Source organism: Stylophora pistillata, chromosome 7 (assembly GCF_964205215.1).
Source record: "Stylophora pistillata chromosome 7, jaStyPist1.2, whole genome shotgun sequence".
Lineage (NCBI taxonomy): Eukaryota > Metazoa > Cnidaria > Anthozoa > Scleractinia > Pocilloporidae > Stylophora > Stylophora pistillata.
Window position 1 is genome coordinate 32,367,692 of NC_142525.1, and position 280,774 is coordinate 32,648,465.

Consider the following 280,774-nt stretch of genomic DNA (forward strand, 5'->3'; position numbering starts at 1 on the left):
GAGCTAATTCGGGGTTCTTTATCGAATACATCTTTATCGGGTGTGAGCCAACTGCAGTCTTGCCACTACTACTGTTATGCTACATTTCTCTGATCATTTTACGTTAATTCTCGCGACACTTTAAAATAATATAAAATATGTCGATGAAGCACATTTGAAAATGGAAAAAGTTTTTTGATCGCGCGATTATCAAAAGAACCATACGAAAGCAAAAAAAAAAAAAATGCTGTCCGGAAAAAGAAAAATTTAATATCAGTTTCTTGTGCAGATACTGTAACCCATTAGAGGCGAGGGAACGATTTCATTCTTAGATATTACTTTGAATAAGTAGTCCTCGCAAGGGATCAAAATCTTGAACAGGGAGCGAACATTTGTTTCGTAGCTTCGATGACAGTTCAACATGTTCAACCAGAGTAAATTATAAAAGTGAATTTTTTAGAGAGTTCTTTTACCAGACATGAGCCGTAACTGAAGAATTCGTGACGGGTTTTGTGCTTCGGAAAACAAAGGAAGAAAGCGCTTCGATCGATTCGAAATCGAAGTTGACAAATGACATTAATATCACGATTCTTGTTCCTTACCTTTCGTTACAAATAATAAAAGTACTAGTAGTCTTGTTTCTCCCATTGGAATCATCTCTCTGTCAGTTGTGGTTAAAAAGATGTATGTGGACAATAACAGAGAATCGAAGAGAACCCTCAATAACTCCAAATGTTTCCTCTTTTCCGCATGCAACTTATGTAAATATGTAGTCTCCTCTCGCAGCCGTTTTTTGTCTCGGAATCCCTGTGTCTCCCTCCCCAACAACAATTTTTCGCTTCCTGATTGGCGGGTCTCGAACAACTGCTCGACGCTCATTGGTGGAAGGAAACAAAGGGAATGGAATGTTTGGTCAACACGAGCAGCCGTTTGTTGGGAAGGGAGACACAGGGATCCCGAGACAAAGAACGGCTGCGAGAGGAGACTAGTAAATATGTTGTTTTCCAGGAAACCTGTGCTATTTGGAGGCTATACGGTATGGCAAATCATAATTATGCTATGATCACACGATGAATTCTCTTTAAATGAATATGTTTGATATGAAGTTGTTATGTCTTGGAACTTCCGTTTAAAAATAATGGCCCAGCTGGAAGATATTGCTCTTATTTTGAAGTAATTGTGTGATAATTGTCAAGTTGCCTCGATTGTTATCATACGTACGTCATGTATTCCGACAAAGGAATGGAGAGGGCTGGGGTATACCTTAGAAGGTAGTTAAGATTGGGGAGTTACTGGTCTCAGTTACAACATTTTTAACATTCAAAGGTAAAATTCGTATTCACACGAGGCCACGTAATATCCTCTTTATAAATTAAGTGCTGAATGGTATTTAATGCTTATGTCACGACTTTTTCACGACACTCTCACAGCCTATTTTTCACTTCTCCCTCTTTCGATTTCTTCCCCTAAAATTTGCCAAACCTATGGAGGGACACCGATAGGTGTGTCATCTTATTGCATAGTGCTGCTCTTGATGAGCTAGTAATATAAATCACTTGCGTTAGCTGGATGTCTATGATCAACAAGAGTAGGATCTTGGGTGAGAACACATGGGATGTTTTGCTGATCTACCGCCATGTTCTTCTAATATCAATTCTGCGAACTCGATCATGAAATCGCAAAATTTGCCTCTATTAATGGTGTGTTACAAATCGAACTGGTATGCGCTTATAATTAATTTAGTAAAATCTAAATCTCGAAGATAAACGAACACACGAGCAAAACACATGTACTTGAAACGGAAAAGTTACAAAGGGAACCCCCAAAGGAAGCCCGCGATAGTGTATCATCACTGCTCAGTATCTGCGATGTTCGTGAGTGTTTGGCTGCCATGTAAAAGGTGGTCCATCTCCCTTGTTGCAGAGGTCTTCATCACAGCAAGAGTCGCATACAATATCTTGCATCTGTTCGTCTGGATCTGTGCATCTGTCGGAACAGTCTTCTCCTTTGGCGCATTCTCGCTTAAAAAGTGTAACTTTGTTATTATCTTGGATAGTTTTTGTAATCTGGCACCGATTTTGGTTTTCATTCTACCAGTCGTTGTACCTCGGCCTCTTCTGGGGTCTCATGGGATTGCGCCTCTATTTTGCTTACAAGTGGAGCGCTTACCCTAACAGACGCTGAATACTCCGCATGCGCAGTATCAGATGGATTAATGAGCCTAAGGCCTCCCATACGCACCGGCAATGCTACCAGACTACGCTCTTCCTCAGAACAGTTACGTTCTATGAGCGACGGTATAAGTACATCCGAGATTGCACGCTCTAAAGGCTGCAGTAGGTTCTCAATACCCGGCAGTGTTCTCATAAGGTACGTCCACCGGTGTCGAAGCCCAAATGTAAATGCTGCGTAACTAGCTTGTGGCTGAGATCTTGCAAACTCCGCCAACCTCGTCACTTCTTTCACCCAATCTTCCACCTTGCTACCCACATATTGCTCAAGATAAAACCGAGAGCCCAGGTGTTTGCGTACCTCGGTGTTTGCGTCCCTCGGTGGTGATGTTGAGACCAGTCCCTCCAAACATTTCCTTCGTGCGGCCTTCCTTTTCCGGCTTAACAACCAGCCAGGATTTCTTGGAGTTAGGATAGTATCCAAGGGTCGGATCAGCCTCTCTCAACTCATCCCACCATTGCTTAACCTCTTCCAGGGATCCTGCTCCAGTGACGTCATCCGCGAGCCAGCATTGTTTTGCAGTGCTTCGATTTTGAAGTAACGACATTAACGGTTGTAGACTAATTGACTAATTGACGTAGCTAAGGGGTCTCCCTGTGTGTAATAATAATAGTAATAATATGATAATAATAACGATAATTTTAAAGATGAAATTGATAACAATTACGATAAAATCAAAGACAACGACCACGACAGGTTTGCGAAAGCGACGAAAGTGACCGTATTGTAACAGCAGCATGTCAGTCTGTACAAAACTAAATTTTTTTGTCTATCAGCACATACAAACTATGTAAAGCAAAGCAAAGCTAATCTAAAAATCAACCACGATAACCACGATCAACCACGATCAACCACGGTCAACCACGATCAACCACGATAAAATCAAAGACAACGACCACGACAGGTTTGCGAAAGCGACGAAAGTGACCGTATTGTAACAGCAGCATGTCAGTTTATACAAGACTAAATTTTTTTGTCTATCAGCACATACAAACTATGTAAAGCAAAGCAAAGCTAATCTAAAAAGAAAAGAAAAAAATGAATGGAAGAAGGAGAGTAGTTGATTATCTGCGTCGATTTTCACTCCCTTCGTAACATCTCCATTATATGAGCTTAAACAGGCGTTATTCTGTTCATGAGAGATATCTTGTGATATAACTGCAAGCATATGAAATGAACAAATGTTTTTATATTTTGATTACGGACACCCGTTTTTTTTAAAAGCCCAGAAAATCAGAAAGGTGGAATGGCGAAAAAACTAGTCTAAATGGGCAAATTTCTCATCCAAGCGAGTGATTTCCAAAATGAAAAGGCACCGCGTGTCGGAACAAAGTGAGTGTGAATATTTTCCCAACACAACGTACAATTACCTCTATCGCCTCATGCTAATTACGCATAAAAATGCAAACAGTCTTCAGAGTCGCTGGAAAAGTATCTTACAGAACTAACCTTCAGCTTTGTCTGGAAAACTATCGCTGTTTTTGACTTATCTGAAGGCGAGGACGACTGAAGAACCACGATCACGCTTCGTAATGACGGTCAGCTAAAGTCAGCAAACAGTACACAACTTCAAACAAAATTACTTTCCTGTACTGCTTTTCGTTAATACGTGGTTTTAGTATTAAAAACCCATTCAAAGGATCAAATCTGACAAACAAGGAGAAGTATCAAGGAAACACATCAAAGCGCTTGGCAGCCTAAAGTTGACGACCCCTGACCTCTGTGACGTCACCAAAACGTATTTCGGCGGTGTCAACTGGAGTAAGATTGACTGTTTGACTCAGTTTGGTGACTCTTTGAAAATTTTTTTTCTCCTCCAGCGAAATATAAAGGTGGAATATCAATCTGATCTTTAGGAGTATTGTTTCTCACTGGTGGCTTAGAGAATCTAATTATAAGTGCTGAGCTGTACGAACTGCTTTATCAAAAATATCTGTCACTGCTTTAAAATTATTACAAGTTTGATTGGTAACTAGAACTGAGTGGAGTAAAATTCAGGGAGTTATCGGGCGAATAATTTCCGATTGGCCGCAGAGCGCGTGAGACTGATATGATGTGCCATGGGCCTATAATGGCATTAAACTTTTCTCGAAACATTTAATTTACTTCCAGCGGTTCACCCACCGTCCCCCCCCCCCTTAAAAAGAAAAAAAGAAGCGAAAGAACTTGAGTGACGGCTAGTAACCTCGTTTATTATCGAATTATACAGATAAAACAAAACAGGTGATTAAGATCGCTGGAAAAATCCTTACTTAATTGCTTTACTTAATAATTTATTTATTTACACGTTGTTAGTATAATGATTGCAGGATGATTCAAACACATAATTATTTTGTTTGCTGCTCCTCTGAAAGAAGCGGACCGAACTGATTCTCCTCCAGACGAAGAAAGCTTTAGCTTAGCGCAACTTTGTCAAAGTCTTCTATGTGTATTACAAGGTAGTCTTGCATCCTAGACGTAAAGACTCAATGAGTAAAGGTCCTTCAAATAAAGAAGATAGGGGCGCATAGGAAATTAATTTCAGCATAATTTTTGAGCCAAAAGAAATGCGTGACCTTCCATACATCTGCCACCGATCCAGTTACGTATACTTTAATTTCGTACCCAGGTCATACCGTGTAATTTAACAACAGTGTGGCCGTGGAACGGTCTGGGTACAAGATTACATATACTTGTCGTTATGGTGTCAACTCACCCGATCATATATCTCGCCATATACAACGAATTGAACCTGACTTAAGAAACGGAAAGCTAAAAGTACATAAAAAGACAGTTTTCACAATGTTTACAAAATGAACCACACGAAGAAGACCCCAATGGTACAAAAGCCATTCATCACCGCGATTCTTAATGCTCCTGACTCCGGTGTGGGCCCTTGTCCTTTGTTGCAGAGGTTCCCTTCACAACACAAATCACATATGATATCGCCGATTGTTCCGTCTGGCTTTGAACATTTATTGGTGCAGTCTTCTGCTTTGGCGCATTGTCTTTTAAACAAAGTTATCTTCTTGTCCTCTCGAATGATTTTATCAATACGACACGAATTCTCCTCGGCACTGCAGTTTTGCACTGTGTTATTGCCCAGTCCATTAGAAAGTAATACCTTGCAGAATTCATCAGCGTCTGGATTATCTTCACGAACGCAACTGTAGCACTGTAGGCAATAACCTAGAGAGAAACAGGATGTTAATGACAAAAAGGGATGGGCACGAATCGTTTAAGTGTGTTATTAAAATCTCTGCGGTTCAGACCCTTGTAGTGTCTGACCATGGGTTAAAAAAACAGGAAAGTGATTTTGCACGACTTTTCTCAGTCATTAATAACAGCGCAGAACTGACTCTGCCCACCCCAGTTCCAGAGAGGAGGAGAAAAACCTGAGCTAAATTCACATGTCAGGTGAAACCCAAATATAAAAGTTTGTCATAAGCACGGGGACAAGGCAACGTCCCATGCAGACCGCGTGAATGTTTATCAATGAAAGGAATATCGTGCTGATGTGTGAATGATGCAATTTTACCGGATGCGTCTCATCGCCCTACTAACACGAGTTGCGATCCTTTCACTTTTCCTTTGAATCGAGACATTTATAATCCGGAACCGAATGGATCCAGCGATGATTTTATTTCATAATGATCATTTAAAAGCTACATCAGGGTTCTTGTGTATTGCAAAAAGTAAGGCTCGATTATAAAACTCTTCAATTTCACTAGTCAATCTTCGTCATTCCGTAAACCACTTTCCTTTTCTGTTTATCGTCTAATACATCTTTAGCGGGTGTAAGTGAACCGCTACGACTACTGTTATGCTACTTTTCTCTGATCAGTTTATTTTAATGATCAAGACTTTAAAATGATTCAAAATATAGCGATGAAGCACATTTGAGCCAATAAGTCGCGTGATTATCACAAAAACCACACGCACGCAAAAAAATGATTTCTGGAAAAATTTAACATCAGTTTCGTTAATAGATATTGCAACCCATGAGAGGTAAGGGGACGATTTTATTCACGGACTGGATATAACTTTGAATAAATTAGGTTTTCACAAAAGTTTTGTTAGGTAGTCTTTGCTAGGGAAGCCCGATTATTTCCTCAAATTCTTAAACAGAGGGCCAACATGTCTCATAACTTGACAATTGAACGTGTTCTTGAAAGCAGAGAGTTATAGCCGGAGCGGGTAAATTCTAAACGGGGTTCTTTTACCTGACATGAGCCGCGACTGAAGAATCTGTGCATGAGCGAAGTTTTGTGCTTTGAAAACCAAAGGAAGAAAGCCGATAGCCTTCTCTAGCTTCGGTCGGCTCGAAATCGAAGTCGACCAATGACATTAATATCACGATTCCTTTTCCTTACCTGTTGTTACACATAGCAAAATTACTAGTAGTCTTGTAACGCCCGTTGGAATCATCTCTCCGTGGCACTTCTGGTTAAAAAGATGCATATAGACGATAACAAAGAACCCTTAACGTCTCCAACTGTCACCTTCTCTCCACTGTTTGACTGAATTGTCTGGAGTTGACTTCTCGGCGCGATTTATCTTTTTTCAGAGGGAAATTCCCTGTTTCCTGAGAAAGGAATTTTCCCTTTCACTTGCGATCTTTATCAGATGGCCTGACGAGGATAAGAATTCAGGGAATTTAGATACCTGATATCTGGCCGAGTCTGCTAATATTACTAATTATGCTCTAGTTTGATGTTGTCTGGCGTTTTCCAGGAAACTTGTGCTATTTCGAGGCTCCATGATATGGCAAATTTACGTTTTGATCACATGATTACAAACTGTGCAATTAATTTTCGTAATATGAAAGCTCTGGCTGTCTATATAACTTGTGAGAAAATTCTACGAAATGAAGTTGTCCAATTTTAGAACAATGATGACATTTCCGTTTCAAAATAATAGCCGATATGGAAGAATTTACTCCTATTTTGAATCAAGTATAAAGTTATCGTCACAATAATTTCTTCCAAATAATCCACGGTCGTTGATGGTTTTTTCTGTTTTGATTCCTGACTCCACTATAATTGTCAAGGTGCCAATTGCTCTCATACGTACGTCATGTATTATGGAAAAGCTCCTGAATGGGGAGTGCTGAGGGATAATTAAGCCGACAGGAGGTTTCCTTTATCATAGAAACCTGGTCTCATTGAGAAAATTTTTTCAATAATACGTTTAGATAAGTTTACAGCTTCAAAAAAATTAATCAATATCAAAACTGCCTCGATACTCTTGCGTTCATAATATTTCTCACTCCGAGTGAGAGCCGGGTATTTTTGAGTATCAACATTCGAAGATAAAATTCGTATTCACACGCAGCCGCGCAATATCCTCTTTATGAATAAGAGCCAACTGAAATGGTATCTAATGCTTATGTAATTGGTTATATCAACTAAGTTGAAATAGTAAATTGGCCACCTAAACGAATAAAAAAGCTGACGTTTCGAGCGTTAGCCCTTCGTCAGAGCTAATGCTTAAGTCACGACTTTTTCACGACACTCACACAATGTATTTTACAACGTGTTTATTCACTTCGCTCTCGCATATCTATATCTTAATATCTTCACTTTTTCCCACTCGCCTCGTGCTCGCACGACCGGTATAAACAAGTTTTCCCACAGATCGCTTGCGTCACGCTCAGTATTTCTCATTGTATTTTTTCGAATTCTTTTCCCTCAAATTTGCCAGACCTATGGTGAGCAAGGCCTATTGCGAAGTTCATTTATGACACGCATCCTGCATACTGTTGGGATCGGCGATGTCGATAGCATCGTGTTTTGTAAATAGAATAAGGAACGCATGGGATGTTTTGCTGGTCAACCACTATTTTCTCCTAGAATTAAATCTTCGAACTCGATCATCCAATTACAAAATTTACTTGTATTACAGTGCGTTATAATTACTAATTGAACTGACTTACGCTCGTAACGTAACTAACTTGATAAAATCTACATCTCGAAAATAAACGAACACACGAGCAAACTACATGTATTTATGGTTACAAAAAGTTACAAAAGGAACCATGAAAGGAAGCCCGCGATAGTGTATAAGCCCATCATCACGGCTATTCGAGATGTTCCTGATTTTTTGGCTGCCTCAGGTCCTTCCCCTTTGTTGCAGAGGTCCTCATTACAGCAAGAGTTGCATATAACATCTTGTATCTGTTCGTCTGGATCCGTGCAGCCGTCAGTACAGTCTTCTTCTTTGGAGCATTCTCGCTTAAAAAGTGTAACTTTCTTATTGTCTTGGATAGTTTTTGTGATCTGGCACCGATTTTGACTCTTACTACAGTTGACAATAGCATTCTTTCCCAATTCAGATGTTGATGGAAACTTGCAGAATTCCTCGGCGTCTGAATTGTCTTCACGATCGCAACTGTAGCACTGCAGACATGATCCCAAGAATTAAATGTAGCAAGAAACGTAATTGGAGATTCAACAATGATAAAACAACAAAGTTCCTAAACAAGGAAGTCGAGGGGCCGGAGCCAAGAGAGGAGGAAGAGGAGCTCAAGAGAAAAGGGAAATGGGACTTGAAAAAAAAATTATAAAATGATAATAATAATGATTATGATGATAGTGAACTAAAATCGATTTTAATAAAATCGAATATTTTATTAGAATCACCAAAAATATTTACAAAAGTTTAATAAAAACCCTAAAAATCGAAAAACATTAAAATGTCCATCAAAAGATCTAAGAAAAACGCACCCCGTCTGCGTTTACTTCTCGAGCTTCTCGATAATAATAAAGATGATAATAATAATAAAGATGATAATAATAATAATGTCAATAAAAATGATCATAATGATAACAGTGATAGTAAGAATGATAACAGTGATAGTAAGAATGATAACAGTAATAATAGTACTGATTATGAAATAATTATAATAATTATAATAATAATATTCGCCATAATTACTAAAAAGATTAAATTAAAATTACGATAAAAATTCATTAAAATGTGGAAAAAAAAAAACTTAGAGAAAAGTATCGAGTTCACGCTTTGTTTATGTTAAGACGGCAGTCGTCGATTAAGTCCCCTATCATGTCAAAAGGTGTCCTTGAACCCTTACTTATATTATCAATAATGATGATAATGATAATAATGATAAAATCAAAGACAAACATTTTAGGGCCCCACTATGATACCTCCCCCCTCACCTTCCCAACACCAAGAATACCGGACATGATCAGTTCCTATGTTGTACGGTGGAAGCTTTTCTTAGTTCATGCTGATACATTCAACAATTTTTCTTGGATACATCATCGAAAAAATAAACTTACATCTCGTAAAAATAAACTTACATCTCGTGATCAGATGATGCAACTTATCCAAAAATTGCACTGATCTGAAACTATTACGAAAGTTCCATGTTTAGAAAAAGTGGAAAATGAAACACATTAATTGCGATGGAATTCTTCCTTGTTTTGTATGACGCGGCTTCTCGTCTCGGTCAAAAAGACTCCAGATTTGATTTCGCATACAAATAGAAAGAAATTTGATGAGTAATTACGTAGAAAGCAAAGAATCCTGAAAATTGTTAAATAATCTCCTTGTGAAAATACGCTTGAAATCTAACACGACCCTTTTCATTTCTTAGGTAAATATCTCTGGGTAAATATAGAGGGTAATCCGATCTAATGCTGACGTAAGTCTATGCAAACTTGTCATCAACTTGTCACTGAAGACGAGTCGAGATCTTTTCCCTTCAGCTTGTTCTCGATTTTTCTGTGGTGGATAACATTTCCAATTGGATTATGCGGTTCCGCTGAAGATTATACTGGATCAAACTAAGTTGTAAATAAGCCTATCGAGGGCAAAGCACTTTAGATAAAGAAAAACAAAAATCCAAACCCCAAAATTTCATCCTCGCTTGAAAGTGACCTCCTCATCCTAAAACGAAAACGTTTTTTATATTTTTAATACAGTTGAACCCCGATAACTCGAATTCCCCGCTATCTCGAAGCAAAACTGATTTCCCTTGGATTTGTCTCGTATATTAACTGTAATTTTAACCCGATAACTCAAAACCCCGCTAACACCAAGCGACTTTTACTTCCCTTCCGGTACTTTTCTTCTTAATTTACCCTCCATAACTCGAAATCGATTTTCACTTTTGCGGACTAATGAGACATAACATTTTGCACCGGTAGATTGCATTTTATGTCATTTATATATTATGACAACTGGCCTTTGTCGATATCACACGTTTGTTTTGTCATTTTTATGCTCGTTTTTCAATAAAATATGAAAAAGCATAAAATTACTTTGATCAAGTGTTTCTAGTCTTTTTGTTCAAAACTCCCATAACTCGAAACCCTTATAACTCGAAGTAAATTCAATTCCCCTTGGCAATTCGAGTTACCGATCTACACAATGATACACAAATGGAAACATAGGTTATCTTTACCGAGGACGCTCCCTTGCTTATGAACAGTGCAACTTATTCATGTATCGATTTGACGAAACTTTTCTGTGAAGAGCAGCATATCTGTATATTGAAAAAATGTTTTTCATAAAGAATGATTTAATCGCGTGATGAACTCACCGTTGATCATGTGGTTAAGTCAAACATGTGTTAGACGACATGTCAATTACCGCAGGGAGTTCAACAAAGCTGGCCGGAAAACGAATAATTTGATGTCAGTATCATCCCTTTGAATCACTTACGTGAAGTTATTTCCAACGTATATTCTCAGATTTGGTTCACATTTTAATCAAAATGTGAACTTAACTTTTGATGTCGCAACTTGATTCAGTGTCCACTTTCGCAAAGCGAATTAACTGGCATGAATGAATTATTAAGAGCTGTCTGGCGTTATTATCTTGTGGGGCTAAAGCCAGGTTCCTTTTTCCCGTTCCTCCATAGGACTTAAGCCTTTAACAGCCTTAAACCAATTTCCACCGTAATGGGAAGTTAAAAAACAACAAACAGCTAAACACAAAGAAATAAAGGAACGTGGCATACCCGAAGATGAAACATTATCATACTGGTGTGACCCCAACTCAACAAGGTCCAGCTCTTTTCAAAAATCCATAGAAGGTACACATACAGACTACAGAGTACATAGCTCTTGCTGTGGCGTTTTTGCATTGGTAAACGAGAAAGGGAAGATTATTTTTATTATGGCTTCGTTTCATGGTTAAGCGCGAAGTTAATTTCCGTAAACAAACAGAAAATATTTTCGGCGAGGTGCTTTCAAATACCATTAAGATAACAGAATATTTCATTAAAATCAAGATTCATTATACTCACCTACTGTTATACACGACAAAATTGTCAGTAGTCCAACGAATGTCTTGAAAGCCATCTTACTGTAGGGCTTGTGAAGGGGACCAGAGGGACTTCGAATAACAAGAGGAACGCCGACTACAACTGACTCACTCGCGTTGTTACCGCCTATCTAGTTGAAAGGTCTGTGGGATTTGTTTTCAGTTCTAGAAGGGATTGTTTCCGCCACGTGATAAATTGATAACAGACGGGCTTGAAAGAACAATCAGAACTGAGTTGCCTGGAAAAATAGCCTCGACACAATTCCGGTTCCTTGATGCAGTCTTTACTTGTGTTGAGGTAATCTCACGAGATATAATCCTTGAAGTGTTCTGACAGTTAAAGTCAATGTTTCCACAGCTGGTAAATTAAGTGAAAAAATTTTCGAATACCGATGGCGTCAAGGAAACGACTCCGACAACCTATCAATGATGTTTATTTTCGCTAATTTCACTGTCAACGTCTTTGAGTCCTTTAATCGCCAGGGACCTCGTATTGTGGGGGGAAGGGCTTGGATTGAGCAAAGAAAATCGTCAGACCTCAGGCATACTGCTGCAAAAAAACTCCAAAAAAAAAAAAAAAAACTAATAACCTTTTTTGAAAAAGTAGTTAGCGTCAGTCAGTCAACTGGTTGGAAAATACGCGTTCTGAGGTAATGCGTACATATCAAACGTGCATGCGCATGCAGACAGAGATATTTGTTTCCTTTCCGTTTCCTTTTGAGGAAGTAATAGCAGAGGTGATCCTACTGACGTCACTCTCAGGCAGATAAATACGTTTTCTTTCTTTGTTTTTCCTTTTTAGGTAAATTCAAGAATTTACAAGGGGCGATCCTAATGACGTAATTCTCGGCTAGATGAGGAGTTCACATAGTTTCTCAGTGACTGCACCATCTTCAACCACGCTGATCTTGTCAAGCAGTTCGTCGGTTAAGTAGAGTCAATAAGCTTAGAAAATACTGGGACGACCACGACAGGTATGCGAAAGCGACGAAAGTGACCCTATTCTCTAAAACAGTAGCATGTCACTCCATTCTGATCAGGACTACGCTCAGTGAATGTTAATTTGAGAGTTTATCATGATTGCGTTCTTTTGATTACAATCGTTTTTGATCGAAGATTAAAAAAGTTTGTGGTGATCATGACGAGCACAAAGAAGAGTCTATTGTGACTATCTTCTGTTGATTACAGTCTTCAGTAAAGGGTAACCGGAGCAAAAATGTTAGTAGCATCATTTATGACGATCGAAAATCAATCTTCTTGACATGAGATGCATCATCGTTGAGTACATGAGAATTCAGGATCAGTGCTAATATCTGAGCAACTGGCAGTAACCATCCCCTGATTCAACATCATCAGTTGACTGTTTTTGTTTAGGGGAGGGGTAGGTCCGTTATGGCTCAGCTGATGGTGCCATTGATCCAGTAATTACATGTGATCATGATCCACTGAAGTTATTTAGGATAATTAACTAAGCCAAGTACGATAATTGAAAGACATTTAATACGATTTCCTTACATAATTATCAAAATGAAAACCAAGGCAACGGCACAAAAGATATTCCGGATGCCACTGAATCCAACTGCACAAAAACTTACTAAAATGATTGTACTTTGAAAACAATTTCCATTCGGTAGAGGAAAAAAAACTATACAACTCTCCGTCACTGCTGCATTAGATACTCAACTTTCCCGCGCGATAACTTCAAATGTGTGTCAATCAGTTTTAATTCTGTCGTTTCCAAAAGTTTCTATTCTTTGAGAAGCGTGTCATTCCATCTTAATTCTCTGACTGGTCATGCGATAAATAATGCTGTCACGACCCGGGTCCATGTACCACATCACCAGGCATACTACATATAAGGAAAGAACTAGGACTACAAGAAGCCACAGCGAGATGTTAAATATTATGGGATAGTCCTTGGAGTATTCAGGGGCCAAATTCACTTTACCCAAGTCAATGTTGGAACCAGCCTATTAAACGATAACAAAGATGAGTAAGAAACATATCAATAAATGGACTTTTTTTTAGTAGTAGGCACGGGTGAATAATTCAAATTTTAAACTTCATCAAGGTTTCCCGAAGGGGTTTGGAAAGAGCTTAATCTTTCAACTGCTGCCTAGAGTGTTCAAATTCTTGAGCTCGAAAGGCCACGGATTCTCTTCTAGTCCCTTGGTCATTGTCATTTCACCTCTTCTGTCGATTGTTGTAGACCAAGTTAAATACCTTTGATCACTAGGAATCGGTGCTGCTTTCATTGGGGAAAACAAAACCAAAGACCATGAAATATTGGATGGAAAGGGCGGGTTTGCGTTATTGTAAATGTCACCTTATTACAGGGTCATCTACCCACATCCAATAAACAAACGTTTCCACGCTTAGCTTTTCTTTTTTTTTATGCGAAGATTAGATTAGATTTTGGCGCGCACAGAAAGCGGCGTAAGTGCCAGTTGCTCGACATACCTGCGTGGCCCGTGCGACGAACAACTTCACGGGATTGGCAAAGTTTCAGTTACAGCATATTACACAAAAAGTCTAGAAAGATTTAAGCCTACATCTCGTCTAACGTTTACAGAGACATATTAACGCTTGCAACCATTATGTTTTATACGAACCTCGCAAACTTTTAAACACGTTCTCTTGTGATACCTGCGAAAGTATTGAGTATAATTTCCGGAAGATTTTCGCGGACAATCTGATCGATTTCTCTTACATTGTGTGCTGAGACTGAAACTTTTCACCTAGAGCAATTCTCCGTCGTACGGCCCAAACAATCATGGCGAGGAACACAGCTTCTTGTATATCTCCGTGTTAAAACACACGAAAGGACTCTAATGTACACTTCACTCTGATTGGGCAGAAAAACACAAAGATTTTCTGGCACCGATCAGATGCCAGAACGACTGCGACCGATTGGAACTAGTCTTGTAAGACAATGTCCCCAAGGACTCTTCTGCCCTAACTTGAAATCGACTCGCCCCCCCTGGGTCTCCGAGGATGAGACGTCATCTGCCAATTGCAAACTAGGATTTGATCCATCCCACGTAAAAGAAATCTAGTTGCTTTGACCTTAATGTATTCCTACCTGGTATTGCGAGTCACTGTCCACTGAACGCCGGAGCCTGGGCTTTCCATTACAATACACCTAGCAAAAACATTGGTGAAGAAGTTAGACGGATAATTTCACTATTGCCATTTTTCTTTTTGGTAAAAAAATTGGCTTAAGTTTAAAGAAAAAAATCTAAAAGAACACAGAAAAAGCTGGAAAGGGGCGCGCAGAGGAAAAATTGCAAAAGGCATACTGGTGTTCAAGGAGGAGCCTGTGCATACGCTGGATAAATACAATCCAAAGAAGGCAGTCGCTGATTTTACGAAGGTATTGATAAATTTTATCATTATAGGAAGTTTGTGAATTTATCGATCCATGTTTTCCATAATGATAAGAACTAGAGCCACCTGACAAATAAAGTTGTTCTTGGGACGAGGAAAGAGAAGAAAATCGATAACTTAAAAAAAAAAAAAAAAATCAATCAAACACAAACCTTGAGTGGAGACTGTGTCGAAAGAAGTTTATTGTGCAAAGACGCGCACAACGACTGCTTTGCTTGTTCCTCCTGTTTAGTAATAAAACCAAATGAAAATTTAGCATGATAAAAAGGAATTTTAACATGACTGTGTTCGAGTAGAACAGGAAGAGAAAGGGAGGGAAGGAGGGAAATAGGGGTGGGTAATCTGAGGGGCGTGGCAGTTTTCACTCTTGCCTTCTATGTTGCTGATTCCAAGTCATAGATCCTTAAAGATACACTCGCACAAAAAACAACAACAACAAATAAACCAAAGGAATAACCGCTAATACTCACTAGATCATGCCTAAGTGTAACAGAGGGCAGCTGGTCATGGAAAAGGTCCCTTGACTGTGACACCAGGTGAGGTTGGACTTCTTGATAGACGACGTGCACCTCTCGTGGGTATCTCGTTTGAAGATCACTGTGGGGAAGGGAGGGGAAGGGAGGGGAGGGGAGGGGAGGGGAGGGGGAATCAAAAAAAAAGAAAAAAAAAAAGGTTAGCAACATCATCTCCCGCGATTCATTAATTTTCTCGCACAGTAAACAGAAAACTTAAAATATAGAAAGAAAATACCAACAGCTCACCCAAGCCACTCCAACGACAAAACTTCCACCAGAACATTCCCATTGTACAAATCGGAGAATTTTTTGACAATCTGTCACGATAAATTAGTGCAATAGAAAGGTTCAACATTGAACGGTAAGGCAGTGCTCTCCCTTATTTTTTAAGCACGACAATTGGAAGAAATTTACAAACAGGTAGAGAAATCCTTTTAACCTCTTGAATTTACAAGAATTCCAAGCGATTTTAAGCGGTAAATAAGAGGTACTACAGGTGGTAAATTTTACTGATGATAATAATAATAATAATAATAATAATAATAATAATAATAATAATAATAATAATTCTTTTTTAAATATAATCCTTTATTTACCATAATCAAAAAATTATAACAAAAATTATGATAAAATGTTTGAAAATCGAAAAAAAATGTAAGAAAAACCAGAGGATACACACTACGATAACGATAATTCACTCGAATCATCAAAAATATGTTCAAACAAATTAAGATAAGATCCTTAATAACAATAATAATAACAATAACAATAATAATAACCACCTATTGGTGGTTTTCAGGGGAGTCCTGTTTTAATAATAGAACTAAAAAAAAAAAATTTAGAACACGACTAAAAGCGACTAAGAATAATACACAAAAGTTAGTAAAATAGAGCTAAAAAAAAATTGCCAAGTCCCACTTTCTTACTTAAATTACACTAATCATCGTTAGATAGCATTTTGAAACTGGTTAGCGCCTGAATAGCGGAACACTGGAAAAGGTGCCGGGTTCTGTAAAGAAAAGAATGAAGAATGGAACAACAACAACAAAAAAAACAAACAAGACCCTTTAATGATCTCTACCTGTGGAATAATTTCCTTCAAAAATTGGACAGCTCCTTCCGCTTGTAAAGATTTGTCACCATAGCGACGGCGAAGTCCCTGTAACAAGCGATGAGTAGAAACCATTGGTTGCATGAAGAAAAAAAAAACAGAACAAGTCAATGAATAGCACAATAGTGGAGCACGACAATTTGATATTTAATTCAATTTATTTCAACCTTTTACCCCCTAACATCACTATGCATATTCTTCACACTTTTCTCTGCACATTTCCTGTGGTATTATCAAGTAGAATTTGTCAAACAGTCGACAGCTTTTTTATTTGGCGATAATTCTTCATTTCCATGACGTCAATGTTTGATTCAAAGGAGATATTTCAAGGAGAAATTGCACGTGCATCGAAAAGGAAAGAGGAAAAAATGCACACAAAAAATATCAATCAAACAAACACAGACCAACAAACAAAAATTGCTCTGTGGCCCTCAAAGTTGCGTTTGACAGTGCTTACGCAAAACCTAACCTTAACAGAAGAGAGGCCCAAAGTGAACACATCTGGAACGCCATCTTGCACAAGGTTAGGATCAGAGCTTAACTGAAAAACAAAAACAAGGAATTTTAAAGATGTCCTGAAATTGTGAGATTCTTAAGGAATAAATATACCTCTTTCAAAATGGCGTACCTTACTGCTGTTTTCCTTTATATATATATTTAAATTGGCCATCCTCCTTTCGCCATTAAGAGCAGAAATAATACAATTTTCACCTCAAAAACGAACCCAAGAGGCTCATTAGCAAGCAAATAAGGGCAAAACAGTTTTGCCCGTCATTGTTGAAGGTTCTATTCTGAGGTGAAAGACTCTTAAATCTCTCACCTTTTCAAGTATTTGAAGGATGACATCGACCTCAGCGAAGAGAAGAAAGTCTTCCTAGAAAGAAAATTACGTGAAAATTTAAAATAAACCTTTGAAAGGGAAGTGAGTACTTGCAACTGGAGATTACAAATTTGATCTCTTTTCGGAGAAAATATCATAAAGTATATGTACGTATACAATGAATATATGAAGTTCATATATTTTGAACTGCGGTATTAAATACGTATGATGTACGATCCTTCGCAGTAGATAGCGCTATTTATACATACATACGTATTTAATACCGCAGTTCAAAATATATGAACTTCATATATTCATTGTATCTGATTTATCATCACGGGTTTATTACGAATCAACTTAAGGGCCTGCTCCCAGTTGGCTTGTTAGCTCAATTGGTAGAGCGCTGCACTAGTATCGCAGAGGTCAGTGGTTCGAATCCCGTACAGGCCTGATTTTTTTCAGGTCTGATTTTCGCTATTGCATAAATAGCGCTATCTACTGCGAAGGATCGTACATCATACGTATATGTACGTAATACGTTTAGATAATGTCGTGACATGTTTACAGAACTGAAAAGTGTCATCTCCTGCTTGAATCATTTTTTTTTACAATGTATAAAAGAGAAACGTTCTGTGACAAAGGCTTGATACCTTCTTTTCCATGTTGAAGACGGCATTTCCTTTCCTAGGCACTGACACAGTAAATTCTTTGGTACTTGGAGAAAACTTTACTCCTGACGACCAAAAAAGACAAGCAATTACATTTTTCTGGAATAAACTTCCCCCTAAATTTTGTTATCCTCCCTAGCTTCAGAGAGGAGACCGCTGAATAAGGTTCATTTTACTGCGAAAACGGGAGGGAAAATATGGGACTTGCTTGACACAGGCTTCACTGTACTCAAATCAAACAAAAGAGAAGGAATGTACCTTTACCAAAATCAGCCCTCTTCAGTCTCTTTATAATCTAAAAAGCAAAGCAGTCAGTTTTATTAAATAAAACCTGGCCAACTGTTCAAGAGATATGTTTTTAGGGAAATACCGGCAAATCGGCCCGCTAGCTTATTTGTTCTGAGTCTGATTTTATCGTTGTTCAATTGTTAACGGCAAACCATGGCAGAACATGGTATCTTTTTTGTAGCAATTTCACCAGCAAAATTCAAGGGGCTTTATCCTTAATTACAGCTCATCAATATTTCAACACCACACCTAACAAGCTTTGCTGACACCCAGTACATTTTGCCTCTATGAGATCAACTATTAATTCGTTACAAATTTCACCCGAATCCAACTGTACCTCGTCTTTGGTGACCAGTAAGTCTTTCAGACTTATGACAGTGTTTTCTTCTGCCAGCGCAAACTTGTCCTCGGCCTGATTCCAAAACGAGGTATAACTGTTTGTCCCAGGAGTATGACCGGCAGCTGCCAACTAAACATGGAAAAACAGCAAAATTTATTACTAAAATAAATATACATAACATACATAATATACATATTGCTACAATAAGTAAACGTAAGCGCGATAAAACCATATCTACACCAAGCTTTGTACCCGATCTTCCTCAAACTTTATAATTTGGTTTCATCAACGGAGTTGATAATGTAAACCAACATTCCAAATTCCAATTCGATATGGAAACAGTGATAGGGGAGAGCCACCCAGTGGAATGTCCATTGCTAAATTATTTATTATTTATTATTATTATTATTATTATTATTATTATTATATTAATTGACCACTATAAAGGATTTCTAATGCTGACACTTGGAGCGTTGTTCCTTCGTCATTTAGGGAGTTTAAGAAACGACGACGGCGACGCCGGGGACAACGTCGGTTAAAAATGAAGTTATGTTTTACCTACGACTCTTATGATACTCCGACGTCATTCAGTTTGTTTCTCACTGTCAAAACTATCTTGAAACTAATTATGGAACACAGCTTTAAGTTACGTTTAGAAATTTGAAAAATTAGCCGTTGTCGTTCACGTTCTCTAGACAACGCAAATTTGGGTCATTTCACGTTGTTGTTTTGCAGAAGACGCAAAGAAATTTACAAAGACTTATCACGCACGTGCACAGCCATTGTTCTACTCATTAAACCTTTTTTTAGTGATGTTCTCGTTGCGGTTGCTGTCATGGTTTTCTTAAACTCCCCAATTCGCTCTGAGGAAGGACTAACCTCCGAAAGTCAGCTTCAGAAACTATTTAAAGTGGTCGATTTACGTTATTAACTCATTTGGTAAAACCAAGTTATCTTGTTATTCTCCTTCATCGACGCAGCAACACAGTTGCTTCAGACATTGACCTCCTTCCTCAAACTAATTCCCCTTTTAAGTCCAAATGCTGAATGCTACAAGGGGCAAGGCAGGAATTACAAACTAAAGGCAAGCAGGGATTGGCGTTACTTTTATTACGCATGAGAAATGTATGTTAATCAGGTTCGATAAGCGCCAATTTGGACTACCTGGTGCAATAACAATAACACAAAACAGACAAACAACGAAAAGGCAAAAACAGATACAAGGAGAAAAAAGAAAGAAAAAGGACAGTCCAATACAAATCAACAGGAGGCTACATTTTTCAGCGTTCAGTCATGTTCTTTATCCCTCCCTTGATACCCCATACCCTGTAGCTCCTAGTTATGTTCCTCCCACTTAGCCCTCCCCTGACACCCCATACCCTGTGGCTCCTTGTTATGTTCTTCCCACGTAGCCCTCCCCTGACACCCCATACCCTGTAGCTCCTAGTTACGTTCCTCCCACTTAGCCCTCCCCTGATACCCCATACCCTGTAACTCCTGGTTATGTTCCTCCCACTTAGCCCTCCCCTGACACCCCATACCCTGTAGCACCCGGTCATGTTCCTTACCCCTCCCTTGACACCCAATTAACAAATGGTAAACACCACAGCGTACACTATTGAGTTATGGATGCACGCGGGAGGTTGCTAAGCACGAAAGAAGCGTAAGAGTCGCTCGAGGCAATAGCCGAGAGCGACTCTAGCTTCTTGAGTGCTTAGCAAACCTCCCAAGTGCATCCATAACTCATTATAACATAATCAAAGTAGAACGCGCGCTCTGATTGGTCAATTCAGCGTCCCCCATTTGCCCATGGGTGTACGCTGCTGACGTGAGCAGATACAAAGACTATTTTTCAGCGCGCGCTTGTTTTTTCTGGTCACGTAAAATTTTTTAAATTTAAAGGGAACTCTTTTCCTACAATGTATCAATGTTATGTTATAAAACAAATGGTAAACACCACAGCGTACACTACTGAGTTATGGATGCACTTGGGAGGTTTGCTAAGCACTCAACAAGCTAGAGTCACTCTCAGCTATCGCCTCGCGTATGCAGCATTGCGTCGTCAGCAGCGTGCACCCATGGGCAAATGGGGAACGCTAAATTGACCAATCAGAGCGCGCGCTTTACTTTGGTTATGTTATAATACCTTGTAGCACCTGGTCGTGTTCCTTACCCCTCCCCCGACACCCAATACCCTGTAGCACCTGGTCATGTTCCTTACTCCTCCCCTGACACCCAATACACTGTAGCACCTGGTCGTGTTCCTTACCCCTCCCCTGACACCCAATACCCTGTAGCACCTGGTCATGTTCCTTACTCCTCCCCTGACACCCAATACACTGTAGCACCTGGTCGTGTTCCTTACCCCTCCCCTGACACCTAATACCCTGTAGCACCTGGTCATGTTCCTTACCCCTCCCCTGACACCCAATACACTGTAGCACCTGGTCGTGTTCCTTACCCCTCCCCTGACACCCAATACCCTGTAGCACCTGGTTGTGTTCCTTACCCCTCCCCTGACACCCAATACCCTGTAGCACCAAATCATGTTACTACCCCCTCCCCTGACACACCATACCCCGTAGCACCTGGTCATGTTCCTTACCCCTCCCCTGACACACCATATCCCATAGCACCTAGTCACGTTTCCTACCACCCCCCTAACACCCCGTACTCTGTAGCACCTGGTCATGTTTCCTACCACCCCCCTAACACCCCGTACTCTGTAGCACCTGGTCCTGTTCCTCACCACTCACCCATCCCCATACCCTGTAGCACCTGTTAGAATAGGAACAGACATACAACTCAAGGCGTCACTTACTACTTCACTTCCCGACATTGAAACCGTTAGTGACTTGCCACCGAACACATTTGCCACGCGCGTCGGAAGGTTTTCGTGTGTGGCCCTTGACGTGGACAGAATTCCAGCCAAACTCACCACACCTTCGGACTAAGAAATGAAAATTTTGTTCACTCTTCTTATCTCTTTACTAGGTCCGACAAAAACAGGTTATCTCCTACTCTATAAAAGCAAATGTTTTTGGCCAACAAGATGACAGCGAAGTTTATTTCTCGCCGCTCTAAGTCTCTCTTCTAGGTTCTCAATAAGGCGCGTAGCTATAGTGGCTAGCTTCTTCGCATTCGCCCGACAACTGAGCCGCCTCCGCTCTTGGAACGAACTTAATTTGTCATGTGGGAAATTTCAGCTCAATATTAACACGGTGATCAAGAAGTGATCCTCCAAGTTTCGACACAAAAACCAAGCCAGAGTGTTCACATAGGAAAGTTTCCATCCTGGTCAGAATATTGCAAAAGCAGGGTTCGTGCACTTTTGACCTGTTAAAATTCCATAACTTTCCATAACTTTCCATGACTTTTTCCATGACCTTTTGAAAGATTCCATGACCTGTTTGCAAACTTTCTCACAATGCGTACTTCTGTTTATTTCTAATGAAATTAAATCTGATTTTTGGATTCGTCGGTTAACTTTTCAACTTTGGGTCTTATTGCCTTTCACTCATAGAGAGCATATTGATTTTCCATGACTTTCCATGACCCACACCTAAATTTCATGACTTTCCAGGCCTGGAAAATGAAATTTGAAATTCCATGACTTTCCAGGTTTTCCATGACCAGTATGAACCCTGAAAAGAACTAAGGAGCTTTGTATCCTCAATCCAAAACACAATGCAGCAAATACAGTGCTGGCCGCAAGAATGGAAACATTACACGCGCCTATTATGCGTGTACATTCAACATGTTACACGTAATTCACACGCAAATTACGTGCGCGTCACGCGCGACTTAAAGGAATGAAGGAAAGTGCGTGCAAAAAATTGCAATATGGACCCCACTTTCCAGAACCCAACAAAGAAAGCCAGCGCACTGATAAAGGTCCACGGATCAAGACCACAAGTAAAAACATAAAATCTAAAATCCACAGAATTATAAGGTTAGTCTACTGTATTCAAATACCTCTGCAACGGGATATGACGCAGCCCTCCCTGGTAGGTCAAAATTGTCATCTGAAATGCACGACATGAAACAACAGAATGATAAAACATTTTACTTAAAAAGCCAAAATAAGATTTACCAAACTAGACAGCGTCACGGTAGACATCAGTATTTAATTGGAATTAAAAAGAGAAAAGATTAAAATCAAAAGCCTGTGTGTAGGAAAAGTATACGCATGTTGTTTTGAAGTTTTAAGTTAAAGTTGACGTCTTCCTTTAGGACGAACTCACGCACATGTATTTATTACAGAGGCAGAGAAACTACATTCAAACAGCCTCGCAAATTACCTTTAGTAACGCCATCAACCGTAATCAACACATTAGCTTTGGGTCGTCGAAACACGTCACCTGCTAACAAACCACCCCAGCTCAATTCCTAGGGACGTTAATCAAACCATAAGCTATCAATAAACAGTTTAGGAAACAAGAAGAAGCTTGATTCCAAGTTTGGGGAAAATGTATTATATTCGAGTCATGAGCCAAAAGATCGCATTAATTTACCTTTACATGTACAGTGTACTTCATCGTCGAAGAAACAAGACAAGTGCAAAAATTCCCCCTACTCACTGGAATTTCAACCTTACTATCATCTTATAGGTGGGATATTTTTTCAAATTCATCTTCGTAAGAAAGGTATGAGGACAAATGAGATTCATCAAGGGATTTTAACGAGCACTGTAAGTACACTATACATCTAAACATATATATCAGTTATGAAAAGCCTATGGTGTAGGCACAACTCAGTCTCCATTATGGCAGAACGAATTGGCTCACCTTAGTGGCGGAGAATCCCATGGCAAGTGCTATAACATCAGAAATTTCATTTGAGGGAATCGTGCCAGCGTTTGGCAAAAATGTCACATAGTTTGGGGTGTAAGCGATGATTAACTTGGACGAGTCTGACTTCTGGAGAAAAAAAAAAGGTATAATTAACACATTAAGAGACATAGAAGCTGGTAGGAGGTTGCTAGTCCCTCCCCTCCAGTTGCTATACACTTCCTTGTAAACTTACGAAGGGAAGTTGTTTTAAATCAAGTTTACACAGTGCAAGTTTTCTTTTCTTCTCATGACCTATTTTCTGGAATATGCGTTGCAATTTTGAGAAGAAGTCACTTCTTAATCTCTCCTTGAAGTTATAGAGTAAACGCAACGCTTCAACGCTCATTTCGGACGTAAATTAATTATACAACAGTAAATATTTTGAACCGACGAGTAACAGTTGATCGTGAAGTCTCAAAAAGACTTTTCACCGCAATTACTGACGATTCGACAACGTAAGCGCGGACCATCATAAGGTATTTTAAATATCAGTCACTAGCTGTCACCTACAGTAGTCCTTATTCGGGACTTCTCTCATTCAGACGATCAATCTATCATAACCTGAACTTTACACTGCTTTGTTAAACACAGATCGGTGTCGTAGCAAGCCTACTAGAAGAAAATCGGTCGTGCGATAGCATTTATTTAAATCTCATTTCTCGTAAGACGAGGATCGTTGCAACAGCAACGTGAATCTTTCCTCACGTGGCAATTCTCTTCCCTCGTAATGTTAGAGTCACAAAGAATCAGTATCAAAACCGGAAATTCTGTTAAGTATCATCAACAATAGTGTTCCTAATAAGACGGATTAACCTTAACTGAATCTTCTAACACTTCTAACAAATCTTCTTTTGACACCGGTCTATAATTGATTATTACTCATACAATCTTTCCTAAAAAAAAAAAGGTCACTACAAAGATGGAAACTTTTCAGAGGTCTAATGTATCACGGATTTTAATATTCCCAGACCTAATCTTGCCCACATATGTGACATGCAACCCTTGAATTTTCTTATCAAAGTTCTGGTACACGGCAACATAGCTGAAACGTTTTCTGATTTGCGTTTGTGTGGCAGGGACTGTTTTGCATAAAACCATTTTGTTTCAAAAAGAAAACAGACTGTGAAATCTTAACTAACTTGAGAAAAATTATTAATGTCAAAATTAATAAACGGCTTAAGATCTTTCAATTTTGTTGAAACTTTGTATAAGAACTTTTCATACTGTTATAGTCAACTCTCAAGTCAGCCTAGCGTTTCGTTTACCAGTTCTACAATGAAAACGTCTACTGAAGTAGTGTTAAAAATAGCTCAGTGTGAAAACCAACAAACAAGCAACTAACAAAGTAAAGTTACTATAATTATGCATTGAACTTGATATGTGAATTATTCTTGATAAATGACACACTTGGTATCAGCTTAAAATCACACAGGAACATGATGCGTTTGGCACAATCAAGAGACTGTGACCCTCTTGACAACAATGTTTTGTGTTATTGGGAAAGACCCTTCTCTCTCCCCATGCTGGAGAAAAAAGGAGCCCAGTGAATTTAAGGGCAAAGCTGGAAAATGTGGAAGAGAAACCTGTATTGGACTAGCATCCCATCCAGTTTGAGTATTGGGGTCCAATTGTTTTGTGTGAAATTTTTAAAAGAATGTATCATCTTTCTCCAGTGATCATTACTGAACTCAAGGCACCATGTGGCAGAAAACATATCTTCAAGTTTCTAGAAAGATTGAAAGGAAATCCGCTGTTGTACTTGAAATCTTGAACCATCTGTAACTAGAAACTCCTGTTATATCCCTTCTCTTGTGCTCTTTAACGCAGTCATGATCTTTGGCGAGACTCTCATTAAATATTGTGTGCCTTTCACAGTTCCTTCCTCAAATTTCCAGTTCCTGTACATGCTGTTACAAGGATGTGAGCAGCTTCAGGTAAACCAAGAAAAAGCTGAGTGCAAGTTTGTCTAGAACCATCTCAGAATATAACAAACAGTCCTAGTAATATCCAGAAATGGTTTGAACCCAAGAGTTGTAGTTGATCATATGGTCTGATTATTGGGAAGTGACAGAAGTCTTGAAAATAACTTTTTTTGCTTATGGTGAGTGACCAGAACAAAATTGGTTATCACAGTCAATATATGAATTCTAGTCATTTCCTTCTTAGGCATCTGATAAGAGCTTTGGCGGTGGGCCACTTGATCTTATTTTTCATCAGGCCACATTTTTTCACATTCTAACAAAATTACTGTTCCCTAGAAATTTTTGGGAGTCTAATGAGATTACAGGGTAAATAAAAAACGAAGGATTTTAAGTTCCTTTGGATTGATGGACACTGCTTTCCTGGAGTCAAAAAATAATCTTAACACAATGAAACTTTAAGAGGAGAGCTATGGCGACAAGGCAATATGTTTAGGACAAACCTTACCCATCATATACATAGAATGATTTTCCAACTCCTAGTGTCAAGCATACACAATCATAATCTTCCCTAGTTACTAATCAAATGTATCAAACTTTATTCATAGTAATTTATTAACTGTTCCTGGACCAAAATGGAGTTAGAAAGTGTTGGCTTCTTGGAAGGGGGAAATAAAAAAACATCACAGAAATACATGATTGACATTTGACATGAGGCATGACTAATGAGAATGAAATGCATACATAGTTAGGTACATGTATCAAGTTTCACAGCTGAACTGTGTTACCTTCTCTGTCCTATTAAAAATGCCACAAACATAGTCTACACACGAACCAGCAATCAAAATGGATACAGACAGTAAACTCTGAATAATATCTCTGTGAACTCTTGATGAGTTTCACCATGAATAATATGTAATCTGTGCAACCGGTAATGATTTTAAGTTCTACTTAATGTTTCAAAGTGCAACATTTCAATAAGCACAGAAAATTAAATGAACTCTTGATACTGCTTGGTCTACAAACCAATAAGTATCTCTGTATCCAGAAATGTGGGAAGGCATGTTTTTGAAAACTGTTTACTTGAGCTATTTTTATTTGACAAATATATTGGTAGAGATGCGGGATGGAATACTACTCCATTACAGGGCTGACCCCCCCCCACTTCTCATCACCCACCAGCATTTTTTCAGGTTTCCCCCCCCTGACCTTTCAATCATTATGGTACTGTACTATTTATATTCCAGTGAGGTAACATGCACTGTGAGAGGTTTGTGACCTGCATTCAAAATAAAACACAATAACCCTTACCAACCTCACCAAAGTGTGAGTCTGGATACTCAAAGATGTCATCCAGGTATATAATTAAAATTGGACACATGATTGCATTACACAAGTTTCTTAATGATTTGGTTTTGTTGTGTGGCATCATTCACATAGAAGAAATTGCATTTATTCTTTAACACATAAAACTGTATAAAGTAAACAGGATTTATCCGGCACTTCAACTGGAATGGCCACAGCTTACATTCACATGACATGTGTATTGCAAAGGAATTAATGTCTGTAAAAGTGGATATTTCACAACTGATACAACATCAAAAACTGCCCACTTCAACAGAGAAACGTGGAAATGAATATACTGGAAGCATAGAACTAATAGAACATGATTAAGATTTTCGATGGCTTAGGATAAAGAAATATGTTGGCGAGATCGGCAAGTGAAACTTCAGTTTCTTAGATATCACAACGGTCGATGTTTCCGGGCCGTTCTAAAATACACACTTCCCACATTAATTCAGCGCCCAGTAGGAGCACTGTTCATAAGGGGGAAAAAGACAAACAAGAAATTTGTCTCACCGACGTAGCTAAAGCACGATCGTAGCGTTGCTTTGATGTTATCGCTCGTCTCAGATCTAGATCATGTACACATGTTCACAGTTTTAACAAAATTAAAAGTTCGCATGTCCGAACGTAATCATGATTACCATCCAGTAAGAGGAAAGTAAATGAATTAACGTACCTTTCCTGGTTCTCTAATGATTAAGCTATCCGCTCCATTCTTTAATAAACCTGTAACTGCGAACGTGAAAAGGAAATTTAGGTTGTGGAAAGGTTTTTCGCTTACGATGTTCATGTATATCGCGACGTCAGTGCGGATCACTTTAGAAAACATTTCTGTATAACCCCATACCAATCAAAAACAACGTCGTAGTCCCAAAGGAAATCTGTTGTTATATGATGTATGATCGAATCAATCGATGTGAAATGGAAATCAAACGCGACGACTATGAAGTTCGAGATATGGTAATGAACAATGTGTAAGCTCAGCATGAATTTTATGTTTTGTTTTATTCCACAAGGGAAATGATTACAACTTCGAAAGTATTGAATATGGAATAAAAATAACTTATGCTTAATTTCAGCTCAAAAACAGGATTACGAGTCGATATTTTACCTGCTGAAACGAAGAAGAAATGGAACAAGCATAGAACGATGGGCTTCGTCGCCATCTTGCGATCGGTCACGAGATGATTTATCGCGGGCTCAAATTCTAACTCTCCCTGTGGTCTTCTAATGGTAAGAAATTAACGTAATGGTTTGTTTTTATCCGTAATTTTTCCAGTAATCTATGAAAAATTTTAATATGTCTTGTACCATAACATAAAATAAAATACTTTTAGTTGACTACTGAATAACTATATAGTTAATAAATGGTTTCTATTTTGCTTAAAGAACATCATATGAAGGCTCACATGTAAATTCTCTCAACTTGCATGACGTCACGTAAAGGTAATGAGCATGCAATCGCACTCGAGACTGGCCCAAACACCAGGGTAACTTTTGTTGTTGAAGTGCGCCATGCTTCCCAATTTAAGGTTTCAATTTGGGCCATAGTCTTATGTTCCTGTTGATTATGGCTGATGATGCTGATCGAAATGTTTGGGATGTTCTTGGCGTGTCCAATGGCAGCGATCGTTTAGTCATCCAAGGAAGAGAGCAAACTTCGTAAGCAACATGCTTGGCGACTCCGTGATCAGTCGACTGAAACGCGTGTGAATATTCTGTTATTTCTTTTCTCTAAGGTGCTGTAATGGGACTCACGTGAGTGAAACGGAGAAAGAAAACTCTATTGATAATCAGGAAACATCCCCTGACGAGAAGGTAATTTTACTTTAGTCAAAAATGAACAGCATAACGCACAGACTATAGAACACGCCACACGAGAGCCGACTTGGATATCATGTGCTTTTAGTTACTGAATTCCAAAACGTATTTAGTTCGTGGCTGGCCGGTTAGGCTTGCAGCCTCGTAAGTATTCCTTTAGAGAGAAACTTGGCGTATGCATTCGACGCTTAGAAATCGTTTCTTTCCTCTTCGAGAAGTAACGGATTCGTTATAAACCGAAAGCGAAACAAACATTTAAGTCACAGCGCATAAATTCCGGGGTAAGGATGGGGTCGTCTAGCGAGGTCGATGCGATGCATCGGTTCTTAGTGTATGATATTATTAGCTCGTGGCAGTGTGATATAGAAGTCGTGTTTTAAATACATCATGGTAGAAACAGCAAAGAACGCTCGCAAACGAAAAACGCCCTGTGTGGACGAAAAAATTAACGATTCGCAATATTCAACCTCTTGACCTAATGCTGCTTCTGCGGTGTGGCGTAGCGTTCCTTGACGATGCTTGAGTAACTTAAATCGCCTCGGGGCTGTGTTTAAGAATTCAACAACCGTCCTTCATTCGCGCCGTGCGTTACATTTAAAACTAACATCAAGCCTTCGTGACTGATGCACAGGCCAGCTTAAGGCAGGTTTTGCCGGACGTCTTCCGACATGTATGAATAACCAGGTTGGAAACCATTAGCTCAAACATGAATATTCATCACTCGAGGCAAAGCGCATTTTCAATTCGTCATTGATTATCGCAGAATACCCCACCATGTTGTTCGTGATTATGACGTGGTTCTGAGGTCGTATCACGAGACTCGAAAGAACAAGACGTATTCCTGTTATGACCGCCATTTTGTTTCTCGCATAAGAGATATAGCGTTGACTCGCTGATCGAAACCGCAGGACTTTTCCCGATGAAGCGTTACCGTGCTTATGATCAACTGATCACGTCCGTTGAACCTAAACAGGTATTTGTGTAGTTTCTTTTAGTTTTCTGTGCTTTGAAACAATCGAAACGAATGTCGAAGAAATCTTTTCCTAGTATTACAGGGCCGCGCTGTCTTCGCAGACTGTTGGACTCGGGGAATCGAATTTGAACAACGAGATCCCTGTTTGCAGGGTTTAGACTGCGTTTTTAATGTGTATGTTCTAGAAGGGGAAGGAATATCAGTAGTCTAGTGTGATAGAACTTACTCTGAATGATGAGTGTCAAGGTGTGTTGGTGAGTATAGGCACTTTCCACCGGGTTACTTTTCTGTCTGTGAAACTTGTTCCTCCAGCGATGTTAAGCATAGAATGAGAGTGCACCGTTATTCACAGAAAATTACAGTTGCCTTCGAAGAGAACAAAACTGATTCAGTCCAGCAAGTTCGCTGTTGATAACTCTTAAGTGAGCTTGGTTTTGCCATTTTAAGGAGTGAGAAAACTGGTTTGTTTTAGAATTACTCGACGAAGTCCTTCTTTCTTTTCTCGCGGAATCGTTTTGTAAAGGGTTCCTAAGTGTGTTATGAACAAAGTGAAAGGCAGAGGTTGGAACAATTTTCGTAGGGTTCTGATACCTGTTCTTCGATCAGTCTTCCTACAAATCGTTTGGTTCAAATTATACGTTTAAAGGAGGACTTGAATTCTGAGGCGAAGAAGTAGATTTTCAAGTGGTAAATTTTAGACTAACAACTTGGTTGCTGTCCAACGACATTTCAAGGAAAAAGTTTTCATCAGTTTAGTCATGTAATTGTCGCACAGATAGCCCAAAGTCTTGAGTAATTGTGGCTCGTAAAACCAAAAGGACAAATTTTAAGCGATTTCAAGAATGTATACTTCTGTCTGCCAGTGCCTTTCCACGTTATATTTTCTGATAGCTTAGAGAGCACACTGTATTAACAAGGCAGACGAGGATGTGAGCTGTATCTCTATTCAAATGATATTTCTGATAGTAAGCTGTTAGCTCACAAATTGTGACGAGGTTGTGTTGGGGTTTCATCCTTGAACGTTACTGAGGTGGCGATATGAGAATACTTCTACTTCTCATTGTTTAGGTCGTAGGAAGTCTTAATGGTCCATTTTCGTACTGAACAAAGATTGCAGCACGCACATCTCGAGTAATTGATCCCGCGGTTTCGTGTTGCTACTTTGTAATTTTGGGCGAAGTTAAGGTTCGCGGTTGGTGAAGCCGTCGTGAACTGTGCTTTCTTTTCTTACGGCCTTCTTTTTAGAAACATGATCAGAGCCATTCTAAAGCTTAATTTCCAAGACAATGCTAAAGTTTCACATTCAGTTAATCGTAGTTGCGTTAACCGTTAACACTACCATGCTCCTTTAGTTTGGACTTCCGTCTCAGTATCGATCCCTGGGATGATGGAATTTTTGATAAAATAAGTCTGAATTGGCCAGGCTGCACATTCAAAATCTAAACAAGTTGACATCCGAAGTGGCCTCCCGTACTGGCCTGTTGTTTTCTTGGAGGTCTCCTCCTCCTACCAGTCTGTTGAATTCGTATAAATCTTACTTCAGAAGTGGCTAATAAATGAGGATAATGATGATGATTTGATTCTGACAAGAATTCTGATTAGTCGGTTGTGCACTAACTAGACTCGGTAAAGAACAAGACACGAGGGGAAACCTCAAATCCACAGAGTGATTACTATTGCTGTATGTAGTTTAATTTCTTAAACCAGATTGGCTTTTTCCTTGAGGCACAATCACAATTCTTGTGTATTTCTAGTATTCAGAGCTTTCTGAGTCTTACAGTGGTCGGATTTCAAACACCTCGACTCAGTGAGTGCCAGTGGACACTCACCGTAACCCGGAGAGTGTTAGGGGTGAACCATTTTTGATGTGCCCAGAATCCAGTTCAGGGAGGAGAACTGGGCCGCCCTTAATTGCCTCATGTTGTAGAGATTGAGTTACATACCTTGCCTCCAGCTTTAAAGGTCGATGTTGGCTCAATTGTGTGTTGTACCTTCACATGAGCTAGAACACCTATACTCCTCAGAAACACATAAACACCACAATAACCATCTACGCAGTAAACCCTCAGGGAAACCCTCCAGTCAACGTTGATTCCAATTCTATAATTTACCAAACAACGTTTTGTTATTACTCCTCAGCTAACCTACATCTTTGTAGTTAACTCTACTGATATTGGTTCTCTTACACTTATTTTTTAGTCAACGCTAGTTTTCTGTGATTTGCTTAACCTCGTCAAATTTCGATTCTTCTCGCCGGTTCTGTATTCTTAATTCACCCATAGAAATGGCCGCTTGTTACCCATGTCCCTTATTTTGAGGGGGACGTCTTTGTTTACAGTGCTTTCCAGTTTTGGGTTACAATATCAGGCAGAGAAACACAAATGTTCTTAACTCTGTACATACCGTGATGAAACAATTTTTTTTTTAGCTTTTCTTAGTGTTCATTAAGAAGAAAGGATTAGATTTACGGTCGGTAATTTATAGTCTGATCGTTAGTGTTTAGTTTATCTCTTGATCGAATAAAAATTTGGGCCCCACATGCCTTTATAAAAAAGAAGAAGCATAAGAAGAAGAAAAAGAACCCCAGCGTTTCCAACACCTGGTCACCTAGCACGCTGAAGGAGGTGATTTGAAGCAAGTTCCAAAGGTCCAGTTAGATGAAAGGTGTTTTTCAAAGTCCATTGCGTGACACTGTATGGAAGCTTTGCGAATTGTTACGCAGCACATCACTCTGTTTTCGACGTGGCACTCACTTGTAATTGTGTCTCTGCTGTCATTTTACTTCCCAACCGATTATCTTTATAAACCGTTTTCAGTAACATCGTAGACATCGCTCTCTGTCATCGGTCGTCTATGAAGTTTTGCCTCCATGTGAAATGAGTGTAAAAGGTTTTTAACTCTGGATTTTACTGTAAATGTCATATTTCACGTTTTATTTTCATTGTTAGTGGCTATGCAGAGATCATTTTATGCTTGGGCTTGTTTTGTTTGGATTAAAATAACTTTGCTCCATATTATTTTGGAAATCATTGATGTGTGTTAGTTAAACAGAAAATCCTTATTGAGCACCATGTTTGTAGCGATATTAAAATCTGGTTTACGACAAATGTGGGTACAACACCATCTGGTTTATTCTACAACCATTTTGAGTTGGTCTATCTCCAAAGAAAGATGGCTGAAACCTAAAACACTCAATGTGAATTCTGAAAATTTGTCTCTGGCTTCAGTGTGTTACAAAGGCCATTACATGACACCCTATGAGCGTTGCGTGAACTGTCACGCTGCACTCTCCGTCATGCTGCGAAAATGTAATGTTCATCACAACTTTGCTCTCAAAGTTAAGCCGTCGTACCTTATTTCTCGACATAGAAACTAAAGGATAAACGGTTATCTAAGTGGGTTCCCTCTTCTGGATGTTTAGGGTACCGCTGAACCAAGTGTGATCGATATCGCGGACGTATCTTGTTCCCACGATATCCCGGATGATTCCCTTCAAAATGGTGGTAGTACTGTAGAGGAGATAATTCAAAGGTACGTGTAATTAGATTTACCTGTTCATTCCTTCGCTGCCTGGGAATGGAAACCGTAAGAAATTAGTGCATATGACTTAAATCTTTGTTCCAGGGGACGAGATTTGATTTTCAGGGGAGGATTGATTGACAAATCCTGGCGTTGGCAAGCTTACTTGATCATCGTACAGTTTTGAAATCGAACACAGTCGATCGTTGAAGAACTTACCGCGCGAAATTTATCGCTGCAATCGAACTTAGTCGAACGGTTCCATTTGGATATCTAGTAAGTCCTAATCAAATGAGTGTTTTCTGTAATTTTGTTTCGAGGAAAAAAAATTGCACTGCTGAAATGAGACGAAATGAAATAATTGAGAGAATGCTCAATCGTACAGATCTACATGCTTTTATTATTCCAGCTGTTGTTTTTCTGTGTTCAATTTATTTTATAAGTTCGCCGTCACACGGTCTCACACGAAGTATTCTGTGCTCGATTACGATCGAGTATCGAATTACAGAGTGTAACAGAAAGTTCGTTTACCTCAACGCAGGTATCAGTAGAATTTATCGTTGCATTCAGAATTTTCTCGTAAATGTATAGGATTTAAGTTGTGTTCAAGATTTATGTAGCTTGTATTTTAGCGTTTACATCCATCGTTATAACTACACGAATACAGTTATCTGGAATACTAAAATCATAACCGATCAGTAGTTTATTGCCCGAGTTGTAGCATATTCTCAGTTTGAAAGCCGGCAAACTTATAGAAACGCCTGCTTGTCTATAATAAAATAAATTACGAGCATTTTTTCTGGCAAAAATGAAAAAAATAAAATAAGTAAAAATATAAAAATAAAAAAAACGCACAAAGTAAGAATGTGTAATACTAATATTTCACAGAGGTGTGATAATTTTGGTTCTACCAATACTGTATTTTCCTGATTTATCCTTTGTCACATTTTGTCGGAACATAAGTGATATCTTAAACAAATTCAAAATTTACCATCTCTCTAACCCTTAAACTCCTCGAAGTGATTAACTTGTAACTTCTCCCTATATTATCCATACTTGATCCAGCAAACAGGTAATGAGAATACTCAAACTTATCAGATAGAAGTTGTTACCTTGATTGGACACCAAATTCTCCTAATCAATTTACAAGGAAATGTATAGCAGCTACAGGGGAGAATTCATGATCAGATCGTGGCAGTTAATGGGTTAACGATTCACAAACAAGACACCATCGGAATTGCTGATTGTTTCGGAATGCAGGACGCCGCGCATAGGAGATTATAAGTTGATTCAATAACAAATTCTCCGAAGTAAAATCATAAGAACTGTATGGCAGATAGCAAGTAGATTTATGAATGAGACCTTGGCAATGACAAGTTTAACATAGACTCCTCAGTAGTAAACATGGGACCGCGAAATTCAAAGGCTGAGGAACTTTAAATTTTTCCTTTAGCCCACGTTCCTGAAGTATGACGTATTTTTCTGATGGTTTTCAGAATTGCTAGCCGACAGACCTTCGCGAAGATTTTAGCGGAGAACTTAAAACGGTCATCCGAAGTAAAAGCTGAGGCTTGTTATAACGGCAAACAGGTGGTACTGCAGCGCGAACTTCCGGCAAGTATAAGTAATTACATATATCTTATTAGACGTTTTGTTGTGTAGTATCAATGATTATTATCCAACTACACTTAGACGAATAAAAGTAACGCCATAGACGAGTACAAATATCACGCAGTATTTGTACTCGTTTATTGTAGAGTACCGGTTAAACAGGTTTTCTCGCGTCGCGGAAGCGAAGAATTGAATTGTAGTTACGAAGAGTTGGGTTGTAGTTACGAAAAAAAAAAGTGGCGGATAATTTGAATCATATTTCCGACGACGAAGAGTCAGTAGGGCTGGCAAATATAGATCCAAGTTTATTAGATGAATCGAACAAAGAAAAACAGCTTGACGACCAGAACATTTCTTCATTTAATGAAGAAAATAGAAACAGCAATACAACGCGCCATTTCCGTTCCGCTTCGCATACTTCTGTCACGCACTCCTCGTAAATAAATATCCGCGAAATTCGCCCGCACTGAAATAACAGTTTGGCGTGTTGAATAATAAATAACTTATTAGACGTTTTGTTGTGTAGTATCGCTGAGTTTTTTTACTCGTTAAAATACGGCACAACTCGTAAAAATACTCAGCGATACTACACAACAAAACGTCTAATAAGATATATGTATTTTTGCGAGTCGTGCCGTATTTTGGCGAGCCCGCAGGTCGCGTCAAAATACAAATAACGAGTACTCGTCTTTGGCGTTATTTGTACTATACGGAGTGTAGTTGGATAATAAAGTGTTGTTATGAAGCTTGTGTTTGGGTTGTACGGTATCCCTGCTATAGGCACCCGAGGGTAGTGACTATATGTTATGTATTCTTTTACGCAGATGGGAGATGCCAATGGCTTGACTGATTCGGCTGTGCAGGTTCTAAGGTACGATGAGTTTATAGACTGTCACACAATTTTTTAAATCTACCGTGACACAGCAGTTCGCGTCGCACGTATTTCTTGTGTGGGTTTAAAGAATTGTTGTAACGGCCGGCGAAGGCTCAGTCATGACTTAATTGTACAAACATTTTTTAATATCTAAATAAAAATTTCATAACCTCTGCAATTATTCATTATTTCACGTATGTTTCTTTAAAAGGAAATTTTTCTTGAAACTTACACGATTGACCTCTAACAGAACACTTCATTTTATCTCTTTTTCTCTTTTCTGTGTAAATATTTGTGTAGTTAGTGTAGCTGAGTTTCCTTGCTCTCAAAATTTACCTTAAATTCCATTTTTCTCTCTTTCTGTGTCCTTCGTAAGTCTTATACATACATGTGAAGTATAGAGGACCGTCAGTGTTAAATTTAATTTCAGAGTTGTTCAATTTTTTCTCAACAGAAAAAATCTGAACGTTGAATATCATGACGTGACTGTCGGTGAGATATTCTTGAATTTATGAGAGGTGATCTGCATTCATTAGAAGAAAAACTGAGCAGTCAAAATATTACCCCTTCTTGAATTTATGAGTGGTGATCTGCATTCCTTACAAACAAAACTGAGCAGTCAAAGTATTACCCCTGCACACCGTAACATCAATATCGATATTCTTTATCCTCTCTTTTTACATTTCCTTTCATACGACTAGGAGAATTCGTTTAACAATTAAAAACCTGTGAGATTGGTGATTATTTCCTTTTTACTTATGTTCTTAATGAATGATTCAGCAATATTGCTGAAATGAGAAATTACACACTGGTCCAACCAAAATCCAGGACCGTTTCAAAAACTGCCTTGTGTGAGTTGCCCAAATGTATTCAAAACGTAGCTAATCAATCTTCAATAATTTATTTTATAACTTTGTTTGTCTCCCGACAGCTGCCACAACCCTGAATCACGAAAGCTCTGAACCAGCACCGGAAGTGAGAAATGAGCGTTCTGTATTCGAACATATCAACAGCAACTTTCGATCTCCCGTTACCTTCGCACAAAACCGCATTGTCGAGACTGTACCAAATGGGACAGGGTCAGCGAGCGACGCTCGTGCGTCCGCGGCGGAAGAAAAACAGACGATGTCGAGTACGTGAATTCTGATTTTGGATGTGTAATGTATATCGCTTTCGTGCTTATGAGTTATTCTTTTGCGCTGTTGTTACAACAGTGATCTTCTCGAGGGTTTCTACATGTACACGTTGTATACGAGGGCACAGGTTAGAAAACTTAGTCTAGAATTTCTCAATGCGGCATGGTGTCTCGTTGGCCTTGATTGGTGTTTGAAGTGTATCATTTAAATGAGGTTGCCCAGTGCACATGTTGCATGAGTGAAGAATAGATACATATTTAAATAAATGAATTAATTGAAAGAAAAACAATTTAACCCATGAACCAGATATGAAGAGGATTATACTGTTTTGCTTATGAGACTTGAAGCTCTTTGTTAATAGTAGTGTTGCGAGTTAAATCCCTATTGTTTTGAGCTGTTTGTTTGTTTGTGGCCAATGGTTAGAAACCAGCTTTCTCTCACATGTCCTAAATAAGGTAACGTCAATATACGTTCACCTAGTTTACGTCTGATTCAATCGCAGACCACTTAAGTCGAAAGAGCACTGAACAAATCTAAGCATGCAAATTCAATATTTGTTCTTTATATTTATTATTATATATTTTTTTAATATTTTCTCGCTGACGCTAATCACTTTTTTTTTTTACTTTCTAGAGATCGCAACGAAAGAACGTAATGTCTTCGAACATACAAGGAATACCTCTTACACTGAACAGCCAATGCAAAGAACAACCTCACTGGAAGGAAACAGAGTGTTTCCCTTTTCTGAAAAACTCAGGCTATTAACTACTATAAACAAGGAAATTGGGAGTAACATGCCGCCAACGGTACAGCCTTTGAGAACGGGGTATGATGCTGTTACTTCTGGCCGGTCCCTACAGCAACTTGTGCAGCTAAACGCGTCAAACATGCGTTCAAATGCCAAATCGTCGCGCGTTGTAAACGGACAGGCTCACCCTGTTGATACTCAAGTGATAATTCCGACAGAACGACCTAAGGTGGACTCGAATTTGATATTTCCTTCAGTGACTCCGATAAAATGCGTCAGTCCAGCATCAGGGTCGACAAGCGTTAAAAATACTTATGCGACTAAGGTACCTGCGCCTGGATTTAACGGCAATACGAATCCCGTGGCTGTTCAACCTAGTACTGTTGAGAAACCTAAACTAATTTGCTTAGACTCCACAAGGATGACTGGTGAAAAAGTAAACGTCGACAGAACACAGACCAACATTGCAACAACTCATCTCATCGGTCCTTTTATCAGTACTGGGACTCCTCCTCCGAATACCTACATTGCAACTATCAGGCCTGTGCATTCACAGCCTTTGGCCAAAGGATTGCAACCTCCAACGTGCCCACAATTGCAAACTGTGACTTCTCCTGTAAAGGGACAAGTATCCAATTCAAAATTTCAGTTTGTGTTACCGATGCTTTCACCTGCAGGAATACCCTGTGGTGTGATACGTCCACCTGTTTCCTTGACTGCTTTGGAAAGACGTAATTTACCGATTCGTACACAACAAGACTTAATTTGCCCCGAGAGACTGTCATCTTCACCCGATATACCGGAGAGAACGTTTCGGCCAGTTTCCCCTGCTAAGGGTGTAATTAATGCCGGCATTTCTGTTCCTACGCGAGTTTCGTTTCGACCACCGGATACTTTTCGCTCTTTACCAACTCAAACTGGATATTCAATTTCCCCAAGAACAAATAGACTCGACAGAAGGGGCTCTGTGGAGGAGGAACTCGCGGACCAATCTTACGAATGTGCCTTGCGTGAGTCGGCACACAGCCCTGACATAGAAAGGTACTTAAGGTGCGAGTCACCCATTACAGTTCTGAGTTATTCGAACGATCAACAAAATGAAAACGTTTGTGAAATCGATACCGACGAATCGATTGTTTCGCCTCATGTGATGTGCAATGTGGATTCGGATGATGTTGAAAATCCTCCCACAAATTTGGGACAAACTGTGAATGAATGCGTGGAGGAATGCATAGCAGAAAGTGCCGAAGAAAATGTGGAAGAAAGTATGGAAGGAAGTGTGGAATGCATCAGGGAATGTGCGGGAGAACGTTCTTCCGATGAAAAGCAAGAAGTCGAAAACGTTGATGACATAGAAGACGTTGAAGACATCGGTATAGACAAAGAAAGTACCAAGAAAAAGCAAAACAGCGCAATGATTCGCCGCCTTGAGCCTAGGCTTCCATCACCTGTTCGTGAAACCAGCGTTGGGGACTTATACCGAGACCCAAGCCAATTAACTCGCGAGGAAAGAGCTTTGCAAAGAGCAATGATGCAGTTTAGTGAAATGGAAATGAAAGAGAAATCTAAAGAAATGAAAAAGAAAGACTCATTCAAAAGACGGTTACGAAAAAGACACAAGGTATTGTATCGGCGCTTGGAAATGTTGTTGAAACAGTTTTCTTTTCAATTGTGATACAAGTAGTTAAAATAGATTTTAGTAGTGTGTTTTTCGATACGAAGAATGGGTAAATAACGAAGTAGACATCCAAGCAGGTTGGCTTGATTCGATATATGTCCTGCAGGTGCAAGTGTAATAATTGATCTAAGAAAAAAATTTGCAAGCGCTCAGTTATTTACGATAGATAATTTGCTTTCCCTCTCTCGCTGTTCCCATCGTTTCTCACGAAAGTATTGGAGAACACTCTAAACGAGATACTTTTTCTACCACCTTATCTCTTTGGTTTCTCTTGCTGGAATGTTTCAATTTCTTGTTTAAATTGTTTACAACTTGCACATTTACTTCTCATCGTTACACTAAAAAACAGTCAAGTATTGTCACTAAAAAACATTTTTTTATAGTGTAGTGTGTCCCGGTTCAAATCCTTCCTCGAATTTAAAGCTTACGTCCAAGCGCTTCTTTAGCTGAGGCGTCATTATGGGTAGTCTGTTGGGTTGACTGACCCATGTAGAGCCAGCCGGGGTCTCCACCATCCCCAGACTGTATAACGAAAATTCACTGTTTTCCATCTTCCCGAATCTCAATCTCAAGACTTTACGATGAGCTATAGCTCGGCAATTATTTATGCTTGTTGTTTGCTTTAAGCGTGATAAACAAAACCTTTAGGAAGTCCCGTAGAAACCTCCTTCAAGTTGTTGTTTCATGAAACATGTAAGTTACCTAATTTATAGCATCATGTTTGATTTGGTTTTTATACTAGGAAAAATCAACGTTACCAAATGATGGGACGAAACAAACAGGTAAAATTTCATTAGGCTATAACTTATTCTTTTCCTTCTTATCTTTTATTTTTATTTGCCGGGTAGGCTTTTTATCCTAAGGAAACCACCCGCCTAGGGAAAATTTATATCTTAACATCGCCATACATTTGCTGACCTAAAGTAGCACAGTTAAAATGAGTTCTTGGAATTTTGTGAAATGTAGTGTGGTGCATTGTACTTTGGTTGTACGAAATGTTTGTAACTAACGCTAGCTAAAAGTTTATATATGTAATTTTTTTTCATGGTTATCAAATTCTGTCTTACGTGTATGTGTTCCACTGTATGTACGCTTTACTAGTTTTAAAGGTACTAACTCCTTTCTTTTAATTCTGTAGCAACGAAGGTGTGGATAAAGAAATTTAAGCGGAGAGTAAGTTGAAAAAATATCGTTGTCGTGGTGGACATTTTAACTAGGATTCTAGGGAGAAAAACTTCATCGCAGATGCAGTATTTGGCTTGGTGCAATTTAATCCCCCTCTTAGATTCGGAATCAGATGTGTGTCTAATATGCTTGTTTGTTTTCCACTTGCTTTGCAGCGGCTTTGGTTTTCGCAGAGGAGAAGCATGATGGTGAAGTCGACAGGTAATGCTTTATGTTAAGTTTTCGAGTTGAAGAAGCTAGTTCTAGTTTAGTGCGTTTCCAAAATTTGGAACCGTAGTTTTATTTGGGTCATCTTTATTCCGTGTTCATTCTCCCGATTTGGAACTCTCCTTATGCCTACTGTTTTGTTCTTCCTAATTTTTTTAAATTAAACCGTTATTATAACGTAACCAAAGTAAAGCGCGCGCTCTGATTGGTCAATTTAGCGTCCCCCATTTGCCCATGAGTGTACGCTGCTGACGTGAGCAAATGCAAAGACTATTTTTCCGCGCGCGCTTGTTTTTTCCTGGTCACGTAAGATTTGTTAAATAAAAGGGAACTCTAGCTACAGTGTGTTAATGTTATGTTATAAAACAAATGGTAAACACCACAGCGTACACTATTGAGTTATGGATGCACTTGGGAGGTTTGCTAAGCACTCAAGAAGCTAGAGTCGCTCTCGGCTATCGTCTCGAGCGACTCTTACGCTTCTTTCGTGCTTAGCAACCTCCCGCGTGCATCCATAACTCAAGAGTGTGCGCTGTGGTGTTTACCATTTGTTAATTTGTACTTTTTCTCTCGTTGAAAATGACTCTTAATATTGTAACGGACTCGCCCATTTGATGAGTCTAAAACCAATTGAAGTAATAGCTTGAGCAATTATTTAAAACAATTTTGTTTAGTTTCCTCTTCATTTCTCCCTTTCTTATTTTCGTACAGTCTTGATTTTCTCTTATTATTGATGTTGTGCAAAGCTATGATACTACAAAATACGCTTAGCCATGTCAAATGTTGGTGAAATGTTTGCCAGTTTTTTATAAGGATGGCATAGTTAGCAACTCTAATGTGATCAGATTGGGATTCAGATTGGTCTTAATAATTATTGTATCATATAAGTCGATTCCCCCGTGTGTTTCGTTTGTCATGGGTCATAAGTTTTTTTCTAATACTCATTCTGACTTTGCTACTTTCCTCTCAGGCCAAGAGGACAATTCAGCAGTGATAAGTAGTGATAAGCAGCCAGCAACTGTCACAAAGAAGCGGAGAACGAACTTATTGCAGGATAGTGTACGAATGGTTTTTTAAATTGTTTGATACTTCCATGGCATTTTGGAGCGTGGAAGGATTTTGCCCCACTGACCCTGTAATTTCTTGTTTCTGAATAGGATGAGCAACCCAAGTTGACACGAAAGCGTGTGGAAAGAGGTAAGGTGTAGCGAGATTAGTTTTTGTGAGGGTGGGGAAGGTGGGGGTCGAAGGTAGGGGGGAATAAAATTTGGTTTTAAGGTATCAATACAGATCCCTTTTTCTGCGACAACCTGACAACCTGATAACTAACTAATTTGTTTGTGAGGCTATTGACTGTATGGGTATCTGGAAGTAGAGAAGGGTCGAGCAAGACTTCCTTAAACTCATCAGTTATAGATTATTTTTATTATTTTTATAGTAAATTTTTCTTATTATTCTTTTGCGTTGAACTTTTGAAGACTAAATGCATTTCCTTAGTCAAGAGACTTAAAGTAAGACATAGACTACCTAAACAGCACATTATAATTTTATTATACATAGCCATATAATTAACTGCAGACAGTACTGTTTCGGCCTTCTGGGCCTCATCAGTGCAGTGCTCATGCTAGGATGGGGGAGAACCGAGACGGTCACCCCAAACGACCCAACCTTTGTGGTATCGTCTAAGCCATGCCAGAGTGCTCAAACTAGAGTAGACTAGCGAGCATGCATTAGGTTAGGGATATTTTTCCTTAAAAGGAGAATTGTAACTTGCAAGATTTTTAAAATTCTTTTTTATACACTTTCATGTTAGATTCAATAAAGGTTATTTCTCATTGTCTGTATGGGGGCTATTTAAATACCTTAAAATTAGTAAGAGACCAATTTAACGAATGGTAACAGTGACGGAGAGATATTAACTAAATTAGGGACTGGGGAATTCAAATGGTGTTTTATGGTCTTAAAAGTGGCGTGGTTGTAAAATGAGGAACATGTCGCGTTAGGTCGTCCAACACGAAAGTGGTAGTTACGCGGTAGTTCTGTTTCATTTTGAAGGTAGAGCGCGAAAAGAGTTTCGATAGTCGGCTAAAATTTCCATCAAAACTGAAAGTTGTTTAAACGGAATAAAAAAACTAACTGTAACAACTGACAACGAGGTGCAAAAGATGGTCGAGATAGGAGACTCTCTTGATCAAAAAAGCCGCAGTAGTTTACGTCTTACTCGCAAAAACCCAAACGTAAATGACTAAAGAGTAAAAAAGCGATATCCACGGAGAATGTCAAAACTGGAAAGGATCTAAACCGTAGAATTCAATACATGCTGCCCTCAGTAGCGCTCCTTTTTATATTTGGAACAACCACTCTAACTTCTTTAAATAGAAATTCAGCTCTGATTATGAAGATTTAAATTTGTTTTCCAGTTACAAATATTTAGGCTCCCTATGTTTGAGATAGACTTTCAAATTTTTATCAAAGCTGTAAGACCCTTATTCAAATCTTGTTGCGTGACTGTGATAAATTGTCAGTAGTGTTATTGTGCGTGACATTATAATGATAGGTTATTTTGTGACAGTAAATAATCTCTTAAACTATTCATCACCCGTTGTTGTTATAAATATTTTATGTTATTTTTTTTTTGGTTACAGAGAAACGAGCTTTTGTTCCCAAACCAACGGATGCCCCACAAGAAACAGTTGTTTTACCAAAGCAAAAAACCACGGTAATTATAATCATCGTGTTTTCAGTTTTCTCTTGTTATAACCATTTCCTAGATTTTTGGCGTCGCTGTGTTTGTCGACATTTACGTTCGCGTCATTGTTCTTTGTTTCGTCCATAACATAAACAACCCGGCAGTCGAGAATGCTGTGGATTCGCTTTGCTCACTAGATGACGAGGTATCTGTAGTTCAAGGCTTCGTATATCTAACTTTGCCCGTGGCTGGATCAGTTTCGAAATGCAGCGGTAGTTAAAGGCATCATACAGGTCGCCCTCGATGCTAGACGAATCATGTAGAAAAGCGATCAACACGTTGGCACATTAAGGCTCGTTAGATTTTGTTGGAAAGAAACTTAGTGATGTTAATTTAAGCACACGTGTTTAGACCAATTTGATATAATGATATTCACAATAACTGTAACTGGAGCTAAAAATGTTTCAATTGCAAATTGAGTGCGAACAGGAGCACATCAAAAGGAGCCAAAAATCCCCTTTTTAGTATGAAATTGAAACTATTTTGTTGTCTGTTCACGATAAAAAAACAAAGCTTATGCCGAAGCGAGGACGAAATGTTTCGTTTTGGTTTCAGTATTATAGAAACGGACAGCTTGGTTTGCATGTAGCGTGATTTGTTTCAGGGGAACAGACCGTGGGAACACCGATATGTAGTCGAGGTTTCACAGTTATGTAAATATGTTTTTGTGACAAGCGTTAGGTCTTCTCCTGGGTCTGGGAACGAGGTTTGTGATGCTCAACAATCCTCGCTTGTTTCTTGCATAGGATGCAACTTCTCCATTCGCTCTAGTGTTTGTCTTAAAATTTCAAATAAGAAAATAACTAGTAATTATACAATTTCCTTGCTCTTTGTATTTGAAATTATGTACTCCTAGAAATGACTTTCCACTTAACAACGTTTGCCTGATGAAAAGCTTTACTGTTTTTTCTCTTTACTCAGACTAAACCTGTGAAATTGAGAAGATGCTCTAGCGAGAGTAAGTTTAGATTAGATTAGATTTTTAGTAGCTGTGGTTTTTCCTTTTGGTTTCATGGTTTAAATTAACAAAGTCCTCCTTTTTCGCTGTTTAGCTTGTGGCCCTAAGGAAACCAAAAAGGAGAACGTTCCAGAAAAACATTTATGCAAAAGACCCTCTACTCCCGTTGAAATGGGAAAAAAAGCCGTTAAACGTGCGAAAGTTGAGATAGAGCCGTTGCGAGTGAACAAACAGGTCAGTTGATGTAGCTTCGGATCAACAGATTACTTGTAACCTATCTCCTGTTTGTTGATGGAATTATAGATGTAACTACTATTTACTCGCTTCAATTTTCTGGGTGATTGTCCCAATGAAATCGATATCATTTTTATCATATTTGTCACTGCCTCTTTTTGTTTTTCTAACGGCTTTTAGATTAACCTTCGTGTTTTGGAAAGGAAGGAAAGATACCTCAGTGCCAAGGGTCTATTTTTAATCACGCCATATGCCGTTGAAAAACTAATTTCTTTTTTAACGCTATTAATATATTTGACCGAAAGTAAAACAAAAGTTCACATGAAAGAGATCTGATGTCGTCTTCTAAGGATCATCTGCAGTTTCCCTCTAGTGTATCATTGCAGAGCTAGATTCTCTTTTTCATTTGTTGTTGCTTTCTCGTCATTTTTGTTTTCTCTCTTTCTTCCTTAGGAAGTTGTTGTGGATAAAAACGGTAAGTTTTGGCTTTCTGTCAGAAGGGATCTTGGAAAGAAAGATCGCTGTGTTAAGGGTACAGGCGTATGCTTCTTCTGATCCAAAGAAGCCCCCCTATTCATCATCTGATACTCCGAGGTTTTATATATGCAGGGTTTGTTGAGATCTGTTTACGAAGTGATATGAAAAGTTAACATTTAATGCATCACACGGGACTTTTCTTTTAAATTTGGCGTTTTTTATTCCAATGACCGGACGAACAACAGTCATGTTTCATTTATGAGTATAAAACCCATCTCTTTGTAAGAAAATAATCATTTATTTATAATGTCATTCTTAGCTAAAACTGACAGGACCCATCGTGTTACTAAGACGTACATGCTGGTAACGGCGTATCAAGGTTTTAGGGTAAGTTAACCTCTGCTCCATCAAATTCCTCTTGACCCTTTAACTCCCATAAATGATTAAACATGTAACTTCTCCCTAAAATATCCATACATTGTCATTTTAACATAAGCCACCGGCTCGGAAGAGTGGGCAATCACTTCCTACAATATCGGCATTAAATAAGTTACTTCTAACTTACCCAAGACATCTTTCAAGTCTTTACTTTACACTTATATTGAACAATTTTATTCTTAAAACTGTTTATTTGTACCGTAACTCAGCTTATTCCTTTATTTAATGTTGGCATGGGTAGAAATGTATCCTTGTGGGCTGTATGTGTGAAACATAATACTGCTGTCCAATCATTCTTATCATTAACAGGATTTTAAGCCAGTGGTTCTCGAATCTAGGACACGTGGAAAGTCCAAGCAGACGGATGGTGGTAAGTGTTGAGTCAAGGCACTGATACGGGTGGAAGGGCTGTAAAGGCAAATTCGATACGTGTTTGATATTTCTGCATGAGTGGGAAAAAGGAGAAGGGGATCGTTGAAACATTTTTAAATTAAGAGGAAACCTTGAAAAATAAATAGTTTACCAAGGTAGACAAACTACAAAGAGGAAGAAATAAGCGGAAAGTGAGAGAGGATCGTTTAAGAATTAATAAGGATTATCAGAGTGTGTTTAACCAAGAAAAGCCAATTTTTTTGTGGTCGTTGCATTACAATTCTTGAAAGTGTCGTACGATACATTACCCTTAAGTTTTTGGCGTTTACCTTTGGATATTTAACAAAAAGAAAAAATCACAACTTAACATAAAACATAAAAGAAACAAACATTTTGTCAAAGTTGCACAGAATTTGCTGCAATTTCCTATTTACGTTTGATTTGATTTAGTCCTATTATACAGTCCAGGTAAGAAACTATGAAAACGTTGTGATATTTGACAAATGCATTTTCTGCATGTCTGCCGGCAACTGAAAATATTTGGTAAATTCTGGTATTAATAGACTGTTCAGTAGATGTAAATTTACTTAGTTTCTCAAATATCGCAGTTTTAGAGGGCCAGCAGGACAGTGATAAGAGTACCACAAAGACATCAGAGTTTCCTCTGTTGGTGGTTGAAAGTGTAAACTCGAAACCTATCAGAAAAAGTATCATCGCTGAGAATGAGGAGGTTCAACAACTTGTAGAGAATTCTCTAAAAGCACGTGGGAAGTGGGAGGTTGATGACTCTCTTGAAGAGGTAATTTTTTGGGGGAAATACAAGTAAAGATGTCTATATCAATTAGATATAATGCAGTTGTCAATGTGTTGACAAGTTCAGAGATGATCACTGAAATTAGCCTCTTTGAATAGTCGTTTTGCCACGTGACGTGGCAATATGTTTTGCTTTGGGTCTTGTTGCCGTGTGTAGTTGTGCCTGCTGTTCTCCATGATTGAAAGTTCGATTAATAGCTTTTGAAAGAACCTCGAAGATGACATCGTCTTTTCCTTAGATTTCAATGAGTATATCTATTTTGAACAGTTATTTCCCTCCTGTATGATATAAGTAGGTGATTGATGTAATCTTCACCAATAGGCCTTTAACCAGCTATTTCTTTTTTCCTCTCTTAGAACACCAATGAGGATGATACCTTGAGAGGTAGGTGTTTAAAATAAGTTTGAGTAGCCTGATAGCCTCATGAACACTGTCTGCCTCGACTACATGTAGCCTCTTAGTTATACATGATGGAAATTATAAATACGATTTGCTTCATCCCTCTCTTCCTCTTTTCCTATTTGTTCAAACTATCTCTGTGATGGCCTCCCATTTCTTAGCACCATTTAAACGCGGGAACCGTTAATTTGAGATTTACGTGCGTATCTCTTGTCTTGACCACTTCTGGATGTTTCTTGTAGAGGCCAGGAAGTTGAATGTGAATCGCAACACAGGCGAAACCATATTGCACAAAGCTGCTCGGTTAGGATACCACGTGAGTACCAAGAGTACTTTGATAACGCGGCGGTCAAACGTCGACCATGCGCATTGAGATCAATCTAAGCTACCCGCGCGCCGATTTCTCGCACAAATTTCCAAGGAAAACGCAATATATGGGGGAAATGGAAAGATGTGTAGAAATCTGTGAAAGGAAACAAAGTAGGGAAAAGGAAACTTGAGAAACTTTGAAAGCTTTAACCTTTTTGACTAGGGATATCCTGTTAATTTACCAATTTTTTCAGCTTTATCAAAACATTTATACACTTTCTACCGGCTTGCGTGGTTGCTTATAATTCCTCTAAGACAACTTGCCTCTGCAACGTTCGCACTTGCGAAGACGTTTGACTGCTGTGTCTACTTTGATACACTAAAATCCCCCGATATGCATGACCTTGAGGCCCAAAAGACCAACATGAAATTTACAGTAACATTTCCCATTACTTTCCCGATTCAAAAAGCGTTTGAAATTTCATTGCTCCTCTCTTTTGAAAATCCCTTTTCGGAAAGACGTTGGCGTAGTTTCATATGATATTGTCCTCGGTAAGAATGCAGGGGTAACTAAACTGGTTAGAGGATAATTTAGTTGCGCTGACAAACAAGTACTATCAGCTGGATGTAATAGAAAACCCGAACCGGAGCGATAGCGTAATTTCAAAATGCCATGACTTATACGGAAGGACACGATGAATGCGCCGTGCTTTTATTAATGTTTACCAGGAAACAGTCCATCACCATATCCATCAAGGTATCGACCCTAATGCCAAGGACAACGCTGGCTGGACGCCGTTACACGAAGCTTGCTCCAGAGGCAAAGTTGATGTCGTCAAGGTGCTGGCCAAGTACGGTGCTGACGTAAACGCCTGCTCTAATGATGGCATTCGGTGAGTTTAACGTTTGTTCTTTTTATTTACCGGTTACCACTTATTCGTTCGCTTATGCACGCACGCACGCACGAATGCTCTTACTCTGTCATGCTTCACCCGCTCAAATGTTCAGTTGTCCAGTCAACACTTATTCGGTCACTCACGTTCGCTCGCACGCACGCATGTACGTACCCATATACTCGCTCAGTCACATTCTCAATCACATTCTCAGTCCCTTTCGTTCTTTCACTCACTCATGGGCACTCACTCGCTCGCTTCCTCGTTCATTTACCTATTTCTATGTTTACACCTGGTCGCTAGGCCCATTCATGACGCGGCAGAAGGAGGTTACGTGGATGTGCTCAGGGTTTTGTTATCATACGGTGCAGACCCACAGCTTGCAACGTACTCTGGGAACAGCGCCCTTACTTGTACTAAAGACGTAAACACAAGAGCTTTTCTGGAAGGTGAGTGGCAGATGACCCAAATATCTTTTTCGATTGATTAATTTCGACGGACTGATTGATTGACCGACTTTTTGACATGATATACGGGTACTTGATTTAAATTTGGTAACAAAAAGTAAAAGAAGAAGGAATTTCGTCCTTATTTTAAGTTGAACATCATCTGACATTTTATTCTGTAATGAGGTATACTCACGATTCATATCTTTTGGTTTCATTGCAAAGTTAACTTGATGATTAATATCTCTACGTTTAACTCTTCTTCCTTTGTTTTCTCTCCGTCAGGTTTTCTCGAGGATGTTGATTTAAGAAACCCTCCGATGTCTGCCACAGAAACTGAGGTGACTAAGAATTGACTTCAATTGAGTTTCTCTTGTAACTAAGTATCGAGTAAAGTTGAGGTCTCTGCTTAGATGGTGCTTGATTGACATGTTCTGTTTCCTGTTGTTGTTGTTGTTGTTTTATTATTATTATTATTATTATTTAGGGATGCTGGGAATTTGATGGGTCATGTGCTGCCATGGGTAAGTAAAGCACGGAACTTGTGTTATACCTGAATTAGTCTTAGCATTTAACTGCACCGTATGGCAATTGACGTAAACGTGAATTTCCGAAAAAGAACTAGGAGGGCATCCAGGGATTAAGTAATTGTCGTGGTCAAACCTGATCGTGCGAAGCTTGGCTGAACCGTTCTTGGATTGATTGGCATCGCTTTTAAGAGGTCAAAGTGTTATTGAATTGTGCCCTTATTTCTGAAATGGAAATAAAATTTGCTTTTGGTGTTACAAGGGCCCTTCTTCATAATCCTTCCACTTCCATGATCTCGTGAGCAGTTCTTCTTACTGTCTGCCATACAATTCTTATGACGTTAGTTTGGAGAATTTGTGATTGGATCAACTTGTAATCCCCTAATAGATATTTTTTTTCTCATCACTTCTCGGATTGGTATTGTAATGAGGAAATCTGTCTTAGTCACTCACGAGTGAGAGTTAAAGGGCGAACAATTCGGCAGAAGTGGATTTCGTGCGACCTTGAAAATATGCGTTTTTCGTGAAGAATGTGCTAAGATACAATTGTGGTTATGATGTCCTTGACTGAAACTTAGCGATAATATTTAAAGCTTGTTTTTATTTTTATCATTATTATTTTTCTACTTATATCAGATGAGTCCCTGGATCACACTTCTGGAATATTCGAGGGCGTTCCAAGAAGTGAAACTGTCCCAGATGGAGAGTTTGAATTAAGTGATAGGCCTCATCTTCCAACCTACAATCTACCATTCATGATGAATGATGAATTAACAACCGGGTAAGGAAGCACTGGTTTTTAAGAAACACTGGCCTTTTTCTTTTCTTTTTATTGTTCCTTTTATCGGAATTTAAGACCTCTGAAAGAGCTGTTTTTGTTTGATTATTTCCCGACCTTTATTATTATATTATTATTATATTATTATAATATTATTATTATATTATTATATTATTATTATTATTATATTATTATTATTATTATTATTATATTATTATTATTTGGCGAGGGAGCCATTGACATTGTTTGATGCTTTTTAGCAGCCTTGTATATAGGGTTCTAGATTTGCCGTTCACCTTTCTCTTTTCTGTGTAGTTTTAGATATGCTTTTACTTATCAGATTATTAGACTTCGAATCTGTTCAGATTTGACTCCGTTATTTATAGTTTTTCAGACACTGACATTAAAAAAAAGGAGTAGATGTGAGCCGAAAGTGGGTTATTTGGACCGTTTTTTACGCTGTTAATATTTTGTATTGTGGAGGATTTTATGGAAATTATTGCTAAATAAAGGTTATCATTACTAATATTATCAACATTATTATTTCGAGTGTCATTATCGTCATCGCCACTTTTCTATTATTATTATTATTATTATTGTTATTATTATTATTATTATTATTAATATTATTATTATTATTATTATTATTATTATTATTATTATTATTATTATTATTGCTTTATAATCCAGGGCTGTCAGTGCAGGGATGATTACGGAGCAGTTTCTTGTACAAATGTCTGGCCCTATACACACAAAAAAAATGACAACGAACAAAGGTTTGGGAGCGGCCAGAACATTTGTCAAATGTCAAAAAACAAACAAATAAATAAAAACAGCAACAATAAACGAAAGAGCAAAGAGAGGTTCTCTACATGAAATACCCTCTGCGAAAGTTCACGGTGAATTTGTGTGGTGGTTAGCACCTCCCCTCCTTAACTTTGCTTTAAATATATACTGGTAGACTCTGTGGTAAGTTACTGTCATCATAGAAACAGTATTTCCAAACAGTATTATAACATAACCAAAGTAAAGCGCGCGCTCTGATTGGTCAATTTAGTGTTCCCCATTTGCCCATGGGTGTACGCTGCTGACGTGAGCAAATGCAAAGACTATTTTTCCGCGCGCGCTTGTTTTTTCTGGTCGCGTAAGATTTGTTAATTAAAAGAGAACTCTTTAGCTACAATGTATCAATGTTATGTTATAAAACAAATGGTAAACACCACAGCGTACACTATTGAGTTATGGATGCACTTGGGAGGTTTGCTAAGCACTCAAGAAGCTAGAGTCGCTCTCGGCTATCGCCTCAAGCGACTCTTACGCTTCTTTCGTGCTTAGCAACCTCCCGCGTGCATCCATAACTCAATAGTGTACGCTGTGGTGTTTACCATTTGTTAATTTTACCTGTATCTCTGACTCTTTTTCGTCCATCTGTTCTGCCCTTTGCTAGGCGAAGAAATTACGTCCTCCTCTCCGATGTCTTAGAACATCTTGGAATAAGCCGAGGGGCTCTGTTAAAAAAGGCGAAAAGATTAGACATACGAGAAATGCCCTGGTCTCAGTTTATGGCCGAAATTGCCGATAGACCTCTTTGTGTTGTGCCGAAGCACGCTCCATCGGATAGCAGCACTCATGAGGCGATGGCGGAACTTGTACCTATTAACTACAACCTCAGAAGACTCCTAAACATTAGAGTGGAATCCGTTCACATGACCTGAAAAAATCAGGAAGCATCCACCATGTCAGAACCAAAGTGGGGTCGCTAAGGTTCACCTCTCACCTCTTTGGAGATACATGCCGTTCACCAAACGGGGATGGAACCTCTCCATTCGGATTCAAGAGGAAGCGAATAACCTAATGATGCGATTTTAAATATTGTCTACCTTAAATGGACGTAAATCGTCGCTGTTTTATCGTTGGAAGCATGTTCGCAAGTGCATTGAAATTGTTATAAGCTGTTGGCTATTAGAACAGCAAAGTTGTTAGTTTTGCAGTTTATTTCTCGTCTATAACCAAAGGACTGAAGGTTAAGGGTTGTCGACTGTAGTAATTTTTGGTGGGGGAAAGACAATATTCCCAATGTTTTGCATAGTTTTCTATGTTACAATGGAGATATTTACGTTTGTAAAAGAGAAAAGTAACGAGTCTATTTTTATACATTTCCTTTGGATTTGAGCAGGAGGATTAGAGGTGCAAAAAAAATTGCTTCTCAATGTCTTTGTATCGTGCCAGCGGTGAGATGAGGAAGCATTTTGTCATCGTGACTGGTGTTCCCTTTGTCAATAAGTTGTCGTATATAAAAGAACGATAGCAAGAAAGTAATGAATTGAAAAAAGTAGTTCTTTTTTTGTAACTGATGATCTTAAGCCCGTTCAAGATGCTTCAAGGGTAGTGGATGGTTTCGCTGGCTACAATGACGAACAATAAATTTGCCACTTGACAAGAATTTACGATCATGCGTTCATCGCAACTGTCCATTTGTACTGTCGTTTTGGCTCTCGTTGTGGTATGTTCTCCAGAAGCGTTGTATTACATATTTCCGTTTACGTTCCTTTGTTAACCCCTTTGATATTTTCACCACTAACGTTTCCTTTATTCTGTCTTTTTTATTTCGTTTTCCTCGAGGTGCGTCTTCTTTAATACACATTCCATTTTATGTTTCAATTAGCATTCTAACATTCACCACCATATTTTGTTCCCTCTCTCCCTACTCTCCTTTTTTCTTTTATCTCGTTACGTTCAACTATGCTCCCGTTCACATATCACTCGGGAACTCGAGTGTGAAAAAGCTAACACTCGGATATGCTGAGCGCAAAATATTGGACTTCACCCACGCAATGATATTTGTCATTATTTACGTATGTCACTACGCTGAAAAGATTACTCGTGTCGTGCACGTTTTCGTCGAATTCTTGGAAATCTCTAGAAAAGATGAACTTTGGTTGAAATTCTAGAATTAGATTCGTGTCTTTCCATGTACAGCGGGTGGTTTTCGGACTACATCCAAAGCAAAAATCTCGTTATAGGACCTTGTTCAAATTCAGAGACGCGAGGGTGTCATCGGTTCACAAAATTGCGAGTAATAATTACCACATTAGCTGCAGTAAATGTGTCCTCTACCAAAGACAGGCCTCAGTCAAAGTTCGTGAAATGCTACGGGCTGTCAGTTTTATAATTACGAGAGCTGTGTGGAATCTTAACGCCTTTAAATTTTAGACATAATAAATGATTGCGATTCACTCTTGTTAAATTTCTTCTGTAGTAAACAACGGGATGCAACTCAAATTCATGTTTGGATTATGACACAGAAGTTTACTTTGTATTAATTAATTCAATTTGACTTCGCATCAAGATTCAGATTTATTTAGTAACAAAATTGAAGAAATCTAAGTACCTTTAATTTTTGGCAGCCAGTTTAACTTGCTGATACTGAGGTTAAAAAATGGAAAGGTATGGGGTTTTCATAAATCTGATTTGTTTACCTCGCTTCTTTGGGACTTAAGAATTCGAATGAAAGTGTGGTGGTGCAGCTTTGTTTTAGCAGCTGCGACCGAAATGATTTTCTTTCATTTGAAATTTTAACATTTTTAAGGGTGCTGAAAGAACTGCGCTTTATTTCGTTGTCAGGCATGCATATAGGTGGCATTTGAGATCACGTTGTTGATGGGATATTGCAAGATCGAAGGCTGAACTTTGGTTGATAACAACTAACCCTGAATTTTGCTATCAATACAAAAAAAATAAACTGACATGGGTGGACTTGATGATCATTGTCAAGATTGCGAGTCCAAGAAATGTTTCTATGGCTTGGGCGAGCTTCAGTCGATCATCTTCGTCTTTCTGTGCTCCATCTGCGGACTTTTGGCCATAGGAGGAAATTTGACACTGCTGGTCATTTTTCGTTATTGTGGAACGGTCCGTGAAAAGATGAATAACATTTTTGTTGTCTCGTTAGCCATGGCTGATCTGATAATCGGATTAATGATTACACCGTTATACATATGCTATGGTGTCGCTTTTGAACCGCCATGGCTCGTCAAGCTCGAAGGCTTTCTTTGGATTGTGACCACTTCAGCCACAACGCACAGCTTAAGTGCTGTGAGTATTGACCGGCTGATATCGGTTATTTACCCACTGCGTTATCATGAGATTATAACTAAGAAACGTTGCGCTGTGATCATCGCACTCATTTGGTTGGGATCTGTCATATTTGGTTCACCAAGACTATTCATTAATGACTTCCAAAAACTAGAAAAATTATGGATTACTTGCTCTATCGCAACTGTTGCAGTTCCTTTGCTCATCATGTGCTATAGCTATGGACGAATTTATACCATAGTTAGGGAAAAACATGGTGATCTCATCAACAATCCTAACGACTCGAGGGAAGGTTTCGTTAACAAAAAGGCTGCAGTAACCATCGGAATAATAGTTTGTCTCTTTATTGTGACTTTCACGCCAAGTGCTGTTGTTTATTTTATGCTCCTATTTGAGGATGATATCTGCAAGGAGTTTGAACTCAATAACTCATGGCTGTGGGTCGCGCTGGTATCGTTCTACCACTCTGCTTTCAATCCGTGGGTTTATGGTTTCAGACATGAAGAGTTAAGAAAATGTTTTAAAAAATTATTTGACAAAAAGTGCAAAGCTTTTAGGTGAAAAAGAAGCCATTTTCCTCATCACTGCGCGGTCAGTAACATAGGGGTTCTGGCAAAGGCTGTTATTCATAACTGATGTTTCCGCCATATCTGAACCTGGTGTCATTTTCAAAGATTGACGCTGACAAGATGTTAGATTTTCCTAAAGTCAGTCAGAACGAGTCCTCGTTTGTTGCATAGAGCCAAAGTAAACGGCTGTGATCAGAGGTTGAAGATCTGGCAGTAGCAAGATCTGGCAGTAACCAGTATGTACTGGACGTTTGCTATGAAGCTTTTGGTTAAGTACGCTTAAATGTTACCTTCTTTCATAATTTTCATAGACGGGGAAATCCAGTCATCGAAAAATACTGATCTTTTAATAAAAATACTTTTGTCATAGTCTGAAGAACAAACGCGTACACCTCAGTCAGAAAGGTTAAGTTTCAGCGTCGATAAGAAATTAATGTATGTGTCAATTGTGCACTTAGTCAACTGAGACAGTTTCAGGAAGCATTTTTGGAAAGAGACTGTCATTTCTGTATTCTTGATTAATTTAGATGGTGATAACTGCGTCATTGAAAATATGCTGCTGTCACTAACTGGCCTACAGCCAGGCAAGGTCCTGAAAGAACTGAATGCCCGGACGGTCAGAACTTTTCACCGAATTTCTTCAGAAAATTTCCTATCAAGCGAAATATCAAGAGATCCCGAAAATTAGAAACACCTTAGGCTGCTGTATGGCGTCTGATGACAACTTCATTTCACTCGCTAATAATGATCAGCAATAATAATAACACTTGCAAAATTGTTTTTGCGTGTTTTTAATTTCACTCTATAAAATTACATTTCCGCAACTGTTTGCAAATTCATAACGCCGGTAAGTTTATGATCTCAAACCTCTTTCCATTGTTCAGCAATATCCTAAGCATAAATGAAAACATTTCCATGAAAGTGTCGCTAGCTATCCAATTACGAATGAATATGATGTAAATCTTCTTATATCAGCTCATGTAATTCTCAAATAAATCCTGCAGGGGAGAAAAGCATACTTCAGCACTGGATATCAGGTGGGTGTAGCCTAATAAAGACAAGAATGAATTGCATTAGGATCTTTGTGCAAAGCATTTTCCAAATACAACATGGAATCTCACCAGAGTTCTATCATAGTTTAGTTTCTTCATTCCCTACATCGCATTGCAAAGCACGCAAGGGTGGAAATAGGAATTTAGTCCTGCCACTCACCAGATAAAACATTCGACTGATAACAACTATTCACTTGATTCTGATGATGGCCTCTGCTTAGGGTGTCGAAACGTCAGTCAACACCACCGACAACAGTCGTTCTCAGGACTTCTCTTATCCGGACGATCGCTTTACACTTACACATGTTATCCCCGGGTTCAAACCATTTACTGGATAGGGCCTGAGACTGTTGTGCATTCATCAGATGGCTTCAATTAACAAATGGCAAACACCACAGCGTACACTATTGAGTTATGGATGCACTTGGGAGGTTTGCTAAGCACTCAAGAAGCTAGAGTCGCTCTCGGCTATCGCCTCGAGCGACTCTTACGCTTCTTTTTCAATGTTATGTTTTATAACATAACATTGATACATTGTAGCTAAAGAGTTCCCTTTTATTTAACAAATCTTACGTGACCAGAAAAAACAAGCGCGCGTGGAAAAATAGTCTTTGCATGTGCTCGCGTCGGCAGCGTACACCCATGGGCAAATGGGGGACGCTAAATTGACCAATCAGAGCGCGCGCTTTACCTTGGTTATGTTATAATACTGTTCGGCGACCTCCTTGTCGGTTTTTGGCTTCGGTACAACAGCATATAGTTAGACACCCCTTATATATGTTGAAATCTTGCTGTTTCTAAACTCCCTGATCATGCAAATATTCATAATGCTACTTAAGATCTTATTAACGAGAGAAGGAAAATCCTCTTAAACGTGAAAATTAGGTAACAGCAAGTTTTACTTAAGGGAAACACGGCTCCTTTTCTTTACCTAAAATAATTCATTTTCTATCCGTGTTCATGAGTTAAAAAAAATATATCTAATGAAAGAAAGTGTGCAATTTTCTGAAGGATCGGTGGTGCTTGGTCGGTGGAGGAGACTGCGAGATAATTTGGTTTTATCAACTGAATTGATAGAATAAATTGAGGGGCTTTGACGCTCTGGCTGAACGCACGGAACTTCATCTTTACAGAAACCCCTTATGGTGGCCGGTTTACATTTTCCGGCAACTCAATTGAAAAAAATTTCGTTGCAATCAAAGTGACAGTTGTTTTAAGAAGTACACCATACTAGAAATTTACGAGACGTTTATTACAATGAAACAAAATAGAATCTGCAAGTGCCTAATTAAAGAGCAACTTATAATGATCTTACTTAGTTTGTGCAACACAACAGTTCTTGTTAGAAGAGTATTTATCCGTTTATGGTGACAGTTATGTCTTCACGCTGGGGGGATATTCAAAATAGATGGGTTTATATTTTAGTATCGTATCAACAAATGGACATCTTTTGATTATTTTAATGCAATGAAACCATTACTGATTAAGATTACTTTGTACTGTATTTGCATATAGACCCAAGGACCATTATAATTCATGATTGTCAGCTAAATATTACTATTCACGAAAGAGTGCTTTAAGGAGTTTCGGAGTTCTGGATATCTAAGTCCATAAACCCAAGGATTGAAAGCAGAATGGGTGAATGATACAAACGCCACCCAAATCCACGCGTGATTTAAAATCATTTCTTGGCAAAAATCTTTTTCGAACAAAAGCAAAAAATACACAACAGCGCTTGGAGTAAATGTTATGATGAACAGACTGACAATTATTCCAATTGTTTTAACTGCCTTTTTGTTTCTTACACCTGCCGTCGACAACTCGGAGGGGGCCACCGTTCGATTCTGTTTGTGTACAACCGAATATATTCTACCGTAACACAAGCACAGTATTATCAGAGGAATGACTACTGTGGAAACAGAACAAGAGATCCAAAACCTTCTTAACTTATTAATGTCATCAATAACAAGCCTTGGAAATCCAAAAATAAAGGATCCAAACCAAATCAAGGCGATGGCGGAACGACAGCGTTTCTCAGTCATCAATTGATGATAACGAAGAGGATACAGGACTGAAATCAGCCTATCCAAACTCACCGCGATTAAGCTGTACGTGGTGGCCGTCACTGTCACAATCCAAAGAAAGGATTCGAGCTTTACTACCCACAAATCAACATAAGTGGCGAGGGCGTAACAAATATACAGCGGTGTCATGGTAAGACCGATCAAGAAGTCGGCGAATGCTAGCGAACCAATGAAGTAGTTATTTACACGAAGGCCAACCGTTGATGTGCGGTAGAGAGCTACAATGAGGGCAAAGTTCCCTCCAACTGCAAGGACGCCACACGTGAGAGACAGAACAGTGAAAGTAATCCCTTCTGCCTGACTAAGTTCATTTTGACAAATGCTCAGTTCCCCCAAATTAGTCGCGTTTAGCGAACTGGAAGAATTGTTGTGGGAATGTGTAGTCATAATTTTTTTTAAAGTGTAACTGATTCCTTCTAGATGATTTTTGAAAGTTGAAGGCCACACCGGGGTCTGAAAGCTCCTACAGTTTTGAATGAATGGCTTTTACACCTCACTTACAGCACACTTTTAAATGCATCAATGTAATAAACTTGTGTACAAATAATACATTACCTCTGAAAACAATTTAATGCCTTACGACTCCCAAGTATGTTTGTTTATGATATACCATCTCTTACCTCCTTGTGATTACTCTGTTATCGTGCAGGTGGGAAGTCAAAACAGATGATGACAAATATAAACATTATCAGGTTTCTTACTCAGATAAGCATTAAAAGTTTGAAGGCACAACGTTTGAGCATTCTCTAAATCAACATTTGAACACAATTGTTTTGCGAACCGGTCGACTTTCTCAATCGTTGCCACATTGAAAGAAAAGAAAATAAGTTATTTTATCATCCAACTGTGCTTCGTAGAGTACAAATAACGCGCAAGACGAGTACAAATATCACGCGATATTTGTACTCCTACGGGCTCGTAAAATACTCAGCGATACTACACAACAAAACGTCTAATAAGATATATATGGACTAAAGAAGAAAATTGATATTTGCTTTCTTAAGAGAATAAGCTTTAAAAAACACATTTGGAAAGTAAAACTGATTTGTTGACAGTACCGAACTCATTGCAACGTTTAGCAAGCTTAAAATTAAAAACAAAAAAAGACCCCAATCTTTGAGCCAAAAAACACAGACAAAAAGGCAAAGCATTAGCACTAATACCCATCTCCTCTTTGGTTATTCAAACTCTAATTCACGTTGCAAAGTGAGCGCACTACTTTTACCACCGCGAAATTACCGAAGTGCGCATGCTGTCTCAACCTGATTATGAGCCACGAAAAGTGAGTGGGGAAAAAATATATTTTATGACTAATTGGGTAGCATTGATAATTGCTCTCGTGCTTGTGACAGGAAATAAAGTGCTGTGCTTATCTGAGATAGGTACAATCACCTGAATAGAAATTTCGTTCAAATGAAAAGAATACAACTGAGAGGCAGAAAGTAAAATCAATACATTGTTTTGTGAAATGTTTGCATTACTGTGTGAACAGATGAAACGGAAAGCTAAAAAAAAGGGTAAAAAAAAGCATAGCAAGACAAAAACAGAATGTTCAAAACTTGTATTTGGATCAAGCTGCAGAAAACCTGAAATCGTAGAGCAAGTGCGTAAATAAAAGTTTATGAAGTTAGTAGTTTTTAGCTTGTAAAGTTATGTAGGTACACTTCATTTAATCGGTAAACCGTACTAGTAAATACTGGAAAACGAAATTTCCACCGCATACCATCCTCAAGTAATAACAAATAGTGTCACCTGTTTGGTTCCCTTGAGGGAATTATCTAAAAGTAAGATAATCGTGGAAGGCTTCTGTCCTAGAGATATTATTTTGAATAATATTGCCTCAGTTAACCGAGAAAATTTTAAGTTGTTGCCCATGGCGGTGTTACGGCCTAATACCTCAGAACAGTAAAGGTTTAATATTTCATCACTGGCCTTTGTAATCTACGCGATAATGACTTTTGGTTTGTTGGTAAAAATCTTACGGCCTTTCTACTAAAGAAGAAACTGTGTAAACAGAAAGGAGCTGTTAATTTTTCTCTGGTTTCGACGCCACTTTGAAAAGATCTTGAAAAACGCTGTTCATTGGGAGAAAAAGACAACGAAAAGAGGAAGAAAGAAATAAACGAGCATGTTTGATCGATTCATTCAACACTTTTGGTAAATTGTGTTGTTGCAACTGAATTGCCAATAAATGGACCGGGTGTTTGCATCTACGCGAGATATCATTAGAGCTACCATATGAATCAGAAAAGGTGGCCAAGTTGTGAAGGGTGAGGAAGATGCAAAGAAAAGGAAATGCTTGGTGCTATAGATTATGCTCCGTCACACCTCACATAGCCTGAACATTCAGGACTTTGATATCGATCATTTTCAGTCGCCATCTCCGTAGAGGAAATGGCCTATGTCGAAGATGGTCGATTTTTATTTCGCATGCCAAATATAATGCATCAAAGATAAGAAGCACACACACATCATTTGTGTTTTGAAATGGTTCATGACACATAGCTTATTCTTTACATTTCAAGTTTTTACTTGGACACATACAGCCATTCAAATACACGATAAAAAAAACAAAACAAAACAAAACAAAAAAACACTCGATAAACCACTCATTTGAGGAGCTGTCAAAGGGAGAGTACATGCAAACGCATTACATGGGTAATGACTGTTCTCTTTGCATTCCCCTGTAACCGCATTCAAGGACGAGAAATTCGGAAAATTAATCGTTAATACCATGATCACTCATGACACTTAACTCCATATTAAGGTTAACATTAGAGCAATTTCCAATCAATGGGATGGTGAATGTAATCCGGAATTGTTTTGGTTTTGCGTGACTTCGCTTGGTGATTGGTCCATAAAACTCGCACCATCACTCTCTGAATCAGTCAGATGCAACACTACACACAAGTTAGGTCACGTTTTCCCACGCTTTATTAACTTTGTTTGTTTTCACTTTGAGTCCTCATTGGCTGCTGATGATGTCAATCTTTCCTCTGATTGGTCGCTGTTATAACTGGTTTTGGTTTTCGACACTCACTTGAAAAGTGCTATAATCAACTGGCATCATAACACATCAGATTGCATCAAGTCAAGCGATTATTCTTGACAAACTGTAAGGCATCATCGTTGCCATTTGCAAATAGTTTAGTCAAGAGTTGTTTCCTGGGTGGGTACAAGACGTGTCTCCCTCTGCTGATGTTTTCTTTGTTAACATACACGTGCATTTGCCTCCAGTTTAGTTCAGAAAAGACGTACGATTCATCTCGAGGACAGATCTCGCTGTTCCCGCCAAATGGTGATACTCTGATGGTCGACCCCGTTGGAGGGACAGGCTGGTTATCAGTGAAACCACCGTCATACCAGGCCTAAGAAACGTAAAAAAATATGTAGAGTCTGGGCACGAGCCTAGTCGCTCATCTAACAACAGCGTTGACCGATTTTTCTTTTATTAACGTTTACACTCTAAAATATAACTTCAGTATGCATATTCTCCATACTGTTCTCTATATATTTCCTAAGGCGCTGACAAGGAGAATTTTTTTAACAATCAAGAGCCTATATAGTTGGTGATCATTTCCTTTATTCTGTGACCTTATTCAGTGTGTGATTCGAGAGCGATGTGGTGAGGAGAAATTTCATGGTAGTCACTCTTTGGGGTTAAACGATTTCAGGGGCGAATGAAATGAAAGTTTTACAATTCTTGCAGGATGGAATACTTCTCCAGCACAGGTTGCCCTTGCAGGTCTTCAAGTGTCCTTGATCGCTATTTGACATCTGTTTACACTCCTGGCTGGAGAGAGGATATGTGAGGGTAAAATATCTTATCCATGCACACAACAAAAGGGCCCCGACTGGTTTCGAAGACCTCTATGGGCCGAGTCTAGTGGCGCACTGAAAAGTGTGTCAGCGCGCAGAGACAAGAAATAAACGAATGGTAAGACATCAAGATATATTCTAGCTTTAGTTTCACGAAATCTGAGGCCTTTAGAAGCAAAAGCTCCATTCAGCGGTAACTGATGATCTGCCCAAAGACTGAAATAGTTGTATTAGTCTTCACCCGGAGGTAAACATCTTGAACTCCTAACATTTTAATTTTCATGTTAATTCCATAATAATAAACAACAAAGTTACACTGATCATTACACCAAAAATTCAGATTTACTTGTCACTATAAACCTATCCAAGGTACTAACTGTAAAACCATAGATTAAAATATAAAAACTAGTAATAAATATATATGATTTAATTTTCATACTAACACACTGTTCTTGCCTAAGTCATAAAATACTGTACATGCACATCTGCTTCCGAGAAGTTCCAACCACACCTGACTCTCGTCAAGGCTTAATTTCGCTAACTCTTATAGTTTCGACATTTTCTAATGCTGTGTGTAAAGCGGATAATCAACAACTCCTCTTAGAAAAGGTTAAACAAATAATCATCAAATTTTTGCATGCATCCTTTCCAAATTGCAGCCATACAAATATGCCCTAATCTCTATGACCACATCTACAAACGTAGGAAGAATGACATGGGACTTGGGAACGATAGAAGGATTAAGCCAATGTCATTATTTAAAGTCATAAAATAATAATAATATAATACTTTTGTTGTTACATGTACGCAATATTCCACATAAGAATAGGTTTCGCAGATTACCACCAACCTGATCGTCATTGAAAAATACTATCTTTACTAGAAATTAATATATTCAAGTGAATTTCCATCTCGAAGGTCACGTACAAATAAAATGACGGGAAAAGTGACAGTCAATTATTTCAACTAGAATGTGCCACTATTCTTGAATATTTTTCATGGGAAGTGCTGAAGAACGTGGTTTTACTGAATAATTACACAAGTTCTCTTTTCGCAGAAATCTCAGGGTGTCATTAAAACCTAACTGCACTAAACTCTCAATACCATCTTTCTTGGGAGGAATAAATATCTGCAGCTCCCTTTGAAGATTCTCTCTATTTACGTAGACATTCATATTATGGAAAGTGACATCAGTAAAACCACGAGACTCGTCTTGTGGGCAGATATCATTACCATTACCACTGAATGGAGATACTCGTATAGTTCGGCCAAACGGAAGCCTTGGTAAATTATCACTAAGTCCGCCGTCTACCCATTTCTGTCAAGAAAATAAAACACATGCAAAGGTTACCTGTATATACGAAGCCTTAGGATAATACAGCGGGTTTGTCAAAACCCCTTCCCTTGGTCACTCTGCGGGAGACGTGTTAGCGTGGTAAACTCCTTTTCCACCCTTTGACCCCTTAGAGCCTGAGGGTGAGTAATAATATAATATAGACCACTTTCATAAATGGCTGCTGGATTAATATTCTTTTGTTTAAATTTAAATTAGCCCTACTGGCCTCGTTCTCCAGTACAAAATTCAGAAGAATACATTATCTCAAGCGAGGCCAGTAGGGCTAATTTAAATTTAAACAAAAGAATATTTATACGGCAGCTATTTAAGAAAGTGGTCTATAATAATAATAACACCTTTATTTAGACAAGATGATGTGTAAAGCTGAACAGCTTGTGGGGTCGTGTGTAAATGCAAATAAACTCTAAATCAAATAAATTCAAATGATGATGGTTTTTGTGGAGAGGGGAAAACCGGAGTACCCGGAGAAAAGCCTCTCGGAGCAGAGTAGAGAACCAACAAACTCAATCCACTTATGACGCCGGGTCCGGGAATCGAACCCAGGACCCATTGATGGAAGGCGAGCGCTCTCACCACTACGCCAACCCTGCTCCCCACACGCCAACCTTGCTCTCCACACGCCAACCCTGCTCCCCACACGCCAACCCTGCTCCCCACACGTCAACCATGCTCCCCACACGCCAACCTTGCTACCCACACGCCAACCCTGCTCCCCACACGCCAACCTTGCTCCCCACACGCCAACCCTGCTCCCCACACGCCAACCCTGCTCCCCACACGCCAACCCTGCTCCCCACACGCCAACCCTGCTCCCCACACGCCAACCATGCTCCCCACACGCCAACCCTGCTCCCCAGACGCCAACCCTGCTCCCCACACGCCAACCCAGCTCCCCACACGCCAACCCTGCTCCCCACACGCCAACCCTGCTCCCCACACGCCAACCCTGCTCCCCACACGCCAACCCTGCTCCCCACACGCCAACCCTGCTCCCCACACGCCAACCCTGCTCCCCACACGCCAACCCTGCTCCCCACACGCCAACCCTGCTCCCCACACGCCAACCATGCTCCCCACACGCCAACCTTGCTCCCCACACGCCAACCCTGCTCCCCACACGCCAACCATGCTCCCCACACGCCAACCCTGCTCCCCAGACGCCAACCCTGCTCCCCACACGCCAACCCAGCTCCCCACACGCCAACCCTGCTCCCCACACGCCAACCTTGCTCCCCACACGCCAACCCTGCTCCCCACACGCCAACCCTGCTACCCACACGCCAACCCTGCTACCCACACGCCAACCCTGCTACCCACACGCCAACCCTGCTCCCCACACGCCAACCCTGCTACCCACACGCCAACCCAGCTCCCCACACGCCAACCCTCAAATACTACTGCAAGGTCATGAGAAGAAAGGAAATGATCAGTATATAAAGGAACTCTGGATTGTTCAACAAATCCCCCTTGTTAGTACCATGGAATCTGTACTAAGTGTAAGTTCCAAGTGCGACATTTTTTCTTGTTGGTTTTTTTTTTCTTCTCTTTTTCTCTTTGCGTGTTTGGAGTCCATTTATTTAAATCTTTTCACTCTGCAATTATACTTATTGTTTCATTAGCACTTTTCTTGTCATTTCGTTGCCGCCTTGTGTCGCTCTGTGCTGCCTGCATAATTTATCATGTAATGTAACCGTTTCCTTTTTTTTTTTTTTCGCTAAGAGCAGTTGAGTAATGTTTCTGTGGCCGTGACAATGTAAGTATTTTATAGTATTGTTGTTCGTTATTTCTTTAGGTTGTATATTATGAAACTAGTGTAACCGTTTGTTATTTTCCTTAGTTTTAACCAACGTCAGTCATAGAGTATTAAAGATCATGTTTGTATAAAGACGCGGAGCTAATTCAAGCCAAATTCTAAGTGAATAATGTAACAACAGTTCCTCCTTTTAAATTCAATTTTTTAAGGTTCATTATGGGAAACAAGCCATCAGTACATCTAAATTCTGTTGAAATTCCTTTTAACTGGATGGCACAATTAAGTTGGCTGGAATCAGTACTTGTTTCCTATAATGTGATTGGTTAGTTTTATTCAGGGGCTCTGTAATGATTGGATACTTTTGTTAAGGGGCTCTGTAGTATTAAAAGAGTCAATTTTAAGTAGGTAAGAAAATTGCAAATAACAACAGTAATGCTGAAGGCAGACAAAACAAACCAACCAAACAATAAAACAAAATACCCTACCTGCCCTTTAAATCTGGGGAAGTTCAATCCAGCATAAAAAGGAATATAACAACTCGCCAAAAGAACCTTGTAATGAGAAGACAAGGTAAAATCATTATTTCCTTATAAACCAATCAGTTTAAAGTAGCTTGTTGATAAAAGATGTGATATTAGTAAGTGCTATGTGCATGCAACAGGGTGCTCGTACAATACAAGGAATCTCAATTCTCAACCCTTTACAGCCGAAAATCAGTATGCATATTCTCCATACTGTTCTCTACACATTTCCTAAGGTGTTGACAAGGAGAATTTGTTTAATAATCAAGAGCTTCTTCGGTTGCAGATCATTTCCTTGATTCTCCTGACCTCAATGTGTGATTCAGGGGTGATATTGTAAGGAGAAATGAAGTACACCCTACTCATCACTTTTAGGGGTTGAAGGATAAACCCACTAAATGCTGATATCAACATTTATTATATGGCTGTGTCTCACACGGACTGGGAACTACTGAATTCATGAATTTGATTGGCTGAAATCAATACTGAAACTGGTCTAGATTTTCCCATATAGACCGGCATCTAGACCGGTGTAGATAAAAAAGGTACAAAGAATATAAAAAATTGGCAGATAAGACAGCCATATAATAAACATCTTATCAATCGAGCTAGGTCAGTCTGTATGGGAGAATCTTGACCTCGGTTGCTGGTACAGACCTCACTGCATTCGGTCTGTACTAACAACCTCGGTCAAGATTCTCCCATACAGACCTCCCACTTGGTTAATAAAAACTAAGTACATGTATATTCTTGTCAGTCTTCTCCATCAGGACTCAATACTAATGGTAGCCAACTAGCCACAGACTAGTAGAAATTCAGTTTTGGCTTGTGGTTTTTTATTTCCACAAGCCAGTATGGCTAGTAAACAAACTGAAATTGTCATGACATCTAAGTTGTCACTAGCCACTGGGATAGTAAGTTGAAAAGTTAGTGTCGAACCCTGTCCATGTTTCTTATTTTACCAATTAAGAGAATTTGTTCAAACATCAAGACATTTAATATTCGGTGATTAGTTCAATCATTTTCATGATCTATACATTTGATTTGGCAGTGATTTTGCTGGGAGAAATTAGATGATGGTCACTATTGGAGCTTTAAGGGTTAAGCAGTAAGTAAGTAAGTAAAACTTTATTTACACAGGGTAACCCATTCAGCTCAAGGCTGGTATCCATAGGCAGGGCTCGGAAAAACCCCCGTCTGGTCGTCCGGGACAAGTAGATTTTCCTTTTGGCCAAGTAACTTTCTCTCCTTCCTTGCCCGACAGGCAAGGACCCAGCGGGCAAGCCATTGACTGACTAACTTTTTGATAACAATTTTGAGAAGAAATGGTAAGCTTTAGGCCCAAGGGTAATCAAGTGTTCAGATGAAGCTTGACGAAAATTACAATTTATAGTGTTGTTTTATTGATTGCACAACGCGTGCTCACAGCTCAGAAGTGGTTGCCTAGCACATGATCAAAATCTTCCCCGATCAAATTTCTTTCCAGGATAAAAATAGCTGTGTTGGGAACGAAAACGCTGTGTTTATTTCTTAATTGTAGCCATTTCCTGCGAGAATGTTTTGGTTTCTCTGTACAAAACTTAACTAAACAGCGATATATTAAAACTGTAGAAATTGTACGTGAAAACTGAGAAGTCGCATATTTCTACCGTGAAAACGAAGCTAGCCCTTTGATGCTAAAATCCAGGTAAAATCCAGGTAAATCACTGTTCATGAATTATTAATTAGTTTGAAAACTTGGGAAAGCAGGGAAGTGCCCTGGACAAGCAAAACTTAAGGGTTACTTGCCCAATGGGTAAGGTGTAATTCAAATATTTTTCGAGCCCTGCATAGGGGCCCTGTTTCTTAAAAATAAATTACATCAAAATTCTCAATTATTTATATGTATGACTAGGATTTTAACAGCCTAAGACTACAAAGCCAAAACACAATTAAGAACTAAAATAGCAGATAAAATATCAAGTTAAGATAAAAAGAAATGTCTTGCTCGGCAGCAGAACGTTTGAATGTTTTCACTCTTCACAATGTTTGAAGAAAGTTTATCAAAAATTTCTGCGCCAGCAAAAAGAAAGGTCCTTTTCCAAAAATTTTGTTTTACTTTTGGTAGCAGTATCTGAATTTCTGACTACATCTACACCCAGTATCCTCCTTTACAGTACATGTACATGTAATTCATACCAGGTCTTAGCCATTCATCTAAATTAAGAATTACCTGGATTAAGTCTTCTTTAGATTCAAACTCAGATAAAATAGCATTCTTCCTGTCCTTTAAACTGGTCACAGAAATAAAAAGTCTTCCTGAAGCAATTCGGTGGGAATTTGAAGGAAGATAAAGTTCAAGTCCTTTTCTTAAGCTCCCAACCAGGTCAAACTGGGGATTAAAAGGTCCCAGTGGGTGTCTGCGAGCTTCATTAGTAAGTTCTATAACATAATCTGAGCACTTGTCCAGTGGGGCTGATGTTGCTAGCACTGCAGCAACAAGTGACCCAGCTGAAGCACCTGCAAAGGCTGTTACATTCTTTAAAAACTGTGGAGCATGCGATGTTAGGCAAGTTGCAACTCCGAGGTGGTAAACTCCAAGAAAACCACAGCCTGCAAATGACAGGTTCATGGGATCTGCAATTAAAGTTAACTGATCTATTCAATTTAAAACAATAATGGTCTGACAACAAACATATGAAATACATATATATGAACTGCGGTTATGAAACGTATATGTGCACAATCCTTCGCAGTAAAGCACTATTTAAGCAATAGTGAAAATCAAATGAATTTTTTTCAGGTCTGATTTTCACTATTGCTTAAATAGTGCTTTACTACGAAGGATTGTACACATATACGTTTCATAACCGCAGTTCATATTTATGTATTTCATACGTTTGTTGTTTGATTTATCATCTACGGGTTTATGTGGAATTAATTTGATGGCCTGCTCCCAGTTGGCTTGTTAGCTCATTGGTAGAGCGCACCACTAGTATCGCAGAGGTCAGTGGTTCGAATCCCGTACAGGCCTGAATTTTTTTTTCAGGTCTATTTTCACTATTGCTTAAATAGTGCTTTACTGCGAAGGATCGTGCACATATACATTTCATAACTGCAGTTCATATATATGTATTTCATATGTTTGTTGTTTGATTTATCATCTACGGGTTTATGTGGAATTAATTTGATGGCCTGCTCCCAGTTGGCTTGTTAGCTCATTGGTAGAGCGCACCACTAGTATCGCAGAGGTCAGTGGTTCGAATCCCGTACAGGCCTGAATTTTTTTCAGGTCTGATTTTCACTATTGCTTAAATAGTGCTTTACTGCGAAGGATCGTGCACATATACGTTAAATAATGGTCTGATAAACAATTACTTGAACAAGCTTGAGATTTGTTGAGCTGTTCATAAAATCATCAAATGCTGACCAAACCTTAAAAATAAGCTTTTGCTATCCCACACGTTGCCCTCCTTTTCACCATTAGACATTAGAAAGCAATAAAATTGTCGTACAAAGCATCGAGTGCGGGGAATAAGGAGGGGGGGAGCAGAGGACACGAAATACAAAAACTTTCCAACCTTGTAAATTGGGGAGGAATGTGACCCAGGTTGCACGTAATCCGCATTAACTTCATTCAATATTGCCCATAGTTGTGACGAATGCTCGTGCATATCATCAAATACCATCATTAGACATTGACTATTCGTGGCATGTCTCTCTGCTGTGCTAGAATAATTGTGACCGTGTGTGTTAGTGGTTTCTACTTATTTTAATGTGGTTGTCCGTTTACTGTACCGTTCGTTTCAGTAGTCGTTTCCTTCTCTATTGTATAGTCTGAGACAATAATGGTCAACTTCCTCCATGTTAAAGAAGGTGAAAAAGGTACGATTTGCTAGACTTCGGAATTCGAAAGTCATCAGGACTTTAGTCCACAACAGGACTTTAGTCTTGCCTACCTAGTAACCTGCTTTATCAAATAAACCATGTATGTATGCAAAATTATGCAGTCGAGTCTCATAAAACACTTCTACAAAAGATCAACGCTGCTTTGAAACAAGATTAAAATGGGTTGGTACGCAAGAATACACAAATTCTGCTTTAACGTAAACAAAGCACACTTATACCTATCCACCACGCCGACGGGCTGGGATTCAGCTATTCTCTGATCCTTGACCAAAACGGTTATCTCCTCGCGAGCAACCAGCAAGCTAAAACTTTGACTACAACAACAGACTTAGTAGCCGCGCTTGCAAGCGTCTAGCCTCTGGAAAATTATAGTACTGGACTGGACTTTTGGGATTTTTCGTGTGACTCAGTGGCTTATTTCCTCTGGCATTTTCTCTCTTCTTGTTTGTTTTTTTTTTTCCCCGTAGGTAGGATTGGAAACAAGCCTGTTTGTCTGAGTGTCTGTTTGAGTTATAATCCTCACAATGTGTTTATAATGTTGAAAAGCTTGCTTGTTTGTTTGTTTTTCACTGTGTCTGTTTTCTGTCTTTAATTAACAGTTGTTTTGCCTTCTTGGTTAGCTGTCTTTTCATACCAGGAGAAGCCACTTGTGGAAAAAGTAACAAAAATAAAAGGTAATATACATTTTTTCTGTAAAAATTTAATTCAAATATCTTTTTTAAGGTTTTTCTATACTTCACCTAAACTGGTACAGTGTGTATGTGCTACCAAACAGGGGATGATTATCTTTTTTTCTGGGGCTTAAATCTTAAATAGGATATGTAGTTTAACTATTCAGAGCACATTCCACAATGCTCTGATCCACAATGCATTCCACAATGCATTCATGCACAGGCATGAATGCTGGTTGCATTTTATAAAAATGCAGACAGGAAACTCCAAAGAAACCTGCTCCAACAATGCTCCGATCTTGTTTCTGTCCTATTGGCACTGACAGCAGAGATGTTTATAAATGCATGTCTGAATGACTTAAGCCACTCAAATTCTTAAGAATACTCTGTTTCCTGAATCCTGAAGAAAGAAAGAAAGAAAAGAAGGCTTTGTCAGTAAATACCAAACACGAAAATATATAAAGTTGATATAGTGCATACATGGACTGTAGCTGATGCTAACTGTATTTATGATGGATCACAATCATTATTCTTTACTTGATTTACCTCTTAGTTTTGTGACTTTGAGGAATACAATACCAGAGAAAACAAAGTCAGAGTTACAACATTGAACAAGAACAATGGCAAGTTTTGAGCTTGGTAAAGAAATAGAGAAAGATGTTTTTCATCTTGTCACAGGCATGGGACAAAGAAAAAAATATGAAAAAAATTCTGAGTTCTCATGAGGAACTACATAATGGACCTTGCTCACCATAGAGCCCCTGTGGCTCACTGGTAGAGCATCGGAGTGCTGAATCCGAAGATCTGAGGTTTGATTCCTCGTGGGGACTCAGAATTTTTCATTTGTCCCACCCTTGTGATAAAATGAAAAACACCTTACTTGAGAATTATGAAGTTCCTAATGCCCTTATATACACCAAAATAATGTGCAGAGAGCTAATTACACTGACTATAATTGAAGCCTCAAAAGATTGACCTGTCCAAATGCAAAAAAACAAAAACAACAATCATGAAAAAAACAGCCATTAACAGGTAACATAACAACATCAGCTTCTTACTTGCACTGTGGACAGCTGAAGAACACTGTTTGGCCTTCATCAGCTGATCGAGTTTGTCTTGTGGTGTATGTCATGCCTTCATGTCCACAGTTTGAACATTTTCTGTCAGCCTGCAAAAAAAAAAAATCGAACATTGAGGAGAAAATTTGAAAACTGGAAAGCCCTCATAGCTCAGTTGGTAGTACTTAGCATCCAGTTAGTATCTAGGAGGCATGGGTTCAAAATCTCATCAAAGCCCGAATTTTTTTTTTTTTGGGGGGGGGGGAATTTGTTCTTCTCTGCATTTGCTAAAATTGCAGCTCCCCTAGAAGAATCATTGCTTTACTTGAATATTCTTTGATACCAAGAAAAATCTATCTTTTCCAGCAGTAAAAATATTGGCAGTTAGATCTTGTTAGCTTTCAAGCCTTAAGTTAACTTCATGGTTAGTTATGCATAATTATAGTAAGTAAATACAAAGTTTTGGGTAACCACAGAAGTGTAGCAAACCAAGAATTTAGGATCTCTAAATTGATATTGAATTATCTTACCATAGGTCCTAATGGTTCCTCTGAATCTTTCGAATTTGATGTTTTTTCTTTTACAATGTTGAACACCTTTCGTGAGTGAACTTCTATATCCTCAAATTCTGTAAATCATAGAAAATAAATTGTAACACTGTAAGTGTAAGGAGCTAGTTATGTGTAAGAAAGGCAATTCAACAGTCTACCCAATGTCTCGCAATATCAAACAATATAATAACATTTCTTTAATGGCCGTCACATTTCAAGGTAATTGTAAGTTCAGCATGCACGTCAAGGCCAAGCTCCATGAAGCCAACAAGTGTTTATTTGTCATCAGAAGCCTACATCAAGGATACACACAAGATGAAATAGACCAAGATTGTGATCCCTAAGTTATTATATGGTCTTTCAGTTTATGCTGCAAGTGTTTCCGAACTAACTTTTAAACAAAGGTTTTTGAAAAGATGCTATAAGAGGTGCTATACGTCGGTCAATTGCAACATATATGAACTTTTGGAGAAAAGCGACAGACGCCTTTTTTATAACCTCAAACATGATGACCACCCATTAAAAACCTACTCCCAGGGTACAAAGACTATACTGTAAACATTTGAAGGAAATCTGTTGTCAGGCCCAGCATTGACACTGAAAGTTTTAAACATAGCTTTTTTAATTGATTAATTTTTAAATATAGTCTAGCTGTGTAAACACCCCATATGTATTTCTAATCATTTTTATTCGATTTAATCGTTGTAATTTTTCCCATCAATATATATTTTTACTGTAACATCAGATATGTAATTTTATTGGATGGTTTTTTTAATAAAGACGAATTTATCGGGTCATCCTCGGTGTACTTAACCTGACGAGGTTTTCTTTGTTTCACGAGGTATTGTTTTGCTCTACGCTATTGTTTATAATGTTTTGTTTTCTTTGTTTTACTTCACTCGTGAGCTTCACAGGTTTTTACACCGAGGATGAGCCAATTTATTTATTTATTTTTATTTAATAAAGTGCATTAAAAGTAAGAATTACAACAACCGGACCATAACATTCTGGCAAATCTATTGATAAAGGCTGCCACGATAAATATTCGTCGAGGCAGTCTATATTTTTATTCCATAGTATAGTTCAAAAGAATGTGATAGTCAACCAGTAGAAACAGGTAGAGATTGAGCTCCTCGGCCACTGAACGAATTACAACAACAAAACTTCTCTGTAAATTATTACCAGATGCGTCTTTCTTGAAGTCGCAAAGAACACAGGAGACAACGTCTGATTCACCTGGAAGGGGAAGGATAGAACCACAGCGAGGACAAAAATCTGGATCGCACTCAAAAGCTTCTTTCCTAACAAGCCTCGCCATCTTCGATGCGACTGATGAACGCTGATCAAAATCAGCGGCGATTCAGAAATATCTTTTGTTACCACTCCTACTCGACACGATGGATCGATAATTGAGTGGGCCATGAAAGGTTCCAAAAGTCTACCGAGCACACGTAGCTGTCTGGTGAAATTTCCTTCGGAAAAACTTAAAATATGCTGATTATACTTGCAGTGTGACTTTCATGATATAAATGTGGAAAAATTATATTACGCTTGTTTTTCAGAATTTTGCAAAAAAATTGTGCTGAGGGCCCACGTCCAGCCGCCTTCCATATTCCCATATCCTTCACTTGGTAAAGTCAAGCTTTACAGCGGGACTGAATATTTCTTCCTCCGCTTGCGCGATGAATAAATCAAGCCCTTTTGGATAAGGAAGATACTTAAACAGGTTGGCAAAAACTCTCCGAGATGTGAGTTTTTCTTTTCTAACTCAATTTTACGTAGTTAAATAAGTTCTCCTTGTCGGCACCTTAAGAATTGTATAGAAAACAGTAAGGAGAATATGCATACTGATGTTAGGGTGTGAATGGCGGGTGTGAATGGCGGGTGTGAATGGCGGGTGTGAGTGGTGGGTCGAGGCCTCTTTGAAATCTGAAAAGCTTCTATCGAAGTCTGTAATTTTTCTTTTTAGGTTGTATTTCATGAACCTTTACTGACCTCGCTTGAGCCCTGATTCCGATCATTGAGGCTAAAGTCTGTTGAACAGGGCCTATAATTCAGCTGTAGAAACACTATAAGGTGGGAAATTTTCGAAAATTACCGTGTAATCCCCCACCGCGATGCAGGCAGCAGCATCCCTGGCAGTTTCTTATTCCCTCTGTTGGGTTTTTTGCTTCGTTTTTGTCACGCGATAAATTCATTTTACATGAACCGTAAATTAAAGGCGAGAAAAATCATTTCGTAAGTCTCACAACTGGCACGGTAATATGATCTAATCTTGGAAACGAGATACACTGTTCCACACTGCCAATATTCATGTGCCATTATTAAAAAAAAAAAAAAGAAAAGCGTTTCCCTTCAAAGCAAACAAAGCGTCACATTATAGCGGCCTTAAGCAGCTCCAGGAAAAAAACATCTGTCACCTATTTTTGAAAAATAAAGTAGAATAAAATTAACATTCGACATCAACAAACACTTTTCTGTCTAAGTAATTAAATCGAACACACAGTATCCTCAGTTGGTAAGCAATCGAAGAGGTGTTTTCCAGAAATGAAACCCATTCTGTTCTAAAGTAAACTTTTCTTTTCATATGATGATGCTTTTTTTTGCAAGTAAAGTAATTAAAAAAGTTATCATTCTTATATTGACTTGCTGTCGAGCTTGACAACGCCATAAGGTTCATTTTGCCTGATCCTCCTGTCAAAAACTCATTTTCCAAGCAAACAGTAGTTACATATAACTGAAAAATTGGTCTTGCACAATGAAATGATAATCGAAGTTGAAGCATATGAAACTTAGAGACGACGAACGTTTGCAGTAATTGTATATCGTTGCAGACTCGTGCCAGACTTGCATCAATCCATTACAAAACTACAATTTGCAAGACCCTCAGAAAGACTATATTAAGCATCGAGGGGTAAATATATATCAAGAAGATCCTGGCCGAATTCCGCAGAGCATCTTCTACGGTCCGGTACGTTAGAATAATCTAACCACTTTACAGGTTGTATCATCATAACGACTAGAAATCGTACAAAGCCTGATGAGGAAGCTAAGCGAGAAAAAGCGGAACTGAAATTAATCGCGGCCAATATTGCGATGCACTTTGTTTTCCTCTTTTTTTCTTTTTTTCGACTAACTCGGTTTAACCAGATAGCCTGTTTCAGAGGAAACTACAAATTTCAAATTTTTTCTGAGAAGAGGAAGATATATATTTCACTTTCCGTGGTCATTTGAAGATTTATCTCAAGTTGCGCGGCAAAATTGAGCTAGATATGTAGGTATGAAAAACATCACCCAGGTAAAATCCCCGGAAAAATTGTGTTTTGATGACGACGATATTTAAGCGGAAAAAGGCCAGTGCCTTTAACTGATATGAAAAAAGCGAAGTGACATCCCGAGAACTGGACCTGGATGAGAACTTTCTTTATGCAACATTTACTTTTTTGACCCACCGACAAAAAAGCGTTACGTTAAGCGCTCCAAGAATTTAATTTCTATCGAGTTCTTCATGACATTTTCATTTTCACCAAAAGACAAATAGTGGATGCGACGAACTGAAACCAGCTGAAACTTTCCGGTAGACAAACAGACAGAGATCGAGCTGAAAATGGGAAAAATCATAGTTTCAATGAAAGCCTTCTTATATATTTAACCTTTGAAGACAGATAATTAAGCTTCATCGACTAAAATGATCGAGCTACAAATGGAAGAAGCGATAACTTGACCCAACGTTTTTACAAGATGTCCTAGATCTGATATGATTAAACTCTGTCGAACTGAGAAAAACGTGTAATGCCAAAGGAAGAACATGGGTTTGGATACTTTTTTGTTCAAACTCACCGCTAAGTTACACTACGAAGACTGTTTTCTAAAACGCCGCATTAGCCGACATCCCTCTAAAATGTTCTAAGCTTATAATCACCCGCAAACAGCTATAATTCTCCTGGAAAATGCTGCAATCTCAGATCAATTTGTGGATTAAATGATTACAAAAAATATGAGCTGTAAAGTCCTCCCGACTAAAGTTCATGAATGTATAAAATAAATCCAATTATGCTACATATGTTAGTTCTGCGCAATCCAGAGTAAGTTACTGCTGTTATAGTTTAGTTCAAGCTTTCTGTTAGTTGCAAGAGTTCCCCGAAAATTAACTCCTCGAGCCTGTGGTATATTGTGAAGTCTATTCGAGAAAGGAACAGTCGGTGACAAAAGAAGCTAGACAGTCAGAGCGTGAGGGTGAAAAATTAACCGAAATCTTTCAATTTTTCCACACAGCAAGGAAGATGGAGTAACTCGTTTCAGAACCGCTCCTTATCTAACGCTTCAGCACCTCGAATAGAATCGCATAATTAAATAAATCTCGCTCTCTGATTGGTCAACAAAGCGAGGTATTTAGCGTGGAATTGCGAGTTGAAAATGAGGCTAAGTGATATTGTTTCGCATCTCTTGTTTCGTACCCAGGATAAAAACAAAAATCATTATTGCTCTCTTCTTATTTTCTTATTTTGATTCAATTAATATTTTTGCTTTGACTATATCTGTCAGGAAAAGCCTGGAACTGATTGTTTGAAATGAATGCTTGCTTGCTCTTCCTCGCTACCACTGTTTCCCTCCATGTCCTGAGTATTCTAAAAGTAACAGGAAATGATCGTTATCATCAACCTGGCGATGTCACCCTCGGTGGTCTCTTTCTGCTACATTACACAACTGAAGACGGTCAGTGTGGCAAATTCTTCCCAATTGGGCTTGGACACGTAGAGGCAATGATATTTGCCATCCACAAAATAAACAGTGATCCATTCCTGCTTCCAAACATTACGTTAGGGTTTGAAATACGGGACTATTGCGAGAGTGCTGCAAAGGCAATGGAACACACCTATGACTTTGTGCGACTAAACGAAATCTTAACAGAAGCCCAAAACGCCAGCTGTAAACAAACAAACAAGAAGAACATAACGCAAAGCGAGGAAAAGCCAATAACAGCAGTCGTTGGCCCGACGGATTCTGGGAGTGCTGTTCTCGTGGCAAGCCTGCTGCGAGTGGGTGGAGTTCCAGTCATTAGTCACTCGGCAACAAGCAACGAGTTAAGCTCACCGCTGTACCGTCACTTCTTTCGCACTGCCCCCCCCGACGGACAACAGGCAAGTGCAATGGCTGACCTCATAGAACACTTTAACTGGAGCTATGTAGCTGCTGTGGCAATGGACGATTCTTACGGCCGAAATGGAGTATGGAAGCTGGAGTCTGAAGCCGACTATAGAAAGACGTTCTGCTTGTCTTTTGCCGAATACATACCCCGCCAAGAGTACATTGCCAAGCTAAAAAGGGCCGTCAGCAAGCTCAAAAGCCATCCCAATATTCGCGTTGTGGTTTTATGGCTATTTGGCGGCTACGGACGGAGATTTCTCAAAGAAGCTGTACAACAGAACTTGGTCGATCGTACCTGGATCCTAAGCGACGCTTTAGCAACAGAAGACGATGTATTTGTCGGGTTAAAAAGAACGGATCAAAAAATTCTCCACGGCTCACTCGGACTACAACCTAGAATGTTAGACAACAAAGATTTCAAAAAGTTTCTAGTCAACGAATCCCTTAGATTACTAAATGTTAAACAAGTTCCTTGGTGGCAAGAATTTTGGAAGAGCGAGGATAGTAGACACTGCTCTTCCCTAACGGTTCTCAGTGAACAAAAATATTGTATACAAATAGTGCTTCGCACAATATACGACACTTATATTCCTTATGTTGTGGATGCTGTTTATGCAATTGCTCATGCTCTTCATGAACTGATCAACAATTGTTCAAGACTGGGCTGTGAAAAGTCTACAAAAACAGGCAGCGGTGTGTTCCCTTCCCTGAGCTCGAGATATGTCGAGGATTTTCTTCGCGATGTTAACTTTACGGGAATGACTGGACAGGTCCGTTTTGATAAGTTCGGAGATCCTTTGGGGTCTTCTTATGACATTGTCCATTTCAAAACGAATGACACATCAAATAGCCAGGATCCAGTAAAACTGGTTATCGGTTCATGGGAAAAAAATCGCAAGAACAAACTTCAGCTAAATTCCAACAACATCAGGTGGAATACAATCAGCAGCCAAGGGTTTGTTCCGAAGTCTTTCTGTCACGAGGATTGTCCTACGGGCACGTTTAGGTCAGTCACTACCCCATGCTGCTGGAAGTGTCTCAGATGCCCTACTGGAACTATTAGTAGTCAGATAAATGATATGAACTGTACGGAATGTCCTCAAGGACAAACGCCCGATGAAAGTCGGTCAGAATGCTTGGATCTTCCAGAAATTGAGATAAAATGGTCAAGTCTCGCATCTGTCCTGGTAATACTGTTTGCGGTAATTGGATTCCTACTCGTTGCCATTTGCAGTTTCATCCTTTATAAACACAGAATGACACCACTGGTAAAAGCTTCAAACCGTGAACTAAGTGCAATTCTTATGTTCACCATCACGACGTCTTTTTCTGTGTCCATTTTATCTCTCGCTAAGCCGACCGACTTTATATGCACTTTGGTGAATTGTGTAAGTTCCATGGTTCTTGTGACTTTTATCTCCGTATTGGTAATTAAAACAATGAAGATACTAAGTGCTTTCCAAATAAACGTCATCGCAAAGAGGTTCAAAGCGTTTATTTTATCTACGAAGAGCCAATCACTTCTTGTTCTGCTATTTATTTTACCTCAAGTTATTTTCTTAACCTTATGGGTTGCCTTAGATTCACCGCATCAACGAAGAATCTTACCGCCAGTTGAAGGTATGATCCTTCTCTCTTGTTCGTTACACCAATCATCGACTGGCTTGGCATTGCAAATCGTTATAACGGTGTATATTTCGTTTCTCGCTGTTGTTTGTACATTTTACGCTTTTAAAGCAAGATCACTGCCTGAAAACTTTAACGAGGCAAGATATATTGGATTTGCCATGTACATTTTGCTGCTGTCGTCTGTGGGGTATCTACCCATTAACATCGGTCTTTATGGCTCGTACGCAACAAACTTGAAATGCGCGATGACGCTTCTTAGTTGCTATGGGATATTAACCTGCATGTTCTTCCCGAAGATTTACGTGATCATACTTAAACCTGAACAAAACACTCATCAAGCAGTAAGTTCACAAGTGTCAGAATTCTCTTTTAACAATTTCTTTAGAGGAAAAGTTACAACTGTTTCTCCACAAAAACCCGACCTTGTAAGTCATCAAAAACAGTCGCATTTAGAGTTTGCTTCTGTTAGTAGCTTGACAGATTAGTAGATGATATATATATATATAACTAACTGCAGACAGTATTGTTTCGGCCTTCTGGGCCTCATCAGTGCAGTGCTAATGCTAGGATGGGGGAGAACCGAGACGGTCACCCCAAACGACCCAACCTTTGTGGTATCGTCTAAGCCATGCCAGAGTGCTCAAACTAGAGTAAACTAGCGAGCATGCGCAATTGCAACGGCAATGACTCATCCCATCCCTGGCTTCATCAGCTTGCGTATCTTGTTTCTGATAATGTATAAGTTAATTACCTGAGACTTAAAACGGAGGTTTAAAACCAAAGATTTTATTTTTTATTTTAATAATATATAACATATATATTTTTTACAATTTTAAATTGAGTTTAGGAGCGTGCTGTTGTTACAGAAGTCGCTCCCTCAATTTTAACACCTAACTTTTATGTTCCTTTTACACACTCATCCCCACCTTTGCATACGATTTTTTCCTTTTTTACCCACTGATCACGAGATTGCTCATCAGTGGAGTGGGAACCCATTTTCATGGGATCCCATACATCAATACCAAAGGAAGCCACAAAGGTTGCTAGTGAAACTACTGATTAATATATTTAATACAATACAAACAAACGGTAAAAAAAGGGGCCCGTTTTTGCATTAGAGAAAAAAGTAAAAGAACTCTTTACTGATCAGCCATTTATGATCAGTCATTGATGTAGAAGGTGCAGAGAAATTTTTATGACGATATTTTTTGAAATCATTATTATAATTATTATTATTATTACTATTATCATTATTATGAATATATGAAGTTCGTGCATCATACGTATTATCATTATTATTGATAAGGTCTATTTACTTTCCGACCATCAATGCCAAGTTTTATTTACCCAGTCAGATGATTTTTAGAGCGCGAAAGGTTTTTTTTATTAGAAAGTGCGACAAGTGTTGTTACAAAGAACGACAGATGTTTTATAACATAATGAACATAGTAGGCAACTTCTGATTGGTCAATTCAGTTTGCAAGCTTTATCAGGTTATAGAGCCCACTTGTAACTAGTTATGTCATAAAAGTGTTGCAGAGCATTTTCAAGGTTTGATATTTCGAGTATTTTTAGGTTTACCTTGCGTTTTATTAAGTCTCGCCTTTTCGCCCCTACGTGCTATTTTGGTAGATCTATAGTTTTGATCATTTATTTTTAGTGTGTGCTTGAACTTGGCTCAGTTCTTACCGTGCTAGACATGTTAATCGCTTGTTATGGTTAAGGATAACTAGTTTGCTAGGTGGTCATGTTTGGGTTGGTAAAAATGACCTTAAGTTTTAGCCACACTGAATATCCTGTTTTGGAAATTCCCACGGTCAGCTAACCCAAACATGTCTGTAATTTTTACATTAACTGAGAGGGCACTCCTCGCTGAAGTTAGAGGAGAAATAGCTGTGGTAGTAGAAGGTAGTAGCAACAATAGAAGAGGAGAGAATAAAAGAAGAAAAGTATAGAGTCTTGGTGCCTTTCGTTAATTCGTCCAAGCGAGTGGTAAAAGCCCGCAACAAAAGCAATAGAGCACGTTTGTTTTCGGGCTCTATAGCATGATAAAGCCACTTGGGATGTTCGGAAAACACTCGGAAAGCTAATAAATCATTCACCTTCATCTCGTGTTTGTAAGCTTTCCTCGTGTTTTATCAACACCCCAAGTGGCTTTGTCACGTTATAGAGCCAGGAAAAAAGTGTTCTATTGCTTAAATAGTGTGCGACAAAATAGACCTATCATGGATTTCTTTATCAGTTGTTTTTTGTTGCTGTTGTTGTTGTACAGGCACGGGGAGCAAATCAATCTTTTTCTTTGGGTTGCGTAAAAATATCGAATTTAACTGACAAAAAGGAGCGTTATTCGTCTTATTCCGTTTGAGTTCGCTTATATCTGCAGGCTAGACGAATAAATTAAAAGTTGCCTGTTGTAACGAAAGTTTAGGTTGGTATCCCAGTATCCTTACCAAAAATACCTGCCAAATATAGATTTTCTAGATTTGCACTGTATTACTTACTAATCCTTAGTTTTGAGGGCCACTGGTTTGTCAGCGTAAGCTGTTATGTGTACACCCTCTTTAAATAAAGTTGACTTAGTTACTTTGACTTACCTACCGTGATAATTCTCTTCTTTGTACACATATGGACCTTGGGGTTTCAATTCTTTATTCCGCTGTCAGAGTACACATCTGAAAAATGAAGAGACTTGTCAATTAACAACCGTAGTAAGATTAATAATCAGTTTGTTGAAGTTTGCATCAACGCATCAACGACTTGCTCTCACGAAGGGAGCTGATTGATTTTCACCTCGCTGGTCGATGAATTCAAGTGTTTTTAAAAGAAATAACGAGCAGTAAGGCATTTTGAGTATACACCCCAAAGAAATTGTTAATTTTTTAGGCTAATCTAGAATAAAATAATCAATTGTAGAACTATTAATAAAGAAAGGACCATCTAATTTCCATTTTAGGCATGTAGCAGCCACAAATAAGTTTTTTTGATTACCAATTTGAAACAGATGGCTGTTGCACTCTACCTTTAAAAAAGGGTTATATTAGGTAGTTTGATAAGGCATCCATCACGTAAAGTTCGCTTAATCAAATCTTTAATCGTAAGGCATTGTATTCCGTGCAAAGAATCTCTCTTAAGCGTAGGTAATTGACTCTCAAGCGGAAATACGTTTACATTAAGGGGTGAAAGTACTTACGTGAGCTCTACCTGTGTACAGAATGATTGAGTTCTGTGTATTGTTGCCTGTTATATTAATTAAAATCCATGTAGTTTTTTTTAAAAAAAAGTGACAAGTGGTTTATTATGGATGAAAATATAGTGAAAGTACAGTTATAGTTGCATTCATATTGGAGCAGTGAGATGGTGAAAGTCAGATAAAATGCCTCGGTGCTTTTCCATTTGTCTATGGGTTCCTTTATTTGGATTTTCGTTGTTCTGGATGACACAGCAGATATCAAGCCAAGGTAAGAGAATTTTCTTTTATCCTTATTCTTAACGTTGCTTTTTATTTACGCATATTTTTTTAATTCTAAAATTGAGATTTATTAAACCCCAATAACAAAAAAATAGTTGATAGTTTTTAGAGTATTGCACCAGTAGAGGCTTTACGCAGTTTGCAACTTAACTTAACGCTGACGGCCACTACTTCAGTCGTGAACAGGTGATATCTAATCCCCTGCAGTCAAAATCGACGTTGTGCATCTGAAACTTGTGTACGCACAACCGAACCGTTTGGACAACGGGTTCAGTTTAGTCTCATTAAAAAATGGTTGTTTCCTTTCAACTCAAGGAAATAATCAATTGGCATATGAGCTATAAAATATAACCCTCTTATTTCTTTCTCTGTCTTTCTTTCGTTATTCAACATCCTTTGTGTGATTCAAGACGAGCATTCGTTAAGACAACGCATTGGATTCTGCTATAAGCTTGATATTTTGATAACCTAAGGATTTTGTTATTGCCATGTTTATTTACTTTGGATCTATTGTGATCATTTAATAAAACATGAACCACCCATATATTAGTTTAGACCTCCGGCGGGTCCATGTGATTGTCTCATGAATTAATCTCAACAACTCTTCAGTTGAATAAAATGTATAAAGAGTGCGTTCACAAAGGCTTGACAAGCACGTTGGTAAAATGACATCGACCCATTCTGAATATACTGAATACTTGTAATGCGAGACTCGTTGGCAAGGCGAGAGAAACTTCCTCTTTTGGAAAGTAATATCTTGAACCTTAAAACTGTTTTCAAGGACGCACAGTATTATGTGTTGCAGTCTCTACGTTGAGCACCGCAACCTAAAATCTGCGGTTGAGCTAGCTGAGTGATATTCCTGTATGACGGGTATCGCTCTTGATATAGCAGCTAGGCTAATAGGTCGGCGGCGATGAGATGGAGGTTAGAAGTTTTTATTGATATTCTCTCCAAATTGTGATATCCCCTAGCATCTGTAACTAGAAGAAAATCACACAAAAACTGGAACATCTTTGTTTGCTTTTTTGCTTGTAAACAATAAGCAACAAAGTGTGGAGGGAAAATCACAATTTTGTCTCACGTTTAATAGTTTAAAATTGTCCTAGATCAGTATCGTGATATCACTTTCTTAAAGGTACTTCATCGTTGATATCGTCAAATCAGTGGAGCGAGTGCTTTGGTCGGTGTAGTGTTAAATTTCAAACAAGAAGTTGTTTCAAGGGTTGCGATGGTGACCGAATTATGGAGATGAGGGAGTGTTCATCACATACAAACTGTAAAGGTATAATGCACAGCACTATTGATGGCTCTTACTCCTTGTCTACAGCTAAAGTTCTATTCTTCAAACAAAACAAAACTTTTCATTATAAAAAAAGAAGAAGACGACGAGCAACAACAACAAAAATAAAGCAAATCAAAAACTTAACAAACAAACAAAGAGGTTAAGTTGAATGTTTTCGTTAGTGTTTTTTTGATGTTTTCTTTAGTTTTTTTTTAATTAACAAATGGTAAACACCACAGCGTACACTATTGAGTTATGGATGCACTTGGGAGGTTTGCTAAGCACTCAAGAAGCTAGAGTCGCTCTCGGCTATCGCCTCGAGCGACTCTTACGCTTCTTTCGTACTTAGCAACCTCCCGCGTGCATCCATAACTCAATAGTGTACGCTGTGGTGTTTACCATTTGTTTTATAACATAACATTGATACATTATAGCTAAAGAGTTCCCTTTTATTTAACAAATCTTACGCGACCAGAAAAAACAAGCGCGCGCGGAAAAATAGTCTTTGCATTTGCTCACGTCAGCAGCGTACACCCATGGGCAAATGGGGGACGCTAAATTGACCAATCAGAGCGCGCGCTTAACTTTGGTTACGTTATAACATGTTTTTCAGTGAGAATATTTATTATGGTGTTCTTTGTCTCAGATTTTGTTCTCTCTTGACTTTTGGCAATTTAGTTTTGATTCTTTTCTTTTATTTTTGTGCTAATTGGTGACCTATTACGTTACTATGTATTGTCCATTTACCTTTTTTATTTCTGCTGTTTGCTTATTCTTTTCTTTGAAAACACTATAAAAACTTTGTATTTCGTTTCGTTAATCAGTTTATATTTCTATCCAGAGTTCCATACAGATCTTGTAAGTAGTTACTTTTCCTTGTGAATTTTGCCTGTCGGTTTTAAATAGAATGTTTTTTACATTTTTTTCTCATGTTATTGCAGCTTATAAAACACATCTTTCTCGTATTCCCTCTTTTGCGGCGAAACTGAAGCTTAAAGTTAATTATGGCAACAAGTGGACGACCGTCTGCCATTCAGTAGGCATTGCCGATAAACTTTGCCAAATACAGGGCTTTAGTTCAGCTGAGCCTGGGAATGACAAAAATTGCGATGTGATCGAAACGCACAGCTACGGCAACACAACTTGTGGAGTTCTTCAGAGAATCATTTCTGTCAATTGCAGCGATACACACGCAGTTACCATTGTATGTAAAGGTACAAGTAAATAGATACAGCAAAAGTTTGATAAGAGTGGAGAGGGTATTGTTGGAGTGGTATCTCTGGCAGTTGACGGCAAGACATTTGCTGTTGTAATGGTAAATTGTAAAATGATAGGCCATTTAATCTTCACTCGTGTGCCGACCTTTTCGTTTAACACTTGTGCTATCTTACATATGATTATAGAACGTGGAAAGAAAAAGAACGTAGAAAATGGTGGAGATACCGTTTCATTAATCGTTCTGAGTTTTGTATCCGGTTTTCTGTGTCTCGGCATCCTTGTCTGCTTTGTCTACTACAAGAGACGAGTTTCAGGTATGGTTTCGAGTTTTAGCCCTTCGTCGCTCTAATTCACATTATCAACTTATTTGATGAAACCAGTTTGTTATGCAAAGTTTGATCTGGGAAACCTGTTGCAGTAGTAGTATAAGTAGTAGTAGCAGCAGCAACAGTAGCAATGGTAGTGGTAGCAGTTGTTGTTATAGAAGGATTTGTACAAATACCTCTTGTTTTCCCGCCCTTTTGTCGTTTTGCCGCTGAGGACTGCGGACTCTCTTTTTCCTGCATCCGTCATTTTTGGTTTTGTTATGTTTTGAGCTCAAAACAAATTAATTTCTTTCACGACTTCCTCCAGGTTATTGAACTGTTCTGGTATCCAGAACAATAGTACTAAAAGAAGTGGCAGTACTTGAAGAATTGGTATCAACTAGATGTTACTGGAAATAATTCCTGAGCCAATTCTGTGTTTTCTTGCATGATATTTCCTTCTTAAAATTGTTTAATCAAAGCGGTTAACGTATTTCCTATTTCGTTTTTAGCTCTAAGAAACGTTGATCGTTTGGAGAATTTCACTTTACAAAGGTATAGTCACAATTTGTAAAGTTACCAAATAAGGTAACAGGTGACGAGAAGTTATGTTTGGTTACAATGAATATATGAAGTTCATATATTTTGAACTGCGGTTGTAGATGTTAGTTTGAACTGCGGTTGTAGATTCGAACCACTGACCTCTGCGATACTAGTGCAGTTCAAAATATATGAACTTCATATATTCATTGTATCTAATTTATCATCACGGGTTTATTACGAATCAACTTAACGGCCTGCTCCCAGTTGGCTTGTTAGCTCAATTGGTAGAGCGCTGCACTAGTATCGCAGAGGTCAGTGGTTCGAATCCCGTACAGGCCTGATTTCTTTCAGGTCTGATTTTCGCTATTACATAAATAGCGCTTTCTACTGCGAGGATCGTGCATCATACGAGTTTATGTTTGTTAATAATAAGGAACAGCACTTTGTTTTTTAATATCACTAATCAATCTAATAATTTATCTTAAATTATTGTATGAGTTTTTTTTTTTTACAGAAGCATCGTCAAATAAATAGGAAAGAACAATTCATTAGAATGGAGAGACAGAAAGTTCAATTTAAATGTCTGGAATGTTTCGCAGGCCTATTTTCTAATAGTAGAACGGATAATCAGCTAAAACGACGCACAGAAATGGCTGTCTTTGTTCAATGTACTTTCCATGGTGAGAAGTCGCCTCTATTTGCGAGCAACTCTTTAAAGCTAAGTTTATTATTGAGAAGAACGAAAAGTACAGCTTTTAATTAACGTTTATTTAAACATATCAAAAAAATTTGGAGCCACTTTTGAAATTTAGAGAGCAATTTTTTGGTGATTTAGCCATCTTTAAGCAACTATTTGGCCACAATCCAGTGAGCAACTTTCCAGTATTTTACGAGCACAATCGGGACAGGCCTAACCGAGACTTAATCCCGACCAATAAAAGCAACTTAAGCTATTAGAACTTATCCAGTTATTCCTTTTTACTTAGTGACGCAGACACACGATACCTCTCCGTTATTGCCTCTCGCTGGGAAATCGCTCCGAAACAAATTCACCTCCAAAGCATACTGGGGACTGGGGCATTTGGAGAGGTTTGGAAAGTTGTGGTCTACGAAATGCAAGGACACCCTGAAGAGACTACAGTGGCCGTCAAGAAACTAAAACGTAACTAAGGCCTAAACTGATTACGTGTAGGCAAGGTGTTAAACAGTGGAAAATATACACTGAAATGATTAATATACGTTTGATTTACTTCTAGTTAAGGAACGAACTCGAGTCTATAAGAATCTCGAATTTTCATTATTTTTAATTATACTTAAATATATGTATTTAAAAAAATAAAGATCTTTTTATCTTAAAAGTGTATAAACCATAATTTAAAATAATTTCTTGACAATATATCATATGCTTGCATTAAATTTACAAAGTTACAAGTGACGTCTTTCAAAACAGATCTCCGCCATTAGTTTCTGCCAGATTTTTAACGAAAATGTGAAGGAACAGCTATTGTGAATGTCCAACTCAAGCATTTAGTATAGACCGGTGGAGTATTTTTTACCTACTTATCTTCTTCTTTGTCTGCACACTGCGAAAACAGGTAACTGTTCTGACCACGAACAGGAATCGTTGGCACAAGAAATTGAATTGGGAAAATCGTTAGATGGAGACAAACATCCCAATATCGTTAATTTTTTGGCGTGTGTTTCCACATGCAGTAAGTGTCTAAGTGGTGAATTTCTAAAGTAATTTGAATTGTCGAATCACATCTTATTCTTAAAAACCAGACGTTATTTACCGCCTGGGGGGAGAGGGTGGAGAACATGATATTCGGAGGGAAAGGAGGGGGGGTCATTTGTTGCTAACAGAGTATAAAGGGGGACTATGGAAAATCGACTGTTACATCGCGATACCGCCTAAATCCTGCAGCCCCCTCCCTTCAGCGAAAAGGTTTGGAAGCAGAAAATAAAAATAAGATGAAACCAAAACGCGGTGTATTTCACTCCTCTTTGTGCTTTCCTTTCTTTGATTAATTTCTCAATTCATCATTGCATTCCCTTTTTTTTCTTCCACCTATCTATTCATTTATTTATTCGATCGTTTATTTGTCACCCTTGTTTCTTTCATTTTCATTCCTTCATGATCATTTCATAGTTACTCTTTTTAATCGCACATTAACTAGTATCGTTATTATATTACAGCCCCCATGATGTTGGTTTTGGAATATGCTCCATACGGGGATGTGCTTGGCTACCTCCGGAAAAGCAGGGGAGTGGAAGATCAGTTCTATTGTTCCCCAGAGTGTTGCCAGCAAGAAGTGACTTCATATGATCTGCTTAGTTTTGCACAACAGATAGCTTCCGGGATGAGTTTCCTGACATCAAAGAAAGTATACATTTGCTTTAATGTTAGGAAATGTCTGATTCAGATGTATTCGAAAATGGCATTAAAGTCATATATAGATCCAGTGTAAGCAAGGAAAGAATCAGAATATGTAACAGTTTTTGCTTTAAGATGATGATAACAAAACAGCAACAACAACAACAACAAAAAGAACAAATAAAAACTGGATAATATAGTGGAAGCGGTGAGCACATATGTCTTACACTATACTGCGAGACACGTGACTAGCTATATTCTCACGCAAGCACTTAAATGAAGCAATTGATTCTTCTCCGAAGACAGCTAGAAATTTCACTTGATTTTTCCAACGATTCGCACTTGGTCTCTTAAAAATGTCTCATCACCTTCCTAAGACAAAATAGTACTTTGGATTCTCAGACTGTTTGATGCATTCTTCCCTTTTGTGGCCAATCGGTTGTAGTTACTATGGTTTATTAGCACTCGGTAGAGAAGTGCTATATCAGCTTTGCGTTGCCAATGCATTTCCGCTCAAAGTACTTCTTGTCTATTTTTTATAATTTTCAGATCCTCCATCGTGATCTCGCGGCAAGAAACGTCCTGTTGGGAGCAGGCAGGATTTGTAAAATTTGCGACTTTGGACTGGCCCTGATAAGGGAGAGATATCAACAGTATCTTTACTGCACTGCTATCAGAAAGGTAACTGTACTTGTAACATTTTAAACTTTTCTGAATGGGCGACTTTAAATGCTTTTCATGAAGAAATACGGAAACAAAAACTCGAGCTGATATTTAATTGTGCAAGCCACTGTTGTAGTGTTTTTTTGCTTGCGGCGTCTTTCTCATTTTGCCTCGTCTATTTAATTATCATTCCCAATTCATAGGGTCGCCTTCCTATCAAATGGACCGCTCCTGAGCATCTTTTCAATGTTTCTGACGAAAAAAACCTTAGAGTGTCGGAGAAAAGTGACGTGTGAGTAAACTAACTAAAGATTTTTCTCTTAATGAAACTGAAACTTTTCCTTGAGCTCCTTTAGCCGAGCTTTCTCAAGGCTTTCCTATTTTTCTTTGTACAGCTGGTGGTAAACGGCATTGTTCTGTTTGAAACATTTTCTTATTTTTCTTTGTAAAATAGGTGGTCATACGGTATTGTCCTGTTTGAAATATTTACTCTCGGTGAGTGATATACCCCTTAATGTTAGGTGTTCGATTTAGCAAATGCAATATTGAGATTGTAAAATTGGTCCAGATTTCCAAATAGTGAAAAGTATCATCCGCCTTTTACTTCTTTTCGTGACATTTGGACGTGCATCACGAAAACTGGGTCCAGTGCATGAAATCGAGACTTCTAGCTACAGTTGTGAGTCGTCCTGTGTAACCCGTATAACATCATTACCGATGAACCTCGATTTTGTACACTTAACCCAGTTTCCTGGTTTCCCATCCAAATGTATCGAACGTGATACCATTGCTCTCAATAGGAGGCGTGCCTTACCCAGGGTGGAACGAATGGAAAGTTGTATATGAACTCAAAGTGAACAAGTATCGTATGCCTCAACCAGAACATGTTAGCGAAGAACTGTAAGTGAGAATTTACTAGTCTTGTAGGACTCGTGATTTGCTCTTGATTTTTGATTTAACTCTATAACAGGCAAGAAAGGAATTATATGTAAAGTCATTTTAGCTATCCTACAGTCGAGTTTCTCTAAAAAAAAAAAAGAACCAGTCATAGAGATGATGAAACTACCCCTATCAACAATAAGTTTTTTGGTTTTGTTGTCTTTCTTTTATTCTTCTTATCTGTAGATACCAGCTCATGGTGGATTGCTGGAACGAAGATCCCGACGCACGACCCACTTTCGATCTTCTTCATGAAGTAACGACCGGATATTTGCAGGAAGAGGTATAGGATATTTGCCAAATGTTACCTAAACAAAGAAAACGCATGACGCAAGTTATTCAGCTTCGCTTGTCTTTCCATGCCAACTCATTTAATCTTTCCACCACCTACTTACATCTTTTCAATGCCGCATTATCGGATCTTTTTAATTTCATTTTTCAGCACTATGTGGATATGTCAAAGTATGAGCCCAGCCTTTACGCCAATGTGGAGGAAACAGCTTCTCCTGCAGGTCCTGCTTCCTTTGAGAATTTGACCACTGTGCTGTAAAAGATCAAGATTTTGACCAACACATACTGCGCATGCATAAGAACTGTTAGGTTCAAAAACTGTGCCGAGGGATAGCTATGAAAGTAGCTTGTGTCATCATGTGTTAAAGTTAGATTGTAGAAGGTGTGGCAGCAAATTAAACTGCGTGTAATCTGCAAATGACACTCATGATAGCACTTTGTACTATAGTATCGTTAGGGAATTACGTTATCGCCTGAGCAGAGTTTTCTCAAAAAGTTTTTTAGAATAGAGTTAGTCATTATTCGTATTATCAGGGGCAACTACGATACACCGTTTGCAAATATTGCGAAGATAGCTCCAAAGCGAGGCTTCTCGGTAGCAACACTGTTGCTAAGGGCTGGCTGGGCGTCTGTTTTCAAGTACTTCGTGCCAGCTAATACCAGGTTAGATTATGCTTTCTTTAGGCGTAGGCCTACATCCTGTGTTCTTTTATCAGAGATGAGTAATTGGAAGACAGTACCATCAAAGTAAAATAATTTTAGACTTTTAACGGAAGTTACAGTCTGGGAGGTACGTCTTGAATCCTGCTTTGTTATGAACGTTCGATTGTCTTCTCATTTAATAAAATGCCGCACCAAGTTTTACTGTATGTTTTCTGTCTTAGCTTCTTTTCAACGTAAGGCATGGAGAGACCTGTGGAGAAGATGCGTGTAAATGAACTTAAAGAACTTCTCCGCAGCAAAAATGTGAGCCTCAAAGGATTAACAGTGAAAGCACAACTAGTCTAAAAGGGGCAATATACAGGGTGAAAAGTAGGGGTCCAGGTATGGAACCTTGTGGGACATCATAACAAAGAGTGCGAGGAGTGGACACTTGATCTCTAATAATTATTGATTGACGACGGTTTTCAAGGTATGATCTAAACCAGTTCAAAGTCAGTTGTGAGAAACCAAAGTAGGATACGAGTCTTTCCACCAGGATCACATGGTCAATGGTGTCAAAAGCCGCCGATTGATATTTCCACCACTAATTGTGAGCTCAGCAACTTCTCACCCACTTCCAATTCCGAACTATCGAAGATTGCTCGTTCTGTTGTGTAGAAATCATGCTGTCTGGATCCTCCACCTGCCACGTTACTTAAAGAACACTTTGACCTGCTCTTATCATCGATCTGTAGCATTGTAAACTTGTCGCTGGTATCTGGTCTTTTACCTTCGTCCCTTAAAAACGCTGTCTTAGCCCCTCTACTCAAGAAACCGAACCTAGATCACGAAGTTCTTAGTAATTTTAGGCCTATCTCGAACCTCAAGGTTATCTCGAAAGCTATTGAGAAGGTTGTAGCAGCGCTTCTTCAAGTCTATCTTGACTCTTACCAACTCACAGAGCCGCTACAGTCAACCTACAAATCATTTCATAGCTGTGAAACCGCCCTTGTACGTGTTCAAAATGATATTTTGCTTGCTATTGACAATCGCCACGTACTGTGTCATGCTCCTGCTACTAGATCTCTCGGCTGCATTTGACACTGTTGACCATGGAATACTGCTCAAAAGATTGAACTCTAAATTCTCGATATGTGGCACTGCACTTGATTGGTTCCGCTCTTATCTTACTAACCGCACACAAGTTGTCTTAAACAATGGGAGGAAGTCGAAAGCTCAAATGTGGAGTACCTCAGTGCTCCGTCCTTGGGCCCATCCTCTACCTACTCTACACTGCTCCACTTGCTGACATTTTACGTTACCATGACATGCGATTTCATTTCTGCCTTCTATCATCTTCCGAACATTTCCCGTATAAGGAAATTACTATCCAATAAGACCACTGAGACTTTATTCCACGCCTTTGTAACCTCCAAGTTGGATCCCTGCAACTCTCTTCTATATGGTGTTCCGAAATATGTTATAAGAAAGCTCCAATCAGTGCAGAACGCCGCGGCTCGACTTATTACAAGCTCCCGTAAATTTGACCGCATAACCCCTATTTTATTCGACCTGCACTGGCTTCCAGTCTCCGAGCGAATTAAATTCAAAATCACTCTGCTCACCCACAAAGCTCTTCACAAGCAGTCTCCTATCCATATTCAAGACCTGATACGTCGTTATTCACCTTCAAGAACGCTCCTGTCATCTTCAACATTACGCCTGTCTCCTGTCAACTTTAACCTCAAGTCTCACGGCTGTAGATCTTTTGCTGTTTCCAGAGGCGGATCCAGGAATTTTTGATTGGGGGGGGGGGGTTTAAACTTTGGCTCAGAAAGGACTGTTAGACTCTTTTGAGGCAAGCTACTTCTCCCCCCTCCCACCAGTCGCGGTTGCACGTTATGATTCCTTGTCCGCTTACCGTTTACTTGGATTCATTAAAAAAATCAGCCAGTTAAAAAGTGATACACGATCCTGTCGATATAAGAATTTCAGTCTCAAAGTTGTAAGCGTCAGGTCTGATGGGGGGGGGGGTTCCGGATCCCCCGGACCCTCCCCCTGGATCCGCCACTGGTTTCGGCTCCTGAACTGTGGAACAAACTACGTGATGCATGACATACGTTCTTGTGACAATTTAAATCTCTTTGAACGTAAAATGAAGACTTATCTTTTTAAAATTTTTTTAATATGTATGAATTCTCTTCTAATCCATGTCTAGCGCCTAGATCCGGTTTTTTGTGAATATTTAAATCTCTGTTAACGTAAACTTAAGACTTACTTTTAAAAATTAATTCAATATGTATATTCTATTTTGTAAAGCGCTTAGATCAGGTCTGGATAAGCGCTATGTAAGTAGTTCTATTATTATTATTATTATTACTTGATGTAGAGGACACAATAGAGAACAAAAAGACCAAAATAATGGTATGTTTACGGTATGTTTAAAAAACATTTATGGAAAATAATGAAAAGAATGGGTTGATGGAGCGGTCTTCTGTTGTGACGTGTCCTTTGTATTCTACACTACCCGGGAGGAGTCAGAGAAAGACAAAGCAAAGACAAAAGCGAAAGCAAAACCAGATTGCTCACGAAGCAAAATTGAACACTTCATTTCTGAGATTTAAAGTGCACAAACGACTTTTTTAGTTAAATAAGCGATAAGGTCTCCCGAATTTACGCGTTAATTATATTTGCCACATGGTGTATCCAACGCCAACACAAAAATCTTTTGATCCAGCTTAGCTTGTATCGTGCGAATTCTTAATAATTAAAGTTCGTGCTACCTAACCAGTTTTGTGTGAATTCGTCGCAAATTTTTAACCCAGTAATTTAAGGGGCCCAGGCAAGTACATTTAGGACCTTATATCTATCTTCATCATTCTTGCAAGCAGTATGAAGCATGTTAAGGGAGAATTTTTCCATACGCTATTTATTCTCACTGATAGAGAACATGCAGAGGTAGTTTTCCAGGACAAAAAAAAAACCTTTGGCTATCTCTTTATGTATCGCAAGCCTGAAAATGCAACCCCCCTCGGAAAATCATTCCTTTGTAGAGTTCTTTTACTTCGTGCGTACACTGATATAACGATTTTCAATGTCAAGCGAGGATCATATCTTCAACTGGCTTTGAGGTTCGTCGTTGATGCGGTGAATCTAAGGCAATCCAGAAGGTTAAGAAAATAACTTGCTGTAAGATAAATAGCAGAACAAGAAGTGATTAATTCATGATTGATTTAATAATGGTGATTAAACTGAGTGGATTGCAATTTGGTCTGAGGTTAAAAACGTTATTGAAAAGTGAATAGGCACTCAACATGTACAGGAGCTCACTCTGCTTAAAAATTTGAACCCAACTGTTGACTCTCTTTCATTGGCTAATTCAAAATAAATAAAGTGTGATCTGATCTGTTCGAGTCTTAGGTCTCTGGAATTTCTTGTTGTGTTATATTATATAATTATTATATTATATTATGTGTGATTGATTTTCAGAAGTGTCTCTCTCTTGCAATGCTAGTCTCTCACTCAGTAATAATTCCTTACGTTCTGTTTTAACGTTCCATTTTAATTTCTACTTTTGTTCAGGAATAATTTCCTATCTCGTTTCCTTTTGTAACTGGCATTTTCATAGACATGGGCGGAAACTTATCATTTACATCTGAAGTGAGAAGAAGTCGTGTGCCAGTGTAAATAAACTCATGATGGGTTTTACCGTTAATCCTGCGTATCTACCAGCTCTATTTACTTCATCGAACCGTAAGAAAGAATCTCCATGTAAAGCAAGGAACGTAGAATAATAATAATGATTTTAGGCCAGTCAAATGTAAAACCCGAAAGTTATATGCTTTGTACCCAGTTACCCAAAGTTTTATTGTAAACCTGCGTAGCAAAATAACTTTTAATATAAATGTTTAGAATCTACTTATGGTAGGCCATCCTCTAAAGTACGAGGGGATCAAAGTCTCATAAACAATGCAACCTAAATACGGCAAAACGATACCTGTTGCTAAAGAATGATGGTGAGATTCAAAGCTAGATATTTCAACTTTAAACATTGACGGGGATGGAACTTCACGGCTCGTTAAGGTTTACCTAATAAAGAAGACGTATTCAAATTCTTGACCTGGCTGAGCTAGCGATTTACCTCCAGGTACACCGAACACTTGTACCGAACAATTTTGCTATTACACCATAGCAGAGATCTCATGCGCATGACCCGTTGAGCACGACCGTGGCGCTTGGCCGCAACAGCGTTCGTGTTCACCAAATTTATGCTGTATTATCAAATCTTACCTGTCATACAATGCAAAGTGAGCAGCAAGTCGGCCTTGATTCACCGATTTGGTCCAAAATAGCTCAGCCTGCAGAGCAGGCGTAATTAGGGCGAGCGAGTGATCAGTATTTTCTTGGCGAAAAATGGTGGCCATCTTTGATTTTAATGGGACCAAAGGGGTGAGTGACGGTCAAAGATAAGGAGAGGGGCTGGGGTGGGGAAATCTTCTCGCCCTTCCTCGCCTCCTACCCACACCGTCCACTCTGACACTAAATCAAATATTACGGTTCGATGAAGTAAATAGAGCTGGTAGATACGCAGGATTAACGGTAAAACCCATCATGAGTTTATTTACACTGGCACACGACTTCTTCTCACTTCAGATGTAAATGATAAGTTTCCGCCCATGTCTATGAAAATGCCAGTTACAAAAGGAAACGAGATAGGAAATTATTCCTGAACAAAAGTAGAAATTAAAATGGAACGTTAAAACAGAACGTAAGGAATTATTACTGAGTGAGAGACTAGCATTGCAAGAGAGAGACACTTATGAAAATCAATCACACATAATATAATATAATATAATAATTATATAATATAACACAACAAGATGGAATAGTGAAAATATTTAAAATGTTTGTGTTTGGCTCAGCTTTCTACTGTTCACTCGTTAGTTATCTACCTATTTTTAGTTCATACACCGTTTGCAAATATGGCGACGATAGCTCCAAAGCAATTGCTAAGGGCTGTTGCTAAGGGCTAAGGGCCGTTGCTAAGGGCTGCCTGCGTCTGTTTTCAAGTACTTCGTGCTAGCTAATACCAGGTTGGATTATGCTTTCTTTTGGTCTAGGCCTACATCTTGCGTTCTCTTATCAGAGATGAGTAATTGGAAGACAGTACCATCAAAGTAAAATAATTCTAGACTTTTAACGGAAGTTACAGTTTGGTAGGTACGTCTTGAATTATGCTTTATTATGAACGTTCGATTGTCTTTTCATTTAATAAAATGCCGCACCATAGCACATGCCTGGTTGTCCCGGACGGAATTTTCTAGCAATGAGAAAACCCTCCCCGAGGCTGCAGATGACGGTTGGATAAGCAAGATTTTCTTGCATGCTTTTGCCCAATTTGGAATCTCTTGTTCGTGAATCTCCCACCAGGTTAGAACATTAATATCAGGATTGACATCAGTAGCCGAAGCAATGTAAGTTGGTAGTTCCCTTTGGAGGCCATCAATGCATGCATCATTGTTCAAGAAAGGAACTTTCCTTAATTGATCACTTAAAATTGCAGCAGTGGGCTGTAACTGATCTCCATTCTTCAAAAATTTAAATGTAAAGTAATCATATGCTGGTTGAATACAGGCCATTGCATAGGCCTCTGACTGTCGCTGAAGAGCAATGTTTCCATTAGCAATATTTCTTATAACAGCACTGCAGTTTGGGAAGTGTAGATTTCTCATCTCTGCCTCCAACTTTCTTACTATCTGATATGCTTGCAAGCATAGAGAGCCATCACCTTCAAGATGATATGTAGACTGAACAAATGGCTTCATGGCATCGACTGTAATTGCCAGCTCGACTTTGAGTAAGGTCAGCTTCTGTTGGTCATTCAATATATCCTGCAGTTTAGGTGCAGTCACTTCTGGTATCTGTCCTCCATTGACAAAGGCTGCTATATCACCAAAGAGGTCATGCACTTGCACCATCTTCTCATACTTGGATCCCCATCTGGTCTCTGAGTAGGACTTAGGGAACTGTCCAGTTGTTACTTTGAAAGCATTTCTTGAGCGGGCACTGTGTGCAAAAAGGCTGACCCATGACTTCATGAATTTATCAAGATTTGGTGTAGCCATTTTTTCACCAACATGATCAAGAGTATGACTGAAACAGCCAATGTCCACCAGGTTTGGGTACAAGATCTTCAGATGCCTTATTGCTACATTATTGACAGATGCACCATCCCTTGCAGCAGCAAGTAGAGAGCTAGGTGGAATGGAAAAGTCTGCAGACAGAGTACTTAGTAGATGGTGCGCTAACTCCTCCCCACTCATAGGTTTTGTAACTAGAAGAATCAATCGCTGGTAAACCGTTCCATTCAGTAACAAATCGCAAAATAATATTCAGGGCCTCGGCAACATGAGTTGTCCCATCAAAAATGATACTCACATCCCTTCCTTTGATTTCTTCTTTTACTTTCTTCCTTTCATCTTTGGCAATAACATCTATAAAGTCTGAAAGATGTCTACTCGAAGTCAGAGAAAATGCTTCCTCTTCTAGTAACTCCCGAAAGCAGTCAACCTTATTTAATGGAACTCCTGCTTTCATAAATGATCTTACAACTTTAACTCTGTAAACTCTGTGTGCACCAGATAAGCTCTCACCCTTCGGATGAAACTGATTATCATACTCCTCTAAAGTCTTTGCAATGTCTCTCTTCCTTGCTTCCTTCTTTTCAAGGCGTTCTTTTCCAGAAGCATGCTTTGACGATTTCACATGATTCTCTAGATCTATTATTGTCTTTTTGAGACCAATTTCTTCGCGACAAGCATTGCAAAACAGTTGACCATTTGACTTCGAAACGGTAAAGTTTTCACCTGGAAACTCTGTAACTCTGGCAGAGGCTGTCACATTTTTTGGGTTAGACTTTGATTTAGGTGGATGAAAGCGTTTGCCATATTTCGGAAGATTGCATTGCACCTTCCTCTTCCTTGCTAGATCTAACGCTGTCGGGGATTTAAGTCTGTTTAGTATTGTGGGCGTAGCTGATGCCTCTCTCCCTCGACTCTCTTCCTCCAGCACAACTTCATCTGCTGATAGTCCGGATGGCTCACCCAAATAGCCACTGGAAGTTGAAGAACTAGCGTAAGTAGTGTCGCGGTCTTCCGCCATTTTAGAAATTGGAATATAAATGAGTCCCAGACTCCCATTCGTCCCACGTGGTCACGTCCGTTTCCTGTGGTGAAGGGCAGTCGAGGCCCTAGTCTATTGTCACGTATATTTCTCCGCAGGAAACCAGGAATCCAAATTTCGAGATTGTACCTAACTCCGATGTATTTATTTATTTTCGATATTTCGACATATTTCCGGGAATTTGTCTTACTATTATGCTGGCATAATGCTTGATGCTGATTCCTCACTATTATGCTCAAAATTATGCCGGCATAATGTGGACAACCCTACAAGCATAGAGAGGCCTGTGGAGAAGGTGCATGTAAATGAACTTAAAGAACTTCTTCGCAGCAAAAATGTGAGCCTCAAAGGATTAACAGTGAAAGCACAACTAGTCGCAACGTAAAGGCTGATAGTTTCTAAAGAAACTGTTTGGGGCTGCTTCGGTGGGGGTAACGAAATAATTTGGATATATCAACAAAGTTGGAATGGTAAATTGGCCACCGTAACGATTACAAAAGCTGACGTTTCGGGCGTTAGCCCTTCGTCGGAGCGAATAGAGGAATTGTGGGTTGTGTGTGCCTTTAAAGGCAGAAAATGGAGCTACGTTATTGGTGGGAACATGGCAACGAGAAAAACACGAATAAATTAGTCGCAAAGTAAGCGAAGACTGATTTAAGATTTTATTCAAGCTTTATACAACAACAGAAAAACCTAACAGATAATTAATGGAATGGTAATGGTAAGCTTATCAAAACAACAGGGATTAAAAGACACACCTCAAGTCTTCTTGGATCTGTTGTTGGAAGGCTTTGATAAGTGATCTTTCCTCCTTCCGCCCCTACTCGATATCCGCTCTTACAGCATAGCGGCACGCAACAGTTATCAAGCCTGTTATACCACTCAGAAGATCACTCGTAGTAGTATTGGGACCAAATTCTAAACATGGAAGAACCCACTTATCAGGTATAAAAGCCGAAATGTTATGAAATGCGTTCTGTAAACAAAACAGTTCTGAATACTAAGCAATCCTGAGAAGACAATCGAACGTTCATAATATTTTATCCATTTCTTTCTCTGGGGGACAGAACTGAAATTTTTCTTCATTCTCCCAGGTTTAAGATTTGTTCAACGTAAGCTTGAATAAAATCTTAAATCAGTCTTTGCTTACTTTGCGACGAGTTGTGCTTTCACTGTTAATCCTTTGAGGCTCACAATTTCGACTCTCTGTTTTACGCCGATGACACTCAATTATATATTACTATCGATCCCGCAAATCAGGCCCCACCTATGACTGCCCTCCAAACCTGCATTGAGGACGTAATGCGATGGAATACCCAAATATACTAACAAGTAATGCTGAAAAGACTGAAGTTATTTTATTCACCTCCCGATTCACCAAGACACCTAACATTGAGAAGCTTTTTTATAACAGTACCGTCATTGAACTAACTGAGAAAGTCTGTGATCTTGGTGTTATTTTAGATAAAAATCTAACACTGACATACCACATTAATGAGACATGCAGGAAAGCAACAAATGCCATCAGATTCGTAGCGCGCATTCGTAAATATCTCACTAATGAAAACCTTAAACTATTAGTCAATACTCTCGTAATATCACGATTGGACTACTGTAACAGTACCCTCTATGGTTTACCGAAACGGGAACTCGAAAAACTCCAGAGAGTTCAAAACACTGCAGCACGTCTTATTACCGGATCTAAACAATATGATCACATCAAACCTGCTCTTCAAAAACTACACTGGCTGCCAGTTGAATCACGTATAATGTTTAAAGTTATTCTTATTACTTTTAAGATTCTTCATGGACTTTCTCCGGTCTATTTGTCGTCCCTGTTACAAGAATATCACCCACCACGTACTCTACGTTCATCTTCCAAATCACTTCTTACTGTCCCCACTATAAATTCTGTGACAAACGGTGAACGTGCGTTCTCCTTCTGTGCACCTAAATTATGGAATACTCTTCCTGATTCTCTTAAATCTGCAGCTTCTCTTTCGTCTTTAAGTCTGCCTTAAAACATTCCTATTCCGGAAATTTTATTCTTAGTATTGTGAAACACTACTTTGGTTTTTATCCCATTTAACTTTATTTTTGTTAGTGTAGGTACTACTGACTGTTAGTATCATTGTTATATTTTATTTTTATCATGCTATATCAGCGCATTGAGATTCTTAAATGCGCTCATAAGAAAACTTTAGTATTATAAATATCCAGTGAAGAAAAGAAATCAGGAATTTCTGGAGGAATAGGTATGGTTCTAATACGGGTTATTTTATCTTCGAAAAAGGTGACAAATATATTAGCAAGATCTTCAGCCGATGAGCTGGTTTAATAACTTCTCTCTACTTTCTTGTGGAGGAGACGGTCGATTAAACGAAATAGGGCTTTACTGTCATTACCAGCCTCCGAGATAAGATTAGAATAGTAGTCCATTTTTGACTTAAAAAATGGTGTTCTGAATAACAGTGCATTGATTAGCGTAAGGTCGATAGTCTGATAATAACAATATTTAACAATAACAATAACAATAACACGTATGATGCACGATCCTTCGCAGTAGATAGCGCTATTTATGCAATAGCGAAAATCAGACCTGAAAAAAATCAGGCCCGTACGGGATTCGAACCACTCTGCGATACTAGTGCAGCGCTCTATCAATTGAGCTAACAAGCCAACTGGGAGCAGGCCGTTAAGTTGATTCGTAATAAACAAGTGCTGATAAATCAGATACAATGAATATATGAAGTTGATATATTTGAACTGCGAAGGATCGTGCATCATACGTATTTAATACCGCAGTTCAAATATATAAACTTCATATATTCATTGTATCAATAACAATAACAATAACAACAACAACAACAACAACAATAACAATAACAATAACAATAACAATAACAATAACAATGACAATGACAATGACAATGACAATGACAATGACAATGACAATGACAATGACAATGACAATGACATTGACTAACAATGACAATAACAATAACAATAACAATAACAGTTGTTATTTGTATGCGCCTTTTCTATAAAATATTCAAAAGCGCATTCAAGTGTGAAAGCGCGCATTAAAGAGAGATATTCAGAGATATTCAAAAGCGCATTCAAGCGTGATTCAAGTTTGGAGCGTCGCCAGCGCCTTTCAAGCTTGCGACAGGTTGATTTCTGTTCTCTGATTTCATCACTGTACTAGGGAGCATTAGGTCGCAAAGTGATGATCCTTGTGCGCAGAGGTGCGTGCTTGTCTAAGATTGAGAGTAAAACCGAGTCATACTGGTCGGAGAATTCGGTATAATTCCTGGGATGGCGAGTTGTATAAGGCGGAGGAAAGAATATCGCGCCAAAGGTTGTCTGAATCAATGGTACGCAGTTTACGTGACGTGATGGTGAGCTTAGCTTTAGGTGGTCTCTTGATAGCCAAGGTGCAATGAACAGCGAAGTGATCACAGATAACCGGGTCGTTCACTGATAGATTTAAGACAGTCTCTTCGCCGGATCTTGTGATAATGAGGTCAAGGACGTTGTTGTTTTTGTGCGTCGGGATGTGGACATTACAGACTTTCAGATTAAAACAGCTTAAAAGGTCAAGAAACTTGTTGACGGTGTTGTCAGATGGATCATTGACATGGAAATTGAAGTCACCAGCTAGAAGAAGGCGACCGGAAGAAGACGCTAGCCTTTCCAGCAGTGAAGAAAAATCATCCAAAAAAGCAGCATGTGTAAGACCGTTCTTGATAGAAGTTGGAGGGCGGTAAATAACGATAATGCGTATGATGGATCCGGAAGAGTGAAGCAGTAGTTCTTTAAATTCAAAAGATTCTAACGGATCAGATTTGATTTGCTCTATTTTTAGATTTTTTCAGTAGAGTAGGCCTACACCTCCACCATTTCCAGTAGGTCTTGGTGTATGAACAAAAAGCGTGTCTGGTGGGACTGATATCACGAATGGTGTAGTCGGGGCAGTCATCCGGTTTAAGCCAGGTTTCTGTTAAAGCAAGAATGTCGATGTTTTTGTCCACTACAAAGTCTTTGATTTGTAGCGTTTTGTTGCTGAGGGATCTTGTGTTTAGAAGGCAGAAGTTTAGCGGATTTGCAAATGAAGAGTTCAACCGGTGTCGCTTGGTCGGCATGAAGTTATTTAAATTAGGTTCAACAATAGTTTCACACTTGAAGGTTTACGAACATTCCATACAGGACTAATTTTGTGGAAACCACACAATTGCTTCATGGCCTTTCCTGCTCGAGTGCGGCGTGTTCTGAGAATCCCTTGAATTTCCAGGAACTGATAAAGGTCAGGTCGAAGTTTAGATTTCACTCTCAGATCCATCAATTGCTGTCGTGAATAATTAAAGGAACTGAAGCCTAAAATTGGTATATTGTTTGCTTTCATTGCTAGTTAGCTTTAGAGGAGTAAGATAAAGTGTCGATATTTATTTTCGTTCACTTCTTGTTTTTTGCAAGAAAATTCGATTTGAAGTTGCCTTTTTCCCGCTTTTGGGGCTGTACGACCGTCGGCTCAAAATAGGTCAGCAGCGGTCGTTTATGACGTTAGTGGTGGGGAACCAACTTAAGAAAAACAACTGTTGCTATTTCATTTTCGTAGTTAATCCCCATTACAGGTCACGCAACTTCGATAACTCCATAACCAAACCAAATTTCTGTAGAAAGAGTACGGGTTTATCATCTTTCTTTCCCACCAGTGACGTAAGAGCGAGCTAAAATGATCGCTGACATCGCTTTTCTGAGCCGCCGTACTACGAGGGCAAAATACCACTTTAAACTATTTTTCCGAGGCGAAGTTGGGCCCAAAGACTGAAAAAACCCTCGCACATTGCTATTTGAACTATAAGCTGCAATTTAAAAATGGTTCATTCTTAGGGTTCAGTTCCCCTTTAAGTTTCTGAAGTTTAATGGATGAGGCAGTAATATGCAAATCTCTGTTCGAAGAAGAAGCAAGTCGATGAAGCGAAGAATTTTCGAGATCGGGACCAGGATTTTAAGTAAGAACCTTTGTTCTGTTTCTGCTCGTCAGTTTTTTTCGGGTAACACTACGTAACTGATACAGAAAATCTAAAATCAGATCCGTACCATCAGAAAGAATGATAAGATTTTTTCTCATAATGGCCTTTGTCATCCTCAAAATCACGTCAACGGAAGCCATCAGAAAGTTTTAATTACTTCACATTTGGCCTGGAAAGAATGGTATGCCAAGCAATAAATAAATATTTTGAAAGCTCTCTAACCTTGACATTTGTCATTGTGTGCACACGGACACAATTTTCGTCTTCGATCTCGTTACTTTGAAAAAAGTATTCCAGTGGTTCTATGCAGGGGAAAAGTGCATTATTTGAATAAAAAGAAACCACGCAACATTTTTGCAAATAGCCCGTTTAGTTGTAAAATATCATCGTATGCCTACAGCATCAAAACTTTTGTTTTAAGAAAAACATCCTCTTTCTGAATTTGTTGTGGCGTGGAAAAACCACTATACTATAAGCCATTTATATGTGGCCTCATCACAGATTTGCTTCCGATGCATCCATCATTGTTTTTTTTACCCTCAGTGATAGTTACAATTACTATAAGAATTAAAATTTCGTCAGATAATTCGACAACATGTAAACAATATCCTCTTTTCTGCGGGTAAATAGACTCGGTTACATGCCCGTGGACATTACCAGTTCCGAGAGGAGCTTAATGATAAGAAGAATCGTACAAATCATGTACGATCCTCGCAGTAGATAGCGCTATTTAAGCAATAGCGAAAATCAGACCTGAAAAAAATCAGGCCTGTACGGGATTAGAACCACTGACCTCTGCGATACTAGTGCAGCGCTCTACCAATTGAGCTAACAAGCCAACTGGTCTGATTTTCGCTATTGCTTGAATAGCGCTATCTACTGCGAGGATCGTACATCATATGTATCCAATACCGCAGTTCAAATTATATGAACTTCATATATTTCATTGTATCTCAAGAAGAATCGTGTTCAAAAAGTATATATTAAGTGAATATTCGGGCCAAATGGAGGCAGTCATTCGGGGAGTAGTAGTAGACATCTATATTTATACAGGATAGCCCTTCAGTGTAATAAACACTGGTATCAACGGGGGTCCTGTTACCCACCCATCCCACCCCAGGGGAGGACATCCATCACACAGTAATTTCGTGCGTGGAAAGTTAACGTCTCCTGCCCCTAACCCTGCAGGAGACGGGACCTCCATTTATTCGTCCCCATCCGAGAAGAATAGAATATCTAATAATTTCTTGATTTTATAGAAAGGTAGCATATTCTTCTCAATTATTTTAAGACCCTGCATGGTGGTCCAGCCGGGGAAAATCACAGAATTTTCCTCAGTTTTGACCGCACCGAAAGCTTGAGGGCAGATGTCACACAATTTTTTGCCACCCTCTTTTAAGCTTACAACCGGAAAGCCTATAAATCACCCGCCTTCGTCTCGTGATTTATAAGCTTTCATCGTGTTCATCCATTATCCCGCCTGGTTTTCAGTTTTACGTTAAACTGAGATCCCGAAGAATTTGTTCTATTGCTTGTAGTGTTCGACAAAACATATCAAACTGTTTCCCCACTGCGATGGACATTTGTTTTTGTCGGTTCCAGCCTGGCGCGGCCGCTAACCCAGATGCCCTCCTGAGCAAATTTTCAAAATGGCGGACAAGCTAAAGAGAGAGATAAGAGAACCAAAGCGATTCGGCAACGAATACTCAGCATACACCCCTGTTAAAAAGGTCATTTCACAAAGAAAAGATACAAAATTGTATGATATTGAAGTCACGGAGGTTGACAAACCCAACAAGAGACTGAAAATTCACTACATTGGGTACAGTACACGCTTCGATGAGTGGAGATCCTTCGGGGTTCTGTCCTCGTGTACCGGTTCACAAGAGCCAATACAAAAGACCAAACAATACACAATAGCTGACCGATAACTCCTAAACAAAGAAAGAACAATGGTAATTCCCTTGTGAACCGGTACACCAGGACAGAACCCCATTCGGGGACGGTGAAGCATCTGAATATTTTCCTTCGAAATTGTATAGATTAGTAGGCTGCAACAAAAATTTATTGGACGACTTTTAGGGTAAAAACAACAATCTAACCTGAAAAAAATGTCTTTATTCCGACTCTTTCGGAAAATAACTTTACAAATCTTACTTGTTTATCTCGTAAGTAAACGATGGTGAAGCGCTTTCCGAGCTACCCGATTCTTCTCCCACTGCTTTCACGCTTATAAAACAAAAAACGAGCAAAAGGAGGAAGGTGTGGCTGTTTTGACTAGCCATTTGACGAGATTCAATCTGTTCCTTGTTCGACAATTTACATATCAAAACAAAGGAAATTTGTTCCTCTCTTTGATTTTGGCGGTACATTTTCAATTTGCGCTTGCGTAAGAGAGAAATCGCCCAAGACTCCTTGCTCGGTCTTGTTTTGACCACGAACGCCTTCTTAAATTTGACGGACCCGCTCGGGAAAAGGTGAAAATGACGAGGGAAAAACTTTACTTTGTAGTACGAAAATATACAAAATGGAAAGCCATGATATTATAGTTCAATATTTCGGTGGTACATTGTTAACTTTTTATACAGAGAGTCGGCAAGATGATATAACATCCAAAAATCGCACTCGATTTGAGTGGGCCGATGAAGTGGGCGTGGTCACGAAATTCAGTAAGAGACTATTTGAACCCCGTGAGTTTGATATGAGGCCTCTCATAGATTTCTTTGTCATTTGTTTTTTGTCGTTGATGTTGTTGCATAGGCAATCGAGCAGATTTATCTTTTTCTTTGGGTGATGTCAAAAAACCGAATTAAAAGAAAAAGAAAAAAAAAGAGAAAAAAAAGAGGATTATTCCGTTTTAGTTCTCTTACACGAAAGTTGAGGTTGAAATCCCAGTATCCTTATCAATACCAAAAATAACTCCCTAATTATTTTCTTTGTATGCATATAACCCTTAGGGTTTCAATTCTTCGTTTTCGCTGTTAGAGTAACATCGGATGAATGGAGAGACTTTTCAATTAACAACCGCAATAAAATTTAGGATTTTATCGACGTTAGCAGTACGTTAGGGGAATGATTGATTTCCACTTCACTGGTCGATGAATTCAAAAGTGTTTTAAAGAAATAACGAGTAATAAAGCATTTTGAGTATATGGCCCAACGCAATTGTTAATTTTTTAAACTAATTTAAAATGAAATAATCAATTGTAAAAATTTTTGTCTAGAAAGAACAACCTAATTCTCATTTTAGGCACACGACAGCCATGAAATTAATTTCTTGAAACTAACAGATGGCTGTCGCGCTCTGCTTATACAAAAAGGGTTATATTAGGTAGTTTGATGAGGCCTACATCACGTAAAGTACACTTATCAAATTTTTAAACGGAGGACATTGTATTATGTAGAAAGAGTTTGTCTTAAGCTGTAGGTAATTGACTCTCATGCGGAAATACGTTTACTATACTGATTAAAAGTACTTAGGGGGGTTCTACCTGTGTACAGAATGATTGAGTTCTGTGTATTGTTGTCTGTTGTATTAATTAAATTGCACACAGTTTAAATACAAAAGCGACGTCAAGGTTTATTAGAGATGAAAATATATTGAAAGTACAGTTATATTTTCATTTATATTGGAGAAGCATTGAGATGGTAAAAGTCAGATAAAATGTCTCGGTGCTTTTCTTTTTGTCTACGGGTTCCTTTATTTGGATTTTTGCTGCTCTGGATGACACAGCAGATATCAATTGCAAGCCAAGGTAAAATTACTTTCTTTTATCTTTATTCTTGATATTGCCTTTTCTTTACTCATATTTTTATTATTCTAAAATTGAGATTTATTAAACACCAACAACAACAAGATATTTGATAGTTTTTAGAGTATTGCACCATTGAGGCGTTGCAGAGTTTGCAGGTCCATGCTCTAAACTCGTTCATCCCTAAATTTTTAACGCTGGCGGCCACCACATCAGTGATGAGCAGGTGATATCTAATCCACTCCAACAGAGATTATCAAAATTGGCGTTGTGCATCTGAAACTTGTGTACGCATATTGTTTGGAAAACGAGTTCAGTTTTGTTTCTTAAAAAAAGCAGGTTTCCTTTCAACTCAAGGAAATAATCAATTGACATACGGTCTAAAATATATAACCCTGTTATTTCTTCTTCTGTCTTTCCTTCGATGTTCAACATCTTTTACGAGATTCAAAACAGGCATTCGCCAGGACGCCGCGTCGCCGGATTCTGCTCTAAGCTTGACATTTTGATAGCCTTTTATTTAAATTTACTTTTGATCTATTTTTATTATTGAATATAACATGAACTACCCAAATATTAGTTTAGACCACCGACCGGTTCATGTGATTGTTTCAAGTCATAATAACAACGATTGTTTGAATAAAATGTGCAAAGAGTGCGTTCACAAAGCACGTAGATAAATTGACATCAACCCATTCTAAATATATCTAATTCTTGTGATACGGGACTCGCTGCCAAGACGAGAGAAACTTCCTATTTTTCCTGTACTCAGGTAGTGTCTATTCTAGATCTGACTCTGTATTCAAAATGAAAACCCATGACATTCATCTTTCAAACATAAGAATCACCTCGTTGCCATTAAATTTCTTAAGCTTTCGGACTGTTCCAGCACACAGCGCATGCCTAACGTTTCATACTTTATCAATGTTAGACACCGATTCCAGCAGTGGGGAAAGTCTAGTCATGTGAGAGTGGTGGTGCGAAAGAAAAACTCGATTCCATAATATGTTTACTACAATTGCATGACTCCATTCTTTACTGTATGTATGACAAAGACACACCCACAATCCCCCAATTTTCTCCAAAGGGGGGCTAACGCCCAAAAAATAGCTTGTCCAAATCCTCCACGGCAGTTTATTTTCTTTATCAGTTAACAAGTGATAACCAAGAAGTTGTTTCACATATGCACCAAAGCAGCGCAACAGTTCTTTGGAAGCTAATGATATCAGTTGTTGTATATACATTGCTGCGACCCATCATTTTTCTTTTTGCAGGTGGTTTACCTAAAACAACAATCAAGACTCCTTCAACTGAACATGAAAAAAGTTTAGGAAGAGGCAAGTTACTCCGATCGTTTTCCTTCACTCAAACAGTGTTCTAGTTTTCCGCTTTGCAGAAATTTTTGTCGATTCAATTAATGTGCCGTCACTCTTTGGATCTGATTCTGTATTCAAAATGAAAACCCATGACATTCATCTATCAAACATAAGAATCCCCTCGTTGCCAATAAATTTCTTAAGCTTTCGGACTGTTCCAGCACACAGCGCATGCCTAGCGTTTCATACTTTTTCAATGTTAGACGCCGATTCCAGCGGTGGGGAAAGTCTAGTCATTTGAGAGTGGTGGTGCGAAAGAAAATATCGATACCATAATATGTTTACTGCAATTACACGACTCCATTCTTCACTGTATGCATGACAAAGACACAACCCACAATCCCCCAATTTTCTCCAAAGAGGGGCTAACGCCCAAAAAAATAGCTCGTCCAAATCTCCCGCGAAAGTTTATTTGTCTTTATCAGTTAACAAGTGATAACCAAGAAGTTGTTTCACATATGCACCAACGCAGCGCAACAGTTCTTTGGAAGCTAATGATATCAGTTGTTGTATATACATTGCTGCGACCCATCATTTTTCTTTTTGCAGGTGGTTTACCTGAAACAACAATCAAGAATACTTCAACTGAGCATGAAAAAACTTCAGAAAGAGGTAAGTTGTTCCATTCGTTTTCCTTCACTCAAACAGTGTTCTAGTTTTCCGCTTTGCAGAAATTTGTGTCTGATTCAATTAATGTGCCTTCGCTTTCAATTTAAAGAAATTCCCGGAGGTCCTCTATTTAATTTTTACTCGTCTTTCTTTTCAAACCATAATAAAAGATATTTTCACAGAAACTTACAAAGCTCAGAATCCTTTTGACCTAGAACTATGGAGTTATATGTCAAAGACTAGACGACCACATTATTACGTTTTGCATCTGGCTTTGAAACATTTGACCATCTATTTTGGACAAATTAATATGCGAGAGAACCCAGTGTCTTTGTCTGATCTGTGTTGTGGAAAGTGCAGAATATTGATTAAGAACTCGATGGTTATAATTCCAGTCCCTAATTTTAAGGTTATCAGCTCTCACGGCCTTCTTTTCGTCACGACGGCGGTAACGTTGTTTGCTGTGGAACCTTTGGACGATTAGTCATAATCCATGTTGTAATCTATTTATCATCACTTCCAGTGGTGGATATAAGGGAGGAGCCCAGGGGGCCCGAGACCCACCTATTTTGGGTAAAAAATGAACGCTGAGTGGGAAGGAAAGCCGGCAAGTGTACATACACACATAAAACTGCCCCCCTCCCCTCCTTTAGCTCATGGTCTGGATCCGTCACTGACTCCGTTACCATGTTTAACCCACACATGACGTTTCAAAGCTCTAATTAGGGACTTTAAGCATCGATGACTTTGGGTGTCACGGACGTTCGATCGTTTGCAGGAGGGGGAACCTGGGAACGACGTTGTCGCCACCGGCGTTCGTGACATGATTGCGTTAAGCAAAACAATTACGCTAACTTGCAGACGTAGTCGGTCGACCGTGAAACTGTAAACACATCCTTTGTGTGGTCTCGATCTTGACGATGTCTACTTTAAAGGAAGCTCGAGAAATGCTCTCTCTAGCATGGAGTCATCATTTTATTTCCGAAGAAGAATTTTTATTGCTGTATGAATCTAGTTTCTCCAGAAATCTATCATTTCCTCACGCCGACTACGATCGTTTTGATCTCGACTCTATGGACGAAGCAGAGTGCTTTCATGAGTTTCGAGTAAGAAAAATGGACATTGTCAGACTTGCTGATGCCCTTGGATTGCCTGCGAGTCTGTGCTGCCACCAACGAACAAAGGCCAACCGCGTAGAGGGACTGTGCATGTTGCTAAAACGATTAGCATACCCATGTCGTTTGGGTGACATGATCCACAGATTTGGACGGGCAGTGCCAGAGATAAGCATGATCACGACACGTTTTGAGAAGTGGATTTTCGACCATCATCACACCAAGATCACAGAGTGGAATGACCAACTCCTCAGCAGAGACAAACTGCGAGTGTACGCTGATGCCATAGCTAACAAAGGGGCAGCACTGTCCAACTGCTTTGGATTTGTCGATGGCACAGTGCGGCCTATTTGTAGGCCAGGCCAAGACCAAAAAATAGTTTACAATGGCCACAAACGTGTACATGCTTTAAAATTCCAGTCAGTGTCATTGCCAAATGGACTCATCGCTCACCTGTACGGACCTGTAGGTACGTGAAAAATAATCATCATTTTTATCGTGCTGCTACAAGACTGCATGCCAAACTGCGAATAGTGCTTGCGATCTTGCTTGCTATTGTAGTACAGTAAATACTAGGAGTATTATGCACGCTTGGATTACACTAGTCTGATTAACTTTTACTAGCAGCCAGTAATTAAGTATCCCCTTTACAGCGGTTCAAATTAAATGTATGTGTTAAATCTTTGATTGATGGAGAAGATAGATAGATTGATTGATTGATTGATTGATTGATTGATTGATTGAGCCATTTTGTTGTTTTAAACTCACACAGAAGGTAAAAAACATGATGCAGCAATGCTTAAAGACTCTGGGCTACTGGACGATTTGGAGAGAAATGCATTCAGTCCTGTCACTGGCGAGGCCATGTGCATTTATGGCGACCCAGCATATCCACTGCGGCTCCACCTACAGCAACCATTTAGAGAAGCTCCACTCACTGCTCCCATGGAGCAGTTCAATAAGTCCATGAGCTCTGTGCGAACATCTGTGGAGTGGATTTTTGGTGACATTGTGGCATCATTTAAATTCCTTGATTTCAAGAAAAATCTTAAAATTGGGTTAAGTGCTGTTGGCAAACACTATGTGGTTAGTGCATTATTACGAAATGCATTAACATGCATGTATGGAAACACCACTGCTACATTCTTTGACATTGAGCCACCCTCTCTTGAAGAATATTTTGCCTGAAGTTATAACCTGATTGTTTGATGACACACATGTAAGAACAATGGTCTGTAACACACCCTTGAGTCTGCTTTTCTCCCTGAAAAGGGTACCAAGCCTTTTTCCTCACTTTGTTCTGGAAGGGGTTTGACACCCTTTTGAAGAGTAAAAACGGAATTAAGGGAGCGTGTATAGATCATTGTTCTTACATGTGTGGGGGTTGACACTTACTCCAAAGAATGGGTGAATTAGCAAATTGACCTCAATTTTAAATGCCTCTATCCTGTAATTGATCATGAATTTCATCATAAAATTGTCAAAGTAGCTCATGTGGATCCACAGCTGCTTTGACGAAATACATTGCCAATAACAGGACAGATACATAAAAAACTAATATCAATTTGCTTTTTATATACTTACAAGTTTTAAAAATAACATGATAACTGTGGGGACTGTGGTTGTTTAATCACTTAATCTTCTGTACCAAAATAAAAAAGAAGGGCTTGTGTTTAAATGCTCATTTACACTGTATGGCAAAGTTTATAGAGTTTTTAATCAAAATTTTATTTCAAAGTAATGTGCCCAGTTTGATATTATAGCAAGTCATGTAAATTTTAAAGTTCTATACATGACATTAATTTCTCAGCAGTAATATACCTTTTGAGGATAAGTAATTATAATGTATATGCTGGTATGAATAAATTGTGTCATCAACAAATTATATAAAATGTAATACAGAAAGCAAGAAGACATCACAACAATAAAAGATATGTTAAGCATAACAAATATGTAAGCAGTCAATTTAGTCACACTAACAAACTCCAACTGAAGTAGATGGTGATTTTTTTTATCAATGAAGTTAATACGTACCGGCCTGTTGCTTTAGTTGGGGCCAATACAATCATAGTTAAAAAAACAAATTTTTAAAAGAGTAGCTCGAAATATATCCAACAATATTGTAAATCTTCAAATAAGTGGTGCCCAGGGTACTTATTCCAAAGTTGGGTTAAAACAGTAGGGTGCTCATTCAAGAGGGACCCTTCTCAGTTCACTTTAAACATTTTCACAAGCTTAATTGAAGCAAGTATTAATGTTCTTTTCTGGGCCAGGGAAGGGGGCAGTGTGCTTATTTCAATTTTTCTTCTCTAATATTGCCATAAGCATCTTATACTGCTCTAGTTGCTGTTGAGCCATGTAGGTTTGCATTTGTAGCAACTGTTGCTGTTGTTGTTGCTGGAACTGTTGTTGTTGTTTTTGTTGCTGCTGCTGCTGTTGTAACAGCAGTTGCATCAGGCTGTTATGCTGCTTGTCAAGCAATTGTTGCCTCTCAGCCTCTTTCTCCAACTGCACAGATCTTATTTGTATATCTCTTTCTTTTAGTCTATTCTCTTCAGTTGCCCGCTCCCTCAAATAGGCCACCATTTCAGTTCCATTGGATCGCCTCTTTTTGGCCTTGTTTTGATTTTCACCATCCCCATCTGAAAGTGACCGTTTCTTTGTTTCACTCAATGACTCCATGGCTTTGAGCCTGATATCCTTAGCTTGCTCTTGTTCTCTCTGTTTTTTCTCTCTTGCTTTGTCATCCTCCTCATCTCTTGACTGATCACAGGCCTCAGCTCTCTCTATGATTTCTTCAAGTAGCCTGTCCAGCTTGGTTGGCTCAGGACTGATGCCACTGGCTTTTAATTCTTGTGAAGTCTTTTTTTTAAATTTTTCCACCAAGACCATATAATGATCTCTTACAGACCTCTTGTTAACTTTAAACTCTGCTCTTTTGTTGAGAATGTTGGCAATTTTCTCCCATGCCTGTGCCCTGCCCACAGTCTTCTCTTTAGCCCTGTATGGCTCAGCCTGCAAGACTTCGTGGCACAGGAGAATGTCTTTCTCTTCACTCCATTCCATTTTACCACTGTTTTAAAACAATGCATGACATTTCAGCCTTTAAAAGACAACTTATACAAGTATCCCGTTAGCTTACATGAACATCATGCCCAGTCAATCTGATGTGATTAAAAAATGCAGTGTTAAACTTCTCTGTAGGATATGTAAATTAAGTCCCCCAATCAAACATTACTTGCAGTTTTCGAGCGTGCTCTCTAATTTTGGTAAAATTTATATTTTTCATTCCCAAGCTGAAAATCCTTCCTTTCCAAGCGAGTTTAGGCTAATTTAAATGCTCTATACAGAGGATAGTAGTACGTCAGTAAAGTAAATAATATGTATTCTACCAGTCAGCCAACAAATGGCATGGCCTGTATACAACCACCACAGTTGCTAACTGTCTTGAATTCTCCCAACCAACCTCGTGTTTAGATGAGGCTATATATAAACACGGAAAAAGTGCTCTATTACTTAAGCTTAAATAATATGCTTTACGTGTAAGATTAAGTTTATTAGATGCAACACACATTTTAATTTCAAACCAATTTGGGCGGTATCACGGCTATCTATATTCTTCTACTAACCTCAGATATTCGTTTAACAAAGATTACTATAGAAAAAAGTGTGTACATTCGTATAGCTAGATGTCGCTTTTTGAGCCGGGCCGGACAGAAAAGATAAACAAAATAGGAACTGCCGACTGTTTGTTGCATATAAAACTAACGGACGAATTTTCACATTTATTTGTTGTGGCGAAGTTAACTTTGACCTAAGGCTAAGAATTTTTTTTCTCAAAGTATGCATTACGCTAACTCACTCGTACGACCTCAGAGACTTTCGTCCAAAAAAAAATTAAGCAGCATGACAACTAACCTCGAGGATCTGCTTGGACCAGCGTAATTTCCTCCTTCACAGGGAACTTGCAAGCTTGACATGACTACAAGTACAACAGCCGAGAAAATTTAATGTGGTTATCGGAGCGAGTGACATCAAATCATCTTCGAAGTACGGTAGTTTTAATCTCAAATCCACCTGTATTTCTGCGTTTTCTCCAGGACGTCAAACTAAGCGATCCTGCGTCGTCGACGTGACCTTTCATCAGGGACGGACGGTGTATCCATAGCAACAGCCAACGACAGCTGATAATTCACTTCCGGCGAACGTCCGTGACTTCCAACGTCGTCGATGCTTAAAGTCCCTATTTACTCACCTGTGACGTTCTCTTGTGTGCCGACCTTTTCGTTTAACACTTGTGTTATTTTACATATGATTATAGAAGGTGGAGAGGAAAAGAACGGAGACACCGTTTCATTAATCATTCTGAGTTTTGTATCCGGTTTTCTGTGTCTCGGCATCCTTGGCTGCTTTTTCTACTACAAGAGACGAGTTTCAGGTATGGTTTCGAGTGTTAGCCCTTCGTCGCTCTAATTTACATTATCAACTTATCTGCTGAAACCATTTTGTTATGCAAAGTTTGATCTAGGAAACCTGTTGCCGTAGTAGTACATAGAAGTAGTTGTAGCAGCTGCAGCAGCAGCAGTAGCAATAGTAGTAGTAGCTGTTGTTATAGAAGGATTTGTTCAACTTTCACTCGTTTTCCCGCCCTTTTGTTGTTTTGCCGCTGAGAACCGCGGGCCTCGGCACTCTTTTTTACCTGCAGTCGCCATCTTGGTTTTGTTATGTTTTGAGCTCGAAACGAATTAATTTCTTTCACGACTTCTTCCAAGCTATTAAACTATTTTAGTATAAAGAACAGTAATAGTAAAAGAAGTACGTATGATGTGCGATCCTCGCAGTAGATAGCGCTATTTATGCAATAGCGAAAATCAGACCTGAAAAAAATCAGGCCTGTACGGGACTCGAACCACTGACCTCTGCGATACTAGTGCAGCGCTCTACCAATTGAGCTAACAAGCCAACTGGGAGCAGGCCGTTGTTGATATATGCGTTGTTGATATATAAAATATATGCACTTCATATATTCATTGCATCTCAGTAAAAGAAGTGGCAGTAATATAGTAGTTGTAGTACTAGTAGACAACAACAAACATATGAAACATATGTATGAACTGCGGTTATGAAACGTATATATGCACGATCCTTCGCAGTAAAGCACTATTTGAGCAATAGTGAAAATCAGACCTGAAAAAAATATCAGACCTGTACGGGATTCGAACCACTGACCTCTGCGATACTGGTGCAGCGCTCTACCAATTGAGCTAACAAGCCTAGTAGAAGCCAAGTACTAGTAGAATAAGTATGAACTTGAAGTTAATGGAAATACTTCCTGAGCCAATTCTGCGTTTTCTCGTATGACATAAAATATTTCCCTCTTAAAATTGTTTGATCAAAGTTAACTTACTTCGTTTTTCGTTTTTAGCTCTACGAAACGTTGAACGTCAGGAAAATTTCACTTTACAAAGGTATGGTCACAATTTGTAAAGTTACCAAACATGGTAACAGGTGACGAGTTTACGTTTGTCAGCAATAGGGAACAGCATTTGCTTTTAATTATCATTTATTAATCTAATAATTCATCTTAAATTATTGTTTTTTTCTTTTTACAGAAGCTTTGTCAAATAAAAGGGAAAGAACAAATCATTAGAATGGGGAGACAGAAAATTCAATTTAAATGTCTGCAATGTTACGCAGGCCTATTTTCTAATATTAAAAGGGATAATCGGCTGAAACTACGCACAAAAATGGCTGTCTTTGTTCAATGAGCTTTCCATGGCAAGATATGGATAGTTAGAAGCCGTCTCTATTAGCGAGCAACTCTTAAAAGCTAAGTTTATTATTGAAATATTTTAGTATATATTTGGCAATCCAGTGAGCAACTTTCCCGCATTTTACGAGAACAATCGAGACAGGCCTAACCAAGACTAGTGAAAGCAATTTTAATTATTAGAACTGATCCTTATTCCCGACCGATGAAAGCAACTTAAGCTATTAGAACTTATCCAGTTATTCCTTTTTACCTAGTGACACAGACACACGATATCTCTCCGTTACTGCCTCTCGCTGGGAAATCTCTCCGAAACAAATTCACCTCCAAAGCATACTGGGGACGGGGGCATTTGGAGAGGTCTGGAAAGCTGTGGTCTACGAAATCCAAGGACACCCTGAAGAGACTACAGTGGCCGTCAAGAAACTAAAACGTAACTGAGGCCTAAGCTAATTACATGTAGGCAAGGTGTTAAACAGTGGAAAATGTATAAATTATTAATATACATGGTTTACGTCTAGTTCAAGAACGAACTCGAGGCTATAAGAATCTCGACTTTTCATAACTTTTTATCAAACTAAGATATTTAAAAAGATTTAGTTCTAAAAGTGTTTAAGTCATGATATAAAACAATTTCTTGACAATATATCATATGCTTGCATTAAATTTGCAAATTAAATTATCTAGTATTTCACATCCAACGTAAGTGACTTCTTTCAACACAGATCTCCGCTATTAGGTTCCGCTAGATTTTTAACGAAAATGTGGAAGAACAGCTACTGTCCGTGAATGTCCATTCTAAGCGTTTGATATAGATTGGTGGATAATTTCCTTTTTACTCATTTATCTATTTCTTTGTCTGCACATTACGATAACAGGTAACTGTACTGACCACGAACAGGAATCATTGGCACAAGAAATTGAATTGGGAAAATCTTTGAATGGAGACAAACATCCCAACATCGTTAATTTTCTGGCGTGTGTTTCCACATGCAGTGAGTGTCTAAGAAGTAAATTTCTTAAGTAATTTGTCGAATCATATCAGTTTATTCTTAGAGAACTGAGATGGCCCGGGTGGAGGGGGTGGGGAATTTTCGGGGAAATCACAGGATATTCAGGGGAAAAGGAGGGGAGATCATTTTTCGCCAATAGAGTACAAAGGAGGGACTATAGAAAACTGACTGCTGATTAACTCCTAACGAGAGGGATCATAATAATATTACAGAGTCCTTATGAGTGATCAGGTAAATGATATCGTTACATAACCAAAATCTTCCAGCCCCTTCCCCCTCCCTCTCAGGTGAAAAGAAAGGTTTGGAAGCATAAGATAAAACCAAAAACGCGATATATTTCACTCTTCTTTGCGTTTTTATTTCTAGGATTCATCCCTCTATTCATCGATATATTTTCTTTTTTATTCTTTTACTTATTTATCGATTCATTCAGTGATTTGATCGTTCGTTCAATAATTGTAATTTGCATTCCTTCTTTCCATAGCTATTATTTTTAATCGCACATTAACTAGTATCGTTGATATATTACAGCCCCCATGATGTTGGTTTTGGAATATGCTCCATACGGGGATGTGCTTGGCTACCTCCGGAAAAGCAGGGGAGTGGAAGATCAGTTTTATTTTTCCCCAGAGTGTTGCCAGAAGGAAGTGACTTCATATGATCTGCTTAGTTTTGCACAACAGATTGCTTCTGGGATGAGTTTTCTGGCATCAAAGAAAGTATGCATTTGCTTCAGCGTCAGAAAATGTCTGGTTCAAATGTATTCAGAAATGGAATTAAAGTTATTATTAGATCTAGTAAAGGAGAGGAAAGTCAGAATATGTTACAGTTTTTAACAAACAAAAAAAAACAACAACAACAACAAATGAAAGCAGGATAAAGATTGTGGAGGCGGTGAACACATATGTCTTACACTATACTGTGAGGCACTTGATTAGCTGTATTCTTATACAAGCACTTGAATGAAGCAATTGATTCTTCGCCGGAAGTAGCGTAGAAATTTCCCTTGATTTTTCCAGCGATTCGCGCTTGGTCTCTTAATTTAAAATGTCTCATCGACGTCCTAAGGCAAGATAGTACTTTGGATTCTCAAACTGATTGCATTCTTCCTTTTATGGCTAAACAGTTGTAGCTACTATGGTTTATCAACACTTAGTAGAGAAGCGCTATATCAGCTTTGTGTTGCCTATGCTTTTCCGCTCAAAGCAATTGTTTTCCTTTTTTCTCTCCTAATTTTCAGATCCTTCATCGTGATCTCGCGGCAAGAAACGTTCTGTTGGGAGCAGACAGGATTTGCAAAATTAGCGACTTTGGACTGGCCCTGATAAGGGATAAATATCAGCAGTATCTTTACTGCACTGCCATCAGAAAGGTAACTGTGTTTGTAAGATCTTTAACTTCTCTGAATGGGCGACTTTAAATGATTTTCATGAAGAAATAGAAACAACAGCTCGAGCTGATACTTAATTGTGCAAGCCACTGTTGTAGTGCATTTTTGCTTGCAGTGTCTTTCTCATTTTGCTTAATTTATTTAATTGTCATTCCCGATTCATAGGGCCGCCTTCCTATCAAATGGACCGCTCCTGAGCATCTTTTCAATGTTTCTGACGCAAAAAACCTTAGAGTGTCAGAGAAAAGTGATGTGTGAGTAAACTAACCAATGAAATGAAACTGAAATTTTTTCTTTGAGCTCCTTTGGCCGAGCTTTCTCAAGGTTTTCTTATTTTTCTTTGTAAAGCAGGTGGCCATACGGCATTATTCTGTTTGAAACATTTTCTCATTTTTCTGTGTAAAACAGGTGGTCATACGGCATTGTTCTGTTTGAAATATTTACTTTAGGTGAGTGATATATTTCCCCTTAACGTTTGGCGTTCCATTTAGCAAATGCAATATCTGTAAAATTGGTCCAAATCCAAATAGTGAAAAGTGTTATTGACCTTTTATTTATTTCGTGACATTTGGACGTGCATCACAAAAACTGGGTCGAGCGCATCAAATTGAGACTTGTGAATCGTCCTGTGTAACCCAGATAATATCAATACTGATAAACCTCGATTTTATGCACTTAACCCAACCACTCCTCAAATGTCGTGCTTTCACGAGCTAGGAACACTTACCCCCACGCTTAAGTTGCAGGACCAAATTTTAGATAGAGTAGATAAGTTTAAGTTGTTAGGTACCTGGTTAGCGGAAGATTTTAAATGGACACACCATGTGAATCAGGTCACGTCTTCGTGCTACAAAGTATTGTCCACTTTGGGCAAGATAAAAAATATGACCCCACAAGACATCAAGAAGTCGTTAGCGCAAAGTTCGTTATCCAAGCTTAACTTCAATGACAGCGTGACGTACCCACTTCCGGCGTTCCTGCAGAAAAGGGTTCAGCGGGTGCAGAACGCTGCTGCAGGGTTTGTCCTGAACCGTTTTTGTAAAGAGTGAAGTAATGAGACTCGGCTAGCTACCAACGTTAGAGAATACTGAGCTCAACATTCTCAAGCTTGTGCACCGAGCCCCGTGCAGTACCTCATGGCCTGAAAATTTTAAACTAACAAGACACTTGACGAAGCGACACCTACGATCAAGTAATACTCCCCTCCTTCAAATCTCACTTGTCAAGGGAACACTCCAAGACTTAGCGGCTGATCTCTTCAATAAGCTGCCTGCACATCTAAGACTTTGTTCAGATTTTAATACTTTCAAGAGAGAATGCTCTCGCACTTTAAGAACTAAAGCTTCGATTCGCATTAGTAGTGATTAGAGACGTACTAGAATATACTTATTGTACATAAATTTTATCTAGTTGATCTATTTGTTTATAATGTTGGTTTATATTTAGTTAGTTATATTTATCTTTTTTTCTTTTTTATGCAGATGATAGCTACTCTGTAGATAAACTGCAATAAACCGTTATTATTATTATTATTATTATTATTATTATTATTAACCCAGTTTCCTGGTTTCTCGTTCAAATGTATCGAATGTGATACCATTGTTTTTGATAGGAGGCGTGCCTTACCCAGGGTGGAACGAATGGAAAGTTGTGTATGAACTCAAAGTGAACAAATATCGTATGCCTCAACCAGAACATGTTAGCGAGGAACTGTAAGTAATCACTAGTTAGCTTTGTAAGACTCGTGATTCGTACAGATTTTAATATTTTATTGCTTTACTAATTCTAACTCTACAAGAGAATAAAGAAAATTTATGTATGGTCATTTTAATTGTCGTACAGCTAATTTCTATGTAAAAAAGTCATAAAGACCATCAAACTATCCAACAGTCAACAATAAATATTTTTCCTCCGTTGTTTTTCTTCGCTTCTTCTTATCTGTAGATACCAGCTTATGGTGGATTGCTGGAACGAAGACCCCGACGTACGACCCACTTTCGATCTTCTTCATGAAGTAACGACCAGATACTTGCAGGAAGAGGTATAAGATGATTGCCAAATGTTACCTAGTGAAAGAAAACGCATGACGAAAAGTTATTCCTGCTTCGCTTGTCTTCCCATGCCAACTCATTTAATCTATCTACCACCTACTTACATCTTTTCAATTCTGCATTACCAGATCTTTTTCATTTCATTTTTCAGCACTATGTGGATATGTCAAAGTATGAACCAAGTCTTTACGCCAATGTGGAGGAAACGGCTACTCCTGCAGGTCCTTCTTCCTTTGAGAATTTGACCACTGTGCTGTAGAGGATCAAGATTTTGACCTACAAATACCGCAGTAGAACTGTTAGGTTCAAGAACTGCGCCGAGGGATAGTTAAGAAAGTAGCTTGTGTTGTTATGTGTAAAAGTTAGATTGTAGAAAGTGCAGCAGCAAATAAAACTGCGTGAATTCTGTAAATGACACTCATGATAGCACCTTGTAATATTGTATCGCAAGGGAATTACATTATTACCTAAGCAGAGTTTTCCCAAGAAATTGTAGAATTTTTAATAAAGAAACAACCATCTAATTCTCATTTTAGGCACACAACAGCCATGAAATTAGTTTCTTGTGACTAACAGATGGCTGTCGCGCTCTGGCTTTACAAATAGGGTTATATTAGGTAGTTTGATGAGGCATCCATCACGTAAAGTACACTTAATCAAATTTTTAATCGTAGGACATTGTATTATGTAGAAAAAGTTTGTCTTAAGCTGTAGGTAATTGACTTTTTTAAATTGCATTCAGTTTAAACGCTAAAGCGACGTCAAGGTTTATTAGAGATGAAAATATATTGAAAGTACAGTGACATTTGCATTCATATTGGAGAAGCAGTGTGATGGTAAAAGTCAGATAAAATGCCTCGGTACTTTTCTTTTTGTTTACGGATTCCTTTATTAGGATTTTTGTTGCTCTGGAGGACGCAGCAGATATCAAGCCAAGGTAAAATGACTTTCTTATATCTTTATTATTGATGTCGCTTTTTCTTTACGCATATTTTTTTTATCCAAAAATTGAGATTTATTAAACACCACCAACAAAAAATTAGTTGATAGTTTTTAGAGTATTGTATCAGTTGAAGTTTTGCAGAGTTTGCAGCTCCATGTTCTAGCCTCGTCCATCCCTAAATTTTTAACGCTGGCGGCCACCACTTCAGTCGTGAAAAGGTGATATCTAATCTACTCTAATCGAGATTACTAAAATTGGCGTTGTGCATTGGAAACTTGTGTACATATATTGTTTGGACAACGGATTCAGTTTTGTTTCTCAAAAAAAGCTGGTTTCTTTTCAACTCAAGGAAATAATTAATTGACATATAGTCTAAAATATATAACTCTGTTATTTCTTCCTCTGTCTTTCCTTCGTTATTCAACATCCTTTACGTGATTCAAAACAAGCATTCGCCAGGACTCCGCGTCGCCGGATTCTGCTATAAGCTTGACATTTTGATAGCATTTTTTTTATTTAATTTTGATCTATTGTGATTATTGAATAAAACATGAACCATCCAAATGTTAGTTTAGACCACCGACCGGGTCATGCGATTGTTTCAAGTCATAATAACAACGATTGTTTGAATAAAATGTGCAAAGAGTGCATTCACAAAGCACGTAGATAAAATGACACCAACCCATTCTAAATATATCTAATGTTTGTAATACGGGACTCGTTGGCAAGGCGAGAGAAACTTCCTCTTTTTGAAAGTAAACTCTTGAACCTTATAACTGTTTTCAAAGGCTCACAGTATTATGGGTTACACTCTTTTAGTTGAGTACACACTACAATTTGCGTTTGCGTCAATAGGTAGACGACGATGAGATGGAGGGTCATCTGTAAGTTAATGATTTTTATTGAGATGCTCTCCACATTGTGATGTCCCCTAGGACCTGTAACTGAAAAAAAAAATCATTTAAGAGTGGAACATATTTATTTGTTTGCTTTTTTGCTTGCGTATAGTAAGTAACAAAGTGTGGATGGAAAATCACAACTCTGTCTCGCTACGTAATAGTCTAACATTGTTCCAGGTTTGCTCCATATCTGTTCCAGATTTGTGTTCACTCTCGTCGACATCATTTTCTTACAGGTGATTCATCGTCTGAGTTGGGTTCACCATCGCTTGAGTCATCGAGTTGGAGCAAGTGCTTTGGTCGGTGCGGCGTTAAATTTCAAACAAGGAATTGTTCGAAGGGTTGCGTTGGTGACCAAAATATGGAGATTAGGGAGTGTTCATCACATACAAAGTGTACAGGTATAATGCACTGCACTATTGATGACTCTTGCTCCTTATTCACAGCTAAAGTTATATTGTTCAGACAAACGAAGCTTTTATAAGAATAACAATAAAAAGAGCAACAACAACAGAAATAAAGCAAATCAAAAACTTAACAAACAAACAAAAAGGCTAAGTTCAATGTTTTTGTTAGCTTTTTTAAACATATTTTTCAGTGTGAATACTTATTATAGTGTTCGTTGTCTGGGATTGGTTTTCTGTTGATTTTTAGCAATTTAGTTTTGATTCTTTTCTTTTATTTTTGTGCTAATCGGTGACCTATTACGTAATTATGTATTGTCCAGTTACCTTTTTTTTGCTGTTTGCTTTATTATTTTCTGTGAAAACAGTATAAAGCGTTGCATTTCGTTTCGTTAATCAGTTCATGTTTCTATCTAGAGTTCTTGTAAGTGGTTACTTTTCTTTGTGGATTTTGCCTGTTGGCGTTATCGACATTGAATTCGAGGTGACGGTTTTAAATTGAATTTTTTTAAATCTTTTTTCATGTTATTGCAGCATATAGAATACGTCTTTCTCCTATTCCCTCTTATGCGGCCAAACTGAAGCTTGAAGTTAGTGATGGCAAGAAGTGGACGTCCGTCTGCCATTCAGTAGGCATTGCTGATAACCTTTGCCAGATACAGGGCTTTGAGTCTGCTGAGAATGAAAAAAATTGCAATATGATCCAAACGCACAGTTATGGCAACACAACTTGTGGTGTTCTGAAAAGAATCATTTCTATCAATTGCAGCGATACACACGAAGTTACCACTGTATGTAAAGGTACAAGTAAACAGATACAGGAAAAATTTTGATAAAAGCATAGAGGTAATATCTCTAACCGTTGACGGCAAGAAATCTACTGTTTTCATAGTAGATTGTTAAATCATAACCCATATAATCTTTCATGAGAAGGTGAGTTGAAGCACTGCATGGGCACGGTTATCCAGTTGGTTCGTTGATTTTTGGTTGTTTGTAGACAGGTGGGCTGGCTGATGACATAATTGAATGCATAATGAATGAGTGATTGAATTGGTGACTGAGTGAGTGGATAAGTGAGTGAGTGGATGAGTGAGTCAGTGACTGCATAAATGATTGTATGGATCATGGATTAATTAATGAGTTAACGAATAAATTAGGCGATAAATAAGTATGTGATTTATAATTAATTAATCCTCCTTTTCTGGCAGTAAATGTGTCACTTGAGGGAATCCACTCAGGAAAAGTCAAGTTTTTGCACAGAGGAATTCTAAAACCGCTATCAGGGATTCGTTGGAATATGATCGCGGCTCAGCTAGTCTGTCGTCAAATCGGATTTAAGAGAGCCGTAGCTCCCTTTTCCACGAACATCAGTCGTCCCATTGTCAGTAAAGAGTGTGTTGATCATATTCACTGCTCCGGTCCCGAGACTTCACTAAGTTACTGCAAATTCAATTTCACTACGAATTACAAATGCAATCCAGATGCCGAGGCAAGTATGACTTGTGATCCAGGTAATTTAGAATTAAACATATCCTTATATCGCTTATATAAAGACTATTTTATATGATATCAGCTCTCTCCAGTTGATCCTTAGCGATCATGAAAAGTACGATATCGGGTCATTCTTAAGTGTTTGTGTTCGCTGTAAGTTTTATCTTTTTTCGCTTCCGAACAATTTTCTTTTAATTTTTTTACCCTAGAGGGGAAAAATGTTTACGTCAAGGCCATGCAATAAATATGTAGGTCACCGTGCTCCATTCAAAGCAAAAGATGATCTTACCTGGTAAGCTTCTCCATCGATTGAAAAATTAAAAATCCACCATGTCATAGAAGGAGCGCGCTAAAAGTTATGCATGAACATATGTACATTACAGTGCAATACATATATCTTATTAGACGTTTTGTTGTGTAGTATCGCTGAATATTTTTACGAGTTGTGTCGTATTTTGACGAGCCCGTAGGGAGAGTCAAAATACAAACAACGAGCAAAAATACTCAGCGATTCTACACAACAAAACGTCGAATAAGTTATTTATTATCCAACTGGCCAAATTGTTATTTCAGTGCGGGCGAATTTCGGGGATATTTATTTAATGGATAATTACTGAGGCATATGGCATTATGAGAAATATTGCAGCGCTGGCTACAATATTTCTCATAATGCCATGTGCCGAAGTAATTATTTACGGAGAGTGCGCCACAAAAGTATGCGAAGCGGAACGAAATTGGCGCATTGTCGTGTTGCTGTTTCTATTTTCTTCAATAAAATTTCTTGGTCGTCTAGCTTTTTTCTTCGTTCGATTCATCTAATAAACTCGGATCTATATTTTCCGGCCATTCCGACTCTTCATTGTCAGAAATACGATTCAAATTGTCCGCCATTTTTTTTTCGTAACTTCAATCCAATTCTTCGCTTGCGCGATGCGAGAAAAACCTGTCTAACCGGTTCTCTGGAGTACAAATACCGCTTGATATTTGTACTTGTCAACGGCGTTATTTGTACTCTAAGGAGTGTAGTTGGATAATAATGAGGAATCGTGAGATCGCCTCAGACGTTGGAAACTCTGGTTAGTTATACTTCAGAGTGATCTCGAATTCGCAGCTACTCTGAGAGCATATTTTGTATTCCTTGCTTTTATTCTGGTGTTTTTGCTTTTGCTTCCCTCGTTTTGTTATCTGTTTTATATGACGACAGTATTGTACTCTTTGCTTAAGCTTTGTTATCTTATTCATCCCTTTCGGCTGCTTCGTCGCATTCTGTGGCCTTCTTTCTACATAACCTATTACACTTTCCGTTTGCAGAACGCGATCTTGACTTCAAGTTTCGCCGGGTAAATATCATGCAATTTGGTGAGACTATACAATTCGAATGCAATCTTAATGATTCTTACGGTGACCCACAGTGGTACAGCTTCAACGGCCAGATCGTTGGTTTTGAATAAAACCTGCGATTACAAAACTTGACCACTACTCAAGCGGGTGTGTATTTCTGTAAGAACAGTCAAGAATATGGTGCTGTAGTGGTATACGTTGCAGGTGAGGCATCTGAGAAAACTTATTTTGAACTAAACATGCAACAGTTAAAAACAATTGGAAAGAATTACATAGATATTGAAAAAGATAGAATCATTTTATAGGGTGTAATTAGCCAAATATATCAATCGGCTAGTATCTTGTCTAGTTGTTAATATTTAAGAATCTGGGTAAGGGTTTTTCATCAAAAAAAAAAAACAGACAAAACAAAATAAACTGATATATTTTAAACTAAATGCAAACTAAAACGGAAATGACAAGATAACGAGTCCAACTCCTTGCCTTGAAAGAAAGGTAAATCAGTGAACCAATCTAGCTTTCGCTTTAGTCATTATCATTTCTTTATGTTTATCCTTTTTTTGCTATTTGTATGTCTAATAGCAAAATCTACGATGAAGCAAATGACCATCCCGGAAAAGAAATATACAACCCTAACTTGTAACGTTTCTGGAGTTCCTCAGCCAATGGTGCTGCCCCTTTGGCGATTAGACGGCCGATTACTTCGGAAAGCTACTGTTACCATAAATAACGGACTTAATATCACGGATGAGGTCAGAAGCGGTGAAGGCCGGAATTACAGTTGTGAGACACTACAAGTGTACGAGAACAATTCAAAGAACAACAAATTTATCCTCTATGTAAAGGTCCAGAGTACCGGTAAGTCAGTTCTTGCCGTATTGACTTATTTTCCTGTGTCTGTTCTGGATCTGATTCTGTATTCAAAATGGAAACCCATCACATTCATCTTTCAAACATAGGAATCACCTTGTAAGAAATAGACAACTTTTCTGAGAGACATGTTTCGGCATGCTTATGCCATCTTCAATCAATGAGTAACAGAACGTGAGTAATTATATAACAGACAAGTAGATGAATAAAATATTTACAGTATGATGTAATACAAAAGCGGGTACTAATTACAACGTGACATCAAACATCAAAGGTGTGAACTAAAACGCTAGAAAAGTGTTATAATGCTGTAATTGTTTGTTAAGTTCAGGTTTGATCTTATTTATATAAAAAGCTTCTTTAAGTTTTAAATCAATAGAGTTGTTAGCAGAATCCAGAATACTAAAGCAAGAAAGGGAGTATTTGTTCTTACAAGAAGGTGTTGTGTTGAAATGCTTAAAAATATGCGAGTTTTTATCGCTTTCCGTGTGCTCCTTTATCCTAATAGAAAGTGGTGACTAGTTTCGCCAATATAACGGGAATTACATCCCGTTCATATATCCCCAAGTGGTATATGAACTTCATATATACATTGTATAAGCGCTTAGTGAGTTGTCGGAGTTTGAGGTTCGCTATTTTAGAATAATAGCAGACAAAGGGGAGTTTGAAGTAACGTGTATTATTGTCATCAATGTTCCGGCTATTTTAAGAGGAGGACGCGTCAAGATACCGCTTGAAAGTCCTTTCAATGATATGCGAAGGAAAGGAATTACGTTTTAAAGTGTCGGAAAGTTTCTCAAGATCGTTTTGAAGGCCGGAAGAGGTGTTGTTGATTTTGTAGATACGGTCAATAAGAGTTCGGATGTAATTCCCGTTATATTGGCGAAACTAGTCGCCACTTCTCTACTAGGATAAAGGAGCACACGGAATTACGAAAGCGATAAAAACTCGCATATTTTTTTAAAAGCATTTCTACACATCTCCTTCTTGTAAGAACATTTACTCCCTTTCTTGCTTTAGTGTTCTGGATTCTGCTAACAACTCAATTGATTTAAAAGTCAAAGAAGCTTTTTATATAAATAAGATCAAACCTGAACTTAAAAAACATTTACAGCATTATAACACTTTTCTAGCGTTTTAGTTCACACCTTTGATGTTTGGTGTCACGTTGTAATTAGTACCCGCTTTTGTATTACATCATACTGTAAATATTTTATTCATCTACTTGTCTGTTATATAAGTACTCACATTCTGTTACTCATTGATTGAAGATGGCATAAGCATGCCGAAACATGTCTCTCAAAAATGTCGTCTATTTCTTACAATATTTATTATATTTGCTAATACTACGACCTTATGGAAAAATCACCTTGTTGCCAATAAATTTCTTAAGCTTTCGGGCTGTTCCAGCACACAGCGCATACTTGGCGTTCCATACTTTGTCAATGTTAGACACCGATTCCAGCGGTGGGGAAAGTCTAGTCATGTGAGAGCGGTGGTACGAAAGAAAAACTCGATACCATGATATGTTTACTGCAATAGTATGACTCCATTCTTCACTGTATGCATGACAAAGACACAACCCACAATCCCCCAATTTTCTGCAAAGAGGGGCTAACGCCCAAATCCCCCACTGCGGTTTATTTGTCTTTATCAGTTAAGAGCTGATAAGCAAGAAGTTGTTTCACATATGCACCAACGCAGCGCAACTGTTCTTTGGAAGCTTATGATATCAGTTGTTGTATTATATATTGCTGCAACCCATCATTTTTCTCTTTGCAGGTGGTTTACCTAAATCAAGAGTCAAGACTCTTTCAACTGAACGTGAAAACAGTTTAGGAAGTGGCAAGTTATTCAATTCGTTTTCATTCACTCAAACAGTGTTCTAGTTTTCCGCTTTGCGGAAATTGGTGCCAATTCAATTGATATACCGTCGCTTTTAATTTTAAGAAATTCCCGGAGGCCCTCTATTTAATTTTCACTCGTCTTTCTTTTCAAACCAACAAGAGATATTTTCACAGAAACTTACAAAGCTCAGAATCCTTTTGATCTAGAACTATGAAGTCAATCAGTGCATATGTCAGACTGGACGGCCAAATTTATACGTTTTGCTCTGGCTTTGAAAGATTTGGCCATGTATTTTGGACCAACTAATATGCGAGAGAACCCAGCGTCTTTGTCTGATCTGTGTTGTAAAAAGTGTAGAATATTGATAAAGAACTCGATGGTTATAATTCCAGTCCCTAATTTTAAGGATATCAGTTCTCAAGGTCATCTTTTCGTCACGACAGCGGTAACGCTTATCACCCTGACGTTGTTTGATGTGGAACCTTTGGACGATTAGTCATAATCCATGTTGTAATCAATTTATTATCACTTCCAGTGGCGGATGTAAGGGAGCGGCCCAGGGGTCCCGGGCCCCACTTATTTTGGGTAAAAAATAAACGCAGAGGGAAGAAAAGCCGGCAAGTGTACAAACGGACGCAAAACTACCCCCTCCCCCTCCCCCCTTAGCTCAAGGTCTGGATCCGCCACTGACTCCGTTACCATGTTTACCTCAAGCGAGCGAAATTTTTCAGAACTCGTTAATGCTATTGACTTGCTTTCATCAACTTATATTTAATGCCCAATTGCTTGTTTCGTTTGCTTGCCGACGCAGCACAACAGTTTCTTTGGAAAGTATTTACTTATGAAACCAGTTATTCCCCCCATTTTAAGGGCGTTAATCTAAGAATTCGTATAATACTGAGTATCATGATTCTGGTGACTTTGGTTAATCTTTTTTAATCAGGCTTGGTTGCATCCAAGAACCAGACCGAAAATTTCGAAGTGTATATTTCAGAGGATCAACACACTGAGTTCGTCGTTGGTCAAAACGCATCATTAATTTGCAAGATCTTAGAGATAACAGTCCCCATGACTGCAGAGTGGATAAGAAAAACAGATCAACAGAGTGTCCGAATGGAATCTTTTCCCCCTGATAAAGTAGACCCAGGACCAGAATATAAAAAGTTTTATCTTAAAATCGAGGCTGTCTCTATTCACGATGCAGGGTGGTACACTTGTCAAGCAAATTCCTCATTCGGTTCAGACAAGGCCTCCATCTTTCTACATGTGATCAGTAAGTGGTGCGGTCATTCAATATTAACAATCTCTTTGTATCTGGTAATTACTAGTGGACATAGATAGTGACACGTACAAACGGACAGACGGGCGGAGAGAACAGATGGAAAGACGGACCGACGCATAATTTTTCCATTAGTCACGGGTGTGCATAAAGAGCTATCAAAGCTCACATTTACTCACCTGTGACGTTCTGTTATCTGCCGACCTTTTCGTTTAACACTTGTGTTATTTTACATATGATTATAGCAGGTGAAGAGAAAAAGAACGGAGATACCGTTTCATTAATCGTTCTGAGTTTTGTATCCGGTTTTCTGTGTCTCGGCATCCTTGGCTGCTTTGTCTACTACAAGAGACGAGTTTCAGGTATGGTTTCGAGTGTTAGCCCTTCTTCGGTCTAATTCCCATTATCAACTTATCTGCTGAAACCATTTTGTTATGCAAAGTTTGATCTAGGAAATCTGTTGCCGTAGTAGTAGAAGTAGTTGTAGCAGCTGCAGTAGCAGCAGTAGCAATAGTAGTAGTAGCTGTTGTTTTAGAAGGATTTGTTCAACTTCCACTCGTTTTCCCGCCCTTTTGTTGTTTTGCGCTGCGGACCGCGGGCTCCGGCACTCTATTTTTCCTGCAGCCGCCATCTTGGTTTTGTGATGTCTTGAGCTCGACACAAATTAATTTCTTTCACGACTTCTTCCAAGTTATTCAACTATTTTGGTATAAAAAACACTAATACTAAAAGAGGTGGCAGTAATATAGTAGTTGTAGTACCAGTAGAATAAGTATCAACTAGATGTTAATTAATGGAAATAATTCCTGAGCCAATTCTGTGTTTTCTCGTATGACAAATTACTTACTTCCTATTTCGTTTTTAGCTCTAAGAAACGTTGATCGTTTGGAAAATTTCACTTTACAAAGGTATGGTCACAATTTGTAAAGTTATCAAACATGGTAACAGGTGACGAGTTTACGTTTGTCAATAATAGGGAACAGCATTTGCTTTTAATTATCCTTAATTAATCTAATAATTTATCTTAAGTTATTGGTTTTTCTTTTACAGAAGCATCATAGAATAAAAGGGAAAGAACAAATCATAAGAATGGGGAGACAGAAAGTTCAATTTAAATGTCTGGAATGTTGCGCAGGGCTATTTTCTAATATTAAAAGGGATAATCGGCTGAAACTACGCACAAAAATGGTTGTCCTTGTTCAATGTACTTTCCATGGAAAGATATGGATGGTTAGAAGCCGCCTCTATTAGCGAACAACTCTTTAAAGCTAAGTTTATCATTAAAAAGAACGAAAAGTATAGCTTTCGATTGACGTTTATATAAAAATATAAAAAACATCTGGAGGCAACTTTTGAAATTTAGAGAGCAAGTATTTGGTGTTTTGGCCATTTTTTAGTAACTATTTGGCAATTCAGTGAGCAACATTGCCGAATTTTACGAGAACATTCGAGACCGACAGGCCTAACCAAGACTATTTAAAGCAGTTTAAGTTATTACAACTTATCCTTATTCCCTTCCTCCCTTTTACCTAGTGACGCAGACACACGATATCTCTCCGTTTCTGCCTCTCGCTGGGAAATCGCTCCGAAACAAATTCACCTCCAAAGCATACTGGGGACGGGGGCATTCGGAGAGGTCTGGAAAGCTGCGGTCTACGAAATCCAAGGACACCCTGAAGAGACTACAGTGGCCGTCAAGAAACTAAAACGTAACTAAGGCCTAAGATAATTACATGTACGCAAGGTGTTAATGTAAGCATACGATATACTTTCAAGAATTATAAATTGTTTTATATCATGACTTATACACTTTTAGAATTAAACTTTTTTTTAAATATTTTAGTTTGATTAAAAGTTATGAAAATTCGAGATTATTATAGGCTCGAGTTCGTTCTTTAATTAGACGTAAACCATGTATATTGATAATTTATATATTGTCCACTGTTTAAATTTACAAAATTACGTAGTGTTTAATATCCAACATAAGTGACTTCTTTCAACACAGATCTCCGCTATTAGTTTCCGCCAGATTTTTAACGAAAATGTGGAAGAACAGCTACTGCCCGTAAATGTCCATTTTAAGCGTTTGATATAGATCGGTGGATAATTTCCTTTTTACTCATTTATCTATTTCTTTATCTGCACATTACGACAACAGGTAACTGTACTGACCACGAACAGGAATCACTGGCACAAGAAATTGAATTGGGAAAATCTTTGAATGGAGACAAACATCCTAACATCGTTAATTTTCTGGCGTGTGTTTCCACATGCAGTGAGTGTCTAAGAAGTAAATTTCTTAAGTAATTTGACTAATCATATTAGTTTATTCTTAGAGACCTGAGATAAGGGTCTCAATGGGGGTGTGGCAAACACTGAACACGGTTAAAATTTTTGCGATTTCACGGTGCAAAAAAAAAAAGAAAAAAAAATACCAAAGAAAAAATACCCAAAACACCACATACATCAAATAATTGTTCAGAGCTTAGGAAAAGCTACGAACAACACGGTTATCTGGACAGAAATAATTCACCTCACACGGTTAATTTTTTCGCTTTTCACGACACACGGTTAATTTTTTGGACGTTTCACGCCACAGGCTTAACCCCATTGAGACCCTCTGAGATGGCCTGGGTGGAGGGGGTGGGGAATTTTGGGGAGATCACAGGATATTCAGGGGAAAAGGAGGGGAAATAATTTGTCGCCAATAGAGTACAAAGGAGGGACTATAGAAAACTGACTGCTGATTAACTCCTAACGAGAGGGATCATAATAATATTACCGAGTCCTTATGAGTGATCAGGTAAATTATATCGTTACATAACCAAAATCTTCCAGCCCCTTCCCCCTCCCTCTCAGGTGAAAAGAAAGGTTTGTAAGAATAAGATAAAATAAAAAACGCAATATTTTTCACTCTCCTTTGTGTTTTTATTTCTATGATTCATTCCTCTATTCATCGATGCATTTCCTTCTTTTCTTTCTCTTTTTTTTATTCATTTATTAATTCAGTCGTTGGTTCAATCATTGTAATTTTCACTCGTTTTCATAGCTATTCTTTTTAATCACATGTTAACTGGTTTCGTTGATATAATACAGCCCCCATGATGCTGGTTTTGGAATATGCTCCATACGGGGATGTGCTTGGCTACCTCCGGAAAAGCAGGGGAGTGGAAGATCAGTTCTATTGTTCCCCAGAGTGTTGCCAGCAAGAAGTGACTTCATATGATCTGCTTAGTTTTGCACAACAGATTGCTTCCGGGATGAGTTTTTTGGCATCAAAGAAAGTATGTATTTGCTTTAACGTCAGAAAATTTCTGGTTCAGAAGTATTCGAAAATGGCATTAAAGTCATATGTAGATCCAATAAAAGCAAGGAAAGAATTAGAATATGTTGCGTTAAGATGATAATAACAAAAAAACAACAAAAAAACAACAACAACAACAACAACAATTAAAAACGGGGTAAAGATTGAGGAAGCGACGAGCACATATGTCTTACACTATACTGTGAGGTACTTGACTAGCTGTATTCTCATACAAGTACTTAAATGAAGCAACTGATTCTTCGCTGAAAGTAGCGTAGAAATTTTCCTCGATTTTTCCGACGATTCGCACTTGATCTCTCTAAAATGTCTCATCACCTTCCTAAAACAAGATAGTACTTTGGATTATCAGACTAGTTGCGCTATATCAGCTTTGCGTTGCTTATGCATTTCCGCTCAAAGCAATTCTTTTCCATTTTTTTATAATTTTCAGATCCTTCATCGTGATCTCGCGGCAAGAAACGTCCTGTTGGGAGCAGAGAGGATTTGTAAAATTAGCGACTTTGGATTGGCTCTGATAAGGGATAAATATCAGCAGTACCTTTACTGCACTGCCATCAGAAAGGTAACTGTGCTTGTAAGATCTTTGACTTTTCTGAATAGGTGACTTTAAATGCTATTCGTGAAGAAATATAAACAACCACTCGAGCTGATACTTTATTGTGCAACCCACTGTTGTAGTGTTTTTTGCATGCAGTGTCTTTCTCATTTTGCTTCATTTATTTATCAATCCCAATTCATAGGGTCGCCTTCCTATCAAATGGACAGCTCCTGAGCATCTTTTCAATGTTTCTGACGAAAAAAACCTTAGAGTGTCAGAGAAAAGCGACGTGTGAGTAAACTAACTGAAGAGTTGTCTTTTAATGAAACTGAATTTCTTCCTTTAGCTCGTTTAGACAAGTTCCCAAATGAGTGTTGTAGTAATTGTATTTTTGTTTGGTTCTCGTAGTTAACTTTTAAGTCAGGTCCATAAATACACTTGAAGGAGATCCTTATAATACCATTTTGTTACCTTACATCGTTTTCTTGCTCAGTGCTTTTTTTTTTTTCAGCCTAAGGAAGTATTATTGAAACGAAAAAAGTCTTCCATATTTATTTTATGGAAAGCATCTAGTTTATACTTGTCATGATCTGTATGGTATTGCCTTTACAACTGATTTGCACCATTTCTTTTTGCACAATGTTACCTCTCAATTATCAGTTGATCGGTAATCGGAAATTATAATTATCTGTCAATTTTTCAAGGCTTTCTGATTTTCTCTTTGTAAAACAGGTGGTCATACGGCATTGTTCTGTTTGAAATATTCACTTTAGGTGAGCTTTATGTCTTTCAGTGTTAGGTGTTCCTTTTTGTAAATGCAATAGTAACACTTTACATGGAACTTCTGTCGTTTGTCACTTGGCAATTCTGAATTAATTAAATGACGGTTTCTCCAAGCTCTTGGTTTTTTGTACATCATTGCGGTTAAATTTTCTGCAGTTCACTGTCGGGTTAGAGTTGAAAAAGCGCTAATGCATAGAAACATAACTCCCAGGGGTAGCTGTTATCCACTTAGTATTTACTTTCGTTATATTTGGACGTGCATTACAAACACTAGTTCAGGTACATCAAGTAGAAACTGTCACCTATACTTCTGAGTCTTCTTGCGTAACCCGTATTATATCAATAAAACTCTATTTTGTGCACTAAACCCAGTGTTCCTGGTTTCCCGTTCAAATACATCGCCCGTGTACCATTGCTTTTAATAGGAGGCGTGCCTTATCCAGGGTGGAACGAGTGGAAAGTTGTGTATGAACTCAAAGTGAACAAATATCGTATGCCTCAACCAGAACATGTTAGCGAGGAACTGTAAGTAGGAATATAATTGACTTGTCTTGTAAGACTCGTGATTTGCATCTTTTATTGCTCTTTTAATTTTAACTCCACAAGAGGCAAGAGATAAATTTTTATGTATAGTCATTTTAGTTATATTAGAGAGCGAATTTCTCCGGAAAAATAGCGATGTAACTAACACAACTTTAGAAATTAACAGACGCATCGAGCCTGACCAATCAAAAGTGACGAACACCTCTGACTCCCCAATGACTACCTAGGGCAATGGCGAAACTGGCCAATAAAAAGGAGTCATAAACGGATAACCAGAATACACGGTTGAAAATAAAAGTTTTGGTTGATATGTTGTCTTTCTTCGATTCTTCTAATCTGTAGATACCAGCTCATGGTGGATTGCTGGAACGAAGACCCTGACGCCCGACCCACCTTCGATCTTCTTCATGAAGTAACGACTTCATTTTTGCAGGAAGAGGTGATTATTACCAAAGGTTGCTAAAACAAAGTATTCTCCTGACTCGCTAGTCTATTAAAGCCATCTCATTTAAACTAGCGATTATTTATATCAGAATATAATCCCAAGTTGCGTGGCCCAGAATTGAAAATGTCGCCTATGACAAAACCATCACTTATCGACAGAACGGGTATGACTTTCCCAAAGTAACCAAGAGAGACTAGAAATTTTTTACTGTGAAAGGCTTATGTTTCAAGAATGGTTTTGTAGCAGCTAGAATGTTTCAAGAATGGTTTTGTAGCTGCTAGTATAAGTTGCTTACCTTAGGAACTAGTGTGTAAAGAGCCTCAATGTGTTCATTGTCCCCAATAACAAGAAGGCTTATAGATTTTATAGAGTAGGGTCTTAGGATTTAGGATTTAGAATTTAAGATTTCCTACCCTCATCTTTTGAATGTTGCAGTATTAGTTGTTTTTTTTTTAATTTCTTTTTTTCAGCATTATGTGGATATGTCAAAGTATGAACCAAGTCTTTACGCTAATGTTGAGGAAATGGCCACATCGGCAGGTCCTGCTTCCTTTGAAAATTTGACCACCGTGCTGTAAAAGATAAAGATTATGGTCAGAACGTAATGAATAAGAACTGTTTAGTTAAAGAAGATAGTGTCTAGCGAGGCTGCCCTGATGAAAAATTCTTAAATTATTCACTGTTGTAATTTATAACTGTTTAGATTGAAGATAATGAGGCAAAAAGAACGTACAAACAACGAATAAAAAAACATGATAGGTTCTTGTATTCCTAAATCCTTAAGAAATTGAAACATTTCCCTGGCAAGCTTCTTTCCTCGAAATCGTTTGTCACATTTACGTAGGCAACTATAGTGGACTAAAAAGATGCCATCGTCTAAAGCTTTCGATCGTATCGGGTATAATGTACTAATTGAAAAGCTTCTGGACTTAGTATAGGCGTTCGCACATCTTTAATACCGTGGATTATAAGCTTTCTGTCTGACCGCCGACAACGCGTCAAGTTAGCTGGCTCGATTTCTGACTGGCTTCCAATATCTGCCGGCGTTCCCCAGGGAACAAACCTTGGCCCAATATTGTTTCTGGTAATGATCAACGACTTAAATATTTCAGACACTGGGGGGCAAAAATAAAAAAAATCTGAACTTTGAAAAATTTTGCACAAAAATAAAAAATCCAGATATTTGAAAACTATATTGAAAAATATTTTCAACAAAGTCGAAATCCAAAAACGGAGACTCACGAAAATTCCAATCACTCAAAATGGCGGATCTAATTAAAACCAGTTCAAACCGGTTTTTCAAAATTCAAACCGGTTTTTCAAATTTGGGGAATCCCCGAAAGAAAAACACTTATAGAAAAAGCACGTATATAAAATATGAGTATGGAGAATACCAAATCACAAAATCGAAAAACACTTTAAGAAAAATCACATATAGAAAATATGGAAAAAAATATATCTACTTATAAAATATTTATGAATAAAACGGAATTACAGAATCTGACAAAAGACCAGCTCATCGAAATGATAATGAATTTAAGACCTGTTTCAAAATATCAACCGAAACCAACACCGAGGAAAATCAAATTCGTTCCATCGTTCAATAGTGTTAAACAGATGGTTCAAGCTTATGAAGAAAACATTATTGAACCACCTCTAGAGGTTGGAGATGATTATAACCCAGTGCCTAAACCAAGAACAAAGAAGCCTGTTCCTCTACCAAGAACAAGAAAAATCGGTGAAACAGATAAAGCTTTAAGAGGATATACAAATTCATATGAAATAAACACAAAGAATGATAAAGATCCATTAATTCAAATGCAGAGCACAAGATTGGCTATTGGTAAATACATTGAGAATATATTGAATGAGGTGATAGGTCTCAAATCCGTAGAGGCATTAAAGATAACTTTTGAAAAGATCACTTTTGAGGATAATTTTGATGGTGATGTTCAGATGAAAACTGCATATTTCAATAGCACACCTCAGACAGTAATGAATGAAACAGAAAGAGTTGACTCTTTACAATCAACAGAGCATAATATAGTAAATCGAATTCATTGCACAATAGATTTCAGAGGGATCTGGCTGGTGTGTTCGATCAGTTGATAATCACTACCTGTGTACTGTCTTATACAATCCTATGAAAAGGTTCTTATATTCAACTTCCATCAGAATTAAGAAATAGTGAAAAAGGATTCATTAATCTGAAAAATACTGATAATGAATGTTTTGGTTGGTATCATTAAGCTGCTTTGATGATAAGAGATATATTTTAGAGGATGGAATAACCAGTTACGCAGATGGACATTATTAAACAATTTGTTATTTAATCTTTTTCTTTACTTTTGAATAGATTATTTAAAGATAAAATATATAGTATTTATATATGGACATTAAAAAATTAATTGAAACCGTAGAAACATATGATGGGAAAGATTTTTATATTATAAACGCGAATGTAGAATTGATTGATGAGATACAATAACCTCCTAATTTCTTTGTTTTAGGACCGAAAGTTTCTTTTATTAAAAATATGTTAAAAAATTGGGGTAAAAAAGATAGGTTAATTGTAAAAATTAATAAAGACACAAACGATAAAAGGGATTTGTTTGATTATTTATCAACTTTGAAATATGAAACATATGAGTATCAAGGCTATGATTATGTCATAACTCGTAGTAAATATATGGGTCTTCATTCATTGTGTAGGTTTAAAACTGAAGGAAGAAGATTAAATAGGTATTTAATATATGACTTAATACGATCTTATGATTGACACATTTAATCATCATGAGAATAACCCACATGTTCTCATTGTTCATACTTATGGTGAACTTGTTAGTAGGAATAAAAAAATTGCAAAAAGTCTCCCACGAAGGAATCACTTATCTTATCATTATTATTAACAATGAAAAGGTCATTTATTGTGAATTAAAGAAGCCGGGACGAAAAATTGTATTGAGGCTAGAACAAGAGTTATTCAGGCAACGTGTTGAAAAAGAAGGTAATTATCTTGTCAGCAATGATTTTAACCAAATAACTGATTTTATTGATGACCACGTATTAAAAATTAACTCTTCAAATAGCTTGTAAATCCTTGATAGGAATCCAGCTGTTGAAATCATCATCATAACCCTTCCATTTAACCAGAGCTCGTACGTTTATTCTTATAATCTCTCTTTTTTACTTTATCAATTCTGAATATTATTTGTTTAGCTCTTAATAATTCAGGCTCATAAAAATTGCCTCTAAATATCGTAATCGATAAATGAATGGATTCGTGTATCGTATTTTATCAATACTGAATATCTCTTCTGTCCAATTTGGAGTATAGCCTTTGTCGAACAACTGTCTTTTGTATTTTTATTTCGATTTTTAATCGTTTTGATGTATTGATATCACCATACAGATTAAAATAGACTATTCCTTGATTTGACTTCTTGGAGGCTTCGATAGGTGTCATTTTTATTGAATTGTGTTTGGTATTATTGTACTGACTCAGTATTTTTGGTATAATGTCAAGATATTGGGTATTTCCTTGGATAGTAAACTGTTTCCACATCTTGTTTTTAATTGTACGATTCCAACGCTCGACAACAGATGATTTTCTCTTCATTTTCAGTTGAATATAATTTGACATTATTTTTATTCAACAATTCTTCAACTGGTTTATTGTAAAATTCTTTACCTTTGTCAGTCCATAAGAACTCTGGCTTTCTTCCTTCTTTGAATATGTTATTGAAAGCTTGGCTTATGGATTCACCCTTCTTATCTTTCAAAGGCTCAGTCTAACCGTATTTACTGAATATATCAATGACCATAAGAAGATATCGATATCCCTTGTACCACTTACTGAATTTCTGCATTTCAACCAAATCTGCATTCCAAATTTCGTCAATATGATAGATTTGCAATTATACGCCGCCGAGTAAAGTTACGCTTGATGGGTTTATGTAATTCATCCGCTAATTTTACTTGCCAGTTTACTTCATTCGACGGCTTTTTCCGTTTTTTGACTTCCTTTGTTTTACACCAAGACCTAATTTCTGTTTGGTATTGATCCAGAATCGAGCTTTTTGTCCCCATTTTGGCATCTCTCTATAAGGTATCTCATCTAATGATTTAACCATCTGCCGATCACAGTCACCTTTGTTTTTACCCATGTCATAACAGATATCATGCATGATCCGTAGCTATTTCATCTACCTGATTATAAGGGTTGACATGCCATTTTGTCACCTCACCAGTATTCTTATCATAACTGTTTGTTAAGTGGATTATAAGGACCCATATAATTATATGACCCAGGGGTCCATCCACCTTTCGGTTTTGGTAGCTTGCTGATTAGTTTATGGATGTCAACAGCACCGCCTTTGTAAAGTGGATTAGTTGGATCATGAACACCTTGAGGTGAATAAATGTCCATTGGATACCATTGTGAGTAATCAAAGTTGCCTCCACTTATATTTTTACTCAAATCATCGGTGAAGCTGTCAAGAGCTTGATCGAGATATTTATTTGCTGTTTGTTTGATTTTGTTCTTAGCGTAATCTGATTTGATAGCTTTTGCATTACCCTTTCGAGCGAGATAAGCTCCACTGTTGGCTCATGATCCTTTTAAGACCATTTCACCTATTGAATGACTGCTGCTTACATCAAACAATGCTCCACCTTTGGAATCGATATTAACAAACTTTGTTTTCGTTATCCCACATTCTGCACAAATGCATTTTAACATCATTCTACCGTTTTTGGCTGGTTAATATCTTTCGCTATCTTTCACACAATCGGTAACTTTTTTCTACTTAACACAATAAGATAAAATACAAAATATAATATACATATAAAATACGTTAGATATTTCTGAAATAGTTAACTAAGAATTTATCATTTTTCATCGTGTCGTGTATATCAAACACTTGCAGAAGATCAAAATATGATTTGCCTTTGTTCATCTCATTCAAGAAATACAGAAAAAAATAACCACAAGTCGTTGTTTCAATGTTCTGAATTTGATCGTTCTGATGAAGAAGAGTTAGATTCCTCTTTTTAGCATGATCAACTAGTTCTTGAAATGGTAACATTCTAAATGAATTGAAGTAATTGATTACATTATCTTTAACTAAAGTTGCTACCCAATGTGATCCTGACATGTGTGATGGGTGAAGATTGTAAATAAATATAGCTTGTTTCTGGTTGTGTGGAACCCTTTCATCTCTACTTAAAACATCATTTATCGGAATTTTTAGATATTCACACCATTTAATGAGATTAAAGTTTGTTAAAGGGATCTTTTTTTTTATGGAATTGTGGTCTTACAAAATTGCTCCGAGTAGTGGAATTGAATTGAACGGGCTGTTTTTTCCTAGAAGTAATCTTTTCCTTTTTTCGAGCTTTTTTTTTTTTTTTTTGATTTTTCTGTTTTTTAACCTCTGCCGACTTGACTTTTTGACCAATTACCGATAAATGGAGGTGGATACGTGTAAGCACCCAATCTTGGAGCTCCTTTGCCACCTTTTGATCCCAACCGTGGTGTTCCTTGTCCAGAAACTAAATTCTTAACCAAATCAATAGCCATTGGAATACCAATTGAAGCAAGAATAGTCCCAAGGGCTCCTCCCATTTGAGTTTTTGTTGGTTTAAAGTGAACACCTTGTCCACTTTGTAAAGCACCCAGAATGTCTCTTTTCCGTTTTTCAGTTAATAAATTCTTGTATTGAATGAGCTGATTCATTTTATTCTGCGGTATGAGAGAACTGCCTGACTGAACACCTTTCCCAGAATTTGCTTTAACTAACTGAGAAGCTCCTTCACTTGCCAATCCAGACAAAGCGGAAAGGCCTAATGTCTTTCCAATAGTTGGTAAAAGAGGTTTTGCCATACTAAGAATTGATGTTAAAAGGCTGCCTCCAATTTGGTTTCGGATATTGGTTTTTGGTAGTCTGATATCTATACCTTTTTTATTTGACGATGTTTCATTTACCGTTTAGCAACTGTCTCTGGAACTAAGAGTTTATCATTGCCTGTCAATGCGTTTGAGGTTAATCTTAGTGTGATTGACATGTCTGCTATGATAAGCTTTACCGAGATTCTTCTTTTGATTTGGTGATAGTTCAACATTGATTTCATATAACTGTGCCATATCTTATATATAATCTTTGTTATACAATTATTCAATCATATAACATTTTTAATTAATAAAAAAAAAGAGATGCATCAATTAATCAGAAATTTAAATAATTTACACTATCAGCAATTCATTTCCGACTTGGTTATAATTACTCCTTTTTCATAGAGTACAACAGCATTCACTTTGAAAACACTATCAGCAGCTGCTTGAGCATTTAGTTTATATCTGAAAACAAGCTGTTTGGGATCTTTTGTAACCTTTCCAGTTTGATAACGGAGATTGAAACAGATAACTCCGAAAAGAGAATCAGTTGAAATTACTGAGATTAAGTTGCGTACCTAAATTGTAATCATTCTTACGCATTGCATAACTCATCAAATCATTAAATATTCTTACTTTGGAGTCGCTATCGTATTCCACTTTGGGATAAAATACGCCTTTACCATATTCTAAACGACAAGTCGTAAGGTAAGAGCCATTTCCTCGATCAGCGTTGATGCTAAAAGTGTCATATTCATACGGATTCGCATCAGCATTGTTGTCTTTATCACGCTGAATAAATACAAAGACATGCTTTACATTATCGATGGTTGGACCGATCTGAAAAAATCCCGATGATCTAGTTTTAGGTGATTGTGCAAAAATTTCTTGAATATAAGTCCACTGATTCACTTTTGTAAAGTCTGATAGAAACTGTTCGTAAAGACTATCTTTTGGTTGGAGTCTGGGAACCACTTTCGGTCATTGTTTTTATTCTTGTTTCGTAATGTTTTATATACTGATTTAATACTCCTCTTGCCTCATCCAGTCGTTTCATAGCAAATTGCCTTTCTGCTGGAGATATTTTCCCCTTATTATAGTCTTTGGTGATGTTCGCTTTATAACCGTTAAGTTGATTTCGCTTAAATATAGCTTCTTTGGCAACCTTTTGAAGATACTTTTTGGTTGTTAGTGGGTTCATTTGTTCTTGAGCAAGAATCTTATCAACATTTTCATAATCTTCAAGACCGGCATCATTGAAAATGTCTTTTTGTATATCCTCATCATCTGTTTCATAATCTGGCACTTCATCTTCATCTGGTTGCTCATTGAAATATTGTGGATCAATAGAAAACTCTTTATCATCAGAAAAAATGCTTTCATATGATTGTGCTTTTGGAACAATGTGTTTATCATTTTGTGGTAAAACTGTTTCATCAAAAAGACCCTCCACATCCATATCTTTCTTTCTTTTTCCGATTCTTTCTTTCTTTTACTAAAATATTCGGAGCATCAGTAGATTAGAGAGAAAAAAAATGTTTTATCTCGTAAGTAGTAATTATGGCTACAGGTATAATGATGTTTGACAATGTTTCGAGAGAAGTAAACTATTTGTCATTTTCGTTAAATGCGATGAGACATTTGATCTACTTCGAATTCAATCAGTACAAGTGAGAGTACAATTTCTTTCTTACATAGTGGCCATGAACTTGTGATTTCGTGCTCCCTGCCATAAGAATTATCTCATTAATTCCTCAAAACGCAAAGATAAAAAAAGAGCCCTGTGAGTAGGCGAATATTTACTCAGCACGGCAGCCACGTATACAATGGCATGATAAACAGTTATTGCATTGCGTTACATAAGCCTGGAAACTGCGAATTATAGAGAACAGAAAACGATTGCGTTATCAGCTGTCTTTCCGTTTGATAAGTTTGATTGGGCGATCTCTCTGAAATTGAGAAAAACCAGCCTACCCCATTGGCACATGACCTACGTGTGCTGTTGGGGGTTTACATCAACAGTTCCACGATTTAAAAATTTAGTCGAAGAATTTTCCGTGCGCTTTCAGGCATTTTTTTTCCAGTCTTCCTGTGGAGTTAAGGGGAACGTGAACCTGTCAGTGACTTATATTTAGGGTGGCAGTGCAACCGAGGATTAAGTAAGTTAACGAATTTCAGATTGTGATAGGAAAACGGTTTTACCCTTTAAGAATCCTATCGCAACAGGTTTACAGGGTTACATGAATAAACTCTAAATCTGGAGGAAAAAGAATATTATGTGATGAAGTTTTTTTTAAAGGGCGGAATTACGAAGCTTGGGAATAATAACAAACGAAGTATTACAGATTGCACCATAATTTTCTCAGAAAATACTGTAGCACATGTACACTTGTATAGGAACGTTGCGTGTGCGCTGTCTCTATTCTCTGGGGCGGAAGAGTGAATAGCCGAATATACGTAATGGAATATGGGTCAGTCATGCCACTGGATGTTGAAGAATCATTTAACTCTGCTAACTATTAAAAATACAAAAGCGTTTTTGGAACCTTGGGCTATCACAGGCGTCCCAAGCTCACCTCTAGAGGAAAAACGAAGGATAATTTCTTGAAAGCATCATGCGTTGTGTGACGCGGTGTTAAGTTACGTGACCAACCGCAGAGAATTTGAATGCGTTCTTGAGATTAGTATAGGCAACGAAATATGGTCAGTTTAAAACACTAAATATTGCGAAATATGAATATTTTATACTTAAAATTGATGAAACTGACTCATATCTTGTGTGTCCGTGCTGTTTTTTGGTGATTTCCGCCATTTAATGGGCTTGCTTTGCCGTTATTGTTTTTCCTGTTTTTACACTGCGTCACACAACGCGTGACGCTTCAAGAAATAATTTTCGTTTTTCCTCGAGACGTGAGCTTGGGACACCTGTGGGACTACATGTATTGGAAACGCAAAATAAGTTTTTCTTCTTCGCTCGCCTGAATTTAAAATAACTTTACGTAAATAAAATAAATGAAAATATGAGTTGCCCGTTTACTTACTTTTAAATTAATTTTTATAATTATCATTAGTCACAAATTAATAAAATATCTACTTCTTTATAGATGCCAACTTCTGACATAGAAGCGCCGAATTGTATTTCACTATTCGCGGCAGTGTTGGATTATTGGGTGATTTTAAAACCTTATACATTTGTATTATTTGGATCTGAAAAGTTACTTCATTTATTATTCACTGGAAAGTCGGTTAACCGGCTGCACGGCGTCTTTATATTGGATTTTCCTATGACAACACTTATGCTCAAGATTTTTTCTTCTTTTGAAATGAAATTTTTAGAAGGTACTGTCTAATGGGACAAGAAATATAGGGCAATGGGATATACGGCATAGAATGAAAAATAAAAACAACGCTGATGTAGTCTCGTGTTCGCAGTTCACGCAAATGTTTTGAAATAACTTTTATGTGGAAACGGTTGAAAGCAGTTGGCAAGAAGTTTGCTGTTTGCGGTAAACACATTTCTTAACCTCATATATTAATGAATAGACAGGTTTTACTTTGGAAAAATTCATTTAAGCCTAGTATTTTTCTTAAAACAAAACGGTCCAACTGCCTTCCTTTCACGGTTCCGTTCTTAAAAATCAGTCGCCTAATTGCCACCTGGATTTTTTCTTATTCATTTATTTCACTTTGTTACTAAGACTTATTATAAGCGATGTTCTATCTTAGGTTTCTCTTTTTCTCTTCTCAAGTCTTTCCTCTCTGTTCTAAGGAAATTCAATGGAACTGTCCATAATTCATTGAAGAACGTATTTTAATTTGTCGCATAATTTTTCACTGAAGGAGATGACACCATGGCCACTGCATCGTCTCTATTTAAATCTGAGGAAAAGGCCAATTATTATCGATTGTACTGCCTTCTTTCGGATGTAGGATCACAGGTCCTGAGGAACACGTTTCAAAGAGTTCGTCCACCAGGAGCCCTTGAATGGTTTTCAGCTGACCCTCAAAGACATGCCAAGCTACTATCATTCCGACAGAAAGAGGTCATTAGCCTGTCTGACTGGGATAAACTTTACCCAGCTGTAAGTTCATCAGTTACATCTGAGGAATTCGAAATCGAACTTCTTGGAATTCTTCTAGTAAGCATTTGTAACCTTGACGCACCTGCAACCGGTTGGAATAAATTCCCTCCCATGTCAGACTCGTCTGTTCAGGCTGACATTACTCGCCTACGGTTCTATCATTACAATGTGATAGGCACTTATCCCATACAGGCTTCAATCAACGATGCATTGTTTAATATCTGTTGGAAGAATGTCAAAATGGTTTTATTGCGCTTAGGAGGAGCAGTCTATGAGGATCCCATCAATCATTACAGAAATAAAACTTTGGAGGACGTTGATGAGAGGGTTTACAGGGAGTTCCCTCGAGAACCGAGGAAAGGTTCTTTGTACAACATGTACAAAACTTTACAAAAGTCGCTCACGTTAGGTAAGTAAATTCATACTTTTCATTTCGATGAATTGCATAAAGGACCATCAAGCTCTGTCGAGGTTGTTTACGCAGTCCTCTTTAATCTTGCCTCTCGTAACTGCCACTGACGAATTTCTGACACGTTCATTACACTGTTTCTTGACAAAGTTTTCTTGTTGTTTTTTTGTAGCGAATTACGCGAACGTCTTGACACGAGTGATTTTAAAGTCCTCTCGCGAGACAAACAAAACAAACAAAAAACGCAAGGCCCTTGCGGATTGTTATAGCACTAACCAGTACAAAATGTTTTGCTGCTCGCATCTCGCGTATTATTTTTACAATTAATATCGCAACCATCATCATCATCGTCATTATAATCGTTGGTGTTGGTATTATTATAATAATCATCATTACTTTTATTGTTATCACCATTATTATTTTATTTTATTTATTCTGTGTTTTTTAATAGAAGTGTCTGCGGTATTACAGCTTATATAATATCATAACTTGGACCTTGACAACTTTTAATCGTCTCGTTATGGTTGAATAGGTGGTTCAGAAGCAGTAAAGGCAACAGCGAGAAGTAAGTAAGATGCAATTGTTAATAATCAAACGGCATCTAAATCTGAATAAAGGCTGAGAGTTTCTAAAGAAGCTGTTTGGGGCTGCGTCGGTGGGGGTAACGAAATAATTTGGATATATCAACAAAGTTGAAATGGTAAATTGGCCACCGTAACAATTACAAATGCTGACGTTTCGAGCGTTAGCCCTTCGTCGGAGCGACGAAAAGCTAACGCTCGAAACGTCGGCATCTAAATCTGTTCAGAGAGAAACCGATACTCTCTTTAGAATCACCAAAATGTAATAGTGATGGACTTCTCGATGAAACACGAAAGTTGCTTCGTATTTCTAAAATGATTGTATTCCTTTTGCATGTATGACTATACGCTCCCTTTTCTGAAAAACAAAAAGGCTCGTCGTATTTTTAGCCAGAGTGCGTGATGAAATCAAGTTCAAATTCTCTTTTGTCCCCACTTGGCGTACTGTGCGAATAATGTGGAGGTATGCAATAAGGTAATCTTGTTCAAATAATGTTGATTCGTCTGTTTACTTCATTATTTTACAGAAAGGGACACGGTTCCAGCCGAAATTTTTGCACGCGGCCCTTTGACTCCATATGCTTATAGAGGGGCCTTATGGAAGGAAAGGCAAAGGTAAAAAGGTTGTCAATAATTCTGATCGGACAAGAACGAGCGGGGAAGACCAGTTTGAAAAGGTCACTAAAGGGACAACCATTCAATGCGAATCAAGAAAGTACCCAAGGAATAGAGATAGATCGTTCCTATTTTAAATTGGTCAAAGAGACTTGGGGTTCATAGAAACTGGACTTTCCAGGCACTTCATTCGACCATATCATAGCCCGAGCTGTCGCGAATGACTTGACAGGTGATAACGAGACAACCGGAGCTACAAGCGGGTTTCCCACTAGAGTTGAAGGAACACCCGAGACACATCACGGTCCGCGGATAAGTCCTGAAAATTGTGGAGCTACGTGCAACAGTAAGGATGCAAATAACTCTGATTAAGTACATAGGACGTCCTCAGTAACCGATCCTGGCATGCTCGATGAGTTAGTGCCCTTGCTAACAAAGGGAATTTGCAAAGATACAAGGTCAAATGACCAACAAGAAATAGACTCCATTCTGTTTGATTTTGGCGGACAGCTGGTTTACTATGTTACTCATCCTCTTTTTCTAACCCCAAGAGCTATCTATCTCTTGACGTATGATCTCAGCCGGAATCCTAATGATCGAGCTAGTCAATGGATGACAGAGGGAAGGTCAACGAAACGAGAGGAAAGTTTGTGTCTTGACACCAATTGGGATTACTTGGACTCTTGGTTGTCATCTGTGGCATCCCTTGCCAATCAAAGTTGTCTTAATGAGGCGAGTAGTCGTAATTCAGAAAATATGCCAGAAAAGCTCCCTGCTGTTTTTTTAGTCTGTACTCATGCTGATCGACCCTATTGTACAAATACTGCCTCCTCACTTGCAGCTGGGATCTTTGAATCTCTTCAAGGGAAGCCGTACAGTGGTCACCTGTATAAAGGCGTTTTTGCAGTGGATAACACTAAGTCAGGTCGCTGGTTTTGGTGCCCAGAAGTAAAACGTTTAAGGAAAGCAATTCTTGATGTCGCTAATGAGTTACCGCATTCCGAAGAGGATCTCCCTATAAAGTGGCTAAAGTTTGAAAAGGAACTGAAAGCCAAGGTTGAGGAGGGGCACAGATGGATCACTTTTGAGTCTGCAAGGCAGACTGCATTTGGAAGGTGCCACATTTCTGATGAAAAAGAGTTTCTAATGTTAATGAACTATCTACACAACCAGCGGATTGTTATTCATTTCGCTAACACGCTAAGCCTAAATGAATTGGTTGTGCTGGATATTCAGTGGCTAATCGATGTCTTCAAGAAGGTGATTACTGTTGAGCCGCACGGTGTGGAAGGAAGTCAATGTAGAGAACGTTGGCTCAAATTTGCAAAAACTGGAATTCTCGATGAGGAACTGCTCGAGCACTTGTGGGGTGATTTGAACAAGCAGAAGGAAACCATTCAAAGCCTTACTAAAATCATGGAGAAGTTCAGTCTAATGTGCACATGGCCATCGTTAAATGGAAGGAAGCAATACCTTGTACCGTCAATGTTAATATCTCATCCTTCCGAAGAAGTTAAAAGCCTTGTTGCATCCTCGCGACTTCCGTCTTTGTATATCTCGTTTCATTCCTGTCAAGTACCCACAAGCTTGTTTCCGCGAATGGTTCTACAGTTTTACCAGTGGTGCTCAGAGGAATGGCCAAATCTTTACCAACCTCAACTTTATCACAATTTTGCTAGGTTCCTGATCTTGCCCGAAGAAGGTTGTTCTATAATACTTCTCTCCCACTCTTCCTTCATCGAAGTTGTCGCTCATCAGGCAACAGGTATTTGTGATGCCTCAAACGGATCGGGTGGAAACTCCGATTTCCCCACCAGTGTGACTGAACACACTTCCGATGTACTCGTTGCACGGGCCGTTAGACGACAATTAGTGTTGATGCTGGAATGTATGCGCAAGGAGTTCCCTTGGTTGAAGGACATGAAATGGAAGCTAAAAGTGCTCTGTTCAGTGTGTTGCCGTGGGAATTCTGTTATTTACTGTCGCGACCATGGCGTCAAAGGTTGTAAGAAGGAGCAGTGCTTGCACTTCTGGTCAGAAGCCAATTTTGCTACAGATCAACAATTTGTGGTTTGTGACAGGTCTGCCTGTGCTGCCGATCTCAGACTGGACATCAGGAAGTTTGCACCGTGGTTCAACTTTCTAGAAGTGCAGGTCAAGACATGTAACTATGTAAATTTATGACGTTGAAATATCTTCAAATCTAGTAACACACGTAATGGCACAAATAAAATACATGAACAAATGATCGATCGAATCAAGTCCAAACGAACGACCTGATAAGATTTAGTATTAGTTATTTTGTTTTGTTTTGGTTTTATTTTTAAACAACTGACAGATTATTCAACGTTATGACGAATTTTGTCTTTGCTTTTGTAGCAGGTGCAAGTTGACCGTGATTGGTGTTCTTCAAAGAAACTTAGTTCGTCAAAAGGTGTGTTGACCTTTTTTCCTTCCACAGGTTTTCAAGTGAGCTTATTTACTTTTATTCGTTTCTTTTTTATTAAATGTGTGATCGTTTTAGTGTGACGGTATATGATGTACTACTTACCCTCCGATAAGTTGTAGTCTAACGTTGGTAATGCCTCTTAACCTTTGGCTACACCGCTCCTTTTATCTTGGAAGCAGTATCACTAGTAACAACACCTTAACTCATCTCAGTTTTAGAGTAGTGCAAGAGTTGTGGTGTCTGCGAGAGAAAAATTAAAACCAGAGTAGTACAAAAAGATACGTACATGATCAGCATCGAAAAGATACAAAATACTTAAGTATTAAAAATGAAATTCTTGGGTGGGCACGGTTTCCTGAGAGGATTTTGTTTGTGGGGTTCCTTTTAAAATCGCTTTGATGTGTTCAGGAAGACTTAGGGCATAAGCCTCGGTCATTATCAGCCCCGTAGTCCTAATTTGGTGCACGGAGCAACTTTATCAATTCTAGTGAGCGCTCTTCTTGCGAAGAGTAACGCTAAATCACATGTTTTTGCACGCTTGTTATTGGTTTTTTTGTGTGTGTTTATTTTGTTATTTTTGCGTCTGTGTTTGTCTGCCAGTATATCTTTGTTTTGTTTTGTTTTGCATTTTGTCGCTTCAGAGAAAGAAGCAAAGGAACTTGTTCTCTCCAGTGGTGCTATTGATTTCCTTCACTCGACTTCTAATGCTTCAAGTGTCGTCGTTCCAATTCTGAACAAGCTGCAGTTAAGCCAAGAGGCATTGACAAATCCTTTACCTGAAACCACGAGAATAGTCCGTTCTTTGGTTAGAGTAGCTAAGAGGGAAAATCGCTATGACGTAGTAAAGCATTTAAAGGAAATGACTCCAGCTGGAACCGCAGGTAGTTTTCTTTTATTATTTTGATTCGCTTCATCACCTCTTCATCTTGATCAAGCCTTAGGACCATTTACAACGTGTGTCATTTACAAACAAATTCAGTCTTCGCACGTATCTGAGTTTACTACGGTGCTTTTACTTTATAGATTTTACCGGGAGGTCAAATTTATTTGGATTCTTGTCTCTCTTCGCCTCCCCCCCCCCTTACCATCCCCTTGCCCCCTTCCCCCGTTACATTACCCTCATTTATGATGTTTCTTTCTTTAGGTCCAATTTTACCGGAAGAACTTGATCTGCTGAACATCTCTCCATCGAAGTTGAAGGAACTAGCGATCAACTTGTGTGGTAAAACCGTTAACTATCCATCGTAATTAGGATTGCATTATATTCTGTGTTTGGATGTTCTGTTTCAATGTTAAAGGTACGACTTGAACCAGAGCTGTAAAGTTGTCTTCAGTGGCAGTTTTTACGTCCCTGACAGCCTCTTCCATAAAATGTTATCATGGAAAGTTAAACCGAAAAAAGGCCAAACTGAAAGGCTTTAAAATCATATTACCCTGGTCTATAGGTACTCTTGTAACTTCCCATGAAACGTATTACACTGTTATTTCCAAATGACATTGATCACTCGACCTCGTACCTGACAAGTGGTTACTACTACGCTTTATTACTCGACTCGGGCAGTCAGAGGGCCAATAACTAAAATCAACCAATCAAAATGCTCTATTGCCGGTCAATATTCTCTCAGTATTGGACCGGGCACTGTCCTGAATGGTCCCGAATGATACCGCATTTGTGTCCCTTTGAACTTCAGTCGTATAATAAATCTCTTATTAACCAAGCTTGCTCGGGACCGTACTGGAAGAATATCGACCCTCGGTCTTTTTTGTACGGACCTCGCTGCGCTTGGTCCGTACTGTCAAGATCTCGGGCCGATATTCTCCCAGTACGGCCCTCGCGCTTGGTTAATAAGATATATGTACTACAGATGGGGATCGCTTCAGGGAGCGGACCTTCCTATTATACCGCGGTCGGAACATAAGTTAGCTTGTTACGATTCGTTCGTAAAGATAGAATTTACTTTTCTCACATTCACAGGCGGAGATGAATGGAAGCTGTTCGCGGAGAAACTGGGTCTGAGCGCCGCCGAGATCCGTTACCTGGACAACAGGACCGTAAATCCATGTCTTGAGGCTCTGATGCATAGCCGTAGGCAACGTTTTATCGACGTGGGTACTCTTTACGATACCTTGACGGAATGTGAACAGCCCATGTTGGCTGACTTGCTATAACAAACTACATGCTATACCAAGTACTTTTTGTACGAATTCTGTAATCAATCAACAATGTTGTCAGAGACTTTTGGATTCGAGGACGATAGGGACTACTACAGTCAAAGATTGTGTATTTGCAAGAAGCAGGAAGTTTAATTTTGGTGGGAAAAGTCGAAAAAAGCTGTCGCGACCTTCCTCGATTTTTGTGTTTTCTTCCTCTGCTTTGTCTTTGTTAAGTTTATTTTTTTTCCAAGATAGTTGCCTATAAAGTCAATTGCTAATTGTCATTACTTACTTGAGATCACTAAATACTCTCATCGAAATTGCGAACTATTTAAAATTTTTATCATCAAGTACTATTGAACGGATATTTCACTGACGATGTCAAATACTGAATCATGAAACGAGTAGATCTTTTCTTACCAGCTCTCTGAATGTTTCACAAGTTTTAGCTTTGCCTTATATATCATCAGCTGGAGTCGAGTGGAGTCGTCATGGCTGACGGTCACTCATTTCGACTCTCCGGTTTTCTTTGTTTTATTCTTAGTTTAATTCTTCTATATCGCGGAAAAACGACTGATCAGGGCCAATCTCAAATGTTCCCGTGTTTAGCTGACGATTTCTTCTTGGTTCTACAAGATGAGTTTGTAGTTTCAATGAACTTAAATATCTTCACAGCGTCCTGGACTAGGCGCCATATTGTTTTGCCAATCCTTCGAAGAGGTTTTTCTTCGTCAAGAATCAGTTATTATCCTAACTCTGTTGCAAGTTACCAAATTATTCTTCTCCAGTTGAGCGGCGACGTAAACCCAAATCCTGGTCCAAATGGAGCCGAGCGGCACAATTTTACGGAACAGCAAAAGTCCTCTCGTCTTCTAACCTTTTATGCTAATGCACGAAGCATCGTCAACAAATCAAGCAAATTGGATTTAGCCATTGCCGCTCTGGGCTATGATATAATTGTTTTAACTGAAACTCATCTGGACAGCTCCATCCCTGACGGTGAAATCTTTCCTAGTAACTACTCGGTATTTAGGCGGGACCGAAAGCTCAATGGACGTCATGGAGGCGGGGTATTGATTGCTACGCGAGAACACATCAAAGCGGTTCCCCGTGATACTACACAGAACGATTCAGAGTTCATCTTCGTCGATCTTCTTTTCTCATACAATCGCAAAGTCACCTTGGGAGTTTTCTATCGTCCTCCCAATAACGATCCTAAGCCTTTAGAGGACTTACAAGCTGTTTTGCAAGAGTTTTCGACGAACGAGTTGATTCTTGTTGGCGATTTCAATCTTCCGGAGATTGATTGGTTGAATAACAGATTCTTGCGTCAATCTGATATTTACACACTCATGATGGACATCGTCCAAGACAATTTTTTGACACAGTTGATAAATAAACCTACCAGAGACTCGAACATCCTAGACTTAGTTCTCACTACTTCGCCCGACCTCGTAAACCATTTGGTTGTTGGAGAACCCTTTTCAGATCACAATTCTATCTCCTTCTCGTTATCTGGTATACCTTACGTCCAGCGTAAATCACAGAAGTTGTTGTATTGCTATGGTAAAGCCGACTGGGATCACTTAAGATCGCTGTTATCTCATATTCCATGGCATTGCGCCTTCTTCGACAGCGATATTAATCATAATTGGGCTTGCTGGAAAGACTTGTTATTTACAGCAGTGGATGAGTGCATTCCCAAACGCAAGAATAAAAAGAGATCCAGTGCCCCCTGGATTACACAGGAACTTATCGTTTTGTGCAAAAAGAAGAAATTATTGTATAATAGAGCTCGCAGAAAAAACAATTCAACTATTTGGGAAAAATATCGGCAACTCAACAATTCTGTTAAGAGACTTTGTAACACAGCTAGATGGTCTTATATAGAGAAACTTGCACTTGATCTTCAGGAAAATGAAAACCCGAAACCTTTCTGGAATTTTGTTAAGTCCAAGAGAAGAGGCACTAATAATCTCATCTCTATAAGCGTCGATGGATGTGTTCTGACTGACGACTTCAGTATTGCTCAGAGTATGAACTCATACTTCTCTTCGGTGTTTACTACCGAAGATTATGCAAATTTTCCCACTCAAGACTGCACTGTTGACAAGAAACTTGCGAAAATTGATTGCTCTGTCAATGAGGTCAAACGCCATCTTCTGAAACTCAAGCCCAATAAGTCTCCTGGGCCTGACCATATCGCGCCGTGCATTTTTAAGTCGTGTGCTTCGGAATTAGCACCTTCGTTGACGTATATGATAAACAAATCGTTGTCTCTTGGCCTTTTGCCTGAGGAATGGAAACATGCCGACATTACACCTCTACATAAGAAGGGTTCCAAATCTTCGAGAGAAAATTACCGCCCAATTTCCCTTACTTCAATTGCTTGTAAGATCTGTGAAAAAATTGTTTTTGATAGGATGATTAAGTTCTGGCGCGAAATCGACTTTATCAATAGCAACCAATTTGGCTTTTTACGAGGAAGATCTACTACAACTCAAATGTTATCAACGTTTAATGACTGGGCGAAATCCCGTAATTCATCCACTCCTACCGATGTTGTTTTTCTGGATCTTGCCAAAGCCTTTGACAGCGTTCCTCATGAGCGACTGCTTTTAAAATTGAAATGTAGCGGCATCGACGAATGTTTACTCAACTGGCTGAGACATTTTTTGGTGGGGCGCAAACAACGTGTAGTCGTTAGGGGATCTTATTCTGATTGGTCGTGCGTTACCTCCGGAACTCCACAGGGAACCATTCTCGGGCCCCTATTGTTTTTATTGTATATTAATGACATATCTGAATTCCTATCATCTACAGTGAAACTATATGCAGACGACACGAAGATCTACAGAGAGATAATTGACCCTATAAAAGATAGTCAGCTTCTTCAGGATGATCTTAATAATCTTAGCGCATGGGCTCGTAAGTGGCAGCTACGTTTCAACGCAGACAAATGCGAATCTATGCGAATTACGCATTTACGCGATAAGTCGGTAACTAATTATTTCTTAGAAAAGCCCCTGAAAGATGTGACTAATTTTAAAGATCTCGGTGTCACACTAACTAGAGATCTTTCATGGGGCCATCACATAAGTATCACTGTCAATAAAGCGAACAAAGTTTTAGGTTCCATTAAACGCTCAGTAGGCACCGCTAACACAAATGTTTTTTCTATGCTGTACATGTCTCTGGTACGGCCAATCTTGGAATATGCGGTACCTGTTTGGTGTCCTTACCTTGTTAAGGACATCCATACCCTTGAAAATGTACAGCGAAGAGCCTCAAGACTCGCTTTAAATCAACGCAAAGGAGAAATGTCCTATGAAGACCGATGCAAACTGCTAAAATGGCCCACTCTCTCTGACCGTAGAACTTACTTATCTTTAGTCGAATGTTATAAGATAGTTTTTGGTTTTTATCATTTAAATTTTGAAGACTTCTTTGATATTGCCACGATTCGGTCTACGAGAGCAAATCATCAATACAAACTCTATATTAAACCAGCTAGACTTAATTGTTACAAAAATTCTTTTTTTATTAGGATTGTCAAATTATGGAATGAGTTACCGGGTGATATAGTGGAAGCTGACAGTTTTCAGCATTTTAAATCTAAACTTAAATCGTACTTAAATATTTGATTGTAATGATTTTGATTTATATTTTGTCTTTTCTTTTAAGGGAGTTTTTACACAGGGATAACCTCTTAACTTCCTTTTCTAGAAGTATTTTCTTTTTAGTTTTATTTGTATATAATAGTTATCATCTGCTTCTGGAATAAATAAAGTATGTATGTATGTATGTATGTATGTACAATGAAATGATGAATAAATAGATGCCAAGGAGGTGATTAACTACTCTTGATTAAGCTTTTATTGTTATCATAATAACCACCTAGGATGTTATTCGTTTGAATTAATCATTCTAACATTGCGGTCAAATAATTTTTGATACTGCATTTTATTGACCTGAATAAATTTTGTTTTGTATAATATGGTAGTTAGTTTTTCAGCAAGTATAGTGTTACATTACGAAAAGTGACAGAGGTTATAAATAACATTATACTATGATAGAAGCACACAAACAACGATGAATTGTGTTTGTACAGTCTGTTTGTTTGTACATTAAGGCTCAAGCAGGTAACAAGAACAAGAAGGATGTCAATAGTATTTCACGTAATACTATTTCGGCGCGAACTCGACCACATCGGGGCTTAATTCATGTATCTATTTTAGTCTGGTTTCATAGAGTTACTCACTGAAGTTCGAGCATGTGTAAAAGTACGATGGCTGTATGTATGGTCGCATTCGAGTAGGAAATAACAGCTTCGGCAATAGGGAAACAAGCCCCTGAACAAAAATTAGAGACAGCAAACTTCAGTGATAACTGAGCTAGCCTGAGCATCAGCGTTGATGTGTACACATTTGCTGAATGTGCAAAGCGTAACACGGTGAACTTGAGCTGAGAACAAATGCCAGCCCCCATGATTTTTGAGGCTTATCACTACATAAGAGCAATATCAATTACAAAATAGTTGTCAGTTTAGCCGGATTTTCTCCGCACTATCAAGGAATGCCGAACTGGCCGTCTCTTTCCAGCGGCATTCTTTTTACCAAAGGTGCACTGTAAATCAAACAGCCATTAGATCGTGATAACAAGCAATTTCCACCATGATAGCGCCAGGCATCTTTTCGTCATGTTTCCACCCCCAGCCCATAAGTTGATGCGACGTACAGTACCAACTTGCGATGTAATACCACGTGCGTAAGTGGGGTATCACCTAAAAGTGTAGACGTGGCTTCTCTGTCCTTCGAAACCGTGAATAGTGACCAAAGGGAATATCTGACTATAATAGTGCGCAGTGATGCGCACATGCACATTAACACTTAAGAGAGTTAAAAAGCAGCAAAAAAAAAAAAAAAAAAAAAAAAAAAATGAATAACTAACAAACAAACGAACTAAGATATTATTTTGTCTGACCGGAAAACCAGATTTCCATTCATTTATAGTGAGCTTATTGTTTTTTTTTTTATCCTACACCTTTTGAGTGAATTTCTTTTTATTCGAATCTTTGTTTTCTTTTTGACTCGCGCGACGGACGCGGACTTCGCCGAAAAGAGGGTACTGCTCGTAGTCCAGAAAAGCTTCGTCAAGTTACATACCTTGGATAAGATGATTTATTAGTGAAGATTCTAAGCCTAACATTCCCGGCCACATGTGAATTTTAGAATGTGTAGCTACGGCCAGCAACAAAAGAAAATAAATAATTACTGTTCAAATATTGCTCATAGAGTAACACTGAGGCGCCGTCCACACGTATGCGGATATTTTTTAATCCGCAACTTTCTCTTTCCGGATACGAAAATATCCGCGTCCACACTTTATGTGATAACAGCGTATTCAAATCGAATTCGCCTGTCCACACGTATCCGGATTCACTATTGGATTCACTCTAGTACCAAGGATGACTCTATATATATTGGTTACGGAGCATGCGCTGGGGAATTTGGCAGCCGCGGGAATTCGATGTTTGAGTTTACGTACTGCACCAGTTCAAACAGTTAAAAACGTGTCGAAATCAGGCAAGAAAGCTAAGAAGAATGAGGTGAACAAGCCAGAATCATTCATATGGAGCGACGACGAGGTAGAGTTGTTATTGAACGTGACAATATAGTAAAAAGCCGCAAAATATGGAAATATTTTAGATCGCTTCGTAAATCACTATGTGCCTTTGATCGGCGGCCATATTCAACTTTGCGCGGTAAACACTGGCGCCAATTTTGTGAGGTAATCGTATCAGAAAATATACGGATTCGACCGTCCACACGTATCCAAAATGTTATCGGATTAAAAAATTTCCACTCTGGGGAGCGGATTAAAAAATATCCGGATTTGCTTGCGAATTCGCCGGATACGTGTGGACGATAGCCGTATCCGGAAAGAAAAAGTTGCGGATTCAAAAATATTCGGATACGTGTGGACGGGGCCTGACTGACTAGTCAGCTCGAAAGAAGGTGACTGCAGTATATGTTCCCTAAATATGTCTGCCTCTGAGAAAGTCAAGGATTCAGTGTTTGCAAGAAAACAGAAACGGATGTAAAAAGAGATTCAGCAAGATTATGTGCAGGTATAATTTGTATTTTTAATTAAACCACTACGCAGCCATGAGTGTGCCCATTGATGTTGTTTTGCACGAAATTGTTTTTAGTCCCTGTCTAGTTATGTAACATCCCTAGGGGCATATCCCTATAAAAGAGAACACGCACTTTCGAAATTGGAAAGGAGACCCTATCTCGTTAATAGTTTCCAAGTACGAACAGAGCAAGAATCGTAACATGAATACAAGGTTTACTTCGAGAAAGGAATACAGAATTGTTCAAAACAGATGTAAAGTTTAGACACGCCTTACGGTCCTACATACATTCTTTTCGTTGTTTTCCCGTGAATCTTTGCAAAACTATGAAAAAAAAAGGCTTCGAAGTGGAACTTTGTTGAAATTTCCATGTTTCCAATATGTTGCGATGTATCTGAAACATTTATTAGTTTTGTAAGCTGTTATCCATCATACCTTCATGCTTGTATTGCATAAGCCGCATCCGAAGAACGTTGGCTGCAACGGTTTGTACAGTTATGCAAATTATGTCCGGGTTTCGACATTGCAGCGCATTGATTATGAAGTTTGAAACAACAAACTGACCTTCCTTTGCAGGGAAAACCCAAAAAGACGTACGAAACACGATCGTTGGAACTACATAAGACAGGGTCATCAAGATCCACCTTGTATGTAAGCTAGGAAAAACTAGGAATAAGGTACATGCATGATCATGAATTCACATTGTAATGTTGTAATGCAATTAGACGTATAGAATTAGCCCTACTTTCAGTGGGTTTATTGATTTTTACTCCGTCCTGCTGAATTGAATGAAAAAATGAATGACTTCATTAACCAAGTTGTTTACATTAATACATGTCGTACATTGTCCTGTTAAACTAATTAAGAACAACTTTTCGTCTAGAAGTTCTGACAAGATAAACTCAAGATACAATTTACTTGTTTGGAGCCTATACAGAAAGTAATTAATGATAGTAAGGAAAAACTTCATCACTAAAGAACGCTTTATCAGGGCATCCATGGCCATCTTTAGCTCCAAAGAGATTTACACTCTTTATGTAATTCAAGTGTTCTTTAAATCCTCGCTATTTGATTAGCTCCTAGCAGTGTGTTTTGCTTTAAATTGTATTCTTTCTCAGCCATTCATTGAAAATGCTACATTCGATGTACTGATTTAAGTTAAAAGTATGTATTAAATTAGTGATTGCTTTATGTTGTACAGTTGGCTTTGAAATCTACTTCAAATTTTCAGTAGAGTGAACTGACCTGTTGAGTGCCCATTCACTTTTGAACAACATGTGTAACTTCGGACCAAATTGCAATCCACTCAGTTTAATCACCATTATTAAATCAACTGTGAATGAATCAACTTCCACACCATTCAAGTTGACAATTGTCTTACGAAATGCACTCTACAGTGAAAGGGAATTTTATATTAAATAGTTATCTGTTATTCAAGTCAATCTGTCAATTCAAGTCAATTCAAGTTATCTGTTATTCAAGTGCAGGGGCTGCTGGTGTTAGGGTTAAATGAATTGTCCAGAATGTACAGTACCAAGGGTGATTTACAACAATATATCTCAAGATCACATCCTAAACTATTTTAAGCCACAATATTCGCATATTCCACTGGTCCTAAATAGGTGGCCTGTGAGTTTATGTACAATTCAGGCTTTTTACATTCTTTATCCATTCAGAGTCTAAGGAGGCATTTGCAAGTTTGTGTTGAATAAACATATACATGTCAAAGCATTCTTCGAGAGGATTAAATGTTTTCAGATGCTGTTTATAATTATAGGCTTTTCATACCTTCCTCTAGGAAAATTTCACATGCATGTGAAAATTTCATGTGAAATTTTCCTGCTGGTTACTCAATGCATGTAAAATGCAAAAATGAGATGGGGTGAAAGGCGGGGTGCCCATGCCAACTTCTGCGAAATTGTGGGTGCAAATACCTGCCTCAAGGGTGGTTTGTGTCAATGGAACTTAGAATTGTATTTTTCTCATTTGCAAACTTAAGCCAAAATACCCTTGAGAGATGCAAGGAAAGTAAAAAAGGCAAAGTGAAGAGTTGTTTGTGATATTGAGAATATTTCCCTCTGTGTATCTCCAGCAAAAATATTTCCTGAGGTGGCTTTTTGTGTGTCGAAGTGGAGGTTATTGTTATCACATCACAATAAGAAACAGTGCACTTCTTGTTACTTTCTGTATTGTTTTTCATATTTGTAACTGAAAATTTGCTCGTATTTTCTCTGCAACAAGTTCAATGAAAATTTTATTAATTAACAACAAAAAGGTGTGGGGATATTTTGATACCCAGGCTCCCTTCAGTGCCCATTTCATCCTCCTCAGAAACTTTTCTGAGTCTTTTACAGTTAACCACAGACATTTCTCTCAGTTTAAACTCTTCCAGTCTTCAAAAACAAACTTTCTTGTTTCTAGGCTGCATGGCTGCCATATTGGAAAAGTTGCAAATTAAGAGCTGATGTTATGTGTAGTGGAGATGCACAGTGAAAAACTGGGGAATCACCTTAAATTTATCTCAGTTTGGGTATATTTCATCTGATGTTTTTATTCAAAGCCTTAGTTCTTAGTGACAAGAAAAATGTAATGCGATCTGTTGAACCGCTGTCACACAAGAGGTCAAGGCCAATCTTTCAGCTTGGCAGCCAAGAATGTACCAAATTCATGATCTCTTGTGTGACAACCGTTCAACGGTTGTCACACTTTTCTTTTTTTATCATTTTAGCTTGAACTCTTTTTAAGCTGGACGTGCTGCCTATGGCAGGCCAAGTAAGAAAAATTGAGGAATTAAACTGCAAGGATAAAGCTTTAGGATGATGTATATTTTGATTTGTAAATATATTACATCAGATCTTTTTAAAGGCCTTTAAATAGGTCGTGAGAGCTGATCAGCGGTTCAAATTGCATTTTGACAAAATAGCCCAAAATCTTTTAAACCTGGGCGGGCCACTTATGGCAGGCCAAGATACAGAATTGGAGGAATTAAAATGCAAGAATAAAGCTTTAAGTTATGTATGTTATGATTTGTTAATATATAAGGCAGACCTCTTCATAGGACACTGAAGTTGACTTTTATTTTACCTCCAAGAGATAAAAGGATATAAAATTTAAAGGCGGGATGGCATTGCATTGTAGCATACAAAGTTGTTTAATTTTTCATTGCTTTACTGAGTGTAAAACAGTTATCTAGGTGTATTTTGAAGTTTTCGATTTTTCAGAGAAAAAAAAGTGCAACAGAAATTTTCGATATAATTTTTAAAAAGGTTTATTAAAAGGATCCTTTAGAATAATTAAAATGAATTACAACATTTTGGAACTGTCAGTAGATTCTTAATATTTATGGTCAGTGGCTCTTAATGATGGAAACCAGATAATAATAATAAATAATAATAAATAATAAATAATTTAGCAATGTACATTCCACTGGGTGGCTCTTCTTTGTCCACTGTTTCCAGATCGGATTGGAATTTGGAATGTTGGTTTTTGCGGAGGGTGGAAAACCGGAGGACCCAGAGAAAAACCCTCAGAGCAAGGACGAGAACCAACAACAAACTCAACCCACATGTGACACCAGGTCTGGGAATCGAACCCGGACCACAGTGGTGGAAGGCGAGTGCTCTCACCACTCAGCTCCCTTATAATTGAAATGTCTATAAATTCTGATCTTGAAAACATACCTAATAAATTGAATGAAACAGTCTTGGAAGAAGTGATTGGTTTATTTATATTGTTGGTTATTACCAATGCCATAAAATGTTTGCAGTCCTAAACAATGCAGATTCGAGGGACTGCAAAACTTTACTCAATAATAATAATAATAAGCTGCCTGATTTGAATGTAGCATTCAGTTGATTTCTCTGCGACAATAATAATAATAATAATCATCATCATCATCATCATCAAAATTAGGTTTTATTATTATTATTTTCTTAGTAAGTCTAATGTATAATAATTAATGATTTGCTGGTTTGGCAGTGCCAATTAGTGTCCAAACTTGTGTAGCATCATACTGATTATAAATGCTTCAGCTCTTTGTCCATGAAGACTGTTGTGCCTCAGGTTTTCCTCAAATCACCATTCTTTGCAACTTGAAAGGTTGATGTGGTCATACCACCTTTAAGAAGACTCTATCCTTTGCTTGATGCACTTCTCTCAGTGTACATTCAGGGCCACCGTGCAATTAGCATTGTGTTTCCTATACTCTCTGTGTGCGTGTTACCTGCTTCTAGTGACAATCAGCCATACTCATTATCATTATCCTCATCGTCATCATCATCATCCACATGTTTATAGAAAATAATAATGATAATGAAAACGTTAACAGTAATAATAGTAATAATTAGTGTTAGTGTATATTAAAACAGTGGATAGTATTGAATATCCTTTGCTAGTCACCTCCTGGCAACACACGCAGGATTTGGGCCTGAAAATATTGTAATTGTTGCATGAATAAAGGGGTCAAATTGTGCGTATTATTTCCTTGTTTTAGTATCATAATGTACTAAAACAATTACTATTCACCTCAGTGTAGGATACTTGCTACTTCTTGGTTCAATAAATATCCACTTCTATGTGACCATGTACTAGCAACTATTCACTTAGATTGAATAGTGGTTAACTATCAATCCTATTTTATCCTTAGTTCATGTTGGTTATTTTTTGTCTTTGTTCAGCCCTATGCGATGGCCTCTGCAACATCTCCATTTGCATCTAGTGAAAAGGAAAATTATTACCGGTTATACCGCCTTCTGGTTGAAGTAGGATCTGAGGTGTTGAGAGCGACATTTGACAAGGTTCGTCCTTCAGGGGACCTTGATAAACTCTTAGCTAATCCTCGAATAACTGCTAAATTACGGTCACTTTGGGAGAAAGAAGTCCTCAGCTCGTCACAGTGGGACAAACTGTACCCCTCGGTTCGATCTGCAGTTTCTTCAAGGGACTTTGACACAGCCCTGCTAGGAATTCTTCTGATGAGCATCTGTGATCTTCATCCACCTGAGACAGGGTGGAATGAATTTCCCTGTATCACAGATACAACCATCCAGGCGGACATCATTCGCTTTCGGTTCTACTATGTTATGATTCACAATCTCTCTAAAGAGGCTGCAATTGATGACACAGCATTTAACTTCTTCTGGAAGAATATCCAAGATATCTTAGTGCGTTTAGGAGGAGCATTTTATAAGAAGGCTATCGATGATCTTAAAAGGGAACTTTTAGACGCTACATGCGAGGAGCACTATAACATTCTCTTTAAACAAGAGGCTGCGAGGAAAGATATTTCTCCCGTGGAGAGCCTACTTTTATCAGCGATGGTAACCGGAGTTGGATTACTAACTGGACGTGTGCCAATATCAGGTTATAATTTAATTCTCTAATGAATAGTATTTTTTCTTTTTAATTTTTCTTTATAACCGATCCCGTCTGATTTTAAAGACTCTTTCTTTATTGGGTAAACTAAATGCATGATCTTATCAATGTAAATGGGTTATTGCAGAGTATGGCAGAACTCGACGAGATCTTGTATTTTAACAAATGCAATAAAACCTATGACCACAGTCTGAATTCTGCTGGCAACAAACCCTTTTACGGTTGGTGAGAGCAATGTATCCGACACATACGACCGTACCGACCTCGATGACTAAATATTTTGTGGTTGAGTTTTTGTTTCGTTTTTCTTTCTTTCGTTCTTTCTTTTCTTTTTTGTTCAAGAAAACAACCAAGAGGCAATTTCTCTCTCTCGAAAAAAAACAATAACCGTCATGGAACATCAATTTTTTTTAATTGCTCTTTAGATTAAACGATCAAATTTAGGGGGTGTTATTGCTTAATGTCACAGTGGTGGCTAACGTTTGTGAGTGTGTGGTGTGAATTACTGCGATTGTTTGATGCTATTCTTTTCATTAAATGCGAAATTTTGTTGATTTAGGTGAACTAGTACCATTGATCATGGCTCACTTATTTATGGCCATTGCGGCGTATAAATCCGACGAAGGGGAGAGATCGCAAGATGTCAAAGCAAAGAAGAACGAGGGTAAATAAATTATATTTGAGTAATGATTATGTTGCTGTTGTCTCAGCTTTTTTGTTCAGTGAGTGACAAATACCCTGCCGCCAACAACAGTGGTTTGTTTCATGCACAGAGTACACCATTGTTCCCGAAGAAATCCTTGCACGTGGTCCCTTGACATTGTATGCTTACAACAAGGCTCTCATGGAGGGAAAAACTAAGGTAAGAAGATTGCCAATCATGTTAATTGGACAAGATCGGGCAGGAAAGACCAGTTTGAAAAGGTCACTCAAGGGAGAAAGGTTTGATGCCAATGAGAAGAGTACCTCGGGTATAGAGGTGGATCCCTTCCTTTTTGAAGTAACCACCGAGGTATGGAGGCTGCAAAACCTCGATCAAGTTAGTTGCTGTAGTCCCACCACTTCATTTGAACACCAAGCAGCACGACTTGTTGCAAATGAATTGATTGATACGAAAGAGACTGGTAATGGTACAAATGGGACATTAACTGACACTACGCCTAACTCTCAGGCCAAGTATGATCCCCCTATGACCTATGACAGCCTTCAATTAAATCACAGGATTAGCCACACAAATGACTCAGCCCAAGCGCAAAAGCAGGCCTTGACTGAACCTGGCATGCCTGAAGAGTTAGTAGACTTAATAAGAAGTCAGTTGTTCGAAGATGTAAAGTCAGACGACGAGGAAGAGATATATTCAATTCTGTGGGATTTTGGTGGGCAGCTGGTTTACTATGTAACACACCCTCTCTTTTTGACAAAGCGAGCCATCTATCTCTTAGCCTACGACCTCAGCCGGAATCCCAACGATCGAGCTAGTCCATCCGAAAGACGAGGATTGTTTGGCAATGTACAAGACAGGTTTTGTTTGGAGACCAACTTCGACTACCTGGACTCATGGATGTCATCTGTGGCTTCCTTAGTCGATCATTTCAACGGTCATTATTCAAATATGAACCAATCAGACAACCTGCCAAAAAAGCTTCCCCCGGTTTTCTTAGTTTGTACTCATGCTGATAGGGCATATAGTGATCAAGATCCTGCCTCGCTGGCAGCTAACATCTTTGGATCCCTTCAAGGTAAGCTGTACAGTTCCCACTTGTTTAAAAGTGTCTTTGCTGTAGACAACACCAAGGCGGGTACCGAGCACGAGTGTCCAGAAGTCATACGTTTAAGACAAGCAATCCTCTCAGTTGTTGAGGAGCTACCGCATGTCAGGGAGGACATTCCATTAAAGTGGCTAAAATTTGAAAAAGAACTACACCGCAGGATCAATGAGGACATTAAATGGATCTCTTTTGAAGAAGCAAGGCAAATTGCATTTGAAACGTGCTACATTTCTGACGAACTAGAATTTACGACTTTGTTAAACTTTTTACACGACCAGCGTATTGTAATTCATTTTGATGACACACCAAGTCTAAACAAGATGGTTGTGTTAGACGTTCAGTGGCTGATCGATGTTTTTAAAAGGGTAATAACTGTCGAGCCGTATGGTGTAGAAGGAAGTCATTTTGAAGACCTTTGGCTCGAACTTGAGAAAACTGGTATTCTACATGAAGAACTGCTCGAGCACGTGTGGGGTACTTTGTATCAGCAGAGGGAAACCTTTGAAAGTCTTACTCAAATCATGGAGAAATTCAGCCTGATGTGCAAATGGCCATCGACAAATGACAGGAAGCAGTACCTTGTGCCGTCCATGCTTATGTCTTATCCCTCTGAAGACGTAGTCAGTCTCGTTGCATCTTCTCGACTTCCGTCTTTGTATATCTCGTTCCACTCCCGTCAGGTTCCCACCAGCTTGTTTCCGCGAATGGTTCTACAGTTTTACCAGTGGTGTTCTAAAAAATGGCCTTGTCCTTACAAACCACAGCTGTATCGCAATTTTGCGAGGTTCCTGGTCTTACCCCAGGATGGTTGTTCTATCATTCTCCTGTGCCACTCTTCCTTTATTGAAGTCGTTGCTCACCGTGCATCAGAAGTTTGTGATACTTCCAACAGCTCAAGAGGTAACACCGATTTCTCTGCGACTGTAAGTGATCAAACTCCCGATTTGAACGTCGCACGGGCTGTGAGAAGGCAGTTGGTGTTGATGCTGGAATGTATGCGCAAGGAGTTTCCTTGGTTGAAAAACATGGAATGGCAGCTGAAAGTGCTCTGTTCAGTGTGTTGCCGAGGGAGTTGTGTTGACTTTTGTCGTGACCATGTAGTGAAAAACTGTAGGCAAGAGCATTGCCTGCACTTCTGGTCAGAAGCCGATTTTGCTCGAGATCAACCATTCGTTATTTGTGCCAGGTCAGCCTGTGCTACTGATCCCAGAATCGACATCAGGATGTTTGCACCGTGGTTCACCTTTTTGGATGACCAGGTTAAGTTAACCATATATTTAATTTTTTTCTGTTAAAAACTTAATTCTTTCATATTTTGCAGTAACATCAATCACAACGAACAATCTTTGTAGTCACGGCGTATTAACTATTAAGTAGTTTCTCATTTCAGGGTCTAATGGTTTTTAAACGAATGCAGATTACCTCTTTAAGTTAACTCGTATTCTGTTGATGCATTTACAGAAAGTGCAACTTGATCATGAAGAGTGCCTTTCAAGAAAGCTTTGTACGGCAGAAGGTGAGTTGGCCTCTTTTTCTAGGCCTGTACTATTTCATTATGATTATTTGGGTTTCTGTGGAAAACCCCATGTTTAAAATTCGGTCGCGTTCATCGTTCATCTTCCAAAAAGGCACTTTTGGCCTTTCTACATAGGCAGTGGCTGTCAAGCTCCAATAATTTTAACAAAAGTGTATTAAAAGGATTTGTGGTTTTAGTATTCTGCCTGGAAACAGTATACCTGACGGAATGTATCATTTGTGATCGCAGGTTTCCTTTTTTTTTTCACTGAGTTAAATGAAAGATATGCGGCAGTCAACTCCACGAAGTTTGAAAAGCACACGATTATTCTCATTCGCAAAAGTGTTTCAGTTACCGATGGTTGCCAAGCGGCTGATGTCCACAGAGGATAGTTGAATTAAATTAATCAGGCAATGACCTTTAACAGCTCTTACGGCTCGTGTTTCACATCAGATCGTAAACAATCAAAGCGATTCAAAATAGCGTTGGGTTTGCGCCTAAACTCGAACTCTAAAAAGAAAATTCGCGTTGAAAATTCGCGTGTTTAAGTTAAAGATCGATTGAAAGTAAATCCCGAGGTGTTTTCAATCTTACTTCGTGAGATTGATCCGAAAGCTTCCAAAAAGTCATGGGCTCGCTTACTTACAGGAGCAAAGTGCCGTTACTCGTTTTCTTGTTACCCTTTGACTCGTTAATGCGCTATTTTTTGTTTAGTAACACCCCCATCATAGAGGGAAGCCCAGTTGAAGGCCATTGTGGTCTCTTGTTATTGTTAATATTATCATGATTATTATGTTGTGTCTGTTCGTACAATATGATCTACACTGTCCTTAATGTAGCGATGTACCAAACGCTCTCGTGAGAACACTCACCTCTAAAGGAAAATATGAATGTGAAACATGGGTTGGCTCAGTTCAGCTTAAAATTATCTGCTTTTCCTTTTATTCTTCTTGTGATGCTTAATTCCCTCCCTGTGTAGCAGGTCTATTCATATTCAACTGCCTTGGGAATCCCTTTCCTCCTCAGTTCTTCACTATATGCTCTCTGTTTCTTTCTTGGTTCAGAGAGGGAAGCGAAAGAACTTTTTATCTCGAGTGGTGCTCTCGAGTCCCTTCAGTCGAGCGACGATGCTTCAGATGTCGTCGTTCGAATCCTTGATAAGATGCAGTTAAGCCAGGAGGCATTGACAAATCCTGCGCCTGAAACCACGAGAATAATCCGCTCCCTTGCTAGAATGGCCAAGCGAGAAAATCGCAGCGAAGTAGCAAAGCATTTGAGGAAAATAACTTCACCTGGAACTGCAGGTATTTAGCTCTTTTGTTTTGCTTATTGTTTCTTTGTTATTCAATTCTGAAAACAAGGGTGTTTGTTGCACTTCCTCTATTGGCTAATGTTCAAACCTTGAGCATAATTATTTCTTTGTGAATTATCGTTTCATCTGTGGGGCTTATCTTTCTCTTTTAGATATTGTTCAAACCTTGAGACCGATTTCAATGTGCTTCGTCGATAAAGAGTAGTCAGTCTTCGTAACTGGAGCATGATCCGAAAAGTAATTGAAAATTCTTATCAGTGTAAATGAACCGTGACAAGTACGTGTAAGCTTAGTTCTTGAAACCAATGGCCTGATTAAGCATTTCGGCCAATAGTATCCCGGAAAAACTGACCGAAGAGATTAATGATACTGGATACTTCTTCACCTGACTCAGGTGACTGTTTCCACTTGTAGAAACCAATCCCCCGCCTCGCCCCAGTCCCAGCGTATAATAGCATAAATAGCTCCACATTCGCGCGGGTTATAAAATTTGCAAGGACTTCGTTAGTTAAAGGTGGACCAATGTTAGTTCTTTAGCCAGTATTCCCAAATCGTCAGGTAATGTCTCTTATCTTCGCTTGTTTCACATTTCATCCTATGTTATTTCATCGTTGTAATTAGCTGTTCCGCTCTTAATGTATTATGTCTGTAACCTTCGTTCTAGAAACCACTGGCAACTACATGTTTACTAAGAGTTTAAGAATATCAAATTTCTTCACGCCTTCGAATATTTGCTGGTGCGTTGTTAACACCACTCAATAGGTCCCTTTCAGAATTACCTTCAATCAACCAGACAATCAAACTAGGCGAACCAGTTTTAGTTGAATTGCAGCAATTTAAACGTGAAGTTGATCTGCCTTTTTTTTCTGTTCCCTTTTTACTTCCGTTCTTGTTAATTTATTTGTGTGTTAAAATAAAGGGCAGGGTTGTCCGTTAGCTTATTTTAATCCAAAAGTTTTTTCCAGGTGATTAAAGTGATGTGGATTTCCGTCTGCCACAATCTCAGTATCCTCATGCATTTCTCCTGTTTAGGCCCACTTTTACCTGAAGAACTAGATATTCAAAAAATTCCCCATCGCCAGATGAAGGAACTAACGATCAGCTTGTGTGGTAAAAAAGACTTTAACTGTCTTCTCTATAAAATGCATTCGTATTTTGATATCTAGGTCAATATTAAACAAAGGTTACCAGTGACGACTTGTTCTAGGGCGGCAAAGTTGTTTTTAGGAAGTTTTTGTCATGGGAAGTCATCTATTTCAATATGATATTAATAGTCCAATCTTTCTGTTTTGTTGTGTAACTTTTTGTGAAACGTATCTAGAACGCTCTTGACCAATGATTCTAATGAAGCGGTTACAATTACGCTTAATTATCTTCAATTATGGCAAGGGATCACAGGTGACCAGACGTGTCGCTCTTTATTTCACTACCGTAGGACATATGTGAGCATTTAACGATTCTTCACTTATACCAAGAATTCGCTTATGTCTCTCTCAGGTGGAGATGAATGGAAGCTGCTTGCAGAGAGACTGGGTCTGAGCGCCGTCGAGATCTGTTACCTTGACAAGAGAACCATAAATCCATGTCTTGAGGCTCTGATGCACAGCCGTAGACAGCGTTTTATTGACGTGGGTTATCTTTACGATACTTTGGTTGAATTTGAAAAGCCCATGTTAGCTGACTTGTTGTAAGAAACAAGCAACATGCCATTTACCTTTTATACCAGCTCGTAACTTAGTGAACAACACAGTTGTTTGTGAGAGACCATTGGATTCTTGAGCAAGTAGGACTACTGTGCATTTTCAATGCAAATTCATTCGGGCAAAACAAGGCGAATTTTTTTCTTTGTTTTGCGACCTATTTCTCCTGTCCAAATTTTTCGTTCATCAGCAGTGTTTGCCCATTGGTCTGGAACAATCAAGTGTTGTAAGACAAAACCTTTCCGCATTATTAGTAAGACTGTGGTGGTGATGCCACTGAATTATGAACTGCTACTTCCTTGTGAGCAGGCCATCAGATTTTGGCCCTAGCCTAGGTCTAAATCATTGTTGTTCTGCCTACATGGCTTTCTAACACTAGAGTTGTGTAAACCATTTCTTTGTACTCAGATGCAGAAGCGTAAGTCTTAACAGACTGAGTTCTAGTAGAGTCCTAGCGAGGTAAAACGTTTGCAGTAGAAATGATAAAAACAAAAAAACAAAACAAAGATATGAAACCAAATCGTAGGTGTCTTTCTTCAAGAACTGTTTGCGTTCCTGATTAAATAGCGGCTTTGAAACGAACTCGGCAAAGAATAAAGCATACATATCAGTTCACGTGTGTACAAAGTTTTTATACCTTCAAAATTTTTGACGAAAAAAATTGTTTTACATTTATTAACCGTTGAGGGGATGTTTCCTAATTTTCATCGCTATAGTTTCAACAAGGAAAAGAAATGACGTACAGGGTTAGTCGAGCTGCCTATTTTCACCCTGGAGTATACATGGCGGACCAGTGAAACTCTTTGGGGGAGGGGGGAGGGGGTTTCGGAAAGTAATGGAGAGTTTTAAGTGGCCAAGTATTTCAATGCACTGCTTTCTCTCTGTTCAGACCAGGGTTTGTTGATTGAGCGTTAACCAAAAAGCCCCGATTGACTACGTGTCCTGCCTCACGTGTAACGTAGGCAGTCTGTTTTTGCTATTTATACATCGGGCTTATAAGAAAAGAAAAAATATATAATCCTCTTTTGGTAGAAATACTTATTACTTACTTCTGGTCACCAAGTGATCTCAAGGCAATTGCCAACGCTGGATTGAGCTTTTATTGTTATAAAATACCCACTTAAGGTTTTTATTCATTTGAATTAATCATTCTAATATTGTGGTTAAATACTTTTTGTAATACTGCATTTATTTTCGTTAATAAATGTTTGTTTTCCTTAGTAATGCGGCTATTTTCCTAGTTTTTCGACTAGTTTTCTGCAAGTAGAGTGGCACATTTTGATTTTTCTATAATCATTATCAAAAGGATTCTGACAAAGACAAAGTTAAACTGAAGATTAAGTTTCAAACACATAACGAGGAAAAGATCAGTGAACCATTTTCAAAAGACCGTAATACCTGTACGAAATGTAACTTAATCCCATTTTAGCGCGAATCCAACCTTACCGGGCGTACTTATCCAAAGTTACACACTAGCATTCGAGTACGTGTAAAGTACGAAGGCTGTATAATCGTATTCTATAGCACAAGGAGTCAATAATATCAGCTACTGCTAAGACAATTGAGATACAGGCCTCTGATGGGAGGTAATGATAGGAAGTAAACTGCAATGAAAGCTTGTAATGTGCACATTCGGTTGAGTTTGCAAGCTTAACACGTTGAGCCTTAGCTGAGAACGAATACCATTGTATGATCGGGCCTCCATGACTTTCTTTAATTCTGGTTGTGAATCAGTCTGTTAACTGTTACTATTGCAAGAATCTTGTTTCCCCAGAAGTGGATCTCTTTCTTTACTTTTCAGTTTGACGATTTTCTCTGTACTGTTAATTACAAGGAATGCCAAACTGGCCATATTTTCCATGGCCATTTTTTACCAAAAGCGCACTGAAATCAAACAGCCGTTAGATCGTGATAACAAGCAATTTCCAGTGTGACAGCACCAGGCATCTTTTCGGCATGTTTCCGCCCTCTACCCATCAGTTGATGAGACAGCACCACTGTTCTGTTATTAATATCGATCCTCATTTTTGCTTGACCCAGGAAGGAGTCACAAAACATATTGCTGTCCCAAATCTGGTAAGAAAATCAAAAATGAAAGTTGTACTTAAAATGCAAATAACATCAATAAAAGTAATAATAATTTACTGATAATAAAAATTATTGAATAATAATAGCGATGATAAGAATGATTGTTATACTGGTGATAATAATGCGAACCAATAAATTCTAGAGATTGAAGAATAGCAATGACAAACGATAAAAAAAATAAAAATTGCTTATCTGTGTAGGCAACAAGTGTACAGGCATTCACAACTCCAAAGACAACTATGTCTCAACAGTGTAACAGCGCCACTAAGACTTATGGGAAATGTTTAAAATCCCCTTTAGCCGAAACCCTTATATCACTTATTAATGCTTTTCTTGGTAGAAAACAAGCTGAAAAAAACTCTAAAAACTGTGTAGCGTTTGTATTGGTCAAAACGCTCTCAAACCGCAAATGTCAGCGTTGTCGGTAAACTATCCTTTAAGCTCATACATATTTAATTAGAACACCACATAAGACCATTTTCTGGGAGTTATGTCGCTTCATCTCCAGCTGAAATAACTCTTATGTTCTCTCAACACTCGTTCCCCTGTTGATCGAGGAACTGATGGTAATTTGAAACTAACCTGTACCACCAAGTGCGTTTTCTTGGGTCTCCTGACATAAAACAAAGCACCAGCTGCATTCCATTCCGGGTTACGTGTGTCATTGACGGTAGGAATTCGGACAGTCTTCCCCTCGCACTTAATCAAAGCGTAAGGGTCAACACCTGATATGAAATTAAAACGATTAAAGGAAGAGAAAGAAAGAAAGAAATAATCATTACTAGCTGATTTTCTCATAAAGTTTTGTTTCACTGTGATATCACTGGTTCTGAGTTAAACCATTTATTCCAACTTGACATAAAACAGCAATTTCTATGACGAATTACGATCCTAAAAAACACTGGTAAAGCAAATCCACGTGGTCGCAAAATAACATCCACTAAAAACTTCTCCTCTTGTCACGTGATTCTAGAATTTGCACCTCGAGTACACTACAACAAAGCGTCCTTCACAACAATAACTGATTTCTTCCTTAACTACATTCGTTCTTTTCTGGATTTTCTTTTGCCACTGTAGTATTTTCTTTTTTTCAGGAAACTATCATTTGAAGGTTCAACGCCATAATGAAGAACTTTTCGTATACTCGAATTGACATATAATGTGGAAGCTTCTTTCCTTTAAATTGGATGGAAATTTCAGCTTGATAACAGAATGGAATAAATGAAGAGTTGAAGGGGAGGATAAAATATTAATTCGCACATGTTCTTTAACTCTAAACGGATTGTTTAGGCAAAAAGAAAAAAAAAATCTTCTCCCCCATGACAAACTTATCTATAGTTTCAATGCTGATGCTAGCGTTGTCTATCACTCCTAACAAATAAAATCTTCTTGCTATCTGTCTACCCAAAATATCCGGTTAAAGTAACATCCTTACTTAACAAAGTTCTCTTCTGGAGATCAACCGCTGACTTCACAAAAACAGACAGGATGCACACAGGGGTGCGACATCGTGGGATACAGCAGCAGATGCTGCTTCCCTTTGGGTGGTCCTTTAATAGTGCTCTGCAAAAATCATCAGGAAAAAAATAAGAGAACGGAATTTAATGAACACCCCACGCTCAACATGGAAGAGTCTCCACGAAGGAGTGTAGACCTCAAAACTTTTCTCTGTACATCAAAACTATCGGGAGCTAGATTACTATGAAGGCGCGCAGCAAGGCATCGACATACTAGAGAGGTAAGGAGCTGAAAACAAAGCTAAACAACAAATAAACATTTTTTTTTGTCAGGGACAACAAGATTTCCACTTCTATTTCCCAGATTCATTTGAATTTATCTGATTCTTTCACCTCGGCATTTACAGTGGTGACACAACTCGAACGGTGGTTATTTTTAATGACCCACTTAATGACCGCCAGCTTCCACTGACAAGTTACAAACCTTGCATTAGACGATTTCTCGGTGAAGATTCTCAACATAAAATTCCCAGCCACATGTGGATCGTAGGTTGATGGTATAACGACATATCTTCCTGTCTTCAGCTGAAACCTGTTCACTACCTCCCGCATATTTATAAATATGGAGTCACCAGCTTTCTCCATCATCACATGTAAACGATAGCCGCGATTCTCTTCCACCTTAATACAAATGAAAAAAGAAAAGATTGGAATGTCAGCAAGTTCTACCACGACTGCGGGTTAAAAATTGAAAATAGTTTTCAAAACAACGGCTTTTGATGAGTAGGACAGTATATATCTTAGCGTTTGATTCCCTGATCACAAAGCTGTTGTACAACCGCTGATATAGCAGTTAGATGAGATTTAGAAACCTCTCGTAAAATCTTTGGAAATTTTCTATGGAATCATCTTTTCTCTCAGTTCAATTGTTTCTTTTCGTTTTCTTCTTATAATTGTAAGCCTCCTAATCAGATGTCCTGCAAGCAAACTTTCCTGAAAGCGAATATATATTCGGGATAAAATACCTCTCTCTTTTCTCCCTGAGTGTGATAAACAACCCCCAACTGAAAAAAATGAACAACTCAAAAAGTTTCTGTTCATATGCACGTGATACCTTCATAATGTAATATCCAATGCTAAGATTCTTTCCGCCTTCATCTCTGTCAATCCTTGTATCTTCCTGCATCAGTGCTATCATTACCTCTCCAGCGTCATCATCTTTTACACTGAAAGCGTACTAAGGATGCGAAAAAACGTAACTTAGTGGCGATGATGCTTGGGAAAGCTCCAATGCGCAAAGGAACATAAAGTTGAAGTTATAGGCAGACAGGAAGAATTTAACCCTTCACACTCTTACATCAATATGCATATTCTCCATACTGTTCATTATTCATTTCCTAAGGTTCCTAAAGAGAATTTGTGTAGCATTCAGTTTGATTTTTAGTCGGTGATCTCTTCTCGTGACTGTAATGTTTGATTCAGGGGTGATATTGAAAGGAGAAATTAGATGCTGGTCACTTGCAGGGGTTTAAGGATTAAGCTTAGAGTGGAAAGAGGGTTGCCCGTCAATGTCCAGTAGGGCATGGCCCATTGCATGAGACCAAACAAATTATTCTCACTGAATTATATTATTAATACCTGTGGATTCTTGAAAAATGTGTCCTGGTTAGTAACGCATCCTCCTGCAGATGAACCAGGCTTCCATTCGTTTTTGTGTTTAAAAATGTGCCATCGCTTGGATAAAGAGAAAATTGATGTATTCATCAAATGACACATGGTGGCCTTGGAGAAGTAACGGCAGAAATCTTCAAACGACATCCTGTAAAAAATTAAAGAAAAGAGACTTAGACAACTGATTTGGACAAGAAGTTCTGAGGAAATGCGTGCAGGATGTTTGAGAATAACTAAAACAAGGACAACATCAACAATTTTAGTAATGATAATGATTGTAAAATTACTGTAATAAATAATAATGATAATAAATATGACGAGTGAACAGTGACCAAGCATCTTAGAACATGGGTTGTAGAAATTGGAATCCCTAGAATCCCTAGTTAGCTACAATGGAAAGGTCTCATAAATCAGACGTTGTTTATTTACAGTAACTGTGTGGAACAAGTAGAAACCCTGGTTAATACTAGGAATTCCCGAGAGTTCTTTTAATCAATGCAGATCTATGTGATATTTTTAAAGTATTCGCATGTATCATAATTATGATCGATGTTCTTCTACTGACCAGAACTCGCCATCATCTTCGAAGTCAATTCCGAGCTTTCTCCTTACTTCTGCTTCAAGCTTGTTCCACTCTTCTGAACTATGTAAACACAAAAACACAAAAACACAAAAGGACAAAACAAAAGGAAAACTCGACCTCATAAATAAGAATTCCCAAGCTTAAAATCGACTCTAGGTCCTTTACCCATCACTCCACGCGCCATTCCATTCTTTTTGTCCCCAAGGATTTCTTAGTCGGAGCAGGTACAGATGTTCTCGATTAAACAGGTTGAATAAGCCGTCGCCCGTAGTGATCTGACCAAAGAAAAGTCAAACAAATCATTCCACTTTGTTACACGTGCTTTCCTGTGGGTATATGTAGCGGCTTTGTAATTCTTTTTCTCTGTTTCACTATAAGAAACTATGTTTTGTTCGCCATCCTGCACACTAAAAGAGAACTAAAACAGGGTGACAAACAAGCAACCGAACAGCAACAACAACAACAACAACAGCAAAACCAAAAACAGAAGCACACCATCAAAACTCTGAACAAAAAAAGAGTAACCAAAACGTTCTATTTTTACTATAAAAGCAGTCATATCTTCTCATAGCTCGATTCAAATTAGCTTGCGGCGAGGCGCCAAACTTCGCTTACCTTCTTTATTGCAGTAACACCGTATGCGTGTCCCATTACCAAGCCAGTTTCTGTGCGTTTTTCCATTTCTTCATTGTTTTTAGCCTACAAACGTAGATTTTCCAAATATGAAATGGCTGCATAAATGAATAGAAACAGAAACAAGGGACAGATACAATTAGCATTGCAAGAGTATTTACCGAGATTGAAGCACCAACAAGAGACTTGTTATCCATGGCCTTTTGCATGCTTTTGAAAAATTCTAGTCTTCTTTCTTCATCGTCATTGTAATTTGCATCCTTAAGGTTAACTGACTCGCACACCCCCCCTGTGAAATCAACCAGAGCGTCAGCGATATTGCCTGCCTCCAGAGCCTCGTAACTTCCATTCAATCTGAAATAAAAAATGTCGCGAGTGAGAATTCATGCATGTTGTTTGTTTAACAGGGGGATAAGTTTCTAAAGAGGCTTTCGCTCTGACAACGGGCTAATGCTCGAAACGTTAGCTTCATAAACTCTCAGTCGGTGGCCAATTCACATTATCAACTCAGTAGATTAAACCAAATTATCTTGTACCGATTATTCAACTTTGATTAAAAACACTATGGAGTTGTGTTTATCTAATAAACAGCTAATCGTTGTTTAACAAAACTGCGTGTTATGAACCGACCGTGATTAGTCGTTAACAATAATGCTTTCACTTACTTGGCGTAAGACTTTTCAAGTAACGCTCCCCAGAACTCATTCTTCACCGAGGAGTGGATGAAGACCAACTGACCATTAATTGTAGGAAGAAGATCATCGATCACCACTTCAGTCCACTCACCCTGCCGCCAAAACCGGAACCTGAAGATACCCTGGTACTTGCCAACGTCTTTTACATCCCACTCTTGGTTCTCCACGTCAGGAATGACCTAGCGTAGTAATTCAGGAATACCAAGATCATATCAAAGCGTGCTTTTGTTATATATATATTTTTCTCCTTCTTTTCTGCTATCGAGCTCTAGTTAGTTGTAGACCATGTAGAAGTCATGCCCTCAAGCATTAAGTTTGCTCTAACCGTAGGCTTTGGGGAGTTAGGAAGGTTTTCCTCTGAATGGATCCTATTTTTCTTCCTGCGACATGGAGTATCATTTCTTGTCTGGTATGAGATGCTGGTCAATTACACTACCCCTTTCCTGCTTACAATTTTAATTTCTAGTCTTTCGTTGAGTGAAGCATTGGAAAAGTAAAGCGTTTTGCCAATAGCACAACACGATTCCTCTGGTCAGCGGTCGGCGGAATCTGGCCTAGTGCAATGAACATTATGTATCGACTTTGTTGATGAGAAATCCGATTTTTCTTTCCCACCAATATCAGCTAAACAATATATTTAGCAAGTTATTTAAGGGATCTTGTTTGCCTTCTCCGGCCTTTCTCCCTTCCAGGCCACCCTATTTAATCCACCCCAAGACAGACTCAGTATATGATTACCAGTACTATATATGTTTAGACTGTTCCCAGGAGGTTTCATGTTACCCAGAGATAGATTTAAGTTTAAGGCCGGTCACATGCATCTAGCAGCATGTTAGGCTCTTTTCAGTCAGTTGTATACCTTCTCCAAGAGTGAAGGCTCCAGGGCCAGAGTTGAACATGATGCCACAAACCAACAGTTTCCAAGTTTTCCTTGAGTGATGTCATGTCTGCTTGATCCGTCAACAAACAGGCTTGGAGGGTCTGGCTCGCAAATGTCCTTATAATGGAAAATATATTTTACAAATGAAATATACAATAGGCAGGGATGATATATCACCACCATCTCTAAAGTTAACCTTAATAAACCACTTGGTTTTCCTTATCACCATGTGCAGGATACCTACCCAATCAAGATTTTTCAAAGCTATGCAAATTTGTTAACCAAGAATACTCCATGACAGCGAATGCAGGGGCGTGGTAAGTTTTTTTTTTTTTTTTTTTTTTCGTTTTCGATGCCTTACATTTTTGTCCTGATGTCTTGCTTTTGTTTTATTTTTAATAGTTTTCTTTTACAAGTGTAGAGGAGAGCTTGAAGTCTTGTAATCATTTCATTATTGTCATATTTATAAATTTATCATTATTTCCTTTTTTTAAACAAAGAGGCAGGTGGATGGAAGTCGCAGCATTCAAGGACTCCTAACTACACACTCGAGTGGGAAAGAGTGGAGTATTTATCGTCTGTCTCAGACATGAGGCAGTGAAAGAAAATTGATAATTTTACTGATCTTGAATCTTATTTTCTTAATTAGATTGTTATTTTGCTTCTTGCTTTAAAAATTCTTTAACCGTAAGAATTAATCAAAAAATGGCTCGACTCGTCAGCTGACACCTTGTGATAATAGAAAATGAGAACTGACATAAACGTAAATATTTGAATTATCAAACGGGTGGCTGAAATGACATTGATCAACATACTTGGTCACTAGGTGATTTGCGCTTACGAGTCTATAAAGAAGATCACAAATTAACGTGGATTAAAGAGTATAGGTACCCATTTCTTTTTTTTTTTTTTTGGTGTTGCTTATTGAATAATTTGTTTTTGAACTGGATCAGCACGAATATATGCTTATTCATATGCTTTTATCTCCCCCACCCACTGGGCAGTTTATTATAAATGTTATTACGTTATATTCTTGACGGAGTCTCAGTAAATAGTTTGGAACTGGAACTAAAGAGGCTAGTGAAATTAGACCCCAACTCCACTCTAAAGCATGAAACAAAATTTAATCTCCGTTGAACCTGAGGCATTTGAAAATGGTAGTTGACTTCCCAGACTGCCACCCAAAGCGTTCATTTTATTTCTCAATCACGCTCGCGTGAGTTTTGTTACGTATTTCAATATTCATGAATTATCTGAATTAATGAAGCGGTCACCATTGTTGAGTTTACAATAAGTTTCAAAACAAAAACGTACTCTTCAAATCGCCCCACTAAAATCATGCAAACCAAAGGTTGAAAATTAACAAGAAGCTCCTACAAATGTCAGGTTGTAGATCGTTCTTCAAGCATTAATCATTGGGGCTTGCCATCCTAGCGTTCAGACTTCTCGTTTTTTAAAGGAGTATGTTAATTTAAAAAGTTTAACTCATCAGACAATAAACCCCCATTTATTTGCGTTGGTGACATTGCAAGATTGTTCCCTTCTATGACAGTTTTGATCGTCCGCTAAAATCGGATAGGATTAGAAGTTTTTCTTTGGAATTTTCTTAAAAGGGGGGCTTTGTTTGCTTTTTGTAAGCGGGATGATCTGAGTTAGAACGTATGTTCGTAGTATGAAGTGACATACTGTAAGAAGTCTAACTATAAACAATTGACAAAAATTGATAATCCTCTGAAAAACATTGCTCTTACAAACCTACATGAAATCTCAGAATTGCGCATTGCCTTAATGCTTTCCTTGAAGCATGATATGGGAGACAGCTGAATAGAACGAAGACTAACGGAGCTTTAACAATACCTTAGGTCGTCGCCAATCGATTTGTTCTGGCGGTGCACGGCTGAAAAAGATCGAATTATCGTTCGCTGGAAATTCAGGATCTTCGAACAGACGCTCTTCCTTTTCGCATTGTGACTTGAGTTTGCTGTAACGCTGGTTCTTGAAATAGTGCAGCTTTACCATAACTCAAAAGTAAACGATTTCACGCTCAACTGGATTCATAAAAGCTTTGATCGCGTCAAAATTTTGATTTTATTAGTAACATCATCGCGACCTTCATTGATGGTGGCGCATGGGAAGGGTCTGGGTCGAGTCTAAAAATATATCTTGTTCTGTCTTATCCTATGAACTCATCAGAATTGGTAAGAAACATTTCGTCAGTTATCATATTAAAAGAGATCACTTTAAGGCTCATATCCCCACCCTCGTAATTTCGCTGGTAACAGCTCGCCTACACCTACTCCTCGCAGAGTAAACTTCATTAAGACTGGTCTGGGCAACTTCGCCCCCAATCCAAAAAGAAAAACTTTCAGTCTTTTGCTAAAATACCTCACATCAATGAAACGAAATAGTATGTCACAACTTCATTGCCAGCGTAAATTACCGCAGAAATCTCCATTTGTATCAATCACTCGTTCGCACACACATGCCACGCGCGCGACGCGTTAAACGTTCGTACATGCATGTCAGGCGCGCGACTCTTTTCATCCCTTTGTTTAACTAACTGGAAACATACATAGTTCACTTCGTATTTGAAATTTATTTTTCACTAATTCCCCAATTCACGTAGTGTTACAAAATTGTTACGATAGTTGTATACAGAAAAAAAAAATTAAACAAATAACCAGCCGCACCCGAAATTACGACCAGTTTACTGTCGTAAGATCAGTGTTCTTTCTTCATTGACAACTTGGTAAGCTCTGTAACTTTATACGCTCTATCTTTTGTCATCTGTAATACATATGCCAAAATATGTACTGGTATATACCGTTTACTTAAGGTCCTTACTTTTCTCATGTATTATTTCTGCAAAAACACCTAATGACGTTTTCAGCGTGTGTGAAATACTTCGAAAACAACTAACAGCTCACATGAAAGCTTAAAAATACAATTCAAGCCTTTTACTCAAAGCCTGATTTCAAGGATTGAAGGTTAGCTAGGGTAAGTGAGCTTACACTTCTAACATAAATAATTATCATACTCCTTAGTGGCATTTAGCATGCCGGTGAAAAAGTTCAGAGAACTATTCACCAGCAAGCAGCCAAGCTATATTTTAGCGAGGGAATTTAAGTTTGCTAATTGCGTTTGCGATACTTAGCTTAATTTAGTGAGAGTACCTGGCGTATAAATGGGAAATACCTCTTTTAAATCTGATAAAGCCGGTACGGCTTTTAATGCTTTCCTAGCGACTAGAAAAATACTTTTTGTATTCCTTTTAGAACTACAAAAACGATTAATAAAATTTTCTTCCCCATACTTACAATTTTGTGACAAATACAGTGCAAAAGAATCATCGACCGATTTTCTGGATCGTGATCTTTTTATTTTAAAAGCATGCTAATTTCCTATAAATTGCAATGTGGCTGTATTTCATTGAAAATATTCCACAAAGGTCTTTAAGCGACAATCGCCTAAAGTTTCCCATTTCAACTGTGCTAAATTCTTTATTACCTGCAGCCCCATAGCTATCGACTAAACGCCATAGGTTTGAGTTAAATAACTTATTATAAAGTCTGTCCAAATCGGGTGTTGTCATGTCATTAGTAACTACCATGGCAAAGGTGTAAAAGATTCTTTTCTTTGTATAATTATAACATTTATAATTATCAAAGAACAAAAAGGGAAAAAAATGCTACACACTGTCACATTTGTTTTCGTTCCCGCACCAAAGAAACAAGTGCTAGCCACCTTAAAAACAAGCGTGACATTGGAACTTGCACACGGGTACTTACATTACGTCAGCGGCTACTTTCTGCAAGAACTACTTCCTAAATTGCGGCCAAACCTGAGAAATAGAAAGCGTCTTTGCACTTTATTCCTAACTAATTCCCTTTGGTCAGATGAAAGCAGGCATTGATAAGATCTCTCTTTCACAACGAAACATTATAATTCAAATCATTAGATGGCGAGCAGATCCTGGTAACATTTAACTTCCACGGTCACAACGCCAGGCATTTGTACCTGGTGATTTCGCATTCGTCCCATCAGCTGGTGTGTTTCTGTGACAGCTTTGTTGTTAATATCGATTGCTATCTTGGCTTGACCCATGAATGAGTCCCAGAACCAGTTGTAATCCCAAACCTGAATGAAAAGACGACGAGAAAGGCACTTACATAAGGACCTGTTGTCACGCGACAGCCATGTTGATAAACTACTTTCAAAAAGTATTACTACATAGAAGAGCTACGAAAATACGCGATCCTTTTTGGGGATATTGAATAAGTATACTTCTCGTGAAGACCAACTATGACACAGAAAAAGGTGTGACAATATTAAAATAACCCCACTGTGCATTAATTCTATATTGACGGTTAAACGATAAAGCTAGTAACTATCCTTACTTGTACAACCAAGCGAGATTTTTGAGGTCTCCTGACAAAAAACAGCGCACCAGTGTTCCACTGTGGATTCAACGAGTCTTTCTGAACAGGAGTTTTGACTTTTCGTCCCTCACAGCTGATCGTGGCGTATGGATCAGGCGCTGAAATTATGACAAAATATAAAGAAATTATCATAAAAATAAAAATAATATACGCTTTACGTGCTGGAAGATCGAAACGACACGAAAGAACGAAACGACACGAAAGAACGCTTAAAAAGAGGTGTTTATATTTATTACAAATTTTATTTGATTTGTAATAAATAAAAACACCTCTTTTCATTTAATCAAATCGGCGCTCTCTTATAGAACCCGAACAGACTCTCAACACCTAGCTATAGCACTACCTTGCGACCAATGCCGGTGGGGGGGGGAGGCGGGGTCGTAATAACGGTGAAATGAGATCCTTCCGAGAAAAAGTATCCACGAGTCCATGGAAAACGCCCGATTAATAGACTTCCCTTATCACAAGAGGTTATGTACGCATGGGGAACGAATCATGAGTTCGCATGAGATGTGTCACCCACGATGGCCGTTCATTACAGGGCTTATTAGTGCTTCTGGTAAATTCAAACCACCTAATTAATTCAATAATTTTCCTAATTAGGAACAACGCAGTTGGCGTTCCGATAAACCTTTCACTACTGGTAACAACGAGTTTGTTTACTTACTCATTGAAAGTCTGCTTGTTTTTTGAAGTCCGCCGGCTGATTTAACAGTAACGGAAAGCACGCAAAGCGGAGTACGGCATTGTGGGAAGCAGCAGAATATTTGACTTCCGGTGGAGTGCTCCTGGTTTAGAAACCTACAGAAATAAGATAGGGATGAAAACTCTGACTTTAGAACAGTTGGTCAGTGCCAAGTACAGCGTTAGGTATGAGGATACTTACATTGCTTTTGAGGACTTTTCTGTGAATATTCTCATCAGAAATTGCCCAGCTTTGTTTTGTTCGTATGTGGATGGTATCACTACATATCTTCCTTTCTTAAAATGAAACTTGTTCACCACTTCTCGGGCGTTGATGAAGATGGAATCACCAGCTTTTTCAAACATTGTATGTAAGCGATACTTTCTGTTTTCCTCCACCTAAAGCGTAAAAATCAGACTGTGAGCCGGCCAATGTGGACAGACAATGGCCAACACGACGCAAAACCAAACAATTAAGTTAACTTCTCTTTTACCAGACAGACAAACAGGCCAACAGACGAACAAGTAGACAGAAACCCACGCATAGACCGACATGCGAAAAATGTGCAAGATGGTCAAATTAAATGCCAGAAAATGTTATGTTACGGTAATAATGGGCATTAAGAAAAAACCAAAACATGACAAATATTTGATTTAACACAAAAGTATTCTGACAATTATGATTTGAACGGTCAGAAATGAATAGATCATCGGTAGCCATTTTAGCAGTGTTACCTTCATAACAAAATATCCAATGGTGAGATTTTCTGCACCATGTTCTTTCTCCTTTCTTGTGTCTTCCTGCATCAGTGAGATCATCACTTCACCTTCCTCTTTGACAGTGAAAGCATACTGACAAAATCATTGGTACAATTAATAGTAGTGTCAGGAACATAAACGCCTCCCGGTTTAGCTCAATTGGTTAGAGCGCCGGATTGTGTTGTGCGGGAGGTCGAGCCCCGGCCGGACCAATACTCATGGTCTTAAAATAAATGAGGAGAATTTGCTACCTTTCTCTATAATCAAGAAATGGATAAATATTCTAGTGTTCTCGGATAAGGACGAATAAACCGTAGGCCCCGTCTCCTGCAGGGTTAGGGGTAGGAGACGTTAATTTCCCACGCACGAGATTACTGTGTGGTGGATTTCCTCCCCTGGTGAGATGGGCGGCTGTTGGCCCTGAAAAGTCCCTATGGGGAGTGGTCAACCTATGTATGTGTATGTGTGTTGTGATAATCAGAAAAATTCAGAGAAAAATATTTCTTGAGCCCAATGACACAAAGCTACTTCGGTGCTTATTTCTATTAAGTCTCGCCCATTTCTGGTAACCTCCAATCCCTCTTCCCCTGATACCATTTACATGCACCTGGGTGGGGAGGGAGAGGCATTGTAGAAGTAAAGTGTCTTGTAAAGACACAAGAAATATCTATTGCAAGGTTTGGGTTTTCCCACAGAAAAAAAAATGCGAGCCCTGCATAAAAATGTGGACACTACTTCAAACTTACCTAGCAAACTAAATGATAGAATACAGGTAAATTAAAGATCACAGTATGATGTTATGTACCTGCGGGTTCTTAAGGAAAGTGCTTCTATTTTCAACACACCCACCAGCAGTGGAGCCTGGTGACCAGCGATAGTTATGCTTAAACACATGCCATCTGTTTGAGAAGGAAAAGATGGATGTGTTGAGGACATGGCACAAGGTGGCATTTGTGAAGTATGTGCAGAAGTCTTCAAATGCCATCCTACAAAAAAACACACAAACAGTAAATATGGGCATATACCGAAGACAAAACATGCAAAGAGAAGAAGCAAAAGATAATCTAAAACCAAAACCCTAAATAATAGGAAAATACAAATTATAAATAAAGTCTGTACTGACCAAAATTCTCCATCATTCTCAAAGACAATCCCTAACTTTTCTCTATCACTTGCTTTAAGCTTTTTCCACTCTTCAGAGCTAACATAATATGAATTCAAAATAGAAATCATAATTGTTATAAATGACAGTGGGATAAATATTTTTGTAATAAGTACCATTATTATATTAAAATTATCTCTTAAACAAGGATATTGAATGAGAATAAAATAAAATAGTAACATTCAAAACAAATAGGAGGTAGTTTTCAGTTATCATTACTCATCACTCCATGGTCCATTCCACTCCTTTTGACCCCAAGGATTCCTCAGACGAATCATATAAAGATGCTGTCGATTGAACAAACTGAAAAGACCCTCACCAATGGTGATCTGCAATAAACAAGTATATATGTATGGGTGTGTGTTTCAAATTTGTAGTTGGGTGTAAATCATTAAAAAGTACATTTTTCAAGGATCAGTGGCTAAAAATTGAATATATATGAAAAATTTCTCTGAGTGGAGAAAACTAACCATATCAAATAAATTAACCATTCTTAGAATACATCTAATGCATATCATGCAGCCTAGAACCAACATCATTGCCTGCATGCAACTTGAGATTGTTATTGTTTCTACTTTGCTTTTTAATTTATTTGTTGTTGATTCTTTCTTTGAATTCCTTTTGTTTTTGTCACCTTCATTTTTCCTATCAGATCAAAAGTTACCTTCTTTACTGCTGTGACACCATATGCATGTCCCATAACCAAACCAGTTTCTGTTCGCTTTTCCATCTCATCTCTATTTTTGATCTAATGGCAAAAAAAACATATATGTCAAAATAAGTTAGTCTTATATCCCTGTAATCCCTCATCATATTTTTGATTAGTATCATTATGTAGTAAGAATAAACTTATTTGCAGGGGTGAGTATTTAACACAACTACAATGTTTGCTATCTGTTGATATAACCAAATTCACTATAATGGGGGTAAGTTTCTAAAGAAGCTGTGGTGCTGTGTCGGTGGGGGTAACAAGGTAATTTGGTTTTATCAACTAAGTTGAAATTCCAATTTTGCCACCATAAAGTGTTAAAAAGCTGATGTTTCAAGCATTAGCTCTTCCTCAGAGCATTAGCCCTTCGCTCTGATTAAGGGCTATTAACACTCCAAACAACAGCTCTTTAACTCTTTATGGTGGTCAAACTTAGTTATTACAACCAAATTACCAAATTCACTATAAGGCAACTTGTAAATCACAACTATTTTGTTCCATTTTTATTATTTAAAATTTTCTCACATCTGACTATAATTTGCACAAGAGAAATCAAAAGTAATTGCAATCTTAACTTTAACTCCTTTCATTTCCCAATCAAGTTGTTATTCCTTGTGCATCTGACTGGTGTACATATGTGATGAGCATGCAAGTTCATACCTTCTATTATACAGCACTTACCCTTATTGACGCACCAATCAGGGATTTATCTCGCATTGCTCTCTGCATACTTTTAAACAAGCCCAGCCTCTTCTCCTGATCTTGACCATAACCTCCATCCTTGAGGTTGATAGACTCACAAACTCCACCAGTGAAATCAACTAAGGCATCACCAGTATTTCCTGCTTCTAAAGCTTCATATGAGCCTGCCATTCTTAAAAAGAAAAAAAAAAAGTGACCCATTTCCCTGCCTGACTCCATTGGAATAGAAAGTACTGCAGTAAGCCACTTTTAAATAATTTCCAAGAACTCTTCTTACTTGGCATAAGCTTTTTCCACCAAGGCACTCCAGAACTCATTCTTGTCTGTTGAGTGGATGTACACCAGTTTTCCAGCAATTGTTGGCAGAAGATCGTCAATAACAACTTCAGTCCACTGGCCTTGGCGGAAAAACCGGAACCTAAAGATCCCTTGGTAATTACCAACATTTTCAGGATCCCACTCCTGATGTTTCATATCTGGAATCACCTTGAAAAGGGGTAAAAATAATGAAAAAAAATGTTAAGTTATCTCAGATCTGTTGTTGACATGCTTGCCTTGTTTAACCAAGAGGAACTGAAAATCATCATTAGTAAGCAGTGCATTGTCATAACATCTTGAGAAATACAAACCTTCTCTAACAGAGATGGCTCTAAAGCCAATGAGGAACATGCTGCCACAAACCAACAATTCCCAAGTTTGCCTTGTGTGACATCATGGCTGCTCATCCCATCTACAAACAGCTGTGGGGGGTCTGGGGCACAGATGTCCTGAAGAAAATGCAGAAAACAGGTTCTATCACCTTTTGCTCATAATTATCTGATTTTGACCTTTTACTGTTTAGAGCCCACACCATTGCAAGGTTGTAAAGGAATTTGATGTTGGTGTTTTATAGAAGTATAGAGAGAATCCCAAGAGGATTAACCAGGACTAAAAAAAAATTGATCCCTCTCCCCTCACATGACTGACCACATGTAACTGGAAACTTCTGATGTCTAGATTAAATGTCTTTCAAAATTCAAACAATGGTTGTGCCAGTCTAGACTGGCTGCCAAGGTTGACATAAAAAGTATGCAAACATTCTATTTTCCTTTTTATGAGAATTTGCAGTAATTTAATCAAAGTTGTGTTTATATCTTAGTTTCCCCTCAGTTTTCCACCCCTACATTTTTTTTAACACTTTTTTAACCCATTAACGTCCAGTGCACCCGTATGCGCCCATGGGGACCCACACCCTTTCTACGCCCTGTGACGTCATCAATTTTATCTCTGGAGCACAAACTCGAGCATGTACTTGAACGGGTTGAAAATATCTTGCAGACGATACCAGAATGAGCGCAATTGAGTGGAGGAGATTGGAGAAATAGCCAAAAAACCGTGTCACTTTGACTGGAAAATCTGCACGAAGATCGTGTTTCACTACCCACCTACCTTTCCGAGCATGTGCTTTGAAAATAATGAGTAGTTTCTGAAAAATCTCTACACCAAAATGAAGCCTACTCAATTTCCAGCAAGTGAGGAGAAACTTTAGGCAAGGAGAGGGGAAAAAAAGGGCAGGAGAAAGAGAGAAAAGTAGAAGTCGTAAGTGGGGCGTGACTTTTCAACCCAAAAACTATGTCGAAATTTTGCTCTCTGCGCGTGCCCGAGATTTTCAGGCCGCCATTTTGCATTTGGATCGAAAGGCCGTCGAGTGCACGAGCTGTCAAGTGGTTTTTGGTAAGTTAGAGCTTTTAAAACCCCAACAGTGACCCGAAATCTGCTGGACTAGCTTCAAAACACAGTTTTCTACAAAAGCTGCGGCCATTAATGGGTTAAACCACATCCTTCCCTCTTCTTTGACTCCTCCAATACTTATCAAGATGTGGGTGCAAATCAATAGATAAGGGGGGTGGGGAAGGAATCGGCGGGGAGTTCACAGTACAGTCTGGTAAGTTCAACATTATATAAAGAATTTAATTACACTAGAATGGCCGCTAACAAATTTCTTGCATTGTTTTTGCTCATTTATAGCACAATATTGCTTCACCATGACTCTATATGGGGCTGGTTGATCACGATGCAATATCTGAAAATGTGTGAATTGGACGCGAACCAACGTAAAAACCCAATTATAGTACATACAATATAACATTTTAAACCTCTTAACATTTAGGGGAACAACAAAATATTTGAAACTTAGGTTTCAAATTCATGTAAACAAAAATCGAAAAAATTCCAATTATTATCTCAGCTCTGTGCTTTGGAACAGAACTTGTCACTGATGCACTGCGAAAGCAAATGGTTCAAGTGACGATAATAGAATAACTAGTCACTAATTAATTTACATTATGTTTATGTTTCAAGTCAGAAGTCTCATAAAATTACAATGCGTTAGTACAACGGCACGATTAAAAAAGGAAATAATGTGACTGTGATTGCAAAGTAGCGCTGGAATGCAGATAGAAAAACAAAGTGAAACCCTCTGCTGTGAAAGTTCGATTCTACAATTGTGTATTATGGACGGGCACGAGAATTTTAAACAGCTCGCTCCTTACAAGAGCTTAGTGACACGACAATACTGGGGGGATTAATATATTAATTGAATGTCTAACGTTGGCTAGCGTAAATATGTTTGCACTTTCAAAAGACTGTGGGTTTAAGTGCGTATTTTGAAAGGGAGAATAAGTCGATCAACCTTTCGCTCAACGTTCTTGATAGGCAACACAATGTAGAGCAAAATATTTGAATGAATTCAACAGCCACTAAATGAGCACAAAGTCTGCCTATGATCCGAGGCATATCGGATCATTGCTATGTTCGAGCATAGTTACGAGACAGCGTTAGTTAATCTACAAAATTCAAACAAAGGAAAGTCTAGCAGAAAATTGATGTCACGATACCTTCGGTCTCTTCCATTCAACGGGCTCGGGAGGTGTCGCTCGACTGAAGTACAAAGACTTCGTCTCGGGTGGAAATTCAGGATCAACAAAAAGTCTTTCATCTCTTTCACATTGTGCCTTCAGCTTGCTGTAACGTTGATTTTTGAAATAATGTAATTTCACCATGTTTTTCTTTAGCGAGAACCTTCAATAATAAATCTGAACTTCAAGCTTTCGAGGTTGATGACTAAAACGTTTGTTACAAGCCTCGAAATCATTCGCGCGGAAATAGATTAAAACGCACATCAAGAAAATCTGCGACGCAATTGGCTAACCTAAGACCGGAAATCGAATTGACACCAAATGGTGTTTTTGTGGGCAGCGGGTTCTTCATGGCAACTGAATGTTTACAAATGTGCCGCCATCTTCTGAAATTTGCTTACGTCTATGATTGTTTTATCTTTCGAAGTTGAGTTATCTAACAATGCCAGGTAATTCCGATGAGTATATATTTGGGTCAGGGTTCGTTCTAGCTGCTAGTTATAATTATTTCTTATTTTGATTATTTATACAGAGAAAGTTCGCCTCGCTAATATTCATGAAGCGGTTCGCTATGGCGACGTATTGGAACTGCAAAGTATGGTTCAAAGAGGGGCTGGAATAAACGATGCTGATGGTAAATTTAGATTCACTCCATTGCACTGGGCGTCTCATCATGGTAGCTTAGAGGTATTAAATTACAAAGCAATTCAAAGTCTGTTGGTTATTCGATGACACGTCGGGTACATTCTCGTTAGAGTAATTTACCTTGCATAATTTGCAGATCAGTTAATTGTCCACTGTGCATTATTTTTATGAGCTTTAATTAGAATCAGAACTGCTCTCCCTTAACACAGTTACTTCTTTTGAAATTTCGTGCTTGAAATAGCAGACTGTTCACCGTAAGAGCGCTAGTGTAGCTCAATGTAGTCCTAAAAGAGTTACTATTTTATTAAATATTTAATTAGTTGGTGTAATGCACAGTGCATTATTTTAAGGCTTACTCGGTATGTTTTATTAGTTATTTTCAGGGAATTTATTTCCTTTTGACAAAGAAATGGAGCCGAAATTACAGTCCTGCTATTAATTATGAAAATTAACAGTGCAATTGATAGAATGTAGTGTTAAAATAAAGTAATAAATGGATTTATTTTAAAAATCCAATATAAGAATAAGACATGAGCTGCTATTCACACTTTTCCCATAAGCCTCAGTCGCAAAGAGGATGAATAGACCCCATTTTAATGTTGCTACAGCTAGATCTTAGTTCTGTTACAGAAATGAAGCCTTCATTCTGATTGTGTGTTTTGATGCTTTTCTTAAAATATGATGATATATTAATGTTATTTCTTTCTTTAAAGTGCTTGCATTGGCTCCTTTGGCATGGAGCTGATCACTCTGACAAAACCCCTCAAGGGTGGACACCATCACATCTGGCAGCAATCAGAGGGCAGGACTCTTGTTTACAGGTGAAACACTCTTACATTGATGAGGAAACAAATTTATTTGATTTATTTGATAACTGTTAGATAGCCAATTATATGTTATAAATTTTGAATGTGTAACAATTACAGACTGTTTTTTTAATTTTTCTTTTTCTTAAAGGCCTTAGCTGCAAATGGAGCTGATCTAAATGGCAAGGACAATCGAGGTAAAATTGATTCAGTCTACAATTCTTGCACCTATTAACTGGCACTGCAGGGCTCATTGGTATTTTTCTGCAAGTTAAGACAGTTGATCATTGAGTATCTTATGACTTTTTTTGACAGGTTGTACTGCAGCACATCTGGCTGCAGCCCATGGGAATTCTTACTGTTTGCAGTCAATACTCAGGCATGGTGTGGTGAGTTACCTGGCAGATAGATAATTTGATGTAAAAAAAATTTTATAATGGGGGCTAACATGATTGTAATTCACATCATTTAGGACATCAATGCTACTGACAATATGGGTTGGACCCCAGTTCACTGTGCTGCCTTCCATGGGAGACTGGGTTGTCTGCAGGTAACCTAGCTGACCCTTCAGTACTTCCAAATGCATTTGATGTTTTATAACTTAGCAAAAATCTCTTGATCATGTATGAGGTTATGAAACTGATATCAATCAGTTAATACTTATTTCAACAACTTCAATTGTGAGATACAGAAAACCATTAAAATTTTGATTTGATGTTGACAGTTCAAGCAAGGACTGACCAATCACCCAATCACAATAAAGAACAGGACATGCAAGGAAACCTTAAAATCGCAAATTTAATGCTACTATTTTTTTTTTATATGTAGATTGCACACCTTCTTTGAACCCAATCGCATTCTATGAACATCTCTGATGTTAGGGTTTTCTGAGGTTCACCATACACTGTTAGTAATATACAAGCAGATGAAAATGAAGTATTATCCATTGAAATTAATATAATCATTTTGAAACTCCATTTATAACTTTACCTCTTTTCAGTTTTAATTTTTTTTTCATGTTGTTAGCTTCTCTCCAGATGGGGTGCAAGTGTGGATGAAGTGGATCATTCTGGAAGCACACCAGGTTTAAACTTTTTACCCTAAGCTTGCACTTACAGGCACATGACTGTATTTAATCATCTACTGTATAATATTTAAGTGCCATAATTACCGTAACACTCATGATGTTGATCTTATCTAGCTCATCTGGCTGCAAGTGAAGGCCATCTTCCTTGTCTCAAGTTTATTGTTTGTGCTGGAGCAAGCATTGATCACACAATGAATGCACGTAATGACCAGGTATGTTTACATGCCAATATCAGAAATATTGTATAGCAACTTTACATTGCAATATAAAAGCAGTCAAATTCCAACTTTTTGAAAAGTCTAATAGTTTTTACTCAAGGAAAAGTGCTTTAATTTACAGTCTTCTTAATGACAATTTAAAGCACATGGTAACTGTGCCAATCTGTCACAAGGACTACAGTTGATACAATGTAAGAAACTATCATGCCATTACTTAAATGAAGGTTTAGAGTTACAGAGTGCTTTCCTTGTCATGCATATTTAATAATGAAAATACTTTCCACTTCTTTGAAAAAAATCAGAACCTCTTTACCAATCAACAGCAGCAAACTACATATTTGTTGGTAACCTTTCATGTTCTTTCAGGAACTTTTTATTTACAGTCTTGATAAGTGTGATACCATTGGAATAGAGAATACCGTACTGTTATGGTTATGGTTGAAAGCCCCTCCTGTGGGAAAAAATTAATTTGTAAATTTATCAGTAATTTTAGCCAGTAAAATTTAAATCTTTATTTTAATTGTTCTATCTATTAGTGTTGTGCGAATGCATGATAATTTAGTCTTTCTCTGTTCAAATAGGGTGACACACCCAAAAATCTTGCCCAGCAATTCTACAAAAAGGATTGTATTGACTATCTGAATGCAGTAGGTATGTCAGTTTTTCTTCAGTGGTATCTAAAATGAATTTCTTTCTCAAGAATGCATGGCAAAATTTAAATTGCAGGTACATGCAATTGATGTGTATTCTTACGTGAATTCCTAAGAGATGATACTCATCTCTTTCACTCCTGAAGATATTACTTAAGTCATTATTCTTTTTCTTTTGAACCATTCACAGAATATGACCTACTTCACCCCGAAGATGAAGAAAGTAAGTTTATCATTGAATCACAATTCTTGAATGAGTTTTTTTTTTTGCTTTTTATGTCCTCCTGTATATAGGGTGTCTTCTGTTTGAGAACGTTTAAATCCACTTTCATAAATTGAAAGTGTCTGGCACAATTTAGTTCTGCAAACACTTTTAAAAGTATATACAATTAAAATTAGTGATTGATAATTAATAATTATAATTAGTATAATTTCAGAGCTGAGCAAAGAGTTTCCAGCAATCTGATTGGTCGAGCGGTTCTTTATATGACGCTAAATAAACCGCTCCACACGGTTTATATAAAATGTTAAAATAAAATGTTAATAAATGTTACAAAAATGTTGCGATTGTAGAAATTTCTCTGTTGTTCAGCTCTGAAATTATACTAAAACAATTATTCACCTCAGGTTCGGTGAATATTGTCGAACAATCCCCTCAACTTCGTCTCAGGGATTATTTGACGATATTCACCTTGCCTTCGGCGAATAATTAAGTATATAGGGTGTCTTCTGTTTGAGAACATTTAAATCCATTTTCATAAATTGAAAGTGTCTGGCACATTAGTTCTGCAAACACTTTTAAAAGTGTTTATGATTAAAATTAGTCATTGATAATTAATAATTAATAGTTATAAATACAACATAGAAAATGTGCATTTTCACAATACTTTTGTCTTACCCACAGACCTGGCCTTCCCAGCCCATGTAGCTGCGTACAATGGCGACCTGGCCCAATTGAAGATGCTGATAGAGACTGGGGTCGTATCTGTGAATGAAAGAGATGACAAAGGTTCAACTCCTGCACATAAAGGTACAGATGTTTGATGGATGTTTTGGTCAAAAGGGCAGTCAAATTTTTTTTGAGAACACACCCAACAAACCCGTCATCTCTTTCGTTGTTAATTTGTGTTATAATCTGTCTTTTGATTTTAGCTGCAGGAAATGGACACGTTCAAGTGTTACAGTGGCTTGTCGAAAATGGAGCGAACTGTAAGTGCGAATTCAGTTGTAGAAGGTTCATTTCCTGTTTTTACTTCACTTAAATACAGTGTAATAACAAAAAAAAAAGGGACGAAATGGTTAGCTTATTCTACAGATATAGCATTCTTTGTAATCGGTCATTGTGGACCCCACGGCGTTTGCAACTTGTTGGATTAAAGAAACTGTTTTTCTTTTTTTAATCGTCAGTGAGAATTGTCAACTCAGCTGGGGAAACTCCCAAAGATGTGGCCCGTAGGTTTGGTCGACTCGGCTGTGTTGCTATTCTTGGAGGTGACTCAGGTGAATATTATATTACTTGACATGTATGAACTCGTACTCGAGATAGAAACAAATAAACAAATAAACACAGAAGTTATCGTTCAAAAATACAGGTGACATGATTACATTCCAGTCTATGCAGTAAATGGTTTGAACCCGGGGGTAACATGTGAAGGTGTAGTCTGATCGTCCGGGTGAGTGTAGTCCTGAGAAGGACTGTTGTCGGTGGTAGTGACTGACGTTTCGACAACCTGTGCGGAAGTCATCATCAGAGTCAAGTGAATGATTGTTGTCAGTAGAATGTTCTTATTCCAGTTAGAATACTGACTACTGACAACAATCATTCACTGGACTCTGATGATGACTTCCGCACAGGTTGTCGAAACGTCAGTCACTACCACCGACAACAGTCCTTCTCAGGACTACACTCACCCGGACGATCAGACTACACCTTCACATTCCAGTCTATATTACCCCAACTAGAGTAGGCTTGTTATAGAAAGTGTTGTTGATCATCGTGGATTTTATGTAAATGAACGATTAAACGTTTATTTAGAATGGCTTACGGTCAATTCGCCGCCCCAAGAAACTCGTCACCACAAAAGTCGCCACCACTCGAAGTCAAATCGCCACCCGACCGGTGGCGTCAGTTTTGTGTGGGCGAGTTTGTTGTGGTGGTGCATTGACCGGATACCTTAAGGGTTTACGGTCCTTGAACGGATACCTTTAGAATAGGCTTGCTTGCGAAGCTGGTGAACTTTGTTCCTCAACAACTTAATGTGTTGTTTTAAATTTTTGAACTCGACCACCTTTTCTGAATTCTCCATCCTTTGTTTGAGTGTTGCGTACTTAAAATTCGCTTTTTCTAGTACGATTAACTTTTAATTATAATCTCTTGCTCGTCAGACGACGAAGAGAACGTTGTAGACGAAGGAGCAGAAGACTTCAAGCCGTCCGAGCCTCAGTCTAAAGCAGAAGCCAGAGGTTTATTTACCTATTTATTCATTTATTTATGTATTCAGTCACATTTGCTTCGCTTGGTTCACCTGAGAATAGCGAAAAATTGCATCTATACAAAAATTGGAATTGTGTTTTTAAAAAGGATTGTGAAGTAGATGAATAAGTGATTATAGTAACAAATCCCGATTATCAGCGTAACAACTACATTTAATTAATCCTCCCATTTCCCGACCTTTTTTTCTGTTTGTTTTGTTGTTGCAAACTCTTTGTGCTCTCTTTTCCACGAGATCGTATTCTAATTACTTGGATTAATAGCATGTTCTTTCCTTCCTCCATCCTATTGACTTCCTGTGAGCTCAATAAAATTTGCTGGTTCTCTTTGCTTAAAATTTCCTTCTGGTCTCGACCCCGCTGATATTTGATTTTCTCTTGAAAACCTAACCATTCCCGCCTTTTAAGTTATCGTGATAAGTTTTGCGTCGTTGCCCAGTCCATATTCTTAAATTCGTTTGACAGTGGGTTTTCAATTGTTATTCTGGCCTCTTGAAACTTGTGTAATTTCGAATGAATTCATTTCTCAAACCTTCCATCCCTCGATCCCATTATTGATTCTCCTTTTCTGTCTGCCATATATTTCTTTAGATGTTAGTTATCAGGATTTGGTACTGAATCAACTTATTTATATTTTTCTTTATTCTCATCACTTATCTGTGTGAGCTTAATATTCTATTGATAGGGAGAAATTTTGGCCACTCGTGGCAGTTAAAGGCCGGGTTAATTGTTTGAGAGGTTCGCATGCACCTCGGGACATCACCCCACTCTTGGAATGGCCATATATCTTCGTGTTTCCATAAAGCTTCCTTTTCTTCCCTTCTCTATCATTTCTACTTCATTTCTTAGCTTTTCCTTTCCTTCTTCGCGATGACCGAGATCCGGAAGGTAATGATTCTCCAACTTTCCTACCGAAAATCTCGGACGATTTTGTCCAGGACACCATGCAGAAGCGTCTTGAAGACGCCCAAGGTATAAAAACATCAACAACTGATTTCGTACCCAATTAGAACCTTGTCTTGCCTGAGCTTTAAACATCCCGACCTTCTTCCTTTTCAATTTCTGTTCTTAGCTTCAAAATTCCTCTTACCGTTTACTTCTAATGAGTCGATATCAGCCTTTGGAAAAACTTCAAAGATGGTTCTAAGGGCCTTATAACCATCTTTCATTGGGCCTTCGCTCGCTATTACTTTAAACGTTTCTTCAAACGGAGAAACGTTCCCTTTGGTACAATTCTTTTCAGGGTGCAACGTCATTCTATTTTACGCTAGTAGTGATCATATATTGTTGACGTCATCGTCGCTGCTGTTGTAATATTGTTGTTCTTTTTGCTAATTTTTTTGGAAGCTCTATCGGTCTAATTAGTTTATCCTCAGTGGAAACTGATTAAAGGTGAATTACCCTCTTGGCTCTACAGTTATGTAGTTATGTGTAATGTCACGAATAAATTGTGGATGTTATCATCATATAATGATCTTGCGTGCAGGTCGTGCCAAGCGGAAAATTGACGAACTAGCGCATTTGTTAGATGTGGCTAAAATGAACTACAGGCAGCTGGGAGGTGTATTGGATGAAGATCAAAAGAAACTTGAGGAGGAAAGAGAAAGTGCAAGGTACACACAGAAACAATCACACAAATCACATGCATGATTATGATGCATTGTTGCCACTCTTCTACTGCTGATTGGCAAAAAGCACGCTCTTAGTTCTAATTGGCGCAGTTTTCGTTTAGTCAGACATGTAACTTTAGTTTTTGCGTGCGTATTAATAGAATTTTGAATTTAGTTTTGAGTGATGGCGGAAATCGACTTCGGCTTCGACTGATAACACAAACAATTCTTGAAATTCTGCTCAACCTCGATCATGAACTAAAAAAAAATAGTTCTTTTCTTCTGCCGTTCATTTTCAATATGTAGCTTTTTTGGAATTAAAATAAAATGTTAATTTTTTAGGTTACTTGTGCTGTTTGTAAGCAGCAAATAATTTTCAAGGCAATTTCAAAACGGGAAACATTTATCTTACTTGGAGATCGCGAATTATTATTAATACATAAACTTAATAAGTGTTCCTTTCCCTGGTTATTCAAGGGGGCAGTTATTGCTCGTACAGTATGGTGCTATATTTGGTCTATGTCCCTTTTAATTCAGGGTCATACGCGAATTAGAGGCTCAGCTTGAGTATGAGAGAGAAAAACGAGAAAAGTTGGAAGCCCAGATGGACAAACTGCGTGCTCAGATACACACTCTAACCCTTCAGCTGCAAGACGAGCGCAGTAGAAACGCCACGGTGAGTTTTTCTTACAGTTGTACGTTGGAGTGTTTTTAATAGTGTCTGTTTTTAATAGATATTATCGCCATGGATGACATCTCAGATTCTGGTTGTTCACCTCGGGAATTTAAGGGACGAAACATAGCGGGTTGACCGCTGGATTTGTGACTACGGTGGGCTCTGGTTCAACCATTTGTTAGATTTGTTTTGATTTTCCAAGTTCTTCTCCTTGGATACCTTTGTGATGGTGGCTAATTGGTCTCCAGATTTCTCAAGTTTTTTGTTTCTGTTTTTCAAAGTTTACTTCTGTTCACTTTATTTCCTTTCATGTTGTTGTTTTATTGCTTTCCATACAAGTACCCTAACCTTTATTAGTTTTGAATCATTAAATTACGGAGGTATACTATAATTTTTCCCAGGAGGAGTGGTGGGGGGTCTTTGGTCATGGTTAGAGTTGAAAAGTTATGTACATTTTTCAGTTCGTATTGCATTTTTTTTTCTTTTGTCACCTTCTCTATGTGCTTTCGGACTCCGAAAGAAAAGCGTTTCATCGACACGTATTGCTTGGTGTTCTGGTTAAGCTTTTAGCTTTTGCACATATTCAAATGGTCCAAACTCGACTGAATTTAATGAAAGTGGAGAGGAGCCACCCATTTCCCCCTTCAATCCATTTAATATTTTACAAATTTCATTGCAGTCGTCTGAATTTCAACGATCGTCAACCTCGACACAGCAAACTGCGTTACGACGCAAGAAGAAGAAAGCCAAACGATTGGACACGAGTACGAGTGGAATATTCGTCAGAAGAGGAGTGTCCAGCCCAGGGACAATTCACTGCCTGGATAAGGATTGACTAACATCTCTTACATGAGGAAAGACAAACACTTTAAGAGGCTGTCCACCAAAGAACGGATAAGGAAAATTTCGGACCTTTACCGATTTCCCTGATTTTTACTGTGAAAGTCGACACTTCTATCCCATGAACAAATATTGCGTTTATTTTGAATCAGTCTGGTTTTTTGATTTTTACGAGATATTTTTCAAGGTGACCTCAAAGGCACCCAGTTTCCCCCCCCTCCCCAGACCTCCATAATTTAGCTACAAAAGTCGAACGCTGCTGAAGCCGTATTTTCAACTCTAAAAAGCTTTCTTTTTTATATGTCTTAAGATCAACCCTCTGCCACTACGTTAACGGTCAAATGATTACACTGTATATATTTTTCACTGAGTTAGAAATTTTTCAAAATACTTACCTCGAGCACTGAAATTTGTGATGCGTGAGGTACATGTGGTTGAAAGCTATTTTCTCTTATGTGGGACCTGATCTAGAGTCAAATCTATTACAGCCTATAAGCACTTACACCTAATAAGTAAATTATGGAATAAAACTTTTGGGCACTCTTCACAGCACTTCACTCTTCACAAATATTCGCCATTTTGATCGAAATCAAAGATAACGCGATCCGACCAACAGGTAAATTTGGGATCTGAGAACTTGTTACAAATCATAAAATAAAACTGGAGAGCGGATTTTTGTATTGAAAAATACATATCATGCGACTTTTTCGCCGTTAAGTTGAAAACATTGGTGTTCTAAAGAGGAAAGACCTGTGTTTATAGTTAATAAATTATGCAAATTAACATTATTTAAAATTGTGTCCATAAAAATTTTTTTTCTACGATGTTCTTAAACACAAAGAGCTGTCTCTTTTAACTGAAGAGCATACTATTCCACACTTCTAAGGCAAGGTATTTTTTGAGTTTATGGCCATTTTCATCTCCCACGAAGCGCTGATTAAGTAAAACAGCAGTGTATGTCTTGCACGCTTATCGCCAACTAATTCAGTTATCATCAACCACAGAGAAGTGGACATCGAAGATCTTACCAGTAATATTTCCTTAACCTCTCTTCAGTACCAAGAGATGTTTTTTTTTTTCCGGCAAGACGCAACAGAGCTCGTTTTCCTAACAGCTTCTTTTATCCTATGCCGGATTATTTTTCCCTTCTTCGAAACTTTGTTTACTTCGCTGTAATTCAATTAAAATCCTTTGGGATCTACACCAGTTGTCACGTAACATTTACTGACTTAACTGCGCAAGCATTCATGCTGTAATGTCTGCCGAGTCCTTAAATTGTTCTCTTTACGAAATATTACAGACTCCGTGTGGGTCTAGTAGGGAAGAAACGAAGCACGTTTTGGTCTCCGACTGCAACGCAAATATATCCGCCCATTTAGTTAGCTGCCACTTATCCAAATGCAGCGCTATTACGGAAGCCGAGCACTTTAAATAGAGGTTTCTTGCGAGCCTTTAAATCACCGTACAACGAATCCCACACTTGGGTTTTATTCTTTTCAGAAAATTTGACGGGAGCCGTGCGTATGCCGCGATGAAAGGTGTGGTTATATTGATAGAGTAATTTGGGTAGGACATGGTATATTTCAACGTATTGGCAGCTGTGAAATAGCGATACAGTTTGGTTTTTAAGGTGCGAATGAATCGTTCGGCAATACTCGCTTTCGAATCTCCGTGAGTGGAAAAATGGTGCATACCTTGCGTAGTGAGCCAGGTTTGAAAGGTCTTGTTATAAAATTATTTGCCGGCATCCGTTTGGAATTTCTGGGGTTTCCTACCTTGTTTTACGATTTTAGTAAACGCATCTGTCACCTCTTTCCCCGTTTTCTTTTTAAGGGGTACTGCCCACGCATATTTAGAAAACGCATCAACCACGACCAAAATGTATCGGAAACCTTTATTTTCTTTGGCAATTATCTGTACTTCTATCAAATCGGATACCCACTGTTCGTCAATATCAAAGACTAACACAGGTGCAAACTCTCCTCGGCGGCGACGCGATTTGTGTAGTGTGTAAGCTAAATTCTTTTCCAATTAGCTAGCTGTCTCAGCGGTTCTACTGATGTCATCTCAGGGTTTGGGATATCTGAGGGACGCATCTCCTCTTGCTTCACAGGATTATCTTGGGCGTGGTACGCATCTACAATTTTCCTCCACCCTTCTTTCCACGCCTCTTCCTCTTCCTCTGTCCTCTATGAAGGGGTTGGGATGTCTAAGGTAAGATTTTTAGGATTTTTCTTCTTGGTCCAGTTTTTCTTGCCTTTAACCTCTTGGGCTACTTGAGGCACACCATCGATCATGACCTTTCCATCAGGGTACTTTTCGGTCCATTCTTTCTTAAAATGCAAAGGTTCTCCCTTGTCATAGGGGTGATGTCTCTTGCCTTTGACTCCTTTGGTTGGTTTCTTCATTAGAGTCTCCATCCTGCACATCAGAACTGCTGCTTCTTGACTGTGGAAAGTAGTGAAACCGTTCTAGCTTTATACACTCGAGAACAATACCCTATAGTTTGATTGACAGCCATTGTTTTACGCTAAAAAAAGAGACGCGACGCCAACCTTGATTGACAGCCATTGTTTTACAAGAGACGCGACGCTAGCAAAGAGACGCGACGCCAACTTTGATTGACAGTCATTGTTTTTTAGGATGAGACGCTAACTCTGATTGACAGCAATCGTTTTTTAGGACGCGACGCTATCTATTGTTTCCATTTTCCTATATATCGACTGGTACTGACATGACACATGTATCATTCACCATGAACCCTAGTTTAGAAACGAACCCTAAATTTGGTGTGATAGCCATGGATGAAATTTTAGATACCATGGAATTTCACTCTGACGACGATTCCTTGAGAAGAGTGATTCGAGATGCAGAGCAGTACTTAATCGACTTTGCACCCGATGAGAACGATTTCGATAGAAGAACCTGGGAATTACGTAGTTAAGTCATACAGGCATTCTTGAACTTTGTACGATATCACCGCGATTGTGCAATTTCCTCTTGTAAGAAACGCCTCCTATTCACAGATCAAGAAACGACGCCACAAAAGTGATTGACAGCTAGCTTCTATAAAACACTACTGATTCCTATACTTTTTCATCATTTGATACTGCACGCGAGTCAGAACGATGCCTTCCTCCATTCATACTCGTCCTTAAACTGCGGCAAGTGAAATCATTTGTTTGCTTTACGATTTGAGAGTAGAAGCTACTATAGTAGATTTAGACTACAACTTAAACACCATGAAAGACTTGGCTCTGATACGTGAAGCACCTACACCAGAAATAAAACAAGCTCAAACTGAAGTGTTTGACGCTTTCAAAAATTACCTTCGAGTACTTAAAGATTCAGCCAAACCTCTGGGAGTGACTAAAGACTTGGAAGAATATCCATCCAAGGCGTGTGTGGTACTTGACGAAGTCCTCTCTTGTGTAGACGAGCGAGCCAAACACACTGAATTGGAAATAATCAAATCTCGCATCCATCATTCCATGGTGTATGATTCTTACGGAATCAGTGATGACGAGAAACATTCAACAAAGTCTACAACGGCGTGATGACGGCTTTCCTGAACTTTGTACGTTATTGTGAAGACAAACCTCCCCTCCCCCCGGAGATTCCTCTGACTATAGTTCTGGGTACGGCAGTTATGATGACGAACAAGATCGATGATTGGCAGCTGTCAAGTTTATATTAAAAGACTTTACTCACACAATTTACCTCATTTCAGCACAGACCTTACTTCAACATGTTTGAACATTTGGACGACAACCCTAGACGGTGTAGAGTTGCTTTAGATGATTTACTACGCATCGTAGAGAAAAATGCAGACTATGATGACTACTGTCGAATGCAGAGGCATGGGAACCAGTACATACAAGCTCACGAACTTACACAAGTAAAACACGACGGTGATGAACAACTGTTTAAACTGTACGCAGATGTCATGAAAGCTTTCCTCACTTACACGCAACATTGTGAACAGCTATACAGGAAAAAGTTGTGAGCAGCGACGACGATGAAGTGTTTGTGGATCCTAAAAAGACTGAAGACATTAAGGAAGACGAATGGCCTGAATCATTTCCAAAACTTTTAATTGCTATTATGAACTCTTAATTTGCACCTTGTATATAGCAAAACAATAAAACCTTGTTATCACCTATTCACATTTGTATGTATTTTCTTGCCCATGCGCAATTTATAATCAAACTATACCACATGCGTACGAAAATCTTTTTGAGATTCTTCTAATACCTATTATTTGCTTAAAGACTTATTCAGTTACCAAAAACACCCAGCGATACACAAACGCATACTATAGCGTCCATTCACTTTTTCCTACTTAATCCCTCTGCCATCCTTGCATTCTTTTGTTTTTGAGAAAACCATTAAGTCCTAAAAAACCTAAAACCAACACTAAAAACCTAACCCTAAACACTAACCCCCAACCCTACCCGTAATAACCCTAACCCTAATAACCCTGACCCTAATAACCCTAACCCTAGTAACCCTAACACTAATAATCCTAACCCAAGTAACCATAACCCTAGTAACCCTGACCCTAAAATAACCCTAACCCTAGTAGCCCTAACCCTAATAACCCAAACCCTAGTAACCCTAACACTAGTAGCCCTAACCCTACTAACCCTAACCCTAGTAACCCTAAGCCTAGTACCCCTAACCCTAACCCTAGTAACCCTAACCCTAGTAGCCCTAACCCTACTAACCCTAACCCTAACCCTAGTAGCCCTAACCCTACTAACCCTAACCCTAGTAACCCTAACCCTAATAACCCTAACCCTAATAACCCTAACCCTAATAACCCTAAACCTAGTAACCCTAACCCTAGTAGCCCTAACCCTAATAACCCTAACCCTAATAACCCTAACCCTAATAACCCTAAACCTAGTAGCCATAATCCTAGTAGCCCTAACCCTAATAACCCTAACCCTAAAATAACCCTAACCCTAACCCTAATAACCCCTCGTTCATCTACGCGATATGAGTAAATTAATCACTGGGCCGAACCACTCGGACCCAGGCCGCACGGGAGTTTCCATACAGGCGCAAAATACTACTGCAATGGAGATAAACGAATTATTTCTCAAGAACAAAGACTTACAGTCACAGGTAGCGTTGCGACTGAAAAATTTCTTACATATGTTCTAAGTAGTGCAATGCTTTGTATGCTGAGTTGTTCACAACTATCAAACATTACTCAGCAGTGCGCAGTATTGTACAGACTGCACTTACAGAACATCTGAACTGAGTAACAACACTGAACTGGTAAAAAACTCTTAAATATTACTATATAGGGCGCTACACTGTACTATTCAGTGTATTGTTGTTCGGTACAATGAAGTACACTGCATAGTAAGATTAAATGTTACTATGCAGTCCTTTGCACTGCGCTCAAGAACACGACACTGAACTGTTGAAACTGCACTGTACACTGAACTGTTGAAAACTGTTACATGTTACTATGCAGTAGGCTGCACTGTACATTTGACGCCAAAACTATAAAAACTTTTCTCGTATGAAAGTAGTTGTACTTTATGGATTCTTATTTTAGCGTTAACGAATATATAAAAAAAAATCACTACGAGGTGGGTAACATGTGGTTAGCCTGCAGAAAGTCAGGTATAAGTTTAAGATACATTTCGGCTCCTACTGAATTTGGATATAACGACGCTCCACGGTTTTTGAAGTTGTTTTTTCAAGAAGATCGAGATATTGTTGTTCTTATCAGTAAACGTTTGAAATTCTAGTCGGTTTTTAGTAAAATGATTTATTTAGTCGTTCTCGTTCATATATGTATAGTTGTAATATTCTATCGATTATGTTAAGAAATCATCTTTTCACAATGGTAAAGGAAATAGAAGTTCATAAAAAACGGGAAACACTATAAGTGAAAGGGATAAGAAGTATGATGATTACGTGTAATAATATCTGACTGAGAGTTAAAGGACTGGAACTGTTTTCTTGAGATAATTTCAATTCTATTCTTAGATTTTAACTTGAATTTCGTTTCAAAAATCGGTTGCGTTTAATCCCAACGATATATCAATTTGTATGACGTAAAGTAGCCCACGAATACATTGTTACTGGTGTTGTTGTTGTTGTAGTCCTGTTTTTGTTGTTGTTTCTCCCTAGCCCAGCTTGGGAATACCCTTACCTAGGAAGATAAATGCCCAATACCAATGTTGGTTGAAGACTGCGTTCGTTTGTTGGTATAGCTAAGGGAATAGTTGGTGTTTATCATTTCAAAAGGAACGCTTCGATTACTATCAGCCTGTAAAATCAGCCTTAAAATACAAGCTTTCTACGTATATCTTTTCTAAATACTTTATTGCTTAATGTATCTTAAAGGAAACAAGTGCGTTAGATACGACTATCTGTGGCCCTGTTTTTCTGCACTTGCTAAATGCTATCTAAAGTATAGTACGTAGCAAAAAAAGACCATAACGAAATGTATAGAGTGAATGAATCAAACATCAGGCGAAAAACAAGCAATTGTGAATGAAGCAGTACGTTATTATTAAGTGTTGCAGTCATACAGGAAAAAGAACTCATGAACTATAAGTGTTCATCTCAAACTGGGTGTGTTGGAAACTAGGCTAAAGCCTGAAACTCTGCCTGCATTGGAACTGACTTACACACAAGAATTTAAAACTGAACTAGGAGTACACTGCATGCAAAACTAAGCTCACATTCTAACTGAGCAATACTCACATTTAAAACTGAACTAGGCATGGACAGCAAACAGAACTGATTAAGCTCATATGATATTAAAACTGGGTTATGCACACAAAAAACTAAGCTTGCATTGTAATTGAGTTGTAAGCTCATTTAAAACTTAACTTGATACACCCTGGAAACAAACTCTACTCACATTGTAATATATGATTTATGCAAGCAGTTAAAACTGAACTTGGTTGACAGTAAACAAAACTAAGCCCACGTTGTAGCTAAGTTTTACACGCATTTAAAACTCAATCAAGGGTATATTAGAAACAACACTAAGTTTACATTACAACAGAGTAATGCCTACCTTTGAAACTGAACAAGGCGTATACCAGAATGAGTTAGATCCCGACGTATCTTAGTAATGTGTGCAATTACACTGGACTTAGCGCACACTGGAAGTAAAACTAAGCTTGCATTGTTAGAGAGTTATGTGTGTATTTTAAACTGGACTAGGCGCATACTGGATGCAAAAACTAGCTCACACTGTAACAGAGTTATGCATGCATTAAAAACTGATCACAATAGAGACAAAAGTAAACTTGTATTGTAACAAAGCTATGCGTACCGCTTAAAACTCAACTAAACTAAGCATAAACTAGACAGAATACCAAGCTCGCATTGTAAGTGAGGTATGAGTCCATCTAAAGCTATATCACACATAGACTGGAAATAGGCTAAAGTCACAATGTGAGTTATTTTCGCGCATATAGAACAGAACAAGGCTTTTACAGTAATGCAACTAAACTTGTATGAATAGAGTCGTACGGGCATTTAAAACTGAACTAAGTTTAAACATGAATCAAAACTAAGATTATATCGTAACAAAGCTTTGCGCGATTTAAAACTCAATTAGTTAATATAAGTTAACGTTAGGCCTACACTAGAAAAAAGAATAAGGTTCACATTCCAACAGAGTTATAAATGCAATAAAAGCAGAACAAGGGGAACACTGAAAGAATTTTGTCCTTCAGATTTGAATAAGAATTGATTGCTGATGCATGTTATGCTATCTAAAGTAAGACTTGAAGGAAATTTTTCACACCACAATAAGCGCTCGTAATCGTTCAAACTACCTATGTAAAGTGCAGCGTTTATAAGATTAAGATGCTATCATGATTTAACTTACATAAACATAACAAAATCCTTTCCACAACACTTTTACTTGCTCAATATTTCAGCCATTTGGAAACGAAACTATTTCTTACAAAAATGCGCGTGTACGCATTTTTTGTCGGTAAAGCGTGTTATGTTTTAAATTGAAAAATACAGACGGATACCCAAATAGTTCGTTAAGACTTAATCTTTTACCAAAGTAAATTTTTCTCTAGAGCACAAGAAGTAGAAATGGGTATTTGCTACATAAAGTGGGTACTTGCTACGTTAAATGGTTATTTACTACGGAGTGGTTTTTGTGCAATAAAACCTTTTAATTGTGACATATAATTCAAAAAACAGGTTTAACATGTTTTCTTTCACAAGCGCAGAACTTTCCTACCAAAAAAACCAATTTCAAGTAAAATATAATGACTTTATGAGGAAAAAGATAATTGACCTTCTCAAAAAATTCTGACTTGTTAAGTCGAGTTGATACTGTATGTGGGAACGCAGTTTTGTTCTAAAATTAAGATGGTGTAGAAAGTAAAATATTCCAGATCTCAGAGGGGTTTTACGGCAATAAAAAAGAACTTGAAGACCTTTAAAGTCCGTCAAAATTTTTTATTTACGTGATTTTTTCGATGCGTGTACCAAAGGTTGAGTATTTCCTAACAACAACATAACAACAACAACATTGACTTTATTTTTTTTAAAATGAAAGAAATAAAGGCTTTTGTAGCCCGCAGTTAGCAAAGCTATTCTAGGCGGGCTACCTAAACAGACACTGTATAGGCTCACACACACTTAGCGGAGCTCAAAAATCACAACCGTCTTGACCAACATCCGCTGACCAAGGTCGTGTTTAGATTGATATACTGACTAAAGATTTCGTATTGGTCGGTAACTTTGAATAGAAGTATTATAAATGAAAAATAGAAAATAGACTGATATATTCCACTGTAAAAATGGGAAAATATGGGAAAATTTTATGTCAAAAAAAGAAGAGGAGAAAAGGTAGCAGATACGCAGCCATGAATCTGGAGAGAGAGAGAGAGAGAGAGAGAGAGAGAGAGAGAGAAAGAGAGAGAGAGAGAGAGAGAGAGAGAGAGAGAGAGAGAGAGAGGGGGGGGATTAAACTTGGTGTCCGTGAAACAGTGCTCGATACAAATAGTAGAGCGGGTAGAATGTGTGGTAGGCAGAAAAATTCCCTGATGAGTGGGCAACCACGAAACAGGTCTGTAGGGATGTATATGTAGTTGTTTTTTTTAGAAATTGGATAAAGCCGCGTGAATACTACCGCAATATTAGGGAGCTTAAGATACAGACGTTTTCGGGGCAACGGCGACGTGGAGACCGATTAAGATTGGGGCGAGATTGACTGCGCATGCGGCCCCGCCGTCGCCCTCACGTCGGCGACGTGATATTAGTGAGTTTGCCGTCGTGGTGAAAACGTGAGTTGATCTTGTTTGTTTTATTTACAGTCAAACTAAGTGAAGCGTACCCCTCAGGATTACATTAATGATTTGATTATTTGAATATTGAACCCGCTAATCGTTTCAGGGGCGCAATAACGAATTGAATATTTGAACATGGAACCCGCTAACCGTTTCAAGAATGCAATAATGGATTGATTATTTGAATATTGAAACCGATAGCCGTATTCGTTTTGAAGAGGCGCGGATCATTGTTCAAACCAGAAGTCCATTTCTGATTGGATTATGCGAACACGTGATGATAGATCGGAACTATTTAAACATGGCGTCAGACATGGCAGGAAAGGTGAGTGCGAGTGTTGTGTAGAACTTTCTGTAAATGTTGTAAATGGAATGTGATCGAGAGCTTTCTTCGCCTATGTACATCTTGACGAACTTGTAGAAATTCTTGAGTGTATTCATGGTGAAAAAAAATAGTTTACGGGCGAAGCCATCGCAAGACTTTTTTTATTTCGTTAATATTTGCGATCAACTGTTTTCGCAGTGTTTTTACAGTGCAGTTTGTTCATTTTCAGGATTCCTCGTCAAATAGAACAATCTTATTGGACTTCAGAAATGGAATTCTAATTTGAACAATGATCCGCGCCTTTTTAAAACGGATACGGCTATCGGGTTCAATATTCAAATAATCAATCCATTATTGCATTCGTGAAACGGCAAGCGGGTTCAATAATCAAATAATCGATTCAATATTGCATTCTTGAAACGACTGGCGGGTTCAATATCCAATTGATCAACTCATTAATGTAATCTTGAGGGGTACGCTTCACTTAGTTTGACTGTAATATACTGCCAATTTTGTCACTTGTATTAAAATGATTGCATTATCACATTTCGTACAAATCATCACACGATGTCTCGGCCAACTCAAGAGATCTTTTGTTTTCTCTTTAGGTTAAAATGAACGAGGCAACACAGTGAAGTCCAAATCGTCGAGGTAAGTTTTGGGCACGTACGCATACAGTACTTGAATTCTTAACATAAAAGGGAGTTTTTGCTTGCTGTCACTCCCTTTATCAATTCCTAGATGCACCTCGAAAACGTACACCTAAGATCTATGGAGATTTTCATTTGGAAAATTAGGGTTTTTAGACGGAAATATTTCATACAAAACCAAGAACTCTTCATCGCTAATAAGATTAGCGTCGTAGTAAAGGACGAGGAGGTGGCGGAATTCTTCAAACGTAACCATACTATTACAAAAAAGCCTCAATTTATAAAGCGAAACTCGACGAACTTCGAAGAAGTCGCAAAAGCCGGCCGTCATCAGAATCTTAACAACTTCAATTATGGCGCGAAAACGGTAACTTCTGACCCAGTTTACCTGGGTTGTCACGTCGCCGTCGCCCCGAAAACGTCTGTATCTTAAGCTCCCTATTGACGGGCGGGATGACGGCAGATTTCTTGCTGAAAGGCTTGTTGACTGACGGACTGACCGTATGACTGTATTTGTAAAACATTTCTGAACGGAATCATATGTTTCCATAAATTTGTTTTTAAGTAGCCATTAGAGCGTTTATCAAATGATATCAAGGAGGTGGTATTTAGGAAGTAGGTTTTGTTTGTAGTTTTCAAACATCAGACCACAACTCGCTCTGAGGGGTCCACATTGACATTTGTGCAACACAGTTTCCTCACACAGCTATCCATCTTGACGAAGGTCTCAACATGATAGCTGCCATACCTTTGGCACCTACACGGCTGCCCCTCTTCATCTCGCTCTTCTTCCTCTTCCTCTTCCTCATCTTCTAAACATGGAAGATACAACGGGGTCATATCCTCCTCGTCATAGACCAGTTCTGCTCCGCATTCCAGGGCAGCCAAAAGATTTGAGTTGATGTCGCTTGAGCAACGACCAGAAATCAACCTACTTGTGGTCGCTTTATTCTTGATTGTTTTGACGGGTGCTTTAGGATAATTTACAATTGGTCGGCTGGTCACCTTGGAAGCTGATCCCATCGGGCGATTTCGTGATGGACGAGGGGTATTCTTGAATTGCAGGCCTTGTGGGCTTTTTACGCCTGATTGCCCGAATTTTACGGGTTTGGCTGTCTCTGTGCTTTTCAATTCAGATTTTGAGTTGTCTTTGAGAGAAACGGGGTGTTTCTTGACAGAGCATTCCTCTCGAGATGCCAAATCGAGCGACACTCCTTGTTTGCCGTTTTTCTCTTTCTTGGTGCGTTTCTTATCAACGACATCCGAAGTCTTCAATAAAGAATCAATGTCGTAAACTTGACCCACAATTATTAAAGTATCTTTGAAGAATTCCCTGAGCGAGGGTCTCCATTTAACGAGCTCTTCAATGTCTCGCAATGCCTTAGCTTGGGATAAAATCTGCTCTTTAGCCGTGCCGAACGAAGGATCGGAATAAAACACTTGGTTTCCAACTGAATACCAACCATTACTTGTCAAGAAAGCTTCCACTGACTTCTTTTTGCAACCAAAGGTTGTTGAATGATCTCTTCTTGAGAACTTCTCCTTATCGGTAGTGTACTTAAAAAACACAGCAGCCATAGCTTGCTCCAAAAATTACACGATCAAACACGAAACGATTCTTGTGTGAGTTGTCCTATCGAATTCCCACATAAAAACAATGCTGTCAACACTTCACTCTGTAATATTTGGCTTGTCAATTTCGTAATTTCGTTGTAATTAGTGATGAGGTTAAGTTTTTCCTACGCTTCTTTGCTCCAGTTCACATCTACACGCAGTAGTAATCTACTGAAAACTTTTAAATCCAAACAATCCTTTTGTAACCTGCCTCACCTCAAAAGTCAAACAGCCAATTAGCTTTTAGTTATACATGTATGTAATTTCATCTTAAACATAACAGAACCTGTTTTCTTTAGAAAAGGAAACAAACGATAATTAAAACTTTTCTTTTTTCTCAGACCACTTTATTAATAAATAATAAGTTGAATTTCTTCTCCATCGAAGCGGTAAAGCCGCTAGTACTCAAACAATGCACTATCTACGTTTCCAGTTTCAATGCATCAATTCCTGTGCTCTGACTGAAAATATTTTTTTTTTTGATAAATGTTAGTCTCAACCTTTGGGTGTTCTTGACGTTTACTAAAGTTAATTGATTTACCTTCGATTCCTATCTTCCATTGTCGCCAGTTGTAGACAATTTCTTACAAAAAAATCTGAACAAAATGTCGGACAATTTGTGGAGTGACGAATTTGTAATTGTACATGTTTCATTTTCTTTGTCACAATAAGCTACTTATTTTCGTAAACAATTAATATCTGGTTCTCAGTTCTAATTTCGGTTTTGAGTTTACTGGTTGTTAATGACAGGTATATCGAGTCCCTATACAATTTTGGTTCACGGAAACAATCCACCCTTATTCAAATTGGCAGGCGAAGAAAAATTATGAATAACTTTCTAACATTGTTTTCTTGCACTGTACCTTAAGTTACCAGACCTCGTTTTCCCGCCCCGATTTATGGCCAGCACGCTTCGTGTCATGCGTGTGTCGAAGGTGACGCAAGACTGCATTGTTGTCGCTTAACTCCTTTGATTGGTTCTCTAAATTCGCGCCACGTTTGGTAGCAATTCAAACCTAATAGATCAAGATCAAACCTAATAGTCACTCGCATTTTCCCGCTGTTTAAATTCTGGTTTTCACTCTGGGTTCTCATTGGCTCTTTGTGATACTTTTCACGGCTCTGATTGGCCTTTCTGATTGCTTTGGTTGGGTTTTATGAGACTTATTCGAAAATCGCGCAACATGACCGTGGGTACGATCCTCTTTCTCCTATAAGCAAATTGAGATCTTTGGTTCTTTGCTTCGTGCCTCTGCACATCGTAATATGCGCCCCGATTTGCTTTTGTTTTGTTTTGTTTTTTTGACAGACTGAGGTGCATGTAAATAAAACCTTATTCCCATTAGTTGGGCGCAAGCTCTACAAGGGTTTCGAATAACACACACTCAAGTTTCACTCTTATGCGCATGTCAGGCTGAATCAGTATAAAGAAAACGTGACAATTAAAGAGTTAATTTTATTTGAACTTCTAAACTACGCCAAGGTGCTGGGTTGGTCTTTCGCTCCTTTACCCTTATGGAGCAAGGTGCAGATAAAGAACATAAACCCGCCCAAAGTTTCCCGTCATGGCGACTAGGTTTTTTCGTGCTGTCTGGGCTGATTGTAGGGCTAATCGTGTGTGTATTGTTTCTGTTTGTCTCCTCAATCTCGATGGAAAGGCGAATGGCGTCAGTTGAGAACGAGCTGCAAGAAATTTCTAAAAAACGTGAGGAGCACAATCGGCCCGAAAATGAGACGAAAGGATCTCTCAGCTCAGCAAGGTAAAGGAGAAATGCCGCTGACCCAGCAGCCAGTTTGTCAGACCTTACTAAGAGACTTGTTACACTAGAGAGCAGGTATAGTGACTAGATGACGAGTGCAGATTGTTACTTGAATAATACAGATTCACTATTCTAAATATACATAGCTTTATTAAATTCATTTAAGACTTGGAAGTGCTACTGTAACCATAAAGCAGGCACGTTTGATTCGTTATTAGACGTTAGAGAATCCTTGTAGCAAAAATGAACAGAAATAGACTTGTTGGGAGTTCACAAGAGAGTTACGAGTTTATGGAACAGTCATGAGGTCTGTAGGTGACGTCTTTGGGGCGCTTTGCACTCAATACAATTATGATTTATTTTGGTAGAATCACTCCTTCGCTGTGAAAACGGAAAAAGTATCGGATACCTGTCCGCCGAATAATTTGCATATAAAACGCAATAATAAACGTTATGTACACGCAGCAGCATCGTGTGAATCCAAACACATTACCCAGAAATATGCAAATCATGTGTTCTCTAGGAAGCTGAGCACTCAGAAATGGCGAAAAAAATATCTGGTGTTAGTGTAGGTGATCCGAACAAACCATTGTGAGAAAGAATGAAACAAAGATTTTCTTCTCCTCCTGTGCAGAACTGTTAAACTTTCTAATGACTTGCGTCTGAACTCCTCCCTCCGAGGTCAGTAGAATAAACTGAAAGCGTTTTTTTTATCATTATCTCTATTCCATTATTTCGTTATTCATCATAAAAATTCCAATTTCCTTGATTCTGATTGGTTTTAAAAACTCCTATTTTTCATTAATTCATTTGCCAAGATGTTATCGGACAGTTTGTTATCGAAGGGTTCAATAAGCCAATCACATTCAAAGTTCAGTGTAGTTAGAATTATCCAGTCACATTCAAAGTTGTGGTTGAAATCAATCAATCACAAACATGGTTTCTATTAATGCAAATTTTCCCTTTCTTTCTTAACTTGACTATACTTTTTTTTTCTCGGAAATTGTAATTTTTATGATTAATTGGTAATAAGACTTAATTTAGTCCAATTCGCTCTGTAATCATACTTGTGATAAACAAATCGGATTTTGTTATCACTCGTATTATTACGGACCGAACTGGACCCCACTCAGTCCTATTGCCATTACTTAAAACGTCCTTTTATATTGATCGAGTGATCTTTTTCGTCGGCTTTTCTTCAGAGTTGCACACATGACTTTGCGGTAAAAATTGTGACGGAATGCTAACTTTAATGAACAGAATTTTAATTATTCTATGTTACAATTTAATCAGTGTACTGATCTGTTCCAATCTTGTTCAGGTCGAGATGGAAGAGATGGTACGCTATCTGGACCCGTTGGTAAGCTGAGTGAAATGATAAAATGATGCATTGGAATAAATGCAATTTCTTTTACCTTACAGGAGAACTGTGCTCATTTAATCACGTTTTTAGTGTTGTAATTAAAAACTATTCAAGAAATAATGGCCCGAGCTGTGTTTTAGATTCCAAAGTTAACCACCATTTCACTGGTTCTATTTAGATATGCTGAAAATTTGATTCTTGCCCCTCAACATAGCCGCTGAGGTGTGACTTCAAATAGTTTCTCTCCTCTTGTCTCCATTATCAAGAGACCATGCTCTCTTGTCATAAGGCAGGAACGGTAATGAAGCTAATATCAATTCACTCTTGGTTCAAATCTTCATGTAAAAGTCATTCCTGAGTCACTTCACGATAATATTATTCAGAAATTAAAATTTATGCTTTACCCCATTTTTAAAACCACCACTTCTTAAAAATAGTGCTGCATGTCCTGAAGCTTGCTTTACTGGGCCTTAAGACAATCACAAACTCAAGGTTGGAGTTAATTGGCTATGAACAAAGGCCCATGCATAGCCGCTTTAATAAATTTTATAATTTCCAACTTAACTTAAACTTACACTGGAAAACTTTTTTCTTTTGAAAATCGAAGAAGATTTTGCTCTCCAAAAAGCAGGTGAAGCTCCATTTTTCACATATCTGAATACATACTTACGTTCAATGATGTGGCTTGAAGTCTCCGTTGTTGACATATTTCTAAACAGAACTACTTTACACAATTTCTCTCTTGCTCATAACACCTTGTTCTTCACGCGAGACCCTTACCTTCTAGCCCAAACATAATATGTGCACCCCAAACTAATATGCATCAAATTGGCTCCGCGTGTTTGTCAAGCAGTTCCTCATTGAAAGCGTAATTTTGGGAAAAACCGCAACACTCGCTGTACCTTGAACTCAGGGAAGTAAACAACAAAAACACACATGATGTAAACGAAACCTACTTCCTCAGGTACAGATGCCTTTATAAAGAATTAGGTTCCTCATCACAGACAACAATCATTCACTCCAGTAGACTACACGTCAAACAAGTGGAGTAAGAATTAATTTTAACAGAACTTTCAGAACTTTTTGTCGTTCGTTCGTTTACCGTGATGGAGAAACTTTCAGATAAAGAACGGAAACCTGACCGAAGTTATCCGTCTGGAAAACTAGGTTACCTTTTACTCGTCGTGGTGATAGCTGGCCTGATTGCGTGTGTTATATTTCAATTCCTTACTTTGGCCTCAACGGAAAGACGACTTAAGGAAGTTGAGGAAAAGCTGAGTGAGGTTTCAAGAGAAATTTCCAAACACAACCGGTCTCAGATGGAGACGAACAGATTACTGAGCTCCACAAGACAAAAGCGAAGTGCTAATCCCAAGTCAAATTTGTCAGACCTCACCAAGAAACTTGTAGCCCTGGAGAGCAGGTAACAAAGTGTGTATTAATAGCGGGACGGGTACAGCAATTACTTAAAATTTAATATAACTAAAACTCAATTATAACGCTACCTGTTCTAAAATTATCTGAACTTAGCGACGCTGATTTAATCCTGAGAGTTGAATGTTTATTTCGCTTGCTGAGCTTAAGTCCTGAAAAAGAAATCATGACAAAAGTTAAAAAAGGAAAAAAAAAAGAAACAGGAAGATAACAAATAACACATGATTATGTCCCAAACTGATATCAAGGTCTTCAAAGTACGTGATTGCCCCCTCTGTAGAAATGCGGAAGAATCATCGGGGAAGTTGATTTAGCCACGTGTAAACCAAGATCGCGGATGTAATTTATATGCGTTTGCATTGTGTTAGTCTAGAAACATCACGTAAAGGTTTTCTCGGGTGACTCACGCACGTATTCGCCTGAAAGTCAGCAAAGACAACAAAAACAGGGGAAGAGGTGTTCCAGCAGTGAACGATTGAGGAAGGATGAAAAAAAGAAAGTGCTCAAAGCGAAGATTAAGTGAGGGTTTGCTTGACCAATGAGCGCTTTTGAGTCTCATCTCGCGAATGAATGAATGCCCATTGATATTAAATTTTAGATGCTCCTCTAACACACTGATGTCCTTCAATTAACTCCTTTGCAGGACAGATAACCTTTTGAAAGAATTACGTCAGATGTCTTCCCTTGGGGGTGAGTTAAGAATAATAGATGTTAATTTTTACTGTCATTAATACTTTGATTATCATCATGATATTAATTGTACCATACAATCACCGTTAGACTGTTATTTATAAACTATTTAAGAAACACGGCTCAGAGACATCGAGTATGAACGATTGAGTGGGACAATCCTAAACTTCCCTCTCATTTTGGGCCTATAGAGATTTTTTTGCAGTCTGTACACTTCGTTTTGAAGGTTTTCTTAATCACGTGTGGTCCCGTTTCGGATATATTTGAGAATACCGATTTTCCGCCGGAGTTGGACACTAGCTTTCTCAAAAGCGACCTTGGTTTAGTAGCTCTAGTGATGTCATTCATGAGTCAAAGGTATTCGAAAAGAAGACTGAACTATGAGCTTTCTATCCATACCTGAGCTTTCTATCTATACCTGAGCTCTCTATATATACCTAAGCTTTCTATCTATACCTGAGCTTTCTATCTATACCTGAGCTTTCTGTCTATAACTGAGCTTTCTATATATACCTGAGCTTTCTATCTATACCTGAGCTTTCTATCTATACCTGAGCTTTCTATCTATACCTGCTATCGAGCCTACGAGAATATTCTCAACATTAGCCTGTTTGGTCATTGAGTGGGCGCTTCATATTGTTGTGTCATCAACCGATCTGACAAAGTCGGTAAGATGTCAACCTAACTTATTTGCGTTTGCTGTTTTGTTGTCACAGTTACTTGACCTCAATTTTTTGCGACGGAGCTTTTAAAAGATTTACAACGTCTCCTTGAAAAATGAATCATATTTGGAGACAACCTATTAACTTTTATGTACTTTTATTCCGCTTTTAACATTTTATTCCTTCGGTTACGCCACGGATGTTCTTTCTTTCTTCAAGAAACCAATGATTTTAGAACTGGATCAAATAATGTCTGACAAACAAAATCTTAAAATGGATAGGTGTTGATTAAAAGATTTTCAAAGCGAACAATGTCACGCAAAGTGAACACGCGCGATTCTTCTAAACAACTTCAGCCGCAATGCTTCAAGTCGTAAGATTTTCGGACTAGCAGAGTTGAAAATCAGTTGCTGCTGTTATTAGTAAGCGCAGACTAAAAATATAGATAACATTCCTTTTCAACGGAGGGCGCGATTTTGTTACTAACTCTCGATGTTCAATTTTTGTGCCTTGCGTCATAGTTCATATCTTTTATAAAATCGATTAAGTCATTTATATATTTACTCCACAATTAATCCGTGTTTTCATTTCCTTGTTTATTTTATTTCATTTATTTTATTATTATTATTTTTTTTTATTGCAAGGTGCTTCTAGGTGCAACACTTATCATGGTGAAATGAACAAAAATTTGATTTTTCTAATTACGTGCTGTCTTCAAATCTTGTTCAGGTCGAGATGGAAGAGATGGAAGAGAAGGACCCGCGGGTCCGAGAGGACTTCCGGGACCAAAAGGTATTACTGTTCATTAATAATTGTGATCGATCATAGATTGCGCACTTCTTGATTCCAGCTGAAACTACTGCAAAGGTTCCTTTGTGTCTACGAAATACTCGTGTAGAGGAAACATGTTCAGAATAAACGTTTCCAGTTCGCCTCTGGTTTTAGAGATAACGACGTGCTTGCTTGAATTTCCTTACTTCATATTTAGCTGAAACAAGCCTAATTTCTCGGAAAGAAAGAAAGAAAAAAAATGCATTGACCCCTATCAGTTAAACCAACCGGTCTTATGCCGTTGCCTCAAAGATGGAAATTTTATTAATAGTTTTCATGACTAGCCTAGGGTTACGCTACGAGCAAATCCTCCTTTTCGGCGAAGTCCATTGCGCGAATCAAAAAAGAAATCAGTTAACAAAAAAAAATATATGATATTTTAGCGCGCCGCGGGGAACTCTTGGAGTGAGGCGCTCGAAAAAGTAGATACTACAGGCTAACTTTGCACGGCTGAGTTCTTTTTTAATCTCAATTAGGGGAGGTGGGCCGCCGGTCACGCAACTCATATAACTAAATGACCAGCAGTCGGAAAACCGCAATGAACATTCCTACAGATTAATCTAGTCTAGATTGCACCGTGATTACTGTGTAATTTTATCAGGTGACGTTGGTCGGACGGGAAGCACTGGACCCCAGGGACCTCCTGGACCTCAAGGAGAAAAGGGACAAGAAGTACAGGGGCTGTCAGGCGTCAGTTACAACCACTGGGGACGAACGAATTGCACTGGAGATGCTACTGTAGTATACACAGGTAGGGAAAATGCGTCAATGACCCCAAGAATTATTTGCCATTGCCGTTATTCTCGGATGTTGTTAAGATGCTGTTCTTGTTTTAACTTAAGTCGAACCTGTTTTAAGCGGTCACCTTGTATTACGCGGTCGGTTGACAAAGTGCCGAATTTATTTCACTTTAATCACTGTAATTTGCACCGCTATTAAACGGTCACCTTTATTTGGCGGTCGCAGACACCCATTACTAAGCCTCAACGGCTTGTTTATATCGTCCTCCACCTGAAATGATCCGTCACTGAAAGCGGGACTACTCAAATAAAACTAAGGTTAATCTTTCAAGTGATGTTTAATCCATGTTCCTCTTCTAAAATCAAAGCGAGTAGTATTTTCCTGCGAGATTCCATAAATTAACTGGTCGATTATGGCATAAAATGGCGTTGTTTAGTTTTTTATAGTACCCCTAATCTGTGGAACTTTTTGCGCCGCGCCATTTCCTGTGGGTGACCACTTAAAAGTGGTATTAAAATACTGGTTCGATTGTACCATTTTTCTCTTATTGAACTTATGATTAGTTAACTAACTTAGTGATTAATGCATTTATTACATCCATTTTGAAATCGAACGAAGCTAGAGTCGCGCGAGGCGATAGCCGAGAGCGACTCTAGCTTCTTGAGTGCTTAGCAAACCTCCCAAGTGCATCCATAACTCGATCAATAGTGTACGCTGTAGTGTTTACCATTTGTTTTATAACATAACATTGATACATTGTAGCTAAAGAGTTCCCTTTTATTTAACAAATCTTACGTGACCAGAAAAAACAAGCGCGCGCGGAAGAATAGTCCTTGCATTTGCTCACGCCAGCAGCGTACACCCATGGGAAAAAGGGGGACGCTAAATTGACCAATCAGAGCGCACGCTTTACTTTGGTTATGTTATAAAATCTGATTGGCTCTAATTGGTGCGATTTATTCACAAATCGCACCATTTCTTGCTCTAAATCGCACAATTCTATGCTTGACTGAGTTTTTGACACAGGACGTCAAAGTCTCTGTTTTGCATACAAAATAAGATGTAAAAGCGTTTCCCGGTTCTGCTTTTTATTTGAAAACCGGCTCAGTGCTGCATCAGTAAAATATTTGAATTGACCAAGTCCTGTATTTGGGCGATCAAATCGAACTCGCGCTGCGCGCTCGTTCGATTTTGAAATCACGCGTATGATTTCAGCCCAAATTGCACTCTACTCAGTTAAATTACCATTATTAATGAATAAATGACCAATTCATGGATTACTCCGATGAGATTCCAATGTTTTGTTGCTAAGAGGAAAAAGAAAATAAGCAGGAGCAGCAACAACAGCAGCACCAACAGACAAACAAAATAAATAAACAATATCAAGAAATGGGGAAAGATTACAAGTTGCTTTAAAGCAGGCTAAAGGTGAAATTAATTTGGCCATTTTCACAAATTCATATATTAAAAATATCGAATTAACAAATGGTAAACACCACAGCGTACACTATTGAGTTATGGATGCACGCAGGAGGTTGCTAAGCACGAAAGAAGACGGTAAGAGTCACTTGAGGCGATAGCCGAGAACGACTCCGACTAGCTTTTTGAGTGCTTAGCAAACCTCCCAAGTGCATCCATAAGTCAATAGCGTACACTGTGGCGTTTACCATTTGTTTTATAACATAACATTGATACATTGTAGCGAGATTTTCCTTTTATTTAACAAATCTTACGTGACCAGAAAAACAAGCGCGCGCGGAAAACTAGTCTTTGCATTTGCTCACGTCAGCAGCGTACACACATGGGCAAATCGGGGACGCTGAATTGACCAATCAGAGCGCGCGCTTTGCTTTGGTTATGTTATAAATGCAGATGAAAGCGAATTGATTGTTTGGTTTTCAATACAGGCTGAAGCGGTAAGCTCTTTCTCTTTTCTTTTGTTTTTATAGGCTTTATGGGTAGTGCATATTATACCCATACTGGTAGTGGAACAAACTTCGTCTGTCTCACCAAAAATCCAATTTATGGGAAAGTCATTGCTGACTTTCAGGGAACAGCATCGATCCATGGCACTGAGTATCAAACCGCAGGATTCCCAGGCCTTTCAAACCTCAACCAGCATGACGCACCGTGTGCTGTGTGTTACGTCAGGACACGTGGCTCTCAAATAATGATTCCTGGAACAAATAAGTGCCCCTTAGGATGGACCAGTGAGTACAAGGGGTACCTAATGACCTCACACTATGACCACGCCCATCCCAGTGAATACGTGTGCGTTGACGAGAGTGCAGAGGCTGTGCCTGGAAGCCACCGCGACACAAATGGAGCTCTTCTGTTTATGGTACAGGGAGATTGTGGACACGCCCTAACATGCCGACCGTACATTCATGGCCATGAACTGACGTGTGTTGTCTGCACTAAGTAGCTCTGTCATTTTGTTCGATAATTTAAACAAATCACCTGTATTTTTTTAACACATGTCGTTGTATTGTATTTCTACTATTAATGTTGATGATTCATTTCAAAAACGTAAATACAGTTATGTTGTGTGGAAAACGAACTAGCATATCATTCCCGCACAAAGAGCAAAAAGCCGAGTAGAGGAGATTTTTGAAAGTAAAAGTTAGATGGCGATAGATCCTGTAGATCATGTTAAAAGTGACACTTCGGTGTCTTAATAAAACTGTGAAAATGTGGAATATTGATGAACGCTCCTGCTTGTACAGCGCATTCGTTAAAAACGTATTCTCTGTTAAGAATCTAAAGAGTGCCTCGTTAAATGTCAATTAAGAAAGCTATCTTGCCGTTCCTGTGAGGTTTTGCGTTTATCAACATGACGCCAATTTTAACAGGTTACTGTTTTTAAAAAATCTTTGAACCTGCAATTTCCAAGTGAACGTTTACAATTATTCTTTCACGTTTTTTTCTCAAACATAGTTAATTTTCCCCCAGCCCTCTCCCTGATTGATTAACGTAAGCGACAGCATTACTACTTTGCGAAAATCTGACTTTACTTGCTCGAGTAGCATTGCATATTTATTTGTTTTAGCGAAACCAGCATGGATGTTGATCCCCCCACAAAACCTGAGGTACAGGTGTCCTCCTGGCTATCAAAGATTTTCCCCTCCTCTTTCATGCATGTTACACTATTTTCTCAATCGCTAGAGAGATACAACTCGTACCAACTCAACTACTTTATTAACTGATGTAATAATACGTATATGTGAACGATCCTTCGCAGTAAAGCACTATTTGAGCAATAGTGAAAATCAGACCTGAAAAAAATTTCAGGCCTGTACGGGATTCGAACCACTGACCTCTGCGATACTAGTGCAGCGCTCTACCAATTGAGCTAACAAGCCAACTGGGAGCAGGCCATCAAATTAATTCGACATAAACCCGTAGATGATAAATCAAACAACAACAAACATATGAAACATATGTATGAACTGCGGTTATGAGACGTATATGTGAACGATCCTTCGCAGTAAAGCACTATTTAAAAGTTCCTAATCAGTCAGCATGACTAAGCGTTCTAGAAACTTCTTCAGTTCTATTTTTAGCAATTCCGTAACGCAACGCACTCTCCCTAACATGTAGAATAAATCAAACGAAGTTTTAGTTCTTCTGGATATCATTCCGGTTTGTCTTCAAGTTCAAGGTATCAGTCCCATTAGAATAACTGTCACTTGTAACCGATCGTCGCGTAGTTTTGAATGTTTCGATTTTGAACAACTCTTTGCGTGGTGTCCACCTGAGTAAACTTCACGACTTGGTAATGCCTTCTTCGGGATCATTCCACGAGATAAAAGACAGAATGAATCTAGAACTATTTCCAGGGGAAACCTCCTGTTCTACGCTTCAGAAAATGGTCATTGTGTTCAGGTTCGCACTGCAAAGGACATAAAGGTCCAGTTGTACATAGCTATGGGATAGACAATCTTACTTTATGGATTTAGTATACGTAGCCTTTCATTATTGTCCTACGAAAGAAGTTGATGCATATATATACCAAAATGCTCAGAGCAGGACAGATAATGAGATGGTCCAAGGGCGTTTCCAATGAGAAAATTCTATCGTCACCTGACGAAAAGAGAAATCACCGTCAGAGATGGAGGCTTTCCTAGACAATTTTGGCGAAGCCCTGTAAGCAAGAAGGAAGTTACTCAGGATCACAAGGTAATACAATGGAATCCTCCTCCTGAAAGACAGTTGTGGAGAGTTGACTCGAACGTACATTGACCAGCCAATAGATAGTGGATACGTTTCAGCAAAGACCAGTTATCGTACTGGAGTAAGGTCGTGAATTATGGAGACCTCTTGTACTGAAAGTTCGAATGAGGTCGCCACGATGATGATGATGATGATGATGGTGGTGATAACAATAATTCTATAGGATTAATTTTATTATAAATAAGACCTGATGCACTTTAGCTGAAATAAATTTCCAAGAAAATGTCAATTTGAAGAGTGGTGCATTGATTGTCAATTTAGCTGGTTGTCCTGCCATTGCTGAGCGGGTGTCCTGAATGAAGAACTTGTTTTCTATTCATTGAGAGAAGCACTTGTTTGGTGACAGAATAAATGATTTCATCAAGACAACAGACGACATAATTTTAAAACAAAAGGAACAGATGCGACTTTTGTAAGCAGTTACATTATATATGTTTGCTTGTATTGGTGGTCAGAGGAGATGGTAGTCTTCAGGAAGAAGGTAAACGCCTCAAAATCTTGTTCTTTTTTCACGAAGTTCAAAGACGTATTTTAGCTATTTTGGCTTTATTGTTGAGAAAAAGGACAAGTTTAGCAAAACATCACTGCCTGCTTCGTAAACACTGATTCAGTACTTGTACAATTTTATAACCTTACAGATAATAACTACTTGTGAACGGCTTTGGGTGTAGAAAAACGAAGACATGAGATTCAACCAGTTACAGCAATTTGTGAACATTTACTGAAACCAAAAAACCTGCAAAAATCTTGAGTTATTACCTTTTAGTACTTGTTTGAACACTATTAAGCACCACCTTGATTAATTGCCATGAACGACTGTAGTTTTTGACCTCTCCAAAATTGAAAATTTCCATATTTAAAAGTTCGACTGGATTGGACATTGACACACCCATCGGGCGATTTCGTGATGGACGAGGGGTATTCTTGAGTTGCAGGCCTTGTGGGCTTTTTACGCCTGATTGCCCGAATTTTACGGGTTTGGCTGTCTCTGTGCTTTTCAATTCAGATTTTGAGTTGTCTTTGAGAGAAACGGGGTGTTTCTTGACAGAGCATTCCTCTCGAGATGCCAAATCGAGCGACACTCCTTGTTTGCCGTTTTTCTCTTTCTTGGTGCGTTTCTTATCAACGACATCCGAAGTCTTCAATAAAGAATCAATGTCGTAAACTTGACCCACAATTATTAAAGTATCTTTGAAGAATTCCCTGAGCGAGGGTCTCCATTTAACGAGCTCTTCAATGTCTCGCAATGCTTTAGCTTGGGATAAAATCTGCTCTTTAGCCGTGCCGAACGAAGGATCGGAATAAAACACTTGGTTTCCAACTGAATACCAACCATTACTTGTCAAGAAAGCTTCCACTGACTTCTTTTTGCAACCAAAGGTTGTTGAATGATCTCTTCTTGAGAACTTCTCCTTATCGGTAGTGTACTTAAAAAACACAGCAGCCATAGCTTGCTCCAAAAATTACACGATCAAACACGAAACGATTCTTGTGTGAGTTGTCCTATCGAATTCCCACATAAAAACAATGCTGTCAACACTTCACTCTGTAATATTTGGCTTGTCAATTTCGTAATTTCGTTGTAATTAGTGATGAGGTTAAGTTTTTCCTACGCTTCTTTGCTCCAGTTCACATCTACACGCCGTAGTAATCTACTGAAAACTTTTAAATCCAAACAATCCTTTTGTAACCTGCCTCACCTCAAAAGTCAAACAGCCAATTGGCTTTTAGTTATACATGTATGTAATTTCATCTTAAACATAGCAGAACCTGTTTTCTTTAGAAAAGGAAACAAACGATAATTAAAACTTTTCTTTTTTCTCAGACCACTTTATTAATAAATAATAAGTTGAATTTCTTCTCCATCGAAGCGGTAAAGCCGCTAGTACTCAAACAATGCACCATCTACGTTTCCAGTTTCAATGCATCAATTCCTGTGCTCTGACTGAAAATATTTTTTTTTTGATAAATGTTAGTCTCAACCTTTGAGTGTTCTTGACGTTTACTAAAGTTAATTGATTTACCTTCGATTCCTATCTTCCATTGTCGCCAGTTGTAGACAATTTCTTACAAAAAAATCTGAACAAAATGTCGGACAATTTGTGGAGTGACGAATTTGTAATTGTACATGTTTCATTTTCTTTGTCACAATAAGCTACTTATTTTCGTAAACAATTAATATCTGGTTCTCATTTCCAATTTCGGTTTTGAGTTTACTGGTTGTTAATGACAGGTATATCGAGTCCCTATACAATTTTGGTTCACGGAAACAATCCACCCTTATTCAAATTGGCAGGCGAAGAAAAATTATGAATAACTTTCTAACATTGTTTTCTTGCACTGTACCTTAAGTTACCAGACCTCGTTTTCCCGCCTCGATTTATGGCCAGCACGCTTCGTGTCATGCGTGTGTCGAAGGTGACGCAAGACTGCATTGTTGTCGCTTAACTCCTTTGATTGGTTCTCTAAATTCGCGCCACGTTTGGTAGCAATTCAAACCTAATAGATCAAGATCAAACCTAATAGTCACTCGCATTTTCCCGCTGTTTAAATTCTGGTTTTCACTCTGGGTTCTCATTGGCTCTTTGTGATACTTTTCACGGCTCTGATTGGCCTTTCTGATTGCTTTGGTTGGGTTTTATGAGACTTATTCGAAAATCGCGCAACATGACCGTGGGTACGATCTTCTTTCTCCTATAAGCAAATTGAGATCTTTGGTTCTTTGCTTCGTGCCTCTGCACATCGTAATATGCGCCCCGATTTGCTTTTGTTTTGTTTTGTTTTTTTGACAGACTGAGGTGCATGTAAATAAAACCTTATTCCCATTAGTTGGGCGCAAGCTCTACAAGGGTTTCGAATAACACACACTCAAGTTTCACTCTTATGCGCATGTCAGGCTGAATCAGTATAAAGAAAACGTGACAATTAAAGAGTTAATTTTATTTGAACTTCTAAACTACGCCAAGGTGCTGGGTTGGTCTTTCGCTCCTTTACCCTTATGGAGCAAGGTGCAGATAAAGAACATAAACCCGCCCAAAGTTTCCCGTCATGGCGACTAGGTTTTTTCGTGCTGTCTGGGCTGATTGTAGGGCTAATCGTGTGTGTATTGTTTCTGTTTGTCTCCTCAATCTCGATGGAAAGGCGAATGGCGTCAGTTGAGAACGAGCTGCAAGAAATTTCTAAAAAACGTGAGGAGCACAATCGGCCCGAAAATGAGACGAAAGGATCTCTCAGCTCAGCAAGGTAAAGAAGAAATGCCGCTGACCCAGCAGCCAGTTTGTCAGACCTTACTAAGAGACTTGTTACACTAGAGAGCAGGTATAGTGACTAGATGACGAGTGCAGATTGTTACTTGAATAATACAGATTCACTATTCTAAATATACATAGCTTTATTAAATTCATTTAAGACTTGGAAGTGCTACTGTAACCATAAAGCAGGCACGTTTGATTCGTTATTAGACGTTAGAGAATCCTTGTAGCAAAAATGAACAGAAATAGACTTGTTGGGAGTTCACAAGAGAGTCACGAGTTTATGGAACAGTCACGAGGTCTGTAGGTGACGTCTTTGGGGCGCTTTGCACTCAATACAATTATGATTTATTTTGGTAGAATCACTCCTTCGCTGTGAAAACGGAAAAAGTATCGGATACCTGTCTGTCGAATAATTTGCATATAAAACGCAATAATAAACGTTATGTACACGCAGCAGCATCGTGTGAATCCAAACACATTACGAAGAAATATACAAATCATGTGTTCTCTAGGTAGCTGAGCACTCAGAAATGGCGAAAAAAATATCTGGTGTTAGTGTAGGTGATCCGAACAAACCATCGTGAGAAAGAATGAAACAAAGATTTTCTTCTCCTCCTGTGCAGAACTGTTAAACTTTCCAATGACTTGCGTCTGAACTCCTCCCTCCGAGGTCAGTAGAATAAACTGAAAGCGTTTTTTTATTATTATCTCTATTCCATTATTTCTTTATTCATCATAAAAATTCCAATTTCCTTGATTCTGATTGGTTTTAAAAACTCCTATTTTTCATTAATTCACTTGCCAAGATGTTATCGGACAGTTTGTTATCAAAGAGTTCAGTAAGCCAATCACATTCAAAGTTCAGTGTAGTTAGAATCATCCAGTCACATTCAAAGTTGTGGTTGAAATCAATCAATCACAAACATGGTTTCTATTAATGCAAATTTTCCCTTTCTTTCTTAACTTGACTATACTTTTTTTTCTCGGAAATTGTAATTTTTATGATTAATTGGTAATAAGACTTAATTTAGTCCAATTCGCTCTGTAATCATACTTGCGATAAACAAATCGGATTTTGTTATCACTCGTATTATTACGGACCGAACTGGACCCCACTCAGTCCTATTGCCATTACTTATAACGTCCTTTTATATTGATCGATTGATCTTTTTCGTCGGGTTTTCTTCAGAGTTGCACACATGACTTTGCGGTAAAAATTGTGACGGAATGCTAACTTTAATGAACAGAATTTTAATTATTCTATGTTACAATTTAATCAGTGTACTGATCTGTTCCAATCTTGTTCAGGTCGAGATGGAAGAGATGGTACGCCAGGCCTCTCTGGACCCGTTGGTAAGCTGAGTGAAATGATAAAATGATGCATTGGAATAAATGCAATTTCTTTTACCTTACAGGATAAGTGTGCTCATTTAATCACGTTTTTAGTGTTGTAATTAAAAACTATTCAAGAAATAATGGCCCGAGCTGTGTTTTAGATTCCAAAGTTAACCACCATTTCACTGGTTCTATTTAGATATGCTGAAAATTTGATTCTTGCCCCTCAACATAGCCGCTGAGGTGTGACTTCAAAAAGTTTCTCTCCTCTTGTCTCCATTATCAGGAGACCATGCTTTCTTGTCATAACGCAGGAACGGTAATGAAGCTAATATCAATTCACTCTTGGTTTAAATCTTCATGTAAAAGTCAGTCCTGAGTCACTTCACGATAATATTATTCAGAAATTAAAATTTATGCTTTACCCCATTTTTAAAACCACCACTTCTTAAAAATAGTGCTGCATGTCCTGAAGCTTGCTTTACTGGGCCTCACGACAATCACAAACTCAAGGTTGGAGTTAATTGGCTATGAACAAAGGCCCATGCATAGTCGCTTTAATTTCCAACTTAACTTAAACTTACACTGGAAAACTTTTTTCTTTTGAAAATCGAAGAAGATTTTGCTCTCCAAAAAGCAGGTGAAGCTCCATTTTTCACATATCTGAAATACATACTTATGTTATGTGGCTTGAAGTCTTCGTTGTTCACATATTTCTAAACAGAACTACTTTACACAATTTCTCTCTTGCTCATAACACCTTGTTCTTCACGCGAGACCCTTACCCCCTAGCCCAAACATAATATGTGCACCCCAAACTAATATGCATCAAATTGGCTCCGCGTGTTTGTCGAGCAGTTCCTCATTGAAAGCGTAATTTTGGGAAAAACTTCAACACTCGCTGTACCTTGAACTCAGGGAAGTAAACAACAAAAAACACACATGATGTAAACGAAACCTACTTCCTCAGGTCAGATGCCTTTATAAAGAATTAGGTTCCTCATCACACACAACAATCATTCACTCCAGCAGACTACACGTCAAACAAGTGGAGTAAGAATTAATTTTAACAGAACTTTCAGAACTTTTTGTCGTTCGTTCGTTTACCGTGATGGAGAAACTTTCAGATAAAGAACGGAAACCTGACCGAAGTTATCCGTCTGGAAAACTAGGTTACCTTTTACTCGTCGTGGTGATAGCTGGCCTGATTGCGTGTGTTATATTTCAATTCCTTTCTTTGGCCTCAACGGAAAGACGACTTAAGGAAGTTGAGGAAAAGCTGAGTGAGGTTTCAAGAGAAATTTCCAAACACAACCGGTCTGAGATGGAGACGACCAGATTACTGAGCTCCACAAGACATAAGCGAAGTGCTAATCCCAAGTCAAATTTGTCAGACCTCACCAAGAAACTTGTAGCTCTGGAAAGCAGGTAACAAAGTGTGTATTAATAGCGGGACGGGTACAGCAATTACTTAAATTTAATGTAACTAAAACTCAATCATAACGCTACCTGTTCTAAAATTATCTGAACTTAGCGACGCTGATTTAATCCTTAGAGTTGAATGTTCATTTCGCTTGCTGAGCTAAAGTCGTGAAAAAGAAATCATGACAAAAGTTAAAAAAAGGAAAAAAAAACAGGAAGATAACAAATAACACATGATTATGTCCCAAACTGATATCAAGGTCTTCAAAGTACGTGATTGCCCCCTCTGTAGAAATGCGGAAGAATCATCGGGGAAGTTGATTTAGCCACGTGTAAACCAAGATCGCGGATGTAATTTATATGCGTTTGCATTGTGTTAGTCTATAAACATCACGTAAAGGTTTTCTCGGGTGACTCACGCACGTATTCGCCCGAGAGTCAGCAAAGACAACAAAAACAAGGCAAGAGGTGTTCCAGCAGTGAACGATTGAGGAAGGATGAAAAAAAGAAAGTGCTGAAAGCGAAGATTAAGTGAGGGTTTGCTTGACCAATGAGCGCTTTTGAGTCTCATCTCGCGAATGAATGAATGCCCATTGATATTAAATTTTAGATGCTCCTCTAACACACTGATGTCCTTCAATTAACTCCTTTGCAGGACAGATAACCTTTTGAAAGAATTACGTCAGAGGTCTTCCCTTGGAGGTGAGTTAAGAATAATAGATGTTAATTTTTACTGTCATTAATACTTTGATTATCATCATGATATTAATTGTATCATACAATCACCGTTAGACTGTTATTTATAAACTATTTAAGAAACACGGCTCAGAGACATCGAGTATGAACGATTGAGTGGGACAATCCTAAACTTCCCTCTCATTTTGGGCCTATAGAGATTTTTTTACAGTCTGTACACTTCGTTTTGAAGGTTTTCTTAATCACGTGCGGTCCCGTTACGGATATATTTGAGAATATCGATTTTCCGCCGGAGTTGGACACTAGCTTTCTCAAAAGCGACCTTGGTTTAGTAGCTCTAGTGATGTCATTCATGATTCAAAGGTTTTCGAAAAGAAGACTGAACTATGAGCTTTCTATCTATACCTGAGCTTTCTATATATACCTAAGCTTTCTATCTATACCTGAGCTTTCTATCTATACCTGAGCTTTCTATCTATAATTGAGCTTTCTATCTATACCTGAGCTTTCTATCTATACCTGAGCTTTCTATCTATACCTGCTATCGAGCCTACGAGAATATTCTCAACATTAGCCTGTTTGGTCATTGAGTGGGCGCTTCATATTGTTGTGTCATCAACTGATCTGACAAAGTCGGTAAGAAGTCAACCTAACTTATTTGCATTTGCATTTTTGTTGTCACACTTACTTGACCTCAATTTTTTGCGACGAAGCTTTTAAAAAATTTACGTCTCCTTGAAAAATGAATCATATTTGGAGACAACCTATTAACTTTTATGTACTTTTATTCCGCTTTTAACATTTTATTCCTTCGGTTACGCCATGGATGTTCTTTCTTTCTTCAAGAAACCAATGATTTTAGAACTGGATCAAATAATGTCTGACAAACAAAATCTTGAAATGGATAGGTGCTGATTAAAAAATTTTCAAAGCGAACAATGTCACGCAAAGTGAACACGCGCGATTCTTCTAAACAACCTCAGCCGCAATGCTTCAAGTCGTAAGATTTTCGGACTAGCAGAGTTGAAAATCAGTTGCTGCTGTTATTAGTAAGCGCAGACTAAAAATATAGATAACATTCCTTTTCAACGGAGGGCGCGATTTTGTGACTAACTCTCGATGTTCAATTTTTGTGCCTTGCTTCATAGTTCATATCTTTTATAAAATCGATTAAGTCATTTATATATTTACTCCACAATTAATCCGTGTTTTCATTTCCTTGTTTATTTTATTTCATTTATTTTATTATTATTATTTTTTTTATTGCAAGGTGCTTCTAGGTGCAACACTTATCATGGTGAAATGAACAAAAATTTGATTTTTCTAATTACGTGCTGTCTTCAAATCTTGTTCAGGTCGAGATGGAAGAGATGGAAGAGAAGGACCCGCGGGTCCGAGAGGACTTCCGGGACCAAAAGGTATTACTGTTCATTAATAATTGCGATCGATCATAGATTGCGCACTTCTTGATTCCAGCTGAAACTACTGCAAAGGTTCCTTTGTGTCTACGAAATACTCGTGTAGAGGAAACATGTTCAGAATAAACGTTTCCAGTTCGCCTCTGGTTTTAGAGATAACGACGTGCTTGCTTGAATTTTCCTTACTTCATATTTAGCTGAAACAAGCCTAATTTCTCGGAAAGAAAGAAAGAAAAAAAATGCATTGACCCCTATCAGTTAAACCAACCGGTCTTATGCCGATGCCTCAAAGATGGAAATTTTATTAATAGTTCCCATGACTAGCCTAGGGTTACGCTACGAGCAAATCCTCCTTTTCGGCGAAGTCCATTGCGCGAATCAAAAAATAAATCAGTTAACAAAAAAAAAATATATGATATTTTAGCGCGCCGCGGGGAACTCTTGGAGTGAGGCGCTCGAAAAAGTAGATACTACAGGCTAACTTTGCACGGCTGAGTTCTTTTTTAATCTCAATTAGGGGAGGTGGGCCGCCGGTCACGGCACTCATATAACTAAATGACCAGCAGTCGGAAAACCGCAATGAACATTCCTACAGATTAATCTAGTCTAGATTGCACCGTGATTACTGTGTAATTTTATCAGGTGACGTTGGTCGGACGGGAAGCACTGGACCCCAGGGACCTCCTGGACCTCAAGGAGAAAAGGGACAAGAAGTACAGGGGCTGTCAGGCGTCAGTTACAACCACTGGGGACGAACGAATTGCACTGGAGATGCTACTGTAGTATACACAGGTAGGGAAAATGCGTCAATGACCCCAAGAATTATTTGCCATTGCCGTTATTCTCGGATGTTGTTAAGATGCTGTTCTTGTTTTAACTTAAGTCGAACCTGTTTTAAGCGGTCACCTTGTATTACGCGGTCGGTTGACAAAGTGCCGAATTTATTTCACTTTAATCACTGTAATTTGCACCGCTATTAAACGGTCACCTTTATTTGGCGGTCGCAGACACCCATTACTAAGCCTCAACGGCTTGTTTATATCGTCCTCAACCTGAAATGATCCGTCACTGAAAGCGGGACTACTCAAATAAAACTAAGGTTAATCTTTCAAGTGATGTTTAATCCATGTTCCTCTTCTAAAATCAAAGCGAGTAGTATTTTCCTGCGAGATTCCATAAATTAACTGGTCGATTATGGCATAAAATGGCGTTGTTTAGTTTTTTATAGTACCCCTAATCTGTGGAACTTTTTGCGCCGCGCCATTTCCTGTGGGTGACCACTTAAAAGTGGTATTAAAATACTGGTTCGATTGTACCATTTTTCTCTTATTGAACTTATGATTAGTTAACTAACTTAGTGATTAATGCATTTATTACATCCATTTTGAAATCGAACGAAGCTAGAGTCGCGCGAGGCGATAGCCGAGAGCGACTCTAGCTTCTTGAGTGCTTAGCAAACCTCCCAAGTGCATCCATAACTCGATCAATAGTGTACGCTGTAGTGTTTACCATTTGTTTTATAACATAACATTGATACATTGTAGCTAAAGAGTTCCCTTTTATTTAACAAATCTTACGTGACCAGAAAAAACAAGCGCGCGCGGAAGAATAGTCCTTGCATTTGCTCACGCCAGCAGCGTACACCCATGGGAAAAAGGGGGACGCTAAATTGACCAATCAGAGCGCACGCTTTACTTTGGTTATGTTATAAAATCTGATTGGCTCTAATTGGTGCGATTTATTCACAAATCGCACCATTTCTTGCTCTAAATCGCACAATTCTATGCTTGACTGAGTTTTTGACACAGGACGTCAAAGTCTCTGTTTTGCATACAAAATAAGATGTAAAAGCGTTTCCCGGTTCTGCTTTTTATTTGAAAACCGGCTCAGTGCTGCATCAGTAAAATATTTGAATTGACCAAGTCCTGTATTTGGGCGATCAAATCGAACTCGCGCTGCGCGCTCGTTCGATTTTGAAATCACGCGTATGATTTCAGCCCAAATTGCACTCTACTCAGTTAAATTACCATTATTAATGAATAAATGACCAATTCATGGATTACTCCGATGAGATTCCAATGTTTTGTTGCTAAGAGGAAAAAGAAAATAAGCAGGAGCAGCAACAACAGCAGCACCAACAGACAAACAAAATAAATAAACAATATCAAGAAATGGGGAAAGATTACAAGTTGCTTTAAAGCAAGCTAAAGGTGAAATTAATTTGGCCATTTTCACAAATTCATATATTAAAAATATCGAATTAACAAATGGTAAACACCACAGCGTACACTATTGAGTTATGGATGCACGCAGGAGGTTGCTAAGCACGAAAGAAGACGGTAAGAGTCACTTGAGGCGATAGCCGAGAACGACTCCGACTAGCTTTTTGAGTGCTTAGCAAACCTCCCAAGTGCATCCATAAGTCAATAGCGTACACTGTGGCGTTTACCATTTGTTTTATAACATAACATTGATACATTGTAGCGAGATTTTCCTTTTATTTAACAAATCTTACGTGACCAGAAAAACAAGCGCGCGCGGAAAACTAGTCTTTGCATTTGCTCACGTCAGCAGCGTACACCCGTGGGCAAATCGGGGACGCTGAATTGACCAATCAGAGCGCGCGCTTTGCTTTGGTTATGTTATAAATGCAGATGAAAGCGAATTGATTGTTTGGTTTTCAATACAGGCTGAAGCGGTAAGCTCTTTCTCTTTTCTTTTGTTTTTATAGGCTTTATGGGTAGTGCATATTATACCCATACTGGTAGTGGAACAAACTTCGTCTGTCTCACCAAAAATCCAATTTATGGGAAAGTCATTGCTGACTTTCAGGGAACAGCATCGATCCATGGCACTGAGTATCAAACCGCAGGATTCCCAGGCCTTTCAAACCTCAACCAGCATGACGCACCGTGTGCTGTGTGTTACGTCAGGACACGTGGCTCTCAAATAATGATTCCTGGAACAAATAAGTGCCCCTTAGGATGGACCAGTGAGTACAAGGGGTACCTAATGACCTCACACTATGACCACGCCCATCCCAGTGAATACGTGTGCGTTGACGAGAGTGCAGAGGCTGTGCCTGGAAGCCACCGCGACACAAATGGAGCTCTTCTGTTTATGGTACAGGGAGATTGTGGACACGCCCTAACATGCCGACCGTACATTCATGGCCATGAACTGACGTGTGTTGTCTGCACTAAGTAGCTCTGTCATTTTGTTCGATAATTTAAACAAATCACCTGTATTTTTTTAACACATGTCGTTGTATTGTATTTCTACTATTAATGTTGATGATTCATTTCAAAAACGTAAATACAGTTATGTTGTGTGGAAAACGAACTAGCATATCATTCCCGCACAAAGAGCAAAAAGCCGAGTAGAGGAGATTTTTGAAAGTAAAAGTTAGATGGCGATAGATCCTGTAGATCATGTTAAAAGTGACACTTCGGTGTCTTAATAAAACTGTGAAAATGTGGAATATTGATGAACGCTCCTGCTTGTACAGCGCATTCGTTAAAAACGTATTCTCTGTTAAGAATCTAAAGAGTGCCTCGTTAAATGTCAATTAAGAAAGCTATCTTGCCGTTCCTGTGAGGTTTTGCGTTTATCAACATGACGCCAATTTTAACAGGTTACTGTTTTTAAAAAATCTTTGAACCTGCAATTTCCAAGTGAACGTTTACAATTATTCTTTCACGTTTTTTTCTCAAACATAGTTAATTTTCCCCCAGCCCTCTCCCTGATTGATTAACGTAAGCGACAGCATTACTACTTTGCGAAAATCTGACTTTACTTGCTCGAGTAGCATTGCATATTTATTTGTTTTAGCGAAACCAGCATGGATGTTGATCCCCCCACAAAACCTGAGGTACAGGTGTCCTCCTGGCTATCAAAGATTTTCCCCTCCTCTTTCATGCATGTTACACTATTTTCTCAATCGCTAGAGAGATACAACTCGTACCAACTCAACTACTTTATTAACTGATGTAATAATACGTATATGTGAACGATCCTTCGCAGTAAAGCACTATTTGAGCAATAGTGAAAATCAGACCTGAAAAAAATTTCAGGCCTGTACGGGATTCGAACCACTGACCTCTGCGATACTAGTGCAGCGCTCTACCAATTGAGCTAACAAGCCAACTGGGAGCAGGCCATCAAATTAATTCGACATAAACCCGTAGATGATAAATCAAACAACAACAAACATATGAAACATATGTATGAACTGCGGTTATGAGACGTATATGTGAACGATCCTTCGCAGTAAAGCACTATTTAAAAGTTCCTAATCAGTCAGCATGACTAAGCGTTCTAGAAACTTCTTCAGTTCTATTTTTAGCAATTCCGTAACGCAACGCACTCTCCCTAACATGTAGAATAAATCAAACGAAGTTTTAGTTCTTCTGGATATCATTCCGGTTTGTCTTCAAGTTCAAGGTATCAGTCCCATTAGAATAACTGTCACTTGTAACCGATCGTCGCGTAGTTTTGAATGTTTCGATTTTGAACAACTCTTTGCGTGGTGTCCACCTGAGTAAACTTCACGACTTGGTAATGCCTTCTTCGGGATCATTCCACGAGATAAAAGACAGAATGAATCTAGAACTATTTCCAGGGGAAACCTCCTGTTCTACGCTTCAGAAAATGGTCATTGTGTTCAGGTTCGCACTGCAAAGGACATAAAGGTCCAGTTGTACATAGCTATGGGATAGACAATCTTACTTTATGGATTTAGTATACGTAGCCTTTCATTATTGTCCTACGAAAGAAGTTGATGCATATATATACCAAAATGCTCAGAGCAGGACAGATAATGAGATGGTCCAAGGGCGTTTCCAATGAGAAAATTCTATCGTCACCTGACGAAAAGAGAAATCACCGTCAGAGATGGAGGCTTTCCTAGACAATTTTGGCGAAGCCCTGTAAGCAAGAAGGAAGTTACTCAGGATCACAAGGTAATACAATGGAATCCTCCTCCTGAAAGACAGTTGTGGAGAGTTGACTCGAACGTACATTGACCAGCCAATAGATAGTGGATACGTTTCAGCAAAGACCAGTTATCGTACTGGAGTAAGGTCGTGAATTATGGAGACCTCTTGTACGAATGAGGTCGCCACGATGATGATGATGATGATGATGGTGGTGATAACAATAATTCTATAGGATTAATTTTATTATAAATAAGACCTGATGCACTTTAGCTGAAATAAATTTCCAAGAAAATGTCAATTTGAAGAGTGGTGCATTGATTGTCAATTTAGCTGGTTGTCCTGCCATTGCTGAGCGGGTGTCCTGAATGAAGAACTTGTTTTCTATTCATTGAGAGAAGCACTTGTTTGGTGACAGAATAAATGATTTTATCAAGACAACAGACGACATAATTTTAAAACAAAAGGAACAGATGCGACTTTTGTAAGCAGTTACATTATATATGTTTGCTTGTATTGGTGGTCAGAGGAGATGGTAGTCTTCAGGAAGAAGGTAAACGCCTCAAAATCTTGTTCTTTTTTCACGAAGTTCAAAGACGTATTTTGGCTATTTTGGCTTTATTGTTGAGAAAAAGGACAAGTTTAGCAAAACATCACTGCCTGCTTGGTAAACACTGATTCAGTATTTGTACAATTTTATAACCTTACAGATAATAACTACTTGTGAACGGCTTTGGGTGTAGAAAAACGAAGACCTGAGATTCAACCAGTTACAGCAATTTGTGAAGATTTACTGAAACCAAAAAACCTGCAAAAATCTTGAGTTATTACCTTTTAGTACTTGTTTAAACACTATTAAGCACCACCTTGATTAATTGCCATGAACGACTGTAGTTTTTGACCTTTCCAAAATTGAAAATTTCCATATTTAAAAGTTCGACTGGATTGGACATTGACACACCTACGGGACCAGACGAGCAGGCGTCGGACTAACCATCGAAGATATCTTTTTTAAACATTTTACCATGATTAAACATTAAATTTAGTTAGGAAAAATCGTTAGGGGTTACGCATGAGTTTACCAAGTGTTCGGCTATAGTTTCCTCGCTCCCTTCATGAAATATTTCTGCTTTTTCCATTCGCTAATACTCAACTTTATTATGTTTTTTTCTTTCTTTTAGCCCACTATGTCTGCCGTCATTGTTATTGTGTTTATGACAATTGCCGTTGTCCACGATGCAGAATCAGCAAGTGGTAATTGCCAAAATATTTAACAAAAATATTTTTTTGTTTGTTTTCTTTGCTTGCTACTCGTGTTCATTTTATTTTGTTTCAAAATGCGAGTTCGTGGACAGGAAGGCTAATTATTCTTTATCATAAAAACATATACTGTTTTTATTTTCATATATGCTTTACGAATTGGCCTTTTAACTAATGAGTATATCTTGAAGTTTCAATGGCCACGAACTCTGCTGAGAAATTTACGGCCTGCAATGTTCCAAGAGGTGGGAAAGAAACTCAGAGGGTGATCTAGTATATAGTTAAGAATCTCTAAGACTGAGTTGCCCGAGAGCGCAGATAAGTTTGGCTAGTTCTTAGCATTTGTTTAATTTCGCCATTACGTGGGCAAGCTTTTTTGTGATGAAACTAATTGCTACCCTTAGAGTCCTAAACCAATCATTTTCATTTCCTCGCCAATGTAAATCTGGATAATCTTATTGACGGTCATAATTTATTTCTCTCCCTTGCACTCAAAGAATTTTTCGTGGAGACCATATGCGATGGTGAACCAGCAAGGACCCTAAGTTGCCCGAAGCAAAACGTCTTATCGACGGTTTGGGCGAGTTATGGACGGTTGCATAATGACATCTGCATTGATGGTGAGCAGCTTATCAACGTCACCTGCAAAGTCGACTTTGACACCGTGTTAGCCACAGTGCAGGAAACTTGCGACGATTCTAATACTTGTGAGCTGGAGTCAAGCAAAGATGCTTATGGTGATCCTCCTGAATGCAGAGGAGTGAAGAAATACTTGCAGGTCTATTATCTCTGCAAGTCAGGTAAGATGATGTGTTCCCAAGTACCGTCGTCCGCAAAACTAAATCAGGAAGTGGTTATTTACCAGGTTCAGAATCTTTGTCAGTTTCTTTGTCTTCGCTTTCATTTCTTTTGCCTCTTTTTTGAGTTATGTCTTAATTCTTTATCAATCTGCTTTTTCCGGGTTAGCTGGTTTCAAGTCCTTCCATAAAGTGGTACTTCCTGTTTTAATAAAAAGATATCCAGTCATCGTAATACTTGTTGCAAAAGTGGAAATTAAACAGTCAGCTGATCACGAAAGAGAAGAAAAGCTTACATTCTTTGTTACAAAATGTTATCATATAGTTGGGCTCTTGAAAACCGGGATAATAACTCTACATGCTCAATAAAAAGCTGGTTATTCTATCCTTACTGATATAATCATCACATGTGAAGGTGTAGTGTGATCGTCCGGGTGAGTGTAGTCCTGAGAAGGACTGTTGTCGGTGGTGGTGACTGACGTTTCGACAACCTGTGCGGAAGTCAACATCAGAGTCAAGTGAATGATTGTTGTCAGTAGAATGTTCTTATTCCAGTTCGTGTAAAATGATCAATTGGTTTTGCCGTGATGTTATTGGCTGTAAGACTCAAGTGACGTAAGTCGGTCGTGATTGGTCTGTTTCGATCTGTCGGTAAAGTTAGGTCGTTATTCCTCGATGTTCTGCATCACGATGTTCTTCCGAAACTACACAAACCTGGTTTCCCGATGCGACCTATTGTTTCTTTCTGTGGCTCTCCCACACACCAACTATCCAAGTACCTCACGACAACACTACAACCGCTAACCGACAAATCCAGACATAAACTACAATCCATTGAAGACTTCACTAACGCTACCAAGACTGTTCAGATACCTGACGACTACAAACTAGTGTCATTTGATTTGAAATCACTGTTCACAAGTATTCCACTTCAACTGGCATTACAATGCACTGAGACTGCAATCCGACAATCTACCGACCCACTACCGCTACCGACAGACGACATCATGGACTTGCTAAACATTTGCCTAACGTCTACTTACTTTCAGTACAACGGTAAACACTACAAACAGTTACACGGCACTGCCATGGGGTCTCCAGTTTCTGTTGTTATAGCAGAAATTGTAATGCAGAACATCGAGGAACGCGCCCTTTCGACTTGCCGACAAACGATACCGCTTTGGTTACGTTACGTTGACGACACATTCACCGCCGTTCGACACGACGAAATCGACGCATTTCACCACCACCTTAACGAACAAAACACTGACATACAGTTTACCAGAGAAGTCGAAGAAAATGGCAAACTACCTTTTCTAGACTGCCTGGTAAGCCACAACGATAACTCATTACGGACGACAGTTTACAGGAAACCGACACACACCGACAGATTACTAGACAAGCCATCCTACAACCCTACATCACACAAAGCCACAACTATCAGAACTCTAACACGACGCGCACAACTAGTATGCGACACGACAGACAGCTTATCCGACGAGAACAAATACCTTCACCGTGTTTTTTCGAAGAACAGTTACAACAACGACTTCATCCGACGAAACACTCACCGACCCACTACCACTAACGAAACAAACGACACCGCAACCCCTACGACTACAGCAACCATACCGTACATAAAAGGCATGTCTGAAAACATCTCGCGCATCTTACTACCCTTCAATATCCGCGTCGCCCACAAACCTATCACTACACTACGTCAGTTACTAACCAACGTTAAAGACAAAGACGAACCGAGGAACAGACAGGGAACGATTTATAAGATCAATTGTTCCGACTGCCAAGCCTTCTACATCGGTGAGACTGGCAGAAACCTCACAACAAGACTGACTGAACACAGACGGGCGACGAGAAAAGGTGATGTCAGCAATCACATTGCTGAACACCATCGACTTACTGAGCACAACATTCCTGGGACTCTGCGCAATGCCTAACCCACAGCACTGACTATTTTCAACGACTGACTACTGAAAGCTGGTTTACTAACTTAGAACAGACTCCCCTAAACAGATGTCAACAACTACCCGCTCCATACAAACGACTCATTCACGACATAAACATCACAAACGACCGAAAAATAACGACCTAACTTTACCGACAGATCGAAACAGACCAATCACGACCGACTTACGTCACTTGAGTCTTACAGCCAATAACATCACGGCAAAACCAACCGATCATTTTACACGAACTGGAATAAGAACATTCTACTGACATTCCATCGACTTACTGACCACAACATTGACTGGGACTCTGCGCAATGCCTAACCTACAGCACTGACTATTTTCAACGACTGACGACTGACTACTGAAAGCTGGTTTACTAACTTAAAACAGACTCCCCTAAACAGATGTCAACAACTACCCGCTCCATACAAACGACTCATTCACGACATAAACATCACAAACGACCGAAAAATAACGACCTAACTTTACCGACAGATCGAAACAGACCAATCACGAACGACTTACGTCACTTGAGTCTTACAGCCAATAACATCACGGCAAAACCAACCGATCATTTTACACGAACTGGAATAAGAACATTCTACTGACAACAATCATTCACTTGACTCTGATGGTGACTTCCGCACAGGTTGTCGAAACGTCAGTCACCACCACCGACAACAGTCCCTCTCAGGACTACACTCACCCGGACGATCACACTACACGTTCACATGTTACCCCCGGGTTCAAGCCATTTACTGCATAATCATTACAGTTTTACATGCTCTGCACTTTCCGTACAAGCTAGTTATTTATCAGTAACTGTCATAGAAGCTCTCCCCTCACAGTATCTATTGAATTGTTACATCTCTACAGAGTTGATTAAAAAGTCCATTTGCGAGTTCAATCCACCGGAAAATATCACATGTCCGGAGGCACAAACTATAGAAGTTGTCAATGCTAACTACGGGCGAACAGATAAATGGACATGCGGGGAACAACTAGCTGACAACAATCGCTGCACGTAAGTAAATTCTTCCCGATGCCAACCTTTACAAAATCGCTGAATCGAGATAACGCTAAAAATATTGACAGAACGATGACAGAAATACTAAGAAGCCTCTTTTAATCAAGACCTGTAAAACCGTCACTTTTAGTGTCACTGATGAAATTCCTGTATCGTTATCTCTGTTTTCCACGGTCCTAATAGAAGGGATGGTTGCCATGGCGCTTGATTCGGACTTAACGGACCAATCAAAGAGAACGATCCCCTTAATTTTGTTGAAGACTCTCTTCCGTTGGTTTGTCTCTGGGTTGATTTTGATTAATCTTTTTCATGTTTCCCTTACACTATCCTCTTGCAGGTCACCAAATTCAGATCAGATAGTGAAAGAAAAATGCAATGGTCAAAACGTTTGCGAACTCGAAGCGTCCAATGAAGCGTTTGGAAATCCTTGCGGACAGACACACAAGTACCTTCAAGTGGATTATCATTGTCAAACGGGAAAAATTATAAGTAAGGCAGACTATGATGGAGGAAGTGTAGACCTATCTTATAAGGAGTCCTTTTTATCAGTTTGAACGAGTCATACTTAGGTTACGGCACTAGAAAACCCAAGCAACTGAGTTTTCTCCAACAGAGGGTTATTTAAAGCGAAAAATATCCAGCAGTTAGTTTTAAGCCCTTATAACACTCCTCAGACAACTTGATGAAATGTTAGGGTAGATGGAAAATGGTTTAGAGGGTGGGTTTGCCAAACAATGACCTAACTTGCTATAACCGACCGTCTATGTTTATCTTCAAAAAGGTCAGGTTCCTTTATTTTTGTGGACTTTTTTTGTTAGAATTTGTTGCCCATTGTGTTTCAAAAGAAAAGAAAATGATTAAAAACAAAGTTTGGATAAAAAAATGGATAAAAATCTTGGAATTTGCTTTTTCTTTAGACAAAAGCTCGGGAGAAATGAGTAAGATGATGATTATGATGAGGTAAGGAATGTCAGGGGCATTTTTTATTGACTCGGTCAAGCCTATTTTAAAACTCAGAAAACCAGGGACATTGGAGATATTCCAAGAATGTAAAATGTGTTGAAGATAACTAGTCAATCTAAGCGTGAAATATCTCAACCATGCACAGAAGCGATGACTAATTTTGGGTTTTTATGGTTTTCTTACATGACCTGATCTCCTGTGTGATTGATCAAACAAAAACAATGACAGGCCTTGATGGGGTTCATAGTTTCCACAGTTTTCTTGATAGGGCGAAGTTTGACTATAATATACCAACTACGGGCGCCTTAATTCTTGGAATCAAGATCCATCAAGCAAATTATACCGGGCTTTATTAATGATAATCAGTAATAATAATAATGATAATAATAGTAATAATGATACTAATAGTTATAATGACACATTTTCCCTACCATCCTATATTTTAAAAGTCAAACTGACTGTTAACGTCAAATCTGTTTGTTTCACTTTATGCTGATCTTGCTTTTACTGTTTGGCATCCGTACAGGACTTTACCAGGAGAAAAGGCCTAACGCGAACGGAGAACACAGAACAGAGCACAAAAAAGATTTAGTGATAACATATAAACAGACAGACTCAATCATAGTGTAGCCAGTGATCTTCTTAAAGTATTTTATGGAAATAGCATTGATTCTGACTTGCAAAGAAAGAAATGGAAGCAATACTGAATAAAAGAGTACAGGAGAAAGAATAAATTAAACTGCATCACCAATTTCCTTTTGGTGCACAAGCACTTTCGTCTTAAAATGCTTAGGTAGTTAACGTTCGAGGGAAAAGAGCACGAAGAAGGGTTTTCGCATTGTAACTCTTCATTTGCCAAAAAGTGCTAACTTAACTAGTGCTAGATTATTGGTTGTGGAGTTGAACATTGGAGAGAATATAACCTTATGATCATCAGTTATCTTGCGCTTTTCGTTTTCCGCTCTTGCCAAAGTTGCTGTAGAACCACTCAGCGAATATTTAACTTAGCGTAAATTTCGTGGATCTGACGTGTTGACTCAGTGATTGATCAGAACAAGCTATTGATGTTGGCTACCTCTCCCTCCAATGGGCACGTGAATACATTCAAACACATACATTGCGGCAGTAAACCTCTAGATCCTACCATCACAATTTGCTAAATTGTCTATACTGGTTTTGGTCTTCATTTGCTTCGTGATTTTGCTGTGTAATTAAAAATTTTGGAAATTGAACCTATGAAAAGAGATGGAAAAAATGTAAAGGCAAGCAGGTGGCCCTAAAATGATATTGAGCCCGTCACTAGGTAACTTTGAAGACACATTTCGTTGAGCTCAGGTCATTTTAAGGGTGATAGCGACTTTTCGCCAATTTGATATTACAGAGACGACGATTTAGAAGCGAATGTAAACATACACCAAAGAAAGGAAATATCAGTTGTTTCATAGCAACGTTTCTTACTTTCCTCACAAATTTCACATTCCTATCTTGACATATAAATGCCAACAATGGAATAGACTCTTACATGGGTAAGACTCTTAACCCAAAAAACATGCATGCCTCTTTTAAAATGATACTCTGAGCTCAATGTTATAAGAAATGCATCGCTGCCATTTTTTCTGATGTATAATATCCTTGCATACAAATCATAGTGACAGTCAAAGTCTTTATCGTTGTCAGTCCACTTGGGGAACCTTTCACCATATATGTATTGAGCACTGTATAATTTTATGGCATTTTCATAAGCATTACATTTAATTTTATTTATATCAAGATTACTATTATGAAAGAGCAGCTTAATTTTAGACATCTGGGTGTCAAATATTGCGAAAAGCATATGGCAAAGACAGTTTGTTTTCTTTTGGAGTTATGTTAATCGTCTTTGTCGTCATTCCTCTCTTTACTCGTTTAATTGTTTATCTTTCATTTGTTTATCTTTCACATTTTTTAGCAAGTTCATTATTCCGTGCGTAGAGATTTAATGTAGACGGCTTTTATTGAGCAAACAGTGCAAATGAAAAAAGAGTCAGACGGTTATTGGTCACTTTGACCTTTGTGTTCGGACACGAGAGTACGAAACCGAAAAATACGATCGCTCTAAGGTGTTCATGTGGACTGAGAGAAAAGGAATTGAAGCAGCTGTATTATATGTGGAAGTTAACTTTATCTTGGGCAGTATGTTTTAGTTACTTAATTTCTGGGTTTTATAGGCTTAGCCTACTTTGTCAGCGGTTTTTGGGTGTTGTGATCAACTAAGCAAGTGTATTCGAATGATTTTTGACCCTATTCACCTAAAGATCTCCAAGAATTGTGTTTAAATCTAAAAAAAAAATTATGTTCGAGAATTTTCTGATATTTTCTATTATTCGTAATATAAGCAACTAATGAAAAGGGCTGAACACCTAATCCTTTATCAAAAACCAAGTGTCTCCATTGCTACTTTCAAATTTTTGCCAACATTTGATTCATCCATGAAGATTCGTGGCAGCCGAGCTCGACAACAGGGATCATACTCTTATAGATCAATTGATTAGGCATTTGAAGAGCATTAAGTCGTTAACGTCACAGAGTGTTTGGAGAGGCGCCTATTCCGAGATAATAGTTTTATTTGCTATGATTAGTTTCTGTTTTTTTTTCCTGTTTTCCTTTGGAGTTATATTAATCATCTTTGTCGTCATTCGTCTCTTTACTCGTTTGATTGTTTATCTTTCATTTCACATGAGAATAATTTGTGGCCAAAATGAAAAATCTATGAACGTGCACTCCGATCAATTTGATCCCCGTTGCTGTTTGATTATCAAATACTCACAGATTAAATCAATTTCCCTTTGCTTTAATTAAGTTGGGCTAGACATAATACCGCCTTTCGTAATTACATGTACCTCTCTCTTTGCAAAAACCCTTTTAATGTTTTAATAATTCTGAGCTTGGTATAAATTTCTTTAAAAATTTTACGTGATGGAATCGAACCATGGCAACCCATGCTGACGACACAAACTTCCATTGTTAACCTGAAGGTAAACTAATCTTCTTGGCTCCTAATATGTCTTTTCGCAACTTTTCTCCGCCCTGAAGTATATGCACGTATGTTTAGAAAATAAGTAAATAACGCAAAGTAAAACGAACAAGGCACCCTAGATGTATATAGGAAGTCTGCGTTTCGATTTTTCCGTATAACAGCGCTCGATACATAGTAGTTGAGTATGTTGAGTAAAATCCCGTGATGAGTGAGCAAGCACGAAACAGGCTTGTAGGGATAAAAACGTAGTATATATATACATATATTCTATATATATATAGAGAGAGAAGTTTTAGAAAAAAATATATATATATATAGAAAAAAAGATATATATATATAGAAAGTTTTAAAAAAATGCGAGAATGTGCAACTTCTGACGTAAAAAAGATTAAAAATTTTAATAAAAAAGTTTCAGTCAGACCTTCAGTCATTTATAACTTTTGAAATAATAAAGAGCTTTAAATAAGATCGAAGTGCTAGTGATTACGTAATTACAAGTGACGACTAATGAACTGGTGCTAATAAAAAGATGACAAAAAACCAAGCTACAAAGAAAACAATGAAAAAATACAAAAGATAATACCTAAAAACTAAGAGATAAAAAACTAAATATGCTAAACTGAGTGGTGGAACCGAAGAAGCAATACGCCATTATTTCAAAAGTTGTAAATAACCGAAGAAGGTCTCTGACCGAAACGTTTTTATTAAAATTTTTTTATCTTTTTTACGTCAGAAGTTGTTCATCCTCGCATTTTTTTAAAACTTTCTACGTTCGTGTTTGCTGCGAGGTCTGGACGGCGAATCTTTATTGATCCTCCTGGCGAGAAATCCTTCGGTGATGTAGTTTTCGATTTTTCTTTCTCTTCCAAGTCTCACTTTACGTCAACTTTAATCGTGAATGAAAGGCAAATAGCAATTTAATTTAAGTCTGACCAAGTAACGTTGTGATCGTTTGACCGGTTATTGAAATGAATGAATAAATGATAGTGTTTTCTTCGACTTTAGCAAACAAAAGAAATTAAATTTCACAAAGTAATACAAATAAAAATCATTCCTCAAGCGTAGGCAGGATTCTCATTTACAGTCCTTATTCAAAAAAGCAATCTTCTCTGCAAGACAACTATGTCAACATTTGCGGAGGAGGTGCAGATAGTTAAAAGGCGTTCAATTTGCGAACGTCGAATAAAAATCCTTGAAGCTTGCTGAAACGTGAGACGAAATGCTTCCAAGCTTTGTGAAAAATCAGTTTCTCTGCCCCTGATATAGCCAGGTTATCAGTTGCAGAAAGTGAAATTAAGACAGAGGTCGTTACTGTAAGTTTTTAATATTGGAATGTTTTGACGACAAAGACCAATAACCACCGCGCGACAGGAAGCATGAAGATTAATCAAGTTTCTGTTTGCAAAATGAAGCCAAACAATCAAAACGCGGTTTGCTGTTGTGCTATCAACTTTTAAAGAGGATGGCAGGTGAGTTCCAAATTGTCAAAACAATTTTACCTGTTTTGAATAAAGATCATCGATGTAAGAATCACATCAGTTTTACCATTCACGTATGGTTGTCGAACCCTGGGCAAAAAACTTAGCTAGGAAGAAGCTGTACGCTCAATGCCCAAATATAGGCGAAACGGTACCAATTTTTTTGGCTGGGCCAATTTTCTGCCCTTTGATTTTAAAGGTGAGTTTATTTGAAGTTTTGAGCAGTTAATGATTTTGGAAGCGGTACATGAAATCGTGTTTCACCATTTTAATTCGCTTCGGATAACATTCAAACTGAATATTTCGGAGTCGAAAACAGTTCGACTTCGAAAGAGGTGTGGTACTCTGTATAAATCAACCAGAAACAAGACAGAATGAACTGCTATATTTCTATATAAAAAGGGATGTTGAGAAAAGGTAACATGCAAAACGTTACGTAAAGTAATGACGAAAAAAAAAAGGACAAGGAAAAAAATTAGAACAAAAAAAAAACCTTAAGAGTAAATGCTTGATTTTTCCTACTGTGAAGCTCCATTTCTTCCGCAGGAACCTCAGCTTAGCGAGGCAGGATTTAATTTGATCCCTGGAGTCAGAATGGGGAACAGCACCAACGAGTCATCTCCGTCGCCTCCTGTGTTTCCATTTCATCTAAGAGTTTTGAAATTGAGTTTATACGTCATCATTTTTGTTACAAGTCTTGTCGCTAATATTCTTGTTTGCACCGTCATTTTGAGACGTAAAAAAATGAAGACAGTCACAAATTATTTCATTCTTAACTTAGCGATCGCCGATCTGACGCTCAACTGCGTGTGTATCCCATTTGATATACCAGTACAAGAACTGAACTCTGTCTGGCCGTACGGTTCGCTCATGTGTAAAATATTGTATCCCATACAAACACTGTTGCTCTTCGCCTCTGTGAATACTCTTACAGCGGTAAGCCTGGCTAGGCAAAGGGCGGTTGTATATCCTATGAAGAAACAGCTGAGCAAATTTGGCGCTAAAATAATCATAATTGGACTGTGGCTCTTTTCCCTTATTCCCGTTATACCTTACTTTCAAGCGTTGAAATTTAATCCAGAGCTCCATATCTGCGAGGAGAGCTGGGACGACTCCACAACCACCAAAGTGTACACTTCAGTCATCTTCTTCTTCCAGTACCTCCTGCCATTCTCTATTATGTTCACTGCATATTTTAGCATCAGTCAAGAATTGAAGAGAAGAGCGGAGAATGGTAACCAGCACATGAAAGGTGTTCAGGAGTTAGAAGCCCGGAAAGTAGTACGCATGCTGAAGGTGGTGACGACACTGTTTGCTTTGTGCGTGCTGCCAAACAACGTGATGTGGTTCTGGCGTGATTATGGAGACGCTGAGAGTAAATGCAAATATTTTGGGGAGTTGGTAGCCTTCACAAATATTCTTATATTTGCTAACAGCGCTGCTAATCCTATATGTTACACCATCTTAAATGAAAATTATCGGCAAGAAATATCGAGGTTGATCGCATGTGGGTCGTGCAAACTCCAGGGTGTGCTGAGCAAAAAAGAAAACAGAGCAGTTAATATGCAACTTTCCAATGAAGAAGCTAAGAAAAGGTCATCCACCATGTCCTCATATGTTTAACAAAGTTCTTACACAAATTGTGTATAATAAATAGTACTAGTTTTGGAATACAAAAGCGGATAGATGCATTTTGATCACAGTCTTGTTGGTTTAATTCGTGAAGGTTATATACATTGTAAGTGTACCGCTGATCAGAATAATTCTAAACGCAGTTTCTTCAGACATGTGCGTTAGAAAGTTTGCCAACGAATTTCATAGCCGTCGTGTATAATAAGTACGACCATCCGTTTGGCAGTGATTTTATGGACGCCTCCGAGTCTTGTATAAGGCCAGTTCTAGAATATTGTGCCCCACTGTACCATCACGCACTGCCTGACTACTTAAGTAAGGATATTGAACGCATTTAAAAACGCGTACTATCAATTATTTCGCCAGGCCTTTCTTACGATGACAGCCTGTCAATATACAACATGGGATCTTTAGACTGGACAGACCCATACATCAATGCGAAAAATTGTTTGATTCCATTGTATGTAATCCAAATCATAAGTTACACCATTGTCTCCCTCCCAAGAACTATTGTCATTATAACTTTAGAAGACAACGCCACTTTGACAATCTTGTCATGCGTACCAAGCGTTTTTCTAGCACATTTCTGCCATCTATGTGTAGTCGTTAGGAGTTTTCGTAGTATGAATTTTTATGAATTTTTATAAATTAGTATTCTAAGCTTAATTTTGTAGGTTTTAGCACTTTTTCATATTATAAGCTTTGTATTAATGGAATTTGTAAATTCATGCAGTTCAGCCTTAGATGGCTACCATATGGATTTAATTAAAGTTTTACTTTACCTTACTTTACGTAATATTTTTACTAATCATAGCTGGTCCTTAACGGTCTGTCTAGACCTTCAGTGCTATAAATAAATTTTATATCATCTATCTCCAGCCGTTTTCATACTTTTAAAGTTGGAGTCTCTTCATTGTCCGCGTCTCTGACATGTAGAAAAGAATAAGTCTAATTATCTCGAGAAATATCCATTTTTTTTCTTTTTCGATTTGTTTTTTTAAAATTAAAGTTTCCACCGTGCTTTAGCTGGGCGCAGTTACTGGAAAAGTCAGACAATTGCTGTCGTAATATTAGCTTGCATGCACGTTTATTAGAAAGAGATGACTAAAAAACGAAACAAAACAAAACGAAACCGAAAAAACAAAAAACAAAAAGGACAAGAAAAAAGAGAACTCTATAGATATATAAGCTCTTAACGTAGCTGTCTTTTTTCTACTTCGCAAAACCCATACAAAAGACAAAAGAAATGAAATGAAATAAGTGAATTTAGTGTTGAGGGAAGATACACTGTTCTTCTCTTGCTTCAAAAGTTTCTTTCCTGTTCTCGAACATTCAAAGTAACCAATACAGTGAAAATATAATGATACTTTGTAGTCGCAGAGTTCATATTTTATTTATCTCGCATATCTTAAAATTGATTTACATAATCAGGCACCTAAAGTAGGTGGAATAAAAGCAAAGACGAGATACTAAGTTTTAAAATAAAAAAGTAAAGAGTTGTTACAGATAGTTCTACAAACCTAAACATTACTCTCAACGCAGACATAATTTTCTCGACGATCTGTCTTGTTTACCACTTAGCGTTTACACAAGTAGTCTGAGCGCGAGATTCTAGATTTTTCAAACACTGATTCTGATTATAAATAGCCCATCAGTCATTAATTAATAACGCTTCTCGTGAATGTTGTCTGCAAAAAGAAGGCATGGGTTTATACCAACAATATTATGTTACTATGGTTCCTCTGTGTTCTACCACCATTAGTGGCCAACATTTGACAATGGCTTGAAGCAACGAACAAGGCCTATATCACGCGATTGTTCTTCTGTGGGCACAGATGTGAAGCATGTTGTTTGTTTGTGCCTTCGATCAGTTGCCAGTCAAGACTTGATATCTCGAATGTTATAAGGACGTCAATGATATAATTGCTGCTTAACTCGTGTATTCACTTAATTAAAATCACAGACTAAAAGGGACCTCGGCTCACTCAAGCAGTAGTAATGGGAAGTGGAACTTCAAAACCGCTCAAAAGAGGTCATGTAAGTACAACCATTTCTATTGGCGTAACCATTTGAAGAGAGAAAGAAAGTATAGTCCTTAATATAAACAGGTAGCCCTGTGCTTTAAAAAAAAGGAAGCGCACTCCTATCGATGGAAAAATAGATGGAAATACGATAAAAATAAAGTTTGGCAAACCTTTCTCGCATTTTCGGAGCACTACTAGTCAATCAGTAAATTTGCATATTGTAAGAAAGTCGATAGGACCACATGCTGAGGTGTTAAAAAAAAACAACAAGAAAAAAAAAGGAAGAAGAAGAAAAGACAGACAGCAGACTAAATCAATCGTTGAACAGGGAAATATGAAATTTCTCCATCATCTGCTTCAAGTAAAAGCAGCCTTTTTATATGAAATCGTTATAAAAATCATGATCATAACAAATGACGAAAATAAAGAATTTTGAAAAAAGCCGAGTCCGATAGCAGCAAGAGTCGCCGAGTTATACTTAACGACCAGCTCAGAGGAAGCGCTTTTCAGTTCTTTTTCTCGTCTGACGCTTACCTAACTCAATTGAAAAAAACTCGAGAAATGACGCCATTCCCCAGACTACAAAGATACCATGCAATTTTTTTCAGAAATCCAGATGCCTATAGATTTCAGTGAACAAAATCACCTCTCGAACTGACGAGTTTACCGAGTCACAATCAGTTTTGTTTAATTTTCGAGCGAGTAGGCGGTGGGAAAGTTAGCCAGCTCCTCGCCATCTAATCCCTCCTTTCCTACGATTTTAATTCTTCCCCTTGACAGAAACTAACAAGAATATGAAGCAAAAGCATTATGGATGCGCGAAACGAAGCTGAAATTTTAGAGCCCTTGTCTCTGGGTTTATTGGAGGGTCTCAGTAATTGTTAATTCTTTTCCGTTGCAGGGTGACAAAAATGTTTTTTTTTTTTTAAATTAACTTTCTTATGACCTACAGCAGTTTTAAATTATAATCTCTTGCTAACAGTTAAAATTTGTCAATTCTCACGCCTGACAGCAATTTTTTTGCCATTTTACGGCTGACATTTAACCATATCGAGACCCTCTTAGTGTACGTTTAAATGTCCTTGAGAAAAGTTTTGATGAGTGTGAGCTTGAAATTGCAGCTGTATTATAACGGTGGCCTTCTAATGCGTCTTAAACACAACTTTGCTTATCATGATGTTAAATGAGATTTATCAAATGAGAGTATTAGGTAGCGTTTTCCTTCGGCTATAAGCTTGTTTTGACTCAGTAGCGGGCACGAAGGAATGCTTTACGTCTACTTTTTTATTTTAATTTCTTTTCTCTTACAATTCAGGTTAAAAATAAACCAATATTTCACAGGATCTCCTCTCCCCACTCCTTAATCAAGTCACGGTATGATGTAGTGGTGATAGGCTCTGGCTATGGAGCATCCATCGCTGCAAGCCGCTGTGCACGAGCAGATCAGTCCGTATGCGTTCTGGAACGAGGCAAGGAGTGGTTACCAGGTGATTTCCCAGAGACTTTCAAAAAAGCATCGGAGCATGCGCAAATCAATTTTGGTGGCAAGGGAAGAAAACTAGGTATGACTCACAATCAGCCTGAGGTGTTAATGTTGTTGTTGTTTTTGTATTTCAATTTGCGAACTGTCCAGAAGAATAGCTGTAACTTAAAGGTTCGGTGTATACCCAGTTTAATGTAAAGAGTGTTCCTTTGTACATCTCCTTTGTATATTTGCGTTATTACTGATAATGTTTCACATATCCAGTGCAAAAAAAAGCTCTTACCAACAGATGCTACTTTCGTGCACGTATCCTCCATGTAAATTAAAAAAAAATTAAATAAATACTGATATCAACTTACTTCTAGGTCAGCCTTCTGATTTATATGAACTAATTATCACTGATGACCTGACAGTGGTCCAAGGGTGCGGTCTGGGTGGGGGATCTCTAGTGAATGCCAATGTGGGACTGGACGCAGAGCCTGGTGTGTTTCAGGACCCAGTATGGCCAAAAGAGCTAAGAGACGACGTGGATCAACTGCTGAGAATCGATCGGCAGCACTTTGTTGATATGATAAAACCAACGCCATATCCAGACAATTACCCACCCCTTCACAAACTTGACCGAATGAAGGATGGATTGAGCAAGTTTGATATCGAGGACCTAGATAAGGTGCTTTACAAGACTCCTCTTTACGTCACGTTCAAGGACATGCCATTGAATCACGTTGGCATCCCCCAACCTAAATGCACAGCGTGTGGGAACTGTTGTGCAGGCTGCAATGTGGGAGCTAAGAACACATTGAATTTTAATTACCTGCCTGATGCAAAGGCTCATGGAGCTGAGATATTTGTGGAGGTAATTAAAAGTTCATAAAAGGATATCAATAAATTCATCATTGTCATTTAAACAAGATGATATCTCGCCTTTACTTACCTTGTGTAGATGCTTGTAACTAATGAGAATGATTTACAGAAAATTTTTTTTTTATCTTGTGTCTATAGTATCTTAGCTTGTTGGTCCCATGATTTGTATGTCGTGAAGAATATTGTTTGAAATCAAATATATTCTTTACACTCCAGATATTCTGAAGTAAATAGAAAAGGTGTGAATAAAAATAGGAGACATAAGGGTAAGGCATAAATATTTGGGTATTGCGTTCTCTCAAATTAAGTTCATACATTTCATCTTTCGTTTGCAGGTAGAGGTGGTATCTATTCTTAAGTCCCATAATTCCACGGATTGGATTGTCAGTTACAAGAGGCAGGTTCCTGGAAGTTTCGATCTCAACGAACAGTTTGTTCGTGCAACCTACGTAATTCTCGGTGCTGGAGCTTTAGGTTCGACCAAGATTCTTCAGCGCTCAAAGGAACGTGGTCTAGACGTGTCTGATGAAATTGGGAAACGGTTCTCTACTAATGGAGACGCGGTCGGATTCAGTTATAACGGAGACAGAGAGGCAAATTCCCTTGGGGTTGAGACTCGCCAAATGGCGTCGGTCCAACCCCCGGGGCCGACCATTGTCTCAGCAATGGACTTCCGAAAAGTAAATAACGATAATTTTGAAAAGAACATTATCATCGAGGACGGCACACCGGCGTCAAGTCTTTCTGAGTTGTATGCATTTGGTGTTAGCTTTGCCGCAAAGGTGACAGGAGAAGATAAGTTCCCTTCAAATGAATGGCTCGAGAAAGCATTTCAGGTAATGGATATATACGTAGGAACCAGCAGTCAATAAGTACAACATTCACTGAACTTGTAATTATTTCGTATGACCCATGAGAGCCGCTAAAAAATTCCAAAGCCCATGTCGAATGAAAGAGAGGTAGAATTATTGAGGCTCTCAAAAAGAGACGATGTTCCAAAAATCTGGATCCGATGGACATTATACTGATGAGTTCTCTATTCCATAGTTTCTTCATGGGTGTGCAGTCGTTAAATCTTGAATCTCTGCTATTCTAATCAGTCGTTTTCAGCGGTATTCCCGGAGCTACGCCAAAAGGAACCTCGCCAATAGCCGCTATAGCAATGACGGTGAATGATTGAGTGCGTAATTGACGGTATGACATGTAGATGACAAACAAAAACCATTGGAATGTTATCATCATGGAATAGAAATCATAGTGCCCTGGATAAAAAGATATTTCTCTTTGTTTAAATCGCGAGCAAATTTTTTAAAAGATATCGCCTAGATCTTTTAAACATGGGACTACTGCAAGCAATCAATTTTTGTCATTATTCGTCAGGAACTTCAGGGTAAAGGAATCAACAACACCCTTTCTCTTCTCTGCATGAGTCACGACAGTGCATCTGGAGTAATTTCTTTCGACAATAAAATCGACGACATTAATATAACATGGGACAGAGTTGGCTATGAGAGCAACTTCAAGACGATTGACCAAACATTGCAAAAAATAGTGCATGGTCTTGGTGGGACGTATGTGAGGAATCCAGTTTGGTCAGAAACATTGGGAAAAAGTGTCGTCTCGGTACATCCATTAGGTGGCTGTCCTATGGGTGACTCTGGCAGAACAGGTGTTGTGAATCATGCCGGGCAAGTGTTTGACGGTACGTCTGTCTCTATCAGTTTTCGGTCATTTCGATACAAAGCCGTTTCGATAAAAACTGGAGTCGATTCGAGTTATGAATGAATTAAAGGGGGTCAGTTTCTAAAGAAACTGTGGTGGAGCGTCGGTAGGAGTAACGAAGTAATTGTGGTTTTATATCAACTAAGTTGATAAAATAAATTGGTCAGTGCGACTGACGAAGAGCTAACGCTCGAAATGTCAGCTTTGAAACTCTTTAACGGTGGCCAAGTTACTTTATCCACTCATTTGTTAAAACCAAAACTAACTTGACTCGATACATCATCGAAAGTCGATACGCTTCACCTAGAAAGTCGTTCGACACAACTTCAGTTATTTCGTTACAAACTAGTGTAGGAGTAATTGGATGTTTGGATGTGTGGAGAATAAAGCAAAATTATGATAATTATTTCGTTACTCCCACCGACGCAGCCCCAAACAGTTTCTTTCGAAACTATCAGCCTTTATTCATATGATAATTATGGTTTTGACGAGGATTGTCGTATTCCTTCCATTATTATACTGTGGGACAAAGATGGATTGTTTGTGTCGCGTATTACATTTATTTTGTTCACGACTTTCACAGAGAAGGTAAATCTATTTCTTTACAGGTAACACGGATGAGTTGTTGGAAGGACTCTATGTCGTCGATGGATCCATAATTCCTCGATCGGTAGGCGTTAATCCTACACTTACCATTTCATGCCTCGCCGAACGCTGTATGCGACTTTTGGTGGAAAAAGAAGAATGGAAAATAGACTACGACTCCTTCAAGCCTCTCGGTGAGATATCTAGTTGCGTTCTAGCCTACTCGTAAAAACATATATATGAGTAACAGAAGAAGTGATTGAGCAGAAGTAGTGAGCATGACCAGCTAGGTGTACCAATAGTTTTAACCCCAACGACAAAAATGTTAGCAGTGAGCATTAACGTTAGTGAATCAAAGCTAAAAACTGTAGAAGTATAGTGCAGCCACGTACTGTTTACGATTAACAGCAACTTTAACGGTTCCGTGGCTGCAGTGCTTTCAAATGTCCATCAAAATATCAGAAAAAAAAATGTTTTAAGGCATAATGGCTAGTTCCTTTTATGGTGAGGTCAATATCTTGCTTTCAGGGCGCTTTGCCTCCGATAAAGGAAAGCCTGGTATTCGTTTTACTGAAAAAATGGTGGGGACGTTTAGGCTCGCACAGAAAAACAAGACGGAAGGGGTACATTGTGAGTTCACCGTGACTGTGCAGAGTAGCGACGTGGAGCACATGCTTAAATATGACCCCGTTCACTCCGCCAAAATGACTGGAACTCTGACCTGCGCACTGCTGTCAAACACGCCCATGACAATCAATGAAGGTATTGCTACACCTCAAGAAAACATTATTAAAATGAAAAGTCTGTTTTGTTGATGAAATAGTAAATAAAAAATAAATGAGAAAACAAACAGAATAAATGGGTAGACAAGTGAATTAATGATTAAAGAAATGACTAACTGCATGAGAAAACGAATCAATGACAGAAAGCGGGATAAATAAATGTGTGGATTAACGAATGAACGAAGGCCACAGGCCGATGTGGCCAGTTGAGCCCTTAATTAAAGAGTCCGTCACATTTATTTAGATTTTTTGGTCTGTTTACGAGGTTATCATGCAAAGTTCAAGCAATATACACCAACTCTAAGTATCATTCATATTCTTGCAGGCCATTTTCAACTTTTGAATCAGAGTACCGAACACATCGACACAAAAGAGCTTTTGTACAAAATGATCCTCACAGGATTTCGAGGCAAAATATTTTCCTTTCATGGGATCAAGTACGTGAAGAGCGACTCATTTGGTGAAACAGGACTTAAGGATACCACCGTTTTGTTCGTGACAGTTTACCAGGGAAAAGCTTTCTCCGGGAAACCAGTAGGATACGGGAAGCTTTTTGTTACATTGCCCAATTTCCTGAGACAGCTGTCCAATATCGAGATTACAAATACCACCAGCAGGTATGAACGGCTGAAGTGGACTGCAAATCTGTACGCCTTCTTTCTTGGAGGTCTTTGGGAAATTTATAGCCCTGTTACGGCAAAGAAACGCCATTTTGATCTTCATGCTCCTCCAAGATTGAAAAGGCCTTTACGACTGAATGGGAAACTGCCGGAGGTTTTCAAGTGCATCACCAAAGATAAAGTAAGGACCAGCTTAACTCCAATTTAATAATGTAACATTCTCTCAAAGCAAGTATTAAACATATTTCGATTCAAGTTTCATTAATTCCACATAAAGTTGCATTTTTTCGCTTTTGTTTTTGATATGTTCTTGTTTGTTTTTCTTTGTTTTTGTTTCCTTCCCAACTGTCGTTCACGAAAATGATACGGTAGTGGACTTTTGGCCTACATACTTCTTTTTGCAATGACTCCCTGACTGCTTGAGTTTTCAGAAGGTGGGGAGATGCGGTTTCGCAGAAAAGAAGAAGATCGTGCTCAGTCAGATCCACATTATTGTTCTTTATCATTACGTCTCAGATTTTTGTTTTCCTTTGTTTCACCCGTTTAATTTGATTTTTTCTCAGTATGAACTACGCTTGACTCGATTCCAAGGAGGAAAAAAGGGACCAGTGGTTCTGTTCCACGGAGTGGGAATGAACAGCGGAATTTTCCGCCTGGATACAATTGAAACAAATTTCGTGGAATTTCTTGTGGCGCACAGGTACTATGTTTTAGCAAAAGTACTATTATATTTTATACATAGTGACTATTTTGTTGCTTCTCTTTTTTCTCTTTCCTCCTTAAAAGTCAGGCTTATCGGATAATAATTAATACTTAATTGTTTTTACATACCGCAAATCCTCTAACAAGCCCCCCCCTCTAATAAGGCCCCCCTCTCTAAAGGAAGAAATTTATAACCCCCTTCTATTAAGTTCCCCCCATTCCCCCCCCTCAAAAAATAGAAATTCAAAATAACGCTCCATGTCAGTAAGTACGATAAATTCATTCAAATACTGTAATTTAAGTTTGTCATTTAAAATTGATTATGGTGATTGATTGATTGATGTTCAGTCATGTTGGCACCAATAGAATACGGTATAGATAAACTACAGAGCGATGCTAAAGATATAACGTGACTAAACAAGGTCCATTGAGAGAGATCATAAAAATTGAGTTCTTTATTGAGTTCTAAATTAATAAGCCCCCTCTAGTAAGCCCCCTCTAGTAAGCTCCCTCTAGTAAGCCCCCTCTAGTAAGCCCCCTCTAGTAAGCTACCCCCTAAAGTACCTGAATAAATAAGCCCCTCCCGGGGGGGGCTTATTAGAGGATTTACGGTAGGTGAATATGTCAGGCAATCAACTTGAAGTGTATTAAGCCAAAAGACTTAAACACCCTTACTTAATGTCTTACTAGGTATGATGTTTGGCTTGTTGACTGGCGGACGTCCTGTGATCTGGAATGGACAGTTTACGAGGATTACACTTTAGATGACTGCGCTGCATACGATTTCCCAGCCGCTATTGATAAAGTTCTCGAAATCACCAAGCAGGTATTCTGATGAAAAAAATTGATCAGAAACAAACAATCAAAATTAATTTAAGAATTAAGAAAACAAACACAAGAAAAAAAAAGAATGAAAATAGAAATATGATTTAACTGTTAAGTAAAAAGAATTCAGGAAGTTTTTTCTTAGAAAGAAGACCAGTTTTTGCTTCTAAGTCTTTATGAACCACGTTAACCAGACGCTCGCGGAAAACTGACGGAGAAAAAATTGTGAACAGAAATAGATCGAAGAGCTCTCCAATTTGGCATATTTGAAGATTAAAAGCACTTGAAATTCACCTACTTAACTTGTAGCTGACTGATAAAAGCCGCCAAAAGTGTTATCCACTAGTCTGTTACGTGCTAATGTATGTTATTTACAGACAACAGTTCAAGTCGTAGCTCACTGTGGCGGATCGCTGGTGTGTTTTGCCTCCCTCCTGACTGGGGCTCTGGAGGGGAAAATCAGAAGCTTGATCAGTAGTCAGGTGGCTGCAAACCCAATTCCAACCCAAGCCAATAAACTGAAGGCCGGAATTTACATCCCGGGCACAATAGAAGCTCTTGGTGTGGATGGAATCACAGTGGATACTGACGATTTCGTGTCCTTGAGTGAAAGACTCTTTAACAAGTTCACGGAAGGTGTCAATAAAGCATTGCTCCCATACGACGAGTTGTGTGATAATCCTGTGTGTCACAGGTGAGGGAGAGAGATTGATGCTTGGATTCGTTCATGTCCCGACTGAACTGAAAGACAAAAACGTAGCAACAGTAAGACAGAAAGAACTAGAAAAAAGACAATAACAACAGCAACGCCAAAGAACAAAGATAAAATCATCTTAAAGAGCAACAACCACTATCTAAGTAGCGACTATATAATTATTTTTTCCTTTTCTAGCCATGTCTTCTTCAATATACCGGCTGTGTTCGTGAAACTGCTTAAATGCAACTTTTTTCGGAATTGGTTTGTTCCAACTAGTTTGATTCTAAAATCAGTAATCACCATCTTTATATTCCGCAGGGCCACGTTTATCTATGGTCTTCAGTGGGAACACGAAAATTTGAATCCCCTCACGCACGACTATTTGCATGAGTTGTTTGGTCATTTGACCACAAAGGTAGCCAAGCAGCTCACCCTAACGATGAGGCAGCAAAAGTTGGTATCTGCGACAGGTGAAGACATCTATTTACCAGATCTGGAAAAAAAAGATCGCGCTCGTTCGAAAACTTACAACCAGCATATACAGAGGCTCAACATACCCGTATGCTTTATTGTTGGTAAGTTTTTTTCGTTGTGTGTTAGCCAGCTGCTGCTTTTGTTGCTTTTAACGGTAGCACTAGCCTGAGAAAAGAGAGTGGTGCAGTTTTGATGGGAGCAATCGAGACAAAGTCCTTGCTGTAATGCATTTGTTGTTTTAACTTTAATTCCTACAGGAGAGAAAAACAGTTGTTATCTGCCTGAAAGCACCCACAGAACATTCAACCTTGTTAAAGAGGCCCACCCCGCACAAGAATATACTTGGATCCAGATCCCCGGCTATGGCCATCTGGATTGCATTATTGGCAAGGCTGCAGTCCACGATGTTTACCCTTCCATACTCAAGGCTCTAGATACGCATGCTCAGGATAACACACCTCTTGATGAGATTGCATTTGATGGAGTTAAAAAAGCAGTGTCTTCTTTAAAGTCTAAAGTTTGTAAGTTTTAGATTAGAGTAACTCCTTGAATGCATGGGTTCAAAATAAATTAAAAACCATTACTATTAATACGAAATAAAACACAACAAAGAAGTAGAAAAGGAAAATCAAAAAGGACATAACAGATGAAACCTGGGATAGGCAATAAAAAAAAAGATAAATGTACAAACTAAGAGAAGAATTGGTAAAATATGAGTAAAAAGTAACGTTTCATAGTAACATGATATGCCTTTGGGGGCTAAGTGACATTTTATTCTCAGCTATTGGTAAAAATAATAAACCTTTGCTCTTGAAAGCTTACGTAGTAACCTAAGGTGTGAAGTGAAATGATCCTTATATTCGTCAAGATGTACTGGAAATGCATTTTGGAGATGAGATCTGCTAGGGAAGTCATCTCTGTAGGAGATTTCTTAAAATTGCAATATACCTATTCAACATTTCACCATCAAGGTCAAACTGACGGCCCAAAGGCTGATCCAATGATAATCCCCACCCTACCAGCAGAAATGGAGGAGTGTTACTTAAATGATGATGCATCGGACGACGAGGAACTCCCTTATCCTGCTGCAGCCAGTGACGTGATGAATCCAGTTGAGGTGAAAAGTATCTGGGACTCGATGGATCAAATAACACCTTTACAATCTTTGCAGATGTGGCCTTCCAAGTCGACCAGAAAGAGTCGGGTAAAGAATGAGCCGAGGTAATTATGTATATGGTGACTCACAAATTATTGCCAAAGAGTGGGAAGGAGCAATGCATTTTTATTCCCAACAAACTTTCGTAACAGGAAAATAATAACTTTTTAACAAAAGTAATGATTTTTTCTTTGTCTCGCCTAGCCCAGCCCCAGGTTCTATTTCATCTCCATAATATAATAAAACTTACATTACATCTCATAAACAAAAACCTCTTTTAATCTTTATCTAAATATTCCTTATTTAATTTCAGCTATCATCCACCAAAGGGAACAGACATTGAAAAGGTGGAGGTTCGAGAGATGCAAAACCCAAGCGATCCAGCGAAGAACATAATCGTATCAATGAGTGATCTACATCTTGATAGTTACTGGAGTAAGAACATGCACGAAAGACTCAGCACTTTTCTTAAAAAGTTGGGCAGTGTGGCTGAGGTAATGACAGAATAGAGTATTATCTGTCTGAAAATCTGGCATTTTTAAATTCTGTCTTTGAATCTGTTTCTTCATCTTTTGCATGGTGAAATAGTCTGAATTTGCCAGTTTTATGATTAAAATTACCGTTAATAATAATTACGACGAGAATAGTTGAGAGAAAATCATGGACAATTCAAAATCCAGTTTCAAGGCCGTGATTAGGATATCTTGTGAGCTGAATACCAAAGGCGCATTCTTATCCTCATTCAGGGGAATCTTATAGCACCATCCGCGACCAAAAGTCATTAATTCACGATCTCTATTTTTGTAAATAACTGAAACACTAAAACAATTAAATTGTGACTGTAGGTTAGGTGCGGGATAAGTAAAGTGCACCATATTGTTGTCGTTGTCTATGTATGCAAATTTACTCTCTATCGCAGGTTTCAATTCATACCTTAATCCTTCTCGGTGACGTTATTGAGATGTGGCTGGACCCAATAACTCTTACACCGCCAACACTCCAGGAGAAAATCGCAAATTGGAAAAAGAACGAAACTTGCAGCCTTTTCTTCAGCATCGTGCGGAAAATGGCTGAGGAAGATGGCGTCAAGGTTTTCTACGTTAGAGGCAATCATGACCATGAGATTACTGCTGGCGCAGTGGAAGAGCTGATGGGAAACAAGGTTGAATTTATCGAAGGAACGCTCATCTACGTAATCAATAGTGATGATGGGCAGCAATATAGGATACGATTCGCTCACGGTCATGACTGGGACCTTTTTAACACTTATGCCTTAACTGAACCGAATGATCCTCTTGGAGGAAGACCCGTCGGATATTATGTCTCGAGGGCAGTGGCTACTGCAAAAACAGTTATGACTGAGACTGAAGAGGTAAGTATATTTGTAGCACTCGCTATATATTTTCCTTTTGGTGAAGAAGGCGCATATTAATACTTGAATATATATTGTTGGGAAGTTATTGAAGCAGGTTGGAAATGGAAATTATAAGCCAAATATCCTATAGTTATTTTGCATAGTCAATAAGAGAGAGAGACTTTTATTTCAAGAGGGTAGCACGTGACAGTAGTTAAACTGATAATCCTGTGGCCCTCTATTAACTCACCCATCCCACCGCAGGGGAGGACAACCATTACACAGTAATCTCGTGTGTGGGAAATTAACGTCTCCTACCCCAACCCTGCAGGAGACGGGACCTCCATTTATTCGTCCCTATCCGAGAAGACTAGAATATCTAACCATTTCTTGATGTCATAGAAAGGTAGCAAATTCTTCTCAATCATTTTAAGACCCTGACTGTTGGTCCGGCCGGGGCTCGAACCCTCGACCTCCCGCACAACAGTCCAGCGCTCTATCCATTGAGCTAACCGGGAGGCGGTTAGCTCAATAAGTGACATCGTAATCGTTACCTACTATTTGATGATAGCATGCCAAGCCAATTCAAGTCACTCGTATTCATGTACGTACACTTTGATATATCCTGTCATTTTCCTCGCTCAGGGGCCAATTTCGGCCTTGTAGGCGATACATTTAGGACTTGTGGGAGAGTAAATTGTACATGTATCAGCAATCATCGTTCTTTTTTTTTTTTTCATTATTACTATTCTATGATAATTACACAAATATCACAAATACAGTATCCAAAGGTATTGTTTCTCGGTTTAAGTTCTGGCTGACTTTCATCAATACAAATTCTTGTTATCACGCTGATCAACAGGTTCTCAGGGATGTGACAAAAGCGCTGATGCAAATGGTAGATGGACGATTGGGGTCGGCTGTTGTTCAGATGCTGGCGAAAGGTCCTTTGCAAAAGCGATTCACCGAGACGATGATTGAGCGGGGCGTGGGTCGAGACGTCAACAAGAATGAATGTATTCTTTTACAAGAGGGAAAATGGATAAAGATGGAAAACGTTCTGAAATACCGGTATTTTAAACGAGCAATTGACAAGGTTCGTGCAGAGTCCAACTCATGGGGGGATGACTGATGAGGAGTGAAAAAGATCGTCTTATGAATCGAAACCTTAAAGCGGTAAAGCGCCCCAAAGTTATAACTACTCGATTCTGCAAAGCTGCAGCTTTTCAAATTATTATTTGAATAGTTCATTTATACACGAATTTGTTTTCTTTTTCAAGTTAACCACGACAGTCTTATTTAATTATTATTTCTATTTACCAATTTGTTTATATTTTTTTTAAAATAATTTCTCGGGTGTTATAGAGATGCGCGCACACTCATTGGTCGAGACTTAGTGAACATTGTTGAATAATCCCTTTGACTCTGTCTTGCGATTATTTAACAATTATTCCACGAGCGCGCGTTGGATATGAGATGATAGATAGCCAACGAGGCGCAGAGTTGGCTATAATCATCTCATATCCAACAAGTGCGAATGGAATAATTGTTTTATTAAAAAAACGCCCCCAAGATATTAAACAAATCTTCTCGACTTTATTTTGTAAGAAGAAACCGGATGTTACAATATACAGATATTAGATTATGGTATATTAGCTAATATACCATAATGGCTAAGCCAATAAAAATTCTTGAATTGCATTATTTAATGATAAAGTTTTTAATAATCAACGATATTCACTGCGCCTTTGACGAATAATTGTTAAATATTTAGTTAGGAGACTAATCATTTTCTTTTTACTCTCATCAGTTTGGCTCTAGTTACACATTCAGCCTCTTGAAGGGAGCTGTTGGAAACTATGACGACTTCTTGAGTCAATGTGGTGAGGATGTCGTTGTTTTTGGACATACCCATATATGGCGAGGCCACAGCATCAAGAGCAGAATCGGGAAATCAATTTACGTCAACACAGGATCATGGATAGACCATGCACATGAGGTGGATATGAAAACAACATCTAAATTTGATAAATAGCGGAGTATCTTGTAACCCACCAATACATGCGCCAAAATTGCGATTGGAATTGCGAAATGGTGAAGGAAGTGAAAACTAGTTTGACAGCCTCACCTATTTAAATTTTAATATCCATCTCTTTCGAGGATCCAGGTCTAGATACAAAAATCCCGAAAAATAGCCTTAAAAATATATCTGGAAATTCTCCACAAATGTCGATAATTCTCATTTTTATCACTAAAAAAATTGAAATTGATACTAAAAATTCGGAGTTATCTAAAAAATTGTTTTCAAACTGATTCAGGATGATCATTTATTTGTTATCCAATGTAAGTGGTTCATCAGCCCCGTCTTCTTACATATATATTTCTCTTTCAAACAAACAATAACGACAGTAAACAGTTTGCACTGAGGCCTTACAGTGATGCTTATAAGGCGTGCTTGGAACACAGCCTATGGCCTAAACCACTGACTGGCAGTATTTGTATGGAAGTAGCCCGCTCAAAACCACGTTAATTTGTTTGAATGCCATCGACTGTATAGAGGTATTGCAGAGCAGCCATGTTGGATGGCAGGAACAATAGATTATTTTACCCATGGGGAAAATTTTCATTCTTATGCAAAATATTTTCATTGTTCCTGCCATCCAACATTGCTGCGGTGCAAAACCTCTATTTCTTTTAAAAACTATCGTCTAAAAATCCTTGAATGTTGCAAAGATCCTCAAAATTTCTAAAAATTCTGTTTACCTCTAAAAATACCTAAAAATCCTGATTTTTTTGACTAGCCCTAAAGGCACCTCACTTAAGGTTTTTTTTTTGCTTTCTTGTCGCTACACAAATGGCATCTATACCAGTTGAGGAAGAGCCTCCCGTCAAAGTGATACGCATGTACTCATATATATATACTTGTTCTAATACCTCTTAATCCTTCTCTTAATTACTTCTTTCTTTTCAGTTTTCATACGCAAGAATAACACCTCCACGAAAATCTGTCCCTGGATGCGTTCAAGTCAGAAGAGATTTGCTGGACCCTGACGGCATCGTGTAGTTATTAGGGAACTTAAGCAGTCACGAGGGCAACGCCACGGAAGACGTAGATTAAAAAAAATGAGTTTCTACTTTTAGTTAGAATTTCAAAAATGGCTGCATGTGTTTACCGTCTCATGGGGCGCCAGATCTCGAACTCAACATAACGCATAAAAGTAGCGTTAAGTTCCAAATGTAAATTAAAATAATTTGCCGCCGCGGTTTCGGTTCGCAGACGACGCAAATTTTGGTGATTTCACGTTGTTGTTTTGCAAAGGACGGGTAAGAAATGTACAAAGTTTTAAAACGCACGTGCTGGGCTATTGTTCTGCCAATTAGATCTATTGTTTTTCCACGTTCGCGTTGCCGTCGCCGTCGTGGTTTGCTTAAATTCCCTACTAACTTATGATCAGGTCATGATGGCAGGATTATGGACATAAATGAAACTGCGCTTTGGAAAATTAGTGCTTTTTGATGCAGAGCAGTGGAAGTGGGCCGTGTTTCCTTCAGCAATGCAGTTTAGCATTTAGAAAAAAATATAAGTAATAGTTACTGTAGTAGTTATGTTTTAGGAATAAGACGGCTATTGATAAGTGATATACCGTTCGATTTTTCTCAAGCTGAGGGGGTTGGGATATTTTCATTTTTCTATTTTTTCTTAGGTACAGATAAACCTGAACAGTCACACATACTCTATCTGTTGTAGGCCTTGTATAAGTTTGATCCCCTTTTTGTTCGGAATCCTTCCTTTAATCCTTTTAAGACCTTGATGTGACCACTTCATCAGTTAGGATAAACCTATCTAAAACATGAGGTTCTGGACTCTAGGTCAAGTTATACCTCAGTCATAAGATTTGTGGGTTAGTCTCAAAAGTAAATTTTATCTACAGGATTAAAGTAAGAGAGAGAAGACAAAAAATGAGCATCGTGGTTTTTAAGTACATTATGGTTATTTCTAAAATTTCATGTTAAAAAGAAGGAAACCGGAGAGTTCGCGAAAAGAATATGCTAAAGGGTGAGCCTGTATATAGGTGACAGTTATGTATTAACTAATAGCATTGAAGCAAGCTGGTGAACAGTCCGTGACGCTGTAAATAAGGGACGATTTTATTGGTATAACGGTTAGTATTTTACTTGCATGGAATTACTTTGACTCGTTATTAATTTCTCGAATCTTAGGAAGTCCCTAATTTGCAAAAAATTAGAAAAGGAGCGTGGGTGTTTGGATAGCTATGGAGTTTGCTTGCGCCCTCTCGCTTCAGTTATTTTGAATTCTAACTGGCACCCAAAGGAAGCTTGGAAATATTTAAATAAAAAGAAGAGGCATGACAAAAATAGAAAGCGATCAGCGTTGAAAGACACGCATCTGTTAATTTTTTTCCAAACTACTGTAACAATGGAAATAATGATGATAAATAGACGTTACTCGGTGCTCGTTCACTGACGAGCTTCATTTATACAGCGGCAGAATTTTCAAATACAAAGTAACGAAAGTTTGCGGTCGCAAATATCGATTACTGCCGATCCTGCACGGCATTTATGAATTTGCATGTATTGACAGCCACTTAAAATAAGCTTTTGAAACGAAGTTATTGCTTTTGGATACTTACTTCTTAATTTCAAATTGTTCTGTCTCATGTTTGGCTTATTTATCTCTGCTGAAGTGGTTCTTTGAGCGTTCTAAACGAGCTGACAGGGACGGGAAAAACATTCTTTGGTTTCTATGGTTTTCATGTATTGTTCTACCGCCCGAATGGTTATAGCACCCCACGCTTTATCATTGATTTAGAAAAACAACAAGGCAAACATCACACAAACCAACTCAACTTAAGTACACCAAACAACAAAGTCTGTATTACTCATACACTCTTAGCTAAACACTCCTAGGCTACCGTATTTGAAACGGCTGTTAGGTGCCGTTGGTGCTTACACGTGTAGATCAGAAAGATTTATTGTTAAATTTATATAACTTTGAATGACACAATTATCAAGTGGTCGGAATATTTAGCTTAAGCAGCCATGGGAAGTACATGTTCGAGGGGGCAACGTCAGGTAGGTAAATTAACCGTTATTTTCGATAACCTCGAGGAAAACGAATCGCGTCCATTAACTGAATGAAAAACAAAGGGAAAATAGATAATAGGGTAAATAGTCTTTTGCAATGGAAACCGTGCAATCTACATAACATTCTTTTCAATCCCCCACGGTCCACGTAAAAATAAAGTCCTCTGCGCTCGGCCTGTTAAATCTTCTTGGAGCATGCACGGCCTGTTGCTTAGAAACAAATTAGTTCCCGGTAGTACTCGGCTGATTGTGGGCTCACACTTGGTCTTGCTACATAGCTAAATAGGATGCGTGCGCATAAAAGCGTGTTTAAAACGGGTTCTGACCGGTTTTGCAAGTCAGATTATCCACAAACTTGGATAATTCCCAGGCGCATGCTCGAAGAAGATTTAACAGGCCGAGCGCAGAGGACTTTATTTTTACGTGGACCGTAGGGGAAGTTAACAAATAAACGCCTCTGCCAGCAGGTTACATCGAATGAGTCCATCGCAGGTTATTTTGGAAAATTTTGAATATCCAGAACTCGGATTATTGAAAGTTCAATGAATATACCACTGAAAGGGTATTTGGCTTTGCAAAGAGAAAAGTCATAATCCAACAACAAGAGTCTTCTAAAAAGATTGGCCTTGATATCGATAGCGTCTTTGCGTTTCCAAAAGCTGGGACCTGTTGTCCAGTTAGTCTGGAAAACTGATCCGAAAGAGTTTTTAGGTCTTATCGACATAACGTATTCTCTGGACCGTAACTATAAAAGTGTAACCAGAGTATAATGGAACGTCAAGTGTCAGACAACAACAACATCAACTACAGCACCTGTAGCAGGAGCAGCAACAGCGGCGAGCGAGACTTTTCCGAACATTTAGCGTTCTTATTTTACGCTTTTTGTGGAATTTTTGTCTTTCTATCATAGCTGCATGTACCTCGAGCTATTCAGTGCAACAAATTTTACACCCCAATTGATCGAGCTACTCATGTGAACCTTGTCAATCTCAAGAATTTTCTAGAAGCAGCTGCTTTACACACGTGTCATTAATTTAGCGTATTATAAAGTAGAATCAGAACGCCGAAAGATTTATTTTATGCAAGTATCCCCTTGCAATTTTTCTTTTCTTGTTTTCGGTTGTCTCCAGTTCAATTCTTAGGCTGTGCTTTAATTTGTTTAAAGCCAAGTAGTCTGCCACCGGTCAGTTAGCAGTTTTAAACACTATTTTTACACACAATGTTATTTTCAATTTGTTTGTATTAGCCCTGAAAAGCCTCATTAGGGGAGTGGTCATTTAAGATTATCATTATAACACAAATAATCTATCCTTTTTTACCACTTTTTCCACCCGTTTACTATCCCACCTATGTAGGTGGAAAATAAGCCGACATTTCCCAAACTCTCCTCTCCCCACTCCTTGATCAAGTAACGGTATGATGTAGTGGTGTTAGGTTCCAGTTATGGAGGTTCCATCGCTGCAAGCCGCTGCGCACGAGCAGGGCAGTTGGTATGCGTACTGGAACGAGGCAAGGAGTGGTTACCGGGTGACTTCCCCGAGAGATCAAGAGACTCGACGCAGCTTGCGCAGATAAATGTTGGGGGCAAGGGAAGAAGAATTGGTATGCATTACAATCAATGGTACACATAAATGACAACTAACATCTCCTTGCTGTGAAACAAATAACACCAAACTGATGAATATTTAAGAGTGATAGAACATCTGAAATGTTTAGATTTACAAGTGGTGAAATGCAAACGGTTATCCAGGAAAATAGCCGCTCTTTCAGACTTTTTTGACATACTGAGTCTTCTCATACGACGAGAATTGAGAGTGTCTCACTGAAAAGGATCTTGATATTTGATTGAGCCCTAGAAATTAAACAAGGTTTTTTAAGAATATTTTCCTACCAAGGCATTCAACAGCTTCTCGTAGTAGCTTTCAGCGGCACAGGTTACACCGTTCATAGTGCTAATATATTTCAGATCCTTTGGGAAATTCCATACCTCACTTTCGAGAGAATTCTGTGATAAATTTATGGTTTCTTTCTACGTTCAAGATAGCTTACGATTTGTACGAGTTTATTGTTACTGATGACCTAACACTCATTCAGGGGTGGGGTGTTGGTGGAAGATCTCTCAGTAATGCCAGTGTGGGACTGGATGCAGAGTCTGGTGTGTTTCAGGATCCATTATGGCCACAAGCACTCAGAGATGACTTGGAGCAGCTGTTGAAAGTAGATCGAAAACATTTTGTTGATATGATAAAACCTGCACAATATCCTGATAACTACCCAACACTAGATAAAATTGACCCCATGAAAGAAGGGCTCAGTGATTTTGACATCGAGGACTTGGATAAGATGTTTTACAAGACACCAATCTATGTAAATTTTGAGGACACGGAGCGCAATCACGTTGGCATCCCCCAGCCTAAGTGCACAGCATGTGGGAATTGCATGGCAGACTGCAACGTTGGTGCAAAGAACACACTGAATTTGAATTACCTGCCGGATGCAAAGGCTCATGGAGCAGAGTTATTTGTTGAGGTATTAACTCTTAGAACATACTATGCTAGCCTGTGACAGCTGGTATCCCTTAATCTAGATAAAAAAAACCTTTCTTTATTTCATTGAAATATTTTCGCAAAATAGATAGCAATTGCTCCTCCCTTTCATATGATGTGGTGAATTTGTACATTATTTTGTAGGTAGAAGTGGTATCTCACAAAGTCTCAGAATTCCACGGATTGGATTGTCAGTTATCAAAGAAATGTCTATGAAAAATCCGATGTCCGTGAAGTGTCTGCAGCTAACGTTAATCTTGGCGCAGGGGCGTTAGGGTCTACAAGAATTCTTTAGCGCTCCAAGGAACGAGGCTTCAATGTGTCTGATGAGCTCGGAAAACGGTTTTCCACCAACGGGGATGCAGTTGGATTTAGTTATAACGGCGATGAAGAAGTAAACTCTCTCGGAATACGAACTGAGGAATTAGCGTCTTCCAAACCCCCAGGACAAGCGGTTACATCGATAATGGACTTTAGAACGCTGCACAAGGGTAATTTTGAAAACAACATGTGGTCGAGGATGGAACTTTTCCGTCTATAACCGCTAACATTTTCGCAGTTGCTATTAGCTTCGCTGCAAAAGTAATTGGGATGAATAAGTACCCCACGAATGAAATGCTTGAGAAAACATTTCAGGTAACATTTAGGTTATAGAGAAAACATTAAACTATTTTGTCTCTGGTGCGAAAAAGGACTTCCGCTTTTTTTTCCTTAAGGAAGTTACTCCAACATTACTTTCAGTTTCAATGTAGGGATTATATTTCTCGTTGGTTGTCGTGGAAACGAGTATCCTCTTCCATTTTTGCCCAAGTAAACATGATCAATTTCTTTCATTTGGCTTTTTTTTCACACAATCGATACCGGATTGGGGAAAAAGCGTACGTAATTTTTTTTTCTACTAACTAATTCTAATTTGTGTTTAGCATCTAAATATGGTTATCCTTTGACCTATTGAAGCATTCATTAACAGGGAGAAGAGTAAATCGGAAAACGTCAACACTATATACAGAGTAATTAGACTAAAAACTAAAAATTTGTGTCTAGACCTTGTCGCATATATTCTTCTTTTGATAGTTTTTCGCCACTCACTAATCTGTGTACAACACCTGAAAAAGGCTCCTATTTGATCTATTGATTGACAGGGAGAAAAGTAAATCGGAAAAGGTCAACACTAGATGAATACAGAATAATTAAACTGGAAACTATCAAAATTTGTCTAGATTTTGTCGTATTTAAGATAACTTCAAAGCATCACATCTCTTCTTTTGTCGGCAGTTAATCCAGGGCAAAGGAATTGACCATACTCTTACTCCTCTCTGCATGAGTCATGACAGTGCATCTGGAGTCATTTCTTTTGACAACAAAATCGACGACATTGATATAATATGGGACAGACCTGGATATGAGAGAAACTTCGAGATCATTGACCAAGTGCTGGAACGCGTTGTGCATGGTCTGGGTGGAACGTATGTTAGGAATCCAATCTGGTCGGAAACATTCGGGCGGGGTGTGGTCTCTGTTCATCCTCTTGGTGGTTGTCCTATGGAGGAATCTGGTGGAACAGCTGTTGTGAATCATGCTGGGTAAGTGTTTGAAGGTAGAGTTGTTCGACTTTGATCCACTTTATACGTAATTTACACCGGTTTTGTTAAATGCGGCACTTGTGAAACTTGCAACTTGAAACTTGCAAAAAGTTAACACGGCTTAAAAAAGGCATGGCCATGCATGAGTAATGAGACACAATGGCTTAATGGAACATTTTCGTACAGTCACATGATCAATGCTCTTTTCCATCATTCATGGTAAATCTTTATTTATGACGATTCTTTTCTTCCAAGAAATCGTGGAGGGCTTTTATCAGTTACTGCATGCAACCAGCTGTGGTATTATGTACATGGGTATCCGTAAGTTGTCATCGTTTCTGCTATCGAAATAATGCATTACTTGTAAATGACAAACTTTCTGGTTTGATACATGGCCTTTGCGTTAAGCGGTGCTACAAGGCACAAAAAATCAGTGAGTTTATGAACATCATGTCATGGCTTACTGAAAGAATATAATTATGGAGTCGTGTATTATTTTACAGGTAACACAGATAAGCTGGTTGATGGACTTTATGTCGTCGATAGTTCAATTATTCCACGATCCGTTAGAGTAAATCCTTCTCTTACCATTTCATGTGTCGCCGAGCTTTGTCTGCGACTTTTGGCAAGAAAGAAGGGGTGGAGTATCGACTACGACACATTTAAGCTACTAGGTTAGTTATTCTGCGGTAAATATGAACTGTAGCCGTTGCAGTGACAAGTTTGGTAGCAGCAGTATCAGTGGTTGCAAACAGCAGGGTTGGCAGTAATAGTAAGAAGGAACCTGGGGCCCGTTTCTCGAAAGTCCCGGTAACTAAACAGGCCCGAAGCCATGTTTTAAAATCAAAATGTAACGGGTAAGAAAGCAGTTTGAATGCCACGAACGGTGGTGATCGCAAATACTCATATAATTAGTTCAGCGCCTCTAGGATAATACGGAAACCAGTAGAGGGAAATACAGGATAGTCTGGTGGTAACACAATCGTCTTGATTTGATCGCTCTCATAGTTGAACCTCATAGATATCAGCGACACAAAGGGATCATCCTAGTTTTACTAAACACGTGAAAATTTGGAACATGAAGCAACTGTTTTACGACCAACGGTTAAAATTTGTCAATTTTTACGCCTTGCGACAAAATTTGTGGCTCAGTGTTTTACGACTAACTGTTAACCTCAAAGAGGCCCTCCTATATGACTGTTATTCTAGCTAAGTCGCTCGCATGTGTTGAAGTTTTAAATCTGTGACTCTCACATCATCATTCGCAATAAATGCCTCGCCTCAAATGTATATGCGTTTTTGACTAAGCGTGAGGTCAAGATGGCTGGGTATTGGACGGGTTAGTTTTTTTGTGTTTTCATACACCGAGACGAACTCGGGCTTCATAAAAACGGAAAATAAAAGAACGAGGCTAATATCCAGCCATCTGACCGAGCAAGCTCGGTCAGATTTAATGTATGGTAAAAAGATTTTGTTTTATCAAGAATCGGGAAATATTTATCGGGAAAGAAACCCATCTATTTAGCACAATAAAACCTCGCGAGTCGTTTATGTTTTCTTTATTTTGACCGCCTTCTACCGCTTTTAGCGACTCCATCGTAGACACTGTCCAAAATTTACGAACTTTTGAGCAAGTTCGCAATTTTCTTTTTTGCGCAGGACGAAAGCGGGCGAAATTCCAAGCAGGCCAGGTGGACCCATTTTGCATGCTCGGGTAGCCAATCAGAACACAAGATTCGCTTTACCTTATTATAGGAATATAACGAAGCATGTTAATAACGCGAACAAAATTTACGCGTCATAAAATTAACGCGAATTTTCCAAAAGTTATGTTTACATACATTTAATTAACGCGAATTTCCGTGCGGTACGTTGCATAATTAAGACGTGAATTTAATATTTTTCGCACTCATTTCGTTAGAAAACGACAACGGCCAACAACAAAATTTGCTCTTTATTTCCGGCAGAAAACATAAGATACTAATGCATGAATGGATCCAGGGTTGGAATGCGCCCCTTCCTGGCGCTTTCTACTGCCTCTGTTATTCCTGCAGCTTTCCATCCATTCAAGATGATTTTCCTCCCCTTTTCGCCTTGCAGGAATTCATATATACTCATAAGTAGCTTGGCGTGGATTGGCTTCAGTGTTGAAAGCTTCAGGTCCACCTCGATTGTGGTGACATCTCTTTGCGGGTCTTTCTCCAATGTTTCAGTGATAGTGGATGTAAAATAGTGACTGAAACCACGCTTCTCCATCTTCTTGACAGATCCGTTTGTTGTTAGATCCAAAGGCTGCAACAGATGAGCTATGTTCTTTGGTACTGCGACAACGTTTATGTTTAGCCTTTCCAGCTCGCTCAAGACTTTATCTGTACTTTGTGCCTTGAACGCATCCCACACTAGCAATGCCTTTTGAGTTTCAGGGAGGCCTAACTCTTCTTTGACTTTAGTGACATACGGGTAAATTATTTTATTTACCAGAGCCATTGTTTCGGCTTCGTTACTCCAGTGCTTTTCATTGTAACTCAAACAGAACCTGGCTGGAAATTCGACATGCGGCAGTGAACGGCTTGTCTTACCAGTAATATTTGTCCACTTAACGTTTCCGCCAAAGTAACAGTAATTCCACGTTTGTCATTACTCCCATTTCTGGATACATGCTTAGAACTCTTCTCTGCCATCGTGACGTTATCCGTGGGTACGGACTTAGACGGTGTTTGGTCAACATTTAGAATAAGTTCATCGGGAATTTCATCTTCAACTATAGCGGACACTATATCATGTAGAAACGTTGCCTTTACTTCGAGCCAAGTTGCTTTGGTGATAGCAGGCCTTGACGTGGTTACAATCCTACGAGTCAAGTTCATTCTCTGGTGCAGGGACTGTAACCAACCGTTGGTCATCACAAAATTTAAATACTGACCATATCTTCCAAGACCACTCTTAATGAGACCCATCAAAATGCCATAAATAACATGCTTGTTGATAGTCCCTCCTGCAGTCCTTGTGCTGACAATGAACGCTCGGAGCTTTCTGTCAAGCTCATCAGGCAGCAGTAAGGGTCTCCCTCTTCTCTCAGAGATTTGAATACAGTCACTCGAACTCGTCTTTTTCGCTTCAAGTCGATACTTCGCCACCCAGGGTCGTAGAGTGCAGTCAGGTTTGAGAAGTCTTGTCTAAAATGTTTTATAGCGTTTACGGTCTCATGGCTATTGGCATATTTGGCAATTTTAATTTCTCATCTTCGCGGTAGATCTTTCTTTTTCTCTTGTCTTGCGGCGTAGACTGCACTTCTGTGACTATGCTGACATATTCTGAATGAAAAAATCCAGATTCTTTACTGCTAGGAAGAATAATGCCTTGTGTATTTGATCCCTCTCTTGTGAAATACATTAGGATTGACATGTCTGGTGCATTTGCGCTTAAGTTGGGGATTTCCCCGCTCATATAAAATTGAACACGAAGGATCGAAATCCACCAATCAAATGACATCTTGCACTTTAGTGGCTTTCCGTCTCGAAAACGGCATGTGTCCTCACAGGTTCACAAATTCCAGTCTTCACGTGTTCTCCCTCAGACCGGAAAACTGTTGACCATTGAAGATAAAGGTAATCGCTGTACAAGCCTAAAGAGCTCGGTTCTTCATTTCAGTAGGCCAGTGAAATAATTAGTGGTACAAGTACGGATGAAGCCGTTCCCACATTGAAATTCAACACTGCTTTAAGAGGTTATCACGTGTATCGCACAAGCTGGAAATCATTTTTAAAGCAACAGCTCACGTTCAAGCAAGAGAAAGACAATAAACACGACCGGTTTGCAGTTGCTGGGAAAACAATATTGCCAGGAACCATATTTCCTTCCACGGTCGGACATATTCCAATAGAATTGAGCCGATATATTTGGTACGCACTCCAGAGAGAAGCTGTCATAAAAGGAGAGGTCACAGCGATAAAATATAAGCCATCTCCACTTGTTCAAGGTGGATTAGAAATACCTATTGCAGTGACCGTGAAATGGGATGACAAAAATGCGATAGACATTTTGCGCAAGAAATTTGAAGAAGTGAGTTATCCCCTCGGAGAAGACGATCGGTACACTGATGAATCTAAGGACATTTTAAACTTAATATTAAATGATGATGCATCAACCGACTCTGACGGTGACGTAGAGGAATTGTAGCTTTGCTTATGATAAAGGTGTCTTTAAATAACGATGCTTTCAATTAACGTAATTTTAATTAACAATGAGATAAATTAAGATACATAAAATTAACGCGAATTTCAAAAATTCGCGTTAATTACATGCATTGTTAATTTCCTATAATAAGGTATATTGCCCATGGGCGCTGCCTGCCAGCGATATGATAACAAACGGTCATGCGTTGGTTCGGCCTTCCGATTGAAAGAGTTAAGTCGTGTTCTAAGCAAAGAAAAAAGAGAAAATATAAAAAAGACTAAAGGAAAGTGCAACATGGAGGTGCTAAGAGCTTCGATCCTCTACTCTTAACGCCTACTTAAGTAAGGTGATAGCCTCAAACTATTATGTCATACCCTGAGTAGGATCATATCAGTCGAGGAGTACACAGGTAAATCCCGTATATTAAAGAAATAGTAGGACAAGCTTTAACATTTTACGACTATAAAAAAGTAGTAGCTAAATCCGTTGGAGAAAAGGCATCAACTTTAACGCATCCTTTGTCCAGAATTTCTTATTTACAATAAGAATTGCACATGGAAGAATACATATGAAAGGTAAGTAATATGAGGAACTTCCCCAGCTTACTCTCCACTATTTGTTGTTTAACGCTATTTGTCTTGAAATATACTCCAAATAGTTATGCGTCCAAGATAACGTGTGTTTCAATTTGGAGTTACTAATTATAAATGCAGCCAAAACTTTTAAAATGACAGCTATTTACTTATCATATCTATTCAAGTCCTAAAATGCTTCTCTTCGAGTAATCGCCATTAGAATGGTGAAAAGTTTCCTGTTGGTGAATTTCTCTACTTCATTGAAACGGTGTAGTTACGGTTTGATAACAGTAGTGATTGTTTTTGTTTGTTTTTGACGTTTCAGTGATTCCCTTGAAATCTAATTGCCACAACTAATTTGCACTCTTTATCGTATATACAACGTAATTATGTAATTCCCGTTCAATTATCTTCGGCAAAAATATTGTTAAACTAATAAATGCCTTTATTGAACGAAGGGGATATAGGTGCAAACCACTTTATTGAAACCTTTCGCTTAGAAAATAGCAATGGTAAACAAAGTAAATGTTCCCTGTTTTCATCTTGGTCAAGCGTAAAGAGTGTCATGCTGGTACCAACCTCTGGGCATTCAAGTGCTCTCTTAGTAAAAAAATCTAATAAAAAAAGTATTTCAAATGTCTTTTCCTCGAAAATTAAAGACTGCTTTGCTTATGTTCAACATAGGCGTAACTTTGTCAGGTTATTTCGATTGTTGTTTTTTTTTTTCTTGAAATTATTTACCCCGAGTGAGTGAATGTCTGACAACCACCTGTTTTGCATCTGTAAGAATTAGTAATACTTCGGAGGAACACAATTTGAGTTTAACGAAGCACGGATGTGATTTTTCGGGTGCAAAATACTCCAAAGCACCCTTTGAGATGTTCGAAACAAGTCAAAGAGTGACTGGAAGCTATCCAGGTAAGTTTAAACTCGGTAATTACTTGAAGAGTCGGTAATTACCTGAAGAGTCGAAATTGAAAAATGGTTTCGAGAGCAACACCAGCTAAATTGGTGAACATTGTACTACCTGCTCTATAGGAACGAGTTTGTTTGAAAGCGTCAATAAGACTGACTCAGGGACGAGAGCTCATTCCAAACAGGGTGTGCTCCTTTATCGTAAGGAACTCGGGAAAAGATAAAATTCTGTTTTAAGACATGTGGCATTATAGTATTATCGTAGCAGCAAAGATAACAACCTGTTCATGTCTACCATTATGATGGTTAAGTTATACATATATAGATATGTATCGACTGGTAGGTAATTAGAATCCTAGGGAGTAGGACAACTGCTGAGAATTCTGGATGACGAAGGAAACTTTTAAAACCATATTGTTCACTTTGAATTAGATGCGGCTCGTTTTCAGTCCTCGCTTCTTAGATTTTGATCTGTGTAGATGGTGTTCGGCTAGTCAGTGAGATGACTCCACCCAAATGTAATGGAAAAATACAGCAGATACTTATTCAACAGCTCACAGATGCTCTCTTAGCCATTATTTCAATATAGAGAAAATCTAATTCAGCTCATTTATTAGTTAATATTCCCAAAACAACTCTTAAATAGGGCGTCACTTAATTTATTATATTTATCACAATGGTGATATCGTTTCATTTGAACTGTTGACCCCCTATAGGGCACCTGCCCTAAAAACAGCTTAACAAATCGCCAGTGAATAAGGCACAGCTTCAGTTAACGTCTCTTCTTTCTTTTTTAAATGAGGTTTTGAAAAAGTAAATCCTTCAAAATAGGATAAAAGATCTCTTTCTGTACTACTCATGGTCAATGCTTGTGCTGGCATCAGCTGATGTTTGGATATTTGCATTAAACAAGCATTTGCCTTTGCGGGTGGCATGGGACAATTTCGTGCTTTTTCACGGCTTCCAATTACCTCCCACTTGAAAACTGTCACCACTGATTTGAACAAAGTTCACTGAACCTTGAATTGCCCAAGAAAACGATATTAATTCCTATTTTAAAAACTGAAACCTGAAGACACTATCAAATATTGTAAAGGCAGCTAATGAGGTGTAACTTAATCGTTGCAAGAGGCGTAAGACGACTGAGGAAATTATAAAATATCCATTTTCCCAGATAACCAAAGTAAGAATTGGTAGAAAAGTAAGGGAAAAAACGAGTTTGACCTAAGACGGTCCACCATAGATTTGTTCGTTAGTGTCTCAAACTGTCTCGCACTGCAATCTTTTAGTTGCCATCAGTGGAACTAGCGACCGAAAAGATGTTGTATGCCATGAAGGGCTTTTGTCTGATCAGATTTTCCGCTTTATTGAGTTTGTGTACGAAATAAAATAGAACTTTAATCCAATTAAGAAACTAAACGAGCATTCCCCTCTAGCACTGACATATTTTTTATCTTTTATACCAATAGGGGAAACCCGAATAGCCTCTTCGTAGAATTTAACAGCTGTAAAACCGCTTTTTTAGGTGAAACATAGTTTGACACAAAGTGACTTCTGTTATTGAAAATTGTAGTTCTCGTATAAAATAAACAGTGTACCTCAATTATTCATTTGAGATCCAAGACACTTCATGGTAAAAGGATCGCGAATGTCGTTTTAAAAGTAATTCGGGGCTAACACTCGTTTAGTTTGATTAAAATGTTTGAGGTAAGCATAGCGGTGAATTTTCCTTTGGTCAGAAGAATCATAGGACGTAAAAGGGAGAAAAATAAAGACAGTAGTGAGTTTGCCATCTGTTTGATTTAATGAATGCTTTTGGAAGTCATTTGACCCGATCAGCCATCTGACAATGTTAGAAGACAAAGAGTGATAATAAACCAATGTGATATGTTAGACCGCTGGTCAGTCGGTTAGTTGGTTAGCCAGTCGGACTTGATGTTTCAGTTGGTGCTGTTGTTGTCGTTGTTGATGTTGTTATTGTTTTATTTATTTTTTTTAGCTTCGGGATGCACAGTCGACGGTTCTCTTTATTAAGATATGTTCCTTTTTTTCTCTGGTGACTTTTTCAGAAATGCCTTAAGTCTGCTGTAAGCATCAGTGATGAAATTTCCAACAAAATTTAAGGTTTTGCTCTCACTGATATCCGCTACAGTCCTTGTGGTGACAGGCCAAAGGGCAAAGTTCAACGACAACGCAAGTGCAGCTGCCTTAGGGTTAACTAAACATAAGGCAAAAGAACTTGCAGCTAACCCAAGCGCTTTGGTACACGAGGCTCTGCATCTTGTGCGACGACGACGGAGTATTGAACCGAGATATGACGACCAAGTGAAGAGGAATATCCACGACAAAACTGCCAACTTGGCTAGCAAACTACATATTGAGGAAGATTCATTTGGAACGGAGAAAGAACATTCAGTTGACAAACGTCAGCTTCCTGAGGCTCTGGGTACGTTAAATGACTACATGGGTGTTGGTGAGAATTCAGACAGATTTCACCACTTTACGGCTGGCCCGGGGAATGAAGACAGGGAATACATACGGGATAAAAAAAGTCTACACGAAAATGTAAGAGGAACAATCATCACATTCAAAATTTATTGGAGAATGGTATTTGGCATTTTTTTTTTATGTTTTGGTGTCTTTTTCTTCCTTGGTGTGTTCCTAATCGTTGTACTTTGGTCGAAATGCTCCCGTTATTGCTCATTTGCGTTTTTTCTTCCTATTTGTTTGTTGATACATTTTTTTCGAAATATCTTAAGGACGTGATTTCTCTGTCGAGAAGCTCTAAGGACGCAAAGCCACTGGATTTCAATCCGCTGTCGCTTGAAGATTTGATAAAAAAGATGGCTCCTTTATTGAAGGGGAAAGACGGAAGAGATGGGAAAGATGGAAAGGATGGCAGAGATGGAAGGGACGGTGTAAAAGTAAGAAACTGCTATAAGTTTAATCCTTACTACACTTTTAACGAACATAACTCATAATGATTATAAATTGGCAAGCATTGAATTTATTTTCTCAGCGTCATTTTAGCAGTTCAAAACTGAAACGATCCAAAGTGAGATCTAGAGGCAAATATTAAAATAAACCAATGTATAATAAGATAAATGAATGAGTTTTTAATTATCACAGGGTGACCCTGGCTATCCTGGTCCTCCTGGACCACCCGGATCTTCTGGATCATCAAAGGTTAGTTAATCTATCTGTTATTTGAGTTCATACACCAAACGTCAGTACCGTAGCCTTAAGTCCGGGTGTGCTGTACTTGCTCATAGGCAAAACATGTTTCATCTTCCTTTTCGTACTCTAAAGGATATGTAATGATACAACCAAGTCTACTCTTGTCTAAGGTTGACTCCATCTATTGTAAACTAGGACTTGTGTTTTGTCTGCCATATGGGATGATACTTTTTAGTGCATAGTAGCAGTTCTTTTGGGTGAGAACAGAAGTGTGAGGAACCTGTCGCAAAGCTAGATTTGGTAACAACTGAGCAAGAAAAGGACAACTTCTTTGATGAAGAAAACTAGCTGTTCAGTTTTTTCAAATTAAACTTCAAATTTGCAGTGGATGTGGTATATGGGTATGTGACGAGGTAGTTGAGCTCACAAGCGACAAAAGAAAACATTGTGAAGTCTCAAGTTATCATAATTTTTTTCCTCCTTCCAAATGCAACTTGAATTCAAGGGGTGTACTGAAGCGTCTGATACTCGTGGTGTTGTAACTTCGTCAACGACTGCGTACAAGGAGGTAAGATTTGAAATAATAATCGCAAAAAAACCAGTTGAACAATGGAGACAAATTGAAAGCTACTTCACCGTTCCATGGCGTTGCACTTTCTACAAAGAATATTAGTTGGTTATGAAGATTGAATGATTGACCTATTGATTGACAAGTGAGTTGTTGATTATGATTGGTCAAGTTAATTCATTTGATCATTTTGCCTTCTGTTTAGGAGAAGCCATCTATTCATGTGACGAGTGATGGTAAAGCATTTCGTTTCTCAGACGGTCTGGGTAAGTCATTAGGCCATAGACAAAGATGCATAAATTTAGTTTTTTCTATGTATATATATATATATATATATATATATATATAGGAATATATATATTCTTGGACTTGATTTGAATGTATTTCGAAGAGCGCTCAACTCTTAGAGGAGCATTAATAAGTATTACGAACTGGTTCAAGACTTCAGAGGTAGTTCATCGTTTTATTACGACAGCTCTGTTTCGTAATTTTCAAGTCTAATGGCCTGAAGATCACCATCGAAGCTAATAAGAAAGCAATCAATTTTTTAGATGTAAACTTCGACCTCACAAATGAATCCTACAACCCATTCGTGAAACCGAACAACAAACTCCTCTATGTTCACAGTCAAAGTAACCACCCACCTGCACTGCTAAAGAACATCCCGGAAAATATAAACAAGCGATTAACCAGCATATCATCAAGCAAAGAAGTTTTCGAGAACGCCAGCCCTCCTTACCAAAAAGCCCTCTACGAAAGTGGCTACGACTTTAAGCTTACATATGATCCACAGCCAGCCCAAAAACGCAACAAAAATCGCAAAAGAAAAGCGATATGGTATAATCCACCATGGAACTCCAACGTGAAGACCAATCTGGAAAGAAAGTTCTTAAATATTGTTGACAGATGCTTCCCGAAAAACCATCATCGCGTCACACAACAAAAAGCTACTATCAGATTACAACCAGTCACAAAATTCACCACAAACACTAGACAAAGAATGCAACTGTCGGAAAAAAGACCAATGCCCCCTAGAGGGAAAATACTTCACATCAAACGTAGTCTACCAAGCAACAGTCACAACTGAAACGTCAACTGATTCATACGTCGGACTCGCGACAAACTTTAAAGAACGGTACAGAAACCACACAGCCTCCTTCCGACACCAAAACAAAAGACACGAGACTGAATTATCTAAACACATATGGACACTGAAGGACAATAACAAACCTTTCAAGCTAGCGTGGAAAATCATCAAACAATGCAAACCGTACAACAACATCACTAAGAAGTGTAATTGATGTTTTTTTGAAAAACTCACGATTATATGTAAAAAGGAACTTTGCAGTCTAAACAAGCGAAATGAGTTAGCAAGTTCATGCCCCCATAGAAACGGATACCTCCTTAAAAACTTCATAATCAAGTAACAATCTCCGAAATTATGCATACCAGTCACATGACTTATATGGATAAGTAGCGTTGTCTTTATATCTCCAGTAGCAACCGTGCTCCAGCTTTTATAGCCAGTAATTGTAAGTTAACGGTCAATCGTTGAAATTACCATCTTCGGAGACCCAGGTGCTGTGAGTCGATTTCAAGTTAAGGGCAGAAGAGCCCCTGGAGACAATGTCTTACAAGACTAGTTCCAAACGGTCGCAGTCGTTCTGTCATGTGATTGGTGCCAGAAAATCTTTGTTTTTTCTGCCCAATCAGAGTGAAGTGTGCTTTGGAGTCCTTTCGTGTGTTTTAAAACGGACATATACAAGAAGCTCTATCGCTCGCTATGTTTGTTTGAGCCGTGCGACAAAGCTTTGCCTGTGGTGAAAAGTTTTAGTCTCAGCATACAATGTAAGATAAATCGATCAGATTGTCCGCGAAAATCTTACCGGTAATTATACTAAATACTTTCGCAGGAATCACAAGAGAACGTGTTTAAAAGTTTGCTAGGTTCGTATCAAACATAATGGTTGCAGGCATTGATATGTCGCTTTAAACGTTAAACGAGATGTAAGCTTAAATCTTTCTACCAGTATCAATTTTTTGTATAATTTGCTGTAACTGAAATTTTTGCAATCCCGTGAAGCTATTTCGTCGCACGGGCTACGCAGGTATGTCGAGTAACTGGCACTTACGCAGCTTTCTGTGCGCGCCAAAATGTAAAAAAAAAAAAAAAAAAAAAAGAAAAAGCTAAGTGTGGAAACTTTTGTTTATTAGATGTGGGTAGATAACCCTTTACTGAGCTGACATTTACAATAAAGCAAACCCGCCCTTTCCATCAACTATTTCCTTGTCTTTGGTTTTGTTTTCCCCTATGAAGGCAGCATCGATTCCCAATGATCAAAGGTATTTAAATTGGTCTTCAACAATCGACAAGTGAGGTGAAATGACAATGACCAAGGGAGTACAAGAGAATCCGTGGCCTTTCGAGCTCGAGAATCTGAACACTCTAGGATTAAACTAGGGTTAGGATTAAGATTAAACTCTTTCCAAACCCCTTCGGTAACTGTTCGAAAACATCTCTCCTTCCCACAATGTTCTCGATAATTAGTTTTTGTTCAGATTTCAATTAGCTAACCGGAAACACTGCTAAGCTTTCTGTAAGCGCTTGCTGGAGGTCGTCCACGAACTTAACGTTCTCTGCAACTTTGGCCATATTGTGAAAGACTTCACTACAAAGCAAAGATTAGATCATTTTTGGCGTGCACAGAAAGCTAAGTAAGCATAAGCGCAAGTTGCTCGACATACCTGCGTGGCCCGTGCGACGAAATAACTTCACGAGATTGGCAAAGTTTCAGTAACAGCAAATTGTACAAAAAATCTAGAAAGGTTTAAGCTTACATCTCGTTTAACGTTTAAAGCGACATATCAACGCTTGCAACCATCGTGTTTTAAACGAACCTCGCAAACTTTTGTACACGTTCTCTTATGATACCTGCGAAAGTATTCAGTATAATTTCCGGTGAGATTTTTGCGGACAATCTGGTCGATTTCTCTTACATTGTGTTCTGAGGCTGAGACTTTTCACCTCGAGCAATGCTCCGTCGCACGGCCCAAACAACCAAAGCGAGCAACTTATCTTCTTGTATATGTGCGTGTTAAAACACACGAAAGGACTCTAAAGCACACTTCACTCTGATTGGGCAGAAAAACAAAAAGATTTTCTGGCACCAATCACATGACAGAACGACTGCGACCGTTTGGAACTAGTCTTGTAAGACAATGTCCCCAGGGGCTCTTCTGCCCTTAACTTGAAATCGACTCACAACCCCTGGGTCTCCGAGGATGTGAAATTACCTGATGAGTGTGGTCATTTTCGACCATACGAAACAGAGCTGTCGTAATAAAACGATGAACTGCATCTGAAGTCTTGAACCAGTTCGTTATAATTATCAATGCTCCTCTAAGAGTTGAGCGCTCTTCGAAATACATTCAAATCAAGTCCAAGAATTTATATATATATATATATGTTCTTTATACGAGGGAAACCCTGACCCTGTACACCCCAAGTAATCATACTTAAATGGAATAAATGTTTGAAAAGAAAATTTGCCCTGAGCGGGATCAAATTTGCCCTGAGCGAGATCAAATCCCGCTCAGGGAAAATTTTCTTTTCAAACATTTATTCTATTTATATATATATATATATATATCTTTAATTATGTATTAATTAGCACTTCGATCTTATTTAACGCTCTTTTTCATCTCAAAAGTTGTAAATAACTGAAGAAGGTCTCTGACCGAAACGTTTTTTATTAAAATTCTTTATATTTTTGACGTCAGAAGTTGTCCATCCTTGCAATTTTTAAACTTTCTACGTTCGTGTTTGCTGCGAGGTTTGGACTGCGAATCTTTATTGATCCTCCTGGCGCGGTGCACCTTTGTTGGCCTGA

The 280,774-nt window shown here is 38.5% G+C and overlaps 27 protein-coding genes, 1 long non-coding RNA gene and 1 pseudogene across 52 annotated transcripts in view; 19 read left to right on the top strand and 10 right to left on the bottom strand.

Annotated features, from left to right (window-relative positions):
• Positions 1-1,090, bottom strand: part of LOC148727475 (uncharacterized) — a 29,565-nt gene extending 28,475 nt beyond the window's left edge. Inside the window, exon 1 of one of the 3 annotated variants that reach the window (XM_088728112.1) lies at positions 582-1,090. In XM_088728112.1, coding sequence (XP_088584238.1) covers positions 582-858 — 277 coding nt within the window. In that variant the 5' untranslated portion in view covers positions 859-1,090. The remainder of the gene's footprint in view (positions 1-581) is intronic. The other 2 variants (XM_088728113.1, XM_088728114.1) reach the window with 2 other exon arrangements.
• A 3,287-nt stretch (positions 1,091-4,377) lies between these two features.
• Positions 4,378-7,200, bottom strand: LOC148727479 (uncharacterized). The gene is made up of 2 exons (XM_088728119.1): positions 6,564-7,200; positions 4,378-5,379 (listed from the first exon to the last, which is right to left on the bottom strand). Exons 1-2 carry the CDS (start codon positions 6,649-6,651, stop codon positions 4,997-4,999), a joined length of 471 nt encoding a protein of 156 aa, XP_088584245.1. The 5' UTR covers positions 6,652-7,200; the 3' UTR covers positions 4,378-4,996.
• Positions 7,201-11,463: 4,263 nt separating this feature from the next.
• On the top strand, positions 11,464-13,855 carry LOC148727480 (uncharacterized). Its single transcript, XR_015989815.1, has 2 exons — positions 11,464-11,779; positions 12,284-13,855. It is a non-coding gene; the product is annotated as an uncharacterized LOC148727480 (long non-coding RNA).
• LOC111335616 (renin receptor) lies at positions 12,960-28,086 on the bottom strand. Of its 2 annotated transcripts, none has more exons than XM_022941575.2 (17): positions 27,820-28,086; positions 27,385-27,440; positions 23,398-23,529; positions 22,912-22,999; positions 22,586-22,635; positions 21,432-21,560; positions 18,608-18,739; positions 18,241-18,277; positions 17,965-18,047; positions 17,315-17,368; positions 16,964-17,035; positions 16,465-16,542; positions 15,630-15,700; positions 15,339-15,465; positions 15,021-15,092; positions 14,564-14,623; positions 12,960-13,451 (listed from the first exon to the last, which is right to left on the bottom strand). In XM_022941575.2, the coding sequence occupies exons 1-17, from the start codon at positions 27,872-27,874 to the stop codon at positions 13,248-13,250; spliced, it is 1,500 nt and encodes a 499-aa protein (XP_022797310.1). In that variant the 5' UTR covers positions 27,875-28,086; the 3' UTR covers positions 12,960-13,247. The 2 variants fall into 2 exon arrangements, with proteins under 2 accessions (XP_022797310.1, XP_022797311.1); XM_022941576.2 differs by having other exon boundaries at positions 18,247-18,277; positions 27,820-27,918.
• A 91-nt stretch (positions 28,087-28,177) lies between these two features.
• On the top strand, positions 28,178-52,297 carry LOC111335615 (uncharacterized). Of its 2 annotated transcripts, XM_022941573.2 has the most exons (28): positions 28,178-28,370; positions 28,448-28,526; positions 32,924-33,033; positions 34,518-34,635; positions 35,457-35,503; positions 35,961-35,998; positions 36,438-36,638; positions 37,276-39,011; positions 39,811-39,850; positions 40,207-40,241; positions 40,409-40,454; positions 41,431-41,519; positions 41,618-41,657; positions 43,106-43,179; positions 44,131-44,167; positions 44,262-44,401; positions 44,855-44,876; positions 45,198-45,265; positions 45,626-45,686; positions 46,297-46,487; positions 46,859-46,886; positions 47,144-47,217; positions 47,940-48,103; positions 48,407-48,552; positions 48,835-48,890; positions 49,037-49,073; positions 49,713-49,857; positions 51,302-52,297. In XM_022941573.2, the coding sequence occupies exons 1-28, from the start codon at positions 28,264-28,266 to the stop codon at positions 51,567-51,569; spliced, it is 4,197 nt and encodes a 1,398-aa protein (XP_022797308.2). In that variant the 5' UTR covers positions 28,178-28,263; the 3' UTR covers positions 51,570-52,297. The 2 variants fall into 2 exon arrangements, with proteins under 2 accessions (XP_022797308.2, XP_022797309.2); XM_022941574.2 differs by lacking the exons at positions 28,178-28,370; positions 28,448-28,526 and adding an exon at positions 29,291-29,502.
• A 138-nt stretch (positions 52,298-52,435) lies between these two features.
• LOC111335600 (histamine H2 receptor-like) lies at positions 52,436-55,377 on the top strand. The gene has a single exon (XM_088728107.1). It carries the CDS (start codon positions 53,602-53,604, stop codon positions 54,508-54,510), a length of 909 nt encoding a protein of 302 aa, XP_088584233.1. The 5' UTR covers positions 52,436-53,601; the 3' UTR covers positions 54,511-55,377.
• Positions 55,378-55,416: 39 nt separating this feature from the next.
• On the bottom strand, positions 55,417-58,924 carry LOC111335601 (uncharacterized). Its single transcript, XM_088728106.1, has 2 exons — positions 57,667-58,924; positions 55,417-55,566 (listed from the first exon to the last, which is right to left on the bottom strand). Exons 1-2 carry the CDS (start codon positions 58,039-58,041, stop codon positions 55,552-55,554), a joined length of 390 nt encoding a protein of 129 aa, XP_088584232.1. The 5' UTR covers positions 58,042-58,924; the 3' UTR covers positions 55,417-55,551.
• A 1,646-nt stretch (positions 58,925-60,570) lies between these two features.
• On the bottom strand, positions 60,571-69,357 carry LOC111335620 (patatin-like phospholipase domain-containing protein 4). 4 transcript variants are annotated; one of them, XM_022941583.2, is made up of 5 exons: positions 69,211-69,328; positions 68,665-68,812; positions 67,317-67,720; positions 65,069-65,134; positions 61,730-62,791 (listed from the first exon to the last, which is right to left on the bottom strand). In XM_022941583.2, exons 3-5 carry the CDS (start codon positions 67,713-67,715, stop codon positions 62,453-62,455), a joined length of 804 nt encoding a protein of 267 aa, XP_022797318.2. In that variant the 5' UTR covers positions 67,716-67,720; positions 68,665-68,812; positions 69,211-69,328; the 3' UTR covers positions 61,730-62,452. The 4 variants fall into 4 exon arrangements, with proteins under 4 accessions (XP_022797319.2, XP_022797318.2, XP_088584241.1 ...); XM_088728115.1 differs by having other exon boundaries at positions 68,665-68,807; positions 69,211-69,320; XM_022941584.2 differs by lacking the exons at positions 61,730-62,791; positions 68,665-68,812 and adding an exon at positions 60,571-61,022 and having other exon boundaries at positions 69,211-69,357.
• A 315-nt stretch (positions 69,358-69,672) lies between these two features.
• LOC111335621 (DNA-directed RNA polymerase I subunit RPA12) lies at positions 69,673-72,608 on the bottom strand. The gene is made up of 4 exons (XM_022941585.2): positions 72,455-72,608; positions 71,252-71,349; positions 70,722-70,831; positions 69,673-70,063 (listed from the first exon to the last, which is right to left on the bottom strand). The coding sequence occupies exons 1-4, from the start codon at positions 72,588-72,590 to the stop codon at positions 70,039-70,041; spliced, it is 369 nt and encodes a 122-aa protein (XP_022797320.2). The 5' UTR covers positions 72,591-72,608; the 3' UTR covers positions 69,673-70,038.
• A 2,773-nt stretch (positions 72,609-75,381) lies between these two features.
• LOC111335602 (metabotropic glutamate receptor 3-like) lies at positions 75,382-82,794 on the top strand. Its single transcript, XM_088728144.1, has 2 exons — positions 75,382-81,507; positions 82,657-82,794. The coding sequence occupies exon 1, from the start codon at positions 75,844-75,846 to the stop codon at positions 78,532-78,534; it is 2,691 nt and encodes an 896-aa protein (XP_088584270.1). The 5' UTR covers positions 75,382-75,843; the 3' UTR covers positions 78,535-81,507; positions 82,657-82,794.
• LOC111335630 (tyrosine-protein kinase SRK3-like) lies at positions 82,679-90,003 on the top strand. Its single transcript, XM_088728145.1, has 13 exons — positions 82,679-82,803; positions 83,745-84,017; positions 84,207-84,335; positions 84,839-84,881; positions 85,856-86,031; positions 86,465-86,581; positions 87,066-87,253; positions 87,793-87,924; positions 88,110-88,198; positions 88,361-88,401; positions 88,707-88,806; positions 89,032-89,128; positions 89,288-90,003. The coding sequence occupies exons 1-13, from the start codon at positions 82,764-82,766 to the stop codon at positions 89,393-89,395; spliced, it is 1,533 nt and encodes a 510-aa protein (XP_088584271.1). The 5' UTR covers positions 82,679-82,763; the 3' UTR covers positions 89,396-90,003.
• An 8,264-nt stretch (positions 90,004-98,267) lies between these two features.
• LOC148727481 (uncharacterized) lies at positions 98,268-98,981 on the top strand. The gene has a single exon (XM_088726488.1). The coding sequence runs from the start codon at positions 98,268-98,270 to the stop codon at positions 98,979-98,981; it is 714 nt and encodes a 237-aa protein (XP_088582614.1).
• A 313-nt stretch (positions 98,982-99,294) lies between these two features.
• Positions 99,295-101,302, bottom strand: LOC148727482 (uncharacterized; annotated as a pseudogene).
• A 4,316-nt stretch (positions 101,303-105,618) lies between these two features.
• LOC111335632 (tyrosine kinase receptor Cad96Ca-like) lies at positions 105,619-119,361 on the top strand. Its single transcript, XM_088728146.1, has 14 exons — positions 105,619-105,751; positions 107,023-107,085; positions 107,674-107,736; positions 113,170-113,286; positions 114,274-114,316; positions 114,876-115,051; positions 115,497-115,613; positions 116,163-116,350; positions 116,872-117,003; positions 117,187-117,275; positions 117,430-117,470; positions 118,634-118,733; positions 118,966-119,062; positions 119,224-119,361. Exons 1-14 carry the CDS (start codon positions 105,661-105,663, stop codon positions 119,329-119,331), a joined length of 1,425 nt encoding a protein of 474 aa, XP_088584272.1. The 5' UTR covers positions 105,619-105,660; the 3' UTR covers positions 119,332-119,361.
• On the top strand, positions 108,451-110,798 carry LOC148727483 (uncharacterized). The gene is made up of 2 exons (XM_088728929.1): positions 108,451-109,317; positions 109,621-110,798. Exons 1-2 carry the CDS (start codon positions 108,654-108,656, stop codon positions 110,034-110,036), a joined length of 1,080 nt encoding a protein of 359 aa, XP_088585055.1. The 5' UTR covers positions 108,451-108,653; the 3' UTR covers positions 110,037-110,798.
• LOC148727484 (uncharacterized) lies at positions 110,552-113,088 on the bottom strand. Its single transcript, XM_088728930.1, has 3 exons — positions 112,926-113,088; positions 112,767-112,830; positions 110,552-111,921 (listed from the first exon to the last, which is right to left on the bottom strand). The coding sequence occupies exons 1-3, from the start codon at positions 112,990-112,992 to the stop codon at positions 111,144-111,146; spliced, it is 909 nt and encodes a 302-aa protein (XP_088585056.1). The 5' UTR covers positions 112,993-113,088; the 3' UTR covers positions 110,552-111,143.
• Positions 119,362-119,893: 532 nt separating the features above from the next.
• LOC111335629 (fibroblast growth factor receptor 1-like) lies at positions 119,894-136,384 on the top strand. The gene is made up of 19 exons (XM_088726489.1): positions 119,894-120,009; positions 121,151-121,315; positions 121,853-122,119; positions 122,527-122,829; positions 124,121-124,249; positions 124,733-125,008; positions 126,803-126,865; positions 127,812-128,141; positions 128,393-128,509; positions 129,013-129,055; positions 129,681-129,856; positions 130,306-130,422; positions 131,244-131,431; positions 131,903-132,034; positions 132,213-132,301; positions 132,743-132,783; positions 133,219-133,318; positions 133,679-133,775; positions 134,252-136,384. Exons 1-19 carry the CDS (start codon positions 119,925-119,927, stop codon positions 134,357-134,359), a joined length of 2,826 nt encoding a protein of 941 aa, XP_088582615.1. The 5' UTR covers positions 119,894-119,924; the 3' UTR covers positions 134,360-136,384.
• A 4,785-nt stretch (positions 136,385-141,169) lies between these two features.
• Positions 141,170-150,284, top strand: LOC111335610 (uncharacterized). The gene is given in 8 exon segments (XM_088726490.1): positions 141,170-144,165; positions 144,698-144,730; positions 145,274-145,330; positions 145,333-147,533; positions 147,741-147,795; positions 148,452-148,691; positions 148,955-149,032; positions 149,786-150,284. Coding segments are annotated over 8 exon segments (3,498 nt in total). The 5' UTR covers positions 141,170-143,525; the 3' UTR covers positions 149,980-150,284.
• A 6,150-nt stretch (positions 150,285-156,434) lies between these two features.
• Positions 156,435-168,990, top strand: LOC111335609 (uncharacterized). The gene is made up of 9 exons (XM_022941564.2): positions 156,435-156,585; positions 156,677-156,777; positions 160,777-161,461; positions 162,033-162,137; positions 162,247-164,501; positions 164,704-164,758; positions 165,823-166,062; positions 167,103-167,180; positions 167,568-168,990. Exons 3-9 carry the CDS (start codon positions 160,786-160,788, stop codon positions 167,759-167,761), a joined length of 3,603 nt encoding a protein of 1,200 aa, XP_022797299.2. The 5' UTR covers positions 156,435-156,585; positions 156,677-156,777; positions 160,777-160,785; the 3' UTR covers positions 167,762-168,990.
• On the bottom strand, positions 168,853-177,870 carry LOC111335613 (calpain-5). Its single transcript, XM_022941571.1, has 13 exons — positions 177,635-177,870; positions 175,757-175,894; positions 174,868-175,076; positions 174,364-174,556; positions 174,185-174,268; positions 173,735-173,844; positions 173,552-173,629; positions 172,954-173,134; positions 172,430-172,552; positions 171,800-171,996; positions 171,294-171,421; positions 170,441-170,583; positions 168,853-169,843 (listed from the first exon to the last, which is right to left on the bottom strand). The coding sequence occupies exons 1-13, from the start codon at positions 177,794-177,796 to the stop codon at positions 169,661-169,663; spliced, it is 1,929 nt and encodes a 642-aa protein (XP_022797306.1). The 5' UTR covers positions 177,797-177,870; the 3' UTR covers positions 168,853-169,660.
• Positions 177,871-178,353: 483 nt separating this feature from the next.
• On the bottom strand, positions 178,354-187,368 carry LOC111335618 (calpain-5). Its single transcript, XM_022941578.2, has 13 exons — positions 187,109-187,368; positions 184,862-184,999; positions 184,510-184,718; positions 184,212-184,404; positions 183,486-183,569; positions 183,041-183,150; positions 182,783-182,860; positions 182,465-182,645; positions 181,636-181,752; positions 181,103-181,299; positions 180,884-181,017; positions 180,175-180,314; positions 178,354-179,914 (listed from the first exon to the last, which is right to left on the bottom strand). The coding sequence occupies exons 1-13, from the start codon at positions 187,271-187,273 to the stop codon at positions 179,732-179,734; spliced, it is 1,929 nt and encodes a 642-aa protein (XP_022797313.1). The 5' UTR covers positions 187,274-187,368; the 3' UTR covers positions 178,354-179,731.
• A 101-nt stretch (positions 187,369-187,469) lies between these two features.
• Positions 187,470-197,354, top strand: LOC111335617 (ankyrin repeat domain-containing protein 42). Of its 2 annotated transcripts, XM_088726987.1 has the most exons (17): positions 187,470-187,578; positions 187,662-187,816; positions 188,488-188,595; positions 188,732-188,777; positions 188,896-188,969; positions 189,053-189,130; positions 189,607-189,664; positions 189,782-189,879; positions 190,467-190,536; positions 190,726-190,758; positions 191,440-191,565; positions 191,688-191,744; positions 191,943-192,035; positions 192,921-192,998; positions 194,512-194,638; positions 195,173-195,311; positions 195,991-197,354. In XM_088726987.1, the coding sequence occupies exons 1-17, from the start codon at positions 187,572-187,574 to the stop codon at positions 196,144-196,146; spliced, it is 1,503 nt and encodes a 500-aa protein (XP_088583113.1). In that variant the 5' UTR covers positions 187,470-187,571; the 3' UTR covers positions 196,147-197,354. The 2 variants fall into 2 exon arrangements, with proteins under 2 accessions (XP_088583113.1, XP_088583114.1); XM_088726988.1 differs by lacking the exon at positions 187,470-187,578 and having other exon boundaries at positions 187,659-187,763.
• A 7,775-nt stretch (positions 197,355-205,129) lies between these two features.
• LOC148727485 (uncharacterized) lies at positions 205,130-211,973 on the top strand. Of its 2 annotated transcripts, XM_088727492.1 has the most exons (5): positions 205,130-205,444; positions 206,381-206,423; positions 209,695-209,796; positions 210,431-210,477; positions 211,118-211,749. In XM_088727492.1, exons 3-5 carry the CDS (start codon positions 209,699-209,701, stop codon positions 211,180-211,182), a joined length of 210 nt encoding a protein of 69 aa, XP_088583618.1. In that variant the 5' UTR covers positions 205,130-205,444; positions 206,381-206,423; positions 209,695-209,698; the 3' UTR covers positions 211,183-211,749. The 2 variants fall into 2 exon arrangements, with proteins under 2 accessions (XP_088583618.1, XP_088583617.1); XM_088727491.1 differs by lacking the exons at positions 205,130-205,444; positions 206,381-206,423 and having other exon boundaries at positions 208,233-209,796; positions 211,118-211,973.
• A 276-nt stretch (positions 211,974-212,249) lies between these two features.
• On the top strand, positions 212,250-218,216 carry LOC148727486 (uncharacterized). The gene is made up of 5 exons (XM_088727489.1): positions 212,250-212,582; positions 213,237-213,283; positions 214,675-214,737; positions 215,378-215,527; positions 217,467-218,216. Exons 1-5 carry the CDS (start codon positions 212,266-212,268, stop codon positions 217,940-217,942), a joined length of 1,053 nt encoding a protein of 350 aa, XP_088583615.1. The 5' UTR covers positions 212,250-212,265; the 3' UTR covers positions 217,943-218,216.
• A 404-nt stretch (positions 218,217-218,620) lies between these two features.
• Positions 218,621-231,356, top strand: LOC111335633 (uncharacterized). 12 transcript variants are annotated; one of them, XM_088727477.1, is made up of 9 exons: positions 218,621-220,231; positions 222,892-222,993; positions 223,628-223,674; positions 224,313-224,357; positions 225,512-225,767; positions 226,417-226,463; positions 227,813-227,875; positions 228,518-228,667; positions 230,607-231,356. In XM_088727477.1, the coding sequence occupies exons 2-9, from the start codon at positions 222,896-222,898 to the stop codon at positions 231,080-231,082; spliced, it is 1,182 nt and encodes a 393-aa protein (XP_088583603.1). In that variant the 5' UTR covers positions 218,621-220,231; positions 222,892-222,895; the 3' UTR covers positions 231,083-231,356. The 12 variants fall into 12 exon arrangements, with proteins under 12 accessions (XP_088583603.1, XP_088583602.1, XP_088583608.1 ...); XM_088727476.1 differs by lacking the exon at positions 218,621-220,231 and having other exon boundaries at positions 222,546-222,993; XM_088727482.1 differs by lacking the exon at positions 218,621-220,231 and having other exon boundaries at positions 222,586-223,068; positions 223,517-223,674; positions 224,539-225,767.
• Positions 231,357-233,177: 1,821 nt separating this feature from the next.
• Positions 233,178-240,712, top strand: LOC111335608 (L-rhamnose-binding lectin SML). Of its 2 annotated transcripts, none has more exons than XM_022941563.2 (7): positions 233,178-233,362; positions 233,991-234,063; positions 234,567-234,869; positions 237,711-237,858; positions 238,199-238,350; positions 238,779-238,821; positions 239,351-240,712. In XM_022941563.2, exons 1-7 carry the CDS (start codon positions 233,342-233,344, stop codon positions 239,373-239,375), a joined length of 765 nt encoding a protein of 254 aa, XP_022797298.2. In that variant the 5' UTR covers positions 233,178-233,341; the 3' UTR covers positions 239,376-240,712. The 2 variants fall into 2 exon arrangements, with proteins under 2 accessions (XP_022797298.2, XP_088583616.1); XM_088727490.1 differs by lacking the exon at positions 233,178-233,362 and adding an exon at positions 233,454-233,476.
• Positions 240,713-240,857: 145 nt separating this feature from the next.
• On the top strand, positions 240,858-245,832 carry LOC111335627 (orexin/Hypocretin receptor type 1-like). The gene is made up of 2 exons (XM_022941603.2): positions 240,858-243,517; positions 243,865-245,832. Exons 1-2 carry the CDS (start codon positions 243,395-243,397, stop codon positions 244,939-244,941), a joined length of 1,200 nt encoding a protein of 399 aa, XP_022797338.2. The 5' UTR covers positions 240,858-243,394; the 3' UTR covers positions 244,942-245,832.
• Positions 245,833-246,741: 909 nt separating this feature from the next.
• On the top strand, positions 246,742-262,868 carry LOC111335634 (uncharacterized). The gene is made up of 19 exons (XM_022941615.2): positions 246,742-246,987; positions 248,290-248,536; positions 248,823-249,313; positions 249,657-250,157; positions 250,702-251,023; positions 251,652-251,822; positions 252,157-252,390; positions 252,736-253,211; positions 253,594-253,730; positions 254,423-254,558; positions 254,935-255,251; positions 255,573-255,829; positions 255,986-256,249; positions 256,700-256,949; positions 257,198-257,378; positions 257,804-258,256; positions 259,101-259,334; positions 260,049-260,237; positions 261,210-262,868. Exons 1-19 carry the CDS (start codon positions 246,949-246,951, stop codon positions 261,300-261,302), a joined length of 4,992 nt encoding a protein of 1,663 aa, XP_022797350.2. The 5' UTR covers positions 246,742-246,948; the 3' UTR covers positions 261,303-262,868.
• A 9,049-nt stretch (positions 262,869-271,917) lies between these two features.
• The window catches only part of LOC111335619 (uncharacterized), a 10,133-nt gene continuing 1,276 nt past the window's right edge, over positions 271,918-280,774 (top strand). Inside the window, exons 1-6 of one of the 4 annotated variants that reach the window (XM_088726197.1) lie at positions 271,918-272,058; positions 275,209-275,704; positions 275,899-276,063; positions 276,269-276,325; positions 276,822-276,884; positions 277,090-277,150. In XM_088726197.1, the coding sequence (XP_088582323.1) occupies positions 275,240-275,704; positions 275,899-276,063; positions 276,269-276,325; positions 276,822-276,884; positions 277,090-277,150 (811 nt within the window). In that variant the 5' untranslated portion in view covers positions 271,918-272,058; positions 275,209-275,239. The other 3 variants (XM_022941581.2, XM_022941579.2, XM_088726196.1) reach the window with 3 other exon arrangements.

Excerpts from the sequence above, each read along its gene's own strand:
- LOC148727479 (XM_088728119.1), bottom strand. The coding sequence starts at position 6,651 with ATGCATCTTTTTAACCAGAAGTGCCACGGAGAGATGATTCCAACGGGC. Across the intron at positions 5,380-6,563 it reads TTTGCTATGTGTAACAACAG|GTTATTGCCTACAGTGCTAC; the intron begins GTAAGGAAAAGG and ends GTTTCTCTCTAG.
- LOC111335616 (XM_022941575.2), bottom strand. The coding sequence starts at position 27,874 with ATGGCGACGAAGCCCATCGTTCTATGCTTGTTCCATTTCTTCTTCGTT. Across the intron at positions 27,441-27,819 it reads TTTCTTCTTCGTTTCAGCAG|TTACAGGTTTATTAAAGAAT; the intron begins GTAAAATATCGA and ends TCACGTTCGCAG. Across the intron at positions 18,048-18,240 it reads GAGGGCTGATTTTGGTAAAG|GAGTAAAGTTTTCTCCAAGT; the intron begins GTACATTCCTTC and ends TTTGGTCGTCAG.
- LOC111335615 (XM_022941573.2), top strand. The coding sequence starts at position 28,264 with ATGTTCCTGTTGATTATGGCTGATGATGCTGATCGAAATGTTTGGGAT. Across the intron at positions 36,639-37,275 it reads AGAAAAACAGACGATGTCGA|AGATCGCAACGAAAGAACGT; the intron begins GTACGTGAATTC and ends TTTACTTTCTAG. Across the intron at positions 44,402-44,854 it reads CGTTGCGAGTGAACAAACAG|GAAGTTGTTGTGGATAAAAA; the intron begins GTCAGTTGATGT and ends TTTCTTCCTTAG.
- LOC111335600 (XM_088728107.1), top strand. The coding sequence starts at position 53,602 with ATGGGTGGACTTGATGATCATTGTCAAGATTGCGAGTCCAAGAAATGT.
- LOC111335601 (XM_088728106.1), bottom strand. The coding sequence starts at position 58,041 with ATGACTACACATTCCCACAACAATTCTTCCAGTTCGCTAAACGCGACT.
- LOC111335620 (XM_022941582.2), bottom strand. The coding sequence starts at position 67,715 with ATGAACCTGTCATTTGCAGGCTGTGGTTTTCTTGGAGTTTACCACCTC. Across the intron at positions 65,135-67,316 it reads CTAAAGAAGACTTAATCCAG|GTTCTTTTGGCGAGTTGTTA; the intron begins GTAATTCTTAAT and ends TCTCATTACAAG. Across the intron at positions 62,792-65,068 it reads TCCCCAGATTTAAAGGGCAG|AAATGGGTAGACGGCGGACT; the intron begins GTAGGGTATTTT and ends TTTTCTTGACAG.
- LOC111335621 (XM_022941585.2), bottom strand. The coding sequence starts at position 72,590 with ATGGCGAGGCTTGTTAGGAAAGAAGCTTTTGAGTGCGATCCAGATTTT. Across the intron at positions 71,350-72,454 it reads CTTCAAGAAAGACGCATCTG|AATTTGAGGATATAGAAGTT; the intron begins GTAATAATTTAC and ends TATGATTTACAG. Across the intron at positions 70,832-71,251 it reads AGGAACCATTAGGACCTATG|GCTGACAGAAAATGTTCAAA; the intron begins GTAAGATAATTC and ends TTTTTTTTGCAG.
- LOC111335602 (XM_088728144.1), top strand. The coding sequence starts at position 75,844 with ATGAATGCTTGCTTGCTCTTCCTCGCTACCACTGTTTCCCTCCATGTC.
- LOC111335630 (XM_088728145.1), top strand. The coding sequence starts at position 82,764 with ATGGAGATGAGGGAGTGTTCATCACATACAAACTGTAAAG. Across the intron at positions 84,018-84,206 it reads AGTTACCATTGTATGTAAAG|AACGTGGAAAGAAAAAGAAC; the intron begins GTACAAGTAAAT and ends ATATGATTATAG. Across the intron at positions 87,925-88,109 it reads ACTGCACTGCTATCAGAAAG|GGTCGCCTTCCTATCAAATG; the intron begins GTAACTGTACTT and ends CCCAATTCATAG.
- LOC148727481 (XM_088726488.1), top strand. The coding sequence starts at position 98,268 with ATGGAATACCCAAATATACTAACAAGTAATGCTGAAAAGACTGAAGTT.
- LOC111335632 (XM_088728146.1), top strand. The coding sequence starts at position 105,661 with ATGTCTCGGTGCTTTTCTTTTTGTCTACGGGTTCCTTTATTTGGATTT. Across the intron at positions 116,351-116,871 it reads GTTTTCTGGCATCAAAGAAA|ATCCTTCATCGTGATCTCGC; the intron begins GTATGCATTTGC and ends CCTAATTTTCAG. Across the intron at positions 117,471-118,633 it reads GTTTGAAATATTTACTTTAG|GAGGCGTGCCTTACCCAGGG; the intron begins GTGAGTGATATA and ends TGTTTTTGATAG.
- LOC148727483 (XM_088728929.1), top strand. The coding sequence starts at position 108,654 with ATGTCTACTTTAAAGGAAGCTCGAGAAATGCTCTCTCTAGCATGGAGT. Across the intron at positions 109,318-109,620 it reads TCACCTGTACGGACCTGTAG|AAGGTAAAAAACATGATGCA; the intron begins GTACGTGAAAAA and ends AAACTCACACAG.
- LOC148727484 (XM_088728930.1), bottom strand. The coding sequence starts at position 112,992 with ATGAAAGGTCACGTCGACGACGCAGGATCGCTTAGTTTGACGTCCTGG. Across the intron at positions 112,831-112,925 it reads GAGAAAACGCAGAAATACAG|TCATGTCAAGCTTGCAAGTT; the intron begins GTGGATTTGAGA and ends TTGTACTTGTAG. Across the intron at positions 111,922-112,766 it reads GGTCCAAGCAGATCCTCGAG|TGGTAAAATGGAATGGAGTG; the intron begins GTTAGTTGTCAT and ends GTTTTAAAACAG.
- LOC111335629 (XM_088726489.1), top strand. The coding sequence starts at position 119,925 with ATGCCTCGGTACTTTTCTTTTTGTTTACGGATTCCTTTATTAGGATTT. Across the intron at positions 130,423-131,243 it reads GGCGTGTGTTTCCACATGCA|CCCCCATGATGCTGGTTTTG; the intron begins GTGAGTGTCTAA and ends GATATAATACAG. Across the intron at positions 131,432-131,902 it reads GTTTTTTGGCATCAAAGAAA|ATCCTTCATCGTGATCTCGC; the intron begins GTATGTATTTGC and ends TATAATTTTCAG.
- LOC111335609 (XM_022941564.2), top strand. The coding sequence starts at position 160,786 with ATGGCCTCTGCAACATCTCCATTTGCATCTAGTGAAAAGGAAAATTAT. Across the intron at positions 162,138-162,246 it reads CAAAGCAAAGAAGAACGAGG|AGTACACCATTGTTCCCGAA; the intron begins GTAAATAAATTA and ends TTTCATGCACAG. Across the intron at positions 167,181-167,567 it reads ACTAACGATCAGCTTGTGTG|GTGGAGATGAATGGAAGCTG; the intron begins GTAAAAAAGACT and ends TGTCTCTCTCAG.
- LOC111335613 (XM_022941571.1), bottom strand. The coding sequence starts at position 177,796 with ATGGTAAAGCTGCACTATTTCAAGAACCAGCGTTACAGCAAACTCAAG. Across the intron at positions 174,557-174,867 it reads CTTGAAAAGTCTTACGCCAA|ATTGAATGGAAGTTACGAGG; the intron begins GTAAGTGAAAGC and ends TTTTTATTTCAG. Across the intron at positions 169,844-170,440 it reads AAACGCACTTGGTGGTACAG|ATTTGGGACAGCAATATGTT; the intron begins GTTAGTTTCAAA and ends TTTTCTTACCAG.
- LOC111335618 (XM_022941578.2), bottom strand. The coding sequence starts at position 187,273 with ATGGTGAAATTACATTATTTCAAAAATCAACGTTACAGCAAGCTGAAG. Across the intron at positions 181,018-181,102 it reads GAAAAGTCCTCAAAAGCAAT|GTTTCTAAACCAGGAGCACT; the intron begins GTAAGTATCCTC and ends TTATTTCTGTAG. Across the intron at positions 179,915-180,174 it reads AATCTCGCTTGGTTGTACAA|GTTTGGGATTACAACTGGTT; the intron begins GTAAGGATAGTT and ends CTTTTCATTCAG.
- LOC111335617 (XM_088726987.1), top strand. Across the intron at positions 187,817-188,487 it reads CTCATCATGGTAGCTTAGAG|TGCTTGCATTGGCTCCTTTG; the intron begins GTATTAAATTAC and ends CTTTCTTTAAAG. Across the intron at positions 192,999-194,511 it reads GTCTAAAGCAGAAGCCAGAG|GTCGTGCCAAGCGGAAAATT; the intron begins GTTTATTTACCT and ends TCTTGCGTGCAG.
- LOC148727485 (XM_088727491.1), top strand. The coding sequence starts at position 209,552 with ATGGAGCAAGGTGCAGATAAAGAACATAAACCCGCCCAAAGTTTCCCG. Across the intron at positions 209,797-210,430 it reads GGATCTCTCAGCTCAGCAAG|AACTGTTAAACTTTCTAATG; the intron begins GTAAAGGAGAAA and ends CCTCCTGTGCAG. Across the intron at positions 210,478-211,117 it reads TCTGAACTCCTCCCTCCGAG|GTCGAGATGGAAGAGATGGT; the intron begins GTCAGTAGAATA and ends AATCTTGTTCAG.
- LOC148727486 (XM_088727489.1), top strand. The coding sequence starts at position 212,266 with ATGGAGAAACTTTCAGATAAAGAACGGAAACCTGACCGAAGTTATCCG. Across the intron at positions 213,284-214,674 it reads TCAGATGTCTTCCCTTGGGG|GTCGAGATGGAAGAGATGGA; the intron begins GTGAGTTAAGAA and ends AATCTTGTTCAG. Across the intron at positions 215,528-217,466 it reads TGCTACTGTAGTATACACAG|GCTTTATGGGTAGTGCATAT; the intron begins GTAGGGAAAATG and ends TTGTTTTTATAG.
- LOC111335633 (XM_088727476.1), top strand. The coding sequence starts at position 222,749 with ATGGAGCAAGGTGCAGATAAAGAACATAAACCCGCCCAAAGTTTCCCG. Across the intron at positions 225,768-226,416 it reads CTTGTAGCTCTGGAAAGCAG|GACAGATAACCTTTTGAAAG; the intron begins GTAACAAAGTGT and ends ACTCCTTTGCAG. Across the intron at positions 227,876-228,517 it reads AGGACTTCCGGGACCAAAAG|GTGACGTTGGTCGGACGGGA; the intron begins GTATTACTGTTC and ends TAATTTTATCAG.
- LOC111335608 (XM_022941563.2), top strand. The coding sequence starts at position 233,342 with ATGGTAGTCTTCAGGAAGAAG. Across the intron at positions 233,363-233,990 it reads TGGTAGTCTTCAGGAAGAAG|CCCACTATGTCTGCCGTCAT; the intron begins GTAAACGCCTCA and ends TCTTTCTTTTAG. Across the intron at positions 238,351-238,778 it reads TCAAACGGGAAAAATTATAA|ACAAAAGCTCGGGAGAAATG; the intron begins GTAAGGCAGACT and ends CTTTTTCTTTAG.
- LOC111335627 (XM_022941603.2), top strand. The coding sequence starts at position 243,395 with ATGGTTGTCGAACCCTGGGCAAAAAACTTAGCTAGGAAGAAGCTGTAC. Across the intron at positions 243,518-243,864 it reads TCTGCCCTTTGATTTTAAAG|GAACCTCAGCTTAGCGAGGC; the intron begins GTGAGTTTATTT and ends TTTCTTCCGCAG.
- LOC111335634 (XM_022941615.2), top strand. The coding sequence starts at position 246,949 with ATGGGAAGTGGAACTTCAAAACCGCTCAAAAGAGGTCAT. Across the intron at positions 255,252-255,572 it reads GATAATCCTGTGTGTCACAG|GGCCACGTTTATCTATGGTC; the intron begins GTGAGGGAGAGA and ends TATATTCCGCAG. Across the intron at positions 260,238-261,209 it reads GGATAGACCATGCACATGAG|TTTTCATACGCAAGAATAAC; the intron begins GTGGATATGAAA and ends CTTTCTTTTCAG.